The sequence below is a fragment of the Lepidochelys kempii genome, chromosome 6, assembly GCF_965140285.1.
Source record: "Lepidochelys kempii isolate rLepKem1 chromosome 6, rLepKem1.hap1, whole genome shotgun sequence".
NCBI lineage: Eukaryota > Metazoa > Chordata > Testudines > Cheloniidae > Lepidochelys > Lepidochelys kempii.
Window position 1 is genome coordinate 17,305,348 of NC_136385.1, and position 287,368 is coordinate 17,592,715.

General features: G+C 45.7%; 7 protein-coding genes, 1 long non-coding RNA gene and 3 pseudogenes across 15 annotated transcripts; 6 read left to right on the forward strand and 5 right to left on the reverse strand.

The window, feature by feature from the left end:
* The first annotated feature begins 5,910 nt into the window (after positions 1–5,910).
* CIMAP1A (ciliary microtubule associated protein 1A) lies at positions 5,911–28,135 on the forward strand. The gene is made up of 6 exons (XM_073349410.1): positions 5,911–6,019; positions 14,503–14,703; positions 15,111–15,212; positions 19,515–19,636; positions 21,138–21,275; positions 28,046–28,135. The coding sequence occupies exons 1-6, from the start codon at positions 5,911–5,913 to the stop codon at positions 28,133–28,135; spliced, it is 762 nt and encodes a 253-aa protein (XP_073205511.1).
* Positions 28,136–32,336: 4,201 nt separating this feature from the next.
* On the reverse strand, positions 32,337–40,201 carry BET1L (Bet1 golgi vesicular membrane trafficking protein like). Its single transcript, XM_073346977.2, has 4 exons — positions 40,073–40,201; positions 37,492–37,583; positions 36,672–36,728; positions 32,337–33,998 (listed from the first exon to the last, which is right to left on the reverse strand). Exons 1-4 carry the CDS (start codon positions 40,089–40,091, stop codon positions 33,831–33,833), a joined length of 336 nt encoding a protein of 111 aa, XP_073203078.1. The 5' UTR covers positions 40,092–40,201; the 3' UTR covers positions 32,337–33,830.
* Positions 40,202–42,441: 2,240 nt separating this feature from the next.
* On the forward strand, positions 42,442–64,655 carry RIC8A (RIC8 guanine nucleotide exchange factor A). 2 transcript variants are annotated; one of them, XM_073346979.2, is made up of 12 exons: positions 42,442–42,527; positions 43,255–43,337; positions 45,300–45,501; positions 54,957–55,004; positions 56,125–56,739; positions 57,461–57,555; positions 58,099–58,249; positions 59,318–59,413; positions 59,696–59,840; positions 60,569–60,713; positions 61,732–61,851; positions 63,256–64,655. In XM_073346979.2, the coding sequence occupies exons 3-12, from the start codon at positions 45,418–45,420 to the stop codon at positions 63,374–63,376; spliced, it is 1,620 nt and encodes a 539-aa protein (XP_073203080.1). In that variant the 5' UTR covers positions 42,442–42,527; positions 43,255–43,337; positions 45,300–45,417; the 3' UTR covers positions 63,377–64,655. The 2 variants fall into 2 exon arrangements, with proteins under 2 accessions (XP_073203080.1, XP_073203079.1); XM_073346978.2 differs by lacking the exon at positions 42,442–42,527 and having other exon boundaries at positions 43,019–43,337.
* A 1,508-nt stretch (positions 64,656–66,163) lies between these two features.
* On the reverse strand, positions 66,164–76,788 carry SIRT3 (sirtuin 3). 2 transcript variants are annotated; one of them, XM_073346980.2, is made up of 8 exons: positions 76,394–76,788; positions 75,421–75,601; positions 72,837–73,037; positions 71,671–71,903; positions 71,410–71,510; positions 71,001–71,162; positions 70,099–70,308; positions 66,164–68,284 (listed from the first exon to the last, which is right to left on the reverse strand). In XM_073346980.2, the coding sequence occupies exons 1-8, from the start codon at positions 76,473–76,475 to the stop codon at positions 68,264–68,266; spliced, it is 1,191 nt and encodes a 396-aa protein (XP_073203081.1). In that variant the 5' UTR covers positions 76,476–76,788; the 3' UTR covers positions 66,164–68,263. The 2 variants fall into 2 exon arrangements, with proteins under 2 accessions (XP_073203081.1, XP_073203083.1); XM_073346982.2 differs by having other exon boundaries at positions 72,837–73,034; positions 76,394–76,783.
* Positions 76,789–78,801: 2,013 nt separating this feature from the next.
* Positions 78,802–90,074, forward strand: PSMD13 (proteasome 26S subunit, non-ATPase 13). Its single transcript, XM_073346983.2, has 13 exons — positions 78,802–79,029; positions 80,402–80,480; positions 81,554–81,588; positions 81,671–81,726; positions 82,125–82,168; positions 82,439–82,525; positions 83,653–83,824; positions 84,462–84,541; positions 84,630–84,755; positions 85,527–85,589; positions 87,429–87,509; positions 87,968–88,084; positions 89,393–90,074. Exons 1-13 carry the CDS (start codon positions 78,935–78,937, stop codon positions 89,486–89,488), a joined length of 1,131 nt encoding a protein of 376 aa, XP_073203084.1. The 5' UTR covers positions 78,802–78,934; the 3' UTR covers positions 89,489–90,074.
* Positions 90,075–93,003: 2,929 nt separating this feature from the next.
* Positions 93,004–96,576, reverse strand: LOC140912503 (uncharacterized). Its single transcript, XR_012159296.2, has 2 exons — positions 96,015–96,576; positions 93,004–93,230 (listed from the first exon to the last, which is right to left on the reverse strand). It is a non-coding gene; the product is annotated as an uncharacterized LOC140912503 (long non-coding RNA).
* Positions 96,577–104,260: 7,684 nt separating this feature from the next.
* Positions 104,261–109,721, forward strand: LOC140912506 (NACHT, LRR and PYD domains-containing protein 3-like). Its single transcript, XM_073346991.1, has 3 exons — positions 104,261–104,314; positions 106,226–106,521; positions 108,555–109,721. The coding sequence occupies exons 2-3, from the start codon at positions 106,260–106,262 to the stop codon at positions 109,718–109,720; spliced, it is 1,428 nt and encodes a 475-aa protein (XP_073203092.1). The 5' UTR covers positions 104,261–104,314; positions 106,226–106,259; the 3' UTR covers position 109,721.
* Positions 109,722–109,803: 82 nt separating this feature from the next.
* Positions 109,804–146,288, forward strand: LOC140912505 (NACHT, LRR and PYD domains-containing protein 3). Of its 6 annotated transcripts, none has more exons than XR_012159298.2 (9): positions 109,804–110,522; positions 113,246–113,332; positions 123,102–123,272; positions 125,030–125,200; positions 127,114–127,284; positions 128,410–128,583; positions 134,496–134,666; positions 139,128–139,306; positions 139,684–139,763. XR_012159298.2 is itself a non-coding variant. In XM_073346986.2 (8 exons), exons 1-8 carry the CDS (start codon positions 110,041–110,043, stop codon positions 139,769–139,771), a joined length of 1,515 nt encoding a protein of 504 aa, XP_073203087.1. In that variant the 5' UTR covers positions 109,804–110,040; the 3' UTR covers positions 139,772–146,288. The 6 variants fall into 6 exon arrangements, 4 of the variants coding, with proteins under 4 accessions (XP_073203087.1, XP_073203090.1, XP_073203088.1 ...); XR_012159299.2 differs by lacking the exon at positions 139,684–139,763 and adding an exon at positions 138,241–138,404 and having other exon boundaries at positions 139,128–139,186; XM_073346986.2 differs by lacking the exon at positions 139,128–139,306 and having other exon boundaries at positions 139,684–146,288.
* Positions 146,289–157,264: 10,976 nt separating this feature from the next.
* LOC140913812 (up-regulator of cell proliferation pseudogene) lies at positions 157,265–168,059 on the forward strand (annotated as a pseudogene).
* Positions 168,060–182,761: 14,702 nt separating this feature from the next.
* Positions 182,762–186,226, reverse strand: LOC140913299 (up-regulator of cell proliferation pseudogene; annotated as a pseudogene).
* An 82,939-nt stretch (positions 186,227–269,165) lies between these two features.
* Positions 269,166–273,888, reverse strand: LOC144930677 (up-regulator of cell proliferation pseudogene; annotated as a pseudogene).
* Between the last annotated feature and the right edge of the window lie 13,480 nt (positions 273,889–287,368).

Genomic DNA, 287,368 nt, shown 5'->3' on the forward strand with positions numbered 1-287,368 from the left:
ATATCTAGAGGATAATAAGGGGATAACTAATAGCCAACATAGACCTGCCAAGAACAAATCACACCAAACTAATCTAATTTCCTTCTTTGATGGGGTAACCAGCCTAGTGGATGGTGGGAAGCATTCAAGACAGGTCTTGACTTCAGTAAAGCTTTTGTCGCTGCCCGAGCCCCCTCCTGCACCCCAAACTGAGGGGTGAGGGGGGATTTGATAGCTGCTTTCAACTACCTGAAAGGGGGTTCCAAAGAGGATGGCTCTAGACTGTTCTCAATGGTAGCAGATGACAGAACGAGGAGTAATGGTCTCAAGTTGCAGTGGGGGAGGTTTAGATTGGATATTAGGAAAAACTTTTTCACTAAGAGGGTGGTGAAACACTGGAATGCGTTATCTAGGGAGGTGGTAGAATCTCCTTCCTTAGAGGTTTTTAAGGTCAGGCTTGACAAAGCCCTGGCTGGGATGATTTAACTGGGAATTGGTCCTGCTTCGAGCAGGGGGTTGGACTAGATGACCTTCTGGGGTCCCTTCCAACCCTGATATTCTATGATTCTATGAAACTCCTCACCCCTGGCCCTACCCCCAGCCGAAGCCTCACCCCCCCTGCACCCCAACTCCCTGCCCCAGCCCAGACTCCTCTCCCACACCCCAAACCCCTCATCCCCAGCACCCCCTCCGCTGGAGCCCTAACCCCCCCCAGCCTTGCCCACTACCCCAGCCCCAACCCAGACTCCACTCCCATACCCCAAACCCCTCATCCCTAGCCCCACCCCAGAGCCCTGCCCCCCTCCCGCACCCCAAACCCCTGCCCCAGCCTGGTGAAAGTGAGTGAGGGTGGGGAAAGTGAGTGACGGAGGGAGGGGGGGGATGGAGCAAGTGGGGGCAGGGTCTTGGAGAAGGGGCAGGGCAGGGGTGTTCATTTGTGTGTGATTAGAAAGTTGGCAACCCTACCCCAGCCCCACCAGCTCACTGCAGGGCAGGAGCCCTGAGCTCCCCCTGTCTGGTAGATGGAGAATGGAGGGAGGGGGTGTCTTGGGGGGCTCCACGAGCTGCACTTTAACTGTAAAAGGGCCACATACAGCTCGCGAGCGGTGGTTTGCCCACCACTGCTATAGAAGTTTAATGCTTCATTGTACCATTCCAACTGAAATCATTAGGAAAAAGGAGCGAGGTAATTCACATTTTTCGTCTGTCTATCTCTGGACAGACCTGGCCTGGATTCAATGCTGAGGCCACGGGACCCGTCATGTAATCCTATGGAAGGAGCAAATCTGGCTGCTTTGTATGATTTGTTCTGTTCTTGTAACTTCCAAAGCAAGTTCACTGGGTTTTACATCTTAACGGTAAAATTTTCAAAAGCACTTAAGTGGCCTAGGAGCCTAAGTCCCATTTTCAAAGGTGACACATGCACTTATCCATTGACTTTTCCTTTGAAATCTATTTGAATAAGGCATATAACCTGATTAGGCAATTCTGAAAATCTCACAAGGCACCTATCTTCATCTTTTCCTTTGAAAATCTGCTTTAAGTGTCTCTGTCACTCTCGAAACCAGAGGTTAGGCTCCGATTCATTCAGGTGACTGAAAGATTTTCCCCTAACCTACAAAACCCAATGAACTCATTTTGGAATTTCACAGGATGCAAGCACTAGGTAAGCAGGATTTGACTATTTAACTAATATCACTTGAAGAGATGGATCAGCACTGATGATAGAGAAGTGGGCAGAAAGACTCATCACTGGGGTTTGAACTGGACTACCCTGTGGGCACGAAGTCCTTGTGCCGATCTGAAGGTCCTGTTGCCTCATTATGAGCTACTCAAGAAGTAGCACCATGATGCCAAAGCTACAGGAATGATTCATAAAACACATACACCAGGGGCTAGAATCCTAATGCTGGACAGTGTTCTAGAACCTCTTGAGCCACTGTACAAGTAATTGTGAGTTTCTCTGACAATTTCATGAAAGTTCTTCCCAAGTCCACATGGAGGGAGAAACCTAAGCCTGCCCTGCCAGCATTCCACCTTCTCCTAAAACTCTGCAGTTCTATTACGGAAAGAAAGGTGAGAAGAGCAGCAGAGAGGACAGGGTTTATTTACATATAATTAGGCTTCAAAGGACAAGAAAGGTGAATTTTTTCCTATTTATCTAGTTGGAGATTTCACAGCATCTTCATTTCTGTACAGCTTCCAGTTCTATAGTTAGCTTTATTGAGTCTGATTTAATTCAGAAACTCATGTTCTGTCACTATAGGAGCAGGACTGAATCCAGTTTTTGCCCTTCACTGCAAATTGAGCTTAATGGGATAATTGTAACAAATCATTTTCTCTCTAAACCATAAATGGTTTAATATTTCCAAGCTGGTATATTTAAAACTGTTTTAGTTAAATAATGCACTAATATATTTTCTTTTCAATATAGAATGGTAATAACAAAAAAAGGTGTCGCAGAAGGAACAAAGCACAGAAAGGGGGTAAAAATGCTACACTCACACACCTGTCAGCTGTCTAGTAGTAAACTGCTGTAATTTGCTAGGCAGGTATGCAAGAAAACACAGTTAAGTCCAAACCCACCAAATTCCAAACACAGTCTGCTAACCTCTGACACTTCATTGTGCAGACTCAGAATTATTTTTATTTAGGACACCGTCTGTGCCAGAGAAGTAGCTTTATAACATAGTTGTAAAACATTTGCGGTCCACAAAAAAACACTCTTTGCAAGTCTTCAAAACTCTACCAGACAGGCTAACATTGCAACTGACATGCTGAGCATTTTTTGTGGACTGCTGGTGTGCCAATAGCGAGATGGCTTTAAATGGAATTTGAAATTGCTAGGAAGAAGTGCACTTCCCTCAGGCTCAACCTGCTGAGCGTTCCCTACAGAAGCAATAAGCCAAAACTAGCTTTGTTTCTCCTGCAGGTTGAATTCCACTGTGTATAGCATCAGGGTTATAGGTTATCATGGAATATTTTAGTACAGGGGTAGGCTACCTATGGCATGCGTGCCAAAGGCAGCACGCGAGCTGATTTTCAGTGGCACTCACACTGCCCGGGTCCTGGCCACCGGTTTGGGGGCTCTGCATTTTAATTTAATATTAAATGAAGCTTCTTAAACATTTTAAAAACCGTATTTACTTTACATACAACAATAGTTTAGTTATATATTATAGACTTATAGAAAGAGACCTTCTAAAACGTTAAAATGTATTCCTGGCACGCGAAACCTTAAATTAGAGTGAACAAACGAAGACTCCGCACACCACTTCTGAAAGGTTGCCGACCCCTGAACTTTAGTATATTACATTTTGAAAAGTGAATGGAAAATGGCATCATGGTCTTCTGTGTTTAAGGCCTGATCCTTCAATTACTCTTCTCACAGGAGTCCAACTGAAATCAATGGGAGTTCTATGAGCACAGCACTGGCAGGATGGGGCCATTATATCCAGTGGCTTTCACAGCATATCAGCTCAGTTTACAAACCCAAAGAAAAATTATTTTTCTAACATCCAATGCTGCAAATTGAACCTAGGATCTGTCTCTTCCTGTACATCATCGCCAGTAACAAAAGATTCTGCAGTAGGAACTTAGCTGAGTTGGAGAGGCAGGATAACATTCAGCTCCCTCCTCTGTACCTATACTGGCTCGGAGATGCCAGCTGTAGTTAAAAATCTGCATTTCCCAGAATACCAGGAAATAAAAATCAAAGATGGACACTTAGCAAAGAGTGTCATTTTTACATTGTCACTGTTTTTTCTGTAACCACATTTTAAAGTGTGTAATAATGTGAGGCACATTTAACCCTCTCAGACCTATACAGAAGAGGAAAATTGCAGTTCTTACAGAGAACAGCTGAACCTCCAGGTTTGTTTGGTTAATTCCTTATTTTAAGTCTGCAAGTACATTGTTATGCAAATGTTATTTCTTCGTTTTTCATTCTTGTAGCCAGCTTGCTGAAGAACTCTTATGTTTTGGGTTTCAGGCACCTGTGTCAGGCCAGACCAGGAACTGTTTTAAAATAAATTTCCTGAGTCGTAGCATATTTTAAAAGGAACAGCAGTAGACGGGGTGGTTCAAGACTCAAAGGACAGCAAGTTTTGTTGCAGATACAGAGAAAATAGAGCCACACAGCTGATGCTTAAAGCAGCAAAGCAGCAAGTACAGGTGAAGCTCAGGTGAGCACACAGTGTCCGATGAGAGAGATACCAGCAGGTGCAATAATGACTGCAGAAAAAAGAGGTGGAGTGAGCTGTTTTCTAGCAATTCCTTCTTACCATAACGCCTAGGAGCCCAGGACCTCATTGTGCGAGAAGCTGTACAGAGAACAAAAAGACAAGAGACAACAGATAGATACAGACAGGCAGAGAAGAGTACAAGGAAATTATGCAACAATACTGGTCAGCATGAATAGGCAGTGGTCTCAGCACACTGGTGGGCTAACTGCTGTCAATTTTTTGTAAGCATCAAGGCAAAGGAGAGTAATACAGACTAATTTGAACAGAGATAATAAGGTAGCTTACCTGAGGGCCTGACAGCCCAGTTATTCAAAAAGTGTCCTGCAGATGAGAGCGGGGTAATCTAAAAAGTCCTATTACACCATGAGAGATAGGAAGATATAAAGCTAAAGGAATGGAGGCAGAGGGTTAAGTGTGCATACTAGTGAATGGGAGTGAAATCCTGGCCCCATTGAAGACAATGGCAAAAGTCCCATTGACTTCACTAAGGACAGGAATTCACCCCTAGTATGTGTACAAGTTTAGGGTTAGGCCCATAGCGGAAAATATTTCCTGTTCGTCTAGAACAGAACTGCAGCCTGAGGGATTCTGGGCTCTGCTGAGATACTGGCTAATGAACAACCTGCAGGAGATTGGAGATTTTTATTAAGTTCAAACTCTGACAAGAAAAATCTTAGTGGCAAAGACACTGTGAGGGAGGATCCTACAATTGCTGTGGATACAGGATGTGAAGGTCACTAGCAGTCCCCAAATAAAACCAGGGTCTCCTTTATAACAATTCTCTGATAGGGGAGAAAAACAGACCTCTCTGAAATGTCAGAGGAGTCCTTGTTCTGGATGCAGGGATTTGCCCTGTCTATTGCATTGAAAAGATTCTTAATATCACAGGAGTCAGGTGTCCTGTTCCTATTCCCTAGCAGATTCTCCCTCTGATAAACACGAGGAGTCACACTGATGGAAAACACCTACAATTTCCCTTCCAACAGCTGTTTTAGTGCCTCAGTACCACCATGCTACTGGCAGCAGACACCCAGATACCAAGAGGTTTCCAAGATACTCCTAGTACAATACTGATATGCTAGTAACTTCGTCAACACTTGCCATCAGTACCCACTGCCCTATATCCATTGTCTCAATGGGTTTGCTTATACATTGGAGTTGATATGCTGGATCAGATTGTTGGTCCAGTGCTTTCAGCTGAATATCTTGCCTCCATCAGGGCTAGCACCTGATGCTTCACAAGAATGCACACCCTCCCCGCATATTGGCCTGGGCAGATGGAGGTGGCCCTGATAGAATGCTCCACATCTTGATGTCTCTCTGCTCCTCATCATACCGTAAACAGGGTAACGAGTATAAAAGAAAACGCAGATTAGCAAAACAAGTAGACGACTGAGTTTGAATGTGTTAGTATCAATGGCCTAAAGAAGCAGATATCAAACTAGGTATGTACCATATGAGCAGGGGTCCTTTATTCCTGATACAATGCAATCTATAACATCATGTCTCACAGTTCCGTTAACATGGAGACTGGATTCAGAGGATGAGGCTTCAGGTGTAGTACACGTACAGGGCCAGACTGAGAATTTTTCACTGAAATGCAAAAAAGAAATAGAACTTGCTTCTTTAAGAGAATCCGCTATTAACCTTTCTACTCTCCCTTTAGGCTTTGTAACCAGCTCCCACCATGGATGACAGCGCTTGGGTGGGGACCTGGAGGCCTCATCGTCCAAGGGGCCCAATAATGGCCCACTTTACCAGCCCAGGACCAAAGTACGCAATACAGGGAACAACAGGTAAAAGGACAGAAAGATACAGAGTTTCAAGAAACACAGTTGATATCACGAGTTAAACACACTAAATCCAGATCAGTTCAAACGATTCATTTAGTACAAACTCTCACATATTCTATTAAAATATAATTCCACTGTCTCTGATGTGACAGTTAATAAAATCCTCCTATGTGAAAGGGGACTGTTGCCCCCTTACTAACATTCAGTGGGGGTGTTTTGGTTGGCTAGCTCCCAGTACTAAAAGAAAGGGGAAGGGTCAATGAGAAATCAAGACCCTGAGACTGACAGTCCCCAGGAGCAATGGGGAGAGGCCAATGCTCCAGGTCAGTCTGATTGACAGGGTGGGCAGGCTAATCAAGGAGTCAGGAGGCCAGGGTGGGGCCGGTTCTGTATGTGAGCTGGATTTTTGCCTGGGTCAGACAGAGTGGGGCTGAATTAAGGAGGAAGGAGGGGCGCAAGCTGAGCTGGGGAGCAGAGCTGGGACAGATCCAGAGGGACCAGAAAAGCAGCCCAAAGAGAGCAGACCCTGTGCTGGGAGCAGAGCTGCAGCCCCAAAGCCAGAGGCACAGCCCAGAGAGAGCAGACTTGCCCTGGGAGGAGAGCTGCAGCAACCAGAGCCAGAGGGGCCAGAAAAGCAGCCCAGGAAGCAGGTCAGTGCTGGGAGCAGAGTCACAGAAGCAGCCAGCAGAGCAGACCAGACCTGTGCTGGGAGGAGAGCTGTAGCAACCAGAGCCAGAGGGGCCAGAAAAGCAGCCCAGGAAGCAGGTCAGTGCTGGGAGCAGAGTCACAGAAGCAGCCAGCAGAGCAGACCAGACCTGTGCTGGGAGGAGAGCTGTAGCAACCAGAGCCAGAGGGGCCAGAAAAGCAGCCCAGGAAGCAGGTCAGTGCTGGGAGCAGAGTCACAGAAGCAGCCAGCAGAGCAGACCAGACCTGTGCTGGGAGGAGAACTGCAGCAACCAGAGGCAGAGGGGCCAGAGAAGCAGCCCAGGGAGCTGGAGGCAGAGTAGCAGCAGCGCTGAGGCAGAGTGGTGGAGCTGGGGCTGGAGCAGTCCGGAGCTGGGTGCGGTGAGCAGATGGGAAGAGCGAGGGGGACCCTGTGCAGTGGGCCCAGCACAGGGAGATGCCTCGGTCAAGAGGCTCTGCAGGCCAAACTTGGAGGGGGATCGTAACCGCGATGGGGCGGGGGCAACGCTGGGAAGAAGGGTCCTACCACCTAGAGCCTGAGCGCATGTAGCCGCCGCCAGAGCAAGTGTCCAACCCACAGCATCCCTGCAGCCCAGCCAGGGCCTGAAGAGGAGGCCTGGGACTTACAAGGAACAGACTGTGAACTGCCCGGACATTCCAGAGACACTGTTTGTGATGTTCCCTGCCACAGAGCGGGGTGATGGGTTTCCTTTAGCCTTCCCATTTTTCCTTGTTCCTTTTTAAACTAATTGCTGATTAAATAAATTGTATTTGCTTTAAATTGTATGTAATGATCAGTGGGTCAGGCAAGTGCCCAGTGCAGAGAGAGCACCCCGGAGTGGGGACACCCTAGCCCCTGTCCTAGGTGACCACAGCAAGGTTGGGGGTTGAGCCCCCCAGGAATCCTGGGCCCAGCCTTGTTGGGGTTACGAGGACTCTGCCAGACAGGAGAGTGAAAGGGGAGTCCTCAAGGGCAGGGAGGCCTCTGGGTAAAGGAAGTGGGAGCAAGGACTCAGATTCTTTCGCTAGCCCATTTCATCGGGGTAGTGCAGAAGCCAGGAAAGTTCCCCACAATAGCGGGACCATTCCCCCACTTACATATGGGATGTCTGTATTAATTTCCATTATAACCTAGGAAATAGGACAGGGTGACTCTGCTTAGTACAGACTTATGCTGAACCGTTTCAGATGGTGTTTTCTTTACCATCAATCGTTATTTTCAATCTCTCTGTGGCGAGTAGATTTTGTCGGTAGGCTGGTAAATTTTCACGACAACCTCACAAAGCTGAACTAGAAACACATTTTCTTGGAGCAGAAATTACAAAAAGGGGAAGTTGGGAAATACATAAAGAATATCCCTGCTGTGATTAACCTCACTGCCAACCACCTATGGCTGTAGCTCCACCGAAAGTTAGAGCAAGGTGTTAGATGTCTGACTGTGATGCAAATGACAGTCAGACATTTGTAAGAGGCAGCTTGACTCTTACATCACCTCTCACTTCTGCTGCTGCATACCTTTTATCTTCCTCATAATAAAGTGTCAATATTTAGCTTAGGAATTGTATAACTATCTAAACTATTTGTGTTATACACATTTTTAAGGCGTTGAACAATAAGAATCTAAATTCAGAAGGAATTTTCAATATAGATTTTTAGAAATAATGTCACTAAGGCCTGGTCTACACTAGGAGGGGATCGATCTAAGCTACGCAACTTCAGCTACATGAATAACGTAGCTGAAGTCAACGTACTTAGATCAACGTACTGTGGTGTCTTCACCGTGGTGAGTCGACTGCTGCTGCTCCCCCGTCGACTCTGTGGCGCAGAAGTACAGGAGTCAACGGGAAAGGGCTCGGGGTGGGTGGGTGTTGATTTATTGCATCTAGACTAGACACGATAAATCAATCCCTGCTGGATCAGTCACTGCCCGCCGATCTGGCGGGTAGTGAAGACATACCCTAAGAGGTTGTTGTCACTCTCACTGGGAAGCTGCCATTTGAATAACGGTATTGTACTTCCCAGCAGCAGGACACCTGGTAGGTAGCATCCCCATTAGAATGCATTGGAAAACAAGGTTTAAAATTAGTGGTAAGTAATCCGTATTCTTTATATTTAAGTTTGGGTGTTTTTTATTATTTTGGTTATTTTAACAGCTGGTTGTTAAATAACCAAAGTATTTTGTAGTTCCAGAATTTGCTTTACAACAACTTTGGCATACTCTAATCACCAGTGTTTTCACATGGAAAAGTCAATGTTTTCAGTTGTACTAGGCATGACATTGTCAGGACTGAGTTTTCTTCTTTAATCCCAAATTATTTAAAACTAGTATTTCAAACAAATTTTGTTTAGGAGTTACTCTTCTGTGTAATTGGAAGTAATTTTTATAAACTCTTATATTACACGGGAGTTTCCAGGAAAATTCTCTTGGTTTTAGGGTATGTCTATGCTGGGAAACATACCAAAATAGCTATTCCAGAGTAATTATCCAGGGATAGTTATTTCAGTATAAGCTCCAGAATAAGAGCGTCCACATGACGGCTTATACTGAAAGAACTATTGGAATAATTATTACCTGAATAGCTATTTTGGTAAGTTTTCTGAGGTAAACAAGCCTTAGTCTCTATCATAAGAACAGGATAGTACAGCTCACTTTTGCAATCCTTGGGTGAAATCCTGGCCCCACTGAAATCAACGAGTTTTGCCATTTGTTAGTGATTTACCCCTTTTGTCCAGTGACAGAACTGCTCAGAAGGTGACAGTTTAGGCGTAGTTATAAGAGAGAAACCTCTGACGTACCCATAAACTGAGATGAATGAGCAATAATAATGACCATATGTCCATCCTACAAACCAAAAGTAAAGCCAATGTCAAAGGGTATGTCTACGCTATGAAATTAGCTCGAATTTATATAAGTTGGTTTTTTAGAAATCGTTTTTATATAATCAATTGTGTGTGTCCCCCACACAAAATGCTCTAAGTGCATTAACTCGGCGGAGTGCTTCCACAGTACCGAGGCTAGAATCGACTTCCGGAGTGTTGCACTGAGTACAGCTATCCCACAGTTCCTGCAGTCTCCGCTGCCCATTGGAATTCTGGGTTGAGATCCCAATGCCAAATGGGGCAAAAACATTGTCGCGGGTGGTTCTGGGTTCATGTCGTCAGGCCCTCCCTCCCTCTGTAAAAGCAATGGCAGACAATCGTTTCGTGCCTTTTTTCCTGGGTTACCTGTGCAGATGCCATACCACGGCAAGCATGGAGCCCGCTCAGCTCACTGTCACTGTATGTCTCCTGGGTGCTGGCAGACGTGGTACTGCATTGCTACACAGCAGTAGTTCATTGCTTTGTGGCAGCAGACGGTGCAATAGGCCTGATAACCATCATCATCGTGTCCGAGGTGCTCTTGGCCACCTCGGTAAGGTCAGTCAGGAGTGCCTCGGCAGACATGGGCGCAAGGACTGAGAGAGGAGTGACTTGACTAGGTCATTCTCTTTAGTCCTGCTGGCAGTCTTATTGCACCATCTTCTGACAAGCAGGCAGGAGATGAGGATGGCTAGAAGTCCTACTGCACTGTCTGCTGCCAGCCAAAGATGTAAAAGATAGATGGAGTGGATCAAAACAAGAAATAGACCAGATTTGTTTTGTATTCATTTGCTCCCCCTTCCCTCCCTCCGTGAAATCAATGGCTGACAATTGTTTCAGTGAGGTCTGTCAGGGGCACCTTGAAAAGTTTAATGGAGATTCAGTCTTGTCTGGAATACCAGAAGGAGGGATAGCTCAGTGGGTTGAGTATTGGCCTGCTAAACCCAGGGTTTTGAGCTCAATCCTTGAGGGCGCCATTTTGTGTGACAGTTGCTTTTGTTTCTCCTTGATGTAAAGCCACCCCCTTTGTTGATTTTAATTCCCTGTAAGCCAACCCTGTAAGCCATGTCATCAGTCGCCCCTCCCTACGTCAGAGCAACAGTAGACAATCGTTCCGCGCCTTTTTTCCGTGCAGACTCCATACCACTGCAAGCATGGAGCCTGCTCAGATCACTTTGGCAATTAGGAGCACATTAAACACCATGCGCATTATGCAGCAGTATATGCAGCACCAGAACCTGGCAAAGCGAAACCGGGCAAGTAGGCGACGTTAGTGCGGTGACGAGAGTGATGAGGACATGGACACAGACTTCTCTCAAAGCATAGGCCCTGGCAATGTGGGCATGATGGTGCTAATGGGGCAGGTTCACACGTTGGAATGCCAATTCTGGGCCCAGGAAACAAGCACAGACTGGTGGGACTGCATAGTACTGCGGGTCTGGGACGATTCCCAGTGGCTGAGAAACTTTCGTACATGTAAGGGCACTTTCATAGAACTTTGTGACTTGCTTTTCCCTGCCCTGAAGCGCAAGACTACCAAGATGAGAGCAGCTGTCACAGTTGAGAAGTGAGTGGCAATAGCCCTGTGGAAGCTTGCAATGCCAGACAGCTACCGATCAGTCGGGAATGAATTTGGAGTGGGCACATCTACTGTGGGGGCTGCTGTGATGCAAGTAGCCAACACAATCACTGAGCTGCTGCTATCAAGGGTAGTGACCCTGGGAAATGTGCAGGTCATAGTGGACAGCTTTGCTGCAATGGGACTCCCTAACTGTGGTGGGGCCATAGACGGAACCCATATCACTATCTTGGCACCGAAGCACCAAGCCGCCGAGTACATAAACCGCAAGGGGTACTTTTCAATAGTGCTGCAAGCACTGGTGGATCACAAGGGACGTTTCACCAACATCAACGTGGGATGGCTGGGAAAGGTACAGACGCTCACATCTTCAGGAACTCTGGTCTGTTTCAAAAGCTGCAGGAAGGGACTTTCTTCCCAGATCAGAAAATAACCATTGGGGATGTTGAAATGCCTATAGTTATCCTTGGGGAACCAGCCTACCCCTTAATGCCATGGCTCATGAAGCCATACACATGCAGCCTGGACAGTAGTCAGGAGCTGTTCAACTATAGGCTGAGCAAGTGCAGAATGGTGGTAGAATATGCATTTGGATGTTTAAAAGCACGCTGGTGCAGTTTACTGACTCGCTTAGACCTCAGCAAAACCAATATTTCCACTGTTATTACTGCTTGCTGTGTGCTCCACTATATCTGTGAGAGTAAGGGGGAGATGTTTATGGCAGGGTGGGAGGTTGAGGCAAATCGCCTGGCCGCTGGTTACACACAGCCAGACACTAGGGCAGTTAGAAGAGCACAGGAGAGTGCAGTGCGCATCAGAGAAGCTTTGAAAACCAGTTTCAGGAATGGCGAGGCTACGGTGTGAAAGTTCTGTTTGTTTCTCCTTGATGAACCCCCCCCACCCCTTGGTTCACTCTTCTTCCCTGTAAGCTAACCACCCTCCCCTCCTCCTTTCAATCACCACTTGCAGAGGCAATAAAGTCATTGTTGCTTCACATTCATGCATTCTTTATTAATTCATCACATAAATAGGGGGATAACTGCCAAGGTAGCCCGGGAAGGGTGGTGGAGGAGGGAAGCACCGGGAGGGGTGGTGGAGGAGGGAAGGACAAGGCCACACAGCACTTTAAAAGTTTACAACTTTAAAACTTATTGAATGCCAGCCTTCTGTTGCTTGGGCAATCCTCTGGGGTGGAGTGTCTGGTTGGCTGGAGGCCCCCCCACCGCGTTCTTGGCTGTCTGGGTGAGGAGGCTATGGAACTTGGGGAAGAGGGCGGTTGGTTACACAGGGACTGTAGCAGCAGTCTGTGCTGCTGCTGCCGCCTTTCCTGCAGCTCAACCATACGTTGGAGCATATGAGTTTGATCCTCCAGAAGCCTCAGCATTGAATTCTGCCTCCTCTCATCACGCTGCCGCCACCTTTCAGCTTCAGCCCTGTCTTCAGCCCGGCACTTACTCTCTTCAGCCCGCCACCTCTCCTCCTGGTCATTTTGTGCTTTCCTGCACTCTGACATTGTTTGCCTCCACGCATTTGTCTGTGCTCTGTCAGTGTGGGAGGACAGCATGAGCTCAGAGAACATTTCATTGCGAGTGCGTTTTTTTCCCCTTCTAATCTTCGCTAGCCTCTGGGAAGGAGAAGATCCTGTGATCCTTGAAACACATGCAGCTGGTGGAGGAAAAAAAGGGACAGTGGTACTTAAAGACAGATTTTATAGAAAAGGGTACACTCTTTCATGGTAAACCTTGCTGTTAACATCACATACATAGCACATGTGCTTTCGTTCCAAGGTCGCATTTTGCCTCCCCCCACCGAGCGGCTAACCCCTCCCCCCTCCCCGTGGCTAACAGAGGGGAACATTTCTGATCAGCCACAGGCAAACAGCCCAGCAGGAATGGGCACCTCTGAATGTCCCCTTAAGAAAAGCACCCTATTTCAACCAGGTGACCACGAATGATATCACTCTCCTGAGGATAACACAGAGAGATAAAGAACAGATGTTGTTTGAACACCAGCAAACATACACTGCAATGTTTTGTTCTGCAATGATTCCCAACTACGTGCTACTGGCCTGGTGTGGTAAAGTGTCCTACCATGGTGGACGGAATAAGGCTGCCCTCCCCAGAAACCTTTTCCAAAGGCTTTGGGAATACATCCAGGAGAGCTTTATGGAGATGTCCCTGGAGGATTTCCGCTCCATCCCCGGACATGTTAACAGAGTTTTCCAGTAGCTGTACTGGCCACAAATGCCAGGGCAAAATAATCATTAAACACGCTTGCTTTTAAACCATGTATACTATTTAAAAAGGTACACTCACCAGAGGTCCCTTCTCCGCCTGGCGGGTCGGGGAGGCAGCCTTGGGTGGGTTCGGGGGGTACTGGCTTCAGGTCCAGGGTGAGAAACAGTTCCTGGCCGTCGGAAAAACCGGTTTCTCCGCTTGCTTGCTGTGCACTATCTACAACTTCATCATCATCATCTTCCTCGTCCCCAAAACCTGCTTTCGTGTTGCCTCTCTCTCCATTGGCAGAGTCAAAGCACACGGTTGGGGTAGCGGTGGCTGAACCCCCTAAAATGGCATACAGCTCATCATAGATGCAGCATGTTTGGGGCTCTGACCCGGAGCAGCCATTTGCCTCTCTGGTTTTCTGGTAGGCTTGCCTCAGGTCCTTAAGTTTCATGCGGCACTGCTTCAGGTCCCTGTTATGGCCTCTGTCCTTCATGCCCTGGGAGATTTTGACAAATGTTTTGGCATTTCGAAAACTGGAACATAGTTCTGATTGTATGAGGAGAGGAATTCATACTGTGATCAGGTCCCATACCTCCCATTTGGTCCATGCTGGAGCTCTTTTGCAATTCTGGGACGCCATCATGGTCACCTCTGCTGATGAGCTCTGCACTCACCTGCAGCTCGCCACGCTGGCCAAACAGGAAATGAGATTCAAAAGTTCGTGGGCCTTTTCCTGTCTACCTGGCCAGTGCATCTGAGTTGAGAGTGCTGTCCAGAGCAGTCACAATGGAGCACTCTGGGATAGCTCCCGGAGGCCAATACCGTCCAATTGCGTCCACAGTACCCCAAATTCGACCCAGCAAGGCCGATTTCAGCGCTAATCCCCTTGTTGGGGGTGGAGTAAGGAAATTGATTTTAAGAGCCCTTTAAGTCAAAAAAAAAAGGGCTAGGTCGTGTGGATGGGTGCAAGGTTAAATCGATTTAACGCTGTTAAATTCGACCTCAACTCCTAGTGTCGACCAGGACTTAGAAATTAATCTCATGGTCCAAAGGCTCTAAAACGACTTTAGCAACAAGACCCAAAAGGGAATTAAAATAAAACCTGACACATGCATATGAACTGTAGCCCTTCTTCCTAGGTTACCTGAAGCACAACCCCACCAAAAGGAAAGCCCCTGCCTACACTTTTAAGGGGGCAAGGCCCTCGCTCCTTGAAGCCTGTTCTCCGGGTCCTCGTTACTATGTGGAACCCTCAATGACCAGGAAGGGAAAGGAAGTTGCCCCAGCTTATACCATGTGTGGGCGCCCCAAGGTGAAAACTGAGGTCACACCTGGCCCAAGTGAGTAGTATTTCTTTCAACAGTTTATTCAAGGTGAGGATAATGTGCCTATGGGTGTCCTATGTTAGGGGAATATAAACCACACTAGAATGAGGTATGGAGGTTTTCAAATGGAAAGTAACAGCTCCAGCATTTGGGAGTAGGATGTGGGAGGAACAACAACATGGATGGTAGGCTCAGGATTCAAGGAAGGGCAGTGCAGTGTCACAGGGCTGGAAAGAGAGGAACAGCAGTGCAGGGTGTTGGGAGCAGGATGGAAGAGAACTGGCAAAACAGGACGATGGGGCTGGGATGTAGGGGGAAATGGCAGTGCAGCATGATGTGGTTGCACAGACTTGGTCTGTAGGTTCAGCCACCTGTTCGGCATGAAAGGATCATTGTTTTTGCTTTGCTCACCTCTTGTCTAGGCGATTATTCAACAGAGAAGTCAAAAAAGCATGTTTATGAATCTGCTCCTGTGCACTCCATGTCATTCAGGACTGGGAGCTTCAGAGTAGACAGCACTCCAGGTAAAATCCAACAACTAATAAATGAAACCCATCTATGAGTCCTGTAGTTGCCACCTGGCCTAAAAGCCAGAAAGAAAGTGAAATTCCTGAGCCTGACTCCACAGCCAAGTATTATAATGAAGGAAGAAAGCCTTGGTAATAGCATGTGCAGTTTGAACTTGGGGCTCTTAAAAGCCATGAACTAGAGATGGTCCTGAGTTTAACATGGTTGTCCTCTACACTGGTTACGATATAGTTCCAATTTGTAGTGCAAATAGAACCTTAACTGTGTTCTGCAACTGGGCTAAGACTTGCTCACATCCAAAGCTTTTGCACAGTACATGGTTACAATACATGGTTAAGGACAGCCCTGTCTACACTAAAACAGAAATCATGTCTTAAATGAGTCAATGGACATCCATGTTATAAGAAGACTGTATCCCATTTGTATTTGTAGTGGAGATGGGCTCTTAGAGACAATTTAACTGATTTAGTGTCAAAAGAGGTGAAAGTTGAAGAAACCAAATTCTTCCTCTCAATTAACAAGGGGCAATGGGGGACAGAAACCAACAGGAATATTTCCAGGGGAGGAAAACAAAAATACTGAAAACACTCAATGCTAATGTGACAACACAGCCAGGCAGCTTATGTCTCAAAATTGAGAGGAACGCCTTTGGCACAGAGGTATAAAAGCTCACTAGAAGTCAGGAATATACCTAAGGCCTTGATAGAAGTCAGTGTTACACCCAGAGTTTGAGACATACTCTCATCAAGATTAGTAGGCCAAAATATGACCTAACTTTATCTTCCTATGTCTGTTTGAAATACATATGCAATTCCTTTTACCTACAGTTTGAATATCAGCAAATAATTAACAGCATAACTATCAAAATCAATAGGGGTCATCACACGACAAACTCCATAATATGTCTTGAAAAAATGTCCCATTATATGAGTATAGTTTTAGAAAAATGGTTTCAGTGTTCTAGTATGAAAAAATGTCTGGAAAACCCAGGTCACTACAGATGGGTTAGGTTTACTTCATCAGAAAGAAAAGTATCAAACATGCAGAGATGAGACAGAAGAGATACAGGTTGATCAAAAATAACTGCCATGGATCAATCATTTAGACAGATCCAAAACAACATAATGCTGTACCACATCTACATATCACCACTATGCAACTGTTTCTCTACTACTTTTGGTTCTCTCTGACAGCTAACACCTTGTCTACAATCACAACAATGTTTGTGTGCCAACTGCAAAATGGATGTGCCCAAACCTTGTATAATACAGTTTGGTTTTCTTTGCATAGACAGAACCCAAATGTTACTAGGATAGCACCTAGGAGCCCCAGTCATGGAACAGGACCCCCTTGTGCTAAGTGCTCTACAAACACAGAACAAAAAGGTTGTCGCTTCCCCAAAAAGCTGACAATCTAAGTATAAGACAAGAGACAACAGGTGGACACAGACAGAATGAGGAGCACAAGGAAACATTAGTTGGTATGAGACTTATCACCTCAGCACACCAGCTGCCATCTGTTGTCACATTTTTCTGTGTGGACATAACAGTAAAGGAGAGTTTTAAGGATGGATTTGAAGAAGGACAAAGAGGTGGCTTGGAAGATATTTACAGGGATCTCCTCAGGCACGATGGGCAGACAGGTAGAAAACACGCAAGTGCTTGTTTGAAAATGTAACAAGTGATCAATAAAGGCTGCTGTAATTGGCAGAGCAGAGGTGGGCATCGTTAGACATCTCAATAACGTATGAGAGATGATAGGTAGCATGGAGAAAAGCCACAAACAGCCTTAAAAGTGAAGACAAGTAGTTCGTGTTTCATGTGATGGAGAAGGGGGAGCAAGAGGACAGATGAAAAGAGAGAGGTGGCCTGGACAAAGCCAGGAAAATGATCTGTGCAATAGCAAAACATTATGATCATGTTATGTGAACTATGTTACAACCTTGAAAAGATCAAAATAAGTCCTGTTCACAGAGGCAAAAACCAGACCACATCACAGCCCCATTAAGCCACAGCAGGTTTGTCATTTTCTGCCCCAACATAGTTGGGATTGTTGTGTAGATGGGACCAGAGATTTATGGTAGAACAATTTGTAATGATTGCATAACATTTGTAATAACTTCTCTTTAAACTGTAAAATGTTTATTATTTTTCAATGTTATGTGAAATACGTCCTTTTATACCCAGAATAGTTATCGGGGGCAGCTTTAAAAGTGCCACTTTACTCTCAAAAGTCACTCTAATGTCCCAGGGACTCCAGTGTAAATTAGATCAGCCAACGATTAAAAGATGTGATATTTTTGTTTTGTTTTTGTTTTGTTTTAAACTGCCAGCCCCATAAACTCAACCTGGGGTCTAAACTTCAAGCTGTATCCTTGGATGGAGCAGAAGGCTTTTTTCTTCCATTGTTCTTTGAGTGATTGTCCACATTGATTCTACTCTTGGTGCACATGCACCCGTTGTGCATGATCTCACATTATTGTGCCCAGCAGTATTTGTTGGAGCCGCACATGCGCCCGAGTTCCCTTGTGCCCCTAACCCAAGGGCATAAGTCATAAGCAGTGGACCAAGTCTAGCAGTCTCTCATTTCCTTCTTAACATCTGTGGCAGTGAGAATGAACCCCCACTGTGTCCACCCGCTTCTCTGCGGCTTCGTGTTTGTTTTGTTGCTCATTGGCAACACACACAAAAGTTCTGATTTCAGTCAGATTCTGGTTTTTAGGCACCCCTGTACTGACTGTTAAGAGAGCACCAATGTTAGCCATTAAACCTGCAGACAGCATCTCTCTTAGTAATGATCCTTCAGCAACTGGTGCTTCTGTACAGGCAACCTTGAAACCATGTTCCTCAGTGCCCAGACTGGTCCCTAGTGTGTTGGTACTCAAGGCATATATAGTACTGAGTGATTTATCTGTGGCTCAGTACTAGTCTCCTCTCCTTGAGCGGTTGAGGATTCTGACACATCAGTACAGCAGGTAAAGGAGACAGCTCCAGTACCGACCTCACCCCCTATCCAGCTGAGGAGAGCACAACGGAGCCAGGATGCTCCTGACAGTCCCTCCCTTGAAAGAAATGTACTCCTTTACTTCATCCCCATCAGGGCATAACAGGGACTCCTCTCCTATGCACCTTACCCTGCTTAGGAAATGCCACAGGAGCCACAAAGTACTCTAAGGAAGTATGTGTAAGGGACAGCAGGAAATGTCATAGGGAAAATCCTTTCTGGTGCCACCTTCCGCAGTACCTATACTCATATCTGCCCTGGTTCTACTGGACACCTGGAAGGGGTGGGGTAGAATATATGCCTCAGTCTGCCAGACTTCCCTTGTGCTCCATGAAAAAGTATCTACCCAGTAGACACCACATGATCCCACAAGAAGTCCTCTCCCCATTAAACTGATGAAAAGACCCAATTCAGGTATGCAAGGGAGTACTCTGTTCTGCATCTCTACCTACCAAGAGGTTAGCAATTAAAAACCTTCACTTGGGGATGGAGGACTCATCTAAATTAAACTCAAACTAAGGACCTATGAGCCCCCCAGGAAGCTCATCTTCACATAAATATCCCAGAGCTCAGAGCTATCTGCCTGGCATGCAAAGCACACCTACCGCTGCTCCAGGAATCCATGATCCAAGCACTGACCGACAACCCCACAGCAATGTCAACAGACAGGGGGAGCAAGACTGTCTCCACTCTGGAGTTGGTGCATTCCAGATCAAATCACACCAGCGGCACTGCACCTTCCTGGCCCTCAAAACAGCTTGGCAGATTGACTTAGCAGGTAGTTCTCAAACAACCAGGAGTGGTCTGTCAAAGACTCAGTTCTGCAGAACATCTTTCACACTTGGTGATTCCCAGAAATAGACGTGTTTGCTACAGACCAGAACAACAAAACATCAGGCATTTTGCTCCTGAGGCGGTTCAAGCCTAGGCTCCTTGACACTGAGATGAACATATACCTTTCTGCCAATTCCTAAGATACCAAGGGCTCTGAGAAAGTTCAGGCAAGACGCAGTTGATTATGACGACACATCTTGAAGAACTGCAGTTAGTGTAAGGCAAGTAACTGTTCTTTTCTATTTGTTTCATTCAGCATACCAGCCTTACCAGCCATGAGCACCAGCAGTTCAGACTCCAGCTGCCGACCCTTATTCCAGGACAGAAAAGGGCCAGGGAATGTGAAAAAGAAATATCCCTCCTTCTCTCCAGCCTTTGTTGAAAGGCTCTCTCAAATACGATGCTCCCTCTAATCCATGGGGATTCACACTGTACATAACTGTCATGGTTTCTCTCTCCAGGTCCTGGTGCATACACTATCCCTCGGGTGATGGGACCCAACACAGTGGACAAAACTGCTAGCCCTTGTTATTCCATGAAATGGAAGAGTAAGCTTGGTCGCTTTGATGAGGATCTCCATAAGGTAAGCTGCTTTTCCATTTCCTCTCCAGCTGCTCTCATTGACAACCAGTGATCAGTCACTGCCTCCAGGACTGAAGGCCTCTAAGCACTGGTGGGTTCTTTCCTAGTACTTGAAGAGATACAAGTGTTCTGCAGCATGAACAGATACAAATGCTGCAGCTGAAGACTGGCAGCAAACATGGCTGTTCTTAGTAACTGCATCATTGGCAAGTCAGGGCTCAAACTGTATCTGCAGCAAGTACCTGTCTAAGGGCTTGATCCAAAACCCATCAAAATCAATGGGAATCTTTCCAATGACTACCATAGTTTTCAGATTAGGCCTAGTTCTTGTGCTATGCCTAAGCACCATGTTGCCTGAAATGCATCTGGAAAAGGAATTGGGATGAGGACAAGAAATGTGTTAAGCGACAGAAATGCAGATATGAAATTTCACATCAGGACACACATAGAATATCAGGGTTGGGGGACCTCAGGAGGTCATTTAGTCCAACCCCCTGCTCAAAGCTGCAATATCATTTATGTTCCAGAGGAAAAGTCTTTTGCTCCAGTGTTATGGTTACTGAGTATTCTGACATCTTATTGTGCAGCATATTCAGTAGCAACATTTCAAACTCAAATTTCTCTGCCATCTCCAAAGAATTTTTCGTACTGAAATACCTACCGTGATCCATGTTCCCAGACAATAAGTATGTGTAAAAAGTCTTTTTAAAATACCCTGTCGTCGCCGTCATTAAAAGGTCATCAGTTGCCTGCGGTAAACACAGCAGCATCTGAAGGCCCACAGCTTTCTTACAATAGGAAATAACTGTCGGGTCTCAGATGCTGCTGTGTGGTAAGAGTTGGAACCAGATTTTTTTTTAAATGATTAGCATTGCGTGTAACAATGAGGGAGGTGGGAAAGCAAAACGGATACCTTGCTCAAGCGTATTTTCTGGAGATAATGATCCCCTCTAGGTAGAAGGCTGTAGCAACATTCCTAGTGCCACCTACCAAACTAATGGTCAGATTTCATGCCTATGATAACATCATACTAAGTGAAATAAGGCTGTGTAGCTGAATACTATGGAACGTTACATATTTACAAAATGATTATTTTTGTATTAGATGAAAAATGATCATGTGCCGATTTTTGCTAATTATCTAAAACCTTCTGAAAACATTGGGCTTTTAAACAAATCTTTTACTGTAAGCCACATATAAAAGCCAGTGAAGGTGACAGGTACCTAACGCTTGCAGAGACAGAACAATGGCACTTTCATTTTAGTTTGAGCCACTGTCTCCCTGCAGTGTGTTAAAAGGGAAATGGCTCAGGCTAATAAGACTTCAGACATCTAATGTAAACTTCTAAAGGACATGACACTGTTGAGAGGGAACCCTCCTGAAAAAAAAAAAAAAAATTGTTGAAATTAGTTGTTGCAGATAAACCTATGCAGTTCTCATAGGAAACTGGGGATATTGAATGTAGCCATTTTCAACGGAAGATTCCATTGACTCTCTTACAGACCCCAGGTCCAGCTGCATATAAAAAGACAGACACTGATGTGTACAAGAAGAGAGCCCCCAAGTACAGCATGAGCTCGCGGACTAAGCCTGCAGGAACTGTTAGACATCCTGGACCAGGAGACTATCACCCCGGAAAGGTAAGGCAGAAAGATCTAGAGGGTAATTTACTTGAGTCAGAGAACAAAGAGTCGTAGGCTACAGGGCTGGTTTGTATTTAAACTCCTTGCGTTGACAAGACTTGATTTAGAGCTATCACAAAAACTTGCTTTTTCCAGGAGAGTTCAGCATATAAAAATCCAGATTCATATAGCAAGGACAAAATCCTTCAATATATCAGTGCATTAAGATGAGTACTGGCAAGAAGGGACATCAATCTGCATGGAAGAGCTACAATTAATGTTTTACATTACTGCCCTGAAGAGGCCATGTTTGAACAAGTCAAAGTTAAATTAAAAAAAACAAAAACAAAAAAAACCCACATCCCACAATATTAATGCATTATTGAGACAGATTAATTGCAGAGAGTCAAGAAACTGGACAGGTTTCTTTGAGAAATCCTTGTGCATATCAATGCCGGCGGGATCTTTCATTCTTTCTGTCTAGGTATGTATTCATCAGATATCTGAGCCTTTGATGTTTCCTTGGATAACTGCGACCCCATTTTCTCAGATCCTGAGTAGTATGCTGCGTATCCATCCATTGTAATGGAACAGCCCCTACCATTTAATCACAGCTCTGAGATTCCACATATTTCTTATATCTTTCCAATTCTTTGGTCTCCAGGGAGAGATTCCCTTCACCCATACTCTTCACATTCCACGTGTCTACTCTGATCATTCCTTTACAAAGGTTCAAGTCACTCTTCCTTGGTGCAAACATCAGGTTCATCCTGAAGGATTGGGTACAGCACCATCATAGCTGCAACTGGTACTCTTAACGGCCAGAACCTCCTCCCCAGTATAGTTTGTTGTGCTTTCTAACCTGGGGGTCTTGCCATCCAGCACCACACGGAGATTAATGTTTCGCCTTTGTTCTAGCATGGAAGTACAGAAGGTTGTTTCCTGTTGACTCCCCTCTGGTTTTTAGCTGCTGTTGATTAAATACTTGATTGAACTTTTCCACCTTTTGATGGCCCTTCCTCCATCAGAGTCCCATTACCCTCCCCAGGCCCTCATCCAGCCAAAACACTGACATGAAGTGTGCCAAGTTACTTGAATGCCACTCTGCACCCAGCATCAGCCAGTTGGACTACTTTTTGTCTGGTCCCTACCCTTTGACTTGTACAGCTTGGGTGGCCCTATCAGGAGATAAAGCTCCTGCTGGCATAGCTATCAAGCTCATTGGAATATGTAAGCCTTCTCTATGCCAAGGTGCAATGCCAAGGAAGGGTTCTATGAACGCTGAAGTTGGAAGTATAAGTTCTTCCGAAGCTTACTGAAACAATGGGTTTGGTTTACAAAATGAGAAAAAGGCGTTTAGTTGAATTCTGCTGCTTTCATCACCTGGGTCTTTACAAACACCATCTGCACCCATCACCCTAAACATTTAAACACATAGAAGTCACCTGATAGTACGTCAAAGAACCAAATTGTCTATGTAATGATATAGCAATGTTGGAGATCGAGCATCCAATGGATACAGAGACTTTCCCAAGCTCAGACTGTGGGTCAGACCACCAACTGTTAGCCTCAAAAATAAACTGAAAATGGAAAAAGGTAAGATGTTCGGCAGGTCTGCTACATTTGGATCGGTCCAGAATCAACAAAAACTACATGACTTCTGTCCAAAATGGGTTTGAGGCGTTGTCACAGGTAAAAGAACAACCTGAATAAACTTTGGAATAAAATGAAAACTGTCATGCTCAAAGCTGCCAAATTATACATTCTGAAAAGTCAGTGTCACAGTGCACCACACATGACTGAGAAAGGGCTTGAGCAGGGGAACAATAATGCAGAATGGAAAAGAATGGCTTAGAGACTTAAGAATGAAAGCGAGAGTACAAGGAACTAAACTGACCCAAAGGCAGATTAGATGAGACAACAGCAAATACATCAGGGCAAAATGCATGGAACTTGCGAACCACAAAGAGTAATAATACAAAAAGTTTGTTCACAGTAGTTAGACTTCTTAACAAAAACTTTTCCCTGCAATTGAACATAACAAAAGATCATGATGGCAGAATCGTCACTGCAAGTGATATCAAATGCTGAAGGAGAGATTACTCTGCCAATCTTTATGCTTCATTAGAATCACTCAGAATATAGGGCAACAGAAAGGAGAGTACAGAACCAGAGCCATCAATCCCACAAGAGGAAGTAGTGTGTACTATTATGAAAATGAAGCCATGGAAAACACCATGGAAAGGTAAAGTACCAGCAGAACTATTTAAAGTGACTCATGCCTGCAGAATTGATCTCATGGGGAAATTTTCCAACCATGTATGGATGACTAGAAATTGGCCAGACAACTAGATGAAAGGTAGCCTGCCATTACCAAAGAAAGGAGACATAACAGAGAACAACAATTGTATCCTCTGCCTGATATCACAATTGACCAACGTTTTGCCCCACACAATCCAGGATTGAATGAAGCAAATGACAGAAGCAGAGCTACTGCCACCACCAGTTGTTTTCAGAGAGGAACAAGACGCGTGATCAAACTGTGAACAGTCAGTCAGTCACATCACTGAAAAATGCAGGGAGTACGACCACCTGCTGATCATGTGTTTCATGGACTACTCAAAAGTGTTCAATACTGTCCAACTTGATCATCTTTGGAGGATAATGGCAGCTTTGCAAGTTTCTACCCTCAACAACAGACCACAGTGCACACTGCTGCAGGCAATAGCTAGTGGTTTTCCACTGGGCTGTGCGTGAGACAAGGGTGTATTCTGTCCCAAACTTTTTCAAGAGGTATGCAGAATGGAACAAACCCCGGAAAATTTTGATAAAGTGGAAGGAGCTGGGATTTTCATTGGTGGACCCCCTCTTAACTGACCTTAGACATGCCAGTGACAACACCTGTTGCTACAACCACTGGTGGAATGCAATGAATGTTGGAATTTGTAAAAAGTGACTGAGGAATGTGGACTATCCCTGAATACTGTAAAAATGAAGTGCATGTATGTTGACATGATTAACAAAAACAGGATGAAAGCGGACATCATGATTAATAGTCAAATTGTAGAGGTAATAGATGAATTTGGTTATCTGGGATCATACATATCCAACCAAGAAGGCTGTTCAAAAGAAAGTGGAAGAAGATTAGGAATGGATTGCTCAGCCATGACCTCCCTTCACTAAAGTTTAGAAAAAACATGATATCTCAAAATGTATGAAGGTTTGATTGGTGAAAAGCTTAATTTTCTCAAGAGCAACCTATAGATGTGAATTATGGGTAATGAATGTTGGTAAGTAGATGAAAACTGAAGCCTTTAAGATGTGATGCTGGCAAAGATTCCTGCATATCTCCTGGATGGAAAATACGACAAATGCTTAAATTAGCAGCATTATTGGAAAGAAGCAGACCATGTTGTTGGAAATCAACAGGTGTAAATTTATGTCCTTTGGTCACATCAGGCACAGAGATGGAAATAATCTTGATAAAGTTATCCTGGATGGAATGGTGGCAGGTCTTCATAATAGGGGATGACTGGGAAGGAGATGGACACCTACTAAGTGTTCAAAGCTAGTGATGGATTGAGAAGGCTTCTGAAAAGTCTGCTATGATGTCACCAATATTCAGACATGAATAAATAGATTTGATTTACTTCAACAAATGCACAAGTTTATTTACACAAATACATTTGAAGAGCAGCATCAAAATTAGTGCAGCCTCTTTCACCTGTATTGATTTTTTACAATTATAAATCACATTTGCTTATATATAGAAGTACCTGAAGTATCCTAAAGTGGCAGTTTTAGAAATTTACAAACTAGTTTGGGGATCATTTTAATCTGCCACTGCTGTCCCCTCAGTGATGAAATGTAGCAACTCTTTTTACAGCATATAATATTGTAAGAATGCACAGTTTAGAAAAGGAAGTCAGAGATACTGTACCCCATTGAAACTGCAAGGAGGAAGGCAGAATTATCCCAGTTGGAAATGTGGCCAAGATACTGCAAATTGCGAACTGTTTCATAAGGTGCCAGTGGGATTTTTAATAACCACACAGAGAAAAGCCCTAGTTTAAGTTTCACATGAAAGACACACTTGGCAATTACTGTGTCACTCTGCACTGTGTTGTGTCATCATCACCATACACACACACACACAACCCTTTCTTTCAGTAATGCAATTTATATGTACAAGGGGACATAATTAAGAATACTTACAAATATTTCAGTTAGAAGCCAGCTAAAGCTGGAATATAGGATTGAAAGCATTTTGAAATTTGGGTAAGTACCGATACAGACAACTTCACAGCTCATCCCTAACGCTAATTGTGTGGCAGGGTGTTAAATAAAAAATAAAACTGTTTTTAAAGGGACCATTGAAATAAGAAAGATTGAATAGATTTTACACAAATATTCCTAAAATACTCCTCTCTGGTCTAAGAAAAAAGCCCAGGAACTCTCAACCCAAATCATAGAATCATAGAATCATAGAATATCAGGGTTGGAAGGGACCCCAGAAGGTCATCTAGTCCAACCCCCTGCTCAAAGCAGGACCAACCCCAACTAAATCATCCCAGCCAGGGCTTTGTCCACTTTGTCAAGCCTGACCATAAAAACTTCTAAGGAAGGAGATTCCACCACCTCCCTAGGTAACCCATTCCAGTGTTTCACCACCCTCCTAGTGAAAAAGTTTTTTCTAATATCCAACCTAAACCTCCCGCACTGCAACTTGAGACCATTAGTCCTCGTTTTGTCATCTGATACCACTGAGAACAGTCTAGATCCATCCTCTTTGGAACCCCCTTTCAGGTAGTTCAAAGCAGCTATCAAATCCCCCCTCATTCTTCTCTTCCGCAGACTAAACAATCCCAGTTCCCTCAGCCTCTCCTCATAAGTCATGTGTTCCAATCCCCTAATCATTTTTGTTGCCCTCCGCTGGATGCTTTCCAATTTTTCCACATCCTTCTTGTAGTGTGGGGCCCAAAACTGGACACAGTACTCCAGATGAGGCCTCACCAATGTCGAATAGAGGGGAACGATCACGTCCCTCGATTTGCTGGCAATGCCCCTACTTATACATCCCAAAATGCCATTGGCCTTCTTGGCAACAAGGGCACACTGTTGACTCATATCCAGCTTCTCGTCCACTGTAACCCCTAGGTCCTTTTCTGCAGAACTGCTGCCTAGCCATTCGGTCCCTAGTCTGTAGCGGTGCATGGGATTCTTCCGTCCTAAGTGCAGGACTCTGCACTTGTCCTTGTTGAATCTCATCAGATTTCTTTTGGCCCAATCCTCCAATTTGTCTAGGTCCCTTTGTATCCTATCCCTAACCTCCAGTGTATCTACCTCTCCTCCCAGTGTAGTGTCATCTGCAAACTTGCTGAAGGTGCAATCCACACAATCCTCCAGATCATTAATGAAGATATTGAACAAAACTGGCTCCAGGACCAGCCCTTGGGGCACTCCACTTGATACCGGCTGCCAACTAGACATGGAGCCATTGATTATTACCTGTTGAGCGCGACAATCTATCCACCTTATAGTCCATTCATCCAGCCCATACTTCTTTAACTTGCTGGCAAGAATACTGTGGGAGACAGTGTCAAAAACTTTGCTAAAGTCAAGGAATAACACGTCCACCGCTTTCCCCTCATCCACAGAGCCAGTTATTTCGTCATAGAAGGCAATTAGATTAGTGAGGCATGACTTGCCCTTGGTGAATTCATGCTGACTGTTCCTGATCACTTTCCTCTCATCTAAGTGCTTCAGAATTGATTCCTTGAGGACCTGCTCCATGATGTTTCCAGGAACTGAGGTGAGGCTGACTGGCCTGTAGTTCCCAGGATCCTCCTCCTTCCCTTTTTTAAAGATGGGCACTACATTAGCCTTTCTCCAGTCTTCTGGGACCTCCCCCGATTGCCATGAGTTTTCAAAGATAATGGCCAATGGCTCTGCAATCACATCTGCCAACTCCTTTAGCACTCTCAGATGCAGCGCATCCGACCCCATCGACTTGTGCTCATCCAGCTTTTCTAAATAGTCCTGAACCACTTCTTTCTTCACAGAGTGCTGGTGCAGCAGTCTGGGAGCTGACCTTGTTCATGAAGACAGAACTCATGAAGACAGTCTCACAATCTATTATCATTTATGAGAAATCTATTTAATCAAGGAACTGATGCTGGGTGTGGTGCATCCAGAAGCAACAAGGCTACTTATCTAAGGAAAGAAGCTGCATTTTCAGACAGCCAACATCAAAGGTTAAACACCAGACACTCCTCATCTTGTTAGGAAATTTTGCAACATTTCACCCGGAGTTCAGAGAAGCTGATTGCTCTTCCACCATTCTAATCTGGTTGTGTGATCTAGACTGTCTGTGCACCAACCTGCCCCTTCAGTTACAAACTTTTCACTGACAAGAATCTAGTAAAAGGGGCACGTGTGTGATAATAGGTGACCTGGACTGTCCAGATCTTGTACTTGATTGGGGAGGGCATGTAGCGTAGAAAGTAGAAACTAATTAACCTGATGCTAGTTAATGGTGAATATCCTGATTTGTTGTAAAGGAGTACTTGTGGCACCTTAGAGACTAACCAATTTATTTGAGCATAAGCTTTCGTGATGTTTCCACAGTATGCATCCGATGAAGTGAGCTGTAGCTCACGAAAGCTTATGCTCAAATAAATTGGTTAGTCTCTAAGGTGCCACAAATACTCCTTTTCTTTTTGCGAATACAGACTAACATGGCTGTTACTCTGAAACCTGATTTGTTGTATTTCCTTTTCCATCTCCAGGTAACACTGACCAAGCCTTGTGCCCCAGTTGTTACCTTCGGAATCCGACACTCTGAGTATACAATGCCTTTGACAGTGGATGTCTATTGACCTTCACACAAGCCACCTTACAGAAACTAAACTTATTTTTCTATATCATGTTGCTTTATATTTTAAAGCTGCCAGTTTTTATTCAAGTTATCTTACAATTAACAATCATCTATCTTCAAACAAGTAATAAGTTTCTACAAGTTCTAGCACTAAAGGATGACAAATATTCAGAAAATAATCACTTGCAATATTTTAACTTGCCTCTGGCTATGAAGGAATTTTCCATATCCCCCCTTAATGAAGAGGACATGCTGAAGCTAGCAGTATTACCTTGGCGTGTGGATCTTGCTGTATCTACCTGCTGAGAGTCTGAACCCTGGCACTAGTGCATTGCCACATCTGGATCCTGTGTTCCAGAACCCGGAAATTCACAACTGTATACATAAAGAGTCACTCAATTTTGTACTACTGAGCTATTTTGTTGTTTGTTTACTCCTGTGATGACCCTCACTGTGTGTGTCATTTATCCCTTTTATTGTGTTCTATTGCAGTATCAGCATGTAAAGAAAATAAATCAGGGAGTCAGTATTTATCATGTCAAAGTAGCTGAATACCTCAATCTACCTTTAGATTGGGGCTACAGACTAAAGTTTAAAGGGATACTGTGTGGTTAAAACAAGTTCTTACATGTGTTACATCTTTAAATTATTAAAACAAAACTTTAAAAATTTAAATGGGCTTTTCACCACTCATTCCTAGTTTACATTTTCCTCTTCACTAATCTTGGATAATGGAGAGGGGGACGGGGGGGAGAAGGGGAATGATGATTAGTGAATTTCCACTTCTGGTTCTCATGCCTTCGCAAAATATTGCCAGTTTAGAATTGCTGGAAAACGTTAAAATCCTAAATTCAAAAAACCTTTTCATTAAATTTAAGAAAAAAGTTTCATTAGAATTTTTAAAAACCAAAGTAAGCCTAGATTGCCAAACAACATCCCCTTAACCTAGGAGAAGCACTGTTGCTCTCTCAGCTGCTGTATGCCGGATGGCTGTGAATATGCAGCACCTTGCAAGGTCCACCTGCAGGCCAACCATGACTGCAGGCTGCATTCAGGACCTATTCCCTTCATACTCCCCCAGAGGAGCATACTGTCCTAAAGAGGAAGAGGTGGAGCTATGGCCACACTGCAGCTGCACATCACCATTTGGAGCAGGCCTGACACAGCAGGGGAGGGAAGTTGCTCCTGTTGAAGTGGTATAGAAGGATGTAAGCAGTGTCAGGATGAGCTCCACCCTGACATCTGGTGGTGAGGTGTGGCAAGTTGTGGAAAAGAACTTCAGGGGCCGATCTCATTTGCATAGGCACACCCACCACGCCTAGAATGAGACCATAGCTGCCCAAATGGTCACTTTGGCTGCTGTGGGATCCCCAGTGTCTCTGTTATTGGGGCAGGAAGAATAAATTGTTATTACCCTGATTATGGGAACTGTGCTTGGAACTGTACGTGGCCTTTTGTTATGATGGAGGGATTCGCCATCAACTAAGTAGCACTCGCTAGGCAAGGGTCATGGGTTCCAAAACTGTGTGAATGGAGAGAGGCTGGGGACAAGTATTAATACTTGGTGGCATGGGCCCCTTGGTGAGGGCCTTACATGCTGATTGCACTTCCTCCTCTCTCCACTGTGGAATATCAGAGCTAATTTTGATTTCATTAGAAGTCTAGTTATAGGCTGCTGAGCTCACTTTGGGCTGACAGTGCACCAGCACTGGGGCTCCCCTACTATAAGCTGAATTCACCTAAGAACTGAAATCACTGAGTGTTGTGTTAAGTAGTGGGGGAGCCTGAAGATATATTGTGGAGCAGTTTGCGGGGCGGCTGGTGAAGCAGTTCGATGCGGAGCAGTGTGTGGATGGCAGGAGCTGCTTGTGGGCCGTGGAGCTGAGTGAAGGAGTTCGTGGGGCGGCTGGCGGAGCGGGGGGCGGCTGGCGGAGCGGAGCGCAGCTGAGCGGAGGAGTTCGTGGGGTGGCTGGCGGAGCGGAGCGCAGCTGAGTGAAGGAGTTCGTGGGGTGGCTGGTGGAGCGGAGTGCAGCTGCGCGAAGGAGTTTTGTGGGGCGGCTGGCGGAGCGGAGCGCCACTATGGAGCTATGGGGCGGTCAGCTTCAGCTCACGTAAGGTGCCTCTTACCCCCGTCCCATTTCCACCCAGGTTGGGAGGTAAAGCTCCGCCGATAAACTTTCGAACTCTGGGGCTGCCCTGACCAGGGACAGAGACTTTTGGGGCATTGGACTTTTGGGACTTTGGGTGATTTGGGGTTGCTGGACTCAAGAACCAAAGGGAAAAGGGCATGCCCCAATTTGCCTGGGGTGGGGTTGTTTTTGCTCATGGGTTGTGTTATGAATCCTGTTGGTGGTGTTTCCCCAACATAATGCCACATTGTTTCTCTCTGTTATTAAAAGACTTTTGCTACACTCAGACTATGTGCTTGCGAGAGGGGAAGTATTGCCTCTTGGAGGCGCCCAGCGGGGGTGGTATATATTTGTCCCAGGTCACTGGGTGGGGGCTCGAGCCGGTTTGCATTGTGTTATTGGAATGGAACCCCTAGATATTGAACCCGGCCCTTGTTGCTGCCAACTCTGACGGGCAGAAGGGTTACAAGTAGATATTCTCCTTCTGAATTACAGGGGACAATTCTGTCTCTGTGAGGCTTCCTCCCCAAGTTCCATGCAGAAATGGTGCAACTCTGCACCATCCCTTGCTGTGAGCAGTGCTTAAGTGCCACAGCCGAGCTCAAAGAAGGTTAACACAATTATTGCTAAGGACAAATGGTCTCCCCCCCTTAACCAAGCTGGGAACACCAACAGTCCCTCCCCTGCATTTATTGGTCTCTCAAAGTTTTACTTAGCCTTTCAGGGCAAGGTTAGTGTGAAGGTGGTGATGGGGAAGCGAACTGTTGGACTGCAGAGGACACTGTTGACCTTTATTTTAAAAATATTTTTAAAATAAAATTTCAAAACAAGAAGTCATTTTGAATCAAAAATCAAAGTACTTCATTCCAAAAATGAAAACAATTGGGACAAGTGTCAAACAATCCGTTGAAACCCATGGGAAGTTTTGGTTTTGACAAATCAGCATTTTCCAACAAAAATGGTTTAAAAGTTCCTGACCAGCTCTATTATTGACTCCTGAGCAAGATGGGTGACTTGTACTTTAGTGATCATTTTTCCTCTTCATCCCAAAGTCAGTGGGGGACAATTTATCTTCTTCTTTATGGATACATGCAGATCCCATAGGGTGCTATCTTGTCACACCTTCTGGTCTAATGCATCTTAGAGCTTAGATGTAATCTTCACTGTCCACTGTAGTGAGTATGGTATTACTGATGTATTTAATGTTGTGCATCAATGCAGGTTCCAAGGCAATAGGTCCTATAAAAAGTGAACCATGTATATGTTTGGAAACTGGCTAGTATAATACAGCTTTGGACCACGATAAGAATATACACATATAATTACTGGTGCAGCATCTTAAGGCAGTACAACTTTATTCACACCATAAAAAGCAAAATAAAGAGATAATTGCTCTGGCAAGAATTAGAGTGCTTTGGAGTTCTTTGGTCAGGAAAGATTTGCTTGAGGGAAGCAGACAGAACACTCAAGTGAGCCACCCAAATTTTTTAGGCATGTAAAATGAGCTCAGAACAGCCAAGTCTTACCAAAACCAAGATTCAAACAGGACTGAGTCAACTGAGCCAAGAGCCAGAGTGGATCATCGCTGCATCCTTCTCCCTCTATCCCTATTGCACATTCTATCTTTGGAACAGGATAAGGACACAAGTTACAGTACATCAACTAATACATGAGAAGATCAATATTCAAGGTAAGAAGTAGATTAAGAAAACTGGATCTAAATCTGCAGAAGGATCAACGTTCTGTGGCTTGTAAGAGGGAAATTCCTCAATGTCACACAGTGTCATTTGTCAGGGTGAGGCAATATACACAGGGATTAGGGGATATGGGTTTGTTCGGGGAGAAAAATAAACTGTATAGAGGATATATTCTTTGGTCTTAGAGAGGTGGTTATATCAAGAGGAATAAGAGAGAGCCAATCATCAAGCAAGGAATACTTATAGGAAAATCCAGAGGAACCCTTGGAACAAATATACACACACTACAAAACAATTATGGTAGAGTTGTTTTGTACCATAAAAGCCTTTTAAAATAATGTATAGCGTTTTGGGTGTTTTTTTAAAATAACAGTAGTATTTTTAGAATGGTTTATTATAACTGGAGGCAGATATAAATAATTCAGATGGGAGAACATACATGGGTTGGAATGAGAGGGGAAATGACAAGGTCAATGAAAGGGAGAGAAGGGTGATTTGGGATGAGCATTCTGAATCAGGGTACAATACAGAATAAAGATGTAGTGCTGAAAGATCATAAACAACCTTCATCCACACAGCATTCTAACGCACAGAATTATGTAGAATCATCATAGAACAGGGTGCATACTGTATCTCAAAGTGCTGCAAGCTCTGGAGTGATGGCTTCACAAACAATAGACAATACTTGCTCAGGTATGTATTCCAGACAGTTGCACAGTGACATGCAGCGTACCTACCAGGTGATGTACTGTGGGGGGGACAAAGAATTGAGAATTCTAAGGTTACCTCTTATTTTAAATCATCCCTCTGATCAGCCCACTTAAGACGACAGATCTAAACTCCATCTTTACCTATGGAGTGGAAATGTCTTCCCAACAATACCAAAGTGTCGTATTATGGGAATGCCAGTACCAACTATACGAACAACTTCCCCCTCTAGATTATTTACACAATAGTTTCCAAGCCTTTTGTAAAGTAATGTTTTTTTCCCCTCTTCAGTTTTTCAACTCTCTCATGTCTTCTATGGTTGCAACTGAGCACGTATGTACTTGTCACAAGAGCCACGATATTTGTGCTACAGAAAAATTACTGCCACCAGCCATCTCTTTACTGCCTTTCCCCATCCTCGGCTATGAGACAAGCAGGTCAGTAGAACCAAGCTATCATGGTGGTAAAATCCTGCTCTGATACAAAACTCCATCAACCATTCATGATAACAAGTAGTAACTACTCAACTCAGTACCTACCACACGATTTAGTTCTTCAGAGCATTGTACAACAATTCTAGCCTAGTGAGAAGCTGTTGGTATTAATGTATTTCAAAACATAAAATGAGATTAACTGACTTCCCAAGAGCACAAAGTAAGCCACTGACAGAGCTGAATTAGAACTCAACAGCTCCTGCCTCCCAGGCCCACATTTAGACTTCTCAGACTCCCCAGCTCTGCTCATTTATGAATGGAGTACAGGCACATTGCTACTATGGGTTGAGTCAGACACTTTCACATAAACAACACTGCACGTCCCTAAGGTGGGCACGACATGGTTATGAGCCAGGTAATAGATGAAGGCTAAAGGTCATGGACAAAGCAATAAATGAAGGCTAAGTGTCAACAAGGAGATCAAGTTGTGGTATACATACATTTAAAAAGATCAGAACGAACTATATTCATTTTATGAAAAAATCTGATGAATATGTCCAAGACTGATTAGAAAAATGACAGTAACTTGGAGTCCAGAGACGTTATGGTCCTCCAGGAATATCCCAACAATCCTTGACAGGGTAGACTTGAGGATAGCTTTGAGCAAGTCTCTGTCTATCATGGCCACAGTTTTTCTTTCCATAAAAATTCCAGGATGAGGACCCTACTCAAGTCCGTGCTTTTGACACGAGATAATAGAGGATGAAAAACACAACCACCAGTCCAGCAGAAACGTAACAAAGCAGTTTGCGATTATCCCTTCCTGAGCGTGTCATGGTGGAGAAACGTTTCACACTTCCCGTCAGCAGGCCTGTCACGCTCATGAAATCGGAGTCCTGAGGGAGACAGAATGGTGAAATGGAGAAATTATAAAACAAATGGGGCTCTCTCTAGAGAGTGCTACTTTTTAAAGCAGAACCATTTCAGTTTCTAGCTGCCTATGGAACTGACTAACTCCTAAGTCTAGAATCAAAAAAGGAAAAGAAAAATACAAGCAGCAATCAGTCTTTAAGAAATCAGTGTCCGGTACTCCCACACTCAGGCTCCACGGACAGAATATTGCCTTCAGTTCATTCAATGCAGTTAGATATTTGAAGGTCAAATAAAGTTCTATTAAATGCAATGCACACCCCCAAAATATAACGCCAACCTATGTCAATGCAACTTTTGGTATCTTAATTGCACACAAACCAGAAAATGCAGAATTAAAGGTCCTCAGAGCAACCTTAGTTTTGTCCTATTCTACGTATGCATTACGACAGGGTCCTCAATTATGTCATACTACGCACCACACACAGTATAGCTCGTAATACAGAATGCTACTTATCTATCTTTAAGGGCTTGTCTATACATGGAGTTATTCCTGATTCCAGGTGTGGAAACTCTTACTCTGGATTAAGACTTCCCATACATGCAGTTAATTGGGGATAACTCCATGCATAGACAAGCCCAAAGGTTTAGAAAAAGGTGCAGTTTCTTGCCATCAGATTATAATGTTATTTGCAGACTAGAACACCATATTGCTCAGTGCTGTGCCATCAGACCATACTGTAATGCAAATTCTCTCCTCTCAAGCCCCCCTTTTCTTCTCCTGTCTTTTGTTTCGGTCTTCTCACATAATTACCATTGTCAGCAGTTCCTTTTCCTTACTCAAAGCTCTAAAATCTACTGCTGTTCACTCTTCTAATTAAAGCTTCTCCTAACCTCCAACCTTCCCTTTCTCCAAGTGCTTGGAGAGAAGGCGATTTTTTCAGTCACCTCTCAGAGAACCATATTCTTGAAGTCCGGCAGTCTAAAGTGCGACTCTGGATATAGCACAGAATGTACTTTTCCTTGATTAGTTCTCCTTTCTCATGATAGCTATTTCTTTTTTCCTCTTCACCTTTGACTTCAATGCAGACTTTGGACCGTTCTTTCCTGCTACGCTACCTCCATAGACGCGTAGGCATCTCCAGTTCCCTTGTTTACCAAAATTGCTGTTCATCTCTAGTAGTGGTTTCTCTTCTGCATCAAGAACCCTCCTATACAGAACTTACCAGGGCTCAGTTATTGGCCATATGCTTTCTTACATCTACTTTCTCCCTCTCCATTATGATCTTATCACTCCCATTTTTATCCTCTGCTATAGTTTTTCAGCCACACTCAGGTGAACATGTTATCCAATAACTTTAATGCTGCATCCTTCCCTCGAGTCTTCCTTAATTATACGTAATTTGTGGCTTCCACTCAACTCTCCTCCAAGACATTTATTTGAAATGCTTCTCAGATAAAAACACAAATTAATCTCCTGAACATACCTTGTTGATTTAGAGTCAGATGAAGGCCTTTTGCCCATAATCTTGCTGCTAACCTTTACCATCAACCTCCATTCTCCTCTCCTTCCCAATTCTGACTTTGTATGTGACTGTATGGATCCCATCCCTCTTGAAGACTTCATATACATCTTCATCCCATCTTGCTTTCAATCCTGCAGTTACCTTCTCTATGGCCTCCATGTTGCAGCTTCTCCAGACTCCAACATGTACAGAAAAGCAACTGCTTGATCTTGCTCATCAAGTAACAGCATGACCACCTTAGTCCCATCCTCAAACATCTGCACTGGATTCCCTTCCTTTCAGAATTCTTCCAAAACCCTCAGTGGGTAAGCTCTATGTTACAGATCTTCTCTCTCTGTTGCTACTATACAATTTGTATATATCAATTTAAGACTGCAGTGGGGGGTGAAATTAAGGGGAAATAAATTGAAATTAAAAATATGGAGGTTAAAAAGTAAGGTCTTTTTCCCTAGAATGCTAAATTAGGGCATCTGCTAGCCCACACAATGTATAGCAATTTCAGCCTTTCCTGAAGTTCCTGGATCTTCCATCAGCAGCCAGTGTTTAGAATACATAACCAGATTTTATTTTTGTTTTATAAATTATATTTGTTTTTCATAATACCTGTAGAAGTTAAGGTGGTAAGTGGAAGGAATAAGATACTTGATAACATGAGCAGATACCCATTTGCACAGAGTCCCAGCCTCAGCACTTCCAAAAAGAGTAGTGAATACAAAGCCCTGATTAATTCTATGGGTTTCAGAGATTATGGGAAGTAATCCTGACATATTTATAAACACTTCCAAAGTTACAAACAAAAATGACCAAGAAAGGCCTATATCTGAATATTATCTTGAGGCAGAGGTTTTAATCCCAATAAGTAGATAATCTCCATCTGTATTTCTAAAATACATTGTCCTGTTCCAATGGTTCCTGTTACTAGTTGCTAGCTGTGTTAGTCTGATCAGACACAATGATATTAGCAGCTGGTAGGCTTCTGTTGGACTATGTACCAAAAAGCCCATACAAAATAGCTTCACATTTATCACCCAGCATTTGAGACGCTGCCAATTTCAATTGCTAGAATTTAATTTGGTGCCGTTTATGGGGGTTCTATGAAGCAAACAATTAAGACAACTCTTGAGATTCAGCACAGAGGTTTTCACCCCTTATGGACTTCTATCAGTTTCTTACCGTGCCATCCAGATAGCGGTTTTGATCCTCAGCATCTTTGTCGATATCCAGTGCCAGCTACTCAAGACAGAAGAAAGTGTCAGCATCTCCAAGTGAAACAATCAACTCCTAACATACTAGAAGCTGGTGAAATTCCAAGCACACATACAAGAGTGGCTCATCACTCCTACCACCTCCCACACATACACACAATGTGTTTGTTGAGTTCAATGTACACACCAATAGTTGCAGTAGAAATTCCTGAGATCTCCAGAATCAGAAATTCAGCTCTACAACCAACTACAGACAAACTTTTTTATATGAAGTCACCATGCAAATACTGGGAAAGTGAAAATGGAAAACAGACTCCAGTATTCTGCTAACACTGTGGTCTCTGCATTAAGAAGTGTACATAAATCAAGGTTTTTCAAGCCAATGGAACTGATTTAGTCCCAGAATTATTATATGAATATAATGAATATGAATATTTTTAATATAGCTTTATTGAGACCTTCCAAAGAAGGCATCCTTAACAATATATCTTTGTATATCTTGCCCCCACCCCCCAATCACTTACCAAACCTAATTCCTTCTCTGGATGCCACTAAAACCAGAAAATTTTGTACCCTGGAACATAGTTAAATCCCAAATAAGGGATGAGGATTTCAATAAAATGCCCCAGGACATTCCAATAGCAAAAATTAGCTACCTGACCAGTCATAGACAGTGATATACTTAAAAGCTTCATAAATAAGACAGCGCCATGTAACTTACTATGTGCTCTCAACATTCACGACGTAAGACAGTAAAGAAAATGTATGATGTGAAGTTAGCAACTAACCGATTTCAGCCTGGTGACCTTGGTGGCTAGATTGTCCGCCATGCGCTTGTTCTCCACATCTAGCATATCATCCACAGCACTTGGACTCTGACCTGAAAAAATCCTATCGGTTATGATACAACAAATGGCAGTGTATTTACTGGTTAAAATGGAGGAATGGCGTCAGGATTTCAGATTTCTATTTTCAGTTCTACCACAGACTTGCTGTGACACCTTGGGCAAGTCACTTAACTTTTCTATGCCTCCATTTGCACAGTCGTAAAATGGGGATAATAACGCTTACCTACTTTGTGTAGGTATTGTAAAGATCAATGCCCATGAAGAACTTTGAAATCCTATGATGAAAAGGTGCTACAGAATTGCAAAGCATTACTACTAAAACTTTATGGAGCTTTTAAGAGTCATTTACAAGGAACTACGGAAAACACAACACCAAAGCTTTTGAGAAAATGCCTTCTTTTTAAGGCTGCTTTTCAGACAAATGCTAAACGGAAGGTTATGCAACTATGAGCAATATTATTTCAGGAAACTATTTCAGCCCTGAACTACTGTGCCAGGTATCACTGGTCTGAAGTGAATAGCAAATTCACCAGACATTTGACAGACAAACAAAGACACTTTCTACATCTGAGTCCCTGCTCTTAAAAAATGCCTAATTCTGCTCTTAGCTGCAGAGATGCATATTTTGGAAAAGCTTGGGCTTAAGAGTTTGCATGTGATATGCAATAACAAATAATAGTGGTTTGTTCTTCTGCAACAACTTCCATCTGAGGATGTCTAAGAACTTTGATGATTTGCGCCTCGCAACCTGTATATAAGAAACTGTACACTAGCTTACCTAACAAGACACCTGTACAAGTAGCTTCTGAGCCACTGCAGATTTTGGTGCCAACTAAACCATGCCTCAAAAGGAGTATTACTTAAATGGAGGACCCACTGCTGAACTCTTGGGGCAGCAGAGGAGCCTGCAGTTCATAATGAGCATGCACACATGAGTCCAAAACATCCCCCACCAATCCTCAGTCCATCACACAGCTACACTTCAAACTATGGGGATGCAGGCAGTATCTTTTTAGCATTAAATACTCTGAACCCCTACTGCCCAAATGGAGGCAAGCAAAGTGACTAACAGGCACCTGCAGTCACATGAGACAGAGGGAGCATTGTGTGTCCTCACATGAGGGCAATGACTAGGGAGAAGAGGAATCTAGAACGGGGTTCTCAACTTTGTTGTTTCTGAGCTCCTCCCTGCCCCCCAACATGCTATAAAAACTCCATGGCCCAGCTGTGCCACAACAACTGGTTTTCTCCATATGAAAGTCAGGGCCGGCATTAAGGGGTAGCAAGCAGGACAACTGCCTGGGGCTCGATGCCACAGGGATCCCAGCAAAGCTAAGTTGCTCAAGCTTCAGCTTCATCCCCGGAGTGTTGGGGCTCAGGTTCCTGGGCTGCAGTCCTGCATGACAGGGCTTTGGCTTTCTGCCCTGGGCCCTAACAAGTCTAATGCTGGCCATGCTAGGGGGACCTCCTGAAACCTGCTCACGGCCCCCATTGATCTAGAAGAGTCCATTGGAGAAACCGCCATGGCAGTGGTTGCAGGAGGGAGGGAGGCGGAGGAGTAACCCACCTTCCAGAAGGTGGACTTTAAATTTAAAAAGAACAAGAGTACTTGTAAAAAGAAAAGGAGTACCTGTGGCACCTTAGAGACTAACCAATTCATTTGAGCATAAGCTTTCGTGAGCTACAGCTCACTTTATCGGATGCATAGAATGGAACATAGAGTAAGATTGTGTGTGTGTGTGTGTATCTATACACAGATAAGTTGGAAGTCACCATACAAACTGTGAGAGGCTAATTAGTTAAGATGAGCTATTATCAGCAGGAGAAAAAAACGTGTGTAGTGATAATCAAGATAGCTCACTTAGTTGACAAGAAGGTGTGAGGATACTTCACTTAAGGAAATAGATTCAATATGTGTAAGGACCCAGCCACTCCCAGTCTCTATTCAAACCCAAGTTAATGGTATCGAGTTTGCATATTAATTCAAGCTCAAAACTTTAAATTTGTTTTACGAAATTACTATTTAGAAAACCCCACAATCACAAGGTGCTTAAACAACAAACCAAAGTGACGGCCTGATCCTAAATTCAAAACTACCAGCAAACCAAGCCAACCCCATCCACACCTATTTTGCACTGACGTGCCCCTCACTGCCCCACAGACCCACACCTAACCAACTACCCACCCCATATCTTACCAGCACGGGCCCCATTGTCCTCCCATCCCAATCTCTTACTGACAGGCACCTCCCCACGCCCACCCTCCACCCCATACCTTACTGCCTCCGTGCCATGGGCCTCATTGTCCCCTCAGCCGCCCCCAAACCACAGCAACTCCCTGCTCCCATCTCTTCGTGCCAGGCCCCCACCCCACTGCCAGGCCCCCGCCCCGCCGCTCCCTCTCCCCAGGCGGGCGCCCGGGCCCGGACAAATGGCGGCGGCGGCGGCCCGCAGTTGGGCCCGGGGCTGCCGGTCGCCCCGGGGCAGGAGGCGGCAGCGCGCGGAGCCCGCCCCGGGCTCACCTCGGCCCCAGTCCGCCATGGCCGCGTCCGGCCTCGGCGCCTCCGTATCCGGCTTCGGCCGCGGGCGGGCGGCTCCGGTTGGCGGGGGCGGGGAGCCGCAGTGACTCCGCCTCCCGGGGCGGGGCCTCCCCTGCCACCGAGCCCCGGCGGCTGCTGCGGGGGAGACACCGGCCCCGGAGCGTCCCGCCCAGCAGCCCGTCCCCTCGCCCCCCCCCCCGGACAACTGGGCCCGTCCCCTCGCCCATTGCCCCCCTGCCCGGACAGTCCCGTTCGCAGCCGGCCCTGGACACTCGGTTCCGATCCAGCCTCCCCCCCGCTGCTGCCCCTCGGCTGGCCGGGCAGGGTGGCCGGGCTTGCCCATGCTGGGCAGGGTAGGGGGCCGTGTCCCACCGGCTGGGGACCCACGGGCAAGAAGGTGGATTAGCCTAGGGTGACCAGATGTCCCGATATTATAGGGAAAGTCCTGATATTTGGGGCTTTTTCTTATATAGGCGCCGATTACCTCCCCCCACCCCGTGTCCTGATTTTTCACATTTGCTATCTGGTCACCCTAGATGCGCCCCTTCTGTCTGATGGCTGAATACTAGTTGTGTTAGACCCATTGCAGTGGGGCCCCACGCCGGACTGGGTGCGGGTCTACAGCAGTAATACACCTGTGTGAGGTGTGGGTCTTTGTAGGGCTATAACCCACCCCAGCCTCTCACCCCTTTGGGTCAGTCATAGAATCATAGAATCATAGAATATCAGGGTTGGAAGGGACCCCAGAAGGTCATCTAGTCCAACCCCCTGCTCAAAGCAGGACCAATTCCCAGTTAAATCATCCCAGCCAGGGCTTTGTCAAGCCTGACCTTAAAAACCTCTAAGGAAGGAGATTCTACCACCTCCCTAGGTAACGCATTCCAGTGTTTCACCACCCTCTTAGTGAAAAAGTTTTTCCTAATATCCAACCTAAACCTCCCCCACTGCAACTTGAGACCATTACTCCTCGTTCTGTCATCTGCTACCATTGAGAACAGTCTAGAGCCATCCTCTTTGGAACCCCCTTTCAGGTAGTTGAAAGCAGCTATCAAATCCCCCCTCATTCTTCTCTTCTGCAGGCTAAACAATCCCAGCTCCCTCAGCCTCTCCTCATAACTCATGTGTTCCAGTCCCCTAATCATTTTTGTTGCCCTTCGCTGGACTCTCTCCAATTTATCCACATCCTTCTTGAAGTGTGGGGCCCAAAACTGGACACAGTACTCCAGATGAGGCCTCACCAATGTCGAATAGAGGGGAACGATCACGTCCCTCGATCTGCTCGCTATGCCCCTACTTATACATCCCAAAATGCCATTGGCCTTCTTGGCAACAAGGGCACACTGCTGACTCATATCCAGCTTCTCGTCCACTGTCACCCCTAGGTCCTTTTCTGCAGAACTGCTGCCTAGCCATTCGGTCCCTAGTCTGTAGCTGTGCATTGGGTTCTTCCGTCCTAAGTGCAGGACCCTGCACTTATCCTTATTGAACCTCATCAGATTCCTTTTGACCCAATCTTCCAATTGGTCTAGGTCCTTCTGTATCCTATCCCTCCCCTCCAGCGTATCTACCACTCCTCCCAGTTTAGTATCATCCGCAAATTTGCTGAGAGTGCAATCCACACCATCCTCCAGATCATTTATGAAGTTATTGAATAAAACCGGCCCCAGGACCGACCCTTGGGGCACTCCACTTGATACCGGCTGCCAACTAGACATGGAGCCATTGATCACTACCCGTTGAGCCCGACAATTTAGCCAGCTTTCTACCCACCTTATAGTGCATTCATCCAGCCCATACTTCCTTAACTTGCTGACAAGAATACGATGGGAGACCGTGTCAAAAGCTTAGGGTTGCCAGTTTTGGTGCCAGGTGTTCCTGGAGGTTTCATCACATGACATGATAGGCTTTGATTTCAGATTAATCTTTACCTCCTGGAGACTCCAGGACAATCCTGGAGGGATTCCGACATCCCGATTGGCTGCTCCCCTTTGTTTAGGGTTTGGAGATTAGACAGTGCCACTCCTGGTGGTAGGCCTCAGTCCTGCAAACCATCCCCCCCGGGGCTCCGTTTCTAAACCTGAGTGCTCCTACCGCAGTGCTGTTTTGTTTCGGCTTCTTGTAACATGGGAAACGTAGGAATATTTACATGTACAAAAATAAGCTTTGAGCAGCGTGGAAAAGATTTCTATAGTTTATTTTAATTAACAAAGCCTAATATCCTGGCCTAAACTTCCTCTGTCTCCTTCTCACACTGACAAAATGTTATTATTTATTTAATCCCCGAGCCTGCAATGTGATCCATGTGAGCAGATGCGTGCGCCTGCCCAGAGCCCCCGAGAGGTGCAGGATTCCAGCGACGGGGAACAGCGGGTAGGACCCAGGCTTTAGAGAGCTCCATCCGCGGGACCACGCAGGGAGGGAGCCACTCTGCCTGGCAGTAAGTCTTTCCACCATGGGGACACCGAGAACGAAGGGAGATGGGATGGAACAGAAAAACAGCGCCTGGGCAGTGATATTTAGCACATGCCTTGTTAGTTTCATAATGTTTGCTGTTTTATATTCCATAGCTTTAAATATTGCATCATAAATATTTTTAAAAAAAAACAACGAATAGGCGAAAAACAGAGAAAGAACAGGTTTGCTCAGCCCTGCTTATTTACTTTAGGGTTTTTTTTTTTTCCCATCTGACCCTCCGTCTCAAACACAATGGAAGAGAGGATTTTTCATTGTTTGTCATTAATCCTCCCAGAAAAAGGTGTTCAGCACCTACAGTATTCCCAGATTGCATCCATGGTTTAACATTCTTCTGGCGGATCCCGGGAAGTTAACTCTGCCCCTCCCCCGATCCCAGACTTCCAGTAATGCAGCTTTTCTTTTGTCTGTTTCTTCTTCCCTACCCGAGGTGTTGCCACCCACCCCTTCCGAATCGGTTATCGGATGCTGCGTTACCAGCACGGGTCGCAACTTCCGTATGAGTCACACACACACACCCCCCCTCGCTCTCCCGCTCCCCTTGGACAGCGGGGAGGGGGAAGAGAGAAAGACCTTCTCTTCCCCGCTACCCTGCCCTAGGAACAGCAGCCCAGCCGGGCGGATGACCCCACATTCCACCCTGCCGCCGGTGTCCGAGCTTGAAAAAAAACAAGTTTTTCTTTAAAACAAAGCAGGTGCCCTCACTAAACGCTGCATTGGAGGGGGGACAGCTGCTGTGTTCAGGAAATAAGGCAGGAAACCTGAGCAAGTAAAGGTAATGTGCTTTATATGTATATTATTTAACATAGAGTAGCTCCTAATGTTTGTTTATACTCTTTTTCATTGATCTGGAAGGTGGAGTTGTTGTAACTGATTTAGCAACATTTTATCTTTTAAAATAAAGCTAACCCAATAATTATTATAATGAAAAGGAGTACTTGTGGCACCTTAGAGACTAACCAATTTATTGTTAATTGTTGCAGACATTTTGCTTCTATGCCCTCTGTCTCTACTAAGGAGTCCCAGTTCCTACTTTTAGTAAAATAGTTACCATTGGTCTCATTCTGTCCCTCCAAAGTGATCAGGATTTCTTAAAAGATTGATTTATTATGAAAGATTAAAAGATATGTACATGTGTAGTTCGGCTAAACAAAGACTAAGATTCTGCAAAGACCTTACACACATGCTGAACTTTACTACCAGGAGTAGTTTCACTGATTTCAGGGGACTGCTCACAGAACTAAAGTTAAGCACATGTGTAAATGTTTGCAGAACCAGAACCAGGGGGAGGAGCACAAAGACCAGCTTCTATACATATTTGGTGGGTGTGGGCATCAAAGAGAGAATGGTACTGGGTGTGGAATTAAGACTAATGGGATGAGTTCCTCATGAGTTAAACAGAAAAATGCAAGATGAAAAACAGGATGAAAATTCCAAATAGTGAGGTCTAAATGGAAAGTGGTGGAAGCTCCATCACGCTAGCCTGGACAAAAAGCTGGAGAATACACTGTAGGGAACAATTCTGTACTGGCCCAAAGGGGGTGGATTAGATGAGCTGCCTTTTCCAGTTTTAATGTCTCCAACTGTATGGAATTTCTTTTAATTTTTTTTGGGGGGGCGGTTGGTGCATCTTGAGAGCTGTGTTCCTCTCTGTCTTCCTAAATGGCCCTATTAGTAGCTCTCAAACTTCAGGGTGCGCATCGTGGTGGGCGGTCAGCAGGCACCCTTCCACTTTATTGTGGTAATGCCATAGAAGTGGTGCACACCCTTGCAATGAGCTCTGGATGGAGCCCCACTGAAGTCGGGGGTGGGGGGACAGAGGTTTGCAGGAGACTCATCGCAGGATCATGACCTTACTGTGTAATTTTACACTACCAATATTTAGTGCCGAATTGACATCTAGCTATAGAAAAGATAAACGTCCATAAACGTATGGAATCATACTCAGTAATTTATATATTCATTATTTATTAACTAACTATCTCTCTCAGCACTATACATCAACACAGTGCTTTACAAACAACCTTAAACACAGGCCTAGCCCCAAAGAATCTATGAGTATTATTTGCATATAAATACACATCTAATTATTTAATATACTTGTAAAACACATTGGTTTCCTGGATGATACAAGCCTACTGTCGCTTTGGCCTATAGAGGCCTTTTATCCATCATCAGGACAGGCGTTTTTATAGTGCGTTCAGTATATCCTCCCATCTTCCCCAATTACAGAGCTACACAGGCACCTCAGTATTTTAGATTCCTCAGTATTCTAGATTCTTTGTTGAACCAACAAAGCAAAATCCCAGTGCTTTTAATTGAGGAACTTCTTCATGCCACCTTAAAGGACAGCGCCACCTTAACCCAGCCTGGATGGTGTTTGTCTGTCTATTGTGCATCTCTTTTACTCCACAGGGTCATTTCTGGGATTTTGCTATGTGGTAACAGAAATCAGGACAGTGGGTGGAGGAGGAGGGCTGCAGGGAGCTGCAGTTGTCTGTTCTGTGTTAATCTTCCGGCTGGGAAAGGGAGGGAGGTTTCCTAAGTGCGTTGGTGGGAGGGCATTTATTAAACATTGGAAAGCAGAGAGAGGAGGAAGAGGATTAAAGGGCGAGAGAAAGAGAGGGAGTCAGCGCCTGGTTTTATGGGGGTCATCCATCTGCTCTGCCCTTTGGATGCAACAGAGTGAGCCATTTCACTTGCTTTTCTCTCTCTGTTCCTCCCTGCTCCCTCCCAGTTGTCTGTGTATCAAGGTCCCTGTGCATCTGTAATTATCCGGGTAATTATCCGGCAACGCTACAAGGCCGCCCACCCCACCCCATAGCGTTCCAATCCATATCCAAGCTGCTGGGGCAATGGATCTCAAGAATGTGGTGGAGACTGTGGAAAGCGGGGAACAAGACGCTATCCTCAAGGTGCTGCAGATCTACAATCAGGAGGTGAGTATTGTGTTTGTGCTTGGCCTGTGCCAGTCCTCAGCTTTCCCTGTTTACGTGTCTGGGAGCAGGTTGGCTGGAGAAGCCGTGCTGTGGGATTTCTGTGCCACCCAGCTGTCCCCGTTTGTCTCCTCTACCTACATCTGTCTGTGCGTCACTTCAATAAAACTGCCATTAACCTGCTTAGCGGGTAAATCTTTTGTTTGTAGCATCAGTGGTTCCTGCATGTATGTTTTGACAGTGACTGTTCCCGAGCATCTAGTAAACCTCTCCCCTTCCTGCTTCCCTTATGTACTGGAAGTAAAGCACTCAGGCTGGATTTTTAGCATCAAGGGTGTAAGGGAAACATGGCAGGGAAATGAATGCCCATGTGGGGGCTAAATAGTGAGGTAGAAAGGAGGAGCCCTTTATGGCAAAGGAAGGTTTGGAGGTAACATATGAGGCCTAAGGAGGAAGCTATGGATGGAGTAGAATTATTATGGTTCACAATTAAAGATAATTAAGGAAGCACATTAACAGTAGGGATTTGCCACATATGCTTCATCTGAAAGTTGATAAGAGAAATCAAAAATAGCACGTGAAAACAACAAACTGGTAGGAATGAGTGATTGCCGCTACCAGCTTGGAAATGTTTAAAAACATTACACGAAGGGGTTGCCCCTTCAGAATAGGCACACATGACGTTTTCAACTCAGGAACCAATATGCAAGTGCAGGTGAAATTCACTTCAAAGGAGTCACCTTAGGAATGAATGTGGCCCGTCAGATCCTACATGACTCATGCTGCATCACACTGAAGTAGGTGGAAAGCGAGCAGAGAAAGCTGCAAATATTGTTGCACAAGTGTCATTTTCCAGGGAAAAATTGTGCATGCTACATCTGTTCCAACCGGGCAATTTTAATCCAGTCAAAGTCTCAACTAAGAAACAGTAGGACCCCATAAAAGTGACATACAGCAGAAATAACACAAACCGTGGCAGATGAAATATAAGAGGAATTAAGATGCTAAGAGGAAATTTGAAGAGCAAATAGCTAAACATAGCAGAACAAACACCAAGATGTTTTTTGAGAGTATATCGGACACAGGAAGCCTGGGAGAGAGTTAACAAGTCAGCTAGACTGTCGGGGAGTAAAGGGAGCAATAAAGGAGGATAAGACATTGCAGAGAACCTAAGGCAATGTCTTTGTGTCAGTCTTCACCACAGAAGATGATGGGAGATTCCTGCCCCAGATATATTCTTTTCAACAGAGGGCGTGAAAGGAAGTTAACATTAGGGTGCCTGAAGAATTCATGTCAGGCTGTTTAATACTTTTATAAAGGATCTGGAAGACGTTGTGAACAGTGGAGGAGGCCAAATTTGCAGTTGACAGAAAATTGTGTAAATCTCTCAAGACTGCAAAAGAACGTCAGGAATTCCTGAGGGACCCTACAACAGACTGGATCCCCAAAGCCAATTGAAGTAAATGGCAAGACTATCACTGACTTCAGTGGGTGCTGGATCAGATGCCAATAGGCAATTGAGCAACACGGGGCAATAAAAATTCACTGTGGATTGGTGCAAAGTGAGGTACATTGGAAGGAACCATTTGAACTATTCATACATGTTGATAGGGTCTAAATTTAAGTATAATCACACTGGAAAAAATCCTAGGTCCCATTTGCAGGCAGCACAATAGAACCATCTGGGCAATACACAGTGTTGGTCAAAAAAGATGTTAGGGAGTATTAACAATGTGGTGGAGATTAATAACAAAAATATGATAATACTGTTATGTAAATTGATGAGACATCCTTGCCTTAAGCAGTGGATCAAATTCTCTGTTGGTGTAAATTGGGATAGTTCCATTAATTGCAATGGAGCTGTGCAGAGAATTCAGGGCCCATTATAATCTGTGCTGGTTACTGCATCGCCAAAGGATATAACAGAAATGGCAAAGGTCCAGAGAAGGACAACAAAAGTGATTAGGAGCATGGAAGTGGTTCCATATGAAGAGAGGATAGGACTATTTAATTTGGAAAGGGGATGGGAGAGTGGTCCTGTATATAAAATAATGAGTGATATAGGAAAGATCAGTCAGGAGCACATCCTTACCTTTTCTTGTCATAAAGGCACAAGGGGTGAAGTTCTCTGGCCTGTTTTATGCAGGTTAGACTGGATGATCATAATAGTCCCTTCTGACCTTACAATCTATGACTTTTTGATCCAGTGAAATTAAAAGGTAATACCTTTAAAACCGATGAAAGGAAATGCTTTTTACACACACACACTGCATAATTAACCTGTGGAACTCACTGCCACAAGGTATAATTCAGACAAGTAGCTGAAGAGGGTACAAGGATTGGACATTTACATACCTAACAAGGATATCTGCAGTTACATTAGATAGGATAAAACATTTATAAAGGTCTTTAAACCCTCTTCTGTTGGGGCATAAATCATAACTTCCCCCGTGGAAATGTTAGTTTATAATTGTCCATTTTACCCCTTCCTCTGAAACATCTGGCATTGGCCACTGTTGGAAGCAGGAGCTTCCAGAGTGCTGGTCTGATCCAGTATGGCAAAGGTGGTGGGGAACGAGGAAAGGCTACTCGCATCCTCCACCCCTTGCCCATTTGCACAGGGTGCAGCCACAGTTGGGTGCTGTAGTATTTTCCTTTAGCTACTTCAGCAACCTCTGCCTGATTTTAATAGGATAATATGTTTTGAGACCTTGGAGTTACATAGATTGATACCTGGCTCAAACCTTTGAAAGATGCATCATGTCGAGGTATGAAAATTGTTTAGTGCTTTAAAAGATTGGATTTGAAATGCCATGCTTTGGATGTTGGAGAGGGATTCCACTAATCCGTCTGCCATGGTGAGCAATGGGCCAAACCCTCTGATCCTTCCTCAACTGTTATACCTTCCTTACTCGCTTAACACTCCTTTTGATTTCAGCAGAACTTCACTGGAAAATAACTGAGTAAAATCTGAATAAGACCCTTAGATTTGGCCCTGTATTATTGAGACTACATGAAATGTGCCAAAGACTAGATGAAAACATTTTCTAGACAATACACCCTGAAAGTCTGCAGTAAATCATAAAGTTGACATGATCTACTAGTTGATAGTTGTTACGTAATTTAAAATGATCTGTATTACAAAGTGACTCAACGGTAGCAAGTACAGGCTGCAATAAGCTATAGAGAGGGTGTGATTACATATGCTAATCAACTGTGTTTAAAGAACACGTGGTAAATAACTGACAAGCTCAGATACTATGATAACGAGGACCTCATAATACCTAGACAGATAGACTAGAGAGAATGAATGGATGAAACAGTGCACTGGTGAGCACTACATATCAAGAAGAAAAAATGCATGATTTGGGGCGTAACGGAGTACTGATATGCATGGACATACAGTATACCTGGATCACGAATATCGACTTCTCTGCTACTGCACTGTAGTCTTTTAAAATAAGTCAGCTGGTCAGACAGGCAGGTGTGTGTTATACACAGTACTAGGCTAAAATGACTTACCCACAGTTTGAAAATCAAGTCTATACACATATGTAGACAACAAGCAAAAAGAATAAATCAGAATTTTATGGACATTATTATTATTCCTTATTATCATGCAGCACCATACCTTTATGTTGTCCTTTACGGACAATTAGAAGAAGGCCCAATTCTCAGCCCTTGCTTCATCCCCTCTGTACCTCCTGGAGTGCAAAGGGAATACAGAGTTGTGCTAACAGGGTAGCTGAGGATTCCCTTTGCATAGGGGAATCCTTGGGTGGCATAAAGTCAGCGTTGGCAGCTCTACAACATCACGTGTTCCTGGTACCACCTTCCGGATGCAGTGGGTGTGCCGGGGGGAGGAGGCATGGCAATTTTGGACTGACTGAAATGGCTTTAGAGCAGCTCTGGAGCTGTTCTAATTTGCCCTGGAGACCAAAACAGTCCCCTTCTGCCTCCAGGAGTAGAGGTAGAGGTGGAAAGTCACTCTGAGGTGTGTCATCACCCCATTTCATAACACCTAAGGATCTGGCCCAGTGCCCCAGCTTCAAAGAGATGAAATGTAAATACATGGCTTCCTTGCACACTTTATAAAAGAGTGAGCTGAGAAGAAAGGAATGTCTTGACTTAGTTTTGAGTAGCGTAGAGGACTTGACTGGAGCCATAGAGGTGGGGAAACATCAAAGCAACATTGCCAGTAATTCTAGTTTGGTGTGTAAATGAAGTTAATCTGATTGTGAAGGATTGTAGGGACAATAAATTTCACAGAGCCAGATGTGGAAGAGTGTGTAAAACTGGGGTTAATTGATAAGGTTGAAGCAATGGAGGAGCAAGACACAACTTGAATGTGACGGAAAGGATCCTGATGGAGAATAAAATGGACAAATTCTCTGTGCCTGCCACGCAAAAGTAAAAATAAATAAAAAAGGTCCAGTTTGACTGTTCAGAAAAAAACCAGACTCCTCAGAGGTAAGAAGGAGGAGGCACTTTTGAGAGATAACGTATCAGGGTTAGGAGAGGAATGGAAAGGCGGTAGAATGGAATCAGCTGCTTCAGTGCTGCCTGACGTACCTGGTGACCATGCGCCTCCAGGGATGCTGCGGAGGCGGCAGCAGGTGTGCCATCGCTGAAATTCTGATGTTCCAGTGCCCATTCAGCACTTAAAATAATGCTGCTGCATTCAGCTGTCATACAGAAGTGGCACCAGAGTTCAACCGTGAAGGGGTTAATTGTGCATTAAAATTGCCCTGAAAACAGAAACCAGAGGGATGAAAAGCAGAGGCAAGCTCAATCACAGATGTTTTCGGAGTGAAGGATGAGAGGCAGATGAAGGAGACTGGGGGGCCTCAGGGATGGCTCTTTGTGTTCCAGAAGAATGGGGAGTTCCCTAAATCATAGCATTGAGAACCAAGAGCAAGACACAGACCTATACGCTTTATTGATCGTATCTGAATTGCCTGGGATCCGAGGGAAGAAGATGGCATGCTGAAGGAATGGCTCAGTGATCTAAGGAATCCCATTTTGAAGTCCTTAGACATCACCCAGCCTCCTCCCACTTTTGTGCAGTGTGCTGATCGTTTGCCTGGCATTCTTCTTTTACCCTGCTGTGATGCTGCATCTTTTGTTAAGACTTTGGGATGAAGGATACATATAAAATTATATTGAAAATCAAGATCATGTCCAGAATAGCTAATCAGAAATTAGAAGATCTGAAAGCTGAGCAAACCAAAGCGTGCGGACAGGATCAATATGAGGATAACAAAGGAAATGAGACAGGCCAATTTATGCTTCTATATTTTAAACCTTTTGAAAATAAAGGGGCTGGAGAGAGGCTAGTGTAACAGCTATATTAAGGAATCCAGAGCAGATCGAGGAAACTATAGGACATGGCTGTGGAGAAGATAATAGAAATGGTTACCAAGGAGAGGGAGTAGGACCAATACCTAGAATATTTAAGATGCAAGAGGGTGTGTACATTCCTAAGTGACTGGTGTCCACCTTAGGTGCCTTAAGACCAAAAGCCTTCACCTAGCTGCCAAGAAGTCTTCTGTATTAGTTGTGAGATATATCTCTTGCCTTCCCAGTTTGGGGAGATGATCCTTCACATCTTTTTAAAAATTGTAGAAATAGGATCTTTCTTGGGAGAGGTCTCTTCAAAGAAAGATGTGCAAAATCGAAGCCTGCTCAGCTCCTGACATGTTTTGCAGCCAGTCCACGTGCATCAATGGGGCCTATAGAGCTGGATAAAGAGAGCAGAGTAAGATTATGTCTACATTACAGTCTTCAGCTGGCATAGCTACATTGGTCAGGCACATGAAGAGGTTTGATCCCTGACTGACATAGCAGAAGCCCCACATGTAGACGCAGCTATGCCAACAAAACTGCACTTTTACTGGTGTTTTTCTCGTGGGGAGTGTTTTTACTGTATTGGTACAAAGTGGAGCTTTGCCAGTATAAGTTGCGTCCACACTAGCAGCACTTTGCCAGTGTAGTGTGCTGGCATTCCTGTGCTGGTAAGGCACTTCTAGTGCAGCCACCGTCTAAATGCCCATGTCACTTGCAATTGTTAAAAATACCCTTTTAGACAGATCTCAGACATTTCTGATCCAGTGTGAAGCAGCCTCGTGAAGCGGGAAGGTGCTGTACAGTCTGGGTGTGGTCTTTGTTTAGGGTTGCAAATAACAAGGTAACTTATCAAAGTCCTGGGCTAGTTGTTTGCTTGGGTATTGAAAGCATGGAGCCGTCCTTGTCAGCTGATGCCCTGTGGGATGGAGGGAACTGGGCTACAGAGTAGCAGAAGCTTTGCTGTTAGACTAAGAAACTGAAGCATGTGGTCAATCCTGAGACTCTCTTGGACGCTGGCAAATTCCTAAACTTGCTTATTAAAACCTGAACCAACTGAGAGGCCGAGGAGGAGGAGAACTAGCACTAGTGCTAAGCACTTCCTGATTATGACTGTAGATATTAGCACTGAAACCCCATGATCCACCCCGGATCACTATGGTCCTCGGATAGCCTAGGATGGAAGAAGCAAGAAGAAACTCAGGCAAGTGGTGGAAAATGTGTTCTGAAACAGCCAGCTTCCAGTACCAACTTCTGCCACTGCTATGAGGGAGATAGAGAGCCTGCCTCTCCCTGGCTATGGAGGTAGCAAAGCAATGCCCTGCAGAATTTTTTCTAGACTGCAAACTCAGATGGTCATCACTCAACCCCAGAACACAGCCGCTCTCACTGCAAGGAATTATCCTCTTAGTTCACCAAGACAATCACTCACATCGAGGATGGCCTCATAGACCACAGAATAAAGAGCCAGAAGCAGCTTATTCTCACAAGAAATAACATTTCTCTACTTTAATCAAGGCACTAGACACTCAACACACCCACTCACACAAGCAAATAAAAAACAAACAATCAGGGAATCAAGCTGTGTTTCACCCAGGCCTGGAAAGAAGAAAAGGAGAGAAAGAGTTTATTGTTGTTTCTATATTTAAGTGCTTGGGAGGTGCTCATAAACAACCATACAGCAGTGGGAGACACACAGGTATCACAATAGTCTTTAGAAAAGAATGGATTTATGGGCAAAGCTGGACACAAGCCTCTCCTACATGACAGCTCTCATCCCTACTCATCTGTTCTTTCCATAACTCTTCATGTTGTTTTATAGAGTCATACATTTTAAGGCCAGAAGGGATCATTGTGATCATCTGCCTGATCGCCTGTGTAACACAAACCACAGAATTTCACACAGTGATTCCTACATCAAATTTAGCAATGTGTGGAAATATTTGAACCCAATACAAGTCAGAAACCCATGGCCTTCAACCTAAGAATCCCATGCTGTAGGTTAGCAAGCTAAATGGGGAGCTGCGGGTTCCACAGAGGATCAAGCCCAGTACCTTGTAAAGCAGACATGATACAGGAACCACCTGCATATACAAATTGCTAAGGGATCTTAAAACTCCAGAGAACAAAAGAAAAATCCATTTTTGAAGTATCATCTTATTTCCATCGCAGTGACCGAAAAGAAGGAACATGCAGTGAAGGGATGAAACTTGTTGATGAACTGTAGGAGATCGGGGGCTGATCGGTACAAAGATGCCTGTTAATAAATCTCTGAATGGCTTGGACAGACAAGGAGCGAGATCAGGGCACAGGGCAATGGAGAGAAATGTGATATAATGAGGCTTAGATTTAAGAAGAAGGAAGTCACACAAAACCTGTCAAGGTTCCTTCCCCACTCTGAACTCTGGGGTACAGATGTGGGGACCTGCATGAAAACCTCCTAAGCTTACTTTTACCAGCTTAGGTTAAAACTTCCCCAAGGTACAAACTATTTTACCCTTTGCCCTTGGACTTCCACTGCCACCACCAAACTTTGTCTGGGTTCCTGAAAAAACGGAGTTTGGACACATCTTTCCCCCCAAAATCCTCCCAAACCTTGCACCCCACTTCCTGGGGAAGGTTTGGTAAAAATCCTCACCAATTTGCATAGGTGACCACACACCCAGACCCTTGGATCTTAGAACAATGAAAAAGCATTCAGTTTCCTTAGAAGAAGACTTTTAATAGAAGTAAAAAAGAATCACCTCTGTAAAATCAGGATGGTGAATACCTTACAGGGTAATTAGATTCAAAACATAGAGAATCCCTCTAGGCAAAACCTTAAGTTACAAAAGAGACACACAGACAGAAATATTCATTCTATTCACCCCAGCTATTTTTTCAGCCATTTAAAGAAATCATAATCTAACACATACCTAGCTAGATTACTTACTAAGTTCTAAGACTTTATTCCTGTTCTGTCTCCGGCAAAAGCATCACACAGACCCTTTGTTTTTCTCCCTCCTCCCAGCTTTTGAAAGTATCTTGTCTCCTCATTGGTCATTTTGGTCAGGTGCCAGCGAGGTTACCTTTAGCTTCTTAACCCTTTACATGTGAGAGGATTTTTCCTCTGGCCAGGAGGGATTTTAAAGGGGTTTACCCTTCCCTTTATATTTATGACAAAACCGTTGAAGGAATGGTGGGAACATGGAGTGGGAGGAGGCTTAATGGGATGGATGGCAGGAAGCAGAAGGAGGACAGATGACGAGGAGCAGAAGAGTGTCTGGAGAACAGTCTGGGTGTGTAAGTGGTCATTTAAAATGTAATGCAAACTCCAGGAAGTAGGAGTCTGATCCAAAGTGCATTGAAGTCAGTGGGAGTCTTTCCATTTACTTCAGCAGCTTTTGGGTCAGACCCTAATTGCAACCACGTATAAAGGATGTAATGGTATATCCAGTTCATGTGACTCCTGCTCCTCCTCTGTTGTTTTTTAATTTGGGTGGAAACATGCCTTGTGGAGTGCCTGCAGGTTGGCTCCTTGAACCTATATAACACTGGGTAACTGTTTTGCAACAGAGTGCTAGCAGAATTGTCTCCTGGGCATATAAGAACAAGGGATCCACCATACTGGATCAGACCATTGACCCATCTAGGTTAGTATCTTGCCTCTTTCAGTGGCTCTTATGTGATACTTCAGAGGAAGGTGAAACTCTCCATAATGAGTCTAGTCAACTGTGCTATACCGTGGGGGAAATAGATTTCTGAACTTTGCAAGCAATCCTGATTTCTCTGTTAACTTTTTGCCTGGTTTCTTAGTGACTTCAGCTACTTATGTTCTACTTGTTTATGTAAATATCTTAAACCCCTTTAGTATGGCAATGTTTATCGGAGGATATTAATTTCCTGCAGCAGTGAGTTCCATGGATTGGCTCTACTCTGCAAGAAGAACTATTTCCTTTTTCATTGCTGCCTTTCAGTTCAATGACTGGCTCGTAGCTCTCTCATTTTGTGGCTTGCTGGGTAGAAGCAGCCCAATGGCTGTCCCTGAACCATTTATTGTATACTATAGAGCAAATTTATTTTCTCTGTTTGTTTTTTGCCTCTTGAGGCTGATAGTTTCTGGTTTGTTTTCACAGAAGTCTCAGTGTTTCACCTTTGAAGATGAAGAGCGGGAGGAGAGGAAGGTATGTCTTTTGTTTCTTACTGTGGCCATGCAGAGGTACTTGAATGCAGAGTAGTGAATGCCAAAAGGCTTGGTGAGAGATGGCAATCCCAGAGAGAAGCTAGTGCTCTCTCACTGGGACTGGGTCACCGATGGAGGAGCATTGGGTTAGAACAGTGGTCTCCTGAGTCGGTTTGTCAGCATATCCATTCCTGATCCAGGGGCAGCTTCTACATGGCATGATGCCATGTCTGGTGTCGCTCTTCTTGCTCCCCAAGGCCAGGCACGTTATTCCTCAATGCGAGCTGTAGTAAGGTCTTCTCTTGCATCATTACTTATGCAACATATGCAGAACATTTACTAGTGTCATATGAAGTGTTGTTATACGTTGAAACAAAACTGTGCAGGGTTGTGAGATGCATTACCTTTACTCTTATTGCTGTTTTGTTTTCTTATTCACTGATCTGCAAGATATCAGCAGTTCACAATGGGACAGAGCCTCAGCCGGTGTAAATCAGTATTCATGGAACTATCCCAATTTACCCCATCAGGGAGTCTGGGCCAATGAGTCTCCTATTTATTAGTGAGAATTAGTGACATTCTACTATATCTAAACCTTCTGAGATCATTTCCCTTCTTCCCACCCTGTTCTCAACCCAGCTAGATCCTCCATCCTTCCCTTAACCTTATCTTATCCTCCTCTCAGTTCCTTCAGCCTGCTCCCCCATCCCCAGTATCACCTTCTCTCTGACCTTGGGACTCCCATTACATCTCTCCCCCCCACTCCCCCATTCTGTACTCTGTATTTGATTTAGTTGGGGATTGGTCCTGCTTTGAGCAGGGGGTTGGACTAGATGACCTCCTGAGGTCCCTTCCAACCCTGAGATTCTATGATTCTATGATACTCCTTTCCATGCATTATTGCTAGATGTGGGTGAGAACCCACACTCTGGAGACAAACGCCCTTGAGCTTTGGAAAGTTCACGTCTTGATCTGAACTTTATGGTAGGCCCATCTCTAGATACTGCTTATCTGTCTCAGCGTGGTGCATTACTCAGTGCCCATGCGTGAGAACAGCTGTTGAAATGTCCGAGCTAAGGCACTGTTTGCCGTGTCTTCATTTTTCCCTTCTAACTCCCCAGAAAATGGCCCAGCTGCTGATCAAGTTCCTGGAGAGAGAGCTCCAGCCCTCCTGCCAAGTCACATGTTTGGAAAGCATCCGCATCCTGTCCCGGGACAAAAGCTGCCTTGACCCCTTTGCCACCAGGGAAGGCCTGCAGACCTTGGCCAGACACGCTGGCATTGATTACTCAGAGGAGCTCATTCGGGAAGTCCCAGACCTAGATGTGATCCTGGAGGCCCTCAAATGCCTCTGCAACATCGTCTTCAGCAGTCCCCGGGCACAAGAGCTGACGGCTGAGGCCCGGCTCGTGGTGGGTCTTACAGAGCGCATCAAACTCTACAATGAGAAGAATCTCCCCCATGAGGTCAAGTTTTTTGACCTGCGTCTTCTGTTCCTGCTGACAGCACTGAGGGTGGACATCCGGCAGCAGCTGGCCCAGGAGCTTAGGGGCATCAGCCTGATGACAGACACCCTGGAGCTGACGCTAGGTGTGAAATGGCTGGACCCCCATGAGGTAGCCACTGAGGGGAGCCCTCCCCTACCCCTGCCACGGCAGGAGACAGAGCGTGCCATGGAGATCCTTAAGGTGCTCTTCAACATCACATTTGACTCCAGCAAGAGGGAGGTGGATGAGGTAAGTTTCCCAGAAGTCACTGCCCATGCCTTGATCCGATAGTGGTTTTCCACCTCTGCTGAGCAATTCCTCCCTGTTGCGTGTGATGTTGATGCAGTCTGTGGACTCCAGTCTGTGGACTCACGGTTACATACGCACATGTAGGAACAGAAGCAACCCATGGGGACTTCACTTCTAGAACAGTTTGATGACAACTCTGCTGTCTCTGCCCTATACACTGTTAACACTTAACAAATTGTAGCATTTTGTAAACTTTCTTAGGACTTTAAAAATAATTTTTGTGCCAGACGAGGGCAAAACGCTCATGTAACTTGCCATTGAAATGGCCAAAGCATAGCCCTTTTCCACCTTCTATATTAGTGATGGAGGTTGCAGATGGCTAACTTTTGGGAATGTCTGTGGCCTCTGCTGGTCCCTGGATTAACCATGTGGTGTGTTGGAGGACTCGGAAGGGATATGGAGCAAGAAAAAGGACGAGCAAGTGCGTGGGCGGGGCAGGAAGCAGAAAGAGAGTTCTGGGGACATTGCCATGATTTGTATGTTACTCCTCTTACTCCACTTTACCAAGATTTGGTTGTTCTTGGTATCCATGTACAGAAGTGTTCTGTTCCCAGAACAGCAGTAGAGAGGCAGAAGGGCAAACAGACTCTGGGATTTCAGGAACTGCAGAGATGTGCTTCCCTTTCATAATCAGGTTTTTTGTTTTCTGTTTTGGGGCCAGGAAGATGCTGCTCTGTACCGACGCCTGGGCGCTCTCCTGCGTCACTGCCTGATGATTTCAGCTGATGGAGAGGACCGGACAGAAGAATTTCATAGGTGAAGATCATTGTCCTACCATAAGACTTGAACCCATATTATCTTCTTACCCAGATCAGAAGGTGCTACTATATAAGCCATCCTGACACTAAGGATCAGATTCTGATACCCTGATTCATGCTGAATGGTACCTTTCTCTACAAGTAGTCCTGCTGAAGGGAATGGGACTACTTGCCAGAGCAAGAATCGCTCACCAACTTGAAAAAGGTCTTCACAATCTGGCCTTAAATATCTAACCATATCCTGAGTCATACTGAGCAGTTGCCATATGTTGTGCAATTGACATTGACAGTTGTCATTTGAGAGAGAGCTGAGACCTCCCAAAATCAGGTCATGTTTGACCTTTGTGTGCACACCCTTTGATTAGTTTGGTTGTAGAAGAGTCCACTTGCAGGTCCCAGCAAACGAAGGTTTTTGATCTTACCCTCCGGCTCCTCATATTGCTAGAATTTAGAAATTAACTTGCTCCTTGGAGAGTAAAAGAATTTACATTAACACAGAGCCTTGGATGTCTCTTTGTTCCTCCTCTCCCTGTATGTTCAGCCACACAGTTAACCTCTTGGGCAACCTGCCTCTCATGTGTCTGGATGTCCTGTTGACCCCGAAGGTGCGGCCAGGCTCACTTGAGTACATGGGCGTCAACATGGACGCAGTCAGTGTCCTGCTGGATTTCTTAGAGCGACGACTTGACAGGGTAGGTAGAGGAGATGCTGTGCAGTTTTTCATTGTGCCATCTTTCCATGCAGATTTGGCCCTCCATCCCTGCCCAGCAGTGCTACTTTCTCCATTAAAAAAAACCCAGATCGCCTCACGAGGAGACCACAGGAATGTCAGCAAATGATGGCTGGTTTAGAATTCACCAGAGTAGTTGGTAGCTATACCTTTAATAGAAGTGAATATTTTCCAGACAGATTCGAACAATTATGGTTGGTGTTTGAGTAGGTTCACTGGTTGACTGGACAGTAGGGTGATTGACTTTTTGTTTAAAAAGTAATAGATTTATTGGCTGTTTGCATGGCAAGATTGGTTGGATGGGAGTTGGTTAACTGACTGACTGAATCGGAAACCCTGGAACTGGTTAGTTACCGGGTGTGTTGGTCAGCTGTTTGGATATGACAGTGTAAATTGCTGTACAGTAGGCAGTTGATTGATTGGTTAGCTGTTTCTTTCCCGTGACTAACTCAGGAGGTCTGAGGACTGATTGTCACCAATCCCACTTTGAGGTGAAGGGCCAGTGGAGTTTTTGTGGGCTTCATTAAGGCAGATCATGGGGATTAACACCCACCCCCATCCCCACCCCTCAAATTCCTGGATTTACTACTCCAGCAACTTAATCTGAGTTTTTCCTGAATCCAAAAATAAAATTGTTTTTAAGTTCTCAGTTCATTTTTGACAGAAAGGTGTTATATGAAGCAAACCTGTTAAAAATATCACCAACTCAGCAGAACATTGGGTGTGGTCTTCAGGCTCTAGAAATACTCTGAGAGCTTTTCTGTGCGTGGCTGCGTGACTTCCCAGCGCGCTCTGCTGTCACTCCTGTGTTCCAGTGTGTTTCTGGCAGCCCTGTGCCATACAGCGAATGCAGAGAGGCTGCCAGCTCTGAGCACTGACACAGTGGGAAAGCTGCTGTGGTACAGAACTGGAATCTTCCGTCCTCATCTCTGGCCTGCGCTCTCGGGATCTGTCTCTGCTAGGAACTGGACAATGAGAACTACGTGAGCTTGTGATGACCTGTTGTTGTTTCTTCTGGGCTCTTTCACAGGGTCACAAACTGAAGGAGACCCTAACCCCTGTGCTGAACCTGCTGACAGAGAGTGCCCGTGTTCACCGCCAGACGAGGAAGTTCCTCAAAGCTAAGGTACCATGTTGGTGTAGGGAGAATCCAACGCTCATTCCTGATTCCTCTGAGGTGGGAGAAGAATAACACAAACTTTATGGATTCCACCAGCCTCCAGATACCCCTCTCCTTCCGTATACAGATTCTGCTATCCAAGACTCTGAGCCCCACAATACCTGCCACGTTTGCCGCGCTCCCAGTAGTTTATTCATTTAATTGATCTGTAAATTGCATTGTGGCACAAAGGTTTTCTAGAAATCCCAGTGCCGTTCCAGCCTCGTCTCTCTTGCTGTGGCTTTGCAGGTGCTGCCTCCGCTGCGGGACGTGAAGAATCGCCCCGAGGTGGGGAACTTGCTGCGGAACAAGCTTGTGCGCCTGATGACGCACATTGATACCGACGTGAAGCACTGCGCGGCCGAGTTCCTCTTTGTGCTCTGCAAGGAGAGCGGTGAGTAACGAAAACATCACAGGATGGATGAGATCCTCTGGGATCTTAGTGCCAGGGAGGCAGGCCATGGAATCCAATTTCTGGTCAAAGCCAATTAGAGCTTACACCACATCAGACCTTCCGAGGCTAGAGGACACACCTTGCCACCCCTCAGACACGCTGTCCAGGCATTCGGTGCTTGGGGCAGATAGTACAGGAGTGCACTGTGGGAAGGCAGAGTTGCCTTCCCACCTCACAGACACACCATATAGATGAGCAGCGCCAGTGGTCAGTGAAACACTCTGCAAGGAGACAGCTCCTTCCTACCTCACAGACACACTGGGCAACATTCTGACCTGCTGTCAGCGGATGCAGCTCCACTGATCCATTGTCCAGCCCCCCCAGTGTGGGGAGTCAGATGATAAATCTGATATTGTTTGCTTTACCCTCCGCTCTGCTGTCACAAAGTCCAGGGGAAGAACTGGTTCTTGGGGATTTTGTCTGAGGGAGGAGGACCCGGAGCTGAACGTGCTGCTTGAGCACTCAGGAGCGGTGTATTGACTATCAGTGCCACGGTCTGCATTTCCCACCTGCCTCTTCCATATGAGGATTTATCCAGTGGATGTCCATGCTGGCTGGTGCCTCTTGTTTAAAAGTGGTCACTTTCTCTCACTCAGCCCAGCCTGTCCCCAGGAGGGCCGGTGGGCAGCAAGGGGATGTGCTGACTCTTGTGTCTCTCTCCCTGTCAGTGTCGCGATTTGTGAAGTACACAGGGTATGGCAATGCAGCTGGGCTCCTGGCAGCACGAGGCCTCATGGCAGGAGGGCGGGCAGAGGGAGAGTATTCTGAGGATGAAGACACGGACACAGAGGAATACAAGGAAGCTAAGCCCAAGTAAGGACCCCTTTCCCTCCACCACTTCCCACCACTGTCCCTCTGTCCTTACATACTCACAAATCCCTTTCTCCATGCCCGGCCTGTGCTCACGAGCTCCCTTCCCCATCCTGTCCCTGCGCCCTCACTTACCCCATTACCCACTTTTCTCACCTTATTCCTATTCTTCCCCATCCTCTCCCTGCATCCCCCTGCCCAGGGCTTCGCCCACTTTCTCCTCCTCACTACTCATTTCATTTAATGGCATTTCATCCAAAAATTACCTACTTCCTACTCCAGTGCCCCACCCATCCCCACCAGGGGAATGGCTCCCCTTGTGTGACAGCTGCTAGTGTGCTTGTATCCACTCACTGGCAGTAGGGCACATCATCTACAGTGGAACAGATTCCCTTATTGTGCCTCTCCGGAGAGGCGTGGAGATGGGGCAGCGTGTGTGATGAGGGTTGGGTCCTATCCACCTCCAGCTGCTGGGTTCCTGTCTGCAGCCAAAGTGAACGTGTTCCTCTCTCTCCTCGGCAGTGCTTAGCCGTGACCCTGTGATAGGGTGGACAAAGGGGACTCTCCAGTCCTACCGAGCTCTGATTGAACGTAGGATTGGTCATGTCAAATCAGGCCGTTAGTCCACCAATTCTGGAATCACATGGACCACCTGTATATGGAAGAGGAGGGAGGTGAAGTCTCTATAGATGGAGGCCACTGGAAGGAAGTGACGAGGAGAGGGTGAATTCCCACTCCGGTGGCCAGGGAAGGAGGGGAGGGCTTGGCAGGACTCTCCTACCTAAGGAGAGTAGGGGGTGATGCAGTGGAGCATGGGCAAGTGCCAGAAGCACCTTGCTGGCCCCTGTGATGCCACCAGCGCTAGTATCCCAAGGAGAGGAGAGAGCATGTGCTCTGTGGCCAGCTCTGCTCTCATGCTATTGTAGACTCATAGATGCAGCCTGCTTTTCAATGAACCTGTTTCTCTCTTCTATCTCCCTCTTTTTCTCTTTCTACCTCCCGTTCCCATCATTGCATTCAGCATTAACCCAGTGACAGGGCGTGTGGAGGAGAAGCTCCCCAACCCCATGGAAGGGATGACTGAGGAGCAGAAGGAGTATGAAGCCATGAAGCTGGTTAACATGTTTGACAAGCTGTCCAGGTATCAGAAGAGAGAACGAAGCGTGCGCAGTTGTGGTTTGGGGATGCAGTGGGAATGCACTAGGAGAAAGAGTCCTGGCTAATATAGGTCAGACACTGAGACTGGGGGGACCCAGGTTTGTCACAGAATCATGACTATGGCAGGTCAGTGCTGTAGGAGAGTCTTAATGGGCACACAACTACGTATATGCCTTGAGGAGGAGGGGAATCCCAGCTCAGTGCAGTGAGTGTTTGGTAGCAGTCCAGGGCCCTGGAAGATCATAGGGGATGGACTCGGGGTGATTGCTGGGAAGATTTAACATAGGAATAAATTAACAGAGCTGGATTCTGTTACCCCAGCAAAAGGAGTTCAGGGGCCTTAGCCAAGCCTCGTTGAGACAGCAGCAGACTACCACATAGATGTGTTCTCCACCTCCCAGTGCATCGGGAGTTGTCACCTCACCAGAGTTCAGCCTGGGAGTTCTCTAGCAGATGGTGGCATTGCCCCTGGGTGGCTGCTGGTAGGAAGTAGCATTTCAGACACAGATGGCAGCCAATGGCACCAATTCTCCTTCCCCACAGGAGAGCCTTCTCCAGTAGGCGCTCATCCATCATTCAGGGGCACTGCAGACAGGGGTCTGGGATCTACCTAGAGAGTTCAGAAGGCACCGAGATGGGAAGGAAAAGGGCAGCAGGGCAGCTCATTTACTGCTCTTAGCCCATGTGTGTCAGAGAGAGAGAAACTCATCCTGGTGCCAGTCCTAAAGTTACACTACGGTGGTTCAGCTAGCACTGCCTGCCTCTGACCAGTGCTACTCCGGACTGTGCCAGGAACGCCCAGGAGATTCTAGTATCCAACCAATGTAGCAGGAGCTTAGCATGGCAGCTCCTGGGACCTCCAACGCTAATTCCAACATGACTGGGGTTCTGGGCCCCTAGCCCACCCTGCCGCAGGGGCTGTACTCTTTGGGTTGCTTGAGAAGAGGCATCAATCCGTTCCTTGGACTGGATTTGGGGGCTGTGGGATTCTCTCTGCTGCCTTTTGGAGCTTTGCAAGTGGAAGTGCAGAGCCCAATATTCAGAGGTGGGGAGTTCAGTGTGAGTTGTGAATGCCCAGAACTTCTGAAAATCAGCCCCTTGTTCTTTTCACGGGTTTATTCCTTCCTTAGGTGCATAGGAATGTTGTTGCTGGAACCAAGCCTGTTGCTTTAACTGGGGGGCCTCTATTGTGCTGGTATTCCGCAAAGCATTCTCCCTGGCTGCCATCTGGAGGTGTCCACAGGTCCCTCAGGGGTTGGACACAAGTGCTCAGCGATCTGAGCGTTCCCCAGTCTCCCAGTTCTGTAGCTCCTCCAGTGACATTATGTGCTTTCTCCTGGGAACTCGCTTTGCCAAACTAACTCTGCTCTTTCCCTCTGTATTGCAGACAGCAAGTCATCCAGCCGATGGGGATGACTCCAGGGGGCAATCTCACCTCTCTGGAGAACGCTGTGCATGAGCTGGCGGAGGAGAGGTCATCGTCTGACTCTGACTTGGGGTTGGACTGATTCACACCTCTCCACCCCCCCCCAAGGACTGTGGGCTCTCCACTCTCCCTCCAGAACTGGTGCTGCATCCAGAGGATAGTACTGGGTGAGGACTCTCCCAGTGGGATCTGAATCAGGGCTGGAGTCCACTGACCAGACGGATAACAACCACCTCCTCTCTGGTCCCATAACCACCTCTCCTTTCCCAAAGAGCTTGCCACAGCTTGGTTTCATCTTGGTCTCTTTCCCTCAGTGTCCCTGAGGACCTCACACTCCATTGTGAGGACCTCACAAACCCAGGATTGTCCAGTAGGATTTTTATAAAGAAAGATTGGGAAGGGGGACAAGGGAATATCTTCTTACACCACCGGGGTCCAGTAGCACGTGGAGCATTGTGTGTGCTGACTGCTGTGTGGGCACATGACTGTGTGCGCATCTGGGTGTTTTTATGGGGTGTGGGTGTGTTCATGGGATGTGAGGCACTTGTGCAGCATGCATGCATTTGTAAGGGCACACAAAGGTGTGCCTATGACAGAGAACATATGTGGGAATTTGGGAACATGAGATGTGCGTGAAAGTGTATGTACAAGTGGAGTACATGCCTTGGACATATGTGTAGTGATTAGAAGAGTGTGGGCGTTACATGTCTGCATACTGATGGTACGTGCTTGTATGGGTGAGCCTGGTTATATGGGGAGTATGCAATTGTATATGTACAGATGGGCACATGTCAACGTGTAATATTTAGGTACACATATAGACGTTTGTGGGCATGTAAGGAGTGTATACATGAATGGCTGTGGAGTGTACAGGTGGGGATGTGAGTGTAATGTTTAAGCACATGTGCCGGTTGGGACTCATGTTAGGATACGTGTGCTCATTCTGTGTGGGGAACACATGTGGAGGTATGGGAGTGTAGCTCTTTCAGCACTCACACTGACTGCAGGGTTGACATTTGCAGGTGACTGTTTGCCAGCAATGCTCTGATTTGTAGTCTCTAGTACTGTGCAGTGATCCTGTTTCCACCACATTCAGTTTTCTGGACTAACTGCTCCCATTCTGCTTTCTGAATGAAAGGCAGGGACCCCTTGCGTAGTTTCTTGCTGAATCATCTGCTTCAGCTCCTACAAATCCCCAGCTCTTTGCACTCCCAGGCTGGTATCAAATCCCGTCCTGCGTAGACTTTTCTGTTTAAAGAAGAGAAACTATCTTCCAATTTGTCTCCTGTACCAAGAGTTTCAGAACATATTACCACAAATAGAAAGAACTACACTAGAATAAAGGAAACCTTCTGACAGATGATTTTGTGTCAACGATTCGTCTGAGTGGTGTCACAACTCTAAGCAATTAGAAAACAGCCAGTGTTTCTGGGGGTCTGTCATATAGCCATGATCATTCCGAACATTAGTTTTATTCCCAAATAATAGGCTATATTAAGAGACAGTTAAGGCTGAAACTATCTCTAGACCTTAACCAAAAAAAAACAAACACATCACTGAATGTTTTAATTTGAAACATCTAAGGACCTGAGATTCAGGAAATTTTAAGTTAAGATTCCACTAACACCCTTAACTCTGCCCTCTGTACCTCGCCTCGTGTACTGTAGCTATAGGAGCATGATAAGTATTCCAATTACTTTTTAAATGGTTGTAATTATTAAAAATAAGTAATACAGTCCAAGCATATTAGTCCTCTTTTCTGCTCTGTGTAGAATATCTACGGGCATATCCAGAATTGCAGAATGAGGTTTTCAGCTAGTGTTTGTAGAGTGGATCTGGGCTAAATAGTTACCTGCTTGTATGTAGATAGTGGGGTTTCTGACCCGTATTGAACGAAAGAGTAGGTTAAGCATAGCGGTGTTTCTCTTCTGTACAGACAGGATGGACAGGAAGGGTTGGGCCTTGTGGCTTATCACTGAACAGTTGTGGTCCAGGAAATCAAGGTGTGGTGGGAGCCCTGGTGGCCAGAAGTGCAGCTGTTGGGGGCGGTTGGGGGGGATTGGAGAATTGGGGATTGTTCCTAAAAATGTCTCCCACTGTGAAATTTTAATTCTAAATATACTTTGCAATTGGTTTACATTTTAAAGGCTGTCTCTGCAAGAGAAAAAGGCTAGAGATTTACTTCTTTAAAAATGCAAGTTTAGTTCTTCACTTAGTGAAGAACTTTGTGGACGTTTTTAAACTCCAAGGAGTTTAAAAAGGGGGGGAAAAATTGAATAACTCAAAATTTAACCCACTCAACTTCACAAATAGACAGCAAGCTCCCTGAGGAGAACAGGAGAAATCAAGTGTGGAGATTCTGGGTCAAGCCATTCTATTTTATTTTTCTAAGATAGAAGTGGGCAAAAAATAGTAGTAAACTTTCAGTGCAAACCTCTGATCTTTTTCAAAGTGTTAGATCTGGCAGAAACCTCGCCCGCTCAAGAAATTAAAGAAAAACATGGTGTATTTTACTCACCCCTCGCCCATTTCCTTGTGTTCAAGTTCCTCAGAAATAGGCCATGTTTAAAACTCAAGCTTGCAATGGCTTAGGCACTGATCCAGCAAAAGCTCCACACATGTGCTTAACATTAAACATATGAACGATCCCACTGATTTTAATAGGGCTGCCTATATGTGTAAATCTTGTGCATAAGGGTTTGCAGAATTGAGGCTCAAGTCAGGACAAGCACCTTTGACGTATATAACGAAATATGGTTGAGAAGCAACATATGCTGTTTTGTAGTAAACTGTTAACTGTGTAGAAATGGGCAGAACTCCAGCTGGGCTACATGTCTGGTGCGCTGCAAAGTGAAAGAAACACTTCTGCTTTTATTTAGGCTATATATTCAAATGACATTTATTTCAATGGCTGATCCCACAGCCGTGTAAGAACATTCAAATATATTTGAATCACACATTCAGATAAACAACTCTGTTCATCTGAATGTGAGCTCAATCACAGACCTCATTTAAAAGAAGTCCAAGGGCAAAAAACTGTTACTGCAATGGTAGGAATGACAGGGACAGATCCTCAGCTAGTGTAAATCAGCATACATCCATCGAAGTCAATGGAGTGCTGTTGAGTTACACCAGCTGAGGATTTGGCTTGAAGTTTCTAAATGCATAGAAGATAGATAATCCAAAGCTAGGTTTCATACCGCAACTGTAAGTTAGCCACATTGCACATACATATTAAGGCAAAACAGTTAACACAATATACAGGCATACAAATGTACAAAGACTCAGAGTTACAGTAGCTGTGGAAGCCTTAACATTCAAATTCCTTGACTTTTGTGCATTTCAAAATATTAACCAGAACCACACTGATGCAAGGTGTTTTGCATCTCCTCTTTATTGTGCTTCTTTAGACATAGTATTGGTCAAAGGTCACATCCAGAAAAATCATTGTAATAGACTAGCTAATTATTGCTGCATTTGCCTCTAGGCCAGAAGGGTAGTGAGTTCAAATCCTGCACTGGGCCTTGGGCTCAGCTGCAATGATAGCTCTCTAGTGTGAGAGGGGAAGGGGCCTCTCACTGTTAGTAGTGCTCTCTGATGAGACATTAAACATGGATCCCTTCTGTCCATCTGAGATGTGCAAATTAAATATCCCATGGCACTTTTTGAAAAGAGGAGGAAATAACCCTGGTGTCCGGGCCAACATTCCCTCCCTAGAAGGCTCAGTGAATAAACAGTAGACCCTTTACTGCTCCACATGACTGGAGCATTCGGTGAGCTGTAAATCTGTGCAAGGAACTGAGCCAGCATTTAAAGGGTGAATAGCTGCTAAGTGAATAATTAAGAGAAATGAAGGATAACAAAGGGCATATGAACCAAATTGGGGTAAGAGCAATCAAAGCATTGACCCTGGGAAATGTGTGAAACAGACATTGAAATACCATGTGTAGACATCCACAAAGGCATTAACACTTATTAGTGTTAATAATTATTATTGCTGTGCAGATATCAACCCACGTTCCATTCAAACAGCAGCTTAAACTGGCCCATAGGGTTGTTTGCTCAACAGGAGTGGGGTTTCCAGGCATCATCTCTAGACACATTGACACCTTTCCCCTCCTGATTAGCAGTGATTTCACCCATATAATAAACGCTACAAATTGGCAACAAATAAATAATTGAAAAAAGCCTGCTTGCATCCAAAACCTGCTCTTTTGAAGAGCTGGTTCAGGGAGCCGGACAATTTCTATGAACCTGTCTGATGAAGCTGGGTACTTGTCCCAGCAGCATTAGAATTAGACAGATCAACTAGCATTTTCAAAAGTGGACTAGTGACTTTTGGGTGCCCAACTTGAAATACTATAAATGAGCCTGATTTTCAGGACATTCTGAGCGCTCACCCTCTGACAGTCAGGCCGTTCCAGGGTATTTCAGGTAGGGCACCGAAAAATTTGGGACACCCAGACTCACAAGACACGTATGAAAATTTGATCCTGAATTTCTGGGGAGAGTCCAGAATGCCTGGTGGGAGGGAAATGAGACTCTGGCCCAGTCTAATAGTGAACATCACAAAGTTGGATGATAGTTTATAAGGATCTACGTGACACAAAAGGAGAGGCAAAGTCTCTCCAAATGCATGATCTGGGAGAATGGAAGACAGGAAAAGGTAGAGGTCACAGCATTCAGTGGGCACATGTGCCAGGCTGAGGTATCAGATTGGGAAAGTCTCCTGCAATAGCCAGCCCACAGCCTGTCATTCGGTCTTCACTTGCTAAGAGTCTTGTGTGATGGTCTTTCCTGTATTGCAGCAGGGCACCCTGATACAGCCAAAAGGATCCTCAGTAGCCACTGCAAAGCTGGAGAGCATTTTCCCCAGCTCTCTTCTGTAACCTCTCCACAGCTCACTGGGGATGACACCTATCCCTTTTCAAGGTGAACATCATTTTCCAGTAGCAGGAGGGCAGCTGTCCTAGTTGTCTTTTGCATCCAGCTAAAAATAGAAAGAACGTTCATGTCTCGTCAACATGATTCACGTGTTCCAGCGTTCATCAGCTCAGCTGGTGACACTCAGGCCAAAAGCCCAGGGTGAAGAGAAAGAGCGTGCATGCCACAATTAACTGGATTTGCTTCACTGAGTTACAGCAGCTGTGGCTGTGTGCTCTCATGTTACCCTCAAATGGCTTACCATGAAAAAAATCCTGACAAATGACTAATCATCCTTTCTGTAGACAACCCATAATCTGATAATGATTGTCAGCAACGTTAAAATCGGGTCTGGGATCTCCATACTACATCATGCCCCCTCACTGCACTTTGTTTAAAAATACAGGGCCAAATTCTCTGCTGGTGCAAATGGGCAAAACTATACTGACACCAATGAAGCTGCACCCATTTATACCAGCAGAGTTTGATCCATGGAGTTAAATGCTCCACTAGATTAAAATAAACGACTCCTCCTAATGGTCCCTAATTAATGTTAGTGTAAAATAAAATAATAGCTTGCTCTTTTATAATCTCTCTTCTGAAGGTCTCAAAGGATCACCTGTGTCAAAGGGACTTCTCAGAGGAGTAAGGGTTTGCAGCATTAAGCGCTTAAAACATTTCATTACTACCAGACTAGACGAATGCTTTTACTTCTGTTAGTAATAGGGATGACTGGGAGAGCCATTGCGAATGAACTGATTCTGTAAAGCAGCAAATAAGAGAACAAACCCACGAAAAAGCAAAGAGAATACGTTTTGGCATTTATAGGTTAATTTTATTTATGGTAAGACTTCAGAAGGAATCAATACAATTACAGAGCCAGATCCTCTGCTGGCACAAAGCAACTTAGCTCTACTGAATCTCCATTGAAATCAAGAGAGCGATGTCAATTCACACCAGCTGAGGATCTGACCCACAGTGAATATTCTGTAAAATGAATGAAGTTTAATACTGTGAGACTTCACGACAGCCTCTGCTCTGAAAACTGAGAGGAGGAAAAAAGCCACCACTTTTGTGTGTTTATAATGTGTGCAAATTAGTTTGGCACACGTCAGGGGTATTTCTCTTGGCATGGAGAGTCATACTGGTAACTTTCCAGTCCTTCAGAATCACTATGGAACTTTTGCAGTCTGCGCCCCAGAGTGCATGTTATCCTGGACTGTTGAAGTCAATGGGAGTCTTCAGATTGATTTCACTAGGCTTTGGATCAGGCTTTTGATGATTTGACTTTTAAATGCATCTAACCCTAACCCTTTCTGGTTTTTGTATGCTTCCTAGCTGCACAGCTGTTGTCTCTGGTAAACTGATTTCTGGCTTAGGCAAGTCTCCATCACCCTATTCACTCCTTTAGGGGTTGAAAAGTCTATTTGGATATGCATCAGTAAATAAATAGAACAGGCTTCCCTTAAAACAGCTTGTACTTTTTAAATATCAACATAATTCTAGATCAGGATGACCCAGATATTCAGTTAAATAACATTAAACCATTCCATCATTAGGGAACTATACTTCACAGTCTTGGTCTTGTCTCTGCTTGGTTGAGACAAGTCTGATGTTGGCTGAAAATGTATTTAACAACCCCAGCTACTTCCTTATCTTCCGATATAAACCCTCTGCGTTCGTTGCTAAATGCCCTAGTGGTTTATTTTATCCTTTGGAATGTGTTCTCCCTTCCTCCCTCCCGGGTACAGAGTGTAGACATGAAGATGGCTTCTATGTAACTTTCTGGTCACCACAATTCCTAGTACCTGTTGGCACTGGAATATTTTTTTGACACAAAGCATGACGAGGTTGAGGGAGGCCTCCATGAGCCATTCATACCTTTTCTGTTTCCCTCCGGATTAGCTCCTGCATCTCCTCCTTCCAGCCCATCAGCTCCACAAACATCTTCACCCCACTGATCACATCTCCCAGCAGGGCCACATCATTGTACTGCGGCTGGTATGCAAATGGTCCCACCAGGTCTCGATTGATCAGCACACGAGGAATAGAGCTGCGGACTGCATCTGCCAGACTGGCAAAGGGCTGCACCTAAAAAATCCCCCCCCAAGGAGCAAAGAAACAGAGAGCTTCATCCCAGGAGTGGAGGCAGCAGGGGAGTCCATACCCCACACAAAATGAATTCACTGCACTCCACAAACTGAACCTTAGGAACTCAAAATGCAGGGTCTCAGAAGGCTCTACCACACCAGGGGGCCCAAAACCTCGCAGCCTGACTCTTCCATACTACACAGACCCTCCATTTAATACCAAAGTTTACACTGCATCTCATAACCTGGACAAGCTGACTGAGAGGAATATCCCAGACAAAAGCTATTATCTACTGTACCCCCTGCTGGCACATCATTGAATTGGCAGAGGGCATCCCTCCACCAGAGTCCACCCCAGTTATTACTGATACCTCCTCAAGTATCCACAAAGTATCAGTTATTACTGATACCTCCTCAAGTATCCCCCTCATCTCTTCCACCCACAGAGGTCCATCCCCACATCCTTACCCTGAGCTCCATGGACCTTGTCTAGCTGCCTTCTGTTTCCATATACCCACACACAGAGTCTGAGCACTCTGCTTCTCACCCTGTGTCCTCAGATTCCTCTCTTCATTTTCCTGATGCCTGAATCGCCCCCCCCATTCCCCCCAACGCCCTGTTCAATTTTGCACTATTTCCCCAAGTCCCAAAGTGCTGAATCCCTGTAGCCCTCTCATGATCTATGTCACAGACCTCGAGGGAGGTTCCAATGATAAAGAGCACGTCTGCCATGGGGAAATCTGTCACATGCAGGAAGAACCGGCGTGGGAGCTCCTCTCCAAAGAACACAATGTCAGGTTTGATGAGTCCAGTGCAGACTGGGCAGTGGGGGATTTTGTCTGCCATCACATCTCCCTGAAAGAAGAAAACCCATCAGCAGCCACATGGTTTACCAGGCAACACGGCAACTCCACCATCACATCTTCCATCCATCCCACAAGCACACATGGGTTTGCCATCATATCACATTGTAACAAAACAAAATTTGTTCTGGAACAGGAACCTTGTCTCTTGGCCATGAGGACAAGGTAACTGGCCTGCAAACCCCCTTTGAATTTGCTTCTGTTGTCTCTGTGTTGATGCCCCCATAATTGCTACTCACCCTGAAGTCCTCACCCGGGTAGGATCTCCGACAGACAGTACATGTCGCAGTGGCGAAGGTGCCATGAGCTTCCACCAACTTATCAAGAGGGATCCCAGCAACTTGAACACAAGATGGAGAGAAGATCAACTCAGTACAAGGAAATTGAACCTACTGGCCCCAAATTCATCTCATGTTTCAACAGCCCCATTCTCGTATTCCACCCCCCCCCTTGTCTTTTCCCTGCAGTCCATCAAGGAGAGCCAGGAAGAGAACACTCACCTCTTTCCAGCCCATCGATGTTCTGGGTGTACAGACGCAGAAGGAGCCCCTTGTCATGCAGGAGTCGCAAGAAGTAATGGGAGTAGTTGGGCCTGTAATTGCCAGGGTACAACTCCTTGGCCAACGTGAAAAAGGGCTTAGGATTGTGGAAGAAGTAGGCAATTTCAAAGATGGCTTCTGGATAGGGAATGTTGTACTGCTGAAGGTTACTGTACAGGCCACTCCCAGGAGACCTGCAGAGGGGACAAAGGGGCCTATCAGTCAGAATGCCACAGAAAACAAACCCAGCACAGGTTTCAGAGTAGCAGCCGTGTTAGTCTGTATTCGCAAAAAGAAAAGGAGTACTTGTGGCACCTTAGAGACTAACCAATTTATTTGAGCATAAGCTTTCGTGAGCTACAGCTCACTTCATCGGATGCAAGCACAGATGTTTCTAAAGAAACCGACCGCTAGAGCGTGACATATGACACCTCTCAGAGAGAGAATGACCAGATTCTTGAGCCCTATCTAGTTGCTTTCTGCAGCTGAGGCAGGGCAAAGGAGCCTTAAGTGGGCAGCTGAGGATTTCCCTTGCATGTAAGAGGAGCCCCTCAGGTGATGTCAAACTGGCATCGCTGGCTCTACACCACCCAACTCCAGACCCCCTGAGGCATGTTCAGGATCTGCTGAGGATGGGAAGGGCCACAGCAAGTGCACTGTGCTGCAGTGATCCTGGGCTGCTGGAGTGGCCCCTGTTTCAACTCTAGCTTACGCCATGGCCATACTGGCTCCTGGACAGCCCCAGCCCTGGGGAAGTGCAGAGGCGAAACCAAGCAATAAGCACAGCTCAGCTGGGCCTGAGGATCTGGATCAAGGTGTCATATGGAGTCGGAGCTGCTGAAGGGAGCACTAATCTTAACTGTGGCATTGTCCAAGCAGGCCAGGGAAGGAGAAGCAGCAGACATGGTGATTTTTGAATGAAGTCTGGAATGCTGCTGGCATGCCACAAACTAGCACTAATGAGAGGGTGGTGGTGATGCCTGGAGCTGGGATCAGTACCCCCAGTACTAGTGAGAGGGAGAGGAATGGTGAGTGGCAGACCCCTGCTGTTACCTAGGTTTGGAATATCATCAATTCCAGCTCTGGCATGGCTCCAATAGGCATCTGTGAGAGGGGTGAGGTGTTACCTAAAATCTGGGATGCCGCTGGGGGTACTGATCCCAGCTCCAGCCATCACTACCATCCGGTGACACTCCTTCTTCTGAATTAATTCTGCCACGTCCTGCAGAGTGAGCTTCCGGTTCCCACTGCCGTCTCCTCCTCTGCCGATCCCAAAAAAGCCTGTGGCAGCAGTGGATAAGGAGATCGGTCTGGCCCCCTGGATCCTGCTAGGAGCAGAAAGGAAATGCAGCAGGTAACAAAAGGACTCAAGCTGCTCAGATGGAGAAAAACATCCCAAGTGTTTCCTAGGAAGCCAGGAGCTGATCTTTCAATTGCAGGTTCATGTGCTATTGTTCGGTAATTGAGACGAGAAAACATAGTACCAGTTAGTATGAAGCCCCCAGCAGCACAATATATTCCTTTGCACTTACAGCCCCTTTCATACGAGGATATCAAGGCACTTAACAGACATTTATTATCTATTGTTTTATTGTGCTAGCACCCAGTCCTGGACCAGGACCCCATTGTGCTAGATGCTGTACAAATGCAGAACAAAATGTCAGTCTCTACCCCAAAGATGTTTTCAACCTAAATAAGACATTAAGCCTCACAGCACAATCATGGGTGTATTTGGGTGGATTATAGACAAGGCTCTGGCGTTAAAGGATCTTTGAATCTCCAAATTAGTATACGATTCCCCTTGGCTAATGCACACGGGAGCCCCTTTTGCATCCTGATTGGCAACCAGAAAGCACTTAGGATTGTGTTTTCATGCTGCTCTGACAGGGCTGCCCACTTTAAGGACTGAAGAAACCTCGGCCCTCCCTGAATCCCATCCAGGATCCCCTGCTTAGTAGAGTCCATGTGCAGATGGCAGAAACCTAACTGAATCACTGCTCAGCCTTAAGTGCGGAAGAGGAAATGAGAATCTACAATCCATCACATGAGAAGACTATTACCCCAAACAACCTAAGTGATGTTTGCTCATCCAGGGTGTGACGCTGCAGTCCATATGATTTTATTAAAATATGTTAATGATCTACTGAGTGTGGTCATCCTATTTGTATGAATGTATCATTCTTGTATCTGAAACTAGAAATATGAAATATAACTCTGAGGTCCTATTATAATTATGCAAAGTATGGACCATTAATGGTGGTTTGGAATCTTGATGGCTCCCATTAACCAGGACAATTGACTGTGGATGGCTCTGTTTACTTGCAAGCCTTCCTGTGAGTCAGGCCAGGAAGAATGAAGGCTTGGGGTCTCACAGGACATGTGACTGTGTCACCTGGTACTGGAATCCATCTTAAACTTGGTGCTTTTCCATTTAGAAGAAGGGGTGGGGACTCAGAGAGAGAAAAGATTCCCGCCTTGTGCCAAAGCTATAAAAGGGGGTGGAACAGAAGAAAGGGAGCTGTAGTCATAAAAAATCCCCTAGCTACCACCTGAGCGGGAACAAGGACTGTACCAAGGGAAAGGATCGGGCCCAGACTAGGAAGGAGTCCAGTCTGTGAAAAAGAGCTTATTGGAACATCTCTGAGGGTGAGATTTCATCTGTAACTAGTTTCTTAAATGTATTAGGCTTAGCCTTGCATGTTTTGCTTTATTTTGCTTGATAACTTACTTTGTTCTGTCTGTTATTACTTGGAACCACTTAAATCTTACTTTTTACACTTAATACAATCACTTTTGCTTATTATTGAACCCAGAGTTAGTGACTAATACCTGGGGGAGCAAACAGCTGTGCATATCTCTCTATCAGTGTTATAGAGGGCGGACAATTATGAGTTTACCCTGTATATGCTTTATACAGAGTAAAACGGATTTATTTGGGGTTTGGATCCCATTGGGAGCTGGGTGTCTGGGTGCTAGAGACAGGAGCGCTTCTTAAGCTGTTTTCAGTTAAGTCAGCAGCTTTTGGGGGACGTGGTTCAGGTCTGGGTCTGGGTTTGCAGCAGGCTGGCATGTCCGGCTCACCAAGACAGGGTTCTGGAGTCCCACGCTGGCAGGGAAAACGGGCTCAGAGATAGTCTCAGCACATCAGGTGGCAGTCCCAAGAGGATCTCTGTGACCCAACCCGTCACTCAGGGCACTGACTCTGATCAGGGCAAAATCCAGACATGAGACCAGAGCCCAGAAGTTCTTGGTGACTCCTAGTGGTGGCAATTATTAGGTCACAGAATCACTGAATGTGGCCTCCATGGGTTGGACACTGTCTTCACAAGAGCATGGGCTTTTCAGCACAAGACTACATGTCCCATCTCTAGCAGTGGCCGATATTTCTCTTCAAAGCCTCTTTGCTGTTTGATCCACTCACAAAGAGTTCCCAGGGCAGCAGATACTACACCAGTGTGGTTCGCAGAGACAGAGAGCCTGTGCATTTAGATGGTAAACACTGTTCTCATCTTCAAGCTCTCAGCATTCTCTACAGTATCTGGTGAATTTAATTATAACAGCCTCATCTCCTCCTTCCTGGGAGTGGGTATTTCTGAGACAGTGAGAGAGTTTGATGAGTCCATGAGATAACAGAGCCTTGGTTTGTGGAGAATTATCAGGATTGTGCTCGAGAGTAACAGGGAACAGCATGAAATGAGAAAACAGTCGTACCTTGCTCCACAGGCAATTGCCATCTCTCCATGGCATTCCAGAGGCTCCCTCTGCAGGGAAGTTCCACTTGTGGGGATGAAGCCAGATCCCAAGGAAGCTAAGGGAAGATTTCTGCCCCCCATGGAGCCAACGGGCCTCCTGGGATGATTTCTCTGACTGCATATCCAGAGATTCCTCCAGGCTGAAACAAAAGATAACAACCTAGACCAGCTGACAATGGTCCCTTAGAAAGGCAGAGCCAGGGGTGACCGATTTAAAGAAATCTATCCAGAGTTATAGCAAGAACAGTCAGCTCTGTGCATTTACCAAGAATTATGGCATTACAAGTGACATCCCTCTTACATGCAGTGTAGCTGTCGCCATGTTGGTTTCAGGACATTAAAGAGACATGGTGGGTGAGGTGATACCAACTTCTGTTGGTGAGAGAGACCTGAAGAGGAGCTCAATGTGGCTCAAAAGCTTGTCTCTTTCACCAACAGAAGTTGGTCCAGTAAAAGATATTACCTCCCTCACCTTGTCTCTCTACCACTCCTACATCTCATCTAAAAGAGGGCACCTCCAACACCACTCCTAACACCACACTTGGTACAAGCAAAGCTGGTAGCTTGGCATGCCATGCAAAGTCAGCACCTGGCTCTATCACTGAGAACCCCCTGAAAAGCCTGAGTCTCAGGTGAAAAGCCTGAGACCAGCCAGGTACGGCTACAGATTTAACATCCACTCTGCCATACACCGTATGTCACTGACACTGATCTCCCCCAAACTGCCAGCAAGCTCCCCGCCCCACACACTCCAAGCTCATTTACTGCACTTGGCTCTCCCCAATCCCCTCTGAACTCTGCTGCCCAATCCACTCCGCTCTCCCCCAGGCACCTCTGAACTTTGCCAGCCAACTCACCCTGCCCTTCCCCTCCCTCTCCTCGGAAGGCTTCCCAAATCCGCCTGCCCCCCGCCCCCGGAATATGCTGCTTACCTGTGAATCCCTGAGGACTCGCCGCAGGAAACACATTTCTACGAGCCGCGACTCTGAACCGTAACCCCGTCCCCAGGCTCATGCCCCTGCCCGGGCCCTGCCGCAGAAAGTGGAGGCTTGGGCGATGTGGACGCGAACGAGGGAGGCTGCTGTGGCTGCTTCCCTGCTTTTCCCTTTCCAGCCCCCGGCGACTGGATAAGCGACTGTCTAGTTGCCGGGCGCAGGGCCCCCCGGTCACTGTCTCCTGTGTCGCCCCGGGACTCGCTGCACTGGTGACCTGGAGGCTGGAGAAGGGGGATCTAGGGCACAGGGCAAAGCACCTGGGTGCTCAAGGTGGTCCGGAGCCAGGCAAAACAGCTGAAAGGCTTTACCACAATGTCCGTAATAGAAGAGCACACCGCAGCTCACAGGAGCATAACCAGAGCTTGTATTTTCATAGTTGCTGTCACTTAGCTGTCCCTTGTACAAACTGTGTATAGAGGGATCATCCACTGAAATGGAGTAGAGCACAGCAAGCTTCATCTCTAGCTACACTATACAACAGTGTTTTTAGGTCAAGGAATGACTATGATTTTATTGCGAGTCTTGGGGTATTTCAGCAGTCCCAGCTGCTGGAGACAAGTGATGAGGGGAAAATTCGGCTTTAAAATCAATCAAACAAACAAACACATTTCTAGCCCTCATGGTAGTGGAGAAAGGCTTGAAAATCTGACCTGAGAGCACCCTAAAGGCCCCAAAAGCAGAAGGCAACTAAAAAGAAACCAAAATGGTGTGTTTTCAATCTCATGATTTTGGGGGCCCAGCTTATGGTTTTCGAACATGTACAGTTGGCAATATCGAATATAGGTCCAGCAAGAGGTGATATCCTGAAGGGGAAAGTGTCCAGGACATTGTAATTCACACCAAATCTTTCAAAATGTGCCATGGATCTTTCACGATAATGCGTGCGCTGAACCTTGATGTTATCTAATCTAAAAGGAGACAGCTCCAGCAATTGGGCACTGTTCCTACCATTCAGATATCAGTGTTACCATTCCTAATTTAGGCCTGAAATTAGCCAGCCTATTGATCCATTTATCAGTGCCCCAATAGCTCCCCTTGCATTGGTTCCCATCTATTTTATCATCCACTGAAATTAGTCAGAGATCCCCACCTGCAATTCTACTGCTGAGCCATCATTTTCCCACTGTAAACCTGTGTATTTGATTATTCCTATGTGAAATCGCTGCACCTCATTTTACTGATTTTATGCCATTTTTAAAATTTATTTAGCTCTTACTCTATTTTAATTCGGTCATACAACAGTATTTGCTGCCCTTTCAAGCATCTTTGTATTTGTCCACGGCTGTCATTAGTGTATTCTCCCCTTCGTCCATTGAGTTGTTAATAAATGCACTAGGATTTCCTCCTTTTTAGCAAAGGAAGGGACAGAGGACAAATCAACTAACTGTCTCTGTGTGGTCATCTCCCCAAAAGCTGGGGGAAATTGGAATTTCAAGTAAAACAGTGTAATTTGTTTATTTTAGTATGACTTTCAATTATCTTCATGGTAATGGTTGGCCTTCACAGCAGGGTACCCATTGGGCAGGGATAGAAGATGAGAATGTGGTCCTTTAGTGATGTGCTTAAAGTGGTCTGAAAACAGTGGGGCTCTAGCATTATCTGGAAGCAGCAGCTTTGGTAAGGCTGCACGTACAGGGCCGCCCTCAGCAGCTCAGCTTTATTTTTTTTAGGGGGGCAGGTCTGTGACCCCTTGTCTGTTTGCACTGGTGGGTGCACCGTCCTTCAGGGGCTTCTGAGAAACATTGCTACCCTAAACAGAACCAATGGGGGCTCCAAACCGATACAGTGCCGAGAGCCCCAAACCCGTGCAGTGAGATGGTCCCGGCTGGTCTGGAGATCTCCGAAAGGTCGGGGCGCTGGGACACACATGGCATCCCCATGCCATGGCGCCCCGATGCACCGCACTGGGCGGACGAGCCACGAGTTAGCGTTGGCCAAGAGCAGTTGACGCAAGGCCCTGAAATGGCGGCACGTGGAGGAGCTGCTGACCGTGATGGTGCTGGGAGGGGAGATGGGCTGGGGGGATGGAAACACCCACCCCGTTGGCTTGGGCTGCCTGTGTCCCCCCGAGCCCGCGGCATGTTCCCTGGGTCTGGGGGGCGGGGTGGGGTCAGAGCCGCTCCAAGCAGCTCCATCACGGCTCGGCGCTGCAGGGCCTAGGCCTAGGCCGCGCCCGTTGCCATGGCTACCGGCCAGCACCCCTACGCTCGCGCCAAGCCATCAGGCCCAGGCCGCGCAGCGGCTCCTCCCCGTGGGGGGCGGGGTTTCGGGGCTGCACTACGCGGGGCCATACGGTACCCACCATGCCGCGCGCGCGCGCACGCACGCACGCGACGGGCGTTCGTTACCGGAAGTGAGTGTGCATTTCCGGCGGTAGTGGCGGGGTGGCCTGGACGCCTGCTCCTTGGGGTCCTTTCGTCTCGTTCCCCCCCCCCGCCCCGGTCTCACCCCCGCCCCGCCCGCCCGCCCGCCGCCATCATGAAGGACGTGCCGGGCTTCCTGCAGCAGAGCCAGAGCTCCGGGCCGGGCCAGGCCGCCGTGTGGCACCGCCTGGAGGAGCTCTACACCAAGAAGTGAGCGGGCCGGGGCGCCGCGGGCCAAGGGAAGCCGGCCGGGGGGCCCCGGCACTGGGGGAGGGCGGCTCCCTGGTGTAGGGTGGTCGCCTGGGGTGGGATGGGGCCTGGCGGCCGCTGGGTGCAGGGATCACGCTCTGCCCCGGTGCTGGGAGGCTGGAGCGCTGCTCCCATGAGCTGGTGTTGCGGGGGGGGGGTCTGACCCCCCCCGGGGGAGCAAATCCTGCACCTCTGTGCAGACCCACCCCACGCCCCTGTGCACGTACTTGGGGGGTTGAGTGCAGCCTCAGACGTGCACCTTTGCTCCGACATCTCCCCTGGAAATGGGTTACGCTGTGGGGGTTCCCAGACTGAGGATTGGGACCCCAAAGTGGGTCGTGACCCCAATTTAATGGGGTCGCTAGGGCTGGTAGTTAGACTTGCTGAGGACTCGGGCTCCAGTCCCCCCTCCTGGGATCGTGTAATAACTTTTGTTGTCAGAAGGGGGTCACGGTGCAATGAAGTTTGAGAACCGCTGGGTTACATGAAATGGTGGTACTCAAGAAATACAGTCCCCCTCGTAGTAATGCCATCCAGTACTCTTTAGTTAATGTTCTATTGAAGAGACAACTTTAACTTAAGAGCCACACTTATCTGATACCTTTTAACCTATAGTAGCTACAAAAAACACCTAAGATAATTATAGCCAATTTGAGATGCTTTTTCAGTTTTATTTTGTTTGACCGCACTTTATGCATAGTCAGTTTCATTGTTTCTCTGTTAGTGATTTGTTTCTCTGTTGGCCTTGTTCACAGCAACAACAGAGAAATATAAGAAAATATGATTGCTGAAATTACAAAAATTGTCACAGATTGAGAAATGCATGTAGAACATGAAACCATGCTTGAACTTTTTAAAAATAATTGACAGGTTTTTGAAATAGGCAAGAGATTGGTGTTTCCCTGTGACTTCTTGCTGCCTGTTTCTTCATGTGTAAGATGAGGAAAGTAATATTTTCCCTTGTAGGATGTTTTGAGGGTTGATCCATACTACTTATGTGCTATGAGAGCTTTTGAAGAAAGCTGCACTCAATTTTTACTATCCCTCTGAACTATACATGAGGAAAAGGTTGAACACACATTTTTTAACTGAAGTCTAGTCTAGAATAGTTATTAGCACCAGGCTGCTGGTCCTGGCCAGTTGCGGTCTTTAACTTTTTCAGAACTAGTGCTGAATTGAGTCATAAATGATCCTTTATATTGGTCCTTATGGATTAATTGAAATTAGTTTTATAATGTTTGTCTCTGTATTTCAGTAGGTGGCCGTCTGATAATTTTGCTTATTGTACTAATGTTTGCTGATGCTAGGGGCCTCTTTGTTTTTGTATTTTCAGACTCTGGCACCAGCTGACTCTGCAGGTGTTGGACTTTGTGCAGGACCCCTGCTTTGCTAAAGGAGATGGACTCATCAAGGTGAATAGGTTGATTCTTAAGCAAGTGTCAGTGCAAAGATGACATTGTGAACATTCTTGGGCTGATATAAAATAGGTGTGCAAAGGCCTGCCTAAATATTGTGCAATCAGAAAATATGCTTTAAAACTTCCTAACCACACCCCATCTATTTGGAAGGGTCTGAATATGTATTAAAAATGTCAACAAATAGATACAGTTTATTAGTATTAGAAGTTTATGGATTGGATCTTATATGCAGGCTTTGGGCATAATTTGACCATGTTTTACAAACATTCTAAAGCTTGAAATGGGTTAGATTAAAATAATGGCGCTGTAATGTGAGGAATGGAATGAGATGAGTTTCAGGTCTTCACAGGTCTTAGTTTGGTTCACCTGTGTTTTTTTAAAAAGGCTTTTCTTCAGTCTTGGCAACAAAGGGATTAACAGTGTGTGTGCGCAGAGTGGTTTTCCTGAGAGTTCACAAACTCAGGTATCAGTGCAGATTTCATTCCTCTCTTCCAATTTAGGCATGGCATCTTTAAGAATGCAACACACAAATATCTGAACTTACATGAACCTAGGTACTCCTGTGATTCATTTCTGCTCATTTCCCTCTTCTTTGCATTTTTATAACAAATTATGATTCACTAAAAAGACATTGACATCTGTGAGGAAAGCCCAGAGAGTTTGGACATGCTCTGCATGTTTCAAGTGGGGTGTGTAGAGAAGCCTGAAATAGCTAGGCTTTTATTGACTATATGGCTACTTAGTGGATAGCGACCCCTCACAACAAAGAGGTGTAAACAGACCTAGGTAACCCCCTCTTGGTAGAGACTAGTCTTGTCTCATGAATCTATTAACTGGTGAATCACTCTCCACAGTTGGGAGGAGATCCTGGAGGCTGGTATTCATAAGATGAGCAATTTTTGGCTTCTGTAATCTATTGTCAGTACATTTTAAATTTCTCCACCTATGGGTACAAAACTACTTTGAGGGAGGAGTTTATATGCAATAATGGGCAAGTTGCCTATTTCACTAGAATGAAATATTCTGTCACTAACTGGCTGTCACAATTTTTTTTTAACCGCCTACAGCTTTATGAGAACTTCATCAGTGAGTTTGAACACAGGTGAGATTGACTACTTGTACATATGTTTGTAGCGTGTGCACTCTTAATTTTAACTGTTCTGATGCTGTGTTGCTCATTTCAGGGTGAATCCTTTGTCCTTGGTAGAGATCATTCTTCATGTAGTTAGACAGATGACAGGTGAGTAACTTTTCTAGTATTAATGGTGACTTTTTAGGACTATTAGGCCTACAATTTAACTGGCTGATGGCAACAGCCAAAGCTTCAATGTGAAAATGAGGCAACCGGTTTGCACAATATTGAAAGTAAAAAGCATAAACTCATAGAATTTTACAACTAATGTTGAAATTACTGCTGCAGAAGGGACCTTGCTGGAGAGAGGGCTGATGCATATGGAGCCAGATCCTCAGCTGGTGTGAATCAGCATAGTTCGTTTACTTCAGTGGAAGTATGATGGCTTTTACTGGCTGAGAATCTGGCTCTGAGTTCTGTGCAGCCAGTCAAGGATTTTCTTGTGGTAGGTTAAAATATTCTGCTGTTTGGATCCTTAATATGGTTTCCTCCTTCCTCCATGTTAGATCCTAATGTGGCCCTTACTTTCCTGGAAAAGACTCGAGAAAAGGTATTTGTGAAATCCAAGTTTTTTCCTATTTGGCACAGTTAAGTAAAATAGCTGCTGCATTTTGCATGTATATGTAGGTCTGTGCTGGTAGATATGTTTATGTCTGTGTATATATTGGAGAAGGCATATTCTTCAGTTCATACAATTCACTGTGAACAAGCCAACATGGATTTGGGAACACAGCAAGAAACACAACCTAAGTAAGTCCGTAGTTGCCGTGTGGCTGGAACAGTTATGTTTTTCTGATGTGTAACTGTGTTGTGGTTGCAGGTGAAAAGCAGTGATGAGGCTGTGATTTTATGTAAAACAGCCATCGGGGCTCTGAAGTTAAACATTGGCGACCTACAGGTCACAAAGGTGAGATTATGTTGGCGTTTAGGTTCTGTCCATTTGAGTGTACTCAGTTCCTCTGGATGCCCATTATTTCAGCACTTGCTTAGCCTTTAGAGGCAGCCCCTCTCTTTCTGTGTCTGTTGTTGAATTTTGTGAATTTAAGTTTCTGAAACCTCTCTTAGGCAGCATGGGCAGGTGTCTTGGAAATCCAGCTCTATTTGGAAGACTGGAAAGTGTTTGTGTAGTTCTGATAACACTAGAAGTAATAGCCAGTGTTATTCCTTTAGCTGAGATGCTAGTGGCATATACTTCTAGTGTATGACTATCACCACTAATGACCCATATGGAGCCAGATCCTCAGCTGGTGCGAATCAGCAACTGCCTCTGCGAAGGGCTAGAAAAACCCTTGAATTAACCCTTCTGTGTCTCCGAGTGCAACTTAGGGCTGGTTCTACGAATTTAGCATCATGAATGTGGTTTGGCAAATAGCTAAGAAGTACGGTATATCTCTATTTAGCTTCTTGGTTGAACTTTTTTGGGGGGCTTACTGACCTTATTATAAGTGGGGATTGGAGTATTTGGGTAAGAGGGAACCCACTTGAACAGATGTTTTTTTCCAAGGGAAGTTGTGGAATCCCTATCATTGGAGGTGTTTAAGAACAGGTTGCACAAACGCTGTCAGGGATGATGTAAGTTTACTTGATCCTGTCAGCGTGGAGGGCTGGACTTGATGACTTCTCGAGGACCCTTCCAGCCCTACATTTCTATGATTATTAGGCAAAGTTACGATACATTATTTTCACCAACGTGAGCTGAATGGGGATCCCTCAGTTGTTTATGCTTTAGTATCAATAGAAATATGAAGTTTCAAGAGTTAGGAAGTGCACTCACTGACCAGTGTTTGTAAATATGAGTGAGACTTTTTGGGAGAAAGGGAGTTGTTTGCTTTGTTCCAAATGCTGTTACTAATGTTCTCAGCTGCACTCTCATCTTATTCACTCTGGATGGGATTTCTGTACCAAATATGTGAATATAATTTGTGATAAGCTGTAAATTTCAAGACTAACTAAAATAGTGAGTGGTGGAGGTGAAAGGTACAGGTGTGTATAAAATGTCTGTGTGTCAAGAGTTGGACTTTCTCCTTTCTTTAGGAGACCATAGAGGATGTTGAGGAGATGCTGAACAATCTCCCTGGGGTGACATCTGTTCACAGCCGTTTCTACGACCTTTCCAGCAAATACTACCAGACAATTGGGAATCATGCCTCTTACTATAAGGATGCACTGCGGTTCCTGGGCTGTATTGATGTCAAGGATCTGCCAGGTAAGTCTGCCTCCTTGTGCCAGATATAGGGAACTGTAGTTTCCATGTTCATTCAGTCCTGGCCTATTCCACCAGTGTAGTCCAGCTGTAGACATGCAGGGAAGTCCAGCTTTCCTCAACATTGCTGTATTATATAACTCCATCATTAACCTACTAGAGTCCACCCAGAGAGATGAATTCTGCTTGCTCATTCATCTCAGGGCTACTGTGTACCCAAGATGTATGGGGGGTGGGGAGACTGTCAGTAAGGTAGGGGAGAGTAAATGACCGTTTCCCAACTCTTCTGATCTCCTTTGCGTCACTGGTATGGTACGTGATGGTATTCCTCTGAATTTCCAACCGGGGGGGCCTCTGCTGCAAGCAGATCACTGAGGTGGTCAGTGACCTCAAGTAGTTCAGACCCTCAGGCTGCACTGGAGTGGATTTCTGTCACACACTAATTCCTGCAGCCTCCAGTATTGGCATGGAACTGCATTTCACATGGATTAAGATTAGATTTGATCATGTTTGCAGTCTTGAGTAAATGTGGAGTTGATGATGACTAAAAAATCTGAAAGAGATCATATACACATACTGAAAGAGGGAAGGAGCAATAGGGTTGAAGCTGTCGCTTTACACACACTATTCTTCCTTGCAGTGTCAGAGCAGCAGGAGAGAGCCTTTACCTTGGGGCTGGCAGGACTCCTAGGAGAAGGAGTTTATAACTTTGGGGAGCTGGTAAGTAGACTCTGGGTTGTCTCAGCTGTTGAATGGTGGAAATTGGTTGTAGTCTGTCAATAATGCTGTCCTGCCTTATTTATCACAGCTCATGCACCCTGTACTGGAGTCCTTGAGAACCACTGACAGACAGTGGCTGATTGACACACTTTATGCCTTCAATAGTGGTAATGTAGAGAAATTCCAGGCTCAGAAGACAGCCTGGGGCCAGCAGGTGAGTGAGTGATGTGGGAAACAACACAACTTCATAGTGCCCTGATAAATGCATAGACATCTGCTAGAATAATAAAATAATGTGGGAGTACAAAGGGACAGATAAGGATAATATACAATCCAAAACTCTAGTTTTCCTGACTTCCATCCATGTAAAATCTCCATAACGTTTCTAACAGCACCTTCCCACCATAACTAGATTGATTAGAATAAATATATGAAGGTAGATATAAAGGATGGAAGAAAGAGAAGTGTCTTTTGTAACCAAGGAAACGAGCAGATTTCATGGGGTCTCCTGAGGCTCTTGCTATGCCAATCTAACTTACCTGGGACACTTAAATATCATTATGAAGGTACTATGGAAAACACTAAAGAGTGCCTCTCACATTCCCGGAACACCTGCAAAATAATGATTGTCAAATACTAATATTTCAGTGATTATGGAGGAAGCTGTCAATATGGCAATAGCTCCCAGAGATCTTTATTGTCCATCTAGACAGCCCTTAGTTAAGGACCATGATTTTGCATATCATGCAGAGGATAGCATTTAACAGTACACCATCTCCTTGTTACCACTATATGGAATGGTCAGCCAGTACTGGGTTTGAATCCGGGGCTTTTTAGCACAGAAGCAAGACAGAGGAGAGAGTGTTTACCTTCTGTGTGATTCGTTCCTAGTACATAGGATGTAACTTAAGAAGAAGAAGAAGAAACAAGAAGAAAAATTAACTTTATTCATAGACAGCTGCTTAATGTTTTTGTTATCTCACAGCCAGACCTGGCTGCAAATGAAGCACTTCTCCTGAAGAAGATCCAGCTGCTGTGCCTCATGGAGGTAAGCTGCAAGCTGAGACCCTGATAGGGCACCCCCCTTGTCAGTTGGATAGGTCTGGAAGGCAGCCCCATGATTAACTTCCCTGTAGTGTCCAAGTAGATTGTTTGTGAGTTGAGAGCTGTGTACATGTGCTTTCAGTCTACTGCTCTCTTATATAGTTGCTCTTGAGATGTAAATCACTAATGGCAGCATTACATGATTTTGCCTATTGGTGGTGCTCAAAGACAAGTGCTGTTGAAAGAAAGTGCCAGTGAATACTAGTAAGAGACAGCAAGAGCCAAAAAGATTGTTTTCAAAGACAGCATCTGAAGGGATGGTTCTTAAAGCATGTCCCAACATAACTTTAGAGCTGCTTAAAGAACAGCCCAAATTCTCGCCTGAAATGGATAAGGGTTGAAAACCCGCCTCATGCAAGGAAATCCTTTAACATCTAAGACACAGAAATTCTTGTCCTGGCATTCCGTCCATGTACAAGGCCTGGTTTCATTGTCACCAATGGGTATGCGGAGTCTTATGACACTAACAATCTCTGACTCACTCTCAAAAGCTGCAGTTTTGACAGGCTGACTTATACTTCAGACGGAGCTTAGTTAATTGTTTTACACATGAAGTGCTTCATTATGAGAGAGTCTAGTGCAGTGTTTCTCAAACCGTGGGTTGCGACGTGCAAGGCACTGGGTCGCCTTGCTCTGCTCAGCACCGCCGACCGGGCCGTTAAACGTCCCGTCGACGGTGCTGCCCAGCTAAGGCAAGCTAGTCCCTACCTGTTCCAACACCACACTGTGCACTGGAAGCAGCCAGCAGCTGGTCTGGCTTCTAGGCATGGGGCTCCTTCCCCGGTCATCGGCTCCGCACTCCCAGCCAATGGGAACTGGTGGTGGGGGAGATGTGCCTGCAGGCGAGAGTCCCACGGAGCCAGACGTGCTGCTGGCCACTTCCAGGGCGCAGCGCAGTCTGCGGAGCCAGGACAGGCGGGAAGCCTGCCTCTGCACCCCGGCTGCACCGCTGACTGGGAGCCACTGGTGGTAAATCTGCGCCCCAATCCCTTGCCTCAGCCTTGAGCTCCTGGAACCCCTTCCTGCACCCCCAACCCCCTGCCCCAGCCCTGAGGCCTTCCCACACCTCAAACCCCTCATCCCCAGCTCCATTGGGTCGCGGGCATCAACAATTTTCTTCAATTGGGTCCCCAGAAAGAGTTTGAAAACCACTGATCTAGCGGTCCTTAAGCACTTGCAGTTGTGCCAATAATGTGACGTGGATGGAGAATTTCCATCTTCAGGATTAGAATCTTTCTTTGAGCAATTGTTTCCTAGGGAGCCTACTGTTTGGAGAGGTAGATGCAGGAAACTGACTGCTACTTACTTTACCGTCTTTAATAAAGCAGTCTTTTTCTAAAAATAGAGGGAGAGCTAGCTGCTGTTGGCCCTTTGTTATCAGAGCCTCTGATTTTCACAGGTAGAGATGAGGTTTGAGTCTGCAGGTACATCTACACTGGAATAAAAGACCTGCGGTATGACTGCGGCCAGCCCAGGTCAGCTAGCTTGGGCTTTGAGGTTAAAAACAGCTGTGTAGATGTTTAGGCTTGGGGTGGAGTCTGGGCTCTAGGACCCTCCCCCTTGCAGGGTCCCAGAGCTCGGACCCCAGCCTGAACATCTGCAGAGCAATTTTACGCCTCTGCAGCCTGAGCCCCCGAAGCTAAAGTCAGCTGACCTGGGCCCGCCATGGGTGTTTAATTGCTGTGTTGGCATACCCTGTGGCTTCTGGAGGACAGTACTAGGGAGACGCCATACATCTTCGGAGAAGAAGTCTGAAGAGTGCTGAATTTCTGCTTGCCTTTAGATGACTTTCACCCGACCAGCCAATCACAGACAGCTCACTTTTGAAGAGATTGCTAAAAGTGCCAAAGTCACCGTGAATGAGGTGAGTTGTGTTAATGCTAATGATGACAATAAGTAACTTGCATGTGAAATTCCTAACAGTATCCGCTGAATAGGTTCATTTCTATATGTTGTAAATAGTGAGGAAAAGAAATTCACCGCATTAATGTTCACAAATTAACTGCGAAGAATCCTCTGGCTGTAGAGGAAGAATGAATTGCCATCTCCTGCCCTCTGTCTCAGATACAGGTGGCTCTTGCGTTCCTTAGTAGAACAAGCTTGCACAGTTTTAATTCCTGTGGTTCCAGATGTTTGTATAGAATGCTGCCCCGCTTGGTCAGAGTGATCTGTCGTGGAGATAGTTGCCTTGCGCCACTCTTCAGTTTAGTTTTGTCGTGTGGCGAACAGTAGTCTAATGACTGTTTATAAGATAACTCAATTTAAAAGAATTGGGAGTCTGGGAAAAGTGACTGGTTCTTAATCCCTTTTTCTTCTCTTCAGGTAGAACTGCTGGTGATGAAGGCTCTCTCAGTAGGGTTAGTAAAGGGCAGTATTGATGAAGTGGATAAGAAAGTGCACATGACTTGGGTCCAACCGCGTGTGCTGGATTTACAGCAGGTAATGTCAGCTGAAATACTTAACCAATGTTAACTCACCTTCCTTTCAATCGGTGATTGGCCTGAATACTGACATGAGAGCTGTTAATAAGATTGTAGTTCTCAGACCTTGACTCTGCCCATTTCTTGCAGTGGTTTGGAGAAGAGTTAGCAAAGGTTCCCCCTCCAGAGGAAAACACTATTTGAAAAGTTCTCTTGTAGTGCTTAACCTTCACAAAATAACAAGACCTTGATTTCAACCCAGATATCCATAACTAAGCTTTGCAGTTGTACTCGCAAGCCTTCCTTGGGAACATGATGGATGGAATAAGTGTCTTTGAGATTCTGAGAATAGGGCCATGCAAACAATAAGCACATCACACATGCGCACTTGTGTATATAAATTGACAGAAACTTGGGTTAACGTAACAAGTTTTGCTTCATTAAATTTAAGGTTTCAGATTAATAACTATGCCATTGTTGCACATTCTCTATACCTGAGACCTTGCATCTAACAGGGAATGACTTTGGAAAAAAGGTTAAGAGCTAAATAGTTTCCCAGGGTTGGTACCTCATCATTTGGGGCCTATGACCTATTAGTAAATGCTATAGATAACAACACTGCCTGAAGAGGGGGATGGGCTAGAAGACCTTATGTCTGTACCATCCCTCACTTCCATGATTAATTAGTTTTTCCCATAACAAACATGTAACAAGAAGGTGTTAAGAACTCTTTGAATAGCTTCTCCCAGATATTAAAAACCTTTAAACCATGAAAAACACTTGGTTGGGGAGAGGGAAATAATGTTGGACTTTGCTTTGAGTGAAACTGAAATGCACACTGCTGTCCTAATGACACACTATCACAGCTGATGGACTGCTTAATTTTACAAAACTTAAAATTATTCTCCCTTAAAATTTCCTCCCTTCATTTTCTAAAAGCTTTCTCAGAAACCCACATACTTAGAATCTTGGGGTCCTGTCACACCATATCTTGAAGTCAAGTTTGGGATCTTAATGTCCCATGTTTAGGGCCCTACCAAATTCACAGTCCATTTTGTTGAATTGGTAATTTTGTTGAATTACCCATGTTGAATTGGTTTCACTCTTGATAGTGCTTTTCCTGGGGCCCTGCCTGTAATCAGTCCCCTTGGCTTTCATGTTCCATCTTTAAATGCAATGGATGTGGTGAGAAATCTTCTGCTCCAAATTAGTTGAATTCAGTGTGCAGCATGCCTGGTCTCACTCTAGTGCCCATTCCTGGGCAGGTGCAATTGCTTTTCCCCTTCTATGTCCAGGCTCCTAAAGCTGTTGTGGATTTGCTTTCCAGATCAAGGGGATGAAGGACCGTCTGGAGTTCTGGTGCACAGATGTGAGGAGCATGGAAATGCTGGTGGAGCACCAAGCCCACGATATCCTAACATAGAAGACTTTGCACTGCCTGAGCGAATAACTCTTGCTGCTGCTGAAGCTGGTGGTGCTCAGACCACTGACTCTGTACAGAATTATATTAAAGGGGGGACTAGGGGAGGTTGGGAAGAACTACTTTTTGATGCTTGTACAGAGGAGTAAGTGGCCTTTACTGTGTAACCCTTTGGTGCTTAAGTCAGGAATTCCCTGTGCGCCAACGGTCTGCTGGCACTGACCATAGGAGCTCCTGTCCTACTGTCACCAAGGGGGATAAGGGCTCCGTAATGGTGGTTGAATCAGTCTTAGTGTCAAACTATTGCACTGGAGGGTGCTGGTGGTAGCTACATGGTAGAGTCATTAGCCCAGTAGATGGGTGCTTCTGTCCTAAACTGTGCTAGAGAGAGAGATGCCATATTCCCACTATCAGGCATTGCTGATGTGGTGATTGGACTTTGGGGAGCAAGACTTTCTCACCAGTAGCCCCTCCTCCCAGCAGCCCAAAGGCAGCATTACCAAGACACCCCACCCCCACAGTTGGCAGTAAAGGGAGCTGCTCACCCCATCAGTGGGTTTGCCAGGAATAAAATCATTAATTTAGTGCATTTGGTTTTATATCCTTTTTGGGTTTATTCTCGTCTTTCATGAACACTTTATTGTGAAGTGTGGTGCAGCAGTATTGCTGGAATAAACTTCTCTGCCTTCCCTCTTCTACAGTTCTGTTCACGTGCTCTTGTGCTAACTCTTGGGTTGTGTCCTGTTTAAGGGGGAACTTTACAATCTAACTGAATAACGTAAGATCGTACACAGCATGCCAGGTGTAGTCTTCATTACAGATCAATACATCTGAACAATGAATTGAAACATTGGTGACTGCCAAGAGCAGCATCCAAGGTCCTGTCTTGTTAGGAGCTGTGTTTCTGACACGTTTCTCAACATCTCTGACTCTGTCACCCGTACTCCCGTGGAGTAGCAACTTTCTGTGAGGAAAGGTGACAGAACCAGGCTGCAGGTAATGAACGTTTTTCTAATACAGCTTTAAGCTTCATTGCTTTGGTTTAGTCTGCCTGTGTATTCTGGCACTGTCCATGGCTATTAGACCAGTGTTTAGTGAGTCACTTTTCCATAGTATTCCTAGTAGTATGGCAGGCTTGGGTCTTTCATGAGGGTGGTGGATTTTTCATACAGCCAGGAGAGAGAGCTGGTAAAGGGGCCCATGACCGGTCTATTTGAAAAAACACCTTTCTTGGGAGGAGTTGGAGAAGACCAAGAGTCAGCTACTTCAGCTGGGGGAATGAACAGCGCAATTGTGGGGGTGGGGTACAGGTTCCACATCAAGGAGATGGTTGCCTGCTGCCCTTGGCTATGATAGCACAAGCGCCAAAGGAAATGTGGCATGTGAGCATAAACACTAGTCAGGCTGATACCCAAGCAGGTCTTTAATCTCCGCTAGGTGGCTGGTGCTCTTTTGGGTGCGGCACTGACATCAGTGGTTGGTGCTGCAGACAGCAGCTGAGCCCCTTTTCCACCCATCAGTTGAACAGATGGTGTCAAATGAAAAATAAATGGTAGTCACAAACTTCCAGAAAGCTTTATAAAGTAGGCTTTAAACAGTAAGATCTTATATTCTTGCACCATGTGCTTGGGACAGTATCCTAGGACTGGCTTATTCTGAAAGCTGGCATGCTATTCACCAGTGCTTGCGCCTGTATTTCATCAAAGTATAGACATCAGATTTCTTCACCACGCAAAGGCTCCAGCCAGCACAGTGGGATTTCCTACGGTTGTAGCTCTGCATATGGTCTTCAAGTCTTTCCTCACACTCGTGACAAGCGTACCACAATATAGGGTGCATGTCAGTGCAACAATGGTGAACAGAGGTAGAGAAGATCTGAAGGTGTGAGACTTGATTAGATGTCAGCCTACACCAGTTTCTCCTGTGGAGTTTGTAGTCTGGTCATAAAATGACTTAATCCTTTTTACTCTGACCTCTGTGTTTAGTTCAATGACCTTGCCTGGCAGGGAATTCCTGCATAAATAGCATTTCCTTTGTTATAGGTTCTAAATTATTTAATTTCAGCATGTGGCCCTTTGTTTTCACATCTACCATCATGTTCCCTAGCCACCCCATTCTGTCAAACTCTATTTGGAGAGTCTGTGACTCCTCCCTTGTTTTAGCAACTGAAATAATTCTGTGATGTTTGCAAATATCACAGTCCATTTCCTCCTCGCAACCTTGTGCCATCTGAGAATTTCCCCTATTTATGCTCCAAGTCATTAATGTACCTAAGACTTCTCCCAAACCTCATTCCGAAGACACCCTCACTATGTACTGCCACTTCTCATGATTTAGTCTATGATGTACAGGTAAGGAGCAAATAACCATGCTTAGGAATATATTTTCTATCATATTTCAGGGTTGGGCTAAGTAGAGGGCTTTTAAAAATAAGGTAGAACCGCACTAGTTGATGCTGACAAAGAGCCACTGCAAAGTAGAGAGTAATGGAGCAACCATCATAAAGCAAAGTTAATGTATCACTTGGCAGTTTAGATTTAATTGCAATACTTCATTGCTTCAAGAGAGAATTAGGAACCTATTGAGCTCAGGAGACCTCATTACAGCCCTTTCAATAGTGTGGAGAGAAGGCTAGGTTTGGTGTGAGATAGGGATGCGGGGGAAACCACAGAAGTGGGTTAGGGAGTTTCCCCTATCCTAGTGAGCCATGGGCTTTTATTGTATTAACCTTTTCAAATAACTGGTAGGCTCCCTAGACATGATATTCACTGAAGAAACTAATCCCTGTTTGAATGTGATTAGGTTGTAATGATAGAAGCGTTACTGTCCCCTTTTTGAATTACCCTTGCAATCGGCTTCCCTGGAACAGCCTTGGCTGTGTTTGCTTGGCACTAATTCTCCCAGTTCCCCATTAGCTATTTTGGGGGCGTGGGGGAGAAACGACATGTGGCTTATATCCACAAAAGTATTTAGACTCCTAACTTCCACTGATATCAGTGCAAGTTAGGATCCTACATAACGTTGTGGATCTGGGCCAATGGGCCTGATTTTTCAGGTATGCAGAGCATCTACAACAGCTAAAGTCTGCGAACTATGGATGTGCAGCACCCCTGAGAAGCAGCCCCTGCTTAACAGCTTTCCAGTCCCCCTGAACCGTGAGTGGCCATGTAGCATATTCTTGCCAGTATCTGCTCTGTTGCAGTTCCATGACTGGGCCTGCACCTTGAGTGCATTTGAGTGTAGTAAGTTGCTTCCTAACCTTGTTCATCATGGACTTGACTTAAGACTACACTGTAAAGTTGGTGAGTGGGGATGCATGAAATGTCCGGCTTAAGAGGAAAATCAAAAGCTCCCTAGTCAGAGTTTGCTGTAAGAGGAGAAAATTTGTATTGCAATAGCACCTATAGGCCTCCATCAGGACTGGGTCCTGTTGTGCTGGGTGTAGTACAGATTAGGGTCTACCCTAACCAGCAGATACAATCCAATTCTTCTACCCAAACAAAGACCTGCTCAGCCCATTATGTTTTTTCATGGTGTTTTAATTATAAAATCCTCAAAGGTCAGATTGCCATGAAGGGGTTTGTTCAATAGTCTCCTCTTCCCATTCTCCTAAACTAGGCTGCATGCAGCTTCCCCCTGTCTCTCACTCGCTAGGCTTGTGCTTGTAGTCCTCCATGTGTGCCAGAATCCAGCCCGATGGGATCAGGACGGTTGCAAACATCACAATCAGCGCAATGGCTTGATCCTGCCAATGGGAGAGAAACCAGAGGTCATATAGGGTCTTCTGCAGCCGCCCATGTGTCATGGATCATTATAGAGATGGGACATAATCTTATTGGGATTTAGGGGTTCAAACTGTAATGAGCCTGTGTAGCTGGTTCCAGTGGGTCTACATTCTGTGTGCACCCCAAACTCCTACTGACTTCAGTCAGAAGTTTGGGTGTGCAGGCAATGTGGGAACAGGTTCGCAGCCTCGGCCTACTAGAGAGATGGGGAGGGGAGGAGGAGCTATGGGTAAATGCACTCATTCCCACTAGCTCTAGACTAAATGTGGTTTGATACGTCAATTTATTTCTGTCACTGCATGTTTGTGTATTTCTGCATCTCGGTTTGGGCATGAAAATCAAAGTAACCCAGCTCCCTAGTTCAGATCCTGTCATTAGCTGGGACCTGGTTTGGAACAACATGGCTCGTAAGCACCTGCTTTGAAAAACAGGGCTCCTCCCAGCTCCCCCTGCTGGCATAGAGCCAAGCTTCCCTGTTCTAGTTTGGTTAGTTCCCATAGTTCAAGAAATCCCAGGCCATAAAATTCATCCTACGCAGGCAGGGCTCGGTCTAATGTCTCCGCAAGGTTCCAGGTGTAGGACGTATTCAAAACAACCCAGCAATAACTGCTCACTCTCAGCCTTCCAAGGTCACTGATCAGTGCCATGAGCCCGCCAGCTCCTCAAATTCAGCAAGAAGGTCGCGGGCTGCACATAATGCATTCCCGAAGGGCACAGTGACAATCAGTCTGACTTTCAAATCACTTTGAGGTGCCCAGAACAGTAGCAATGGCCTGGACAAAGTTTCACCTAGCAACAAGTTATTTGCGCTGGCTGCAAACAGTCTTAAGTTAACTGTACATACAGCTGTCATACATTAACCCCTTGTGCTCTGTTCCTGAAAGCAAAGCATATTAATAAACTAAAATTTTGGATCAAAGTCTGAGGCTCTTATTCGATTTTTATTTAGACCTTACTCTGGCAAAGCTTCTCGGAGGCTCCTGAGTAAGGAATGGGGAACTGAGTAGCAAGTCAGCGCCTCAGGATTGGACTCTCTTGAGTTTAGTATAGGCCCATACCCCCCTGCTCACACATAATCTCTTGGAAAAGGAGAAGAAAGCAGGAAAACAACAGGGGATTCTGCACAGCTACACGTTGACGGTAGCAGATTCAATTTCAACTGGGGAAATTCCCATTTTAAAGGCTTGACTAAAATGGGGGTTGGTTTGGAGGCAAGGAGAGGCAATCTGACAGAGAGAGGGAGGGGTTAGACAGTATCTATACAAATAAAAACAAAACAAGAGTAGAGTGAAGCAAACTGCGACACAACCTCTTATGAGACACCCAGATGCCCTTTCACTAGATCTCAGTAGGCGGTTGCAGTATGCCCCCCCTTGCCCCGCCCCCAACAAGGGGAATATTTTTTATAGCCAGAATGAGACAGTGTCTTTCCATAAGACTTTTTTTTTTTTAAACTTTCTTTTTATTATTGGCCCCTCGAGAAAGAGGCGCCCACGTTCACCTCTGAACATGGCACTCCTGGCAGGCTCCACAAACCAAGGAGCTGGGTTATTTTAATGGAAGGAACAGAGTTTAGTTTCTGCCACTGTCTGTTTAAAGTGACGCCATAAGTCTGCCTGCAGGTGACTGATATCCCCTGTTTCCTGGTACGTGTAACCAATCTGACCAACAATGGATTCTGACTTAACCACTGTCACAGCCTCCAAAGAGGGTTCTTTTTTTAACCCGGTAGATGCCAGACAGATTCAAGTTGAGTAAAAAGTAGAGAGAGATTTTTGTGTCCGTTCACACAGTTTGTCCCTGATCCCTCAGTGAGCTCCATGTAGGCAGATCCCTGCATCTGTGCAATGTTCCATTGATTTTAGTATCACACATGGAGATCTCTACAGGATCAGAGGCCTTTGTTTGGGGCCTTCACCTTACCAACTATGCAAAGCAGTTCACAAAGCAGGGAATTGCCTCTGCAGGGAAAGAACATTTCCTATCAAAATCAGGAGCAGCACTAGCTTCTGTGATGGCCCTGAGTGGAGCAGAGATGGGCCCAAGCCACACAGTGCAGGTCTGGACCCCACTCTCCCTGCGATTAGAAGTGGGATTGTGGCTTGGCCTGTTATAGACTCAGGCCTGCTGGGCATTCGCACCCAAAGCTGAACGTCTCTGCCCTGCCCACTGGTGTAAGCACAAGATGAAAAGAGGCCTTTTCTGTCATTTGACCGATGAGAGAAGAAAGTAGAGTATAAAGAAAAATAACCCCTGGGAATCAAAGAGAGTCAACCTCAGTTACAGCCATGCAGCCCCATTGACTTCAGAGCGGTCACTGAGAGCAGAATTTGATCCATCATGTGACTTGATTGGCCATTTGTAAGAAAAGGATTGGTTTTATTCCTGAGTGAAACTCATCATTTCCCTCTTTCTTTATACTTTTACTTTCACTTCCAAATGAAATTCAACAAATGGAAAAACATGAGTCGCAGCTTCTCCTATCCCCACCCCAAGGAACACTCACTTAAGTTTCTCCTTTTCTTAAAAAAAGTGTCAGTATTTAACTTTCTCCCTGCATTATTTATATTTTCCTTTCCAGCAGAGCCCCTTTTTGCTATCACACACAGGAGATACTTGCCATTTTAGGAGATCCCAATGCTATCAGCTATATTTGTAATCAGTTTTGAGTGCCCAGAACACAATAAACTGCTACATTTACTATAACAGATTATCACTATTCCCTTAAACAAAAGGTTACTCACAGCTGGAGTGACAATCTCCTCTGGTGGTCCAGAAACAATATTTGCTCTGGGAACAATCTGCTTCCTCACTGTTGCATTAAGCAACCTGAATGCACGTTGAAAACCCAACATGGCCCTTCTACTGTGTTCTCTTCCAATCCAGACTCCGTACCCTTTGTAGGGAGAGTAGGTAGTCCCAGCCTGTGGGCTGTGAGGCTGCAGCTGTCTGTGTCACAAGTTCCTTGTGTGAAGGCAGTTTAAGATTTGCAAGTTTTTGCTCTGGTGCCAGATGTCAAAATGATAAACAAGTTCAGTTGCTTCATGCCTGCAGAATTAATTTGGCTCTGATTGGCTGGGGAGTTGCTTGGTCACACCCTCCTATAAGAAGAGGCAGCCACTTATGGTTTCCTAATTTTAGTACAGGGGGACTTCTGGATGACAGTGTCTGAACTTGCTTGATTTGTGAGTTTGCTTGTGTGAGATTAGTGCTATTTCACAGCTGAAAGGGGGACAATAAAGGCTGCATGATGGAAACATTCAAGTGCATCGGAGCGGACTTTTGAAAAACAGCTCTCTGAGGGAGAGATCTGCTTAAGGAATTTGATCTAGAGCAATAGAATAAAGCCCTTTTAAATTAGCATCAGAAAACAGAATTAGTGTTTCTGAAGAAAGAGTGTAGTCTAGTGATTAAAGTGGGGAGACGAGGAGTCAGGAAACCTGAGTTCTCTTCCTGGCTTTGCCATTGGTGTGTTGTGTGACTCTGGGTAACCGAGTCTCAGTTTCCCCCTTTGTAAAATGGGGATAATCCTACCTGCCTTACGGGGTGGTGTGATGTTTGACCAATGTTTGTAAGGTGCTTGGAGCTCCTCAGAGGAACGGCACCAGAGTTAGCATGGTTCAGATGGGAAAAAGCAATAGAAAACTGGCCTGATCTACGGATGAAATATATTGCTTGTGTGCCAAACCCAAAGATGGTCCACAACACAGTGGAGCTCTCTGAAACAAACCCCTCTGTTAGGAGCACATCGTAGTGGGTTGTGTCTGAAACCTGACTTCCGTAAATGAGTCAACAGGAGGGAGTTAACCGAGCACACACTGCAGGTACTGTTTTTAGGAGGGGCGAGTGGATCCAGGGAAATGAGTGCTTCGCTGTCGACCACAGAGAACGCTGAACCTGAACCCATCCTCCTCCAGCCTGCACTGCTGGGCTAGGCCCCAGAGTGCAGGGGCTTTGGAGCCTTCAGCAAGGCCGTTGCTGAGTCTCTTCTCGTGTGGCGCTGTGGGAAGACGGTTGTAGTATAACCTGGTGACACAATAATCTCCCCGATGGTCCTGCAACCCTGGACGTGCTGTAGTGAATGTGCACTGTTGGGGGTCAGTCAGCAGCTTTTAACGTGGCTGGTGGGGAGGGCTCGGATTTCTGCCCAGCCCCAGTTTTTATGGCCAGGAGCACATAGCGACCCAGGCTTTAGGTGATGGATTCCCCCACCATTTTCCTTCCCGCCCTGCTGCAGATCAGAACCGTTTGCTTTAACGACCTGAGCTGCTGCCAGGGGAGCTGCAGGACCGCCCTTCCTCTCGCATTCCCTGCAGCTGAACTTTGCTTCCCCTCGGCCTTGCCAGCACTCTTGATGTTTGTACGATGAACAGGCACTTTCAGAACTGGAGCTGGGTAAACAAGGACTAGTCAGAAATCCAAAGTCCAAGGCTGATCCTTTACTCACAGGAAAGCCTGTGTCCAGGATGCTGCTGTCACTCCCTCTGGCTTACCCTGAATTTCTTCTCCTTTTCCATGTTTCATGGTTAAAAAGTGGGTTTTGTGCTGGACTTGAGAAATCCTGTGCTCACGGAAAGGGCACAGCCTAGAGGCAGTGGCAATCTAAGCTCCTCCCCTCACTGCTCCAGAACTGTGCTGAGCTGCTTGGTGGGCTGAGAGAGTTGTTCAGTTTCCAGACCGGTTGTATCCTCGCCTGCGAGCGCCAGCCGTGCTGGGTATTATGTAGCCACATGAACAGCGCTCCATTAGGAAAAACTGAGCCCATGAACTCATTCCTATTGGCCCAAACCCAACCACTGGCTGGTTACCGCTACTGGTCATTAGTGTGACCTAGAGGTTTTCCTCTCTTTCAGACCCCTCTTTCCCTGAATTGCCTCTGAGCAGGGACAGGATCCCCGGAGCCATAATGGTGGTCACCACTAGCCATTCCATGTATCGGGTTCCTACCCTTATATGTGTTGGGTTTGCATTTCACAGTAGTGAAACAGTCAGGCTTGAAACTAAGTGATGTTCTCTGCTGAGATTCAGTGATGGCTCCCTGCGTGTATGGGGCATTGCTCATTGTCCGTGCTATCCCCTTCCCCGCTGGCACCCTCCCCATCAAACTCCTGTCTAATGGGAGCTCAGACTGGAATGGAACTCTGGTTACTGATCTGGAAAAGCACTGCTTCGTTAATCACATTGAGCCAGGCTGTGCTAGTGATGTCAGGGTCGATCCCACGCTGGCCCCCCAACCTACCTGCAGAAGTCACTGCAAGGGGAGGTAAGTTCCCCAGGCTCTAGCCTAGCCCCTGCACAATTTTAGGATTAGGAAAGGAAGCTATAAACTCAAAGATCATCTCTGAGAAAGGAGAACAGTGCCCCTGTAACTTTCAAAGGCCAGAAGTGCATATGATTATTAGACAATCCAGTCTTCTCCTCCCCACTCCAAACAGCCAGGTGTTAAAACATGTCAGGGTAAAAAACAGCCCTGTCTGTTAGGTGCTGACAATCCACAGAGCTCTCCCCTCTGGGCTCAAGAATGCAGCGTGTTTTCTATTACCTTCCCTTACCCTCTGCTCTGCACAGCTCCTCCATTAATAGCTGCTAGGAGTCCAGTTATGATTTCATGATATCTCTGTCTCTGCAGTTTGTGGGACATGTTTGTACATTGTCTTTGGAGGGAGAAGGAGAGCTGCTGCTTTCATAGAGTGGTCACTGGAAGGCTCAGCTTGACACCCTATAAATAGTACGCACAGATAGATTAGAATAGAGAGCTGGTTAAAATGATTTTGCATTGAAGAATGCAGTTTCATTGAAATGTTTGGTAAAAACAGTTCAATTTCAACTATATTTTCAGTATTTCAGTGAAAAATACTCAAACTGAAACGAAACAAAATCTGTAATTTAGTTTTTCATGTAAATTTTCATTTCAGTTTATTTTTTGAAAAACAAAACAACAAACATTTCAATTTGAAATGAGATGAAAATTTTCATTTAATTTTTTTGTTGAAAAATCAAGATTGTCTGGAAGATTTTATTAACAAAATTGTTTTGTTTCAAAATTTTCTCTGCAATAAAATAGGATTTTTTTTAAACCAACGCTAACAGATGAGTGTATTGTCCTTGAGCTAGCAATGCTGTTGGAATGAGAGCTCTTTGGTTCCCTCTACAGGTGAAAACAATGAGGAGTGCTTGTGGCACCTTAGAGACTAACACATTTATTTGGGCATAAGCTTTTGTAGGCTAAAACCCACTTCATCAGACGCATGGAGTGAAAAATACAGAATGCAGTATAAATATTGCAGCACATGAAAAGATGGGAGTAGCCTTACCAAGTGGGGGGTCAGTGCTAACAAGGCCAATTCAATTAAGGTGGAAGTGGCCTATTCTCAACAGTTGACAAGAAGGTGTGAGTATCAGCAGAGGGGAAAATTACTTTTTGTAGTGACCATCCACTCCCAGTCTTTATTCAGGCCTAATTTGATGGTGTCCAGTTTGCAAATTAATTCCAGTTCTGCAGTTTCTCGTTGGATTCCTCGTTGTTTTTGTTGATACAGACTAACATGGCTACCACTGAAACCTGCCTACTGGTGAAGGTGAAGTGAATTGAGACTTTGTTCCTACGTGTTGGTGGATACAATTGCATATCTTAGAAGAGTTCCAGAGATTGCCCAAAGCTGTACCATCCAGAGTTTCCCTCTGTTCCACACTCATAAACAGCATTACAGAATGCTAGTTAATTGGAGATGAGTGAAAGGGGGTGCAAGTGTGAGACTTCATGGATGTTATTCAAGGGGGAAAGTGAGCCACTCTAATCTAGAAGTTAGTGGTCTCAGACTAGGTAACCGGGCCCAAAGCAGACAACCAGGTTCTAATTAAAATCTAATTGTTTGGATTCTGGTCATGTGTCTTTGGTGGCTCATTTGGTATTTGCTTTAGGCTGGTGGAGTGGTGGTAGAGAACCAGAAAAGAGCTGGTAACTGAGCTCCGTGTAAGAGCAAACTGGAAGAAACCAACATCAGTGGGCTGGAGTAAATCCACAGCAAAGGGGATCTGCTGCATCCATTTGAGTTAGATGGGGATAGATTTAAGGATGAGGCATTGCTGGTGCTTTGCTGTGAACTAGAATTGAGGCTAGTTGGGCACAACCCAGATGATCAATTAGTTTGGTGATTGATTTGTTTGGTTACCCAGAATAAGTGTTCCCCATTTACCAAGACTCCATGTGTGGATGTGAAGGGAAGAAAAACAGCATTGATGGTGACTAGGGTAATTATATTTGAACTTCCAAGAGCGGTACATGTGAGTATGGTTGTAGATGGGGCTCAAATGTTTTATTTATCTAAAAAGAACTTTTAAATCTGACCCTTGCTACTGAGATTAGGATTCCAATACTGGATTGTCCATTCACAGGGAGCTGATCTGAATTCTCACTATATACTCCTACCTGCAATTAACCTCTCTATACCCACCCATGTTGATAATTCATCTCCACTCTGGCCTCCCAGCACCTTTGGCTAATCTATTCCTAGCCACCCTCCTTCTCTGGACATGCACTTCTCCTACATATCTTTCAATACAATACATCAAAAAACCCTTTCATACAATAGTAGTAGGAGGGGCTAATAATCCAATTTTACCATTTATGTTATGAGGCGCTGTATATTTGATTCGTTCAGATATTCTATAATGTGTATTTTTGGCCTGATCCTGAAGCACATTGAGTCCTCTCTACTCCCACTGACTTCATTTGGAGTTGAGGATACTCAGCATCTCTCAGCATTGGGCCCTTGTAAATGGGAATGTATGGATCTGTCTGTGGGTTTTGTTAGCAGCAGCTCAGACACTGGAGGTGGAGTTCCCAGAAGAGCAGACAAAAGCCAGAGCCCTTCCTGCCAATAGATAAAAGCCTAAATTTTCCCTTCAAGTTCTTCCTGTCTGTCTAGTCCACCTAGACTGAGCTCATCTCTGTGGCAGGTGAGTTAGTACAGTGGGGGCCTGAGCCAAAGTCCATAGAAATCAGTTGGTGTCTTTCCATTGACTTCACTGGGTTTTAGATTCATTCTACTTTGGGGGGAAAAATGGGTTCTCTAACAGTGGCAAAGATGGGTGGGGAAATTGACAATCATCCAATGATTCCTCTGTGGATGGTGGTTACAGCGGCTGCGTTCAGTCCTGACCCCTGGCGATGAAAGGGGTATGGCGTACGGTGGCTCAGTTACGGACTGTTACAGTGGGATGGGTGATCAGCAGCATACATGGTTGGGTCATGTTCCAGTGGCCAGCAGACTGATGCCCATGCCACAGAAACCACTGTTATAACTGGCATTAACTGCCCCGCTTTTTAACATTCTCCACACAAAGAGCAGGGATGGGATGGGATGGAGGTGCATAATGAGCTGTTCTTTAACTCCTTTAATGTCCAGGTCATTGCTGGGGAAAACACATGGTGTCGTGGAGAAATTGTATGGTCCATTCTGGTGTGGGACTAATTCTGTAGATGAACAATAGGTCTTCGGTCACCCATCTTGTTAATCTGGCACTTTTCACCACCACTAAATTCACTTACATACATGGCTTGTGGTCCTCATCCCCAGTAATTAGAACTCAGGTGATAATATGCTCATGTCTCAAGCCATAGTCCTTATCTGTGAGGGGCAGGGACTTCCATTTACTATATGTCTGCATTGTGCTCAGCACGATGGGGCCAAAAGCTGCCTGGTTTCTAGGCACTACCACACCATAAACATAAAATAATAAAAGCAGGCGTGACGTTGCACTCCACATTCTTTGTGGAAATATGCTTATGAATATGACATAACTGGAATATGCTTTATGCAAAATGCTTCACGGAACATATAAGTGGAAAGGTTACAATTTATTGAATGTGTGTATCCTATTTGTATGCATGTATCGTTTCTGTATCTGAAATTAGGAATATTGACCTGTGTATCTGTATTTCATATTTGCTTCTTTGGGTCTCTCCCAACGCTGCAGGAGATGCTCATGCAGCATTTTAAGTGTAAATGTGCCCTGAGTGACTCAGTTAAACTGATCAGGAAAATCTTCCTAACTGTGGGAACAGTAGAACAATTGAACAGCCTGCCTAGGGAGGATCTTCACTGGGAGTTTTCAAAAGGAGACTGGATAGCCACCTGTCTTGGATGGTCTAGACAAAACAAATCCTGCAGCTTGGCAGGGGGTTTGTCAAGGTTCCTTCCCCACTCTGAACTCTAGGGTACAGATGTGGGGACCTGCATGAAAACCTCCTAAGCTTACTTTTACTAGCTTAGGTTAAAACTTCCCCAAGGTACAAACTATTTTACCCTTTGACTTCCACTGCCACCACCAAACTTTATCTGGATTCCTGAAAAAACATAGTTTGGAAACGTCTTTCCCCCCAAAATCCTCCCAACCCTTGCACCCCACTTCCTGGGGACGGTTTGGTAAAAATCCTCACCAATTTGCATAGGTGACCACAGACCCAAACCCTTGGATCTTAGAACAATGAAAAAGCATTCAGTTTTCTTACAAGAAGACTTTTAATAGAAGTAAAGGAATCACCTCTGTAAAATCAGGATAGTAGATACCTTACCTTACAGGGTAATTAGATTCAAAACATAGAGAATCCCTCTAGGCAAAACCTTTAAGTTACAAAAAAGACACACAGACAGGAATATTCATTCTATTCAGCACAGCTCTTCTCTCAGCCATTTAAAGAAATCATAATCTAACACATAGCTAGCTAGATTACTTACTAAGTTCTAAGACTCCATTCCTGTTCTGTCCCCGGCAAAAGCATCACACAGACAGACACAGACCCTTTGTTTTTCTCCCTCCTCCCAGCTTTTGAAAGTATCTTGTCTCCTCATTGGTCATTTTGGTCAGGTGCCAGCAAGGTTACCTTTAGCTTCTTAACCCTTTACATGTGAGAGGATTTTTCCGCTGGCCAGGAGGGATTTTAAAGGGGTTTACCCTTCCCTTTATATTTATGACAGGGTTAGACTAGTCGACCCTGCAGGCCCCTCTAACTCAATGATTCTATGACCTAACCCCCAGTGCAGACCGTGCTAAGTTGATAGGAGAATTCACCTGTTGACCTAGCTGCTGCCTCTTGGGGTTCATTATAGATTGTGGTGGTGAACCATAAATCCAGTGGTCCTTATTGAGTCCATGATCTTTTTGGTGTCTAGCACAGTTATGAATTTAAGCTCCCAGGCTCATCTTTGAAGGTATTGTGCAGGTTTCCTTTGAGGATGAGGACTGAGAGGTCAGCTACAGAGTGATCGCTTGGGCTCATTTCAACAGTTTGTAACCCACTAGGGTGACCAGATAGAAAGTGTGAAAAATCAGGACGGGGGCGGGGGGGAATAGGCGCCAATATAAGAAAAAGCCTTGAATATCAGGACTGTCCCTATAAAATCAGGACATCTGGTCACTCTATAACCCACTAATCCTCCTTTGTCCTAGGACTGCAGAAATGTTAACTGCCCATTACACCTTGAGTAAGCTCTTGCAACGTGTTAACTCCTTATGTGTTCCACCTTGTATTTAGCTGCGATATCTTTCTCAGAGCTGAAGAGCAGCTCCGTGTAAGCTCAAAAGCTTGTCTTTTACCAATAAAAGATATTACCTCACCCACCTTGTCTCTCTGATATCCTAGGACAAACACAGCCATGTCACTGCAAACACCTATTTCTTTTCACACTTCAGTTTTCCCCATTATTTTAGCTGCAGTTCTTTATCATTTCTAGGGCAGTGCTACTTATCAGTCACTAGTGTAGAGATTGTGAGCCACACATCAAATCCTATTTGTTCCCCTTCTTAAATAAGGTGGATCTTAGGGGCTGGCAGGGTTTTGGTCAGGTCCTTCTCCAATTAAAGTACCATGGGGTTGTGCTATAGAGTAAGTCCTCCAGACGTGTAGAGGTGCCCCGCTTCCTGCATACATGCAGTCTCTGTGATGCTTCCTGCAGGCTTGATTCTCAGCTGATGCATTTCCTTCCATGCAGTAAACAAAAAGAAACCCTCCGAGGACACGGCTGTGGCTGGCTTTGCAGGGGTGGGCAAACTTTTTGGCCCAAGGGCCACATCTGGGTGGGGAAATTGCATGCAGGGTCATGAATGTAGGGCTGGGGCAGGGGGTTGGGGTGTGGGAGGGGGTGCGGTGTGCAGGGAGCGGGGTGGGGCAGGGGGTTGGGGTGTGGGAGGGGGTGCGGTGTGCAGGGAGGGGGGTGGGGCAGGGGGTTGGGGTGTGGGAGGGGGTGCGGTGTGCAGGGAGGGGGTGGGGCAGGGGGTTGGGGTGTGGGAGGGGGTGCGGTGTGCAGGGAGGGGGGTGGGGCAGGGGGTTGGGGTGTGGGAGGGGGTGCGGTGTGCAGGGAGGGGGGTGGGGCAGGGGGTTGGGGTGTGGGAGGGGGTGCGGTGTGCAGGGAGGGGGGTGGGGCAGGGGGTTGGGGTGTGGGAGGGGGTGCGGTGTGCAGGGAGGGGGCTCAGGGCAGGGGGTTGGGGTGCAGGATGCAGGAGGGGGCAGTGGCGCACACCGGGGCTAGGGCAGGCCCCACGCCGCTCCCAGAAGCGGCCGGCACCATGTCCCTGAGGCCCCTGGGGGAGGGGGGTGGGCAGAGGGCTCCATACACTGCCCTCCCCTGCGGGTACCTCCCCCAAAGCTCCCATTGGCTGCGGTTCCCTGTTCCTGGCCAATGGGAGCTGCAGGGGGCAGTGCCTGCAGGTGAGGGTAGCGCATGGAGCCCTCTGCCCACCCCCCTCCCCCAGGGGCCGCAGGGAGGTGGTGACAGCCGCTTCCAGCAGCGGTGTGGGGCCCAAGGTGCCATGGGGGTGGCAGTCTAAGGGAGGGATAGCTCAGTAGTTTGAGCATTGGCCTGTTAAACTCAGGGTTGTGAGTTCAATCCTTGAGGGGGCCATTTAGGGATCTGGGCAAAAAAATTGGGGATTGGTCCTGCTTTGAGCAGGGGGTTGGACTAGATGACCTCCTGAGGTCCCGTCCAACCCTGATATTCTATGATCTATCTCGTGGGCCAGATCCGGCCTGCGGGCCGTAGTTTGCACCCCAGCGCTACAGAGTAGTAGAAAGTTTGTTGCCTCATTTCTGTACGTAGCTCCTGTTCGTAATCCAGGGTTTACCTTGACATCACTCTGCTCATCAGTAAGATATGACCTGGTACCATGAGTTGTCGGCACAGCGTATTGGACCAGAGAGAGATAACGTAGCAATGGTAGCAAACGGCATGTGCAACTGCAAGTAATGTCCCCACCCACCCTGAGAATCGGGGGAAATGCTGAATGTACCTGGAAAAGGTTCAAACAGCATTTCAAACTGAGGAGGGGTTGAGGGAGGTGGGGCCACAGTCCGGACACCGGGACCCCTTCTGAGTGTGGGCCTGGTGCCATGGAGCCACTGGTGTCGGGGTAAACCCCATACTGCTTAACTCCACACCTCCCTTTCTTTGTCATTTTAAAGCTTTCTCATACCCCAAAATACAAGCCAGTAATCAACAACTGAAAATAAAATTCATCTCCTTCAGAACTATTTAGATTAATCTTAACCCTTGAGTCAAACTTTCTGCCCTAGGTCAACTGTGTTAATGCTTGGGTTTGGTGACAGACATTATTTTGTTGCTACTTAATTTTTTAATTTCAGCATTTTCCTTTGTCCCTCCCTAACTCTGGCCAATGCGCCCTGCTCCCAGCTGGGACCCCCATCCTACTGCTCTTGCCAGAACCCTATTGATTTGGGGAGAAATTTGAAAACTGGGAAAGCCTGATTTTAGTGGAAATCAGGATTTTCAGAATACTCCTTCCCCAAAATCAATAGAGTTCTGACCAGCATGGGTGGGCGAGGGGTCCAGCTATAGTGGGGCTGACTTCCTGGCTGGGTGTACAGGTTAGCCTATGTGAACAACAAAGTGTGTGATCTTCAAGTAATTTAATTATCATCCTCTATCTATGGTTTCAGATTATTTCTAGAGTCCTCAACCCAAGCAAAGGAAATGGATGAACTCCTTCTAAATGCTCTGGAGAATCTCTCAGAGGAAGACCTTAAAAAATTAAAATTAAAATTATGCTATACTGACTATGAAGGCAAAGGGACTATCTCCAAAAATCAGCTGGACAAGGCTGCTCATGTCACAGATCTTGTGCAACTCTTGATAGAATTCTATAGTGAAGATGCAGTGGATGCAACTTTATATTTTTTTGACAAAATGTGTGTGAGAGATTCTGCTGCTCGACTCAGAAAGGCTATAGAGAAAGGTAAGCAAACCTAAAGTTATTGCAGCTTTTGAATCTTTTCCTTTTGGCTGATTGTGTATGCACAAACCAAGGAAGTAGAAACCTATGTGGGAGAGATGTGAGCCCAATTCTGCTCAGTTGCACTGATGTAAACAGACTAAATCCACTTTCTTTATTATGACTTTTAATCCCTATGGAGCTGGGCAAGACCTAAACAGGTGCCCTAAAGGTGAAAGGCTCATTAGTTGATTGGCAATGCCCTAGAGCATCCAGTCTTCTAGATAAGCTAATGTTATACCTTTGAGAATAAAAGCTTGTTTTCTAGAAATATACATTTAAGTCAAATTTGGATTCTTTTGGAGCGTACACAGTCAACGTCTTCCATTCTCTGGACACACAAGCAAAATTTCCTATGCACAGCTCTCTATCTCCTGAAAACAGAGTCTATAATCAACAGTCACAGCCTATTTGTAATAGGACTGCTTCCATTAAGCAAAATGCAAGCACTAAAAATACATCACCACGAATTTTAAAACATTAACATTTACTTTTAAATACAATGTTTTTCAATATATGATCTTTCCAGCAATTGTTCCAAGCCCCTTGCTCTTTTTTAAAAACTACATATTTATTGTTATGGCAAGTGCCACTGTTCCTGGAAGAAGGGATTGCCCTGCATGCTGTGTGACCACCTCTGTTCCAGGGCTGGTGCTTTATTTACACACACATGTTACACTTACAGTTTACCCAGACTCCATATCACTGATTTCTTCTCCTTATGGGAAGCCACCTTGCAAGACCCTGAACATCTGCTACTGCTCCGTAGAAGGGCAATGCTGGTGTCAGAAAAAAGAGCAAAAATTTTCATATGTATTCCACTCACCCCACCTCACATCATCATCAGGCTTTTACACCCTCAGTCTTTGAATCTGCAGCCCAGATCTCTTCCATGTTTCATAGAATCATAGAATAACAGGGTTAGAAGGGATCTCAGGAGGTCATCTAGTCCAACGCCCTGCTCAAAGCAGGACCAATCCCCAATCAAATCATCCCTAGGAGTTTGCCCTAGGAGTAACTGGCAGTGGAAAAACATGCTGTTATCCTCTGTGTGAACAAGCCCAAACAGGGAGAAAATACACACGCTGTCACTGGGTTACATGAGTATTTGTGAGACAGTATTGGAGTGATGGGCACCTGTGTTCCTGGTTTCTTTTCCTGGCTCTGTGAGCACAGTGTTGTCTAATAGTTACAGACAGTATCACCAAGTGTAATACCCTGGTGGTCATCTGTGGGGATTGAACACCAGACCTCTGGATATAAATGTATGAACCTTCACCACTTCAGCTAAAGGGTCAGTCTTTTTTGGATGAAGGTAGTAGCACTCATATATCTCTACATGTGGTCTCACCACTAGGAGGGTGATACAGAGCTACTCTGTTACACAAACACATACCTTGGTTAAATTCTTCTGGAAGTCACTGTGACAAAGTGGATGAGACTTGGGTCTATTGGATACCTGGTTTCTGTGCCTAGTCCTTCCTGAAGTGGCCTTGTGCAAGCTCTTGGGTGTCTTATCTGTAAAGTCTGGGAATGATTATTACCTCCCCTAAGTAGCTGTCTGAGGCCATAGACCTACTAACAACAGTTGGGGAAGGGCTAGGACTAGAACTCAGAGTGGCTTGACTTGCACCTCCATGGGCCTTATGCTTGCTTGTGTGAGACTTTTCCTTCCCTATCCCCTTACGTTTTCACTTGTGATTGACGGGTTTCACCTTACAGGTGGCTGCATTTCAATGGTAGTTGAAAGGATTAATTCCTGTATATTTTCCCCAATTCAGCAAAACACTTGTATATGCACATATATAACTTTAAGCTAGGGCTGCAGAATCTGGAACATAGGTAAGTGATTTGAGATCCTCTAGGATAAAAGGTACTATATACATTTTATGTACTCTTATTATTATGGTTTAAATAGAAAAATATTAATGTGTTAAAATTAAGCTCTCAGCTTCTAGTTCATTGTTTGTTTGTAATGCTTCTTGTCACTGATTTAGATTACAGGGTGAAGTATAAAGAACATATTAAAAAACAGTACCAGTTAATAAAAGAAAGGAACTCTCGTCGTGGTGAGAATGTGAATCTAAGCAAAATATATACAAAATTGACTATTATAAGCAAGCTTCGTTGCAAAAAGGAGAGAGAACATGAAATAATGGCCTCCGGATGGAAACATGCAAAAATCATGACTGAACGAGCTCGCTCTTCTGTTACCATGAACTCTTTATTTGATTCTGATGAAAATGGACAAACACCACAAATTGTTGTTCTGCAGGGAGCTGCAGGTATTGGAAAAACAATGACTGCAAAAAAGATCATGTTAGACTGGGCTTCTGGAGATGTGTATGAGAACAGATTTGCTTACATTTTCTACATAAATTGTAGAGAAATAAACTATGGAAGTAAGTCAGGAACAGTGATTGACTTAATTACTAAAAATTGTCCTGACAGAAATGTACCAATTAAAGAGATTTTGTTCAATCAAGAAAAACTTCTCTTCATAATTGATGGTTTTGATGAGCTGAGGTTTTCCTTTGATCAAAAGGAAGATAGTCTGGGCACAGATCCCAGGAAGGAGATGCCAGTGGAAGATACGTTGAGCAGTTTATTTAGGAAAAAGTTGCTTCCTAAATCCTACTTAATTATCACTACGAGACCCACTGCTCTGGAGAAACTCCAACAATGTATGGCGTGTTCACGCTATGCAGAGATACTGGGATTTTCTGAAGACGACAGGAAGGAATATTTCCACAAGTTCTTTGGGAATAATATTGATGCAACAAAAGCCTTTGATTTTGTGAAACAAAACGAGATGCTTTTCACCATGTGCTTTGTCCCCATTGTGTGTTGGATCACCTGCACGGTTATGAAACAACAGCTGGAGGCAGGTATAGATTTTGCACAAAATTCGAAAACACTCACCGCTGTGTGTATGCTTTTCTTATACAGTTTATTAGAGCCACACGGCCACAGTCGAAACCAAAACATGCAAGATAATCTGAAGAAACTTTGTTCCTTGGCTGCAGATGGAATTTGGAAACAGAAAATACTGTTTGGGGAGGAAGAAATAAAGGAGTACGGTTTAGATAAATTCTACTCAAGTTGCAGTGGGGGAGGTTTAGATTGGATATTAGGAAAAACTTTTTCACTAAGAGGGTGGTGAAACACTGGAATGCGTTACCTAGGGAGGTGGTAGAATCTCCTTCCTTAGAGGTTTTTAAGGTCAGGCTTGACAAAGCCCTGGCTGGGATGATTTAACTGGGAATTGGTCCTGCTTTGAGCAGGGGGTTGGACTAGATGACCTTCTGGGGTCCCTTCCAACCCTGATATTCTATGATTCTATGATTCTAATCTCTCCCCCTCTTTCTGAATGAGAGTGTTTTTAAAAGGGACATTGATTGTGTCTGTGTCTACAGCTTCATTCACTTAAGCTTTCAAGAGTTTTTTGCTGATTTGTTTTATGTACTGGAGGAAGATGAACAAATGAAATATACAGTGACTCCCAACAGAGATGCAAAACTGTTGTTAGAAAACTATGGAAAATCTGGAAATTATTTAATGTTAACAGTGCGATTTCTGTTTGGGCTCTTAAATGAAGAGATAATGAAGGACATCGAGAAAAAAATTGGCTTGAAGATTTCACCTAAAATAAAGCCAGATTTACTGAAATGGGTAAAACCAAAAAAATTGTCATTTTCCTCATTGCACGATGAGCTGACTTATAAGCTTGAAGAGTTTCACTGTTTGTACGAGATCCAAGAAGAAAGTTTTGTGAAAAGTGCTTTGGATCATTTCACCGAAATAGATATATATAATTACCCTTTAACCCAAATGGATCAAATGGTTATTTCATTCTTTGTAAAGAGTTGTCCTACACTGAAGTCACTTTGGCTGTCTGTATGTAAATTTGGAGTTGAAGACAAGAATGAAGAATTAACCCCACCACCAGCTAAGCGGTTATGTCTGTAAGTATTAGCTGACTGCCACCAATTGTTTGTAAAATTTCTTTAATAGTGAAACCTGTTTCTTTCTTGTTTTAATAATTCTCAAATGGCTTACGTGACCCACAAACAAAACACCAATTCTAATTTCAGAAAGTTAGTGACATGATTGTGGAGGCTTCCCTGGGTGTTAGTATCAACAAAAGCGCACTGATCCTATAAGCAGACCCCAATACTCGTGGAACATCCTTTAAACCCACTGGAGGGTGGAAGGGGGAAGAAGGGGTAACTACTGTGTGTAAGAGTCCATTTCTATGGACCAGTCTGCAGCATTGGGGCCAAAGTTACCTTACTCTTTTGCCTGACACTTTTTTTGTCTTTGCCCTCTTAGTAACTATTTCATTTTCCATATACATACCACATACCTGATAAGATAGCTAGCAATGGGCAGGTTGTACTAGTCTAAAGAAATATGACCGTTAATGCTGAGATTTATTTATTGAACCTGATTCTTATTTACATTAAGGCCACTTTACATCACTGTGGTAAAGGATATACTACCCTTACACTCAAAGTGAGGGGAATAAGTGGACTTAGTTTAAATGGGAATGGGGCATATTCTCTATGCTTTAATATTGACAGTAGTGTTACTTTTGCTAGCTGAAAGGCATAACTAGTCCTCCGCTTTTGTTTCAGGTACACTGTGTGCCTGATATATAATTCAGTACAATAAAAGTAGAACAGGTTTAGAATACTTTTCTGAAATGTGGCATGCTGGCTGACACCACAAACTTTTGTGGCCAGAAAAGATTTTTTTAAAAGCTATAAAGATGCCTGAAAATGTCTAAGAATTAGTTTCTTCCATCTATAAATCTAATAACTGATACAAAGCTATGACATTAAATGTACATATAGCATTTTATATTTTCCAAAAACTTCATCAAGATGCATGAGTATATTTTCTTACAACACAAACGAAAACCCAGATCTGACTAAGTCAGGGCACGGGGGTGGTGGCAACAGAAGTATTACTCCCCGCCAAAACATACCAATTTCCCAAGGCTACAGAGATCTAAAAAACAATTAAAATCTTTAGAGTGTGGGTATACATGAATTGTTTCTTTAAATCTATAATAGGACGCCAGCCGCAGGGCACTGGGAGAAGTTCCAGCCGAACATCTACAGTGAAGCAGAAAAAGACAGTAGCGGTGGGAATAATGTTCTGTTTTGTTCTTTTTTCAATGTGAAAAGAGAGTCATTCTTTCTTTCTGTGATTCTCTAGCTCTGTCATATGACATGGTGTCATTGACTATCCAATCAAAGCCTACCTTTTATGGACTATGTAAAGGTGTTTCTCATTAGTGAGGTGTATTTTCATGCCTTGTATCAATTTTCAGCTCCCAGCTGTTTCAGTGCTAAAGCTAGCTTAAAAACACTCTCCATGCATTTTTAAATATTGGGATGTAAAAGATCGGCAGTCTTTGCCTGAGAACCCTATCTTTTAACAGGAGTTGATCCAAGTGGAAGTTTTTAAGTATTGACTCAGTGTTGCAAGTATCTGACTAATAATAATACTGTTCTCTTCCATCACCATATATATACATACATATATATATATATTTTTAAAAGTGTCCTCACCCTTTCAATATTGCACCAACCAGACTGCCTTATTCCCCACCTCCTTTTTGTCCAATGACATGGTCATATGAATCCAAAGTCCCTCCTACTCTTTCCTCCCTTTCTGGACCCCCTAGGTATCACTTACTGGCTGGTGTGCATTTTTGGCACCATTCAGACATTGTGAAAGAGGTTATCTTTTTCTTCTATTTAATTAAACCTTACAAGAATCATTACGAATATATTTTATGCATTTTCCTCTTCAGAGGGAAATAGTCTAATGCATTTAGCACACATTCTAAACAAAATTTAATTATACAAAGCTGCTAGTGTACTTCTAAATACGTTAAATAAATGCAAAAAGGCAGAACGCTGGACTTAAATAAAGGCAATAAGACGAAGTATTAGGGTGAGAAAATAACTTGTATATTTCACTTACATATGTCTGGAAGGGGGTTATTGTTCCACATACTTTGAGAAATATTTTTTTTCAAAATTTGTCTCACTGTACTACTTATATACATGTGCTGTCATAAAATGTCCTTGACCCATGCTGCTGCTCTCTGGAGTCAGGACCTAAATAGCTGCCCTTTCTGATAACTGAAATGATGCTAAACTCAGTACAGTGTAATTGGAGTTATGCTTTCTGAAGTTAAATCACTATAAGACTTTAAGTAAAATGCCTCTGATTTTTTTTTATTGCATCTTTAAAAGTGATAAGCAATTAGGGCTTGAGTTTCAGAAGTGCTAAGCGCCAGCATCTCCAGTTGATGTCAATAGAAGTTATGGCTGCTCAGCGTCAGTGAAAACCAGACCCTTATTCAGGAACCCAAAAGCAAATAATCTTTGCAGAGACCACAACTTGCATGAATGCCTAATACAGCATGTGAATGTCCAAATAACCACTGTACTGCAGGTACAGAAAATGAACTGGTTCCACTTAGAATAGGTTGTACAATTTGACTGTGATATTGAAAGTGCATCTTTCTGAGCTCAATATATTTTTCTTTAGGGGAACTTACAATGAACTGCAAATGTAGCAAAATCCATATACTTCATATAGAAGCCCCATTCAAAGTGCCATGTTCAGGAAAGAAATTTAAAAATCTATTTTCCATTTTTTTTTCTAGGCAAGAACAGGCTGAACCAAATAATTCACCTGTCTACCTGCTATGTCAAGCACTGAAGGATCCAAACCGCAAATTAAAGATATTGAAGTAAGAAACTTTCATAGAATATCAGGGCTGGAAGGGACCTCAGGAAGTCATCTAGTCCAAACCCCTGCTCAAAGCAGGACCAATCCCCAACTAAATCATCCCAGCCAGGGCTTGGTCAAGCCTGACCTTAAAAACTTCTGAGGAAGGAGATTCCACCACCTCCTTAGGTAATGCATTCCAGTGTTTCACCACCCTCCTAGTGAAAAAGTTTTTCCTAATATCCAACCTAAACCTCCCCCCACTTTCTCCTTTCCCTGTTTTAAAATCTTCTTTTTACTTATATTTTCCCAGGAATTAAGTAACTGTGTAGATGCTAATTAGTCAGTGAGTTGGGGCTACCAGGGAAGGCCACTTATTAGAACAGCCAGAACATGTGTTCTCTCTGTGCTCCATTCTTCTGCAGGTTAGAGAAGTGCAATCTCACAGTTGCTTGTTATAGGGATCTGTCCTCTGCTCTCAGCATTAATCAGACCCTGAGAGAGCTGGACTTGAGCTATAATGACCAGGGAAACCGAGGAGTGCAGGACCTATGTAAGGGACTAAAACATCCAAACTGCAAACACTCAGGTAAGTAGCCACAAGTATATACATAGCCCACCATGTATATGTGGCTAGCTGATTTTAGGTGTATGAGGAGACTGAAAAACAAGTGTGTCTCTAGGACATAACATGTCAGTAATTCACATTGTGTGTGTAGCCAGGAAGGTTTATAACAGAGAGAATTTAGATAAGAATGAGTTTAAACAAGAGCACTCTGTCTGAACCCCTCTGAACTCAGGGGAAAACAGTTTAAACTTTTTAATAAAGAAAATCAAACACAATGCATTTTCCAAGAAAAATTGGAACATCATATTACTCTTTTTGATAATAGCCTAGTTTAAGTACTTGTTATTTTAAAAGTTATTTTACATTAATTTTCATTTAAAACAAAAGTACAGAGCCCCATGGTATCCGAGAATCCTAAATATCCCAATAGACCTAATTTCTGTCTGACAGGCATCATCCCATGGAGATAGCCTAGTGCATGATAAAACCTTTGAACAAAAACTGGTACGTTTACAAATGGTCTGTGATAAGCTGAAGGGCTGCCATTCTGGAACTGAAGCCAAAGAAATGTGAGTTGTTCCAAAAAGAGAGACTCAATCTGTGATGGGGGTTGGGAATTTCCACTGACAGAAAACTCAAGCTTTGCAGAGCTCGCAGACACTCACAGATGTGCAGAGGTCTGTGGGGCTTTGGTTCAGTTACAGAAGGGTCCTCTTTGGGTTTTCCAAAGGATTTCAATGGTGAGGTGAGAGAAGGAAATGGTTTGACTGCTCAGCAGTGTGAGATTTAGCATTTTTAGAATTGAAATGCTTGTGACTGCTCCTATCTTGGCCTACCCATGTTGCAAAACCCCTTTCATGCTGCAAACAGATGCCAGTGCTTATGATTTGGGGGCAGCGTTGACACAAGAACACAACAGATTTGAAAAGGTGGTGGCTTATTACAGCAAAAATCTAAATTCCCAGGAGAGAAATTATTGCTCCATGCAAAAGGATTTCCTGGCAATGGTTACATCTATAGAATATTTTCATCACTATTTGCATGGGAGGAAGATTATGGTTGGGACAGACCATGCAATCATGAAATGAATGGGCTTTTCAGTTTCAGGAATCCTGAAGGGCAACTTGCCAGGTGGTTGGAAAAACTGCAGTGCTGTGATTTCAAAGTTACGTAAAAGCCTGGGCACAAACGTGGTAAAGCTGACGCCTGTTGATGCCTTGTCCAGTTGGCTGTCTTGAGAGGCTTATTGCAAACACTGCCCTAAGCAGGAGAGCAAGGAATTGGTAACTCACATGCATGAGCGTGCTCAGGAAGAGGTGGCTGTCTCCTGTCTTCCTATAATTTACAGAAGAGCAAATGTACCTTGTTTATCTCCTGGAACCAGTGATACGGGGTTGCAGGAATGAAGTAACTGTGTAGATGCTAATTAGTCAGTGAGTTGGGGCTACCAGGGAAGGCCACTTATTAGAACAGCCAGAACATGTGTTCTCTCTGTGCTCCATTCTTCTGCAGGTTAGAGAATCTCCTGTTTATCTCCTGGAACCAGTGATACGGAGTTGCAGGAATGAATTTTAGAGCAACAGAAAGCTTCCCAAAGAGAGGATCCTGATATCAGAATGATATCCTGATATCAGAATGGTGCATGATAGAAAAATCCATTGCTAATCTCAGGCTACTTTCCAAGGTGCATCCCCTCACTGTTATACCAATAAAATAAAAACCAGCAGGATCTTATTAAAGGGGAAAAGGCAAAATGCCACATTTATTGTGAATATAGAAAGAATCACAGTAAGCAGTTAGTTATAGCTATAACATTCCATTCAATTTCACATTGATTCACACATTCATTCATACACACGCGCACACACACACACAGGTTCTGCAAGGTTGTTATCATAGTTACCAGCCTTGGCTCATGCCAAGCCACTGGCCAGGTGGCCTGGACATGAGGAGGGAGCAGGGCCTTGTCAGATGCTCATCTGATGCTCCTGGAAGTTAGTTTGCAGAATCAGACCCCAAAGTTTTCACTTTCTAGAGTCCATTTTTATAGGAATTTCTTCCTATGCCAGTCTATGGGAATTGCTTCATCCTGCTGTTGCTGAATCAATCAGCAGATGGCACATTCCTGACGGCTCCGTGCTGCCAGATGTTACCTTGTTCTTTGGTTCTCCCATTCTTGAGGCTGTTGGGTGGATTCCAGTCTGCCCTCCGGGGGTCCTCTGGTTATTTCCACTTGACGCCTTCTTCAGCCGATGGACACTGGATTCTTAGGCTGGCACCTCCCTGATCATTCAGTTATTATCCACACCAAGCATCCATCCACATCTATCCTCTATCTCTATTTTAATCACAATTGTTAACAAAGTGAGATGAATACAACAAAAGGGCGGGGAGTCTCTGGGTGCTGTTTCTGTTGTTACAGAGTATTGCTTTGAGGCTCTCTCTGTGTGAGTAGTTGTTGTTACAAAGAATTGCTTTGAGAACAGACTCTGTTTTAGGATGTACTAACACAAGTAGCAGCTTGCAAGTTTCACACAGAGAGGGAGAGAAACAGTACCAAAAACCAAGAGACATTTTAATTAGTAATACCCTGGAATTTAAACTATGGGGAATCAAACTCATTTGTGATTTTAATACAGAACTTCTTTAATATGATCCAACATCACCACAGCACAGTTGAAAGCTAAGTGGTAAAACTTGGAGATTAAAGATGCAATACTGTATGGGAGATGGGAAAAAGACAGGTGAGGGTACAGGTACCAGATCCATTGAAAATTGAGGTTCTGTCATGGTTTTAAAACTCCTGGGCATTTTGGGGATGTAAAAACCTTAGCCAAGCTAAGAGAGAATTTCTGTTGGGTAAAATGTAGAAAGGATGCAGAAAATAGGGGCAGGAAATGTGATGCTTATATTGCAAAGAAAGGCCCCAGGAGAGCCCCAAAGCAGCAGTATCTGGTGCAGGAGCCAATGTAGTGTGTTGCTGTTGATGGGCTTGGGCCTTCGTGCCTAGGACAGACTGGTAATCAATATTTGCTTGTAGTGATTTTGTGAATTAATACATGTGCTGAAGCTTCTCCAATAAGAAATCAAGAGGCTGTGACACTAACTGGGGTCCTAGTGAATGAATTCTTCACCGAAATTGGGGTCCCGGGTGAATTGCACAAAGATCAAGAGAGAAACTTTGAATCCAAAGTAGTTCAGCAAATGTATGGGATTCAAAGGATTCACAAAACTCCTCCCGCCCCATCCCACCTACACTCTAATGGGATGGTAGAAAAGCTCAGAAGGACTCTGGGGTTCAGCTGGGTACCCTTGTAAAACATATCCCATTCCTTTTGATGGCTTATGGCACAGCAGTCAATGAGAATATTGAATGTACCTCAGGACTCCTTGTGGTTGGGCATGAGCTGCAGACCCCAGCAAACCTCTTGTAGGGAGTTCCTGAAGAGGAAGAAAGGGACTTTCACTGTGTAGAAACCCTACAGCCCAAGACTGAGAAGTTCACACCCTTTGCTAGAGAGAATTTGAGGATAGCCTCTGTAAAAAGAAAAGACTATGTTGGAAAGTCATATCGGGACACCTTTTAAAAGCAGGGACTGTGTCTGGCGAACAGAGGACCTACATTCGGAATAAATGTAGAAAGCAATTGAGCTCTGCTAGGAAATAGGTGGCTGAAACAATGGGGATATCACCCAAAATGTAGGCAGAGGGCAAGTTGTCATAAATATAAAGGGAAGGGTAACAACCTTTATGTGTGCAGTAATATAAAATCCCTCCTGGCCAGAGGTTTACCTGAAAGGGGTTAAGAAGCTCAAATAACCTATTTGGCACCTGACGAGAAGGACCAGTGGGGAAAGAAGATACTTTCAAATCTGTGGGGAAAGGCTGTGTTTGTCCTCTTTGTTTGTGTGCTCTCTTGAGCCAGAGAGGGACCAGGGCAGAAAAATTTATCTCTTATAGACAATCAGAAATAAGCATCTAGGATTACAAAAATAGTAAGTAAACCAAGGAAAGGCATTAGATTATCTTTTGTTTTGGCTTGTGAATTTTTGTATGCTAGAGGGAGGTATGTTCCTGTTTTTTGTAACTTTGAAGTTAAACCTAGAGGGGAATTCTCTGTGTTTTAAATCTTTTTATTTCCCTGTAAAATTACCTTCCATCCTGATTTTACAGAGGTGATTCTTTTACTTTTTTAAAATAAAATTCTTCTTTTAAGAAGCTGATTGATTTTCAGTGTCCTAAAGACCCAGGGGTTTGGTCTGTGCTCATCTGCACCAATTGGTGAGGATAGTATTCTCAAGCCTCCCCAGGAAAGGGGGTGTAGGAGCTTGGGGGGATATTTTGGGGGGGAAATAGGACTCCAAGTGGTCCTTTCCCTGAATCTTTGTCTAAATCACTTGGTGGTGGCAGCGATACTGTCCAAGGACAAGGGAAGGATTTGTGCCTTGGGGAAGTTTTTAACCTAAGCTGGTAGAAATAAGCTTGGGGGTCTTTCATGTGGGTCCCCACATCTGTCAACCCCAAAGTTCAGAGTGGGGAGGGAAGCTTGACACAAGTCTTGAGTAAAAGCTGAGCCATGTGGCTGAAGGAACCAAATAGTTTCCCTAAAGACTGCTAAAGTGAACATGGGGCTGGGCTATTGATTGGTGGAGCTGTGTGCCGCTGTCTGGGGGAGAAGCAGCAGAAAGTTAGACATACCCAGAGAGATACCTATAGTGTGAGCCTGAGAAAAGCAAAGACAGAACTTTAGGGCTCAGTGCTAGAGCAAGGGTTCTCACACTCCATTACACCACGACCCCCCCTTACCCCCCCCGACAACAAAAGTTACTTCATGACCCCAGGAAAGGGGACCAAAGCCGAGCCTGCAAAGCTGAAGCCTGAGCCCTGCTGGCCTAGGCTGCGGGGGAACAGAAAATCTTGAGGGTTTCAGCCCTGGGTGGGGGAGCCTGCAAAGCCAAAGCCTGATCCCCACCACCCAGGGCTGAAGCTCTTGGGCTGAAGCTTCAGCCCCGGAACCGAGCAAGTCTAATGCCAGCCCCGGCGACCCCATTAAAACAGGGTCATGACCCACTTTGGGGTCCCGACCCACAGTTTGAGAACCCCTGTGCTAGATTAAAGAGGCAAACAACACACTGATGAAACCCTGTTTATTTACAAAGAAATACCTGACTCCTTCATCAATTTCCTCTCCTAACAGAAATGACCCACAGGACTCCAAAAGCCAGCTAACTGCTTGGGTTAAAAGGGGGTAACAATACTATAAGGGAAGCTGGTTGCAACCCCTATGTTGAGGTATCCTAACCTCTTCCAGTAGAAAAGATTCTTGTGCCTTTTTTCTTTTTTTGTAAAGCTCTAACTGCTCGATTGTTTACAGCAGGCCTGAAAGAGTTGCCCAGAGCGTGGTGTGGGAGGCAGAGGTGAAAGTGGGCCAGTAAGGGCCAGTACGGCGGACCGGTCAGAACCGGCTGCCACTACCGGCCCGTAAATGGCCGACGTTAAAGTGCTGCAGCAGCGATGCTGAACCCTACCGGCAGGGCTGCCGACGGTGGGGAGCAAAAGGAGCGGTGGGCCTGGGGCTCCTGGCTGCTGCTACTGCTGCGGCAGTGGCCGGGATCCCCGGGTCCTTTAAATTGCCTCCAGAGCCCTTGGGCCCTTCAAATCACTGCTGCAGCCCCTGGGCTCTTGGCTGCTGTGGCAGCAGGAGCCATGAAGGGCTGGCTGGTGGAGTCTGGTCCCCAGCCCCGCCCTTTGTACCCAAGGCCCCACCCCTTCTGGGGGCCCAGAGCTGCTCCCCCACCTTGCCCAGCACCCTGGCGTTCTGGTAAATCTGGGCACTTACTTTCACCCCTGGTTGGATTAGAAGTGGACGAGAACCAGATTGCATGTTGGCTCTAGCAACTCATCAACTCTCCCACTGTGGTCATTGCATGAAGCAGGATCTCCCACAGTTCCTTGGAAATGTGCAGGTGCGGGAGGGAGAAAGGGCTGAGCTTTCCCATCATGCTCCAACCACCCCTTGGATCCAGCACATGTTGCCTGTGGCCCATACAACCCCTTCTTTCCCACCCCGAGATAACAGCCACCTTCTGCTGCAAGCTAACATGGCTAGTACAGTGGCTCAGATGGTAGAAGTCTGTGGTGAAGGTTCAGGTCCTGCTGATGCAGTGATTGTTACAGAGGTACAGCATACAACTGGTTTTTCCCTTTGCCCTTTTAAAGAATAACTTTGGCAGTTACATACCAAAACTGTGTTATAAAAAAAACATTATTGAAGTTGCAAAATTAAGTAGTTGAAAGTTAGGAAACACCAGAATGAAGGTTGCCTTTGCATCCTTAATTTGGCCCCCTTGCATTTGTGCATTATGAAAAATTAGGTCTGTCAAACAATTAAAAAAATGGATTGTGATTAATCGTTTCAATTGCACTGTTAAACAACAATAGAATACCATTTATTTAAATATTTTTGGATGTTTTCTACATTTTTATATATTGATTTCAATTACAAGGCAGAATAAAAAGTGTATGGTGCTCACTTTACATTATTATTTTTGATTACAAATATTTGCACTGTAAAAAAGGAAACAAAAGTATTTTTCAATTCACCACATACAAGTACTGTAGTGCAATCTCTACCGTGAAAGTGCAATTTACAAATATAGAATAATTTTTTCAGGCAACTGCACTCAAAAATAAAACCACGTAAAATTTTAGAACTTACAAGTCCACTCAGTCCTATTTCTTGTTCAGCCAATCACTAAGACAAACATTTGCATTTATGGGAGATAATTCTGCCTGCTTCTTATTTACAATGTCACCTGAAAGTGAGAACAGGGGTTCACATGGCACTATTGTAGACAGCATTGCAAGATATTTACTTGCCAGATCTGCTCAACATTCATATGCCCCTTCATGCTTTGACCACCATTCCAGAGGACCTCTGGTCCTGTTCACTTATTACCATTTAATTTATTGGTTTGTTCCAAAACCACCTCTAGTGATACCTCAGTCTAGGACAATTCCTCAGATATGTCACTTAAAAAGAATGGCTACAGGTGTGGGAATCTCCCTCACATCCTCTGCAGCGAAGACCAATGTAAAGGATTCTCCACAACAGCCTGTAGTTTACCTGTACTTTATCAACTTCTGTCGTCTCCTCTTTACTAGGAAATAGAATATCCCCTTTAATAAATCCTCCCTTAAGAGGTGTCTCTGTCCAAACCATGTGCTCCACTGCACCTGTCGGCTTTCCCTCCAACCCTCAGTTTAAAATCTCGTCTATGATCTTTTAAATTTTATATGCCAAAAATCTGGTTCTGTTTTGGTTTAGGTGGAGCCCATCCTTCCTGTGCAGGCTCCTCCTTTCCTAAAAGGTTGCACAGTTCGTAAATAAACCAAAATCTCTTCTCTGAACATCATTGTCTCATCCACGCATTGAGACCTTGTGGTTCTGTCTGTCTTATCTGTCTCTGCATGTGGAACTGGAAGCATTTAAAAGAATCCTCCCAAAGAGGTCCTGGACTTTAGTCTCTTTCTTACTTAGCAGCCTAAATTTGTCCTCCGGGACCTCTCTACTACCTTTCCCTATGTCCTCCGTGTGACGGGTCAGATCACAGAGATCCCCTTGGGAACTGCCAACTGATGTGTTGAGATGACTCCTGAGCCTGTTTCCCCTGCCAGCTTGGGACTTCAGTGTCCTGCCTGGTTTGAGCCAGACACGCTAGCCTGCTGCAAACCCAGACCCAGGTCTGAACCATGTCCCCTAAAACTGCAGGCTTAACTGAAAACAGCTTAAGATGGGTTCCTGTCTCCATCACTCAGATACCCAAACCCCAAATAAATCTGTTTTACCCTGTATAAAACTTATACAGGGTAAATTCATAAATTGTTTGCCCTCTATAACACTGATAGAGAGATATGCACAGCTGTTCCCCCCCCCCCCAGATATTAATACATACTCTGGGTTAATTAATAAGTAAAAAGTGATTTTATTAAATACAAAAAGTAGGATTTAAGTGGTTCCAAGTAATAACAGACAGAACAAAGTGAATTACCAAGCAAAATAAAACAAAACACGCAAGTCTAAGCCTCATACAGTAAGAAAACTGAATACTGATAAAACCTCACCCTCAGATGTTTCAATAAGCTTCTATCACAGACTGGACACCTTCCTAGTCTGGGCACAATCCTTTCTACAGCCCTTGTTTCAGCTCAGGAGGTAGCTAGGGGATTTCTCATGATTGCAGCCACCTTTGTTCTGTTCTGTTCCCTTATATATCTTTTGCATAAGGCGGGAATCCTTTGTGCCTCTCTGGGTTCCCACCCCTCCTTCTAAATGGAAAAGCGCCAGGTTAAAGATGGATTCCAGTTCAGGTGACATGATCACATGTCACTGTAAGATTTCAAGCCCTCATTCTTGCCAGCCTGATTCACAGGAAGGCCTGCAAGCAAACGGAGCCATCCACAGTCAATTGTCCTGGTTGATGGGAGCCATCAAGATTCCAAACCCCCCTTAATGGCCCACACTTTGTATTACTATAGTAGGACCTCAGAGTTATATTTCATATTTCTAGTTTCAGATACAAGAGTGATACATTTATACAAATTGGAGGACCACACTCAGTAGATTATAAGCTTTGTAATGATACTTTACAAAAGACCTTTTGCACAAAGCATATTCCAGTTACATTACATTCACACTCATTAGCATATTTTCATAAAATCATATAGAGTGCAACGTCACAATCTGTACGTTATCTGTCTCTGCATGTGGAACTGGAAGCATTTAAAAGAACTGCCACCGGCTCCTCCTCAGTACTGTACATAAGTCTATTGAGATGTCTTGAAGTCTGCGATCTTCACACCTGGCAGGCAATTGACCATGCGGTTCTCCTGATGATCACAAACCCCAAACTATCTATTTTTCTAATAACTGAATCCCCCATTACTGGTACCTGTCTATACTTAATAATTGGGGTTCCTTAGTGCAAGAGGATACCGTGACGTCATGTGGAAGGAGAGTCCCAACTGCTGGTTTGTTTCACAGAGAGGAGAGGACTCTGATGTTCTCTTCCCCAAGACTTTCATCCTCCTCAGCAACACAACTTTAACCTTACAGAATAAAGAAAAAAAAATCTTTTTAGATGCTTTTTGACCTTAGTGAGTGAAACACAATGAATTGAGCAGAAATAAGTGATTTTCTTCTGTTTATCTCTGGCTGTTGCAGGTTGGAGAGGTGTGGTCTCACAACTGGTTGTTGTGGGTCTCTCTGCCACATGCTCCGTACCAACCAGACCCTCTCAGAACTGGAGCTGAAGTGGAATCAACTGGGAGATTCAGGAGTGAAACTGCTGTGTGAAGGGCTAAAATGTCAAAATAGCGGATTGCAAAAAATAGTGTAAGTACCAGCTGGTTTTCTGCAGTCTGAGGCTGCTATACCAAATTACCTGGGAAGGTTGTGCTATGCTTGTCATGGAAGGGTTTTAAAAGCAGGTTACACAAACACTTGCCAGGGATGGTCTAGGTTGACTTAACCCTGCCTCAGCACAGGGGGATGGAATCCCCTGAGGTCCCTTCCAGCCCTACCTTTCTGTGACTCTCAGTGTCGTATTGGTATTGCGCTTAACTTTTTTTTTTTATTTGTGTGACAAGAGTACTCGGAGGGCTCAGTGGAGCCTCACTGTGCTGGGCACTGTATGAACACCAAGGAAGACAGTCTCTTCACTGAAAACTAGACACTTTTGGGACACAGATCATCTCTCTTGGAGCCTTCTCCTCATGTGATACCACCACAGTTGCAGTCGGTGGAGGAACTTCAGCTAAGCTGGTTTAAAAGGAAGGGATCTAGTGTCTTTTGTGAAGTGCCCTTTATTCTTGAACACGCTGTCCTGAACCCTTAGGTCTGATAACTCAGCTTTGGTGATTTTCAGAGCATGCTGTAAGACTCAATTTTCTTGGGCTTTCCCTCATTGGTATTAGTAGTACCATAGCGCCTAGGAGTCCTGGTTTTGGATTGAGACTCCATTGTGCTAGGTGCTGTACAAACAGAACACTCAGGGGTAGGGGGCTTTAGGAAAATTGGTTAGGACAGTGGCTCTCAACCTTTCCAGACCACTGAACCCCTTTCAGGAGTCTGATGTGTCTTGTTTTTAAGTTTCACCTCACTTAAAAACTACTTGCTTACAAAAATCAGACATAACAATGCAAAAATGTCACAACACGCTATTACTGCAAAATTGCTGATTTTCTCATTTTTATCATATAATTATCACATATAATTATAAAATCAACTGGAATATAAATATTGTATTTGCATTTCAGTGTATAGTATATCGAGCAGTATAAACAGGTCATTGTTTGTATGAAACTGAGGGTATGTCTTCACTACCCGCTGGCTCGGCGGGTAGTGATCAATCTATGGGGATCGATTTATAGCATCTCGTCTAGACGTGATAAATCAATGCCTGTACTCCACCTCAGCAGGAGGAGTAAGTGGAGTCGACGGGGGAGCCCCCGCGGTCGACTCGCTGCTGTGAGGACGGCCAGGTAACTCGAACTAAGATACTCCGACTTCAGCTACGCGAATAGCGTAGCGGAAGTTGCATATCTTAGTTCGAACCTCCCCCCCACCCCAAGTGTAGCCAAGGCCTGACTTTGCTAGTGCTTTTTATGTAGCCTGTTGTAAAAACTAGGCAAATATCTCGACGAGTTGATATACTCTGGAAGACCTCTGTGTACGCTCAGGGGTACACGTACCCCTAGTTGAGAACCACTGGGTTCGGAAGTAGTTGTTTTCTGATGGATGGATTACATGGATAATTTATGCAGAGAAGTGAGTGAATTAGAGGATGGATAAGTCTATATACTATGTTGACATATACCAAGCCTATGTACTCGGGTGGCCAGCCTGTGCCTCTGCTGACTGTACCACCACAGCTGCATTAATTTGAGTGTCCTAGCTCTGCTTGAGTTACTATGGGTACAACTGCACAAGCAGGGAATCACACCTCCAGTCCCATAGTGCAGACATAGCCTATGATTCTCCCAGTACCACAGCACCGGCATGTTATTGCCTGAGAAAAGTTCCTCTCTAGAAGTCCAGTGAGATGTTGACAGGAAAGACCGAGTTAGTTATTTTCCATCTCTCTCTCGCAGATTGTGGGGTTGCGAACTTACAGCTGATTGCTGTGGGGAGCTCTCCTCTGTTCTCACTACCAGAAAGACCCTGACTGAGGTTAACCTGAATTTAAATGAACTGGGCGATTCTGGTGTGAGGCGGCTGTGTACGGGGCTGAAACATCCAGACTGCAAACTGCAGAAACTGTGGTAAGAATTTTCATGCGTCCTTTAAGAATCTGACAGGATGTGTAGCTGGTGTGTGTTGCCAGATCCCTTCAGGTACCTGAAATGAAGGACACCCTTCAGGCACGGGTATGTGTAACTATGAGCCATCTGCCAATAACCTTCTGTCCACCCTTGCGCATGGGTCATGGCACTGTCCGGTTTCCCACTCTCTTCCCTGTTGGAGGAGCCAGTGAGCTTCAGATTCTCTCTGTCAGTGCGCACTCACCTTCCTGAACCCTCGTGAGGAGGGAGGTTGCTGGGGCCTCACTGAGCAGGGTGGGAGGAGATGCAGGAGCTCCTTTCCCCTTCTGAAATGATCAGTTGCTGATGGCTCCACTTCTCCCACTCCGCAGTGCCCTGCAGGGAGTCGGCCTTGTCCCATTCAGAGTGGGAAGGGTGGGGAGGGAGAATGAGTAAACCATGCATGAAGGCACGAGGTGGGGGAGGCATATCTGACTGAAGGGTGTTTGCTTTAGATCAGTGATGCGCCTGAAATATCCAGTTAGCCCATGGAAGAGTCTCCTCACCGATATGTTAGTAGCTCTATTACTTGGGACATTAAAAAATTGTCCAGACAAAACAAGTGTCTTGTAGGCAAAAATCCCTCATTGGCAGGGGGTAACCAGGTTAGCTAATGGAGGCTGTTGATTTACGAGCCAGGGGCGACACATGGGAGGGGTGAAGTGGGTCATGTGACTGCCCGCGCATTGGCATGGCCCACACTGGCCCCTCCCCTAGGCTCCGAATCTAATGTGCTGAGGAGAAGAGGAAGGGGTGATGACAGATCACTCTTCCTCCCACACAAAACTTTGATGTGAAACAGCCACAACTAGAGGCAGCCTCTGACATTTGCTGGGATGGACCTGCTATACCCAACTTCTTTGAAGTACGTGGGAGATATCTGTATTAATTTTGTCTGTGTGAGAGTTTGGTTATTGTATTGCTTGCTAAATGGTAACCAAGACAATGACTGTAGATGGCCCCAATTGCTGGTACTCACATGGAGGATGGAGGTGTTAATTCCTTTGAAGTTCACCTCCACCAGTGTGGAATCAGGGGATTTGGCTGGGTGAGTGAGGTCCCATCTTGTGAACTCCATGGGGTCCAGCAGGAAGACTTGCATGAAGAGCTTGAAAGTGTATAAACGCTGAGCCTCTGAGACAGAGGATGCAGAAGGTCTGCAGAGTAGCAGGCTGTAAGGCCCCCAGGAGAACAAGATGTGGGGAGGGGTAATCAAGGCTATGTCAGGCCTACATCAATCATGAGGGAGATGCTAAGCCTAGGTAAGAGGTGTATAGGGTTTTATAGTTTTAACTCTTTTCCTCCCAGTTTATGTTCCTATGGATGGATAAATAATACTTTGTTTCAGACAAGCTGTTCAGAGGCACTACATTTTCCTAATGATCTGGACTCCCGAAGAAAGTCTATAGCAGCAGCTAAAACCCAGTTAGATGTGTTGAGGAAACACAGCTGGTGAACAGGAGTTGGTGGTTGACTTTTTCTGACCATGAAATGACATCTCTCAGAGGAAATGACTGTGGGGCGGAGAGAGAGGGGTGAATGGGAAGAACCACGGGGTGGGCATCAATCCATCCTAAATTTTGGCTGTCTGTGGAAAGGGCTAGGGTCCGTGCTGCTTAGACAGGAAGTCAAACTCCAAAGTTTTTTGTTAACTGGCCAATGGCAGAATTTTGAGGTCTAGACAGCTGGACCATTCTTAATGCTGACTGGACAACAGTGAAGGGTGAGTGATGTGGCTTAAGTGGGAAGCCACAATCAAGCTGGCTTCTTATTAGTCTCAGTGCTCATTGGCTAGGGAGATGGGCTAGAAGGCAATTTTACTTCTTAAAACAAAAGCTGTGATCATGTCCTCTCTGTGCTACTCTCTCCTGCAGGTTAGATAAGTGCGGTCTCACAGCCAACTGTTGTGGGGTGCTCTCCTCTGTTCTCAGCACCAGCCAGACCTTGATAGAACTGAGCCTGAACTTGAATAAACTGGGCGATGCAGGGGTGAAGCAATTGTGTAAGGGACTGAGACATCCAGACTGTAAACTACAGACACTGGGGTAAGCGTTTACAGGCTTTACTTTATGTGAAGAGTTTGCAGGTCATGTGTGATGCCATCTCCTTTCAGGTACACAGAGATTCTGAAAGCTGAGAATGTCTCTAGCACTTGACATATCACTGGCCCACAACATGGGTGCAGCCTGTAAGATGTTGTTCTGTTTGGAAATGATGAATTTTAAAAAGATGGTCCTGAATTGAAGTATTGGATCTGACACTTCTCAATCTTGGGTTTAAATATTATTATCTTATGCACTGAAGGAATCCTCTAGCCTGGGTATGAGACTGATGGACTGGGGATAACACTGCTTATAAAAGCCATCGAGGGCAGTGAAACTCTTAGAATTGTGTCACCCAAACTCTTTACCCCCTGAACTCCATCACAGTCCTCGTTACCTACCTCTGTGTTATAGCCAGTAGTTCTCTGTCTCTCTCAGCTTGTGGGGGGAGGGGATAGGGTGACCAGATAGCAACTGTGAAAAATCGGGACGGGGGTGAGGGGCAATAGGAGCCCATATAAAAAAAAAGCCCCAAATATCGGGACTGTCCCTATAAAATCGGGACATCTGGTCACCCTAGGAGGGGAGAACCTGCTAATTTGGAGGGTTTCATTGGCAATCCTTCTTTCTGTACTGAACTGCTTGTTCCTTGCCCCCCCCCGCACCCTACACACACATCAGCAGTTCATACCTGTCCCTTAGGGTTAATGGTGCAGTTGGAATCCTGCATTCCAGGTGCAGATGAGGCACGCTACCTAAAAATGTTAAAGATCTGGTCCCCACCCTATCAGAAAGCATTGTGGACCAATGGACACCTCTCAATGGCCACTGAGTAGATGGGCTGAAGTCCCAGCAATTATCAGGGTCAAGTGGCTGGACTTGACTCTCCCCCTACCCTCAGCCCCAAGTCTCACAACACTATTTTCTGTGCTCAGACCTATGCTTCTGTTTTATGTAGCAATTTAATACAGTGTTTGCATCTTTACAGCATCCTACAAGAGCAATATCATTTAATCTACACTTCCAGAATGAATAAACTCTTTCTAGACTCCCATTGACATCAGTAGATAAAAACTGAGCAGGGAAGAAATGAGAAGTAATTTTCCTCTTTGTTTTTGGTTCCTGCAGTTTGTTTAGGTGTGATCTCACAGCTGATTGTTGTGGGGATCTCTCTTCTGCTCTTGGTATGAATCAGGTCCTGACAGAGCTGGACCTGAAGTGGAATCGCCAACTGGGAGATTCAGGAGTGAAGGTGCTTTGTGAAAGACTGAAACATCCAGGCTGCAGACTTAAGAAAATAAGGTAACAGCGGTGTCTGTTAGTTAGTCTGTGCCTGCTAAAATAATACCATCATAATTTTAGCTCATGCAATTAGCATTACAGTACCACATTGCATGCACTGCCAATACTGGACTAGCACCACTACCCTTCCTGCGGAAGGGAGAGAGACTCACTGCCGTACGGTTTGGCCATATTTTACTTGATTAAAAAATGGCTAGAGAACCAGTGGTGAGTGTCTCATACCAACTCTGGCTGCAGCATCAAGATTTTTTTTTAAAAAAACTCCTAATCTTGGTTGTGTGGGATGCCATGAAAAGTTTTTATCTCTGCCATAGCATCCGCAAAATCTCAGACAGGTTAGTTCCCGGTGGTAGATAGTCTGATAAATCCAGCCTGTCTCATTTTAGTAGCAGACCTGAGTCCTTCCTGTTGTGAGGAAACTACTTTGCACACAAGATTGATCAAATTAAGGACTGGCCCTCTGCTTCAGTGGTGGCAGAACAAGGTCTTGAGGGAACAAAGACCCTGAGTTTCAGCCAGTGATGCTCCCTCAGGTATTGGAGGTATTGAGTGAGCGATGTTTCAGCCTGTACTTTGGATCTATGGCCTTCCAGGCTGGTGAAGGCCTCTGAGGAAGTACTTGGGTCCCTCACTTATGGAGATTGTCAATACCTCTCTGCCTGTTGCTTTGAAGGAGGCATTACTCAATACAGACAATCTTGCTAATTATTGACCAGTATCATAGAATCATTGAAGATTAGGGTTGGAAGAGACCTCAGGAGGCCATCCAGTCCAACCCCCTGCTCAAAGCAGGACAAACACCAACTAAATCATCCCAGCCAGGGCTTTGTCAAGCTGGGCCTTAAAAACTTCTAAGGATGGAGATTCCACCACCTCCCTTGGTAACCCATTTCAGTGCTTCACCACCCTCTTAGTGAAATAGTGTTTCCTAATATCCAACCTAGACCTGCCGCACAGTAACTTGAGACCATTGCTCCTCGTTCTGTCATCTGCGACCACTGAGAACAGCCTAGCTCCATCCTCTTTGGAACCCCCCTTCAGGTAGTTGAAGGCTGCTATCAAATCCCCCCTTACTTTTCTCTTCTGCAGACTAAATAAGCCCCTCCTCTTAAATCATGTGCCCCAGCCCCCTAATAATTTCCATTGCCCTACACTGGACTCTTTCCAATTGGTCCACATCTGTTCTGTAGTGGGGGGCCCAAAACTGGATGCAATACTCCAGATGTGGCCTCACAAGTAGAGGGGACTAATCACTTCCCTCCATCTGCTGGCAATGCTCCTGTGCAGCCCAATATATCGTAAGCCTTATTGGCAACAAGGGCACACTGCTGACTCTTATCCACCTTCTCATCCAATGTAATCCTCAGGTCCTTTTCTGAAGAACTGCTGCCTAGCCATTCGGTCCCTAGTTTGTAGCATAGCATGGGATTCTTCCTTCCTAAGTGCAGGACTCTGCACTTCTCCTTGTTGAACCTCATCAGATTTCTTTTGGCCCAATCCTCTAATTTGTCTAGGTCCCTCTGTATCCTATCCCTACCCTCCAGCGTATCTACCTCTCCTCCCAGTTTAGTGTCATCTGCAAACTTGCTGAGGGTGCAGTCCACACCATCCTCCAGATCATTAATGAAGATATTGAACAAAACTGGCCCCAGGACCAATCCTTGGGGCACTCCACTTGATACTGGCTGCCAACTAGATATCGAGCCGTTGATCACTACCCGTTGAGCCCGACAATCTAGCCAGCTTTCTATCTACCTTATAGTCCATTCATCCAGCCCATACTTTTTTGACTCGCTGGCAAGAATACTGTGGGAGACTGTAACAAAAGCTTTGCTAAAGTCAAGGAATAGTATGTCCACTGCTTTCCCCTCATCCACAGAGCCAGTTATCTCATCATAGAAGGCAATTAGTTTAGTCAGGCATGACTTGCCCTTGGTGAATCCATGCTCACGGTTCCTGATCACTTTCCTGTCCCCTAAGTGCTTCAAAATTGATTTCTTGAAGACCTGCTCCATGATTTTTCCAGGGACTGAGGTGGTGCTGACTGGCCTGTAGTTCCCAGGAACCTCCTTCTTCCCTTTTTTAAAGATGGACACTACATTAGCCTTTTTCCAGTCGTCCAGGACCTCCCCCGATCACCATGAGTTTTCAAAGATAATGGCCAATGGCTCTGCAATCACATCCGCCAACTCCTTTATCACCCTCAGATGCAGTGCATCCAGCCCCATGGACTTGTGCTCGTCCAGCTTTTCTAAATAGTCCTGAACCACTTCTTTCTCCACAGAGGGCTAGTCACCTCCTCCCCATACTGTGCTGCCCAGTGTAGTAGTCTGGGAGCTGACCTTGTTCGTGAAGACAGAGGCAAAAAAAGCATTGAGTACATTTTCCACATCCTCTATCACTAGGTTGCCTCCCACATTCAGCAAGGGGCCCACACTTTGCTTGACCTACTTCTTGTTGCTAACATACCTGAAGAAACCCTTCTTGTTACTCTTAACGTCCCTTGCTAGCTGCAACTCCAGGTGTGATTTGGCCTTCCTGATTTCACTCCTGCATGCCTGAGCAGTATTTTTATACTCCTCCCTGGTCATTTGTCCAGTCTTCCACTTCTTGTAATCTTCTTTTTTGTGTTTAAGATCAGCAAGGATTTCACTGTTAAGCCAAGCTAGTCGCCTGCCATATTTACTATTCTTTCTCTTCACTGGTTTCATTCTTTTCTCTCAGATCTCAACAAGTAGTTGTGGTCTATTGCTCCTCTTCTGTTACCCGCACAAATTTTCTGCCCTTCACACACTGTAGGGGCACCCACTTTTACCTGTTTTTAGGGTTCAGGCATAACCCTGTTAATTTGAATACCCACCCGTACCCAATTCCTAGGCCTCAGGGTGTAACTTCCTGCGGGTTTGCAGGACCTTTTACCAGTGAAGGAGCCTTACACAGTAATATCCTTACTCTATTTATTAACAATTACCAAGCAAGCCGAATACACACGCTAAGCACACAATGCTATGCTCACCAATCCTGATCAGGCAGGTGAACTTTCCCTGTTGGCCAGGCAAGGTCAGTCTCATCTGGGTTCTGGTTGCTGCACGTCACGGTTGTGCAGAGGATTCTTAGCAGCTCTGGTCTTAGGCTGTATTTTGGGGGTGAGTTCTTCTTCCAGGTCTTTCCTTCTTCTTATTCTTCTTTTCCTTCTTTTCCCCTCTGCTGGTCTCCTTCTTGGACCCCAGTTTATATAGTGAAACTTGAGTCCTGCTTAGCGATACCTTAACAAATTACTTTACTAAAATTTTACTAACCAATTCTGATATATTGTAACATAATTCTCTAACCAGTTATATCCCACCACCTTCATTGATTTACATCTAGAAAAATTAATTATACAGCAGACAGAAACAATTAAAGAACCAGACACAGACCATATAGACAAACAATAGGGAAGTGGGGACCATAATGACAAAACAATAAAAAAATGGGGATTTCACAGCCCCCACTATTGATAAGTGCTTTCTTGTCAGACAGAATGCATCAAATCAAGTTTTTCTTTAACCATCTTAAGATCTGTTTCTTTATCTGGTGATAGTGGGTGCCATTAGGACTGGGTCTCTTTTTCTTAACAGCCTGATATTACACTATTTTAATGTAATTTGGATAGAATGAGAGGATGTGACTTTCTGCTACTCAGCTAATAGCTGCGGCTCTTTCAATCTGGCTGCAGACAAAGGCCGTAGGCTTTTAGGACTTACAGTATGGCTACAGGCCTTATAATATGCTGCAGGAAAAGGGCCTGATCCTTACAGTTTCCTGAAGAGCTCTTAGGTGTGGGGTGCCATGTGGGGCCATTCTGTCACCCATCTTGTTCAGTGTGTCAGTGGGGCAGTGAGGAGAGTCTAGTGAAGAGGCATGGGGTTTGGTGTTTTCAATATTCTGATGACATCCAGCTACAAGTCTTTCTTCCATCTAACTCAGATGATACAGTTCAGTGCTTCAGCCAGAGTCTAGACTAGATTGTGGCATGAATGGGAGCAAGCTGGCAGAAGCTTAACCCAGACAAGACTGAGGTGATGATGGTAGGTTGGGGGAAGAAGATGGAGGACGCATTTGAGATAATATCAATTCCTTTGATTTGGAGGAGAACGTCTGCTGTTAGTTTCTAGGGTTTGTAACTTAGGGATAGTTCTAGACCCCAGCTGCTGTTTGATGATCATGTTACAGCAGTGACTCAGTAAGCTTTCTATCATCTGTGTCTGGCTAGCAGGTTACAACCCTTCCTTTTGGATGTAGGCCTTGCCATTGCTATCCATACTTCTATTCTTTCAAAATCAGACTATTACAATATGCTCTGTAGGGTTACACCTTAACCCATTGAGAGTCTAAAGCTGGTGTAGAACAGGGTATCTCGATTGGGAGCACATGACACCAGGGCTCCGGGATGTCCACTGGCTGCTCTTTGGTCTCCAGGTGGAATTTCAGAGTATGGATTATGACCTGTAAAGCCCTACAAGGCCTAGGACTGGTCTGCCTGAGGGATCACCTCTGTCCCCAGGCCAGACTGCCACAGCCATGCTCAGCAGAGGCACCTCAGCTGGATCCCCCTTTATAAAAGGATGTGGGGGGGGGGTGGCTGGCAGGCCATTCTCCGGTGGGCTCTGGGACTTGCTGCCCCTGCTTGGTTGGAAATAGCTTGAATTGGGTGACTTTCTGGGTATGCTTCAAAAAACATCTGTAGGGTTTTTGCAGAGGGCTGAAGATACGCTTCCCAGAATGATAAAGGGGTGGAAAGGAGTTTTTATAAGTGGACGAGTTCCTGTTGAAATGATTACTTGACTGCTGCTGTTGCTGGTTTGTTAAGGCATATCAAGCCTTGGACAGGTGCCTTTTTCAGTTATTAATTAAATTGAAATAAAGGAAATTAGCAACACATGATCAGGAATCAAAATATGCACTTTGAGAGAGATGCTGAAAAGGACCGATGCACTTTACTAGCACTTCCCTGCTTTTTTCATTTGGACGTAATAACGTTTTCTCCAAGTGTGGAAAGATAACAAAGATATTGTGGATCCCAAAAGAAAACAAAGAATATTGCAGTAGAACAACCAAAGCACGTGCATCATTGCTGCACTCAGTTGGGCTTCTTTATACTTAGATTTGCTTTGATACAATTCATTTCAGTAGGCATTGTGTCAAGTCTCACTAACACCAATCTAGAGTCTTTACATAGAGGTAACTGGATGTAACATACCCAGAGGAAACAAGATGTAAGCTAAAGTAGTGTTGAAATTTGTTTCTCTCATTAAAACAAGGAGTGCTGATTTTCAACAATTATTCACTGCCACAAAACTTCGGTAGTGTAGTGTTAAGTGTCACTGCTCGTGTTTTGTACCTTTCCAAAATGTCAAATGCACCTTTGAAAACCAGGAGATAAAGAGTGAGGTGCATAGTCATCAGGTAGCTTGTTTCTGGGTGTGAGGGATGTTGACTCCTGCAACATAAGGCTCACAGTTTTAGCAATGAGGAACATTTCTGGAGAAAGAGAGCTGATACAGAAGCTGTGACTCCATCTGCTTAGCCAGAAGGGAACAAGAGTTCTGTGCAGCAATGAGAGAGGTTTAAGCCAGTTTTCCAGCCACATCCTTCTGCAGGTTGATTCCCCAGCCCTTTTGTCATGACCTACAGTCAACACCTCATTCACAGAATTTCACTTGTGGAATACATGGAAAATGACTTAACAGGTGCATGTGGCAAGGAATCCACTGAGAGGACTTTTATTGCTTACTGTCACATGGCTTCCTGCTGGAGCCCTGTGACTTATCTCTACATCCAGGAATAAGAATCTGTCTAGACACCTATTGATGTCAGTGGGAGAAAGAAATAAGGAGTAACTTCTCTCTCAATATTTTTGCCTCTTGTAGATTTTCTTGGTGCAATCTTACAGCTGATTGTTGTAGCGATCTCTCCACTGTTCTCAGTACAAATCAGATCCTGACAGAGCTGGACCTCGGGGAGAACAACCTGGGATATTCAGGTTTGAAGCTGCTGTGTGAAAAACTGAAAGACCAAAATTGCAAGCTCAGGAAAATAAGGTAAGTAACAATCGGCTTCCTTTTAGTGTCTTTTAAAATAATACAATCCTGATTCTCACTTTTGCTACTAGGATTGCAGTATTACAATGGATGCAGTACCAACCCTCGATCAGCACCACTAACCTGCATGGGGAAGAGAAGAGAGAGACGGGGCTGTGTTGATCGGCCATCTTTAGACAGACCAAAAGTGTGATCATATACTAGATGTTATATATACTAGATGTCATATACTGGAACATGAGGTTCTAACATCAAAATCTGCTCCATTTATATTTTCCTCAGAAAGGTAGATGCAGAACGCAAGTCTGGGATCCTGTCATCATTTAAAATAACCCTCTTCCTTCATTCCTCTCATTTACCACCATGAGGATAATTAATTCTGGGACAAAGTTGGAAGGGAAAAAGAAAGACTCAAAGAAAGAGAGAAAGCGGGGACAAATAGGTCAGGATTGTCTGTCAGGTAGCCCAGTTTCTTCATTCTTTAGTGCAAGCCTGCCCCTCTCTCTAGGCAGCAGCCCTCACAGGTGTTAGCAGCACTGGCAAGTGTAGTTAAGACAGACATCAGGAACATGAAGAGCTTGGTTCAGCATACATGCCAGGCAGTTATAAATTGTTGTAATGTTCCTTTGTTCACAAAATTTCAGACAACTAGCTTAGTTCCCTGTAAATCCAGCATGACACTCAGCTACGTGTTCTAAATCTACAAATACAAGAGGACGTTATGAAAAAAATGATGAAAGATGGACTCAGATAAAGGGAGATAAATTCTGTGGAGACTTTGGGCTAGTACAATTATTGATACATTAAAAAACACCCCACGAGGCAAAAATGGAATATTAAAGCTGAAAAGTTAAGCTCTTAAAGTTTAGGAAATGCCAGAATTGAAGTTGCTTTTACAATGTTAATTCAGCCTCCTGGTGTGTAGGCATCGTGATAAAACCTTTAATTATGTGATCACAAATTCTTTTTATTTTCTACAGGCTCCTTGCCTCATTAACTGCACAGGATAGATAGTGTTACTGAATGGACAGTCATTCAATGTTCCTTGTTAGCGTTTTAATAGACATGTTCAAAGTACATAATCTTTTTTTAAGATATGGTTTTCTTTTGAGACTTCTTTGAGGAAAAGAGAACAACTTGTAATGTGTGTTCCTCTTGTACATATGTCAGAGTTAAAGCTGTATAATAGTTTATGAAGCCTTGTGTGTAGTGGAAGGAGGATAGCAATAGGTAAGAATTAATACATTTTTATACTGATGTTGTTAGAGAAACAAAAGTGTTTTATTTTGTTTTTATTTCCTAGCTTTTCAGCACTGGAGAAAAACGTTGTTAAAGCAGAACAGAGCAACCTCAACTAACAGCACACACAGATTTTTTTTTTTAAATCTGTGAATTTCCCTAGTTTTTAAGAAGACATGCGCAGGGCCCACGATCTGGTGATGTGGCAAGAGTGGGGTTATTCAGTTGAGCAATGCACTTCCTTCACTTGCAGGGACTGCCCCCACGGTCTCAAGGCTCTAAAAGAAACGGCAGGTAAAGAAAGCTAAGGACTCCAGGCAGAAGAATTACTAGCCTATAGTTTCTTCTGTATAAAAGCACATCACGGGAATACAGTACGGTGACGGCCCATTGAAACCTTCATGCAGGATAGAGGGCTGGATTTTCCCCTCTGTCTTTGAAGTTAAAGCTTTATAAAGATGTTCATAGCAAATGACTAGTACTATTAAATTCCACTGAAAAAAGCCAAGAGTAAGCAAATAACTCATCAAAATAAAAAACTTATGGATTTTGAAGGACAACTCTGTTCAGAACACACCACACCAGAGCAGAGACAGCAGCAGCCTGCAAAGGAGTCATGGGGTGACAGCCTGAACCTAGGTCTTTAGGTTTTGGACAAACTTAGCAGGCGAACCAAAACCTAAAGACCTAGGTTCAGGCTGTCACCGCATGCCTCCTTTGCAGGCTGCTGCTGTCTCTGCTCTGGTGTGGTGTTGTGTGGTGTGTTCTGAATGGAGTTGTCCCTCAGAGTCCATAAGTTTTTTATTTTGACGAGTTATTTGCTTACTCTTGGCTTTTTTCAGTGGAATTTAATAGTACTAGTCATTTGCTATGAACATCTTTATAAAGCTTTAACTTCACAGACAGAGGGGAAAATCCAGCCATCTATTCTGCATGAAGGTTTCAATGGGCCGTCACCGTACTGTATCCCCGTGATGTGCTTTTATACAGAAGAAACTATAGGCTAGTAATTCTCCTGCCTGGAGTCCTTAGCTTTCTTTACCTGCCATTTCTTTTAGAGCCTTGAGACCGTGGGGGCAGTCCCTGCAAGTGAAGGAAGTGCATTGCTCAACTGAATAACCCCACTCTTGCCACATCACCAGATCGTGGGCCCTGCGCATATCTTCTGAGCTGCTGTTCTAGTTTGTGGATTGTTTCTTGTCCTCTTGTGCAGTGTGATTTGTTTACGCTCCTAGTTTTTAAGGTGACCGTATAAATTGGAGATGAAAAATGGAATCCAAATAATATACTGCTTGGTAAAGAATGTTGGCAATACAGCAAACATGGCAGCAGCAGTCTGTGTTCAACAATGGAAAATCTTGACATCTGATTAAGTGTGGCCAATGTGACTCCTGTAATAGCCATCCAAACATGCCATAAAAGGCACCATGTCATCCATGGAAGGGAGCTCTAAAGCCTTGCCAATGGGTATATATTGACTTTTCAGGAAAAAAAAAAACAAGCAAATGATCCTTATTCTTGCTAGCCAGAGGTAGTGCACATGACAACAACCTCTTCTGGAAAAACACCTGAAAGTGGTTTGCAATATGTTTGCCACCTACTTGTGGAGTTTATTTCAGATAATGGTTCACAATTTATTTCTGAGGACATTTCTATGGCAAAATTCTGTGAAATGTGCTAGGTCAGCTACCTGTCACCCAGCTTCAAATGGATTGGCAGAGTGTTTTGTGCAGTCACTGAAATAAGGATTACCCAAAAATGGTAGGAAATTTGCAAAGCCCAAGTGGCAAGGATATCCTGTTCTCATATAGGTCAACCCCCCAGTCTACCACTCAGAAAACTCCCAGTGGAATTGTTTTTAAGATGTCAGTTATGTACTAGACCAGACTCATTGAGAGCACTCCATGAAAGACCGCAAACAGGGAAAAACCCACAGCATTAACCTCCCAGGTTTGTCTGCCTAGGGCAGACAATGTTGGTACAAAATTATAGGGCCGGGATGAGGTGGGGGAAAAGGTGTGGAAAAGCAAATACTGGGAGCAGTGAGAGGTAAAAGGAGAGATAATGTAGAGGCACATTGACCAACGATTATCAGACAGAAGCCCAGCACAGTTACAGCCTCTGAAGTTAGAAAAAAATATTACAGGTGTTGTTAGCCAGAGGAGGAGAGAGGAGTTGGTACCAGACAATGTTAGGAGAGGGGGACAGCAAAAGGTGCTCCTGCTGGGGGTGAGCCAAACTTGCTCTTCCTGATTAGCACCAACAGCTGAAGGGAAATCACAGACCTCCCATAAAGGTAAACTTGTGATTTTTTTTTATTGTGTTTGTTATTTAGGAAATGATGTGGGGTAGTGAAAACTGTGGTAACATTGCAAGCTATCGCTAAGGTTGTAAAGGGTTTACTTGTCCAGCTTGCAGCCTAGAGGGGCTCTGTACGGAAGCATGTGATCTGGGCCTTGAGCAGCTGATCTGTAAAGAGCCAGCCTAGAGCATGGTGGGGTGAGTTGTGCCTCTCTGCCTTAGGGAGCAGCCTGGCTTTTCTCTCTCTCTCTCTCTCTGTTGGTTCTTCTGCGTTAGGGTTCTGGATTTTAAGAAATGTTATGTTGCCCAATGCTCCAGAAAGAGAATTTTGTTTTTATTTAACTTCTGTTTGCATGCCATGAACAGAACACTCTTGTAGGGGAAGTTTAGTTGAACTTTGCTGGGGACCCTCTGTGGAGGGTCTTATGACCTCAGGAAAATAAAGTTTCCCTTACCCATATAGAAGGAACTTCACTGGCATGGCCCATCTTTGTTAGTCTTACTCTATGCTCAATAAAGACTGAGGGGTGTGTGTGTGATGAAGTCCTGGGAGGGCTACAATTACTTTGGGGAAACACTTTCTTGAGTTTGGCCTATTTCTCAGCTGAATAAGTCCGTTTCTGAGTCTTTGTTCTCAGAACTTTGTTGATGGGGGCAGAGTTGTGTTATATGGATAGGCTTATCTGTGCATCTCCACACTTAAAAACGCTTTGCTTTCTTTTAAATTTAATCATAACTGAATTTCCTGGGTTTTTAGTTATTTTGTTAGCAAAGTTCTCAGAAGTAACTAAAAGGTAAAAACGTATCTTTTCTTTCAACCTTAACTCCAGATTAAGGAAATTGTTAAGTTTTAAACACTTTTAAAAATTCTTAACATGCATTGGAAGCCGAATATGCTGTAAAACTCTTTAAACTCCACAGGGCTTTGGGAATGGGAGAGCAAGGAGCACGTGAGGCAGGAAAAGGGGGAACCCTTGGGAGTTCAGTGCTGTAGCTGACTCCTCAGCCGGCCTTTGAGAGCCAACCTTCCGCCGCACGCCCCCATTAACCTCTTCCTGCTCCATTCTAATATTTTCAGGACCTTCTTCAGACTGTAGAAGGTCAGTGGGAACCATGATGCTGATGTAGAAATGTATAAGAGAGGTGACTTGAAATAGTCAGGTGAAGGGTTGCAGAAGTTGCTGGGGCTAGGAGAATATAGAGCCATCTGATGTGCTGCACGTGCAGGCTCAGGAACCAGATGAAGGGGTATTACATACTTTTTAAGGAGGAAGGTGCAGAGATTTTTGCAGAATTTGTGCAATGACTAAATGCCCTCACTTGCATAGTTGCTGAATACGCATTGCCTTTCTTAGTGAATGAAAGTATGCGTGGTATGTTGCCCTTCAAAGAGACTGTGGACTCAGGGAGCATTTGAATTGGGAGCTGGATCGCTCCTTTTGTATCTGATAAAATCAATACTTTTTTCATCCCATAGGTTACGGTGTAGCAATATGAGTGAAGAAATGAGGAGAGAGCTGAGCGCTGTGGAAACAATGAACCCTCATCTGGTCATACAGCTATAATGTTGTGCCCCCCAAGAAGGGCAACAGCTAACTTACCTTCAGGGTGTTAATGATTGTTTCTACTGGGTGGAGCAATTGATAATATGGCAAGTATGCTGCAGTCATGTTTGTTTAAAAAAAAAAAGGCAGAATTTTGTTTGCCTGATCATGCTAGGAGAAAAACAGCAGGCAGTTCCTTGCTAGGAAACCCCCAAGTCTGCTATGTAGGGACCTGTGCCCAAGAAGCCCTATCTCTTTGATTCCTCTCAGGTCATGTTCACAACTTCTGCTGGCTTGCTCACTCCAACACACACAACCTGCGGGCAGTATCCTAGTCCCTGTATTTGTATGGTTTTTTTCCCCATACATTTCTTTTTTTGCCTTATTTTTAAAATAGAAATTCCGGTCTTGGCAGACTGTGCAGCTGCATCTACACTAAGATGTTACATGATACTTCTGTAACGTGATGCTCAAAGCAGTGCCTCTCTGTCACTGGTAGCAATGGTGGGAGTGGGCACAGCCATGATTACCACCGTGTGGTAAATCTTCACATTAGTTAAGCATTGATTTGGACAAAGTGTGGTCGACTATGCCTTCCTGCACTATTACTGCCCCAAGGTACTGAGAGATATACTGGCTGCTCCAATCCCCCGAAGAGTACGTAGCATGCCACTGGATCAGTGTATGAGCGGCTCAGTCTGCTGTGGAGGACGACGATGACTTCCCTGATAACTTTTAGCCCAGTGGTTAGGATACCCACCTGGGATGGGGGAGGCCTCCAGTGAGGGGGAGAAGGTATTTAAACAAGGATCTTCCACATTTCAGGGGAGCGTTCTAGCCATTGGACTATGGGACAATCTCAGAAGGGGTTTCCTCAGTCTTTCATGTTGAAGTTGTTCCATGTTAAGTAAATAATTAAATATTAAGCGAGCCCAGAGAAAGAGTTAGAATATTTCTATGCCTACTGGTTAGGGGTACTCACCTGAGAAAGGGATGATCCCTTTTCAAATGCCTTCTGCCTGTCAGGTAGAAGGGGGACTTGAACTGGAGATCCCCCACATGCGGGTGAGTATCCTATCCTCTAGGTTAATGGCTTTGGGGAGAGGCATGCCTCCTCCTGGTTTTGTTTCAGCCTCCGCATGTGACAGTGGCCAAACACCTAGCTTCTCCCAGTTCACAGATCACAAGCAGAGAAGTCCAGACTACAGGGAGACACCTAAGTGCCTATTTCCGAGAGAGAGGCAAGTCTTAGCTCACACCCCTTTTTTCAGCATCTCCCATTGGCTAGTGGAAGTGGCTTCCCCCCTGGCAACGCTGGTTTTGTCGAATGCAATCTAAGGCACCTTTCTCCCCCCATTCATTGTATAGGGAGTCTAGGTGCCTAACTCAGGCTTTGTGGATCACAGTGTTGTTCCTGTGAGTTTTCTAGGCACCATGGTGCTCAGTGTCTGTGTCCATTCATGGATCCCACCCCTGGTTACTAAAAATAAATGAATAACAAAAACCAGTCCAAATGATCAAAGTAGCCAGTTGGAGTAGGGCTGGGCTCACAGGGAGCCTGATGCTGAGAAAAGTTGATCATGTGCAATTCCAGTTAAAGTCAAGATTAATCCCAGGTTGGGGGCCTAATTTACTGGCATTTCTCACTTACTAGCATTAAATGATTTAGGGCTAGATTTTAAAAAAATATCAGCTCCCTGCAGCAGTTCCTGTTATTCTTAACAGGAGCTAGAAACTAAACACCTTGAAAATCTGGCCGGGTAGGTGTTTAAAAGGGAGCTGTTGGGTGCTGAGCTAGCCCGAAATCTTTAGTGAGATTGAATGTAGACAGCCCCAGTGTAGCAAATTTTTTTGGTTCTATGTTTTCTGTTAGTTTACTCTGAATCAATAGAAACAGATTTATTCACAAAGCTTTATCATTTGCAAAGCAATGCATTACTTAGTTGAAGGCTATTCTGTTCATCCCCTGTTGCACTAAACCAATGTTAAAACAAAGAGGTCCTCAAGATTTAAAATGAATTTTGACACTGGTTTTTTATATATCACCTGATTCAACTTTCACTGGGAAAGTTGATGAGAGTTGGATCAGGCCCTCTATGAAGAAATATGGTCCTGCTGCTATTATTGTCCCTACCTAACAAAGTGAACTATGCACGCTGGACAGAAATGCAGAGACCTTCATTTATTTTAATAGGGTAGCTAGCTACTGTTGCTTTGCAATCTTAAGGGAAGAGATGATAGTGATCATCTCTATAGCTTACACTGTCCTGAGTTTAATTTTGGAACATCTTCCTCTGTCATTGTTTTTCTTTCCTGTGCTATTTTGTTTATGGATTTTGTATTATTAATAAAGTCATTTTAAAAAAGTTTAACTACACTTGTAACAAGATGAATACATTATGACTGATTGTCACCATATCTGGTGCCGTATCTTTCATAGTGGCTGGCTCTCCTCATGCTCACAATGACCCTCACCTGTCTTTCTGTGGCACTGTCAGGGAGAAGTAGCATAGTCCCATCTGTGCCCTCATGTTCAAGCTGTACCATATTAGCTTGCCAGAGTTCAGAGCTCAGTTCCTCTCTCCAAGGCACCTTTCCAATGACTGCATCAGTAAACCACATCCAAAACCTATTGTCTTACATAAAAACAAGTTTGATTGGCAATTTCAATAAAGTTTTTACTCAGTGATTTTTCTCTAAGTGTAAAGATAAGCAGTGCTAGCCAAATATAACACAAAGCATTGCTGACATGGCACTGGACTCAGTAACAAAATACCGAACATTACCTGGGGCAGCAGCAGCCCCTCTTGTTCTCTGAACCTTGTCATGGATTAGGACTGGTTTCATTGTTTACGGGAAGTGACCCTATGCCCTGATTGTACCAGGACAGTCAGTGGTCCTAGGCCAGTTTACACCAGCTGAGGATGATGCCCAGTCTTTTGAGTTAGTAGCCCGAGTGGTGCACCTGCAACACGCTCAAACTCATCTGTGCAGTGCTCTTATAATCATTGGGCCTACACAGGTATCTTAATTTACCACACAATTCCTAACAGGCCCCAAAACTTCAGGGGTAGGGAGAGTACAGGCCACCATACGACATGCTGTGACTGACTGTTGAAGTGCTCTGTCACAGCCTCCCTCAGCTGCATAGCTCCACGTTGAACTCTTGTAATAGCCCTTTTGTCTGTGTCAAAGTCAGATTCAGGACTCACATAATTTGTCAGACCACTCTGTTTATTAGCAAAGCGCTTTGCCAATGCACCCAGATATATGTGAGCCCCCTGCAAAAGCTCAATCTAACTTATTTATACAGAAGCGAAAGCCAATTTAACATAGGAGACAAAAGGAAGCAGAAACTGACAAATATACATACATATCTTATTTGCATACTAACGTTTACCAATCTTCTAGCTCAGTAGGAGCTCTAAGTTAATTAGTCTGAGGACCCACTGTCTCACACTCCTTAATGCTTCTCTTCCTGACAACTATATTTCAACAAACTCTTCAAGCAGCATTTCTTTAGTGAATTATAATTTCAATATAATTCATTCTACTTTCACATCTGGCTGTTCAAACTCAGCAGATGGCTCTTCCATGTCCACCCTGGTGGCAACCTTTGACTCACAGATATTATGCAGCACACAACAGGCAGCTATAACCATTGGAATATTTTTCTCACTGAGATCCAATCTTGTGAGCAAACACCACCAGCGTCCCTTTAATCTACCAAAAGCACATTCAATTGTCATTGTGCATCTGCTGAGCCAGTAGTTGAATCTTTTCTCGGTGCTGTCAAGGTGGCTGGTGCATGGCTTCAAGAGCCAGGGGAACAAGGGGTAGGCTGGGTCCCCCAGCATCACTATTGGCATTTCACATAGCCAGTGGTAATCCACCGGTTGAGAAAGCATGTCCCTGCTTGCAGCTTTCTGAATAGTCCCGTGTTCTTAAAGTGTCATGCACTTTCTCTATCCAGCCAAAATGGATGTTGGTGAAGCATCCCCAGTGATCCACCAACGCTTGCATAACCTAGAAAAGTTGCCCTTTTCGTTGATGTACTCTGTGACAAGGCGGGCTGGTGCCAAACAGGTATATGCATGTCATCTGTCACCTCATGGCAGTTTGGGAACCCCACTGCTGCAGATCCATCCACATGTTCTGCATGTTACCAAGAATCACCATCCTGCAAAGCAGGAGACTATTAATGGTCCTGCCCACTTGCATGACAATAGCCCGCACTGTGCATTTTCCAGCTCCAAAATGGTTTTGCACTGACCAGGAGAAATCTAGCATGGGAAGCTCCACAGTGCAATCACTACTCGCTTCTCATCCGTCAGAACAGTTCTCATTCTGGTGTCCTTGCACTGGAGGGCTGGGTGAGCTTGACATACAGATCCAGCAATGTGGCCTTTCACATCGGAAAGTTCTGCAGCCACTGCTCTTTGTCCCAAGTCTGCATTACGATGCAATCCCACCAGTCAGTACTCATTTCTTGGGCCCAGAACCGGCACTCCACAATCTCCAGCTGTTCTATGAATGCTTTCAGCAAGCTTGAATTGGTTTTTGCTACGTCCCACAGCACTCTGTCCTCCACTAATTTGTCATGTCCCCCATTGCTGTGGTGGTTCTTTTGGTTCTGCAACTACCGGAGCATTGTTCATCCTGTTTGGAGTGCTCATGACAATAGTGCAGAGCTGTGTGCGTGCCCTGCTTCTGTCAGAGGTGGCAGACAGTGAAAAGTGCCTCATGGGTTTGTGGGATTTTTTAAAAAGGCATGAAAATTATGAGATTATGGATGGAATTGAAGTTGCATGATGGGAACTTGACCCCTTGCTCCCAGTCACCCCTGCGTGATTCCTTTCTGCCTCACCATGGGTTGCCAAAATATCCCCAAAAGTGTGCTGCATGATGGTGAGTTGCACACTGGGATACCTACCCATGGTGTATCAACACAAACACTCCTGGTGAGTGCACGCAGCACCAGCACACAGAGCCAAGTATGCATGGCTGCAGCCTTATGTCAACATAACTTACGTTGACCAAAGTTTGCAGTGTGCACATGGTGTAGGTCTTGAAACACCAGGGAAGTTCTAGAAGACTGGAAGAAAGGTAATGTTGTGCCAATATTTAAACAGGGTAAATGGGATTATGTGGGTAATTATAAACCTATCAGTTGGACATCGATTCTGGGCAGGATAGTGGAGTAGCTGATACAGGACTTGATTTAACTAGATGATTTAGTTGGGTTTGGTTCTAATTTGAGCAGGGGATTGGACTAGATGACCTCCTGTTGCCTCTTCCAACCCTAATCTTCTATGATTCTAAAGGAGGACTATAATTAATGCAAATCAGCATGGTCTTATGGAAAATAGATCCTGACAAGGTAACTTTTATATCTTTTTTGATGAATTACAAGTTTGGTTGAAAAAGGTAATGTTGATGTAATATGCTTAGGCTTCTGTGAGGCATTTGACCACATGGTACGGCACAACATTTTGTTTAAAAATCTAGAATGACAGCACATTAACATGGCACATTTTAAGTGGATTAAGAGATAGCTGACTGATAGGTCTCAAAATGTAATTGTAAATGGGAAAGTCATCTTAGAAAAGGTGGGTTTCTAAGAGGTCCCACTGAGATGGGTTCTTTGCCTTTGTTGTTTAACATTTGTATTAATGACCTGGAAGAAAAAACAAAATTATCAGAAATAAAGTTTGCAAATGACTGTGATGTTATCTGATTAAAATATGACCATGTAGATCATTGTTGCAACCACTGTTATATATTTGTGACAAATCTTGTACAAAATGTGTCATGTAAGATATCTATGAAAAGCTTATAATTTGCTGGTTATGATTATGCTATCTGTATGCATATATCACTTTTGCTTTTGAAGTTATGAGTATTGGCTCTATACCTGGATTTCAAATGTTTGCTCCTGGGGTAATGCCCACAAGGTAGTTAGCCAGCACATCTTGGAGGGACTATTCAAATTAAGTGGCTCATCAAGAAACACTTAACTGACAGGTTTCAGAGTAACAGCCGTGTTAGTCTGTATTCGCAAAAAGAAAAGGAGTACTTGTGGCACCTTAGAGACTAACCAATTTATTTGATCATGAGCTTTCGTGACAATGAACCATGGGAGATTCCCATCAACACTGAATGGACTGTCCTGAAAACATTCCATCTGAAGTATAGGTAATGGCCTCCTGAATGACTAGGCGAAATTCATAGACATGTGATTCCAACCAGCATCTTGTTACTGTACTTTCTCACAGTAAGAACAATGGGATTCCCTCCACATGCAGAAGGGATAAAAGGCCCTGGAAACTCCTCCATTTTGCCTCTTTCCTGCCCAAACCGCTGGACTATGGACTATACTAATGGGAGCATTCTAACCAAGGGACTGAGGACCTTCCAATGATTTGGAAGCAACCAGAGACTTGACTTAAGCCAGCAGTTTATTCTGTCACTGCTACAAGCCTGAACCAAGAACTTTTCATTTATTGTATGTATTTGATTCCTTTAACCAATTTTAACTCTCACCTTTTTTTTTATGAATAAACCTTTAGATTTTAGATACTAAAAGATTGGCATCAGGGTGATTTTTGGGTAAGATCTAAGTTATATATTGACCTGGGTGTGTGGCTGGTCCTTTGGGATCAGAAGAACCTTTTATTTGATGAGGCTGGTTGCAAAGAACCACTCACCTCTAAATCCAGTGTTTTTGGTGGTGATATAAAAACTGCAATGCCTAAGGAAACTGCTTTTATGACTTCTTGTTAGCCAGTGTGGTGAGACAGAAGTTTACTTTTGTTGCTGGTTTGGTATATCTTATGGAAGAATAACCACCAGTTTTGCATTGTTTGCCCTATTTCTCAGCAGTTTGTCCTGAATTTGGCATCCTCAGTTGTGACCCACTGAGGCACAGTTACAATGACACAATAATTAAGGAAGTGGTAAATAATGAAAAGGGCAGGTCACTGATACAGAGCGATCTGGATTGCTTGGTAATCTGGGTGCAAGCAAACAATATATGTTTTCATATGATTCGATGTGAATGTATACAGCTAGGAACTAAGAAGACAGGCCGTACTTACACGATGAAGGATTCTACCTGGGAAGCAGTGACTCTGAAAGAGATTTGGGGGTCACAGTGGATTATCCAGCTGAACCTGAGCTTCCCAGTGTGATGATGTGAAAAAAAAAGACTAATGCAATCCTTGTATGCATAAACAGGGGAATCTGGAATAGGCATAGAAGGGTTATTTTACCTGTTATTTGGCACTGGTGAGACTGGGGCTGTCATGCCATGGCCAGTTCTGGTGTCTGCAATTCAAGGAGTCTGATGAATTGGAGAGGATTCAGAGAAGAGCCACAAGAATGATTAAACCAGGCCTCATAATGATAAACTCATGGAGTGGAACCTATATAGATTAACAGAGAGAGGGTTAAGGGGTGACTTGATATCAGTCTATAAGTAGCTACACAAGGAACAAATATTTGATAATGAACTCTTCAACCTAGCAGAGAAAGGTATAACACAATCGAGTGGCTGGAAGTTGAAGCTAGACAAATTCAGACTGGAAATAAAGCTTACATTTTTAACAGTGAGGGCAGTTAACCTTGGAACGACTTACAAAGAGTCATGGTGAATTCTCCATCCCTGACCATTTTAAAATCAAGATGGGATTTTTTTTAAATGATCTGCTCTAGGAATTATTTTGGGGAAGTTCTCTGGCCTGTGTTATACAGGAAGTCAGACTGGATGATCATAGTGGTCCCTTGGGTTGCGCTTCCTCTCTGTGTTTTGAAAGAGAGATTTGTGTAGCCTAACAGGCAGACAGATCTGGGCTTTAGAATAAAGTTCTAAATTGCTAACTAAACAACCAGATACACCAGTACCTGGTGAATTTGATTGGTTTTTTAACCTTAGTGCCTTAGTTCTGTGCGTTCTTAGTTCTTAGTTCTGGCCCTTTTACCCAGCATAAAGGGTCCAGAGCAGGAATGAAAATATCACCCAGTGCTTTTTTTTTTCCCTGGGGAAAAAAGAAATAAAATAAACTCAAGCCAAAAACCAAATAAAACGGTCTATCCTGATTTCACTATGTACTTGTACAGTTGCACAAAGTCAAAAGTGTATGAAGCTTGCAGAACGTCCCAGTAAAATAGCAACGTGTAACCTGTGTGACATTCAGTAGTCCTATAAATATGAAAGCACCCCTGAATTTAGAAGACATTTCATTCTACACATACGACAAAAACATTTTTTTTCTTTTGGTTATAACTGTTATTATTTAACACCTCTTTTTTTCTAAATTAACCTGGGTATTGGGCCTCAGTGAGGAATAGAAAAGCCTCCTAAGGAATTCTCACCTGCAATCTTCAGCTGCTTTTAAAATTATTTGAGTGAAACCAAAACAATAATAAAACCCCCACAAACAAACCCAACACTTAATATATTTTTGCAGAAGTAAAGGTTGCATTTTTGCATATTCATCTATTTCAGATATGGCCCAGGATTTCATAGTAAAATTCCCTACAAATAGCTGAGGACTACATCTTATACATTGCACTTCTCAGATTATTGCAAGGAAATTAGCAGTGATCCTTCCACATTTTCAGTTTGTTTGTATTCACACAAATGGGGAAGAAAATAAATGTGTTTGTGTCTAGTGAGAAAGTCAATTATTGATGAAGTAACGATAATTTATTTTCTTTAATTTTACTATCAGATGGTTTAAATCAGGAGCAAGATTCAGCGACACAGAGAGCTCCAAAGTCAAAGCAGAAAGATGTCTTAAAGCTGGAGCAAGAAGGGTACATTGAGCCAGTCCTGGAGCTGGAGGAGACAGACGGACTTAACGGTATTTCCTCTCATAATTTTTGCACTGTACCTAAATTCAGTGGGTGAAATTCTGGTGCCTTTGAAGTCAATAGAACATAGGACTTGAAGGAATCTCCTCGGTCATCGAATTCAGTTCCTGCTGTCATAGGCAACCCCATGACATTATTTCATTCATAAACTTTTCAAGCTCCATCTTCAAACTAGTTAGGTTGTTTCCCCCTATTCTCCTATTGGGTGGCTGTTGAAGAACCTCTCTCCTCCAACAGGAATTTGTCACTGACTTCAGTGGAGCCAGAATTTCACCCAACATGCTTCACTTAAGTTTACAAAAATTATCCATTAGGACCTTCAAAAACCAAATACATATGAGATTGGCCTAAATATCACAAGAGTAAAACTATAATTATACTATACTTCATGGTTTGTAAATTTCTTGTCTGGTTTATGAGCCTTTAGGGGAAAGCTGCCTCCTGATTTAGTCTGTGGAGTGCCTTAGGGTCAAATTCAACACTAAACAAATATGCAAACTGCAGACTTCCCCCCTATCTGCTTGAAGATGACTCTCCTTATCTTCTCCTAACCCCTGCAAGGGTGGAGCTGCCATTTTGTGCCTCTTCATCTCTCTCCCTTACCACTATCCTATCCCCTTCCCCTCCCTGTCCCACTAAGTCCCCTCCTCCACTGCACATTCTTCCCATTGCCCCCCAGAGGCTTCTGTCCCCAGTGCCATCTTGCATTCACCTGCCCCCACATTTTCCCTCCCTGTCCCCTGCCCTTACAGTATCTTACCCCTCACATTTTCCCTCTTTCACCCCCTATTTCCCTGAGATCTCCTCAGTTCTCCCCCCACCACCTCTCTGAATAGCCTCTTCTCCTCATGAGGATGTCTCCTGCTTCCCACGTTCCACCCAGTTCCTCAGAGTTACTTGTCCAGCCATTAACCACAGAGTCCAGAAAGTGGCCATTGTCTCTGAGGGCACCCTGGCTTCAGTGTAATGGAAAACTGTGGGAGATGGCAGCCATCTCTATTTGGGGCAGCCTTACTTCCACATGCAAAACCTGTAGTGAATGATAGTCGTCTCATCCCAGGGTAGTTTGGCATCAATTTCATTTAAAGTAATGGGAGACAGCGATTATTTTTAATATGGGAAATTTCAGGATTTTTAAGCCAGGAATAAGGAGATCCTATTGGACTTTACAAAGACACCATGTAACTCTAAATTCACAATAAGAGTTGGTAACATGGCATACTGGCTAAGTTCACTTACATCGCACTTATCATGGTTCTTACAAGGGCAACCACTGCGCCCCATCATGCACACCTCTCTTTAAGAGGGAATCTGGTTGTGATCTCTCTTCTGGGTTTTTACTGCCCACTCGGGAAAAGAAAGTCTGCCATTTGCATGGGCCTTACTGGGTCGGTGGCCAACTTGAAAATCGTAGGGCTGCAGTGAAAGTTACCACCTCATGACCTGGGCATTGATGTCCTTCATAATGTTAAGCAATCGAAGTTGCATGTGGTCAGTGACCAACTGGAAGGGGTTCCCCCGTAGATGATACCTGAGTGCATTGATCGCCTACTTCACTTCCAACGCCTCCTTTTCTATCGTTGAATACTTCTGCTCTCAGGGAAACAACTTCCTGCTCAAATAAAGGACTGGATGCTCCTCTCCCTTAGCTTCTTGGGACAACACTGCTCCCAATCCCACTTCTGACACGCCAGTCTGTAATATGAAGGCTCTGTCAAAGTTTGGGTGGAATAGGATGGGCTCCCTAGTTAGTCGATCCTTCAGTTCCAGGAAGGCTCTCTCACACTCTGCTGTCTACTGTATCTTGTGAAGCTGGAAGCTCTTTTTAGGTCGGGTAAGGGTGACACGAGTGTTGCAAGGTTTGGCACAAAGTAGCGATAGTATCCTGCTAGGCCCAAGACTTGGCTTACCTGCCTTTTTGTCATAGGGGCCGGGCAGTCCCCTAAGGCTTGTACTTTATCCAACTGGGGGTGTAGGGTACCTCGGCCCACAGTGTACCCCAACTATGTTACCTCTCGCTGCCCAAGATGGCACTTGACTAGGTTGGTGGTGAGTCCAGCTTCCCCTATAGCTTGCAAGATGGTTGTGAGATGTTGGAGATGTTCTTCCCACATGAGGCTGTCCACAACTATATTGTCTATGTAGGCTGCTGCATATAGGTGGTGGGATTGCAGCAGCCTGTCCGTAAGTCACTGAAATGTGGCTGCGGCCCCACAGAAACCAAAAGGCATGGTGACTAACTGGTACAGTCCAAACGGGGTGTGACCAGCAGTGCGAGGGGAACCCCTCACTGGAAATGCCAATGTCAGGGCAGGCTGCAAAGGGGAGAGCAGATACTCCCAAGACTGGTGGGTAACACTGAAGTTAAACTCCCCAGCCAGTCACAAACTGTGCTTCTGATCCCCCCACACTGGTTATCAAGAAGCAAAAAATAAATCACACCGCCCCCTTTATTGCATTCCAGTCTCTGGCTCCCAATCAACACCTAGGTCCAGTACAGTGAGAAGTTATCTAAAAACTCTGCTCAAATATACAAAATGTTCTTCTGACCCCAAAGGGTCAGCCATGTCACCAGGCCAGTATAGGTTTGGATACTACCCAAAATACCACTCTGCCAGCCAGGTTTATTATAAAGAAAAAAGAAAGAACAAGAAGATAGATGTTAAATGGTAAAGCAGTTACATATATACAAAGATTTGAAAGTCCATATATCAGGCTCCTATCAGTACTTGTGAGTTTGCTGGCTTGAATGTCCCTCTGGAACGCAACCCCAGCTAGGATGGGTCATTCAGTCCTTTGTTCAGAGCTTCATTTTGTAGCAAAGTTCATCCAGAGATAAGAAGCAGGACTGAAGACAAAATGGAGAAGATGCAGCTGCCTTTTATAGTCTTTTGCCATGCAGCCTGTGCTTCCTTTGTTCCAAACACAAGCTGCCCTACACATGGCTTGAAAGCCTTAGAGTTCTGTCCATAGGCATGCCCCTGCCAGAAAATGACCACATGGTGACAGGGATGCTGGAAGATGGGGAGGCCAAGGGGCCATGACCCTCCGCCTTTTTGCCATGAGCCCAGCCCCCTGCTCCTCTTACTCTGGGAGAAAGAGACTTATTTTAGTCTTTTTTCTTCACCCTTCTTGGCCAATACCAGATACCTTTGTAGGACCCTCTCGTAAAGTTTAGCCTTTTCATAGTCTGATAAACTGGATCTTTGAAGAACGTCTTTCATCTCTGAATCCAATTGGTGAGGAGGTGTGGTTCTGATATTTTCTTCATCACTAGAGGCATGTTTCATCACTAGAGGCGTGTTTGTTCTAGCTGATGGCTAGGAACGAGGTACAATTTTTCAACCATTTTATTTAAAAGGCCTGACAGCAAAGCTCAACAAAGGTTTGATAAAACCCCTGACCTGTTTTACAATCATCTTTTATGCTTTTGAGGAACAGGTTTTTTTAATAGCTCAGTGTTTTACTAATCCCCCATTTTCTTTTTAGCATGCTTGCTTGTTAGGGTTTCTGGGGGACTTTTCCTTTTACAGAGTTGAGTGCTATTTCTGAGCTGGCCACTACCAGGTTGTCAGAGGCTGAGCACAGAATAACCTTCCTTTGATGCGGTCTGGCTTTGATGAGGAGTTTCAAAAGAGCTAGGTTTCTGTGTACATGGCTAGACATGCTCATCAGGGGGATGCTCTTTTTTTAAAATGGCTGAGGATTGTTAAAAAAATTACTACTTTTATGTTTTTTTCAAGGTGTATACATAGGGCCAGTCTGGGGGAGAAATGCTTGTTCTTAACCTGTAGGCTTTGGGTGCTAAAACATTTAAATCCACCAGCAGAAACCTGTGGACTTTTTGATAGCATCCTCAAAAGCCTCCCAAAAGAATTGTGTTTTCCCAGGGTACATTTGCCATGCCTGGATGGTAACTTGCAGTTTATCTCCATGGTTTTAAAGAGAACCATATGCTTTGTATTTAAAATAATCATTTGTCTTTTTTCCCCTGGCAAAACACATTTTGCACAATGTACAAAATACTCAGCTTCCTGTGGTGTATGTATTTTGTAAAGGCTTTCTCAATTTCACTGCTTTCAGAAGAAGACTTCTTCAGGTCATCTCTAATAAATATGCCTCGTGAAAAGGAAAAAATACTTTTTTTTTCTTCAAAAATGGTCAACAGTGCCAAATGTGTATGTGTCAACATATGAAACTGGAGGACAAAAGAGGGTGTGGAAACCTGTAAAAATATATATATTGATGAATCCTATCGAGCTGTATACTACTAATGTCTAGAGTGAAAATATATAAAAAATCCACAACGTGTGATTGATGACACCATTAGAATCTGCAGGTCCTCATTAGAGCTGCATGCCCCAGTCCCCCTCAGCTGAGTTTCTGGGTTGTCTCCGTAGTTTCTCTCCTCCCCAAGCTCATTTGACTCAAGAGGGGGGATGGAACTGCATGGACTTGAGGACTGGGGAAAGGCACCATAATGTGCCTAAATAAGCCAACTACCATCAGTTCGCAATTTCAGTAGCTGATTTACTGCACACTGGAAAGGCCATGACCACATTATAGAGGAAGAATAAGGTATGTAAAATAGGTTTCAGAGTAGCAGCCGTGTTAGTCTGTATTCGCAAAAAGAAAAGGAGGACTCGTGGCACCTTAGAGACTCACCAATTTATTTGAGCATATAAATAAATTGGTTAGTCTCTGAGGTGCCACAAGTATTTAAAATACTTAGTTTTAAAACAATGTTTAATTTTTAATGTTGAACTCATCAATTTCATTGAAGGTCAGGTAGGATGGGTATCTGAGGTGGACACACATTGAGTATATATCCCAAACAATTCAGAAAAGCCAATTTTGGGAAAAAGCAATCCAAAATATTTCTGTGTCCAGTGTATCCATAAGCATTTTTTTAAACAAATAATGTATTGAGGTTGAGCTGCTAAAAAAGCACGTTCTCTACCTGTTGATTTGAACCCATCACTTTCCTCTTTGAATCCCTCTGCTCACTCCTAATCTGATATTCAATCAGATTTAAATTATTGGTCACCTTTTCAAGGAAACTCTGTCTCCTACCTAGATGAGCTTTACCCTTGTAAAGAATTCCATTTCATTGTGGCAGACAAGAGTAAATGTTGACCACAGTCTTTGTCCTGTAGCGTTAGTTGATTTTTTAGATACACTAGGCCAAGGCCATTGAGCACCTTGAAGATAAAGACCAAGATTTTGAACTTGAATGTTACTGCATTTCAACCCTTGGAGGGTTCACTTGGTGCATGGGGAATGGGATTTTTTAAATCATGAAGCATTTGTGTTTCATCAAAGAAGAAAACCTTCTACAAAGGAACAGCTGTTGTGAAATCAGGTTTTCTCCAAACATTACTCCTGGAGGAATTCTGTACTACTGTAGGCATGCATAATTAATGAGCCATGCATATCTTTAATTTTTTGTGTAGAAAAAAAAGCTTCTGCCAAAATGTTGCTGCATTCCACCTTTTTCCCACCAGAGGGCACTGTGTCACAAGAACAGCAGGAGATACCGCAGAAAATGATAATTACCTGGGGGGGTGGGGGGGTGGGAGAAAACCTTTTGTAGTGATAATTAAGGTGGGCCATTTCCAGCAGTTATCAAGAAAGGTTTTCTCCCCCCCCCCCCCCCCCGCTCTCCTGCTGGTAATAGGTCATCTTAAGTGAGTGTGTATGATAACACCCATTTTTTCATGTTCTGTGTGTATATAAATCTCCTCACTGTATTTTCCACTGAATGCATCCAATGAAGTGAGCTTTAGCTCACGAAAGCTCATGCTCAAATAAATTGGTTAGTCTCTAAGGTGGCACAAGGACTCCTTTTCGTTTTGCGAATACAGACTAACACGGCTGTTACTCTGAAACCTGTCAATATTCCTAGAGATTATTCTCAGATTTCTGCCAAGCATAGGGTTGTCTGCAGTGTAGTTGTAGCTGGGTAGATCCCAGGATATTAGAAAGCCAATGTGGGTGAGGTAATATCTTTTCTTAGACCAACTTGTGTTGGTGAGAGTGACAAGCTTTTGAGTCATAAAGAGGTCTTCTTCAGGTCTGGGAACATTACTCCCAATGTCAGAGCAAAATGCAAGATGGAACAGATTGTTTAGCATAAGTAGTTAGCACATATTGTAAGGGACCATTCAAAGTAGAATGGGCCATTAGCACCTCTGCAATCATAGGAAAAAAAGAAGGGGTTAGTGGATTACAGATTGTTTTAATAAACCATAAATCTAGTGTGTCTGTTCAATCCATGATGTCCATGATCCACGATTTGGTGTCCAGCAGAGTAATGAATTTAAGCTCTCTGGTTCTTCTTTTGAAAATGCTGTGCAAGTTTCTTTTGAGGATTGGGACTGATATGTCAGATATAGAGTGATTACTTTATGAAAAGTGTTCACCCACAGGTGATAGGGTGTTTTTGTCTTTTATCATTTTCCTGTGTATATTCATTTGAGTTTATAGTGGTTATCTGTTTCATCCATATAATCATTATTTGGGCATTTAGTGCACTGGATGAAGTATGCTACATGTGATAGGCATGTATAAGATCCTGGGATCTTGAAAGGTGTTTTGTGTGGAGTGTTGATCATTATAGTAATGGAGATATGTCTGCAAGTTTTGCATCTATAGTTCTGGCAGAGTCTGGTGCTGCTTTGAGTGGGTGTGTCCTGGTCTGTGGGGAGCTTCCTCTTGATGACGAGTGTTACCTGGGGTTTTCAGAACCCACAGCAGGGGCAACTTAACTATTTCATTCCATGCAGTGTCAGGAATCAATCAATAGGAACACAGAAGTTCGGTCTGATCAAGGATTAAATGCAAGTAAGTATGGTCTTATCTAACATTCAGTTTATTAGATTTAAGCATACAGAGACATAAGCAATAGGTTTAGAACATCCCAGATATTTTCCCTAACATCTGGAACGGTATTGAGTAATTAACAGCTGGTTTGCAGTGACCAGTTGCTCACCCACCGGGGAGAAAGGGTGTCAGAAAAAAGTGTCTCAAGATGGCTTCAGAGGACTGCTCCACAATATACTTTATTAGCTAATCTTTTATAACTAACTTCTACAAAACACACAGGTCATAATGACCCCAACTCTTTTCTAACTTTCAGTAAACTTTTCATATCAGAGGTGCCTAGATTCAAAGTTTTCCAACCACCAAGGTTTTCAGTCTCAGTTGTTTACTTGTCTGTCCCCTCCTCCCATTCTGATTAGCAAAAACTATCAGCTAGATATGACCTCGCTTCTAAAAGCCTGTCTCCAAATTAACCCTTAACTATGTGGTGTTCTATTTCATTAATTCATATTGGCAGAATGCACATAATATGGTTGCAATTAGTTTGATCACATAATGGGGTATACACATCCCTCAAACCAGCGCAACAATGAGTTTGAAGAGATTGTTCGAAGACCAGAAGAGATGATTCTTGAAATATTTCTTTCATGATGGGGTACCCATTGAGTATGGGTTGTAGTTGTTTACACCCATTGGTGGTAACACTAGCTTTACTGCATGGGTTCCAGTGTGGGGTGGTAGGTGACAAATAGGGGTATGCAGGCAGAAGGGGGTTTATTTCTGTATTGAAGCAGGTTCTCCTGGGGTATTTGGGTGGCCTGTTGCATGATGCAATCTACTTCTCTGATGGAGTGTCCTTGTTTGGTGAAGGTGGTTTTAAGTGAATATAAGAACGGCCATACTGGGTCAGACCAAAGTCCATCTAGCTCAGTATTCTGTCTTCTGAGAGAGGCCAATGCCAGGTGCTTCAGAGGGAATGAATAAAAAAGGTAATCATCAAGTGATCCATCCCCTGTCACCCATTCCCAACTTCTGGCAAAGAGAGGCTAGGGACACCATCCCTCCCCATCCTGGCTAATAGCCATTGATGGACCTATCTTCCATCAATTTACCTAGGTCTTTTTTGACCACTGTTATAGTCTTGGCCTTCACAATATCGACAACAAGCGTGTTAAGCCAGGGATAGTCAATAGGTGGACCATGGGCCAAATCCGGACTGTGAGATGCTTTTGAATGGACCCCAAAATGTTTTTATTTGTTTATTATCATTATGGGTTTTTAAGCATTTTTTTTGGAGTCTGGACCTTGACTATACCTTGACCAAGAAATTTGGACCTTGACAAAAAATAGGCTATCCCTTCATTAAGGTATACATCACTTACTTTCTCCTCAGAGCACATTCTGTGGTATCTGAGTGCCTGGCTGTCAAGAACATATTTCATGGTATGGTTGGGGTGGTTACTAGATCTATGAAGGTAGGTGTGGTGATCCATGGGTTTCTTGTATATGGTTGTCTGTAGGGTTCCATTGTTGAAGCTGATTGTGGTGTCCAGAAGTTGATGCTAGTGTGGGAAAGCTCCAGAGAGAGTTTAACGGATGGGTGGTGGTTGTTGAAGTTGTGGTGGAAGTCTGAGGGAGTTTAAGCTGTCTTCCCATAGGATGAAAATTTCTCAGGTATATCACTGGTTTCATGATGCACTTCTCCAGAAATTCTTCTTCAGGATGACCCATGAAGAAGTTAACATATTGGGGAGCCATCCTAGTATCCCTGACTGTTTTCATGCTTTGCACAAAATGTTTATTGTTGAAGGTAAAACTATGACAGGTGAGGATGAAATGGATGAGTTTGGCTCTGTGTTTGGGATGGATAATTGATGGTTGTCCACTGTCTTTTAAATATTTGGGGCAGGCAGCTATCCTGTCATTGTGGGGGATATTGGTGTATAGGAAAGTGACATCCATGGTGGCAAGGATGGTATTCTGAGGAAGGTTGTTAATTCTGTGGAGTAGAGTAGGGCTCAAATGTAGTTGAGCCATCCAGCTACTGTGAGAGTGGACTGTCTGGAAGGACTCTTGCCTAGGCTCACAGCACATGCACGTTTCAATATCTTTGGCTCATGAGTGTTTGCATGCAGTGTTCTAGAAAGCCAAACGTTTCCTTTAATAGATGTTTTCAGTATTGCTTCCTCAAACGGGCAGTGAGTGCCACACACTGGCTGAAATAAATGCTGAGTGACTGAGATCAAGGAGGGGATGTTGAGCTCTGTGGTGCACAATCCCCTCCATTATAAGACTGCTGATTTTGCAAAATGCTGTGTTTTTGATGAGCTGTGTCTAGGGAACTCCTTGCTCAAATGACCCCAAAATTTGGGCCACTAACCCTATCCTGTTCCCCCATGAGACAACAAATTTCAAGACGGTCCAAGTAAGCATGCAGATCTTACAGCACTTAGAAGAATTAACATTTAAGTAGAAAGGGCTTCTCAACCTAAACTAAAGCAGAGCTGGTGCTTCATTATAGAATCATAGGACTGGAAGGGACCTCGAGAGGTCATCAAGTCCAGTCCCCTGCACTCATGGCAGGACCAAGCACCCTCTAGAACACCCCTGACAGGTGTTTGACTAACCTGCTCTTAAAAATCTCCAATGATGGAGATTCCACAACCTCCCTAGGCAATTTATTCCAGTGCTTAACCACCCTGGCAGTTCGGACATTAGGAAAAACTTCCTATCTAAACTTCCCTTGCTGCAATTTAAGCCAATTGCTTCTTGTCCAATCATCAGAGGATAGGAAAATAATTTTTCTTCCTCCTCCTTATAACAACCTTTTAGGTACTTGAAAACTGTTATTATGTCCCTTCTCAGTCTTCTCTTTTCCAGACTAAATAAACCCATTTTTTTCAATCTTCCTTCATAGGTCATGTTTTCTAGATCTTTAATCATTTTTGTTGCTCTTCTCTGGACTTTTTCCAATTTGTCCACATCTTTACTGAAATGTGGCACCCAGAACTGAACACAATACTCCAGCTGAGGCATAATCAACGTGGACTGGAGCAGAAGAATTACTTTGAATGTCTTGCTTACAACACTCCTGCTAATACATCCCAGAGTGATGTTTGCTTTTTTTGCAACAGTCTTACACTGTTAACTCATATTTAGCTTGTGGTCCACTCTGACCTCTAGATCCCTTTTTGCAGTAATCCTTCCCAGGCAGTCATTTTCCATTTTGTACATGTACAACTGATTGTTCCTTCCTAAGTGGAATATTTTGCATTTGTTCTTATTGAATTTCGTCCTAGTTACCTCAGACCATTTCTCCAGTTTGTCTAGATCATTTTGAATTAGAATCCTATCCTCCAAAGCACTTGCAACTCCTCCCACCTTGGTATCGTCTGCAAATTTTATAAGTGTACTCTCTATGCCATTATCTAAATCATTGATGAATATATTGAACAGAACTAGACCCAGAACTGATTCTTGCAGAACCCCACTCGTTATGCCCTTCCAGCATGACTGTGAGTCATTGATAACTACTCTGGGAATGGTTATCCAACCAGTTATGCACCAACCTTATAATAGCTCCATCTAGGTTGTATTTCCCTAGTTTTTTAATGAGAAGGTCATTTGAGACTATATCAGATGCCTTACTAAAGTCTCGATATACCACATCTACCGCTTCCCCCCATCCACAAGGCCATCACCCTGTCAAAGAAAACTATCGGGTCGGTTTGATATGATTTGTTCTTGACAAATCCATGCTGACTATTACATATCGCCTTATTATCTTCTAGATGTTTGCAAATTGATTCCTTCATTATTTGCTCCATTATCTTTCCGGGTACAGAAGTTAAGCTGACTGGTCTGTAATTCCCTGGGTTGTCCTTATTTCCCTTTTTATAGATAGGCACTATATGTGCCCTTTTCCAGGCTTCTGGAATATCACCCGTCTTCCATGGCTTTTCAAAGATAATAGCTAATGGCTCAGATATCTCCTCAGTCAGCTCCTTGTGTATTCTAGGATGCACTTCATTGGGCTCTAGTGACTTGAAGACATCTCACTTGTCTAAGTAATTTTCAACTTGCTCTTTCCATATTTTGAACCTACCCCATTTTCACTGGTGTTCACTATGTTAGGCGTCCAATCACCACCAACCTTCTTGGTGAAAACCGAAACAAAGAAGTCATTAAGCACATCTGCCATTTCCACATTTTCTGTTATTGCTTTTTTGTCTTCATTTGAGTAATGGGCCTACTCTGTCCTTTGTCTTCCTCTTGCTTTTAATGTATTTGTAGAATGTTTTCTTGTTACCCTTTATGTCTCTAGCTTGTTTGATTTCCTTTTGTGCCTTGGCCTTTCTAATTTTGCCCCTACATACTTGTGTTGTTTGTTTGAATTCATCCTTTGTAATTTGACCTAGTTTCCACTTTTTGTAGGACACTTTTTTTATTTTTAGATCATGGAAGATCTCCTGATTAAGCCAGGGTGGTCTCTTGCCATTCTTCCTATCTTTCCTGTGCAGTGGAATAGTTTGCTCTTGTGACCTTAATAATGCCTCTATAACACATAATAAACGGGTTAATTGTTTATCAGGTCCAAATACCCTAACACTGCACTGGAGACATTACCGTACCAGGACTTGCCTGGAGGTGTCTTAGCATTAGCTCCCCATGTTGCAGTGTGGGTAAATTTGCTTTGTAAGTAATGACAGTACTCACAGCTCCCCAAAAGGACAGAGAAAGTAGCGTGAGTGAAGGGACTGATTTGGTCGCTGGGAGGTAAGCAAAGCCACAGTGCTGTTAGCTACACCTGTAAAAGACATGTCACAGCAAAGAGATGGAGGAAGATATGAAGAAAATCAAAAATAAGTCTTCCCAGAAGGCGTAATCTGCACTGACTGCTGAAACGGAAATAAAGGGTCAGATCCTCCAGATGAGCCATTGATGCCCAGCATAGCTCAGGGTGAGGGGTGTAGGCTACCATCACAGCCACCTGATCCTCAGACTGCCAGGCACCAGTCTGATCCTGAGCAGCAGCTTAGAGCAGCCAAGGGGTCATTCCAGCTTCTGGGATCACCACAGAGACAGGGTCCTGAGTCTATGTCCCCTCCTCCAGTAGCTGTGAGCTGGGATGTCATAGAGCTGGTTATACTGGAAGATTTTCTAGGAAATTCTCGGTTGGCCACTTAAGCCATTTTAAAGTGGACTCTGCACTGCGCTGAGGATAAGGATTGGGATCAAACAATGCAAACCAACCTAGTGGAGTTCAAAGTGGGCCAGAACTATGTTTTATTTGCATAGAAGTAATCCCATTGGCTTCATTTTTGTTATACCAATATAAGTAAGAGAAGAATTGACCTCAGGATGTATAAGTCATCTGTTACTTACTGGGTACTGCTTTTCTTTAAATGACAAACATCAGGCTGTCTATGGAATGAGTAAACTGTATATAAAGTCACCATTTTCTACTCTGAAATTTTGGTTTGTTTTAACTTCCTTCTGCAGAAAGAAGTAAAGCATTTCAAGATGTTCTGTCCCGATTAAACCTGGAGAAGCACAGAAGCATCAAGATCAGGCTGAGGGATGTCCTGGAGATCTGCCCAGAAAGCATCAAGAACAGGATTCCAGAGGCATTAGGTGATTTACCTTGGCATTTCCTGAGGAAGGTCATGGCTCTGAATGGGACGGCCAGAAATACAAGCATTGGGCACAAGGCTCCTGCAGAAGAAATGGGTGATTATGAGGAGAAACTGCATATTGATGGCACTTTCTGTTTTAGTGACACTGAGATGAAAGTTTCTCTGCAATCTCTTGATGTTCTCTGTGCTGTTCTGCTTTGCTCAGTTTCCTACAGCAGGAGATCCTGTTAAAAATGTCCATGTGCCAGTTTCCCTTTCCTCTGCTGCTACCCACCCTTGACACCCCCAAGTGCACCCTACTACTGTGGGCCATGAGGGACATTGTGAGGAAGTGGAGGCTGCACTCCGTGGCAGAGAGCAGAGGGTTCAGAGAGGAGAGCTTGGTGCTCACGTCAATGCCAACCATTTCTTTTGTGCGGATGGGGAGCTGCAGCTTCTCCAAGTCCCAACTCCTCAATGAGGTTCTCAGCCCCTCCCAGCAGCACCACGATTTCTTTATCCATCGGGACATGGAGTCTGGGAACTTCCTTCGGAAAATCGCAGATGGGCTGATTGAGATATCCTGGTATTTCCCTGGGGGGACGGAAAATTCTGATCTTTTCCCAGAACCCCTTGCAGTTACAAATCTGTGTGGAGACATTGAGTCCCACTGGCTACAGTTTAGCTTTTTAGCAGAGGTCTCCTCCGCAGTGTTCATAGTTACCGAGAGCATCGATGAGAGAGAATACGCACTGTTATCATCTCTGAAAGAATCCAGCTCTAAATATTACTTCATCCTCAACTGCAAGAATAAGAAACCCAAAGAAAGTCTGGGATTTCTTAATAAGCTGGCCTCAGTGTTGAAGCTGAGCAAATCACAGCTACTGGTGAAAGATCGTACCATGAATAACGCAGGATTTGTGAAAAAGGTGCAGTCCACCATAGAAACCATAGTGAATTCATCTCTGAAGACAGTGAGTTTGGAAGCCATGGCTGTGACGGCACATGACCTAGGAATCCAGGTGGATGAGGACTGTCAGGCATGTCAGTGTGCGAGCAAATATACTGAAGAAATCACTGCAGAAATAAGAAATGGGGCAAAATACAAAAGGGAAATGCTGAGCCTGCGAGGAGACCAATGGAAAAACTTGGCTAAATTGGAAAAAGAGATGTGCCGAATGAAAAGGCAAGGGGATATGGCCACTGAAGACTATAAACTGCGCTGAAACAGAAATGGTTAGAGATACGCAGACAGCGGAATCACTGTGACCGTACTAATGGTTTGACTAAGTTTTGACCTGACATTTGGGCAGTGCCGCACCTGCCCTGCTGGCATGTTCCCTCTTTTTTTTCCATCCAGTGAGCAATACATTTTGTTATGTGCACCAGTTATGTGAGGATGCTCACCACCAGTAGAAACAAAAAGCCTAATATATAGTTACCATAGGGACAATTGCTCCAGCCAGGACAGGTTAGACAGTTTAGAACTCACGACTCAAAGAATTAAATTTAAAGTGTAAGAGAAATAAAAATTATGAAATGTATAGACCAGTCAAAACACTAAAATAACACACTTGAAAATAAAATAAAATTACAGAGACTATATGCGCATTACAGGAAGTACCAAGAAGTAACAGCAACAATAATACAAGTATGTGTTGGGAGGTGAGTGTGAAATAGAGAGAGAGAGAGAGAGAGAGTGAGTGAGTGTGTGTGTGTGTGTGTGAGAGAGAGACTGTGAGCTTGCTGCTGGGGAAATCTCAGAATCAGTGCATTGTCTCTTTAAGAAAGGCAGGCCCTTACCATAGAGTAGACTTCAGCAGCTCCCAGTCCTCCTGAATCAGGCTGTCATGTCCCCTCGCCCCTGCTCTGTGGAGGTGGGGTACAGAGGCAGGGGGACACCCTGACATCAGCACCCCCTACCCCCGCTCTGCACAGCTAGGGTGAGGGTCCCGGGAGCAGCAGCAGGATGGAGCAAAGTGGGGGAAGGGCACCACTGAACACATGCTGTGAGCTGTGCTCTGCTGTAACACCTCATTATCAGAGCATATTGTTAAATTGCAGTTTAACTCTAAATTAGTAAACTAAGCACCTATCACTTCCTGTTTAGTTCTCTTCTATAATGCAATTCTCATCACATTTCTGTCTCTTTCCTGAAATTAAAATGAAGGACTGGTTCTCCATCAAAAAAACGAAAACAAAAAAACCCCAGAAAATTGAAATATGTAACTGAAACAATTTCAAACTCTGAATTGTGCATTCACACTTTAATGTCTTTCTGCAGTGAAAAGAAACACTTCTGGAAGTTCTCTCAAATTTAAACCTGGATCAGCACAGAGACAGCAAGCTAAAGCTAAGGAATGTCCTGGAAATCAGTCTAGAAAGTACAGAGAACACCACTCCTAAGTCATTAACAGATTTACCTGGGGACTTCCTAAGGAAGGTGATGGCTCTGAATGTGATGGCCAGAAACACAAGCCTTGTTCAAAATCCTGATGAAGAAAATGAGGATGATGAGAAAGATCTGGATATGACAGAGGATTTTCTTTCCCAAAATGAAATGGACACTATTGATTCTCTAAACCCCCTCGATGTTCTCTGTGCTGTTCTGCTTTGCTCAGACAGTTTCCTACAGCAGGAGATCCTGTTAAAAATGTCCATGTGCCCGTTTCCCCTTCCTCTGCTGCTACCCGCCCTCAACACCCCCAAGGGCACCCTACTACTGTGGGCCATGAGGGACATTGTGAGGAAGTGGAGGCCGCGCTCCCTGGCAGAGAGCAGAGGGTTCAGAGAGGAGAGCTTGGTGCTCACGTCAATGCCAACCATTTCCTTTGTGCGGATGGGGAGCTGCAGCTTCTCTAAGTCCCAACTCCTCAATGAGGTTCTCAGCCCCTCCCAGCAGCACCACGATTTCTTTATCCATCGGGACATGGAGTCTGGGAACTTCCCTCGGGAAATTGCAGATGGGCTGATTGAGATATCCTGGTATTTCCCTGGGGGGACGGAAAATTCTGATCTTTTCCCAGAACCCATTGCAGTTACAAATCTGCGTGGAGACATTGAGTCCCACTGGCTACAGTTTAGCTTTTTAGCAGAGGTCTCCTCCGCAGTGTTCATAGTTACCGAGAGCATCGGTGAGAGAGAATACGCGCTGTTATCATCTCTGAAAGAATCCAGCTGTAAATATTACTTCATCCTCAACTGCAAGAATAAGAAACCCAAAGAAAGTCTGGGATTTCTTAATAAGCTGGCCTCAGTGTTGAAACTGAGCAAATCACAGCTACTGGTGAAAGATAGTACCATGAATAATGCAGGATTTGTGAAAAAGGTGCAGTCCACCATAGGAATCATAGTGAATTCATCTCTGAAGACAGTGAGTTTGGAAGCCATGGCTGTGACGGCACATGACCTCATCCAGGTGGATGAGAACTGTCAGGCATGTCGGTGTGCGAGGAAATATACTGAGGAAATCACTGCAGAAATAAGAGATGGGGCAAAATACAAAAGGGAAATGCTGAGCCTGCGAGGAGACCAATGGAAAAACTTGGCTAAATTGGAAAAAGAGATGTGCCGAATGAAAAGGCAAGGGGACGTGGCCACTGAAGACTATAAATCTGAGCTGAAACAGAAATGGTTAGAGATACGCAGACAGTGGAATCAGTGTGACCGTACTAATGGTTTGACTAAGTTTATCAATGGAATAGAACACTTGCCTACAGTGGAGAAACATTACTTTCTGAAATGGATGAAATTTAGCCTGGATAATATTGCTAGGAGGAATCTTTCTAAAATGCAGGCAGAATATAAAGAGAAATGTGAAACTCCAGGAGTGGACAGAAAACAGCTGGAGGAATTAGATAAATTAATATCTGATAGTTCCTTGGGGGTAGAGCATTTCATGCGTGAGCTTGGGCAGTTCTATGAAGCTGAATGCTCAAAGGTTAAAGAAGGGAAAATGGAAGAAAGCCAAAGACAATTCTCCCATCTCCCATGCACAACAGCTGACCTGACGCTGGAAGGGTTTCCTGTGGAGCTGATCGATGGAGATGCCGCCAACATCCCCATGAACTGGGTAGTAGATGTTCTAACTCATCTCCATATCAGACTAGGGGATGGCTCCAAAATGGTGGTTATAACAGTGCTGGGAGTGCAGAGCACTGGGAAATCCACCCTTCTCAACACCAAGTTTGGCCTGCATTTTGCAGTGAGTAGCGGTCGATGTATGCGAGGAGCCTTCATGACGCTCATTAAAGTTACAGAAGCTGTTCAGGAGCTGCTTGGCTGTGATTTCATCCTGGTGATAGACACTGAAGGTCTGAAGGCCCCTGAACTAACAGCACTGGAAGACAGTTATCAACATGACAATGAGCTGGCCACCCTGGTGATTGGACTGAGTGACATACCATCGTTAACATGGCCATGGAGAATGCCAAAGAAATGAAGGATGTTCTGCAAATTGTGGCCCATGCATTTCTCAGAATGGAGGAAATAGGACAACAGCCAAACTGCCAGTTTGTGCATCAGAATGTCAGTGATGTGTCTGCTCATGATCAAAACATGAGGGACAGGAAACACCTCCTGGAGCAGCTGAATGAAATGACCAAAGCTGCAGCAAGCATGGAAAAGCAAAGCAGGGAAATGGCATTTTCTGATATTATGGAGTATGACCCAGAAAAACACAATTGGTACATGCCTGGCTTGTGGCATGGAGTCCCTTCCATGGTTCCTGTAAACACTGGCTACAGTGAGAGTGTGTGTGAGCTAAAGAAATACCTGTTTGAATTCATAGAGAACCATTCACGGAAAAGAGCTGGAAAGGATATTCCTGATTTTATTGTATGGTTGAAGAGCCTGTGGAAGTCAGTGAAACATGAGAACTTCATCTTTAGCTTTAGAAATAGCCTTGTAGCTGAAGCCTATAACCAGCTGTCTATGAAGCATTCTGAATGGGAATGGGGTTTCCGCAAGGAGATGTATCTCTGGATATCTGAAAAAGAAACTTTTATCCAGAATCAGCTGCCAGAGACACTAGAGGGTGATCTCTTTCACAGCTTAAAAATGGAAGCAAAAGGGGAACTACAGCAGGGAGAACAGAAGCTCTTGAATAACTTAGAACAGTATTTTAAAGGTGAAGCTCCAAATTTGAACCTGATAGAAAAGTACAGAGAAGATGTCAAAAGGAGCACAAATAGCCTCAAAAGAGAACTTGAAAATTATTCAACCAGTAACTGTAAGGAAGCAATTCGAATACGAAGAGGACAGCACAAGATAGACAATATCCAGTCTGAGTACAAGCAGAAAATTGAAGGGGAAGTTGACAGACTCTTGGCTGAATGCCAAAACAGAGAAGATAAACTAGACCATGAGAAACTGAAAAAAGAATTTGAAACGATGTGGCGAGAAACCTTGTCAGAGTTAAAGCTCAGTACTTTACAGAAACGTCAAGTTGTTCAAGAAATGGATCTCCAGCTGAGAAAGGATCTGAAGCACAGAGGGGGTGCTGTCAGACAGATACTACAACATGCAAAAAGCCTGCTGGATTATAGAATGAAGTCTTTCACAATGAAGAAGGAATACTTAAACCTAAAATGGACCAGAGCAGTTGTAGAATACTTCTCACAGGCATGTTACTGTAAAACTGAAGAGCATGCTCTATCTTGAATGAATGAATGCAAGAAATACATGGAAGAAAAAGTTAAATCCAAAACAGACTATGATGAAACCTATTGTGGAGAACTGCTGCATATGCTTAATGAGAGGTTAAAAGAGGAGGATATTGAGAAACTTCACACTTCTCCTTTGTTTGAAGTTGACCTGAAGCTTCACGTTTTGGGGGAAGCGGCTTGGGCATTTCAGAAGATGCATGAAGATTTTATCAAAGAAAACGATCCTCAGCAACGTCTAGAGAAGCTGAAACCTCATTATTTCTCCATATTTACTGATCTCTATTTGGAAAAGAATGAAAGCCAAACAAGGGCGAGGAATTTCTGTGATCAGTGTCTCAAACCTGCCCTGGTGGGTTATGTCAACAAAAGGCTCGGACTAGAAATAGTTGACAATTTTCTCAGCAGTGAACAGGCCCTGGAATACGCCAGCCAAAGCTTCTTTCAGTTCTTTTTGCTAAAGAAGCTGCTGGAAGAGATGAACTTTGACAACTATGTGAAATACATAAGTAACTATGAAGAGTTTGTCAAATCCTGGATACAGAGATGTCTGATAGACCACTATGGAGGGAAGGCAAGTTTGAGAGATTTGGAGAAAGGGATTCTATCCAGAATAATAAATAAAATCAAGGGAGTTCTGAAAAACTCCATAAACAAAAACAATAAGACAGTTTCTGCCTTTTTAGACAGCTTTTGCAAAGAGCTGCAGCAGGACCTGGTCATTTCCAGCAATAGCTTAGTTGGAGTACAGTTTAAAAACACAGCAAAAATTGGGCAGCTTTCTGGTAACATTGAAATCTTCCTTCTGGAGCTGGAACAACAAATCTTAACCCAGTTTAATCATTTGGAACTTGAAACCAAACTCTCCAGCCTGTCAGTGAAACCCCAGGATGAGATCTTCAAGCAAGTGTTTGGCTGTGGGAAGCAGTGTCCATTCTGTGAAGCCCCCTGTGAAGCAGGAGGCACTGACCATAAAGAGCATTTTGTATCAATCCATCGACCCAAAGTGTTAGGGAACTTCAGGGACTGTGATTCACAAAGCTTGAGCATTCCATATGCTCCTCTGATGTGGTTTCCAATCGTGAATTCTGAACTGCAGCCACAGATGGGAAATTTCATCCCTACAAAGATTACCACCATTACTACCCAGACTGGCACATTCAGCCTGATCCCAGGATTGATGCTTCTGATTACTGGAAATTTGTTTTCAAATCATTCAATGACCAGTTAGCTAGAACGTATGGTGCTAAAGCAGCAGATCTTCCAGGAGACTGGAAAAATATAACTAAAGAGCAGGAGCTGAAGAGCCTAAAGGAAGCGTTTTACATGAAATAATAGACTTGCCAAGAGTCTCTTTAAGTAGGATACACTTCAACAAAACAAAACCCTTAATTTTAAAAAACGGAATATGAACAAATCTGACAGCCTGTACAGTTTTTTAAATTGAAAACTAAAAAAATCAATTGCAGGTCACATCTTCCAGTTAGTGCAAGGCTGCTGCACAGGAACAGCCATACCAAAGCAAACTGATAGTCCGTGTATCCCCGTGTCCTTGCTGAACCAGAATAACAGCCCATCTAGCCTGGTATCCCCACCTCTCTGCAGTACTGGATCAGACCAATAACCCATATAGCCTAGTATCCCACATCCTTGCTGTATTGGATCAGACCTAAAGGCCATCTAGCTCTGTATCTCATCTCCCTGCTGTACTGGATCAAACCAGTGATCCATCCTGTCTCTGACAGTGGCCATTACAAGATGTCTCAGTGGGAGGTTCAAGAAACCATCTAATGGAAATTGTATAGAAACATGTTTAGAGGAGAAGCTTCTTCCTAACATAACTATGTAAACAGGGACCGAATGAGTTCTCCCATGACAGCTAGCTGGGAGCGGGAGAGACTTTAGGAGCAAATTGTATTTACATGAACTCACCTACTCTGCCTAGATATCCATCAGATATAGAGGTGTTGCTCAAAGTGATCAATATTGACTTGTGTTGGGTTACAAATCACTTTAGTACTGAATGAAGGGGTAGTGAAATGTTGTTGTCAGTGTTGTTGCATTTATTGTATGAGTAAAGGGGAGCAGAACTGTGCTTAACCTGTCTCAGATGAGGGGTCACCCTCAGCTGAAAGGACTCATTAAGCCAGGGGCTCGAATGCCTGACTCCTGTGAAAGTAAGAGGGGTGAGGAGAAGTATCTCTGCCAGGAGGAGTGAACTCTCCCTAAGGGTCCCTGGTCTGGTTTAAGCTGTTCCTCCCCACTGTTCAGAAGATAGGGCCTTTTGTTATTTTAAGTGCTCTGAAGAGCTGACAATTACTTGTGGCAGGACAGCATTTCTGCCCAGCCTAATAGCTGAAAATCACTAAGGACTTGGCTACACTTGTGAGTTAGAGTGCATTAAAAGCAGCCCCAGGCACCCTAACTCATGACCCTTCCACACTTGCAAGGCACGTAGAGCGCCTGGACTTTGTAGCGGGAGTGCCCCTGGTAATCCACCTCCACCAGAAGCATAATGCTTGGTGTGTCTCGGCTGAAACGCCCCAGCATCAGTGTGAACGAGGTGTTGAATTACTGCGCTCTGATCGGCTTCCGGAAACGTCCCATAATCCCCTTAAGTCAAGTGGCCACTCTAGTCATTGTTTGGAATCAGCTGTAGGAATGCGGATATGTCCTTTCAAAGCTCCGTTTCTGACAGCTGGCAGGCTTATCTGCTCCGGGACAAAGCAAACCATTACTGTGAAATGCTGCTTGAGAGGCAGGGGGAGGGGAGTCTGCTGCTGTCTGAACTTACAAGACAGCATGCTGACATGCCCTCAGCCCCCCCAAAACCCACTCTCTCTCCCCCCACATACACACAACACACTCCCTGTCACACTCCACCCAACCCCACCCCATTTGAAAAGCATGCTGCAGACACTTGCATGCTGGGATAGCTACCACAATGCACTGCTCTCTGTGGCCATTGCAAGAGCTGCCGTTGTGCTGGCAGTGTGAACACACAGCAGCGCTTTCCCTGCAGCGCTCTCTGAGGGGCACTGCAGCTCCTGGCGCTGTACATCTGACAGTGTAGACATAGCCTAAGTTACACCAGTGAAACTTTCTTTATTCAACACAAGGGCAGATTCAGGACCTGAGTATTACATAGTAGGAAGTAATTACTTTAGAATAGGCTGTAAACACAGATAAATGATTGGCATGTATGTTGAGTGTTTAAACTGAGTCTCTCCCCCCCAAATAAGAATCCGTTGAAGACAATTAAACTGCTCTATTTAGAGCATGACTGTCATTTACTCTCCCTATTGTGCATTAAGAAATTAGTATTCTTGTTTTAATGTAATCACGCATGAGAAGCAACAGAAAACCATTTACAGTTAAACAAAATAAACTTCGGAAGTGACTTTTTTGTGGTGGCTTATTTATTTTGAAATGTTGTCTTGAAACTTTTTGTTTTATTTAGCCCTGAGAGGAAGGATAGTGGGTGAGGTCAGCAAACATTTCAGGAGATGTGATGCTTCCAAAGTACAAACCCAAGATCCCAAGTGATACAGGAACCGTTAACATTTAAATTAGCCCTTCTGAGAGGCCTGATGCTGATAAGAATGACTGACCTCATGAAAAATGGGCTTTGTTTTCTCACTTAAACAGTGAGAAAATTTCATAGAGCCCTGAGCTCTCACTGGGGGGAGGGGGGGAGACCCAGTGGGGCACAAGTTAGTAACCGCTGTGGTGGGATAGGCAGGGCCAGCACTGGAGTCAATGGAGCAACCCCCAGGTGAAGCAGTTAAACCCCAACCCAAAGACTGGATTTTCCACAGTTACAAGGGCAATTAGATAACTATTTACACACACACAAAAACAGACTGAAATACGTAGGGTTAGAAATCCCCAGTAACAACATTGATGGTCCAAACTCTATGCAGTGACCCCAACCCATGACACTCCCTCTCTGTGTCCCTTCTTGACAGTGGGGCTGTGAGTGTAGCTGGATTGGGCAGTGGCTCCGTCTATTGTCCCACGGGGGAATCTCTTCTCTTCATTGCCACATGCCACGCAGTTGCCGTACTCTATCTGTCAGCCCAGCTGCTCAGTGGATTTGCCCATGTCACCCGGTTTCAATTGTTCCTTTCCACATAGAATCATAGGACTGGAAGGGACTGTCATAAATATAAAGGGAAGGGTAAACCCCTTTGAAATTCCTCCTAGCCAGGGGAAAGCTCCTCTCACCTGTAAAGGGTTAAGAAGCTAAAGGTAACCTCGCTGGCACCTGACCAAAATGACCAATGAGGAGACAAGATACTTTCAAAAGCTGGGAGGAGGGAGAGAAACAAGGGGTCTGTGTGTCTGTCTATAGTCTGTCTTTGTCGGGGATAGACCAGGAATGGAGTCTTAGAACTTTTAGTAAGTAATCTAGCTAGGTATGTGTTAGATTATGATTTCTTTAAATGGTTGAGAAAAAAATTGTGCTGAATAGAATAACTATTTCTGTCTGTGTATCTTTTTTGTAACTTAAGGTTTTGCCTAGAGGGGTTCTCTATGTTTTTGAATCTAATTACCCTGTAAGATCTCTACCATCCTGATTTTACAGGGGGGATTTCTTTATTTCTATTTACTTCTATTTTTATTAAAAGTCTTCTTGTAAGAAAACTGAATGCTTTTTCATTGTTCTCAGATCCAAGGGTTTGGGTCTGTGGTCACCTATGCAAATTGGTGAGGCTTTTTATCCAACATTTCCTAGGAAAGGGGGGGGGGTGCAAGTGTTGGGAGGATTGTTCATTGTTCTTAAGATCCAAGGGTCTGGGTCTGCAGTCACCTAGGCAAATTGGTGAGGCTTTTGACCAAACCTTGTCCAGGAAGTGGGGTGCAAGGTTTTGGGAAGTATTTTGGGGGGAAGGACGCGTCCAAACAGCTCTTCCCCAGTAACCAGTATTAGTTTGGTGGTGGTTGCGGCCAGTCCAAGGACAACGGGTGGAATATTTTGTACCTTGGGGAAGTTTTGACCTAAGCTGGTAAAGATAAGCTTCGGAGGTTTTTCATGCAGGTCCCCACATCTGTACCCTAGAGTTCAGAGTGGGGGAGGAACCTTGACAGGGACCTTGAGAGATCATCAAATCCAGGGGTTCTCAACCTTTTTCCTGCTGAGGCCCCTATAAAAACAACAGGACCCGGCAGCGGGGAAGCGTGGGTTCCAGGCCAGGGGGACACACTTGGGCATAGGCATAGTTTTACTTCTATTTTTTTTTTGGTGGGGGGGGGTAAGGAAGGCCTGGCATGGCTTATCCCAGCTCCACACAGCAGGGTCCAGGGAGGATGTGCCATCTCCACCCCCTGACTCACTCAGGAGGGCACCCAGCTTGTCTGGGCTCTGGGGGGATGCAACCAAAAATATAACTGAAAGGGGGGACTCAGTTCAAAAAGTTTGAAAACCGCTCAGGTGCGGGCAGGAGGTTAGTTAGGGGCTGTGTGAAATGAGGGGAGTAGTTCAGGGTACAGGGAGGGGATAGCTAAGGGCTGTGTATGGGCAGGGGGTAGCTCAGGGTGCGGGCAGGGGGTAGCTATGGGCTGTATGCAGGCAGGGGGGCTTCCAGTGCAATGCCCAGCTTCAGGGGCAAGGCACTGGGACTCCCGGCTTCAGCCTCCCTGCTGCTCCTGGCTTGTGGGGGAGGGGAGGTTTGCCGGCTCGAGCACCGCGTTGCTCCTGGCTTGGAGGGGATGTGGGGACCCTGCCAGCTTCAGCCCCACCTAGCTTCTGGCTGCGCCACTCCCGGCTTGGGGGGGATGGGGAGGGCACCGCAGGCTTCAGCCCCGCGCTGCTCCTAACTAGGGCAGGGGGCCCACTGGCTTCAGACCCGCACTGCTCCTGGCTTAGGAGGAAGGGGGGGCCCCCAGGCTTCAGCACTGGGGCTCCAGGTTTCAGCCGTGGGGCTTCACGGCCCCCCGGAAAGGGGTCACTGACCCCCGGCTGAGAACCACTGACCTAATCCAGTCCTCTGCACTCATGGCATGACTAAGCATTATCTAGATCATCCCTGACAAGTGTTTGTCTAACCTACTCTTAAAAATCTCCACTGATGGAGATTCCAGAACCCCTCAGGCAATTTATTTCAGTGCTTAACCACCCTGACAGGAAGTTAGCCATTGATAGCTACTCTCTGGGAATGGTTTTCCACCAGTTTTGCACGCATCTTATAGTAGCTCCATCTAAGTTGTCTTTCCCTAGTTTGTTTAGGAGAAGGTCAGGTGAGACTGGGACTGATTTAACTGGGAATTGGTCCTGCTTCGAGCAGGGGGTTGGACTAGATGACCATCAGGGGTCCCTTCCAACCCTGATATTCTATGATTCTATGACTGCATCAAAAGCCTTACTACCGTCAACATATACCACATCTACTGCTTCTCCCCATCCACAAGGCTCGTTACCCTGTCAAAGAAAGCTATCAGGTTGGTTTGACACGATTTGTTCTTGACAAATCCATGCTGACTATTACTTATCACCTTATTATCTTCCAGATGTTTGCAAATTTAGAGCTTAATTATTTGCTCCATTATCTTTCCAGGTACAGAAGTTAAGCTGACTGGTCTGTATTTCCCCAGGTTATCCTTATTTCCCTTTTTTTAGATGCCCTTTTCCAGTCTTCTTGGAATCTCTCCCGTTTTCCATGACTTTTCAAAGATAATCACTAATGCCTCAGATATGTCCTCAGTCAGCTTCTTGAGTATTCTAGGATGCATTTCATCAGGCCCTGGTGACCTGAAGACATCTAATTGGTCTAAATAATTGTTTACTTGTTCTTTTCCTATTTTATCCTCGGATCCCACCTCATTTTCACTGGCATTCAGTATGCTAGATGTCCATTTACCACTAACCCTCTTCTTGAACACTGAAACAAAGAAGTCATTAAGCACCTCTGCCATTTCCACATTTTCTGTTATTGTTTTTTCCCTCTTCATTGAGTAATGGGCCTACCCTGTCCTTGATCTTCCTCTTGCTTCTAATGTATTTGTAGAAAGTTTTCTTGTCACCCTTTATGTCTCTAGCTATGATCTGTTTTGTTCCTTGGCCTTTCTAATTTTGTCCTTAGAAACTTGTGTTATTTATGTGCATCCTTTGTTGTAATTTGACCTAGTTTCCACTTTACGTACAACAATGTTTTGATTTTTAGATCATTGAAGATCTCCTGGTTAAGCCAGCATGGTCTCTGGCTATACTTCCTATCTTTCCTATGCAGTGGAATAGTTTGCTTTTAGGCCCTGTAGTGGGGCAACTGCCCCACTCCAGTAAAACAGGGGTTAAAAGCATCCCTGGAGAGGGCTGTGGCTGGGCTAGGCTGATTTGGGAAGCAGCCACAGCTGTGGCCAGCTCAATCAGGGTCCAGCTGGCCCTTATAAGAGGGCTTGGGGCCAGAAGTGAGAGGAGTGTCACTCTAGTTCTGGAGGTAGAAGGGCTAGCTGCCTGGGAGCAATGTACCTGAAGTGGAGCAGTGCGGGGGAAAGGCAAAGGGAGCTGGGGAGCAGCAGCCTGGTAAATCCCCAGGCTGAGGCCTTGTTGAAGGCCTCAGAAAGGTACGGGGGAGGCAGAGGGGCAGCCTGGGGATAGGCAAAGGCAGCAGGTCCTACCCCCTTGCCAATGATGAGTGGCCATTTGCAGTTTGCCCCAGTGAGCAGGGGCTAGATGATGACTGGCAGTAGCCACTGAAGCAAGGTGGGTTTTGAGGGTTGGGGGTTCCCCTGGGAGGGGAGACCCAGAGTGTGGGGGTACAGCCAGGGGGCAGCACCCCAAGGTAAAAGGGCACCAAGGTCCGGAGGGATATGCGGGCCCTAAGACAGGCAAGACACCAGCCTGCAGAGGGCGCTCCCAGTGCTGAAGAGCTAACTTCCAAGATGACCAGCAGGAGGCGCTATGCTGGTGAGCCTTCGCCTTGCTACAGGCACATAATTTAATAATAATTAAAATAATTTTAGCCAGGTGAGATGGGGACATGAAGCTGGGTGTTGTCAGCATCCTGAAGATCCCACTGCCCAAGTTTCCTCACTACTCCAATGGATCAGATACACTTAAAACAAGAGAGGTGGCTGATGGACCCTGCACAGCCCCAGGTGGCAGCATCCTCAAGGAGGAAAAGCAATTGGCCAACAACTACCTCTGAGAGCTCTCAGCAAAGCTAGGAACAGAGTCACCCAAAAGCAGCCCTGACCACCCCTGCTTTGGTCCACAGTGTGTCTAAATTTGCTAACAACATACACAGGTGAGTTCACAGCATGTCATGATCAACAGTAGCGAGGTCAGTGGCCGATCTAATCACATCAACATGAACCTTAATTCTCAGTTACTCTGAGGCTGTTTATATCTGACTGGCTGGCCCTGCCCTCTTTTGTCTAACATGGTTGGAAGTTTGCCAAGGGTTTCTTGGCTCCCATCGCCCAGCAGAGAGAGACGTGACAGCTGCAGTGTCTGTGTTTAATTTGTAACTCTCCGACGATGGATATTTGTATAAAAGATCTCGTGGGACCAAAATTTTAACTCTAACACAACACTTGCTTCCAAGCTTTCTCCCTTGTGGGTGACTGGAGAGGAAGATTTTGTAACAGTTATAAGGGTTTATACCTTACTGCTTGTGATAATATTGGTTGTGAAGAAGCCCAACAAGCTCCAATAAAAATGTATAGTATAGGTGTTAGCTAGAGAGCAAATCTAAGTCCTACTCATGTACCCCACTCCCCAGATGGTTCTGTTTGTGAGTTATATCCCTTCCCCTGACCCTGTGTTTGTCTGGTCTATTTAGAATTGCTCCTCAGACCAGCACTGTCTACCACCCTCTATTTGTATAGTTCCCAGTACAACGGGGCCCCGATCTTGGTTGGCCAATAGGTACGACTGTAACACACATGATTAATAACAAAGGGGAAGAAGTTTAAATCTGAGTGATAAAAGAACAGGTCATTTATTGAAAACTGCCAGAGTAAGGAGGACTCTGTGCCTCACCATATGATGGCACGTGACTAGAAATATGGGCAACAAACACTCCCCACATCTCTTAGGTGTGTCAGCATCTTATAGCTACAGAGTGACTGATAGGGTTGCCAGCGCTCCAGGATTGCCCTGGAGTCTCCAGGAATTCAAGATTAATCTTGAATTAAAGATTCTGTAACATGAGGAGGCTACCTCCAGGAATACATCCAACTACAATTGGCAACCCTAGTGACTGACTAGGCTAATAAATGACTCCCCTCCCCAGAGTGGGACTTTAACCTGATTGCTAATAACTGATCCAGGGCTATGCCTGAGAGGAAAGGGAGTGATGTGACTGGCCTAAATCTGGATTGAACCTGGTCTGACAAACTCAGTTCAGTTTCGCCAGACACAATCTGATGTGGCATGTGGCCACCAGCAGCCTTTTGGCACTGTGCAGGAGGGAAGGGATTGGAGCTGCTTCCAGCCGCAGGGGAGGAGTAGAGAGGAAATGATGACCTGGCCCTTGTCTTTGCAGAGCTCATCTCATCGTCTTCTCCCCACCCCCACCGTGGCTGGAAGCAGCTTGTCCCTTCCTGCCCACACAGTATCATAAAGCAGCTAAGACCTCCATGCTGCTGCTGGCCACCAACATAACCTAGATGCCGTCTGTCCCCCCCGGCTACAGCGTGGGAAGGAAGGGGTTAAGCTTTAAGAATGCACTGTGCACCAGGGCCCAGGTAACCTGATTGCAGAGGCTTCAGAGAACCCGGCCAGAGAGGTAGCTCAGCAGGGGAGGGTGCCTAGGGGACAGAGCAGCCGCACGCTCCCTGGGGGCTGGACCGCAGGGCAAAGAGGGCACTAAGCCCCTGACCGGGGGCTGCTGTGAAGCCTGCAGGGTCAGGTTGGGAACAGGCTGGAAATTGTTTCCCACCCCAGTCCAGAGCTTAGCGGCTTCCCCATGCATGCATTGCACAGGGCTTTGGCACATGGAGGGCTTGGCTCCTCCTGGCCAGTGTCTCGGGCCGGAGGATCTTGGGCTTTCCCAGGGTGCTGGCCCAACCAGAGGCAGTGGGGGAAGGAAGGAGTCTGCCGGGCATACTGTTAATAAGTGCAGTGCTCCGAACAGGAGCTGGTTCTCTGCACAGCGCTGGGAGTGGGATATGTCCTGCTGTGTCTGTGTGTGTGTGTGTGCGGGGGGGGGTGATATGGAGGAGCAGCAGGACTTGTGGGGGTGAAGGGGCAAAGCAGGGAGAGGACAGTGAGAGGAGGAGCATGTAAAAGGCCGATGGGTGGGCAGCAGAACTGACCTATAATCAGCCACTGCCTGGCACCTGCCCGCACTCTCCAGCCACTGCAGCTCACAGCACACAGCTAGGGCTGGCCAGAAACGGGACGGGGAGCAGGGACCTGCTGGTCGAGAGCCAGCTTGCAGCAGGGGCTGTGCTGACAGACCAGCAGGGGGAGCAGCTGCCCCTGCACGGTGCATCTTATCCCTGCCACCAGCTTTGCATCCCTACCCCCATCATTGGTCACTGGACCACCCCCACCTCCCCCCCGCACTGGTGGGAGGATGGCTTGCGAGCAGGGACCCATTAGTACTGAAGCATGTGGGGGAGACTGAAAATATGGGATAGTTTGCCCATTTTTAAGAAAAAGTCAGGACAGCTTAAATACGTGTAACCCTTCTGCCCGTCAGAGTTGGCAGCAACAAGGGCCGGGTTCAATATCTAGGGGATCCATTCCAATAACACAATGCAAACCGGCTCGAGCCCCCACCCAGTGACCTGGGACCAATATATACCACCCCCGCTGGGCGCCTCCAAGAGGCAATACTTCCCCTCTCGCAAGCACATAGTCTGAGTGTAGCAAAAGTCTTTTAATAACAGAGAGAAACAATGTGGCATTATGTTGGGGAAAAACCACCAACAGGATTCATAACACAACCCATGAGCAAAAAAACCCACCCCAGGCAAATTGGGGCATGCCCTTTTCCCTTTGGTTTTTGAGTCCAGCAACCCCAAATCACCCAAAGTCCCAAAAGTCCAATGCCCCAAAAGTCTCTGTCCCTGGTCAGGGCAGCCCCAGAGTTCGAAAGTTTATCTGCGGAGCTTTACCTCCCAACCTGGGTGGAAATGGGACAGGGGTAAGAGGCACCTTACGTGATCTGAAGCTGACCGCCCCACAGCTCCATAGCGGCGCTCCGCTCCGCCAGCCGCCCCACAAACTCCTTCGCTCAGCTGCACTCCGCTCCGCCAGCCACCCCACGAACTCCTTCGCTCAGCTGTGCTCCGCTCCGCTCCACCAGCCGCCCCACGAACTCCTTCACTCAGCTCCACAGCCCACAAGCAGCTCCTGCCATCCACACACTGCACCGCCTCGAACTGCTTCACCAGCCGTCCCGCAAACTGCTCCACAATATATCTTCAGGCTCCCCCACTACTTAACACAACACTCAGTGATTTCAGCTCTTAGGTGAATTCAGCTTATAATAGGGGAGCCCCAGTGCTGGTGCACTGTCAGCCCAAAGTGAGCTCAGCAACCTATAACTAGACTTCTAATGAAATCAAAATTAGCTCTGATATTCCACAGTGGAGAGAGGAGGAAGTGCAATCAGCATGTAAGGCCCTCACCAAGGGGCCCATGCCACCAAGTATTAATACTTGTCCCCAGCCTCTCTCCATTCACACAGTTTTGGAACCCATGACCCTTGCCTAGCGAGTGCTACTTAGTTGATGGTGAATCCCTCCATCATAACAAAAGGCCATGTACAGTTCCAAGCACAGTTCCCATAATCAGGGTAATAACAATTTATTCTTCCTGCCCCAATAACAGAGACACTGGGGATCCCACAGCAGCCAAAGTGACCATTTGGGCAGCTATGGTCTCATTCTAGGCGTGGTGGGTGTGCCTATGCAAATGAGATCGGCCCCTGAAGTTCTTTTCCACAACTTGCCACACCTCACCACCAGATGTCAGGGTGGAGCTCATCCTGACACTGCTTACATACGGGATTGTCCCTTTAAAAACTGGACATCTGGTCACCCTATTTATAATTACATTTCACCAAATCAGTAACAAATATAAACTCCTGGATCACTGGACTAGCCTTACCATGGAGTTACAGACAGTCTCCTTAAGCTCTCCAGCCCATCTCACCACACAGGCAAACTGCACTTAGTGATAACGGTCACATAAACCAAAAATCACACCACATCAGGTTCCTCCCAGTTCCAAGAAACCAGTCACTTCCCCCTCATCAATTGGTACTCTGGATCTTACACCAAGGACAACACTGGTAGCCAATGCTATAGTTAACTAACTATAGGTTTATTAGCTGACAAAAAGAAAGGAGTGTTATTGAGAGGTTAAAGCAGGTAAAATACATTAACAGGTGAGTCAAAGTTTGTGAATCCCAAAGGATAACAGGGGTGTAGTAATTTGCCAGTTCAGGGCCACCCAGAATAGCTCTGGGGATCTCCGTCTTCTTGTTTAGTTATTCCACCCTGGTAGAATTAAAACAGTCCAGAGATAAAGGATCTTCCTTTGAATGAGTACTTACAGCTTCTTCTCCACACAACAATCAGAGACATGTTCTTACTCACACAATGGCCAATTGCTTTGAATTTAGCACTCTTCATTTGCATTCAATGAGATATTATGTCTAAGCTTGTAATTAAATAAAACTGCCTGCCTTTACATTATAATAAGAATAGATACATGAAAGAATACAAGTAACATTCCATTCGTTTCATGAAGTTCTAACATCTGAATACACTCTTAGATTAACACACACTTTGATCTAGGTCTATTTAATTACCAGGCATGCGTAATGTAAATGTAATGTAGTAGTAAACAACAAGATATAGTTAGGCGAAAACAATACAATTAACATCTCCTTTGATCTCTATTAACACACAAGTGAACTGGCCTGAATATATAGTAATACATTTAACTCCTTTGATAGTCACACACAAGTGAATGGGCCTATGGCTCTGGCCTGGCTTTGTCAGCATCACACCTGCCACCAGGAGTTATGTGAGCCCTTCACACCAGGGTCCCGCATTCTCCCCCCATGCCATGGGCTGTGTGCATGCCCCTATTCTCCCATCGATACATCCCCATTCCCTCTTCCATCCCTCCTCCATGTTGTTTTTTTCTGGGAGATGAGTCATTCAGGTGGCCAACATCTTAAACTCCACTAGGATGCCAGGAGCTTCATTTCTCCCTCATATTCAGTTTACTGATTTCCCCTCAAATCAAAAGGGTTCTGGCCACTGGTGCCCAGGGCACCACCTGAAATTTTGGAATTGATCAGATGAGGCATTTAAAAGTTATCCCATTACAGACAGAGAGACAGACAGAGAAATGGCACCAAGCGGAGTGTAAGGGCATCGCATGCCTGGCCAAAAAGTGACATTTCTAGGCTTTTTTTTAATTCCTTGGAGAGGGCAGCATCCACCACTTCCCTTCCTCGCCCATTCCCCCAGCATAAATGGAGAAAATTTCTCTCATCAATAGCCAGCAAATCTCAGTACAGATGCACAGTGGCAGCCTCTTTCCCATGGTGGGAACTTAGCGGGGCTAGACAGAAATGTGGAGGGCTGTGCTATATATCTTGTGGGCACACGTACATATTTATTTGTCTAACAATGCGCACTTAAATGTCTCTTTTATCCATGTTATCCTCAAAAGGAGAATAAAAATATACACAGATCAGTTTTAAACTTTATCTCTGGCAGCTACCTGGGACAACATTTATTCACAGAAAATCAATAGGAAAAAAAATTGTACTCAGGATGTTCCTCTCTCAAAACCTCGTCTCACTCTCCTGTAAACCATTTCTCATTTAATTTTCTTTGAAAATTCTTGATCATTTATACACAAAATAAATCAACATCAGTCAAACATGGCATTTTAGAATTTCATTTTATAAAGCTCCTGGTTGGCCTGAACTGGGGCTTATACAGTATCTGGCTAACAAGCAAATGAGATCAGGCAAAAATCGTAGGACAGTAAATAGTCAAATCATCGGCATTTATACATCAGTGAAAGTCAGGGCAGTGAAGCTCAGCCTTGGCTGCCACAGCTCACTTAAAGCAATTTTAAAATCATGTTTGGATACAACAGGAATTACTGAAATGTTCATTCACATCTTTATAGACACTTTCATCCAGAAGGATCCATGTGGATGTTACAGACAGAGCTGGGCCAAACCATGCCACGCGAGCAGGGGGGAGGAAACCCAGGCAAGTATTAGCCAAAATGGCAGTATGTGACCTTCTAGCTGGGACCACAGATTTCTTAGCACCACTAACTGCCTTCCCTGGCTTCTCCCCACAGCACCCCCATGCAGAAGGGTAGCAGGCAATCACAGGGCGAATAGCCAATGCACCATGGCTTCTTAGCCTTACTGACCCTGGATGAGAGATGTGTGCGGGGCAGTGAGCAGAGCAGAGGGAAAGACCATTCCCAGGGATGGGGTGGGTTTCCCATGGAGCCTTGGTGTCTGTTGGGTTTGTGGGGATTCCCTTTGAAACCTCAATGTCTTTTGGGGTTGCTGGCTGCATCCCTCCTTTCCCCATTACATTATGCTGCAAACCTCCCTCATTGGTGTTTCTGAAGTACTTTCCCCCTCCCATGTGTTACCCCAGAGAAGGCGAGCATCAGGGCCAGGCTGTTTGGTGTCAGATTAGCCATAAAAGCACAGGATATTGTTCCTTTAAGTAGCAGAAGTGGATGGTTGGTATTCGGGGGCTCTTGGAGGGAACACTCATGTGGGAAAGGTTTGCAGGTCACTGGATGGTACCACTGTATCAGCAAAATGCAGTGGTGAGGACAAATTGGGATTTTGGCGATTTGCTCCTTAAGACAGAGGTGCAGAATCTCCACATTTGGGTCTTTTCCTCCTTCTTTAATTTTGCCATACATCGATATGTGATGTGAAATGTGATGTGATGTGAAACGTGAAATAGCATTGTTTCTTTATCTGTTTGGAAGCTGCAACCTGTGTCTGATATTAAAAGAGAATCAACATTACATTTAAGGGAATTAACTTCTGTAATTCTCCATTCACAAAAGAGTTTCTCAGCCTGTTTTTGATTTCAATGTAAAGGCTTCCTTTAGGCTCTCCAGTGCTTGTTCTTTGGTTTTTTCACCCCAGTCCTCAGGGAGATCGGCAGGGAGAGCATCAAACTCCTCAGCAAACTGGTGATTGAATTCCTTGAAAACAAACTTCCAGTAATCGGAAGCTGTGATGCTGGGATCTGGCTGGATATGCCAGTCTGGAAAAAATTTGCGATAATCTTTATAAGGATGAAACTCCCCTTTTGTCTCCGAACATCTGAATGTTTTATTTGAAGCCACAGAAGAGGAGCATATATCAGAGACAAGTATTCTTGTTTTATTCCACCAATATGCCCCTAATCCTTCAGGTCGGTGCACTGAAGCAAAATGCTCGTCATGTGCAGGAGCTCCTGCTTCACAGGGGACTTTACAGAACGGACACTGCTTCCCACAGCCAAACACTCGCTTGAAGATTTCATCCTGGGGCTTCACTGCAAGTTTTGAGAGTTTTGCAGAATTTCCAGATTTTCAAAAGTGGATAAAACTTGTTTTTCCAGGTCAGGAATAAACTGTTCTATAAAAGCTGAAAATTGGTCTGCACTTGCTGTGTTTTTAGACAGTATCACTTCTAAGCTATCCCTGGGAATGACTAGATCCTGCTGCAGCTTTTCACACAAGTTGTCTAAAAAGGCAGAGACTGTCTTAGTCTTCTCACCTTTGGAGTATTTCAGAACATGGCTGAGTTTATTAATTATTGGGGAGAAAATCCTTTTCTCCAAATCTCCCAATCTTGCCTTCTCTTTGTAGAGCATTAACAAGTTCCTCTGTATCCGGGTTTTGATAAAATCTACATAATGCCTTGTGTATTGCACATAATTGTTAAAGTCATTTTCTTCCAACAGCTGCTTCAGAACAAAGAATTGGAAAAATCTCCGGGTGCTGTACTCAACAGACCGTTCACTGCTGAGAATGTCATCCACGATTTCTGTCATTCATCGATGAATCTGTCATTCTCTGTCACTCACAGAGCTTTGAACGTGGAGAGATACTGAGGTTTCAGTTTCCCCAGATGCTACAGAGGATCATTTTCTTCAATGAATTATTCATGCATCGTCTGAAATGCACGAGCTGCATCCCCCAAAATGTGAAGCTTCAGGTCAACTGCAAAACAGGCGGTGGTGTGAAGGTTTTGAACATCAGCCTGCTGAAGCCACTTGTTAATCATCCGCAACAACTCTCTGCAATAAATTTCATCATAATCTGCTTTGCCATTTACTTTTCCATCAGTGTAACTACTGCACTCTTCTATTAAGGATTTAGCTAAAGCCTCTGTTTTATGCCAGCATTCCTGTGTCAAGAATTCTTTCACACCTGATATTGATAGTGTGTAACCTCTGAACACTTTTAAGTCTAAGTATTCCTTTTTCATTTTGAAATTTTGTGTTTTATAAGCACACAAGCTTTTGGCATCCTGTATCATCTTCCAGACTGCACTGCCCCTATCCGCTAGGTCTCTTCTCAGCTGGAACTCCACATCTTCAAATATGTTGCGTCTCTGTAAAGGAATAAGTGATAATTCTGACACTGTTTCTCTCCACATGTTCTCCAATTCCTTCTCCAGTTCATCATTATTTAATTTGCAGTTGCTTTTCCTGCAATGGTTCAGAAGCCCATCCACTTTCTCTTCAATTTTTCTCTTGTACTCTGACAGGACAGAGTCTGTTTTGTGTTGGCCTTTTTTAATATGAATCGCTTCTTGCCACTTGCTGAATGAATAACTCTCCAGTTCATTCCTGAGACTATTGGCACTTCTTCTAAAATCTTCTTTGTACTTTTCTATCAGGTGCAGATTTGCTGCTCCACTTTCAAAATACTGTTGTAAATGATTCACAATCTTCTCTGCTTCTTGCCTCAGTTTTTCCTGTGCCTCACTCTTCAGTCTGATTGAAAGATTAGGGTCTAGTTTATCTGGTGGCTGATTTTGGATGAAAGTTTCCTTTTCAGATACCCAGAAAGGTATCTCCTTCCGGAAACCCCATTCCCACTCTGCATACTTCACAGACAGCTGGTTATAGGCTTCATCAACAAGGCTGTTTCTAAAGCTGAAAATGAAGTTCTCATGTTTTACAGCATTCCACAGGCTCCTCACCCATTCAAGAAATTGGGGAATGTCATTGGGAGTTCTCTCTTGTGAACAATCTTTCAGAAATTCAAACAAATATTTCTTTAATTCATAAACCTTTTGACTGTATCCCAAATTCACTGGAGCCATGGGGGGGAGTCCGTGCCACAAAGCAGGAATGTACCAATTGTGTTTTTCCAGATCATAATCCATAATATCAGAAAAATTCATCTCCTTGCATTTCTTTTCCATGTTTGCTGCAGCTTTGGTCATTTCATTCAGCTGTTCCAGGAGGTGTTTCCTGTCCCTCATGTTTTGTTCATGTGCAGACACGTCACTGACATTCTGATGCACAAACTGGCAGTTGGTTTTTTTCCCGATTTTCTCCATTCTGAGAAATGCATGGACCACAATTTGCAGAACATCTTTCATTTCAGTGGCATTCTCCATGGCCATGTTAACGATGGTGATGTCACTCAGTCCAATCACCAGGGTGGCCAGCTCATTGTCATGTTGATAACTATCCTCCAGCTTGGCCAGTTCGGGGGCTTTCAAGCCTTCTGTGTCTATCACCAGGATGAAATCACAGCCCAGTTCCTGCTGAAAGTTCCCTGCCACTTTAATGAGTAACATGAAGGCTCCCCGTGTGCATCAGCCACTGCTCACTGCAAACTGCAGGCCGAACATGGTGTTGAGGAGGGTGGATTTCCCAGTGCTCTGTACTCCCAGCACCGTCAGAACCAGCATTCTGTACCTTCCCCCCAGCTTGGCATCAAGCTGACTCAGAACATCTGTTACCCACTGCAGTGGGATGTTGGAAATGTCTCCATTAATGATCTCCATGGGAAACCCTTTCAGCATGAGGTCAGCTGCTATGCTTGGGAGATGGGTGAATTGCCTTTGGCTTTCTGCCATTTTACCTTCTTTAACCATTGAGCATTCAGCTTCATAAAACTGCCCCAACTCACGCATGAAATGCTCCACTCCTAAGGAACTGGCAGAGATTAATTTGTCTAACTCTGCAAACATTTTGGGGTCATCTTTTGAGTTTTTGCATTTCTCTTTATATTGATCCCATAGTTTAGAAAGATTCTCCCTAGCAATGGGATCCAGGCCAAACTTCATCCATTTCAGGAAGTAATGTTTCTCCCTGTGATGTAGGTGTTCTATTCCAGTAATAAATGTAATCAAACCATCAGTAAGGTCATGTTTATTCTGCTGAGCACATAAATCCATTAATTTCTTTTTCAGCTGAGATTTATAGTTCTCCAGTGGGGTGTCTCCTTGCTTTCTCATTCGGCACAGCTCTGTATCCACTTCAGCCAAGTTTCTCCATGTCTCCCCTTGGAGTCTCAGCTTTTCCCTCTTGTACTTTGCCACATCTTTGATTTGTGCAGTGATTTCCTTTGCATATGTGTTTGGGGTCTGACATTCCTTGTTATCCTCATCTACCTGGATGCCTAATTGACGTGCTGTCTCAGCCATGGCTTCTATACTCACTCTCTTGGGAGAAGATTTCATTATGGCTGCTATTGCAGACTGCAGAACTTTTACAAATTGTGCCTTATTTGTGGTACCTCCTTTCCACAGCACATGTGACTTGTTCAGTTTCAGCATCGAGGCTAACTTTTTCAGGAATTCCAGCGTTTGCTTGGCTTTCCCAGCCTGATTATTGAAGATGAAGTAGTATTTAGTGGCTGAGCCCTGCAGAGATGATAACAGCGTGTATTCTCTCTCACTGATGCTCTCCGTTAATATGAACACTGCTGAGGAGACCTCTGTTAAAAAGCTGAACTGCAGCCAGTGCAACTCAATGTCTCTCCGCAGGTTTGCAACCACAACAGGCTCTGGGAAAAGATCCAGATTCTCCCTCCCAGCAGGGAAATACCAGGAAATCTCGAGCAGCCCACCTGCGATTTCCCGAGGGATGTTCCCAGACTCCATGTCTCGATGGATGAAGAAATCCTGGTGCTGCTGGGAGGGGCTGAGAACCTCATTGAGGAGGTGGGACTTGGAGAAGCTGCAGCTCCCCATCCGCACAAAAGAAATGGTTGGCATTGACGTGAGCACCAAGCTCTCCTCTCTGAACCCTCTACTCTCTGACAGGGAGTGCGGCCTCCACTTCCTCACCATGTCCCTCATGGCCCACAGCAGTAGGGTGCACTTGGGGGTGTCGAGGGCAGGTAGCAGCAGAGGGAGAGCAAACTGGCACATGGACATTTTGGACAGGATCTCCTGCTGTAGGAAACTGTCTGAGGAAAGCAGAATGGCACAGAGAACATCAAGGGTGTGCAGGGAATCACTGGTGTCTGTGTCACTGAGAAAAGTAAAATCTTCAGGAATATCCAGCTCCTCTTTGTCCATAGTTAGTGTTTGATCAGTGGGTGCCCTGTGCTCAAGGCTTGTGCTTCTTGCCATCCCATTCAGAGCCATGAGCTTCCTGAGGAAATGCCAAGGTAAATCTCCTGTTGTCTGAGGAGGGCAGTTCTTTAGACTTTCTGGTGTGATTTCCAGGACATCTCTCAGCTTTAGTTTCCTGCTTCTGTATTTCTCCATTTCTAACTTTGACTCGATGTAATGAAGGGCTTTTGGTCTCTCTGCAGAAAGGTAATACAACATAAACACTTTGATAAACTGAAAATGTTTTCAGGTAGAACTCTTACTTTGGTATTAGGGCCATAATGTGAAGGAATTGCAATTATTAAACAAAAATCGTGGAGGTCTGCATGCTCCTTGTGAGTGACAACCACATAGCGGGGTCATGTAGCTGGAGTACTGAAGCACCGTTTATCTGGTGCAACCTTCACAGATTTGACCCAACTGTCACACTCTCAGTCATCCTAACTGAAATGCCACACTTATGGAGAGCTATGGAAATTCTTTCAGACAGGTCATGTATTCAACTAGAAATGTGGTTTTGGTTGGCCTAAAATTATTGCAATTTTGATATGAGAGGTTTCAGCCATTCATAAAATGGCCAGAGAAGAAGGAGGAGGTGGTGCTGCTGTTCCCTCCCCCAGTCCTCCCATAACATGTAGCCCAGTGGATGTGGGAAAGCCAAGTTTGAAATCCTGCTCTGAAACAGGTCCCAAATTAACTTTTCTGAGTCACCAAAAATTTCAAAATATTTTAGATTTGGTTTGACGCAAACTAAATATTGTTTTTTAATGGTTTTTTTTTTGGAACCACCACCAAACCAAACAAACAATTATTCATCCAGCTCTGCTCAGCTGCAATGCAGGCAATCCTTCAGACAATGCATAAATTCTTCCTTCTTTCCACCTCCCTTGTTTACTACTTCACCTGATGGTGTTCTTGTCACCACTTTTCTTCTCAGTACATCACACTAGGGCAGGAAGTGAGGATGAATATGCAGTCAGCTTACTGGCCCACACTAGCAGCATATTCTACCCAGGAGACAGATCCGCAAATGTTACAAAGGCTGAATGATGACTAGAAATTGAAGCAACCAGCATGGAACTTAGAGGGAGGGTCACAAGTTGCAGGAGGGAAGAGTATGGAGAAAGCACCAGCAGGTCAGTCTGTGTGCACGTGGCTCGAATGCTAAGCTCCAAGTGCTGCAGCTCTGTAAATAGTTGCTTGAATGAAGGGCTGGCTTAGTTGAATAAGACTGGATCCTCACAGAGGAAAAGATTTATGGATGATATTGAAGCAAATTGAGAACAAACAGACAAAGGCGTATAATTTAAATAACACCAATATCTTGAACACTAGAGGTGTAGAAGCATTAGATGACAAAGTCTGTGAGTACGCTGTTCGAACATTATGCCAAGATGACCAGGCTCATATATGGTGATGAGGATAGAGCCATTGCAAAAACATGCAAGATGGAGTATTTAGGAAGAAAGGCGAAGATCATTTAAATATGTGCCTATAGAATTCAGTACCATGGCTTCAGAGAGATCTTTCTCATACCTGAGCGAGAAGATGCAATAGAGAAGCTTGAACCAAGCAATTCCCCTGGGCTGGACCCCATCTGTGACCATGAGCTAAAGCACTTTGGGAAGAAGGCTAGAGCCAGGTTGTTGGACATCAGAAATTACTCAAGCATAAAAAAGGAAGGTACCTAAATTGATGGAAATCACCAGTTACTGTTTCTCTGAAATCCGGCAAGGATCCCTCTTTTCCAGGCAGCTATTGGCTTATATCTTTAACCAGTCTCCTTTGCAATATAATGGAAAGAACAGTACAGTCAAGGCTTCTATGGTGGCTTCTAAAAGAAGGAAAGGTAGAACCTACCCAAATGGCTTATGGGCCTTTGCACTCAATGACAGACTTGCTGGTGGCCTTCTGGCAGCCTCTTAGCAATGGCTTCCAGAAAAAGCCACCGCAGTCATCAACAGGAGTCTGTTTTTAAACTCAGTGCAACATTTAATGGAGTCTGGCGTAATAGGCAGTGAAATGGGAGTTTGGTAAAATGCACCTCTGGATAAGAGGTTTCCTTCCATACAGGAAAAAAACCCACTAAGATTAAGTTATACTCCTTCAAAGACAACGAGGCCAGGATTTCTTCAGGGCTCAGTATTAAGTCCTGGTGTTTTTTTGCTGCTCTCCTCTGGTCTGTCAGACTACCTGAAATGATTTGAATACACCTATGCAGACGATGTTGCACTTCATACCATGGGTCTTGAAAAAGATATATGGAGAATGGATTGAATGAGGACTTAGAAATCGTAACTAGATGGGCAACGCAACATAAATTCAAGCACAATCCAGCAAAAACAAAGTCCACCTACTTTACCATAATTATAGGAGGTTCAACTACAGACCAATCTTCACACTGGCTGGAGAAGGTATTGCTGTTGAGAAAAATCTGCTATACCTTAGAGTGACATTGACACTGTACTCATGTTTGGACCACAGGTCAAAAAGTTGGCAGCCAAAGCAAAGAAGAGATTGGCTCTTCTATAATGTATTGCAGGTACCAACTGGGGTTCACATGTTTGAACACTGAAAACAACATGCTGCTCAATATCTCATCCAATACTTGCATAACTCTTACCTGTCTGGTCACATAGTGCTCTCAGTAACTTTGCCAAGATCAATGTTGTGCAGTCATCTGCAATTCACACACTAACTGGAGGTGTAAGATCCACTCCAACAGCAATTTGTAAAAAGAGTTTTTGATGTTCAACCACTTGAGAATCATAGAGAAGAATAGCTATTTTGGTATGGAAATTATCTCATTCCCTATCTGAATGTCATCACTGTTCAGGTCTGTTCAGAAACTGGAAAACCAACTTAAGGCTGAAAAGATCCTCTTGTTTCCAGAAGTGCACAAAGGCTACTGGAGAAACAGAAACACTTGATGATGCTATGAGGGTAGAGTGTGTGAAGCAACATGTACACCCACTAATCCCTCCACATGAATCTATTTACTTTAATAAATATCTCTCCCTTTGGGAACCTTGCTCAAAGGAACATACGGAGTAGGCCACCCTAAAGAAAATTGTAGAAAAGCCACAGGTCAGAATATGAACAAGAGGCTGCCCGGCAGCTCTCTAACACCACTTTCTACAAGCCATTACCCTCTGATCCCACTGAGAGTTACCAAAAGGAACTACACCATTTGCTCAAGAAACTCCCTGAAAAAGCACAATAACAAATCCGCACAGACACACCCCTGGAACCCCGACCAGGGGTATTGTATTTGCTACCCAAGATCCATAAAACTGGAAATCCTGGATGCCCCATCATCTGAGGCATTGGCACCCTGACAGCAGGATTGTCTGGCTATGTAGACTCCCTCCTCAGGCCCTACGCTACCAGCACTCCCAGCTATCTTCGAGACACCACTGACTTCCTGAGGAAACTACAATCCATCGGTGATCTTCCTGAAAACACCATCCTGGCCACTATGGATGTAGAAGCCCTCAACCCCAACATTCCACACAAAGATGGACTACAAGCCATCAGGAACATTATCCCCAATAATGTCACGGCCAACCTGGTGGCTGAACTTTGTAACTTTGTCCTCACCCATAACTATTTCACATTTGGGGACAATGTATACCTTCAGATCAGCGGCACTGCTATGGGTACCCGCATGGCCCCTCAGTATGCAAACATTTTTATGGCTGACTTAGAACAATGTTTCCTCAGCTCTCATCCCCTATTGCCCCTACTCTACTTGCGCTATATTGATGACATCTTCATCATCAGGACCCATGGAAAAGTAGCCCTTGAGGAAGTCCACCATGATTTCAACAATTTCCATCCCACCATCAACCTCAGCCTGGACCAGTCCACACAAGAGATCCACTTCCTGGACACTCCGGTGCTAATAGAATCACAGAATCATAGAATCATAGAATATCAGGGTTGGAAGGGACCCCAGAAGGTCATCTAGTCCAACCCCCTGCTCAAAGCAGGACCAATTCCCAGTTAAATCATCCCAGCCAGGGCTTTGTCAAGCCTGACCTTAAAAACCTCTAAGGAAGGAGATTCTACCACCTCCCTAGGTAACGCATTCCAGTGTTTCACCACCCTCTTAGTGAAAAAGTTTTTCCTAATATCCAATCTAAACCTCCCCCACTGCAACTTGAGACCATTACTCCTCGTTCTGTCATCTGCTACCATTGTGAACAGTCTAGAGCCATCCTCTTTGGAACCCCCTTTCAGGTAGTTGAAAGCAGCTATCAAATCCCCCCTCATTCTTCTCTTCTGCAGGCTAAACAATCCCAGCTCCCTCAGCCTCTCCTCATAACTCATGTGTTCCAGTCCCCTAATCATTTTTGTTGCCCTTTGCTGGACTCTCTCCAATTTATCCACATCCTTCTTGAAGTGTGGGGCCCAAAACTGGACACAGTACTCCAGATGAGGCCTCACCAATGTCGAATAGAGGGGAACGATCACGTCCCTCTATCTGCTCGCTATGCCCCTACTTATACATCCCAAAATGCCATTGGCCTTCTTGGCAACAAGGGCACACTGCTGACTCATATCCAGCTTCTCGTCCACTGTCACCCCTAGGTCCTTTTCCGCAGAACTGCTGCCTAGCCATTCGGTCCCTAGTCTGTAGCTGTGCATTGGGTTCTTCTGTCCTAAGTGCAGGACCCTGCACTTATCCTTATTGAACCTCATCAGATTCCTTTTCGCCCAATCTTCCAATTGGTCTAGGTCCTTCTGTATCCTATCCCTCCCCTCCAGCGTATCTACCACTCCTCCCAGTTTAGTATCATCCGCAAATTTGCTGAGAGTGCAATCCACACCATCCTCCAGATCATTTATGAAGATATTGAATAAAACCGGCCCCAGGACCGACCCTTGGGGCACTCCACTTGATACCGGCTGCCAACTAGATATGGAGCCATTGATCACTACCCGTTGAGCCCGACAATTTTGCCAGCTTTCTACCCACCTTATAGTGCAATAATAAGTGATGGTCACATAAACACCACCCTATACCGGAAACCTACTGACCGCTATTCCTACCTACATGCCTCCAGCTTTCACCCAGACCACACCACACGATCCATTGTCTACAGCCAAGCTCTACAATACAACTGTATTTGCTTCAAACCCTCAGACAGGGACAAACACCTACAAGATCTCTACCAAGGATTCTTACAACTACAATACCCACCTGCTGAAGTGAAGAAACAAATTGACAGAGACAGAAGAGTACCCAGACTTCACCTACTACAGGACAGGCCCAATGAGGAAAATAACAGAATGCCACTAGCCATCATCTTCAGCCCCCAACTAAAACCTCTCCAACGTATCATCAAGGATCTACAACCTATCCTGAGGGACGACCCATCACTCTCACAAATCTTGGGAGACAGGCCAGTCCTTGCCTACAGACAGTCTCCCAATCTGAGGCAAATACTCACCAGCAACCACACACCACACCACAGAACCACTAACCCAGGAACCTATCCTTGCAACACAGCCCATTGCCAACTGTGTCCACATATCTATCCAGGGGACACCATCATAGGGCCTAATCACATCAGCCACACTATCAGAGGCTCGTTTATCTGCACATCTACCAATGTGATATATGCCATCATGTGCCAGCAATGCCCCTCTGCCGTGTACATTGGCCAAACTGGACAGTCTCTACGTAAAAGATAAATGGACACAAATCAGATGTCAAGAATTATAACATTCAAAAACTGGTTGGAGAACACTTCAATCTCTCTGGTCACTCGATTCCAGACCTAAAAGTGGCAAGTCTTCAACAGAACTAAGATGGAATATAAGCTGGCCCACCAGGGTTCCCCACCCTCCGCTGCTGGTAAAAGTTCCCGCCACTTGGTAGCTGGGTGGGACACAAGGGTGGGGAAATACTCCCAGCACTGGCAGCTACTCCCTTGGTCATGGTGGGTCTTTTTGCAGCACTGGGAGAGCTCTTTTCCAGCGCTGGTGCTGCGACTACACAGCCACGTTAAAGCATTACCACGCTTGGTCGTGAAGACATCCCCTAAGTCCAGACAAGGGTGAGGGCACAGTGCCCCTCTTGCTTTGCCTTCATTCAGATGGGAGGCAGTAATTTAGGGCAGGCATCTAACAGCAGAAAATTAACAGAACCCCACGATGGCTCAGCTGTGCTGGCTGACATGTTCCGTGTGAGAGAGCAGAGAACCACATCTCCATCCATTCTCCTCCCACCTTCAGCCATGGACACACAGTCCTTTCCTCCAGCTCTTGACACAGCTCCAGGGATTTATGCCTCTTCTTCCTGCCCCCTTGTCAAATTGAGAGAGAGGAAACTTGTCCCTAAAGCGGTTTCCAGAGCTCAGGTGCCAGTTCTGCTCTCCGAGAGTTTCTCCTGCGGCTTGCGGGCAGGGATGTCCTGCTCTGAGGGGCCAGTGCTGATGGGACACCTCCCCAGCTGCAAAGGGAGGTTACTGGGGGACAAGGAGAGGCCCTTCTGGCCTATGCTATGGAAGGACTGGGGGAGCAGGAATATCTGGGAGGACCATGGGAGAGAAGGAATGGTGGGGGCAGCTATAACCTCTGTAAATGCCCCCACCATTAATGTCATGCATCCTTAGTCAGTCGTTCTCTCCCTGATGATTGGCCCATGGTACAAGAGATCCTTCGTTCAATCACTGGGGATCCCCATCACTGACGATCTTTGTGAAAGGCAAAGGAGGTCTTTGCAGCTGAGCTAGGATCTGTGCTCTTTCTCCCTCCCCACCTACGACTGCAGTTTCTTCTTCTCTCCACCTCCTACAAGGAGGTCAAATATATCCCGTCCATTGATAGCCACCTTTGAAGTTCAGGTGTGGACAAAACACCCTTTCAGTTAGGCTAAATATGGGAGCAATTAAATACCCCATGGTTTAGTGGGAGCAAAAACAACAGAACCCACCACCCAAGGCATGGACCAGCATGGCCTGAGTAGTAGGTGAGACAAGCAGGCTGAGGAGAACCCTAGGACTGATTTCAAAAATGCAGGGGCTGGGGAATGGATTTATGTTGCAGATAACTATCGAAAGGAATAAGGAAGCCAGCAGAAACCCAGAGAAGCCTTGGTAATGTGGCTGTGGAGGAAGCCAAGAAAAAGCCCTTTGTTAGGGCACAGGACTGGCTACAAGCAAGTTTGCATTTCTACTGTGTTCAGGGAAACAGAGCTGTGTGCACCTTCTTCTTAAGTAAACAAGATTGTACCAAGAAATATGGGACATTTATAATCAATTTCTCCTCTTAATGGAAACAACCTGGAGAGGCCCCGAATACTGCTAACCACTTGGGCCTAGAGGCAACACTATAAAGAAATACAGTAAACGCAAAAAATGCCTTTAGCTTGAACTGCAACACAAAACCTTAACTCTGACTTCATACTTCCCCCACACGAAAAGAATAGATCATGTATCTTCACATTTCTAGAAACCTTATGTTAATGTTGCTGATGTCACAGTTAAAGTTTGTCTTACAGTTGGAGGTAGTGGGCAGTAGCCTGTGGAATCGCCAGGTCCATCAATAAGAGTGATTAACACAATCTGTGGGTTTTAAGGCTTGATAGAGAAGCCTCCGAGTCTAAGGCCAGCCATGCTCTCTGGTTTATTTGGGCAGATCCTCTGAAGCCTGCTTGTGACACCCGTCACCCACCGGGCCACAGACCCCCCAGTTGAGAACCACTGTGGTAGAATAGATCCCTGTCAGCCGAAAGAGCTGAGGCTTTGTCTTGAGTTTTCTACACTCAGTTACTGTGCTTGAGTCAGCCTCTCTCACATGAGAAGAGCCACACTGTGAATAAACAAAGGTCCTGCTGTGTCCAAACTGGCACTGCACTCACTCAGGTGGGGCACTAAGACTTTTAGGAGCTCATCCCAAGGCTCTTTGCACAGCAGTGAGCTGAGCCACTCTATGGATTCTTTCCCAGTGGATGGTGGGAGAACTTGTCTGTCCTTTCTTGGGACACAGGGGGAAGAGTGGGAAGGCATTGGAGAATTAGAAGCACTCAAGTGCAGCTAGCTTGCATCCATACTACAGAAAGATCATGTTAGCTGGTGAGTTGTGCTAACTTAGTCTTTAGCCTGTGCCCCGAGGGGCCAGCTCACTTGAGTTATAAGCAGCACATCTTAAGGGTTTTTCTGTGTGGACAGGAGTCAAGTTAGGGCAATGCATAAGGTGTAGCTCGAGTTAACTCGGCATCTCCTTTTGAATCTGAGCAATATTATCTGCAGAATACAATGAAAATACTTCACTCTCACAAGCCCCATTCACACCTGGCAGTGCCAATCTCTTCTAACCATGTTCACTGCCACTATAGAACAAAGGGCGATAAGAGGACATTGTCTTGGGGAAGGTCTGTCTCCTCTGGCTCTCTGGTTTGTTGAAAGTCTAATTCCAACTCGGGATTTATGCCACCTTTCTCCCACAGCTTTGGGGCTCGCAGAGTCTGTGATTCCTGATTTAATACCTCCATCAAGATAAACAGAAGAGAAATAAGTTGTTTAATGACTAATTCTCTTCAATCACATCCTGTTTTGTATGTGTTTGTTTTATTCAATACACTGCACCTGCTGCCAGGGCCGGCCCACAACATTTTGGCACCTCAGGCATTAGGGGGACCAGATGTCCCAACTTTATAGGGCCAGTGCCGACTTTTGGGTCTTTTTCTTATATGGGTTCCTATTACCCCCCACCCCCTGTCCTGATTTTTCACATTTGCTGTCTGGTCACCCTATCAGGAGCGGAGCTCAAATGACACCCCCATGCCCCCTTGCTTGGGCCAAAACTTTGAAAGGTCTCAATTCTGCCTTCTTTCCGTTCTACTCCGCCCATGGTACTGCTCTGCTACCTACCCCAATAAAGGAGAACTAACAACTTTAAATGCCTTGTTCAAAAATTGTCAGTACACTTTACTATGCAGACAAGAAAAGTTACATTTGCTGTTCAGGCATTTGAAAGTTAACACTGGCATTTTGATGTTTGAATAATCAAAGTGGTGCTTCCGTGCCTTCTTGGTTGCAGAGACTTGAACTGCTTCTGCTTCCTGAAGGTCCACAGTCTGGGCCAACTCATACTCTATTGAGATGGTTGCAAGGCCGACTAGCCTCTCCTGGGTCATTGTGGAGCGTAGATGTGTTTTTACTAATTTCAGCTTGGAGAAGCTGTGTTCTCCACTGGCAGCTGTTACAGGAAGTGTTAGAAGTATGCACAGAGCAACAAAAGAATTTGGAAAGAGGGTGGTCATCTTATTTGTGCATGTATATTCCAGAACAGCCTTTGGAGTTGATCCTGTTGAATGTATCTGAAAAGGGCTTTCAGTTCATCACCTATATCACTTGCATCAATATCGCACATGTCATCATGTGTCAACACGGTCTCTAGTGCCCTGCATTGCTGGTTTAGGTCTTCTTCAGGTACAGTGAGGAGTTTGGGAACATCCTACAACATCCCAAATATGCTGCTGTGATCCTTGAGCGGCATGAAACTTTCTGCAACTGATTGTATCACACAGTCTAGCACCCGGTTAAAGAATTCAGCTTTGAATTGTTGTTTGGGGCCTCTTATGAGGTTATCGCGTGCCTCATATACAAAATGTCGTCTTCTTCGGTGACTCTTGTATTCTTGAATGGGTGGGGAAATCGCTTCAGTGTGAAGCTCCTCTACCCATTTCTGCGCACTCTTCAGAATGTTTTGAAACCCCTCATCTGGCCGGAAGGAGTGTAGGTGGCTGCAGCAGCAGAGGAGCCAGCCAACAGAGCTGGAGACAGGGGACTTTGAGGGGGAGTTCTGCTGGAGGAGAAGGACTGAGGTGAGAAGGCAAAGACAGACACAGAGGCAGCAGTGGTGGTGACCCAAGCGGTGGAGGACACAATGAAAACCTCATGTTTTCTTCCACACTATGGATAGAGACATCTTTAATGTTTTTAATGAAGTAAATACTCATGGGAACTGTGTGCTCATGGGAGACTTTAACTTCCCAGATATAGACTGGAGGACAAGTGCTAGTAATAAGAATAGGGCTCAGATTTTAATAGATGCGATAGCTGATGAATTTCCTTCATCAAGTAGTTGCTGAACCAACAAGTGGGGATGTCATTTTAGATTTGGTTTTGGTAAGTTGTGAGAACCTCCTAAAAGAAATGGTTGTAGGGGACACCCTTGGTTCCAGTGATCATGAGCTAATTCACCTTAACCTGAAGGGAAGGATAACAAAAAATAGATCTGTGAGTAGGGTTTTTGATTTCAAAAGGGCTAACTTTAAAAAAATTAAGGACATTAGTTAGGGAAGTGGATTGGACTGAAGAACTTATGGATCTAAAGGCAGAGGAGGCCTGGGATTCCTGCAAGTCAAAGTTGCAGAAGGTGTCAGAAGCCTGCATCCCAAGAAAGGGGAAAAAAATTCATAGGCAGGACTTGTAGACCAAGCTGGATGAGCAAGCATCTCAGAGAGGTGATTAAGACAAAGCAGAAAGTATACAGGGAGTGGAAGATGGGAGGGATCAGCAAGGAAAGCTACCTTTATTGAGGTTAGAACATGTCGGGATAAAGTGAGAAAGGCTAAAAGCCATGTAGAGTTGGACCTTGCAAAGGGAATTAAAACAAATAGTAAAAGGTTCTATAGCCATATAAATGAGAAGAAAACAAAGAAAGAAGAAGTGGGACAGTTAAACACTGAGGACTGAGTGGAAGTTAAGGATAATCATAGAATCCTAGAATATCTAGGCATGGCCCAATATCTAAACAAGTACTTTGCCTTTGTCTTTAATGAGGCTCATGTGGATCTTAGGGTAATGGTAGCATGACAAATGGGAATGAGGCTATGGAGGTAGAGATTACCATATCGGAGATAGAAGCCAAACTTGTACAGCTGAATGGGACTAAATGGGGGGCCCAGATAATCTTCATCCAAGAATATTAAAGGAATTGGCACATGAAATTGCAAGCCCATTAGCAAGAATTTTTAATGAATTTGTAAACGCAGGGGTTATACCACATGACTGGAGAATTGCTAACATAGTTCCTATTTTTAAGAAAAGAAAACAAGTGATCCGGGTAACTACAGGCCTGTTAGTTTGACATCTGTAGTATAGAAAAAATTTTGAAGGAGAAAGTAGTTAAGGACATTGAGGTCAATGGTAAATGGGACAAAATACAACATGGTTTTACAAAAGGTAGGTCGTGCCAGACCAACCTGATCTCCTTCCTTGAGACAGTAACAGATTTTTTAGACAAAGGAAACACAGTGGATCTAATTTAGCTAGATTCCAGTAAGGTGTTTGTTACGGTGCCACATGGGGAATTATTAGTTCAAGAATACAAATTGTTACAGAGGGTCCTACTGAAAGGTGAACTGTCAGGCTGGAGGGAGGTTACCAGTGGAGTTCCTCAGGGATCTATTGGGAGCAATCTTATTTAATCTTTTTATTACTGACCTCGGCACAAAAAGTGAGTGTACACTAATAATGTTTGTGTATGACACAAAGCTGGGAGTATTGCCAATTCAGAGAAGGACCAGGATATCATACAGGAAGACCTGAATGACCTTGTAAACTGGAGTAATAGTTATAGGATGAAAATTAATAGTGAGAAGTGTAAGGTCATGCATTTAGGGATTAATAACATGAATTCTAGTTATAAGCTAGAGATGCATCAATTGGAAGTAACAGAGGAGGAGAAGGACCTTGGAGGATTGGTTTACCGCAGGATGACTATGGCCACCAATGTGATATGGCCGTGAAGAAAGCTAATGCGGTTTTGGCATGCATCAGGTGAGGTATTTCCAGTAGAGATAAGGAGGTGTTAGTACCGTTCTGTAAGGCACTGGTGAGACCTCATCTGGAAGACTGTGTGCAGTTCTGGTCTCCCACGTTTAAGAAGGATACAGGAACAGGTACAGAGAAGAGCTACTAGGATGATCCGAGAAATGGAAAACCTGTCTTATGAAAGGAGACTCAAGGAGCTTAGCTTCTTTAGCCTAACCAAAAGAAGGCTGAGGGAACATGTGATTGCTCTCTATAAATACATCAGAGGGATAAATACCATGGAGGGAGAGGAATTCTTTAAGCTCAGTACCAATGTGGAAACAAGAACAAATGGATACTGTGGAAGAAGACAAGTTCTTACTTTTAGTTTGCATGCAACAAGTTAGATACAGTTTTATTTTTAGGCAATTGCAAGAAGGAAGACAGCCGTTTGGACAGGGTGTCTGTTTTTATGCAAATTTTTAAAGTATAAACAATGTAAAGCAAGTATTTATACCTTTTTATTACATAAAGCTCTGCTTTGTCTATACATTTTTTATATTTTATTTGTTTGTAACATGTTTTTGCTACAATTACATTTTATTGTTATTTTAAGGTAAGGTTTTTGCTTTGCAATTTTTGTACGCTTACGCCTGTTTTGACTTTAGAAGTTTTGAGTTCTTAGGGGTTAGAGTTTTGCTTTTTTTTTTTTAACAGAACTAAGATGGCTGCACTTAAATGCCCTTTTTTACTTTCACACTCCCCTCTTCAGTGCTTTAGCACAACCATCATTTTTAAACTTTTATTTTTATTAGAGCTTGTATTTTTGATATTAGATTAAAAGGATCAGCCCCATAACTTTTGGTTGGATGTAGCGATAATGCATAATTAGTATGAACATGAAAAGTATTTTTGTTATTCTGTTTTTTATAACAACAATAACATATTTTTTAATTAAACAAAAACAATACAAACATTAATGTGTTTAGTGTAATAATATGCTGGAGTTATTTTGTAGCCTTAGTTACATAGCACAATATATTATAATTAGTCCATAAGATAAATGCTTTATAGATGGTATGAAAGGCATGTTTTTTAATTTGATATATATTTTGAAGCACATAGATTTGGCCTTGTAATTTAGAGATTTTTTGAACCTTTGGTAGGAGTGAGTGTAGGTTTTGGAATCGGTCGGGTATTAAGGTGGTTTAATTAAAGGGTATTTGAAGCCTAAGATTTAATTATAGGATTTTATTTGCAGGCCAATAGATAAGGATTTTTTGCAGCAATGGTGAAATTAAAATGTATGTTTTGCAAATGGTGACCTTAACGTTTACACAGCTGTAACTAGCTTGGAAGAGCAGGTGTTTTGTTAGGGTCAGTGTTTGTTTTCTACTTTTTTAACAAATGCTGTTAGAAACAGTGACACATTTTATTTTGGCTCTAGCTTTTGTATGCACGGAGGCTGTGGGGGCTTTAAAGGCCAAAAATGTTTATTGGCTTTTTATTTTTGTGTAAACATTGGGTGTTATTTTAGGAGCACTGACTATAAATTGGCTAGACATACCAGGGGAATTAATTTTTTAAATATTACCGTGAATTGTTTCATGTTCTATGCATTTTTTTTACGGACCTGCAGGATTTGGTATGTGGGAGCCCACACCCCTTTCACTGGCCCGTAGGCTTGGAAGGAGCACTGCGAGTGCCTGCAACTTTACCCTGAAAACGTTTAAGTTTGTTTTTACGGCCACAGATCAGATGGCACTTTGGAAGCACTAGTAAGGGCAGTGGGCCAGGCCTGGTGCTTAAGGTCACTGTGAATGGCCGTTAGCTGGTTATTTAGGAAATTTTGAAGATGCCAGATTTTACTGCAATTTTTTTTGCCTTAGTGATATTTAATACCATTTTTATTAACAGCTTTTGGGTTATTAACCTAAGGGCGGAGATAACATGTAATTTACCCATTTCAGCTTGCACTTGGGTTAACTGTGCTTTAGTAATAAGACTAGTGGCCTTTTTTAGCTGCCCTGATTTTTTATTATGTTGGTGGCTTTTATAAATGTTTTCAATTGCTGCTGCACTATTGGCCCCACTTGACAGGTGTTTGACCAAATCTTTTTTTAGAGGAGACACGGGCGCTTTGCTCTGCTAACCGAATGGCAGCTTTTTTGGAGCAGTTGGGATAGATATACATGACCTGAAAGCTAAATAGGGCGAGGGTAAATTTTATCATTTTTAATATAGCATTAATTACTATTCCTTTAACACATTTCTTTTAGTAAAGTACCATACCACATTTGTTGTTTATATAGTTTAAAATACTTTTAAGAAGCATTGACATGAATAGCATAGGAGGGGTATATTGCAATATGGTACAGATTAGGTTATTAATTACTGGGACTATTTTAGTACAGGTAAATTTTTGGTGGCAGAACACACCCTTTTTTAAATATGAATTTGATTATTTACTAATTGGGCAACCAAAACCAGTAAGGACCTTTTTTATGACATATTATAGACCCCTAAGATGGCTTTTATATTAACCCCGCTATAAAATCCACTAATTTTAATGTTAGATTCTTGAGGCTTATTTGTTGTGATATTGTATACTTTTCTTTTTATGGACTAGTTTGTTTTTTATTTAATTGTTTTCTTAGATAGGATATTTTGAACCTTAAACCTAATTTTTTAAACAATATTTAAAGACATTATTAAAATGTAAGGCCTTGGCCATTGGGTTTTATTAGAATATCTGGTGTTGTTTGTATTTGGATGTGTTACGGGGGTAGAAGTATCATGGAGGGAATGGCGGGGGCAGCGGCAACAAGGCACCTTTGGTATTTGTTATTTGAAAGCGAAGTAGGGAGGGCAATACATGCTGAAGGTACTTATTGAAAAACACAGGGCGCAGCCTTGGAATAAACCCCCAAAGCCAATTAATACCACACTTTTAAGCATGGATTTTACAAGGGGTTTTTTTTGCCAGTGTATAACGCTACGCCTTGTTTACCAGGGCCAGTTTTTAATGTTCTTTGTAGTTAGGAATTTTTGGACTTTGGCGGTTTTAGCAGAGTGAGCGGCTTTGGTTGGTTGGTTGGTTTGGAGCAATTGTGGTTTAGTACTGTGGAAAAAAATATATATATATTTTTAGTTTGAATGCAACAAGCCAAAAAGCGTTTATTTTTAAGCAATTGCAAGGGAAGAAATACAATGGACGGAGAATACCTTTGCCTTAGTAGTTTTTTAAAGTATAAACAATATAAAGCAGTATTTATACCCTTTGATTATATAAGATGGTGTCTTTGTTTATACTTTTTTTGAGATTTTATTTGTTTTTCAAATTTTTTGTTAACAATTACATTTTATTTTTATTTTAAGGCAAGGTTAAACAGCTTTGCTTGCAGTTTTTTATACGCTTTACCAGGTCTGCCTTTACAAATTTTGCGTTATTATGGTTCTGCGTTAGCCTGACTGTTGCTTTGTTTGTCAATCAACTGAGAGGCCGACATTTAATGTTTTTTAATTTTGTTTTTACACTCCCCCCCCACTTTTGTGCATTTTTTAGCACAACTACCATTTTAAATTTTTTATTTTTATTAGATTTTGTATTTTTGATTTTAGATTAAATGGTTAGCCTTATCAACTGTGACTGGATATAAGAACAAAGCACAGTGTTTGAACATGAAAGGCATTTTTGTTATTACATTTTTTACAACAACATTTTTTTAAACTACAGAAAAACAATATAAACATTACTGTTTTTATTGTAACAATCTGCTGGGGTTGATTTATAGCCTTAGTTACATAACACATTACATTATGATAGACACTTTATAAACTGTGGAATGCATGGTTTTTAATTGAATATATAATTTGAAGTATAATATAATATACTTTGAAGTACATAAATATATATGTACATCAATGAAGTCCATAAATACAATATAACTTGAAGTACATAAATTTGACCTTGTAATTTAGAGATTTTTTGAACCTTTGGTAGGAGTGAGTGTAGGTTTTGGAATTGGTTTGGTATTAAGGTAGTTTAATTCAAAGGTATTTGAAAGCTAAGATGTAATTGTAGGACTTTATTTGCAGGCCAATAATGGAATTGTTGGCAGCAGTGATGAGATTAAAATGTATATTTTACAAAGTGGTGGCCTCAACATTTACACGGCTGTTACTAACTGGGAAATTAGGTGTTTTGTTCGGATCCTTTTCTGTTTTCTACCTTTTTAACAACCATTGTTATAAACAGTGACGACTTTTTTTGGCTTTCGCTTTTGTACGCACTGAAGCTGTGGGAGCTTTAAAGGCCAAAGTGTTTATTAATTTTTTATTTTTACTTAAACATTAGGTGTTATTTTAGGAGCACTGACTATAAATTGGCTAGGCATACCAGGGGAATGAATTTTTTTAATGTTCCCGTGAATTGTTTCATGTTCTATGCATTTTTTTTTACAGACCTGCAGGATTTGGTATGTGGGAGCCCACACCCCTTTCACCGGCCCGTAGGCTTGGAAGGAGCACTGCGAGTGCCTGCAACTTTACCCTGAAAACGTTTAAGTTTGTTTTTACGGCCACAGATCAGATGGCACTTTGGAAGCACTAGTAAGGGCAGTGGACCAAGCCTGATGCTTAAGGTTACTTTGAATGGCTGTTAGCTGGTTATCTGGGAAATTCTGCATGTTTGAACATGCCAGATTTTACTGCAGTTTTTTCTTTGCCTTAGTGATATTTAATACCATTTTTGTTAACCGCTTTTGGGTCCTTGAACTAAGGGTGGAGATAACATGTAATTTACCAACTTTAGCCTGTACCTGGGTTAACTGTCCTTTAGTAATAAGACCAGTGGCCGTTTTTAGCTGTTTTAATGTTTTATTATGCTGTTGGCCTTGAAATGTTTTAAATTGCTGCTGCACTCCTGGCACCATTTTACAGGTGTTTTACCAGATTTCCTTTTTCTAGAGGAGACCCATGGCCTTTGTTGTGCCAACAGAACAGCAGCCCCCTTGGAGCAGTTTGGATATATAAAATTGACGTGAAACGAGATAGGGCCAAACAAATTTTACAATTTTTAATGTAACATTAATTACTGTTAATTAGTATTTTAAAACTTTTTTTTAATAAATACGATACCACATTTGTTTAAAATTTTTCATGTACCTTTAAGAAGCATTGACATGAATAGCATAGGAAGGGGTATATTGCAATATGGTACAGATTAGGTTATTAATTACTGGGACTATTTTAGTACAGGTAAATTTTTGGTGGCAGAACACACCTTTTTTAAATATGAATTTGATTATTTACTAATTGGGTCACCAAAAACAGGAAGGAGCCATTTTTTTATATATATACTACAGACCCCTGGAATGGCCATTCTATTAACCCCATTATAAAACCCACTAATTTACATTTTAAATTTTTTAGGCTTATTTGTAGTCATGTGATATACCTTTACTTTTACTGACTGGTTTGTTTTATTTAATTGTTTGCTTATATGGGATATTTTGAACATTACAAATATTTTTTCAACAATATTTCAATAAATTACTAAAGTGGGAAGGCCTTGGCTATTATTAGACTATATGGTATTGTCTGTACTTGGATGTGTTACGGGGGGATAGTATAGTGGAGAAAATGGCGGGGGCAGTGGCAACAAGGCGTTTCTGGTATTTGTTATTTAACAGCCAATCAGAAAGGACAATACATGCTGAAGATACTGATTTAAAAACACAGGGCGCAGCCTGTGGAATAAAGCCCCACATTTAATTAATACCACTTTGTTAAGCATGGGTTTTACAAGGCTTTTTTGGCCAGTGTATAATTTTTTGTTTTTTTACCAGGGTTAGTTTTTAATATTTTTTGTAGTTAGGAATTTTTGGACTTTGGCAGTTTTAGCAGAGAGAGAGCGGGTTTTTTTTGTTTGAAGCAGTTGTGGTTTAGTACCATGTAGGGGAGAAGTGACCAGCACGTTACCCTGCAGTGGTCTGGGTTTTTTTGGCAAATGCTGGCTGTGTGGTAATTTCATTACTGGACAAGTGAGCGGTTACTAGCACTTCAGTTTGTTTGTTTGTTTGTTAGTTTTGCTGTCCAGAAGGAGGAAAAGCAATACCAGAAGGAGGGACAGGCTGATTAGTAGTTGAAATAGAGTTATTTTGAGGCCGAGGGACTTTTTTGCAGAAAGAAGCATGGGTTCAGGCAGTGAGCTCTTGGCACTTTACAGCAGTGTTGGTAGTTAGCAGGACTTGCTAAGGGCCTTTTTAGTGTGGGGCCAGAGCAGTTTTGTGTTGATGGACCTGTACGTAGACCCAGTTACCTGTTTTTTAACCAATGGCAGGTTGGTTGAGGTTTCTTGGAGCAGGACTTGTCTTACCTGTGAATACAGAGACCTAACACATTTTATTAATGCCTGGCAGTGTTCTGCAGATTTTACGGCTGCTTGGACCCATTTTAAGCCCCCGTTTTTTTCTTGGGGCAGTTAGGTTTTAATAAAACCCCTTATGTATTTTTAGCTCATTTGACTAAAATGTTTATGGCCAAATGATTTTAATTAAATCATTTTTTTGCCTGGATTTATTTGCAGACCTTTTTTTGGAAAAGGGCCCTTTTTTTTTCTTTCGACTGGCTGCAAAGAAACCAAGAATTTCTTTTTTTCCCCAGCATTTTGTAAAATTTAACTACTTAATTTTTTTAGCAATTATAGAGTTAACTTTAGTTTTTTTAAAATTACTTATTTTTTAAAATGACACTTAAAATAGTAAAATCTAAGTTAATTAATTGTTTTAGGGATTTAAATTTTTGATGCTTGTAATTAGCTATGCTTTTAAAGTTTTTAACTTTTAAAAAAAAATTGTGTGTTGCTTGCTTGGGCCCGATTTTGCTTTTTTTGCGGAACCATTCCTTTTTATGGGTACAAGCCTTGTTTTATTACCACTTTAGCAAGGAGGGTGGGCTTTTTAACTAGCCCCCACCCCTTTGGGTTATTTTTTTGGAAACATTTTTATTTCCAAGGGCTACCCAGGTGGTGGCGTGTGAGGCTGGCCACCTGGGCAGAATGCATGGCCAATTGGCGTTCTCACTGTTTCATGTTTTTTACGGCAGACACACGGCCATTGCAGCATATGCTGAGCACACATAGTTACATTTTCACATGTTCCTGAAGGGCTGGTACTTGCTTAGCCAGGGCTTCAGGTGTGTGCGTTCCACTTTTTTTGCCTGGAAGTTTTGTTTTAATGCTTGCAACTTGTTTTGGGCGGAGGTTTGAGTTGCTGCTTGGATAGTGATTTATGCTTTTAGTTGCTTCATTTTTTTGAGCTGTTGGGTACACATATTTTTTTAATTTTTTTTTATTGCTTAGTTTTGCTATGACTTGGGGTAGACCCACCTGCACCCTTTGTTTGCAGCCCGGGGTGGAGAGAGGAATGCTAAACCATTTTTTGGTTTTTAGGCATACTACAATGGAGAGTGGGGCTTATTTTTAATTATGCAATTTTTAACCTATAATACCAACAGTGCCAAACAAAGCAAACGTAAAATAACAAGGATAAAACAGATAGATGGTGTGCACTGTTCAGGGCTTTTTCCCTTTGCAATTTTTTCTTAAACTGTCTCCGATTTTTTGTTACCAATTTGCCTGTGCCTTAGTTAATTGGGCTAAGACCACAGGATCGCAGGGGCGGAGATGAAGAGCACACACCATGTGACTGAATTTTAAATCTTTATTAATAAACTAACACAGTGGTGAGTGTAGAAACTGCTTTTACATTACTTAAAGGAAGAAAAAATGTTAATACTTAAACCTTGACCCACTTTTATACATGTACACACGCTGCCTGGGCTAGCCAGCCCTGGGGGTAGGAGAGAGAGATAGAGAGAGAGAGGTGGATGGTAGGTTGTTTTGTGTATAGATTGTTTAGAGGTACGCTGCAAAATTTTGTAACTTACTTTTTCTTTGGGGAGGGATTTTTATGCCCTGGGTTTTTTGGGGTGTTCCTTTTAGGGATCTTTGCTTGGTATTTTAGTTTAGGCCGGCTGTTTGTGGCCTTTTTAGCGTTTTCAAACCATTCTGGCTTTAGGGTTGCAAAGGCAGACTGTTGGGTTTTACCGGGCAGCCAATCTTTGCAAATGTAATTTTAGTTTTGCAACTTATTTGCTTTTTGTTTTATGTGTGTTTATATTTTTTTTACAGCCAGCTGGGTGTGAAAGCAGTTTTTTTCTACTTGGCTTGGTCTCTGTTTTTTGATTTTTGAATGCAGGGCAGCTTTTTTTATTTTTAGGCTAAACTGACTTTTAAATTAACCCTCCCCCCCCTTTATTTTTTTTTTTCATTTAGCTTTAACTAATTGGGGATATGAAAGAGCTGAGAGGGTTAACAATATAGTTTGGGTAGGGAGGCATTTGGTTGCATTACATTTAGTTTTTAAATTTTGTACTTGAGTTTTTAATTTGGGGAGGGAGTTTTTTGGCTTTTGCACTTGATACTTATGGAGGTTTTTGTAGCTTTTTTTTTTTTGACGTGTATGATTTTATTTAAATTGAAGGTACCTTTTAGTGGGAATCGTTTAGAGGGATTATTATGTAAAAATTTTAATTACACAAGGGAGTATTTTGTTCACTTAGCGGCTTATCAAATAGTTTCCCCAGTTTATTTTGTTTGCTGTGTTAGCTGCTTAAAAGCTAAAAAGATTTTTAAATACTTTAGGGAAAGGGTTTGCGGGGTAGCAGCTTATAAGTAGGAAAGGCTTTTACTTTTTTGCACTGTTTGCTGGGTCATGAGGTTTGGCTGACCCCTCCCCCCTTATGTTTAGAACTTTTTTACTTAGAGAGTGAGGGCCCTGGTGTGCCTGAAGTTAGCTTAAGTCCCAGACCTCGATAACGGCACTTACTTTTTACACATTTATTATTTACTTTTATTTTATTTACTTTTATCTTTAGATGCATTTTTTAAATCTATAACCTTAATGTTTTATGTTTGGACGTAATACACCCTTATTGAGGCAACAAAAATTTTTAGCTTTGATTGGGCTTGACCTCAACCTCATATTGGGGGTGCGGAAAAAAGTTTTTCAGCACCACTTTGCATTTGGCCTTGTTGCATAATAAATAAGTTTGCATGGCGTGAGCCCAAAGGGACAGACAGTCCCATGGTTAGGATTTTTTTTTTTTGATACCCCAGTATCGATTTTTATAGGTACTTTTTTACCTTTTGTTTGGTGCTTTGGGCTTTGAAGGGGAAAGGTTTGTAGTAGTTGCTGCTGTTTTAGCCGCGCATCGTTATCCGAGTCACGGCACCAAATTGTGGAAGAAAACAAGTTCTTACTTTTAGTTTGGATGCAACAAGTTAGAGACCGTTTTATTTTTAGCCAATTGCAAGAAGGAAGACGTCCGTTTGGACAGAGTGTCCTTACGCAAATTTTTAAAGTATAAAAAATGTAAAGCAAGTATTTATAGCTTTTTATTATTTATGTAATAATAAAGCTTTGTTTTGTTTATACTTTTTTATATTTTATTTGTAGCAAAAAATGTTAAACAATTACATTTTATTGTTCTTGTAAGGCAAGGTTAAAACCAGCTTTGCTTTGCAATTTTTATACGCTTACCAGTTTTGCCTTTACAAGTTTTGCATTAGAGTTAGCCTGACTTTTGCTTTCTTTTCAACAGAACTAAGATGGCTGCACTTAAATCCCTTTTTGTTACTTCCACAGGAAGTTTAGACTTGAAATTAGATGAAGGTTTCTAACCATCAGAGGAGTGAAGTTCTGGAACAGCCTTCCAAGGGAAGCAGTGGGGGCAAAAGACCTAGCTGGTTTCAAGATTAAGCTTGATAAATTTGTGGAGGAGATAGTATGATGGGTTAACATGATTTTGGCAATTAATTGATCTTTGACTATTTGTGGTAGATGGGGCCTAGTGGCCTGGGACAGGATGTTGGATGGAATGGGATCTGAGTTACCCAGAAAAGAATTCTCTGTAGTATCTGGCTGGTGAATCTTGCCCACATGCTCAGGGTTCAGCTGATTGCCATATTTGGGGTCAGGAAGGAATTTTCCCCCAGGGCAGACTGGCAGAAGCTCTGGGGTTCTTTTGCCTTCCTCTGCAGCATAGGGCACGGGTCACTTGCTGGAGGATTCTCTGCACCTTGAAGTCTTTAAACCATGATTTGAGGACTTCAATAGCTCAGACGCAGGTGAGAGGTTTCTTGTGGGAGTGGGTGGGTGAGATTCTGTGGCCTGCACACAACACTCGCCATTAAAGGCGTGTGTTCCGTGTGGCTGATGTCAGGTGTGCAGTCCAGAATAACAGGGTAATATCTTGCTGCCGTAAGATCTCCCACAATCATCCATTTGACTTTTGTTGCCAGTAACTGAATGATCTCATTTTGAATGGTTTTCCAAGGTAGTAGTGTGTATACATTTCTTGGGTGATGACACTTCTTAGAAGCTCCTGGAGTACAGTACCAAACTCAGCCATCAGCTCCACAATTTTAAGGAAGTTTCCATTGTTTGGCACATACAGCTGATCTGAAATGCCACGCAGTGCTAGGTTTTGGGTAGCAAGCATTCTCACAATGGCAAGGAGCCTTTTCCGAACATTTTGCCAGGAAAGAGACTCTGATGCATTCTTCTCTTGATGCTGATCATCTATGGAGGCCTTTAACCTTAGTCTCATCTCAAGCTCTTTCCACCTATGGAATGCTCTCTGGTGATTTGCTGCCTTCTCATGGCATGCCAGATTTCTAGCCAGATTTTTCCAGTCCTTTGTTTCTGTAGAGCCCAAAGAGGCTGGAACATTAGAATGCAGTATTCTCAATTTTTGAATACATAAGCCGTGGCCTCTCCACTTTCTCACCATTGGGGATTTCACGCCAGTAATGTGTTGGATGGGAACTACTCTTTTCATTGTCTTTGGGGAACATGAAGTTTTTCACTTGCTGTGGCCCATGCAGTACAAGGAAGTCCCTCAGGCTACTGCTCAAGTGGGTCCACAGTCCTGGATCATCTAGACTCAAGGAATTCAACTCAGCAGCAGCAGTTTCTTGCGCCTCCACCACACTCTTCTCTGATCTACACTTTTCTTCAGGAACGTGCATGGTTACATCCATTGGAGATGCAGATATGGATGCTGTAGTAGCTGCCAGGTCACCTGCACACTGACTAACTGGAAGATCAGGCATCTCCTCACCACTCACATCCTCACTGGGCTGGAAGGCTCACCGTGAACATTTGTTTCAGAGTAACAGCCGTGTTAGTCTGTATTCGCAAAAAGAAAAGGAGTAGTCCTTTTCGTGAACATTTGTGTCTACGTATCTCAGGAGAGCTCCTTCCTGCTTAGATGAAGAAAGCAAAAGAAGCATTTCTCTTTTTCTGAATGCTGCCTCAGAGGGACGTTTTCTTCTTTCACTCATGACTGCTGTTCTGTACCAGCTATAGTGGCTCTCAACACTCAGTTGAAGGGGACAAATAAGCAGGCTGGTAGCAGGGCCTGAGTGAAGGAAGATATCAGCGTCTTAAGGGCCTAACTGGCTCCTACTACCTTAGCTGACTTCCTGTACTCCTCAGGTGGGTTCAGGGAAGCAGCAGGAAACAGGAAGCTCCCTGAGAAGCTGGGGTTAATCAGTCCAGGCTCCTGGGGATGCTAGAGAGGTACATAAGAGGCTCCTCCTCCTCTGTCTCCCTGCAGCTCCTGCTGCTTGCTGTCATTCTCTCGCACCTTTTCTCCTGCCTGCCTGTTATGTCTCTTGTGCCCTCCTTCCTCCAGCACAGCACTCCACCCTCTCTGTGCATCTCGAGCAGAGAGAATCCACATGCGCCAGCAGCAGACACACTTTTCTACACTCTGGGTCCTAGTGGCGCCCCCCACAGTCTGGCACCTGAGGCGGCCACCTCAGTTCACCTCCTAGTAAGTCCACCTCCTGTGGGCACAGAGCACCTAACTCCCACTGAGGTCAGCCTGGGAGGCTGGATGTGCACATTACAGGCAGTAGACTGTCAGGGCAGCATAATCTACTGAAAAACCGTGTATTGCTCATTGCAACCCAAGCTCTCACTGTGTGGCTTTTTGTCCTGCCTCTGTTGTGTAGAGCATGAGCAGAGGTTTATGAGATGGCGGCTACTGCTGTGGCCAGCCATCTCAGTACCTTTCCCATTGTCTCTTCTGGCTGTGGATGCTGGACTGCAGCAGCTCTGCGGAGGTCCCAGCCTCGCTCTTTAATGTCCACTCTCCACTTGCTTGGATGGCACTTCATGGACCATTGAGTAGCCTCCTGAAAACATCCCAGTTGTGGACACAGGCACCAGCAACCGATTCCCCAAGCCAAACTCCCCTTTGCAATCCAGAGAAACAGCCTGGAGCACAGGGTTTGGCCCATGCTGACTGTAGACACCACAGCTGCTGCACGGTGACTCCTGTGACCCCTCTAGCCCATCAGCACTCGGCTCTCCTGCATTCTGCTGAGCGGCTGAGATCTGGGGGAACAGAAACCCTTTGTTAGAGATGGGAAATCTCTCCACAGGGTCACTCTGTTAATGGCTGCCAGACGCCTTCCCTGTGAAACCCTAAATGTGCAGCCCCTCTGATTCCCACAGGGGAGATCTCTGCTCATTCACTGGTCACCCGTGGCTGCAGTCTCTGATGGGGAATGTAGAGGGGTCTCTGCGGATGGTCCCTTCTACAGCACCCATAATGGGAGGAGGTTTGGCCTTGTGATGTGAGGCATGGATCTGAGACTTAGGGCTCCTGGATTCTGTGACTCTGGAAGGGGGGCGAGGTCTAGTGGGTAGAGCTAGATTGGTTGACAATGAGTGAGCAGAGCTTGTGCTGAAGGACCCTGGTTCCATCCCCTCCAATTCCTGTGGTGTCTACATGTGGCCAGTGTTGAGCTGCCAAAATCTTAACAACCGGTTCCCTATAAAAAGTTCTGATTTAAGGGATGTGCCCCAGTATGTATTTTTTGTACCAGCAGGGTTACCAAATGTCTGTATTTTCCCGGGACTAATTTTTAAAATTTAAAAATTCCTCCTAGACGGCGATTTAAGAACCAAAAAGCCTGACCTGTCTGGGAAAATACGGATTTATATTAACCCTGCGTAAAGTTCTTTTTTAAAAAGATGGGCCTGTACTAGAAATGAGCTCCGTTTCACACGTGCGGGTCTCCGCCACTCCCTGGGGGTGTGCTAGGGTGACCAGATGTCCTGATTTTATAGGGACAGTCCCGATTTTGGGGTCTTTTACTTATATAGGCTCCTATTACCCCCCGGCTCCTATTACCCCCCACCCCGTGTCCTGATTTTTCACACTTGCTGTCTGGTCACCCTAGGGTGTGCACATGTGTGGGTCCCAGCTGCTCCCTGCCCCCCTCATTGAAGCAGGTGTGCAGGGTTACTGCCCTGGGAATAGCAGGGCACCAGTGGATGTGGGGTGGGATTAGCAGGGGGTGGCTGGAGACAGGGGCTGGCTGCGGGCAGGGGGTGCGGCAGGGGGTGGCTGCGGGTAGGGGGTGCGGCAGGGGGTGGCTGCGGGTAGGGCCTGGCTGCGGGCACGGTGGTGGGTGCTCATGGGGAGAGCAGCAGGACGCAGCCCAGGCCCAGCAGAGCAGCCAGGGACCCAGCAGGCAGTAGTGGGAGCCCCAGGGCCAGGGGAGCAGCAGCAGCCCCAGGGCTTGTGTCCAGGGCCAGGCGGCAGCCCACGTGGCTCCCACAGCGCAGCGCCCCCGGCGGCCGGAGGAGGAATTGGATCACTTCCCGGCCGGAGCCCATCAAAGCCTCAGCGCCCCCTGCAGGGAAGCGGGTTAACAACTGGTTCTAAAATGGCTTCAAAATGTAACAACCGGTTCGTGCAAACCGGCTCCAGCTCACCACTGCATGTGGCCATGACTTTACTTACCTGTCAGTGTAGGTTGTTCAGACTATTCCTGGACACATGGTACATCTGCTGCTGGCCATCCCTGAGATGTAGGTCCTTCATCCACACAAGGACATGGCATATCAAGGTCAATCCAGCAGCTCCCATCTGGTCTTCACCTCTGCAATGGACGGCTAGTCCAACCCTGACCAGAGAAAGACAGGGTGGTGTTCTTCAGGGGAATCTGCTGGAGCTCCCGTATCCCCCACTCCACCTCACTCCCCCGCACGCGAAGGAATTTCCAAAGATACCACTAATCGTGGATAAACAAAGCAGCCAAGATGAGGTCAGTGTGGCTTGACTTACTGAGCAGACTGGTTCTAAGGGAAGAACAGATTTCTCTCCTGCTCTAGGGAGATTCCCATCAGAAAAGTATCTGATGGCGGGGGAGGGGGGGAAATGCAATCCCCCAGCCCCTTGAATGGCAGGAAATCAGGACTCGGGGAGTTAAGGGGTGTCTCTGTCCTGCTGCAGGGAGCAGGCCTGGAGAGCAGAAAGGGCACTAGTGGCTTTGTAGGAAAGAAAGTGACTTTTACCAGTGAAGGTGGCTGAAGCTTCTTGCAGACATTAGAGTCGAAGATCCTCACACCTCCTTTGGGGATCCTTTCCCCTCAGAATAAAATAAGGAGAATGACGTGTGAAGCCCAGGTCTGGGATCCAGGGAAAAGGCAGGATCTCAGCCAGATTACACACCAGGAACCTGATCTTTCTCCCAAGAACCACAATTATCCGGATGAAGTTTTCTCCCCCATTTGCTTCCAGGTTATTTACTCACAGGATTCATTCATTTGCTTTCCTGTGTTTCCACTCTCTGCATCTGTTCATTGGTTTAAGTAACATTCTTTCAGTTTTTGCTTCTGTTTCCTCTTATTACAGGGTAGCATCTGCTTAGCACCTTCAAAAAATAAATTAAAAACAAAATCCTGATTCTACATTGAAGAGGTAAGTTTCTGAGAATTTGGCTGCAGAACTTTAGTGTCTGCATATGTCATTCACTGGTATTTATTGTGGTGCAGGTCTGATGCAATCTGCCCACCCAAGAATACCCACATGAAGCATGGGGTGCCCTTAGAATACCAGTTAAAAGAGAGGAAGAGAGTGGATTAATAGCGGGGGGGGGTGAGGGGGGAATCCAAAAAAATCCAGTGCATCAGCACTTCTCTGCATCACTGCAGCACCAGTCCCGGGAGCAATACAGGTTAAAAATCTCCATGGTTCTTTCCCCCTAGAACCACATCCGAGCAGAAAAAGGCCTTCATCCAATTATTTCCTTACACTCTGAATGGGTGAAATTCAGCCCTGTGCAGACAGCCAGGGCAAGGTCTGTGCATCACAGTGGGTTTAAGTGGCCACTTCACTGCCCAGGTGCTGTGAGTCTTCGGTGGCATAGTTTTCATCCTGGATTGGAACAGCCAGTGGGAATCCTGTGAGGTACAGAGCAGAGAGAGGTTGGGGCCACAACGTTCACCTCAGAGGCTGAGCTTCTGCAGACTTTTGGGATGTTCCCATCTGAGGAGGATGATTTTGGGCAGCCCTAGTTCAGAGCTTTCAGTCACCTCAACCGGTGATTCTCTGGCACAATTGTTCTAATGTATCTGAACTTTTCAGGCCTTGCCCCCACCTCTGACACCCCTTGTACCTCACCATTGCCCTCTAACAGCCCCTGTCCCTTCTCTTGATCCCTGCCATGCCCAAATACAGAGAGTAGCTCATGCTCCTTCTCTCTTAGACCTTCTTCTTACACGATCCTTCCCTACCTTTTGATAAACTGATCACTGTGCCCTTCCCCAGCTCCTGGAGGAATTGTGGCTCCTCAGGACAACCTGGGAATGGGTGGCTCCTACCTCCGGGTGGGGTGTGTGGTTTTCCATCTAAGCATCACTGAGAGCCAGTACTTCTCGATTTCACAGGATGAGGTCATGGCTCCCCAAGCCGGGCCAGCTGCAGGCTGCATTGCTGTTGGCGACATGGACAGATCCCAGAGCCTGGAAGACAGAGCGGGGAGAAAACCCTTGCTCATTTCTCTTTCAGAGCCCCCTTCGAAGATGGGCCAAGAGGAAAGGAGAGGACGAAGGGCAGAAAGTGAAGCCGCTCCTGTGGCGAGAGCACTCCTGTAGAGCCCAGTCAGTTCCCAGCTCTCCCCCACATTGCTCGGTGTGACCTTGGAGAGGTCACTTCCTCACCTTCATTCCCTGTCTGTAAAATGGGGGTACAAGTCGTCCCCCCACACACACACACAGGGAGGAGAGACCCATTTTCGGTGAGGGACTCAGACACTCTGGGCACAGATTGTGCCAGAGTGAGGGAAGGGACCCAGAGTTTGCTCCCTAGACCCAGGGGAGGAAGATGTTATCAGAAGGTCAGCAAAGGGGATGGGCCAGGAACTGCTGCCATGGACAGAGCTTAGGGATTTGGTCAGTGCCAGGGACTTTGTACCTCCCTTCAGCAAATGGCTTCCCTCTTGTCATCAGCAGTCCATGCAGTATCTGAACTCCTTCCAAGTGTCCTGAAGGGGCTCCCTTCATTCTTCTTGCAGGTGATGGATTCGTTGACCCAGGTCGATAGCTGGGAATTTCGGAGAGGTCATTTGTAGCATGACATGAAATCAGTGGGAAATCTACATTTAGCAAAATAAAGGTTTCATTGGCCTTTGCAAATTTGGAACTGATCTGTCCTATCAATCAACGGTACATGTTCAGAAGAGGATGAAGCACGCCATCGTGGTCAGGTGATCTATGAGAGTCAGTTCCATCATGTGGCCATTTGATTAGGTAAAATTCCTGGCAATGGCTGCCCATGGCCAGGGCAGGGTCTCCAGAGGCCTGAAATGCCAAGGAGTTTGGTGCGTGGTGCCTTGGTGAAAGCGCAGAAGTCACATCAGTCAAGCTAAGTCTGAATTTCAGCCCACATCTGGCACCAGCAAATGAAGCAGGCCCTGGTGGTCATAGTAGATGCGTCTACTTCCAGGATGAGCACTGAGCCTCCAAATAGGTGCAGTAGTGAAGGCATTTGTGAGCTGTTTGTGGGCTTTTTGGAACTTGGGTGACCAAACAAACGTGTCCATTATGTGGAGGAGAGCTCTCGTGGGGGTTATTGGCTCTGAGAACCCTGGGCCGAAGCAGCAGTAAAGCGGGTGAAGTCAAGGAAGCGCTGGTCTTCTTGAGGACTTCAAACTTTGTCCCATCTATGAAAGGCTTCCACCTTATTTGGATCAATCGTAACATTTTCCGGGGAGAGGATGTACCCCAAAAACTCTGCGGAGAGTTGGCCGGAGGTACGCTTTTCCAATTCTGTGCTGAGACCATGCTGCCGAAACCTCTCCAGGTTCAGGTGTGGTGCGCATGCTGCTCTTGGTTCTCCAAAAAAAAAGAAGTCTGTCACCTGAATAGATGACACTGTGCAGATCCACCATGGCCCCAAATACATCACTGATGAAGTGTTGCAAGGGCAGGGGACCGTTAGTTAGCTCAAATGGCATGTCTGACAGTTAAAATGTCCATAGTGTGCTTTGAAATCTGCCTTCCATTTGTCCCCTGCCCAAATGAGTGTTAGATTGGAAATCCTCACAGATGAAGTTTGATGAACAACTTTGCAGATTTCCTGCGAGCCAACAATTGTGGGATTCCCAACAGGGGGTTATGGTTCCAAATGATCCTTTTTTTCAGGGGCTGATTGTCTAAAGAGAGACATAGTAGAGTCCCACATTTCTTCTTCCCCAAAAGGTCCTGGGCACCCGTGGGAAACGCTAATTTGCTCATAAACTCTTAGGACCGGTTTTCAAGCCTGTACACAGGGAGAGCCACTAATTCTGGTTCCACCAATGTGTAAATACTGGTGAAGGCAACTTTCAACCAAGGTTGCAGGTCAAGAGGGCAGTCATAGTCCAGGTGCAGAGGCAACGAGTCCCCATTTCTTTCAAAGGTATCCATGTAATCCGGGTATTGATCAGGAATGCCGGGTGTCCGAGTCAAGAAGGTGGAGTAGGTCCAGAGGCAGAGGCTGGTTCAAGGAACCCCGACATTATTTTCAGTCATTTCCATTGTGCAGCTCCAGCAGGGACATCATCGGGCCAGGCTCATGTAGTGAGGCCCTGGTTCACACCTGGTGTGGTGTGTCCCTGTTGCATACAGGCCACTGACTTGCAGAGATCCTGCTTTTCTCCAAAAAGTTGCACCACCTAATGTCACGTACTGCATCTGATAATGATGCCCAGGGGTGGGAGCACAGGTCGCAGCAAGGTGCAGGATTGGGCCGAGGCTAAGAGTGGTACTAGAATCAAGGTCCAGGGACACAGCAGGGTCAAAACCGAGATCAGAGTCCATCGACAAAGCAGAAGTAGAACCAGGGCCAGAATCTAAATCCATGCCAAAGGTCATAGCCGGGTAGTCAGAGAGCAAAGATCAGCCAAGTCAATGTCAAGCCAGAGTCCAGATACAGGCCGAGGGTCAAAGCCGGGTAGTCAACGTCCGAGTGGTTGGGGAAGATCAGGAGGAGAAGGCAATGCTGGAGCGGGTCAGTGGAGGGCCTGGAGCGGGGCTAAAGAAGGGCAAGGAGATATGGAATCAAGGTGGGCAGGCAACATCTGGAGCCAAGAAGGGTCACACCAAAGTCATAATCAGAGACCGGAGCCAAGGGTCAAACCAGAGTCAACAATGAAGAACCGGAGGGCAGGGCAGGACAGGGTGGTGCATGCAGGCGGGAACCAGGATGACTTACAGGTTCTCCTAGGCACTGCCCAGCTGGATCCCTAGAGACCCCTCATCGGGGGACTCCCTTCCTAGGAATAAAAGAAGGAGAGCAAGATGACAAAGATGTCTCTGACCCTGGGGTCCAAGCCAAGGGGAGCTCCCACCCAAGCATTGTGCCAGGACCCCATCACCCTCCTGGTTCATTTCACACTCAGAGATCCGCCCCCCCCCCAGCAGGAGGGGAGAATAAAGGGCAGAAAGTGAAGTTGCCTCTTGGGGAAAGGGACTAGCCTGGGATCCACTCCAGTTCCCAGATCTACCCCCAGGAGTGTGTGACCAGGTTCGCAGCCCTTCTTCTGTGTCTCAATCCCCACCTGCCAGATGGGGAGGATCCTTCCTTGCCCCAAGGTGTTAGGGGGGAGTTTCATTCCTGTCTGGGAAGGGTTCAGATACCATGTGTGTGGCTTGGGAGCCAGGTGGGGGATGGTCAGACATTCACTGCGACGGGGTAACATGGGCTATGTGGAGGTCTGAGCAGTGACGACAGGGGAGGGCTCCACATCGGGCCACCCCTCCCAGACTGCAATGGTTCCTGAGGATAAACCCTGGCTCTTGATGCTCCCATTTCTGGGCCAGTCCCATGGCCCTGAAAGCCTGATGCTTCTGAAACTGGCCTCTGGGCATGGGGGCAGGGACTGTATGTGGCCTGGCCCCAGCTCCAGGGCTCAGAGTGGGGCAGGGTGGTGAGAGCGAGCTGCTCGGCCTGGGTTTCTCTCAGTGCTGTGGGGTTTATGGCCCCTCCCCCTAGCCCTTCTCCCTCAGGCACAGCAAGAAAAAGCATTACCTGCGGCAGGGAGTGGGAGCTTCTGGGCATGGGAAGGGGGGGCCCTTCAAGGCTGTCCCACGGAGCACAGCCCCTGCAGCGCTTTGGGCACCTGGCGCAAGCACCGGATGTAGAACAGGTGCGCCATGATCGCCGCTGTCACGTCCTCCTGCTGCAAGGGAACAAGGATCGGTCAGAGCCTCCGACACCCATGGCAATGAAGGGCATGAACGGCACTGGGAGCCAGCAAAATTTCCTCCCCACCCCTCCCCACATTCAAGGGACAGATACCCGCACCCAACCCTCTGAGACGAAATCTTGTCTCCTCTCGAGTGACCTCCAACCCCACTCCCACCACTGTGGAATGAACTCCTGTCCCCTTCCTCTCAGTCCCCCTGTGAGAGCTATTCTACCTCCCAACCCAGCCAGGGATTAAGCTCCACTCCCCAGAATCCCCTTATCCACCCTCTCCCGCTCCAGCTGAGGGGCTGGAAGGCTCTGGGCAGCAGTGCTGTGGGGTGAGAGGAGGTGGAAACCTTTCTCAAGGGACCCCCATCCCCCGTTATTAAGATGATGCCATGGACAGTAGCTCTGGGGAATGGGGCACTTCAGCAGCCTCTGCTGACTGACTCCTCCAGTTCTCCCAGAGCAGGTGGTGGCTGGGATAACATGATACTAGGGCCCTAGGAACCAGCCTGAGGCCTGGAGGGGTATGAAACTCTCACAGGGGGAGTTGGCAGCCCCGAGCATGAGCAATAGCAGCGTGTCATGTTGATGTGACACCTGTTAGGAAATAGCCGAGCTGGGTCTGCTCTGTTTTGAGCTGCTCAGGGGAGAAGCTGACACCTACCAATGGCACCTGCCCGGGTTCATCCTCTCCTTGCTCCCAGGTCAGTGCAAGGGGATGGCATGGGATGGGAGTGACTGTCAATGGCCTGGAGGTGAAAGGCCCTGGGTGTCCCTCCCCAATTGATCCTTCTTTGGTTACCTCATTCCCGATCAGCTGGCCGGCTTCCCCCAGGATAGAATATGTCAGCACAAGCCCAGCCTGGCTGACACGGAGCTGGGGGTCATGTATGGCCAGAAGCGCTGCCTGGAGGAAAGATCTTTTCTGGCCTTCCGTGAAGATCTCTCCAAAGACCTAAAACCAACAGCACCAGAGCCCTTGTCAATTGTCCAGAACCAGGCTCCAAATCCCTCTAGTATCTCACAAGGTGGACAAGAGTCCTGGGGCAGCCAACTTTTGGGGTCCCATGGACCAAGGAACCCCCTTCAGGAAGAGGTTGCAGGTACTGAGGAATAGCTCTTTCTGGAGCAGGAGTCACCACAGGTGCCATGACATGCTGGGAACGTGTCTGCGCGCTCTGGAACCCAGCTCACAAAGACAACAAAGGACCCGCTACTGCTCCCAGCAGCGCTATTTCCTGCAGCTCACCCGCTAGAGGTTAGGGGCCTTTTCCATCTGCTTCCGTTCCTGCTCCCCATCCCACCGACAATCCCACGAGCGTCACATATGCTGCAGTGACTCAGCCCAGGAAAGAAGCTCAGTGTCCCTCACACAACGCCCAGGGCAGGGGCAGGTTCTGCTTCCTGACTCGCCCTGGTGCTCGGCAAACCCCACACCCTGCCTGTGCTTCCAGAGGTGCAGGGAATCCAACAAGGATCTGGTCCAGCAATTGCTGGTGTGAGCTTCCCAACTCACTGACCCAGGGGCTCACCTCTCAGGCACCAGGGTGTCAGCCAGGGAGGCAGTGAGCAGAGCCAGATTCCTGGAGATACAATCCTTCATTAACTCAACCCACCAGAGGATCCCTTTTATGCCATGTAACCATGGATCCATGCAACACACACAAGCCTGGACCGTTAGCAAGGGTCCAGCCCAGGCTCCTCGGCCTCTTGCAGCCAAACACTGTCTGCTGGAAATAAGTATCATAGAATATCAGGTTTGGATGGGACCGCAGGAGTTCATCTAGACCAACCCCCTGCTCAAAGCAGGACCAATCCCCAACTAAATCATCCAACAGATTTTTGTCCCAGGTCCCTAAATGGCCCCCTCAAGGATTGAACTCATAACCCTAGGTTTAGCAGGCCAATGCTCAAACCACTGAGCTATCCCTCCCCCTACAGGACACACTCACTGCAGGGGGAGACAGCTCCACACCTGAGCTACTGCAATGCCCTGGCGGAGAGTCCTTACCTCCCCCACCCTGGCCATGTTCCTGTACGCCAGGCGCTCGGTGTCTTGGAGCCCGTCCCGACACCACAGATCGCTCTCCTCTCTGATGTTCAGCCCTGGGGGAGAAAGACACACCCATTGGGGAGGTTTGGCATCTGGCTTTAGTACCTGTTTCCTTCTCTTCCCTTTGCTGGGTGAACACTGGCTGGGGTTCTCATGGCATCCACGGCCCAATGGACTCGCAGGGTCCCCACCAGGTGGTTTAGTACCTGAAGGGGGATTTGTCTCATTCATCACAGTAATCAGGTGACCCTTACGGTCATTGTGCTCTGGGTATGGGTGCCTGTTAATGGTGGCTGCTAATGCTGAAAACGCCCCACAGCCACTGACTTCAGGATCTGGCCCTAGCTACCCAACTGGTGACATTCTACAAGCTTTGTGTCCATCCCCTGTGGTCCCTGCCCCTGCCTTCATGATGGGCTCTTTCCCTCCACGTGTCTCAATAGGTCCGTTCCTGTCCCCCCACCAGCTGGTAGCCCCCTGGGGAGGGGGGGGCTGATTTCTCTGGACTGGAGGGCAGAGCCAGGCTATGAGGTAAAGCAGCCAACTTCCCTAGCATCTTCGTCCCCTTCCTCTCTCCCTGAATTAGGGAGATGAGTGTGAGTCATCATCTAAGCTGGGGTCAGTCTCAGAGGAGGGAGCTTCTTTCTGTAGGGTCCCTTGGCCAGTAAGTGGGGGGCCCAAAACAGGGGCCTTCTTTCCATTGGGGTCCCTCTGCCCTGCTGCAGTTGGTCTAAGAGCAGAGGCCTTAGTTCTATTGGTGTCCCAATGGCCAGCTGGAGCTAGTCTCCAAGGGACTCATTTCTATGGGGTCCCATTGCCCAGCTGGGTTTCTTACCCCTCCTCTGCAGCAGGAGCCTCTGCAGCCAAGAGATCCCATCCCTGGCTTGCCGGCTGATGTCATCGGCTGGGTCAGAGATGTAGAGACCCAGCCGCAGCACAAAGTTGCCCGCCTTGGGGAAATCGGAGGAGGTCTGGTGGAGGAGGAGAAGGGGGGAATCCATCAACATTCTGCCTTCAGCTCCCCAGCTCTCCTGGGCTAGAGCTCTGCTCCCATCCATCTGCAGGAGGCACTGGGGGAGAGGAACTAGAGCCCTCTTTCTCTCTGCCCCCAAGGGAGCTTGAAGCAAAGGGACCCACGGCCTGGGCTCTCTATGAGCACCAGCTGCCAGGCTTCTCCAGAGTAACAAGGGCACTGAGGCCAGGCACGACCCTGCCAGCCAGTGGCCTATGGAATGTCGCAGTCCCTTACGGAGCCAGGGGGGACCACTTAACCAGGGGATGAGGAACTTGACTCAAGCCCTGGCTCTGCAGCATGCTGGGGTCAAAGGTCACTTACATCAAATCCAGAGAGGGAGGTGGCAAATCGGAGCAGGGCAGCGCTGCTCCGTATGGCCCTAGCTCTCTCCTGGGTGTTTCTGGAGTCGAGCCAGAAATGGAGGTGCTGCGGGAGAAGAAGGCAGGGGAGGGTCAGCCGGCAGGCTTACATGCTCTACAAACGAGCCTCTCCCACTCCACATGGGGCGGAGAACTTGTGCTCAGGGTGGAATATCTGACTCCTCATGTGGGGGTTCATGACACTGCCCACATCTTGCTGGGCACAAGCTGTCACTGTCTCTCCAGCCTGGGACAAAGCTCAGCCTTGGGGCTGGTCTATTTGCTCTGAACCCCTGATCCATCAACAGCCCATCAGGATCGAGGCACATGCCCTGGGCCCCCAGACCCCAGCTCCAGAGGCCTTGGTAGGATGGATGGAGGGGCCGTGGGGACAATCGCTCCGGGAACTGCCGTGTCCCTAGGACAGAAGAGCTGATTCCCTGAGTCTTCTCCTGTTTCTCAGGCTCTCCCTAGAAAGGAGCCAGTAACTTTTCTCAGAGGCCTGTGTCCCAGATCGCACAGGGGTTTCAGTCTGTCAGTCCCCAGCCAGGCCTGGTGCTCACTGTTAGTGCTCAATGGAACCGTGCAGAGCTCTGGCTGACAGTCCCAGCTCCTTCCCTCTTCCCCCGTCCCTTCCCCGCCACCGCTACCCCAGATGGCGGAAGGGTCCCAACATTCAACTGCACTGATGGCTCTGGGAAAGCGTGGCCATCTGGGTCCAAGCTGGGAGGACACAATGGAAACATGGTTCTTCTAGTCTCTCCTTTGCAGCCCTCCCACGGGGTTCATGGTAAATTCCCCCCCAGACCCTCCCATTCTGCTCACCTCCAAGAGGTGCTGCAGCTTGTCCGTGGTGGGGGTCTCTGCCAGCAGGCCCCCGAGCATGGTGTCCAGGCTCTCTAAGTAGGTGTTGTGCAGAGCCTGTGTCATAAATATAAAGGCAAGGGTAAACCCCTTTAAAATCCCTCCTGGCCAGAGGAAAAATCCTCTCACCTGTAAAGGGTTAAGAAGCTAAAGGTAACCTCGCTGGCACCTGACCAAAATGACCAATGAGGAGACAAGATACTTTCAAAAGCTGGGAGGAGGGAGAAAAACAAAGGGTCTGTGTCTGTCTGTGTGATGCTTTTGCCGGAGACAGAACAGGAATGGAGTCTTAGAACTTAGTAAGTAATCTAGCTAGGTATGTGTTCAATTATGATTTCTTGAAATGGCTGAGAAAAGAGCTGTGCTGAATAGAATGACTATTCCTGTCTGTGTGTCTTTTTTGTAACTTAAGGTTTGACCTCGAGGGATTCTCTATGTTTTGAATCTAATTACCCTGTAAGGTATTTACCATCCTGATTTTACAGAGGTAATTCTTTTCTTTTTACTTCTATTAAAAGTCTTCTTGTAAGGAAACTGAATGCTTTTTCATTCTTCTCAGATCCAAGGGCTTGGGTCTGTGGTCACCTATGCACATTGGTGAGGATTTTTACCAAACCTTCCCCAGGAAGTGGGGTGCAAGGGTTGGGAGGATTTTGGGGGGAAAGGCGTGTCCAAACTACGTTTTCCCAGTAAACCCAGATAAAGTGTAGTGGTGGGGGTAGTGGAAATCCAAGGGTAAAATAGTTTGTACCTTGGGGGAGTTTTAACCTAAGCTGGTAAAAGTAAGCTTAGGAGGTTTTCATGCAGGTCCCCACAACTGTACCCTAGAGTTCAGAGTGGGGAAGGAACCTTGACAGCCTGCAAGAAGAGGGAGCACCCGTCAGTCATGGGACATGGGGCTACCCCTCTCAGGGGACCAGGAGGGTTCTCTGGGGAGCCCTGGCCAGACCCAAAAGGTACATCCTGGCCTCTGCCATTCACATCACTGCAGGGACACTTAGCAAGAGTTCATGGCTGGATGCCTGCTGGCTCTTCAATCCTTGCCCTTAGCAGTTCTCTGCGCAGGGCCTGGTACCCAGCAGAATATGGAAAAGCCAAACCGCAATGGGTGGGAGGTAGGATCCCTGGGAAAGTCCAGGCAGCAGAGCACAGAATGAGGAGAAGAGGGAAGGCTGGGATCAGCCACAGAGGGGTAACACAATCCTCACTGGCGGGAAGGGGCCCTCCCTTGCAGTTTGTGTCATCCCCCCCCAACCCACACGCCCTGCCCGGGCTTGCCCCCTGCTCTGCTCACCCCTCCCCTATTCTCAGCAGCTCCATCAAAGCGAGGGGCAGGGATCAGAGGCCGCTCCTGCTCCTGGGACAGAGAAGTAGGATCATGACCTACCTGGAAGTGGGTGGTGTTCTGCCCCGTGCCCATGGTGAAAATGGTGTAGAGTAGAGCCCGCAGGAGGCGTGACTCCAGCTCCAGGGCAAGTGGTGGCTTCAGTGTGCTGGCGGGAGAGAGGAGCCCGTGTTATGCTTGGCAGCACCGGAGTGGCGCTGGCAGTGTCATGCACATGACCCTCCTCCCCTGCAATGATCCCTCCCTATGGCCACTGTCACGTTATGGGAGTGAAATCACCCCCAGCCAGGAAATAGGGGATGTTCCCACCTCCTCTGCTGGGGGATGCAAACAGCCACGGCTGGGGTTAATCTAGGCCCAAGAGGATCTGCACCAGGGTTAGGGAGGGTCCTGGTACCTGAGGCTGCAAACCGCGGCCATGGAGCTGGAGATGATGGAGCTCGGCTCAGACACCATGGGCAGATCTTCAATCAGCTCCTGAGAGACCCCAAGGAGATAAAATTGCATGTGAGATTCAGGCCCTGTAGACCCACAGGCACTTCCCAGGAAGGAGGCCAAAGTGCTCTGCAGAAACAGTCAGTGGCACCCCCACCCCCGACCAGCTGGCCTCCCCATTCCTCCCATCCATCAAACTTACTCTTTCCTTCCCCCTCTGCCACCCAGTTCTTCCCTCCCCTCAGCCTCAGCTGCTCCTCCGGCCTTACAATTTCCCCACTGCCAGTTCCTCATCAGTGTCAGAATTTCCTCTTTCCCTGCTCCCCAGCCCTCAGCCCCAGGAAGCCCTGTCCTCTGCTTCCCCCTCCAGCCCCACTAACTCTTCCTCCCATGTTGGGCTCCCTCACCCCAGGAGCCGGGCACGGGGTCCCACTCACCGCAATGCTCTCCACAAGGGCCGCTTTGGAGAAGTGCGGCTCCAGAGTGTCCCACCCCTGCTGCTGTGCCGAGAAGCACAGACGTGGGACAGCGTGGAGGAAGCGGAGCTGTTTGGCCCTGTCCTCCACCCACTACGAGTGGGGTTGGGGGAGATAGAGAGAGAGAGAGATGGTCAGGTAGGGACCTCCCCACCCCACCTACAAAAGCTCCAGGTCTCAGGACCTCCCTGGAGTTGGACAGGGAAAGCCGCCCCTCTTCCCAAAACCAGTGTCACCCTGCACAGACTGGGGTTGTAACTGGGGCAGTGTCTGCGGGGAGCGGACACCTTGGCCTGCATGAGATGAACACCCCCACTTTGGGGTGCCAGGTAACAGGGGAGAAGTGCCCCCCATTGCGGGTGATGGATTCTCTGGGACAAGACCCCGCATGTGGGTGGGGATGGAACAAGGGGCAGGACAGACTTGGGGGCAGTGCAGCTGGAAGATTTTTGTACCTCAACTCTGCCCTGGAGGTGCTGCTGGATGACCCTGATGGTGTCTTGTTCAGGGGACACATCCTTCTCCTCCTCCTCCTCATCCTCCAGCTGGGCACTGAGGGTCTCTGCACCAGGGAGAGAAGGAGAAAAGCATCATTTATGCTATTGCTGTGAGAATGCAGGGTAGAGAAATGGCTCAATGTCCCCCATCCTCAACAAGGAACCCCATGGCATCGAGGTCCCCACCCTGCCCTTCCCAGAGATGACCTCAGTCCCATCAGCCTCAGGGCCCCGTGGCCATCAGCCCCCGCCCAACATTATCAGGGGAGGCTGGAGCTCCCCCAACTCTGCCCAGCATCTCCTGCCATGGAGTGTGGCTGGGCCACTCCCACTGGTGTCAGTGGGGCTCCCGTGGCTCAGTCCTGGCGCCTTGGTGAGCCAATGGGCACAGGGTGTGTCATAAATATCAAGGGAAGGGTAACCACCTTTGTGTATACAGTGCTATAAAATCCCTCCTGGCCAGAGGCAAAACCCTTTCACCTCTAAAGGGTTAAGAAGCTAAGATAACCTCGCTGGCACCTAACCCAAAATGACCAATGAGGGAACAAAATACTTTCAAATCTGGAGGGGGGCGGGGGGCTAATAAAGGGTTCTGTCTGTCTGTGTAATGCTGTTGCTGGGGACAAATCAGAAATGCAAGCCTTCCAACTCCTGTTAAATTAGTAAGTCATCTAATTACCAAATGTGTTAGATTTTCTTTTGTTTAATGGCTGGTAAAATAAGCTGTGTTGGAGGGAATGTATATTCCTGTTTTTGTGTCTTTTTGCAACTTAAGGTTTTGCCTAGAAGGATTCTCTATGTTTTAAATCCGATTACCCTGTAAGGTATTTACCATCCTGATTTTACAGAGGTAATTCTTTTACCTTTAATTAAAATTCTTTTAAAAACCTAATTAATTTTTCTGTAGGAGTTTTCTGTAGGCTGAGAACAGCTATCAAAGAAGAAAGGTATCAGGTTACAGCACAGCAACATTTTACAAGTCAGGGTTTTTGGTTTTTTTGCTTTATTTCTAACTCTTGGGTGTAAAGTGAGTTAAAAACAGAGAGGTTAGGAGGACAGAATGCTATGTTCAACAGAAGCTGCAATTAGCCAGATTTGAGGCTGAGGAAAAACAAAAGGAACATAAAAGATGGGTCGAACTCAGACAGAGAAAATGAAGGCAAAAGAAAAAGAAATGGAAAAAAGAACGGAAGCTTGCAGAGGAGGAGAAGGAAAAAGAGAGGAAGCATACACTGGAGATGGAGAAGGCAAAGGCTCGGCAGAATATACCAAATAACCCTAACAATCCTTCCCCAACTATCCATTACACTATGTCCACAGTATAATGAATCCAGTGATATTGCTGATTATTTTCTCACCTTTGAGAGACTGTGCACACTCTATCAAATCCCTGAAGCTCACAAGATGACCAGATCGGCTGCAAAATTGCCTGGAAGAGCTCTGGACATATTCAATAAGATGCCGATTGAGGAGGCTTTGAACTATAATAAATCCAAGGGTTTGGTTTTAAAACAATTTCAAGTTACACCTGAAACTTACAGAGTAAAAGTGAAATCCCTTAAGAGAGGACCTGGACTAAGTAATGTGGCTTATGTAAACCAGAGAACAGATCTGTTTGAGAAATGGCTCAATGGACAGGATGTAACTAGCTTTGGAGGAAGATGGGATTTGATAATACAGGAGCAATTCCTGAATATGTCCAAGGATGATAGAAAGCAGTGCTTATGGGATAAAAATAATGGACTCAGGAGGAAGTCTTGCTTTTTATGCTGATCAATACAAGCAGTCCCAGACTGCCAGAGAGGCGGGGCAAACTGGAACAAAATGGGTGGAGGGAGGAGAGAGGAACAACCCTGGTCACAGTTGGAGCGGATACCAGAAGGGACACCCTCAGACCACACCCTACTACCAGGGGCAGCCCAAGGCCCCAACTATACTCCAAGGAACACTCCAGACACCTTGTCGTCCCACCACATCGTTCTCCAGCAACCCACCTCGCCCCAGTGACCAGTCAGCTGGGCAAAGTTTTAAATGTAACAAGCCGGGACATGTAAAGGCCAACTGCCCCAAGAACCCCTGGAAATTACAGTTCATTGCACCAAAATCACACCAGAGGTCCTCAGGCCCAGATGCCTCCCAGACACCCTCAGAGCGGAGGGAAACTGTGAGTGTGGGCAGGAAGAAGGTCACAAAATGGAGGGACACCAGAGTGTTGGCTATCCATGCTTCCTTAGTGGACCCCAATTTAATCGACCCAGAGGTCCAAGTAATGATTCAACCCTTCAAGTCCAACTGTTTTGACTTGCCTACAGACAAGTTGTCTGTTCGGTACAAGGGCTGGTCAGGAATGTGGACTTTTGCAGTCTATGATAATTATCCCATCCCCATGCTGTTGAGGGAAGACTTGGCCAATCATGTGGAGGTAGCCAAGAAGGTGGGAATAGTCACCCGCAGCCAGGCTAAGCAAGCTGTCACACCTAGCTCTGTTCCGGAGACTTCTACCAGGACCCACTCAAAGATGTTGGAACCGGACCCCATACAAACGTCTGCAACAGCAGTAGTGAATCCAGTCACAGAGACCCAGACAGAGCCAGTCCCAGAACTGGAACTGGCAAAAAAAACAGCACCAGAACCAATGCCAGCACTGAATCCAGTACTTGCAACCCCAACAGCAGAGGGCCCCACCCAACTGCACTGGCAGCAGCAGATAACCCTACCCAAGAGGCTCAGCCAGAGCCTAAACCCCAACATAGTGCACCAGCCAAGAGTGGTTCACAGTCAACTAAAACAGCCCCATCACCTGCATCGCTTCCAGAGGGTCCAAGCCCAGGTCCACAATCCAATCAGGAACTGACGTCTCCAGCACCAAGGGAACAGTTCCAGACCAAACAGAAAGCAGATCAAAGCCTCCAGAGAGCTTGGACGGCGGCACGCAACAACTCACCGCCTCTCAACTCTTTGAATCAATCCAGGCTTGTTGTAAAAAAAGGACTTTGATACAAGCAAACTCTTTCTGGTGGATACGAGGAAAACTGGCATCCTCAGAGACAGTTGGTAGTTCCACTAAGTACCAGGTAATGCTATTAAGCTTAGCCCGCGATCATCCTAGTGGCCATGCTGGGGTGAACAGAACCAAAAACCATTTGGGAAAGTCGTTCCACTGGGAGGGAATGGGCAAGAATGTTTCTTCCTATGTCCGGTCTTGTGAGGTGTGCCACAGAGTGGGAAAACCCCAAGACCAGGTCAAAGCCCCTCTCCAGCCACTCCCCATCATTGAGGTTCCATTTCAGCAAGTAGCTGTAAATATTCTGGCTCCTTTTCCAAAAAAGACAGCCAGAAGAAAGCAGTACATACTGACTTTCATGGATTTTGCCACACGATGGCCAGAAGCAGTAGCTGTAAGCAACACCAGGGCTAAAAGTGTGTGCCAGGCACTAGCAGACAGTTTTGCCAGTGTAATTACGTTGGCCCTCCGACATCCTTACAGATGCAGGAACTAATTTCCTGGCAGGAACAATGGAATGCCTTTGGGAAGCTCATGGGGTGAACCACTTGGTTGCCACTCCTTACCACCATCAAACAAATGGCCTGGTGGAGAAGTTTAATGAAACTTTGGGGGCCATAATATGTCAATTTGTAAATAAGCACTCCAATAATTGGGACCTAGTGTTGCAGCAGTTGCTCTTTGCCTACAAAGCTGTACCACATCCCAGTTTAGGGTTTTCACCATTGGAACTTGTATATGGCCACGAGGTTAAGGGGCCATTACAGTTGGTAAAGCAGCAATGGGAAGGGTTTACACCTTCTCCAGGAACTAACATTCTGAACTTTGTAACTAACCTGCAAAACACCTGCCGAACCCCTTTAGCCCTTGCTAAAGAAAACCTACAGGATGCTCAAAAAGAGCCAAAAGCCTGGTATGATAAACATGCCAGAAAGCGTTCCTTCAGCGTAGGGGACCAGGTCATGGTCTTGAAGGCACTCTAGGCCCACATAATAAAAGCATTGTGGGAAGGGCCATTAATGGTCCAAGAGCTCCTGGGAGCTGTTAATTTTCTCATAGCATTCCCCACCTCCAACCGAAAGCTTAAGGTGTACCATATTAATTCTCTAAAGCCCTTTTATTCCAGAGAATTAAAGATTTGTCAGTTTACAGCCCAGGGAGGAGATAACGCTGAGTGGCCTAAAGGTGTCTACTACAAAGGAAAAAGTGACGGTGGTGTGGAAAAGGTAAACCTCTCCATGACCCTTGGGCATATGCAGCGACAGCAAATCAAGGAGCTGTGCACTAGCTACACGCCGACGTTCTCAGCCACCCAGGACTGACTGAACGGGCATACAACTCCATTGACACAGGTAATGCTCACCCAATTAGAGCCCAACCTTACCGGGTGTCTTCTCAAGCTAAAACTGCTATAGAACGGGAGATCCAGGATATGTTACAGATGGGTGTAATCCGCCCCTCTGGCAGTGCATGGGCATCTCCAGTGGTTCTAGTTCCCAACCCAAATGGGGAAATACGTTTTTGCATGGACTACCATAAGCTAAATGCTGTAACGCTCCCAAACAACTATCCAATGCCACGAACAAATAAACTAGTGAAGAAACTGGGACGGGCCCGGTTCATCCCTATCTTGGACTTAACCCAGGGGTACTGGCAGGTACCGCTAAATAAATCCGCCAAGAAAAGGTCAGCCTTCATCACACATGTCGGGCTGTATGAATTTAATGTGCTCTCTTTCAGGCTGCAGAATGCACCCGCCACCTTCCAAAAACTTGTAGATGGTCTCCTAGCGGAATTGGAAAAATGTGCACTCGCAGACCTTGATGATGTGGCCATATTTTTGGAATCCTGGGCAAAACACCTGGAACACCTACAAAAAGTCTTCAAGCGCATAAGGGAGGCAAAACTAACTGTTAAGACTAAAAAGTGTCAAATAGGCCTAAACAGAGTAGCTTACCTTGAACATCAGGTGGGTCAAGAAACTATCACCCCCCTACAGGCCAAAGTGAATGCTATCCAAAAGTGGCCTGTCCCAAAGTAAAAAAAAAAAAAAAAAACTGGTCCAATCCTTTTTAGGCTTGGCCAGATATTACAGGCCATTTGTAGCGCAATACAGCCAAATCGCCAATTTCAATTTACACCTAAAACTTACAAAGTAAAATTTCAAACCCTTAAAAAAAGGCCTGAACTAATGTGGCTTATGTAAACCAAATAACAAATCTGTTTCATAAATGGCTCAACAAACGGGCTGTTACTAACTTTGAAGGAAATGTATATTCCTGTTTTTGTGTCTTTTTGTAACTTAAGGTTTTGCCTCAAGAAATTCTCTGTTTTAAATCTAATTACCCTGTAAGGTATTTACCATCCTAACTTTACATAGGTGATTCTTTTCTTTAATTAAAATTCTTCTTTTAAACACCTAATTAATTTTTCATTGTTCTTAAAATCCAAGACTTTGGGTCTGTGTTCACCTGTACCAATTGGTAAAAATTATTATGAAGCCTTCCCCAGGAAAGGGGGTGTAGGGCTGGAGGAAATATTTTGGGGGAAAACGTCTCCAAGTGGTCTCCTTCCCTTTTCTTTGTTTAAAATGCTTCGTGGTGGCAGCAGACTGTTCAAGGACAAGGCAAAGTTTATACCTTGGGAAAGTATTTTTAACCTAAGCTGGTAAAAATAAGCTTAGGGGTCTTTCAGGCAGGTCCCTACCTCTGTACCGTAAAGTTCAGAGTAGGGAAGAAACCTTGACAGGGTGTTACTAGTCCCCCGCTGCCCCTGTCCTCCCCCCTGTCCCGTGGGTCTCCCCTCACCTGCACAGAGGGAGCCTTCAGCCTCAGGGCTCTCAGACCCCACGGAGGGGCTGCTGGCCCCTCGGGAGAAGGAGGAGCTGCTGGTCCCCGTGCCAGAGTCGCCCAGCTCCTGCTCTGGGCTGGCTGGGAGCTCCTCAGTGGCCAGGCTGGTGGATGGCTCCGGTTGAGCACTGGGGTGTGGCTCCTGGCTCCTCTGCTTCCTGTAAAGGAAGCTGCAGAGCCACCTTCCCAGGCTCCCACCCTCTCCTGGGTCCCTCCTACAGAGCATCACCCTGGGCCACCTCCATTTGGGACCAGAAGGGGCCTCAGGGCATGCTAAGGGAGCTGGTGTCTTCCTCCTCTTCCAGAAGGCCAGGGAGCTCCTCCTCCTCGCCTGGCCACTGGCCTCTTCCCCGCCCGCGGGGACAGAGGGGCCGCTCTCCTCCTGGGAAAGCCGGACGCTGCTCCCTACCGGCTCCGGAGCCACCAGCCCGGCCTTCCTCCTCAGAATTTGCCTCAGCCGCTGCATCCTGGGAATGAGTGGGGAGCAGCCATGAGTCTGGGTTCAAGGCAGCCTCTCATTAATGGGCCTGCCTGTTCCTCCATCCACCTCCCCTCCGCTGAGACAATTTCTCCTCACCACACACCCCACCCCAGGGCATGGGGGCTGCCGTCCACACCCACTGGCAGCAGCTCACAGCACAGGCTGCTCCCAACGTTCCCCCTCATCCCTGGGGCCCTGTGACACCAGGGGAGTCTCGTCCTTTCAGAGCAGTGGGGCTCTCTGTTAGTTTGGACAAGCAGCTCCCTCCACCCCAGAAGGCCCCGCTCCCTCCCAGGCCAGGGAAAGAGCAGCACCCGGACAGTCCCCAGCAAAAGTTCACAAGGTGCCAATGCTGGGAGGGAGGAGTCGCCCTCACTTCCCACTGATTTCACTGATTGCGGTTGTGGGTGTTCAGCACCTGGCAGGTTCTGCCCTCCCCAAAGACTCTCGATGTGGGGAAAAATCTCCTGCAAGGGAAGGGCTGGGAGCCCTCTTGCTGGCCCATTCCCACCACACTGGGGATGGCTCTGGAGAACTCCACTCACTTGCTCTAGATGGGAAAGCGCTGGGTGGCAGATACTCACCGAGGCCTAGTCTCTTGCCCTCCTCCTTGATCTCCTGCACCAAGGTGGGCTGGAAAGGGTGCTGCCCAATGCCCTGCCAGCAGAGCAGGGAGTAGAAGCCTGCAGATCGAAAGTGGCTGTGAAAACAAGATGACGTTTTATTGTCAGGGGATGGATAAACTCAGCCTAGCAACCGGGGGTTTACAACACTGACCTATGGCCAGCAGCACACCTCCCATCTCCAGGTCTCCTCGTACCTCAAGCACATTCCTGAAGCGTGATGACCCAAGGGCTGTAGGGGAGTGTTCCCAGCCCCAGTGAGGGAAACAGAGGCCTGGGCAGGAGAAGCCACTGCCCCAGGGTCGTTGAGGGAGTCAGGGATAGAGCCGGGGATGGAGCCTTTGTCCAGGCTCCCGCACTAACCACTAGAGGAACACTCCCTTCCAGAGCTGGGAACTGCCAGCGGGACTCGATTCCCAGTCTCCCTGGCTCTGAGTGTGACTTGTTGTTGTGACTGAGGCAGGGGGGTGGGAATCTGGACTCCCGCCTTTCACTGGTGATTTTCTTCTATTCCCAGCCTCCCTGGCCCTGAGTGTGACCTATGGAGGTGGTGGAATCTTCATCCTTAGAGATTTGTAAGGCCCAGCTGGACAAAAAAAATCATCTATTTTAAATTAAGGGCAAAATTTATGAAAATCTCTTCAATAATCTAAATAGAAGAGGAAAAAATAACATGAAATAGAACATGTTCACTGCCAAGTTTTTGAGAGAGTCACACCACTGACATGATAGCTAAAGCCCTGGAAGCAAACTTAGCTGAAATGCTAACCCAGCTTTGGACAGCAATAGCTTCCTTGGAAGGTGCAGAAACTATTGTCTTCTTTTCAGTTTATTCAAAGAGTTCAGTTCAATGACTCGTTCGTTGAAATTCAAGAAAGCCATTGAGAGTTCACAAAACAGGCAAGCTTCTTTTCCTCCCTCAATCTATGGATAAAAACTAGGTGTGAGGGGATGGATATACTAGTTCATAAATCTAGAAACATGTGAAAACCAGAATGTATCATTTTAGTTCACTAACCACACTTCAAATTTCCTTTGTTTAAGAAATCAGTTTTAAATGCAAAACATTTTCAAACAACTTTTTTCTTATGCTTCTCTTTCTAGCTCCAGCATGACCGTGGTTTGTGACCAAAGAGAGGTCACTTCTTTTCTCTTTCCCTCTCTATCATGGAGATGGAGAAAATTCTCTAAGTCCTAGCAGGCAAGAGATTTGAGCACGTCAGGCGTGTGAGAGCCCTTGTGCTCTAAAGGACAATGGGTGATTGTTGTTTGGGGCAAGAACCCCAACGGATTTGATACTTGTCCCCCATCCAAAGCCAATAACACATCTCTGTATTTTCAATCATGAGTTAGACATTCTCAGCACTCCTCTATCTCCCGCAGCCCTCAGGTGTTCCTTGGATTATGGAGGCTTGGTTGCAAAGAGGACTGGAATTTTTTTACTGGCTTCCTGGGTGTCCCTAGCCAATGAGGTTCTCAGTCTGGCCTCCGAGGCCCACACCCCCCAGACACTGAAGAACAGGATGGATTGATTTCACTTCACGTTTTTTGTCTTTGTATTTTTGAATTATTTTCCTAATGAAAGATTGATTCTCATGACATTCATAGAGCTGGCAGACGACAGAACAAGGAGCAATGATCTCAAGTTGCAGTGTGGAAGGCTTGGATATTAGGAAAAACTTTTTCACTGGGAGGGTGGGGATGCCTTTGAATCTGCTAGGATAGGGTCCCCCATCTTCTACTTAGAGCCTATATTTTTTCTTACCTTCTACACAGATGACGATTTCTTTCCACACAATCAATACAGTAATAAAAATAATCCCGAGAATCTCCTCCACACCAACCGTCTCTTGGTCCCCACTGAGAGACCGCGAGATGGAGGCTTGCTGCAGCAAGGCTACAGGGGTCTCCGAGGTTCCCCCTGCCCCGCACCCCTGTCCTGCCGGGCTGTTGTCAAGGGAGCTCTGTGGGGTCACACCCGCCTCATCATCTTTGCCCAATAGGCTGAGTTCCTGCCAAAGGCCTTTGTGAAGTCACTGCCACACTCACCTTTCCCTTGCAGGCCTGATGTCTGCCCCTGGCCAGCCCGGCTGGATGTTTCAGCTGCACCCTGGATCTCCCCACTTGCTCATTATTGATTCTGGGGAGCAAGCAGGCCACCCAGTAAAACAGCAGAGTCTATGCCTCACCCCACACTGAGTTTTTCATAGAGGCATCGGTTGTGAAACTATTTGATCTCCTAATCCGGCCTCTATTTCACTGGCTATGACATTTCACACGCTTACCACCATATTAAGCGCAATTGCTTGTAATTCACAAAAAGGTGCCATGGCACCTTCCAGAATGATAACCAGTTGTGATGGGAGGATACCAGGAAACAGAGAATCCACCTCTTCCCCAGGCCCTACGCTACCAGCACTCCCAGCTATCTTCGAGACACCACCGACATCCTGGGGAAACTACAATCCATCGGTGATCTTCCAGAAAAGGCCATCCTGGCCACTATGGATGTAGAAGCCCTCTACACCAACATTCCACACAAAGATGGACTACAAGCCATCAGGAACAGTATCACCGATAATGTCATGGCAAACCTGGTGGCTGAACTTTGTGACTTTGTCCTCACCTATAACTATTTCACATTTGGGACAATATATACCTTCAAATCAGCGGCACTGCCATGGGTATCCGCATGGCCCAACAGTATGGCAACATTTTTATGGCTGACTTAGAACAAGGCTTCCTCAGCTCTCATCCCCTAATGCCCCTACTCTACTTGCGCTACACGAATGACATCTTCATCATCTGGACCCATGGAAAAGAAGCCCTTTAGGAATTCCACCATGATTTCAACAATTTCCATCCCACCATCAACCTCAGCCTGGACCAGTCCGCACAATAGATCTACTTCCTGGACACTACGGTGCTAAGAAGGGATGGTCACATAAACACCACCCTATACCGGAAACCTACTGACCGCCATGCTTACCTACATGCCTCCAGCTTTCATCCAGACCACACCACACAGTCCATTGTCTGCAGCCAAGCTCTACGATACAACTGCATTTGCTCCAACCCCTCACACAGAGACAAACACCTACAAGATCTCTATCAAGCATTCTTACAACTACAATACCAACCTGCTGAAGTGAAGAAACAGATTGACAGAGCCAGAAGAGTACCCAGAAGTTACATACTACAGGACAGGCCCAACAAAGAAAATAACAGAACGCCACTAGCCATCACCTTCAGCCCCCAACTAAAACCTCTCCAACGCATCATCAAGGATCTACAACCTATCTTTCAGAATGACCCATCGCTCTCACAGATCTTGGGAGACAGGCCAGTCCTTGCTTACAGACAGGCCCCCAACCTGAAGCAAATACTCACCAGCAACTACACACCACACCACAGAACCACTAACCCAGGAACCTATCCTTGCAACAAAGCCCGTTGCCAACTGTGTCCACATATCTATTCAGGGGACACGATCATAGGGCCTTATCACATCAGCCACACTATCAGAGGCTCGTTCACCTGCACATCTACCGACGTGATATATGCCATCATGTGCCAGCAATGCCCCTCTGCCATGTACATTGGCCAAACTGGACAGTCTCTATGTAAAAGAATAAATGGACACAAATCAAGAATGTCAAGAATTATAACATTCAAAAACTGGTTGAAGAACACTTCAATCTCTTTGGTCACTCGATTACAGACCTAAAAGTGGCAAGTCTTCAACAAAAAAACTTCAAAAACAGACTCCAGTGAGAGACTGCTGAATTGGAATTAATTTGCAAACTGGATACAATTAATTTAGGCTTGAATATAGCCTGGGAGTGGATGGGGCGTTACACAAAGTAAAACTATTTCCTCATGTTTATCCCCCCGCCACCACCCGCTGTTCCTCAGAGGGTCTTGTCAACTGCTGGAAATGGCCCACCTTGATTATCACTACAAAAGGTTTTTGCTCCCCCGCTCTCCTGCTGGTAATAGCTCACCTTACCTGATCACTCTCCTTACAGTGCATATGGTAACACCCATTGTTTCATGTTCTCTGTGCATATAAATCTCCCCAATGTAGTTTCCACTGAATACATCCAATGAAGTGAGCTGTAGCTCATGAAAGCTTATGCTCAAATAAATGTGTTGGTCTCTAAGGTGCCACAAGTCCTTTTCTGTTTGTTCCAGTGGTTAGTCTCCCTCACTGTCAAAAATGTGTGCCTTACTTCTCATTTGAATTTCTCTGGCTTCAACTGACAGCTGTTGGTTCTTGTTGTGCCTTTCTGGGCGAGATCGAATTAGCCCTGCCCCGTGAAATCCGATCTCCCTGTCCTGCTGGGATCCCTCCAGCCAGGAGAACCCAGTCGGGGCCTCCTAGCTGTTTGTCTGCTGGGCTGGGGATATCAGATGCACCAGAGGCATGCAGAAGTGAATGCACTGCATCAGCCCGGCATTGGGCTCAGGGGTTTGGCCTTGGCAACTTCTGCTCCAGCCATGTCTCTGGGTGTCTGGGCTCAAGGCTTCTGACCCCCGTGACTGCAGCCAAGCCTGGGGTGCTGAGTTCAGGACTTTCATGCCCCTCCCCACTGCTCTCGGCACTCTGGGTGTCTGCCCGGCATCTGCAGCTGGGGCTCAGGGCTTCCCTTGCAGTTCCTTCTGGGGCTCAGGGGTTCATTTTTAAGGATGCCCCCAAATTGGTCTTTGCGTTTATTTGCCAGGGGACTAGTAGGTAGGAGCCCCCAGCTGAGGTGCTCTCAGCAGCAGGGACCCATCCGCACATCTTAGAACCTCCTCTAACTTCAGAAAGATTCTTGGCATCTGCCCTCAGAGCCCAGGTCTGAGGGTAGCACGGAAGTGAGCGTGGCAATGCTGTAACCCCCCTACAACAACCTCTGAACTCCCCCACTATCCCATTTTGGTTGGGACTCCCAGCAAATGAAATATCATTGAGATGGACATGTTCCAACGAGACAATTCAATTAAGAGTAGGATACCAGAGGAGGAAAAATCACTTTTGTCGTGGCAATGAGGGTGGCCCATTTCAAACAGTTGACCAGAAGGTTTCAGTAAGAATAGGGGGAAATTAGTATGGGGGAAGTTAGGACTTTTGGCTGCAGAATTTTATTTCATTTTTTTATGAGATTGTGTCTTTTAGGTTTTCTGGCACACAAGCAGAGAAGTTAGAGAAAAACATAAATGATTCTTGGGGGAAGTTTGCAATGTCTCGCTAATTTGTTTCTTAAGACCAGAACAAAAACACATAAGAACCCCAAAGTCAGAAGGAGAGAATGTCAGCTTCTGCCTATAACAGAGAGGCACAATTCACTGGGTACCTGCTGACTGACTGCTGCTACACCCCCACTGAGCTGCTTAGCATGCAAGTAGGTCCAGGAACCGTGCCCAAAATTTAAAGTCGCAGTATTCAATTTTAACACAACCACAAATACACCAGAGCATCCAAATTTTCTGTTTTACAAGGTCTCTCCTTGTTTTGGAACACTGGTTTCTAAACTTGCCATCGGGACTTTGAATCCAATTTCAGCTACTAATTAGCAAGTGTGTGGAACAATCACTAATGTGCATTCGGTGTTATGTTGTAGGTTTCTTTAGGAAATCTGACATGCTCTCAGCCCCCCCAAAACCCACTCTCTCTCCCCCCACATACACACAACACACTCCCTGTCACACTCCACCCAACACCACCCCATTTGAAAAGCATGCTGCAGACACTTGCATGCTGGGATAGCTACCACAATGCACTGCTCTCTGTGGCCATTGCAAGAGCTGCCGTTGTGCTGGCAGTGTGAACACACAGCAGCGCTTTCCCTGCAGCGCTCTCTGAGGGGCACTGCAGCTCCTGGCGCTGTACATCTGACAGTGTAGACATAGCCTAAGTTACACCAGTGAAACTTTCTTTATTCAAGACAAGGGCAGATTCAGGACCTGAGTATTACATAGTAGGAAGTAATTACTTTAGAATAGGCTGTAAACACAGATAAATGATTGGCATGTATGTTGAGTGTTTAAACTGAGTCTCTCCCCCCCAAATAAGAATCCGTTGAAGACAATTAAACTGCTATATTTAGAGCATGACTGTCATTTACTCTCCCTATTGTGCATTAAGAAATTAGTATTCTTGTTTTAATGTAATCACGCATAAGAAGCAACAGAAAACCATTTACAGTTAAACAAAATAAACTTGGGAACAGACTTTTTTATGGTGGCTTATTTATTTTGAAATGTTGCCTTGAAACTTTTTGTTTTATTTAGCCCTGAGAGGAAGGATAGTGGGTGAGGTCAGCAAACATTTCAGGAGATGCGATGCTTCCAAAGTACAAACCCAAGATCCCAAGTCTTAAAAGTCTTCTTGTAAGAAAACTGAATGCTTTTTCATTGTTCTCAGATCCAAGGGTCTGGGTCTGTAGTCACCTAGGCAAATTGGTGAGGCTTTTGACCAAACCTTGTCCAGGAAGTGGGGTGCAAGGTTTTGGGAAGTATTTTGGGGGGAAGGACGCGTCCAAACAGCTCTTCCCCAGTAACCAGTATTAGTTTGGTGGTGGTTGCGGCCAGTCCAAGGACAACGGGTGGAATATTTTGTACCTTGGGGAAGTTTTGACCTAAGCTGGTAAAGATAAGCTTCGGAGGTTTTTCATGCAGGTCCCCACATCTGTACCCTAGAGTTCAGAGTGGGGGAGGAACCTTGACAGGGACCTTGAGAGATCATCAAATCCAGGGGTTCTCAACCTTTTTCCTGCTGAGGCCCCTATAAAAACATCCTATAAAAACAACAGGGCCCGGCAGGGGGGAAGCGTGGGTTCCAGGCCAGGGGGACACACTTGGGCATAGGCATAGTTTTACTTCTATTTTTTTTTGGTGGGGGGGGGTAAGGAAGGCCTGGCATGGCTTATCCCAGCTCCACACAGCAGGGTCCAGGGAGAATGTGCCATCTCCCCCCCCGACTCACTCAGGAGGGCACCCAGCTTGTCTGGGCTCTGGGGGGATGCAACCAAAAATATAACTGAAAGGGCAGACTCAGTTCAAAAAGTTTGAAAACCGCTCAGGTGCGGGCAGGAGGTTAGTTAGGGGCTGTGTGAAATGAAGGGAGTAGCTCAGGGTACAGGGAGGGGATAGCTAAGGGCTGTGTATGGGCAGGGGGTAGCTATGGGCTGTATGCAGGCAGGGGGGCTTCCAGTGCAATGCCCAGCTTCAGGGGCAAGGCACTGGGACTCCCGGCTTCAGCCTCCCTGCTGCTCCTGGCTTGTGGGGAAGGGGAGGTTTGCTGGCTCGAGCACAGCGTTGCTCCTGGCTTGGAGGGGATGTGGGGACCCTGCCAGCTTCAGCCCCACCTAGCTTCTGGCTGTGCCACTCCCGGCTTGGGGGGGATGGGGAGGGCACCGCGGGCTTCAGCCCCGCGCTGCTCCTAACTAGGGCAGGGGGCCCACTGGCTTCAGACCCGCACTGCTCCTGGCTTAGGAGGAAGGGGGGGCCCCCAGGCTTCAGCACTGGGGCTCCAGGTTTCAGCCGTGGGGCTCCACGGCCCCCCGGAAAGGGGTCACTGACCCCTGGCTGAGAACCACTGACCAAATCCAGTCCTCTGCACTCATGGCATGACTAAGCATTATCTAGATCATCCCTGACAAGTGTTTGTCTAACCTACTCTTAAAAATCTCCACTGATGGAGATTCCAGAACCCCTCAGGCAATTTATTTCAGTGCTTAACCACCCTGACAGGAAGTTAGCCATTGATAGCTACTCTCTGGGAATGGTTTTCCACCAGTTTTGCACGCATCTTATAGTAGCTCCATCTAAGTTGTCTTTCCCTAGTTTGTTTAGGAGAAGGTCAGGTGAGACTGGGACTGATTTAACTGGGAATTGGTCCTGCTTCGAGCAGGGGGTTGGACTAGATGACCATCAGGGGTCCCTTCCAACCCTGATATTCTATGATTCTATGACTGCATCAAAAGCCTTACTACCGTCAACATATACCACATCTACTGCTTCTCCCCATCCACAAGGCTCGTTACCCTGTCAAAGAAAGCTATCAGGTTGGTTTGACACCATTTGTTCTTGACAAATCCATGCTGACTATTACTTATCACCTTATTATCTTCCAGATGTTTGCAAATTTAGAGCTTAATTATTTGCTCCATTATCTTTCCAGGTACAGAAGTTAAGCTGACTGGTCTGTATTTCCCCAGGTTGTCCTTATTTCCCTTTTTTAGATGCCCTTTTCCAGTCTTCTGGAATCTCTCCCGTTTTCCATGACTTTTCAAAGATAATCACTAATGGCTCAGATATCTCCTCAGTCAGCTTCTTGAGTATTCTAGGATGCATTTCATCAGGCCCTGGTGACCTGAAGACATCTCATTGGTCTAAATAATTGTTTACTTGTTCTTTTCCTATTTTGTCCTCAGATCCCACCTCATTTTCACTGGCATTCAGCATGCTAGATGTCCAATTACCACCAACCCTCCTCTTGAACACTGAAACAAAGAAGTCATTAAGCACCTCTGCCATTTCCACATTTTCTGTTATTGTTTTTTCCCTCTTCATTGAGTAATGGGCCTACCCTGTCCTTGATCTTCCTCTTGCTTCTAATGTATTTGTAGAATGTTTTCTTGTCACCCTTTATGTCTCTAGCTATGATCTGTTTTGTTCCTTGGCCTTTCTAATTTTGTCCTTAGAAACTTGTGCTATTTATGTTCATCCTTTGTTGTAATTTGACCTAGTTTCCACTTTACGTACAACAATGTTTTGATTTTTAGATCATTGAAGATCTCCTGGTTAAGCCAGCATGGTCTCTGGCTATACTTCCTATCTTTCCTATGCAGTGGAATAGTTTGCTTTTAGGCCCTGTAGTGGGGCAACTGCCCCACTCCAGTAAAACAGGGGTTAAAAGCATCCCTGGAGAGGGCTGTGGCTGGGCTAGGCTGATTCGGGAAGCAGCCACAGCTGTGGCCAGCTCAATCAGGGTCCAGCTGGCCCTTATAAGAGGGCTTGGGGCCAGAAGTGAGAGGAGTGTCACTCTAGTCCTGGAAGGAGAAGGGCTAGCTGCCTGGGAGCAATGTACCTGAAGTGGAGCAGTGCGGGGGAAAGGCAAAGGGAGCTGGGGAGCAGCAGCCTGGTAAATCCCCAGGCTGAGGCCTTGTTGAAGGCCTCAGAAAGGTACGGGGGAGGCAGAGGGGCAGCCTGGGGATAGGCAAAGGCAGCAGGTCCTACCCCCTTGCCAATGATGAGTGGCCATTACAGACTTCAGTTTGCCCCAGTGAGCAGGGGCTAGATGATGACTGGCAGTAGCCACTGAGGCAAGGTGGGTTTAGAGGGTTGGGGGTTCCCCTGGGAGGGGAGACCCAGAGTGTGGGGGTACAGCTAGGGGGCAGCACCCCAAGGTAAAAGGGCACCAAGGTCCGGAGGGATATGCGGGCCCTAAGACAGGCAAGACACCAGCCTGCAGAGGGCGCTCCCAGTGCTGAAGAGGTAACTTCCAAGATGACCAGTAGGAGGGGTTATGCCGGTGAGCCTTCGCCTTGCTACAGGCACATAATAATGTCTCTGAAAAATTGCCAACTCTTGAACTGTTTTTCCCTTTACGCTTGCTACCCTGGGATCTTACCTACCAACTCTCTGAATTTTCCTAAGTCAGCCTTCTTGAAAGGCAGCACCTTGCACAGACACATTGAATGTTGCCTGACATTATCAAGCTCTTTCTGAAATTCCTCACAATCCACCCAAACAAAAGAATTCAGTGGCCTGGGCAAGTTTTCCTATCTCATGCTTTTAGTCCATGATTCCAGGTCAATAATAAACATACAGAACACGACCAATCCTAGTATTGCCACTCAGGGCCTCCCACTCTCCAGGTGATGATTAATTCCCACCTCTCCCCATCCAATTCTTATACCTCACAGATGAGCTCTGTCTCTCCGCTGCTCCCAGCACTGGGCTCTTCTCTCCTGCTGCTGCTGCACTGAGGCTCTCCGGCCTCCCTCCTTTGGGTGGCTCAGGGCTCCCTCCCCACAGCTTGGCCTGGGGGCGATGGGGCAGCAGGTCTCCTGGGGCAGGGACGCTGCAGGGGCTAGGGTGACCAGATGTTGCGATATTCAGGGCTTTTTCTTGTCTAGGTGCCTATTACCCCCCCCACACACACACTGTCCCGATTTTTCATACTTGCTATCTGGGCACCCTAGCAGGGGCTGAGGCTGCAGCGCAAGCAGCCCCATCCTGCGAGTTCCCCACCCCAGGGCAGAGGGGCCCAGCTGGGCTGATTTGGGGGCGGGGCAGGGGGAAGCAGCTGCAGTTCCTGTAACCTGACCTTTCCCACACCCTCCCCCCATAAATCTCCCCATGGGTCTTCTACTAACCCCCCCAAATCCTCTCTGCTCCTCTGTCTCCTGACACCCTGCCTCGCCCTGCACCTCCTGCCTTTCGGTCCCCCCCCCCAAAGCCTTTTCCCCCTCCTGCCCCTTGTGCCCCCTGAATTGCCACCTGCCACCTCCTGCTTCCATCTCCTTCGCTTGCCCTTTGAACGGTGCCCCCCCCCGTTCTGCTCCCTGCCCTGAAGCAAACAACCCCCCACCCTTTGGCTTGATAACGCCCCTCCCCTGCTCCAACCTCTGTGCCCCCAGTCCCAAACGGCATGGGGCTGGGAGGAGGAGAAAGTCCTTGCTGGCTAATAAAGCCAGTTTGTGCCCTGCAGCCCTGCTTTGGGAGGGAGGGGGTCAGCCTGAACTTCTCCCCCTCCCCAACCTCCCCCCAACACTGACCCCTGTAAACTGCCCTGAACTTCCCCCTCCTCAACAATCCCCTCAACTTTGCCCCCCAAATCTACCCCATGCCTGGACTCTGCCCCTCCCCCATCCTGGCCCCCTCCTCAGTCCCCCTAATGAGCCCTGTCTGAACCCCCAACCCCCTCTGCTCCCCTGAACCCACCTCCTGACCCCTGCAGCCCCTCCTGCACCTCAGCCCCCCTGAACTACCCCCTCCCTTCCCTAGTGACCCCCAGCTCCACAGGGTGACTCTGCTGTGTCGGTTTAACTGTCACCCCAGGATATGCCAAGCTCCCCTCCCCTCGTACAGCCACCTGGGCCCTCATTAGCTTCGGGGGTGGGAGCTAATTTGCACAGAGGATAATGGAGCAGCCAATCAGGGGCTGGCCTGGGTGCCGGGGGGGCTATAAAGGACTCCTCAGGGCTAGCGGACCCCTGGGCATGGCTGCGCTGGGAGCCTGGGCTGCAGGGTCAGGGAGGGGTCTGGGCCCAGCCCCAGAGCCGGCATGGGAAGCGGGAGGCTCTGGGGCTGCGCAGGGTGGGGCAAGAGCTGGGTACAAGAGGCCCTAGTCACTGCAGCTCCCCCTCTGTGGGGCTCTGGGGGAGAGGTCTGGAGCCATTTGTCAAATGCTTGGGATCCACCCTGTAAGGAAGGACAAACTGGGCTTCATTCATACCCCAGTCTCAGTCATAATGCTGGGATAACAGCAGGGGCTCCTTTCACAAAACACCTCATTATTTTTAGCTCTTTGTTTCATGGGTTGCAAGCCTCCCACATTCTGATCCAGTGAAAGAGAGCTGTCCTCTCCTGCTGCCATCGACCCCCATCCCTCTGTCTGCTACCGACACGGCCTGGCCTGGGAATGTGAAGGAACCTCTCCGAACTAAGAGGAGACACGCACAGAAACATACAGTCCTCTGTATTGGAGAGCGAGAGGCTGGAGAGACACAGACACACCCTCAGTTCACTGATCTCTCATGTTAATAACAGTTTGAAGAACATCCATCCAGTCTAGGAGAAAGGTTTGCACTCTCAGAGCAGCTCAGCACAGGGGACGGGGGTGCTGGGGCAGTAAAAAGGCTCCAGGGAGCCCTGAACCACAGTGTCACTAACCCATTCTAGTGCACTAAAAACAGAGTGTAGTCGTAGGGGCATAAGTGGCTAGGTGTAAACACCCATCTACGATGCTAGCCACATCCTCCGGCAGCTAGTCTCTCCTGCCAGTCACGCTGCTGCAGCAACGTTATTTTTAGTGCCCAGCCTGGATCAGAGCTAGTGTGTGTATCTCTACCTGAGCTGGGAATCAGACCCCAGCTTGAAGTGTAGATGTACCCGAAGTAAAACTGTAAGTAGCTTAGGCTCTGGTCAATAATGACTTATTTAATGAAGGTGGGATATTGGTACCCTTCCCAGGATAGAGTCCCCCATCCTGTAAGTATGGCTTACATTCTTCATCAGCAAGGAGATGTGGAGAATTTTAATGGAACTGTGAAAGATGCACACAGGGAAAGGATATTTTGCAAGTATGATGGGTTTGCTCATAAGGGCACAACTCCTCCCATCAGCCCTCTCCCTACTGCACTTCCCTTTACTCTGCCCAGGAACTTAAGTATTTGGTCAGTTCCTGAAGGGCTTATTCATTGATTCCAAGGCCAGAAGGGACAATCGTGATCATCTAGTCTAGTCTGACCTCCTGTATAACACAGGCCAGAGGACTGCCCCATAATAATTCATAGAGCAGATTTTTTTTTTAAAATGGCCAAACTTGAATTAAAAATGATCAGTGATAGAGAATCCACCACGATCCTTGGTATACTGTTCCAATGGCTATTTACCCTCACTGTTAAAAATGTACAACTTATTCCCAGTCTGAATTTGTGTAGCTTCCACTTCCATGCATTGGAGTGTGTTATACCATCTCCGATAGAGTAAATATTTGTTCTCCATTTAGATACTTATAGACTGTAATCAAGTCACCCCTTCACCTTCTCTTTGTTAAGCTAAATCACTCTAAGGCATGTTTTCTAATCATTCACATGGCGCTTCTCTGAACCTTTTTCAACTTACCAACATCCTTTTCGAATTGTGGGCACCAGAACTGGACACAGGATTCCAGCAGTGGTCGCATCAGTGCCAAATACAGAGCTAAAATAACCTCTCTGCTCCTACTCGAGATTGGCCTGGTCATGTTTCCCTGGATCACATTAGCTCTTTTGGTCACAGCTTAGTTAGGACTGCTGTGAGACTGACCCTTTTTAAGTCTGTTGCGTGGCTGACCATCCCATTTTAATGTGTTGGAAATGAACAAGCTCCCTAAAGTTTGTGTGGGAAGGAGAGGAAGGTCCCTGAAGGACATCCAAAGACATGGGGAGGGGGAGAACTGAGACAATCAACAGAGCAGCCTCATACAAAAAGCTATTTTTGAAAATGTTAGTGGCTTCCCCCCATTTTCTGACTCGCTGTAATCACAAGGAACAAATGCATTCGCAAATGAATATTTGCAACAATCTGTTACCTGCATCCTAATACTGCAAACATAGCGCTTTAAACAAACAGCATTTAAAAATAAATTAGAAAGAGGAGCATTTGTATACTTTTATCTGTCCTCCATTGAACGGAGAATTTATATTTTTCTTCTGAACAGACGCTGTCGCTCCAATTTTCATGAGAATGCACCCTCTCCAAAGATACCCCAGCTAGCTTGGTGGGCATTGCTGCTGGCAATTTGAAATTCTAAACTTGTTGTGGTCTATCCATGACCTGCTTGAGCCTGAATCCAAGTTTCCAGAGGCTGAGTTTAAGCCTTTTTCTCAGCTGCTCCTCTTCTGATTAGTGAAAGGCAAGAGCTTGACTCAAAAATTGGAGGGGATGTCACCCTTGACTGCAGATTCAAGATTACTGTAGCTTTGAGCTCCAGAAAATGAGGCTCTTTCTGTACCTGAACCCCTGTGAGGAAAACTCAGGAAGCCTAATAACAGCAAAGGTAAGGTTTCTTTCCCCCTCTCTTTCAGAGCTCCCATTCATCCTTTCCTTCTCCCACTCACCGTCCTGTCTCCTCCCTTTCTTGTGGTGACTCCTGAGTCCTGTAGTTTGTGGACCCAAGACTTAAGGAACCTCCTAGGAGCAAACTTACAGACTCAGACTGCTGTAGTTGTCTGCACCTAGCTAGACACAACCGTTTGTCTGGCTCCTATTCAGACATGAAAAGAGAGCCAGAGTGCACTGTTACTACAATGGATCAGACAGACCAGAGGACCTGAAAGAAGAGTTCAAAGGTTGAACTCAGCTCTTTCTCCAGCAGCTCAGTCTAGGGGCAACTTCTGACTGTCAGCAACATGAGACCTTCAGACAGCGGGATGTACAGGTGTATAATGGAAGATGAGGATGTGAGTACTGGAAAGATTCTTCTGCAAGTGGCAGGTAAATGAACATGTCACAACGTCCAGAGGGGACGGCTTAACTCTGAGTTCATACTAACCTACCCATAGCCAAACAGATGTATTTACACGTTTCCCTATCTAATTGTGCAACAGCTCCTTTTCAGTGACTACACTACTTAGAAGTTTTCCTCAGCCTTTAATATGGTAATTGGTGACAGTGTTGAGCATCTGAACATGAAGTGTTCTAGGAGAGAGAGAAGTGTCCATATGTATGTAACCCTTCTGCCAGGCCAAGTTGATAGCAGCAAGGGCCGGGTTCAATACACAGGGGTTCCCTCTCATTAAAGCAAATGCAAAACTGGCTCGAGCCCCCACCCAGTGACCTGGGAAAATCTTACACACCCCCTGGGCGCCTCAAGGAGGCAATACTTCCCCTCTCGCAAGCACAGAGTCTTGGTGTAGTAGAGAATCTTTAATAACATGAGGCAAACAACATCAGCATTAAATTGGGGAAACACCACAACTAGTGTTCATTAACCAAACCATGAACACTGACCCACCCCAGAAAATTTGGGCCACATCCTTTCCCTCAGGCTCTTGAGTCCCAGAACCCAAACGTCTCTTGAGTCCAGCAATCCACTAATCGCCCAAAGTCCAAAAAAAGTCCAGCCCCGGAGTTCAAAAGTTCACCTGCAGAGTGTTACTCCCCAATCTGGCTAAAATGTGCCTGGGTGTGGGGGAAAGAGGTAAGGGGCACCTTACGTGTCCTGAAGCTGACTGCCCCACAGGGCTCTGCTCCGCTCCACCACGACCGGCTCCGCTCTGCACAGCTCACCGTCTCACGACCGGCTCCGCTCAGCTCGCCGTCTCACGAACACACCGCTGTCTCACGACCGGCTCCAGACAGCTCGCCGTCTCACGAACACACCGCTGTCTCACGACCGGCTCCGCTCAGCTCGCCGTCTCACGAACACACCGCTGTCTCACGACCGGCTCCGCTCAGCTCGCCGTCTCACAAACACACTGCTGTCTCACGACCGGCTCCGCTCAGCTCGCCGTCTCACGAACACACTGCTGTCTCACGACCGGCTCCACTGCACACTAGAACTTCCGGCTCCCCCCTACTTGACACAGTGCTCAGTGATTTCAGCTCTCAGTGATTTCAGCTCATAGTAGTGGGAGCCTTAGTGCTGGTGCACTATAAGGCTGAAGTGAATTCAGCACAATACCTGTAACAAAACTCTTAATAGACCCAAAATTAGCTCTGACATTCCACAGTGGAGAGAGACAGAGGTGCAATTGGTGCTTCAGGCCCTCACAAAAGGGGCCTACACCACCAGGCACTAATACCTGTCTCAAGTCTCTCTCAATTCACAGAGTTTTGGAACCCATGTCCCTTGCCTAGTGAGTGCTACTCAGTTGATGGTGAGTCCTCCATCATAACAAAAAGGCCAAGTACAGTTCCAAGCACAGTTCCCATAATCAGGGTACTAACAATTTATTCTTCCCGCCCCAATAACAGAGACACTGGGGATCCCACAGCAGCCAAAGTGACGATTTGGGCAGTTATGGCCTCATTCTAGGCAGGGTGGGTGTGCCTATGCAAATGAGATCAGCCCCTGAAGTTCTTTTCCACAACTTGCCACACCTCACCACCAGATGTCAGGGTGGAGCCCACCCTGTCTCTGCTTACATCCTCCCCCCAGCCGAGAATTTGGCGTCCCGACAAATCATACTCCCTTTATACCAACTCATTGATTTCCTCCAAAAGGCCTCAGAAAGCCCACTTTGGCTTCCACAATCCTGTGTGCTAAATGTATTGGCTCCTCACTAGTCACCCCAGGTGCATCATAAGTTAACCGTTTTACTGGTCTTATCACCCTGTCTCGTCTATTGAGAATCTCTGTTGCTGAGGTAAGGGGAACGTCCTCTTGATTGATGGATGGAGAGGCTTCCTTTGAGGGTCTCTTGGCTACTGGCGTAGGCCCCTGCACTCCTAGTTCTAACGTGGGAGGGTCCAAGGTGCCCAGGACATCCTCTACCTGAGTGTCTCCACTGGCCAATAACCTGTGTGTGTCATCACACGGGGGTCTCATCAGCGGCACAGGGGTGTCAGAAAGGGGCCTAAATAATTCCGCCATAGGGTTTAGGGTGGAAAAGGGAGAACTCTCATTCGGTTCAGCTGGTCGAGACTGAAATCTTGTCTCCATCCCAGGATACACCAGGGTTGTGTCTTCCTCCTCAGACTCACTCTCAGATGTGCAGAATAGGGGTAAGTTAGCTGCAGGAGGCTCACTGTCTGTGTTGGATGGCAGCTTTGGTCTAGCACTTCTGTTCTGCCCGGCTGCCCTGTCATGGCCCATCTCATAAGGGGTGCTTACCAATTCCCCCACAGGGAGCAAAAGGTTTCTATGCACCGTCTTTATTTGCCCTGGACTGTCTTCAGGTTTGATCTTGTAGACCGGCAGATCTCCCAGCTTTTCCATCACCAGGTAAGGTATTGCCTTCCATCTGTCAGCTATCTTGTGTTTGCCAGCGATACCCAAATTTCGCAGCAGGACTCTGTCCCCCGGCTGGAGCTCCTGCGAACGCACTCTAGCATCATATCGATGTTTGTTGCGGTCTGCGTTCTTCCGAGCCGCAGCGGTAGCCAAGCGATAAGCATCCTGCAGCCTCTCTCTTAGTCGGGATACGTATTGCTGATGAGTTTCATAGCTATCTCCATCCTCTGATACACCAAAGCACAAGTCTATGGGTAATCTTGGTTCTCGCCCAAACATCAAAAGATATGGGGTGACTCCCGTAGCATCGTTCTTTGTGGCATTGTAGGCATGCACCAGAAATGCGACATGCTGGCTCCAGGTTGCCTTCTGCTCTGGTCGCAAAGTTCCCAACATATCTAATAGGGTTCGGTTGAACCTCTCTGGCTGGGGATCACCTTGGGGGTGATAAGGCGTTGTCCTAGACTTTTTAATTCCTGCTATCTTCAGCACCTCCTTCAGAAGGTGACTCTCAAAATCCCGCCCCTGATCAGAGTGTATCCGAGCCGGGAATCCATAGACTGAGAAATATTTGTCCCACAATACTCGAGCGACGGTGGTGGCCCTCTGATCACGTGTGGGATATGCCTGTGCATACCGTGTAAAATGGTCAGTCACTACTAGAATGTTCCCAACATTCCTCTTGTCTACCTCTACAGACAAGAAATCAATGCATACCAACTCCAAAGGTTTGTTGCTGGTGATGTTCTTCAGATATGCAGCCCTCGTGGGCAGAGTTTTCCTTTGAACACATCGAGCACAAGTCTCACATTTCCTGCGAACATCTTCAGCCATTCGGGGCCAATAGAACCTACTACGAATAAGTTCCAGAGTCCTCTCCATCCCTAAATGCCCAAAGTCATCATGCAGGGCCCTCATGGCCAGGGCTCTGTACCTTTTTGGCAGTACTAGTTGTGCTCGTTGCTTTTGTAAAGAGTCGGTGGTCATTCGGTGTAGCACTCCCTGAATCAGTTTTAATTTGGTCCATTCTCTCAATAGTAGTTTACCCTCCGGGTTAGGTGGGACAACTGCAGCTGGGCTTCGCCCCTCCCTTTTGGCAAGTAGTGTATCACGAATGTCAATATCTTGCCGCTGGGCTTCTTGCCAGTCAGCCGCATTGAGCATGGGCAAAGGAGATTGGTCCAATGCAATATAGTTCACTGAGGCAGAAGGCATGCATTCAGGGGGCAGGCCCAAAGCTTCTGCAATACATCCCTGAAGGCTCTCACAGGCCTCTGGCTCTCGACGACTCACACTGCAAATAGCTCTCACTCCATCTGTAGGTATCACAGCAACTTCTGGAGCCTGCGGACGCCTGGACAATGCATCTGCATCTACATTGCTTCTCCCTGATCGGTACTGAATGCTAAACTCATAGCTAGCCAAGGCGGCCACCCATCTCTGCCCTGTAGCATCCAGCTTAGCACTTGTTAACACATAGGTCAGTGGATTGTTGTCTGTCCACACCTGGAACTGAGCACCATACAAGTAGTCTCGAAATTTCTCAGTGATGGCCCATTTCAAGGCCAAGAATTCCAGCTTGTGGGTGGGATAACGAGTTTCACTATCAGACAATCCTCGGCTGGCAAAGGCTACAGGTTTATGTTTGCCTTCCACTTCCTGGTACAGGACTGCTCCCAGACCCTCCAAACTGGCATCAGTATGCAGGATAAATGGTTTGCTTGGGTCAGCAAAAACTAGGACTGGAGCATGAGTTAGGCAAGTAATGATTTCTCGAAAAGCCCTTTCACATCTCTCATCCCACCGTGGCCCAAATGGTGCAAAGGGGCCATAGTTTCTCTGCACAGGAGGCTTTGGGAACCTCCCCTTATTCCTGGTCTTAGATTTGTTCTTGCTGGACTGATGTCCCCTGGTAAGATCATTCAGAGGCTTTACAATCGTAGCATAGTTTTTCACAAACCTGCGGTAGTAGCCACTAAATCCAAGAAAGGTCTTGAGTTCTCTATAGTTACTTGGACGTGGCCATGTAGTGAGTGCTTCTATTTTATCAGGATCAGTACTCACACCCTCTTGGGATACGATGTGACCCACATACTTCACTGAGGTTCTGCAGAACTGGCATTTGTCAATTGAAAGCTTCAGACCATAATCCTCCAACCTATCAAGCACTTTAAGAAGTCTTTCTTCATGCTCCTCTAAGGTTCTTCCAAACACAATCAGGTCATCCAAATAAACTAACACTTGCAGTAAATTCATGTCTCCCACAACTCTCTCCATGAGACGTTGAAAGGTGGCAGGTGCTCCAGAAATCCCTTGGGGCATGCGTTCGAACTGATAAAACCCTAATGGGCAGATGAAGGCGGTCTTCTCCTTATCTTCTTCTCCCAGAGGGATCTGGTAGTACCCACTTCGAAGATCCAACACAGAGAACCACTGGCTTCCCAGCAGACAGTCTAAGGCATCTTGCACTCGAGGCATAGTGTACTGGTCGACCACAGTACGGCTGTTTAGGGTGCGGTAGTCAATACACATCCGGATTTTCCCATTCTTTTTACGGACTACCACAATGGGCGAGGCGTATGGGCTGCGGGACTCTGTAATGATGCCATTCGCAGCCAGCTCCTGAAGATGATGTCGCACATCTTCCATCTCAGAGAGAGCAATCTTCCTAGATCTCTCCCTAAAAGGTCGAGAGTCATGTAGTCTGATATTGTGTTCTACTCCTTTTGCACATCCCACATCCCACTCATGCAGTGAGAACACCTTGGATCTTTCACAAAGTTTCTTCCTCAGGCGATCTTTCCACTCCTCGGACACTGGTGAATCTCCAAAGTCAAACTTTGCTGGGTCTATCATCGGAACTTGCGTTTCACACTGGGGGGTTACAATTGACTCGGGTTCAAAGAGGTCTGCTATCTTTTGTCCTCGCCTCACAAAAATATCACGACTTGTCCCATTAGCAATCAGTATAGTCACCTCTTCCTGGGCTTCAGCAGGTAGGGTTATGACTCCACTAAGAACCAGCACTCCTTCAGGGAGCCCTCCCTCAGTTGGCTGCTCCACCACTGCTAATGTTCTCTTATTGCCTTTCAGGCAGGTACTCATGACAATCACCTCCTTTTCTGTCATTGCAGACACCACTAAGGGGACCGGGCCTGCGTACCTCAGTGCTCCCACCGGCAAATCAGGCATCACTCTTTTTGCGTCCTCAATTTTTCTGTAGGCTGCAGCACAATGTGTGTGTATCACCAAGGTATTCAGGTATTGGTCCCCTGCTCGCTGTCTGCAGTAATCTGCAAGTACCTTAAAGAGGCTGGAGTTGGTCCCTATCAGCACGGACACATCAGAGACACCTTTAGGGTCAGGGCATATTAAAGCTGCAGTGTCCACCTCCTGTCTTACCCCAGCGATCTCTTCTGGGAATTCCAGGTGTACAATGACATACCCCTGATACGGGTATTCATCCATGCTGAGACCACACAGGCCAAGCCCTGTCAAGGGCTGTATAGGCAGATGCATAAGCATCTGCTGGTAGAAAGACTGGAATATGATAGTCACTTGGGATCCCGTGTCAAGCACTGCTCTACATTCTGTCCCTTCAACCTTTACAGTGACCTCAGCTCGAGGTCCTATCAATCCTGGTGGGATTCGGGTGGCATGGTTCTTCGCAGGGGAGCCTCCGAACCCTGCAGGCCTAGGCGGCTCCCTTCCCAGGCCCTGGGGCCGTTTCCCGACTTTCCCCAGGTGGTCCTCAGCTTTTGGTATACTAGCGGGGGATTCTCTGCATTCTGACACCTGGCAGCAATGTGCCCATCCTGGCCACACCGGTAGCAGAAGAAGGATTGCCCTTTCCCGTGTTGCCGGGGTGGGGCAGAGGTTCTAAATGTAGTCTTCTGGACCGTGGTAACAGGGGGTTCCTTGTACGCTGAAGTCTTTGCTGAATCGATGGTATTCTCTAGTTCAGCCACTTTCTGTGTCAGGACCTGCACTCGTTGGGTAAGTTCCTCTTGAGGATTCACCATCAGCGCCTTGGGCGCTCGTATGGATGTTGTGGCAGTTGCCTGGGGTGGCTGAACCTCCCAAACCTCACCAGCTGCCTGCCTCTCTTCCTCCTCTCGGACCTCTTTTATCAGTCGAGAGTAACCCGGTGGATTGTCTTGGCGCTCCCTTAATCGAAGGTGGAGAAGGATTGGGTTCTGATATTGAATTCCCCTCACAATCTGAGCCAATCTAGTCCGGTCCATTTGCTCAACCGCTACTGCTCCCCTCATGATGGCTCTCTGTAATAATTTCTCCAACCTCTGTATGTAGGCAGAAACTTTCTCTCCCTTTTGTTGCCTGGCATTGAGGAACTTGCAATAAACATCCTCTGAGCCCTCGGTTCTCCCGAAGGCATGATCAAGGGCCTCTAGGCAGTCCTTTACCTTGACCCCAGGGTTACTGAGCTTCAGGGTGCGAATCACATCTAGGGCTGGCCCCCTGAGGCACTCTACTAGTTGCCTTCTCTTTTCAGCATCAGGTACTGCCCACTCCTGCAGCATTTCAGTGGTGTGTTCCAGCCAGGGTTCAAATGCTTCCTCCCCGGGTATTGGGGTGGGACCCCCAGAAAACAGCCTCAGTTTACGATAGGGGCTTGACTCAGGGTGGGGTGGCACGACCTTCTCTAATGCTTGCCCCAAAGCCTTCACCCACTCATCAGGTGATGGAGCAGCCTCCCGGGTTGGGACTCCTGGGTCAAGGCCCAACAGACCCGGCATATCAGCCAAGGTCTTCCCCTCTCTCCCCAAAAAGGCTGACATTTTCTTTAAAAACTCCACTTCAGATGCAGGAGCCGGTGAGGGCTGGCTCCCAGTAGTTATTACCTTCCACTCACCATCTTCCACTGCTATCGTGCCTGGAACCTGTAGAGGGTCCACAGCCGACGGCAGCTCACACAGTACAGCAAAATCTCCATCCTCCCTCACAAATATGCGCCCACGCATTTTACACTTACTCAGGTACTCAGTGGATGCCCTTAAGGTAGGCTCTATTGAGCCTTCATCGAATGCCTCCGGCACCCCGGTCACCAGGACACAGTTCCTAGGGTTAATATTCATCCCCTTGCACCAATCCTCTAGCAAATGTAGGGCCATTATACAAACTGTAATTTCTTTCCCAAATATAACAGATCAAAACAACAACAACCAGATTCTGGGTTCTCCCAATTTAATGACTCACCTAAGATGTGCTTGCGAGGGGTACTGACCCAGTCTCGATCCCGGACGAGCCCCCACAAATGTAACCCTTCTGCCAGGCCAAGTTGATAGCAGCAAGGGCCGGGTTCAATACACAGGGGTTCCCTCTCATTAAAGCAAATGCAAAACTGGCTCGAGCCCCCACCCAGTGACCTGGGAAAATCTTACACACCCCCTGGGCGCCTCAAGGAGGCAATACTTCCCCTCTCGCAAGCACAGAGTCTTGGTGTAGTAGAGAATCTTTAATAACATGAGGCAAACAACATCAGCATTAAATTGGGGAAACACCACAACTAGTGTTCATTAACCAAACCATGAACACTGACCCACCCCAGAAAATTTGGGCCACATCCTTTCCCTCAGGCTCTTGAGTCCCAGAACCCAAACGTCTCTTGAGTCCAGCAATCCACTAATCGCCCAAAGTCCAAAAAAAGTCCAGCCCCGGAGTTCAAAAGTTCACCTGCAGAGTGTTACTCCCCAATCTGGCTAAAATGTGCCTGGGTGTGGGGGAAAGAGGTAAGGGGCACCTTACGTGTCCTGAAGCTGACTGCCCCACAGGGCTCTGCTCCGCTCCACCACGACCGGCTCCGCTCTGCACAGCTCACCGTCTCACGACCGGCTCCGCTCAGCTCGCCGTCTCACGAACACACCGCTGTCTCACGACCGGCTCCAGACAGCTCGCCGTCTCACGAACACACCGCTGTCTCACGACCGGCTCCGCTCAGCTCGCCGTCTCACGAACACACCGCTGTCTCACGACCGGCTCCGCTCAGCTCGCCGTCTCACAAACACACTGCTGTCTCACGACCGGCTCCGCTCAGCTCGCCGTCTCACGAACACACTGCTGTCTCACGACCGGCTCCACTGCACACTAGAACTTCCGGCTCCCCCCTACTTGACACAGTGCTCAGTGATTTCAGCTCTCAGTGATTTCAGCTCATAGTAGTGGGAGCCTTAGTGCTGGTGCACTATAAGGCTGAAGTGAATTCAGCACAATACCTGTAACAAAACTCTTAATAGACCCAAAATTAGCTCTGACATTCCACAGTGGAGAGAGACAGAGGTGCAATTGGTGCTTCAGGCCCTCACAAAAGGGGCCTACACCACCAGGCACTAATACCTGTCTCAAGTCTCTCTCAATTCACAGAGTTTTGGAACCCATGTCCCTTGCCTAGTGAGTGCTACTCAGTTGATGGTGAGTCCTCCATCATAACAAAAAGGCCAAGTACAGTTCCAAGCACAGTTCCCATAATCAGGGTACTAACAATTTATTCTTCCCGCCCCAATAACAGAGACACTGGGGATCCCACAGCAGCCAAAGTGACGATTTGGGCAGTTATGGCCTCATTCTAGGCAGGGTGGGTGTGCCTATGCAAATGAGATCAGCCCCTGAAGTTCTTTTCCACAACTTGCCACACCTCACCACCAGATGTCAGGGTGGAGCCCACCCTGTCTCTGCTTACATGTACTTATAAGGAACATACATTATCTATGTTTAGCTGTTTATGTATCACTTCTTGCCTCTCTCCAAAATGCTGATATTCGACACAGGTACAGATCAAACTCACAGTTCAAGTTGTAACAAGGTGTCTGTTTTATACTAATGAAGGTAATACATTCAACTGGTATGCCGAGAAGCACTTGTGAAGAACAAATCCGTCAAATGTGATAGGAGGTGTAAATGACCATGGGCTCTGATGGTGTGATTGGCAGTTGCACAGAAACACTTACATAAAGTGATCCTAGCAACTTACAAATGAAGTGATGGTAAGAATTAAGTACTGGAACAGAGGTGTAACACCTGATTGGTGCTGAATGCAGCAAATGGGTGAAATGACTTTCTATTACTGCCTCCTAATTCTTCCCCATCTGCATTCACAGAGGTGACACTATTTGTTGGTTTAACTGTCACCCCAGGGACACTCTGAGCTCCTCTCCCCTTTGGGGCCTCTTGGGCCCTCGTTAACCTTAGTGGAAGGGGGTGGAGGCTCATTTGCCTAGAGAAGGCTGGAGTAGCCAATCAGGGGCCAGACTGGGGGCTGGGAGAGGCTATGAAGGGCTCCCCAGGGCTCAGGGCACGCAGACCCCTGGGCAGGGCGGTGCCTGTGCTGGGTGCCCTGGCTACAGGGTTGGGGAGGGGTTCGTGCCCAGTCACAGAGCAGGCAGGGCCCCAGGCAGTGGCAGGGGGAGACTGCCCCAGGTAGATGCTGGGGACTCAGGGGCAGCATGAGGTTGCGGTGCCTAGAGCCAGCCACAAGGGGAGGACAGGAGATGGGGGCTCCTGGGATAGGGAGCTAGGAGCAGAGCTGGGCCCTATCTGGAAACAGGAGCTCCCCTCAGTCCCTGCTGCTCCCCGTATGGATACATGTACACTGGAGCTGGGAGCAAGCTTTCCAGCTTATGGAGACAGACGTGCTAGCTCTGCTGGAGCTATCATGCTAAAAATAGCAGCATCACAGAGGGTAGACTGGTAGCGGCTTAAGCTGGTCACCAGAGTATAGACCCACCCCGAACCCCTGGACACTGTCTACCCGAGCTGGGAAGCATGTGGTGCTCAGAGGGAGGGTGTGACGGGTTGGATCACGGAAACCCCCTTTGGGACTGCCCTTTGATGTGCCGAGTCTACCTCTGAGCCCGTTTTCCCTGACAACTTGGGACTTCAGTGCCCTGCCTGGTTTAAGCCAGACACGCTAGCCTGCTATAAACACAGACCTAGTTCTGAACTACGTCCCCCAAAAACTGCAGGAGTAACTGAAAACTGCTTAAGAAGTGCTCCTGTCTCCAGAACTTAGATGCCCAGCTCTCAGTGGGGTCCAAACCACAAATAAATCCATTTTACCCTGTATAGCTTCCAAGCTTTCTCCCTTGTGCATGACTGGAGAGGAAGATTTTGTAACAGTTATAAGGGTTTATACCTTACTGCTTGTGATAATATTGGTTGTGAAGAAGCCCAACAACCTCCAATAAAAATGTATAGCATAGGTGTTAGCTAGAGAGCAAATCTAAGTCCTACTCATGTACCCCACTCCCCAGATGGTTCTGTTTGTGAGTTATATCCCTTCCCCCGACCCTGTGTTTGTCTGGTCTATTTAGAATTGCTCCTCAGACCAGCTCTGTCCACCACCCTCTATTTGTATAGTTCCCAGTACAACGGGGCCCCGATCTTGGTTGGCCAATAGGTACGACTGTAACACACATGATTAATAACAAAGGGGAAGAAGTTTAAATCTGAGTGATAAAAGAACAGGTCATTTATTGAAAACTGCCAGAGTAAGGAGGACTCTCTGCCTCCCCGCATGATGGCATGTGACTAGAAATATGGGCAACAAACACTCCCCACATCTCTTAAGTGTGTCAGCACCTTATAGCTACAGAGTGACTGATAGGATTGCCCTGGAGTCTCCAGGAATTCAAGATTAATCTTGAATTAAAAATGATGTAACAGGAGGAGGCTACCTCCAGGAATACATCCAACCACAATTGGCAACCCTAGTGACTGACTAGGCTAATAAATGACTCCCCTCCCCAGAGTGAGACTTTAACCTGATTGCTAATAACTGATTCAGGGCTGTGCCTGAGGGGAAAGGGAGTGATGTGATTGGCCTAAATCTGGATTGAACCTGGTCTGATAAACTCAGTTCAGTTTCACCAGACACAATCGGATCACCACTGTTAATTCTGTAGACTCAGTCACAGCTCAGTAGTGACATGGCCCTGCCATACCAGCATCCTGGCTGGGAGCAAGTCCCTGGGAGCAGGGGGAGAGCAGAAAGATATCGGTGTCCCGAAGCAGCTGCTCTTGCCCTGCCAGTCACGCTCTCTGATGAAGGACAGTCTGAACCTGAGCTCAAACCCTTTCAGTTTCTTCTTGGTTCATGACTGGATACAAATAGAGCCTGTGACGGTGCCAAGGGTCAAAGGAGAGGGGGATGATATGCGCTCTTTAGGGATGTGACTTCTTCTCTTCTGCCAATTTCCTGTAAACCCAGAGGGACACCGGCCAGCGACTCTCCCCAAAACACTTATTGAAATGTCTGACTTATTATAAGCATCCACTGCATAACACAGACACTTCGTTGGGGGATGGGATCTCTTTAGATTCTCACACAGACTGTGAGGTAGATACTAGGCTGGCCAACCTAGGGAATTAGCTCTCGCCACTCAGGAGCACCCTCTGCAGGTGGTGTCTTGCCCACAATTACCTGCCCTTTTCCAAGCTCCACCACATTAGGCCCTACATCCCTCCCAGACAATGGCGTACTTTCCTGGGATACTGCCCTCTGGAGGTGCCCCACTCTCTGGGTGCTGCCCCTCCAGGGAACTGGCTACCCCTAATCCCACCACTCGCCTCAGTGACCCACTGCTGTTCTTCACCCTAGCCCCTTCCCTCAGGGCCACACTGCAGTCTGAACTGGCCACTCATCATCAGCAAGGGGGTAGACCTGCTGCCTCTTTCTCCCCTGGCTGCCCCTCCACAGCCCTAATACCTCCTCAAGGCCCTGTATCAGGCCCTCAGCCTGGGACTTGGTCAGGCCAAAACTCCCCCAGCTCCCCCAAAACTTCCCCAGCACTGCTCTGTCCAAGGTACCTTTCCCTATATAGGCAGCCAGCCCCATCACCTCATTCAGTTTTCTCATTTTTTTCGACAGTCACCCTGTGCAGCCTCATACATCCTGCCATATCAGTACCCCGACACAGGCCTGTGGATAAGGCAGATGTTACAAACTTTATGTTCTGGGTTTAGTGTATGTGTCGAAGGGGGTCACACTGCCTGTCGGGTGAACTTATTTCACACCCCAGAGGATCCTCGCATCCCTCCATTCCCACTGTTGCCGGCACCCAGTGCCGAGAGGCTGAACAACAGCTTGAGTGGTTCGTTACCCGGTGTGCTACACCCAATAATCACAACGGGGTGGAGAAGCAGAAAAGTTTATTTGCAGCTGCAAAAAGGTACAGGGAGAATAAAATCTCAAATCCTGCACCACAGAGCAGGAAGTTACACAGGCTTTTATACATCCTTTTTCCCAGCATACTTATCCAATAGCAAGCTGCTCCAAGTATCCATATAGCCAGCCAATCCAGTTCCCAGCTAGTTCCCTGATTCTCTGTATCATTTGTTAAACTATACATAAAGCTGCTTTATTCAGCATTGTTCTTCCATATCTCCCCTGTTTGGCCTTGCTTAGTTTCAGGCAGTCTGACTCTGCAACATACTGTTGCAGATTCTCAGCATAACTGCTGTGTGTGCCTCCAGGCGGGGGGGGGGGGGGGAGGCAAGGACACTTGGGCCTAGCACGCAGAGCTGCTGCGAGTGCCTCCAGGCAGGAGGGGGGGGGCAAGGACACCGGGGCCTAGTGCGAGGGGGCTTCATCGACACTCGTGGTCTTCCATCCCCTCGAGTTACCTAGTGGCCATGCCCCAGTGTTCCCAACAACTCCCCCCTTTGAGAACACTCAACAGCCTTGGCTCTGAGTTTTCTCACTTGGGCTACTTATTTCTTTACAATATGACTTTGCATAAGCACTTTGTGATAGCCCTGAAGAGAATGACTTATTAACTTTTGCAAAAGGGCCCTGACACATGATACTGCACAGCATAATACCAGTAATACAAGCAATGCAGGAAAGAGAAATTTCAATAGCAGGCTAAATAAACCACCAAGCCAAGATGACAAACCCCAGCCTGAAAACAAGGTTTGCAACCAATTGTTCTCTGGGGCAGTATAGGCAACCTGTGCTCCGGCTCGGGCATGGGCCTCAGCCTGTACCACCTTTTAGGGATCAGATTGGTTTCGGGTAAAACATAACACTCCCTCAGTGAGTACTGCAACTGAATACTCCTGGTCCTGATAGGTGGCTTGCTGTAAAGAGGTCTTGTTCCAGAACGGTGAGTCCGTTCTTTCCTGCTCTTTGGTGGTGGCTAATTCTGCTAGGGTCAAGGGCAGCATGTCAAGGGGCATTCCCGTTTTGGGGGATAGTGGAGTTGGAGCACACACCCAGCAATCAGTCTGGTTTGTTAAAGTAGCAACGTGGTGCGCAAGCAAAACAAAGGAGTTATGCTCCCGATATGCACAGTTTGGAAATACCAATACAGAGAATAACAATGTTACCCAATTAATTATTACCAGAGTCTTCCCAACCCAGGGTCTCCAGTACCTGGGTGGGCCCATTTTAGCATTAAGGTGCCCGCTATTTGTGTCTTTTAAACAGTAGCTTTAGCCCGAGATTTCACTGGATGAGGAGTCAGCAGGTTGGACGGTCCACTGTTCTGCTGACGAGGGGGCAGGTACTGCCTTCAGACGAGAGTGATGGATCCAGTTTTTGTGTCCCTCGATCTTTGCCGCTGTATGGGAGATCAGCAGGACGGTATAGGGTCCTTTCCACTTTTCCTGGAGAGGCTCGTCTTTCCAGGTGCGAACAAGCACAGAGTCACCGGGCTGTAAGGAGTGAACAGGAGAGTCCAAGGGGAGAGGCTGGGAATCCTTGGTATACCTGTGAAGAGACAAGAGAACAGCAGACAGGGAACACATATACTGTGACAAAAAAACATTACCCAACTCCCATTCCCCTGACAGAACCGGGGTGCCATTCATAGGCCATGCCCTTCCAAACATAATTTCAAAGGGACTGAGCCCTAATCTACCCTTTGGGAGAACGCGGATACGGAGTAGGATGAGGGGCAAAGCATCAGGCCATCGCAGTGAGGCTTCTTGGCACTTTTGAGAGATGCCGTTTAAGGGTCTGATTGGTCCGCTCCACTACCCCACTGGCTTGCGGTCTCCAGGGCGTATGGAGTTTCCAGGGGATCTGTAAGGCATGTGAGATGCTTTGAATGATTTTTGACGTGAAGTGTGTTCCATTGTCAGATTCCATCCACAGGGGGAGTCCAAAGCGAGGAATGATCTCCTTAACAAACTTGAGGGCCACTGTCCTGGCAGTGCAGTTACGGCATGGGAAGGCTTCTGGCCATCCACTGAACCAATCCACTATAACAAGGAGATATTTGAACCCTTGAATCCGGGGAAACTCAGTAAAGTCTATTTGCCACACTTGTCTGGGGCCCGGAGTGGGTTCTAGGGCAGCTGGTGGCACAGGATGTCCCGGTCGGGGGTTATTCTTTTGGCAGACTAAGCAGTCCGCTTGTACCTGGGCAGCCAGGGGTCGGAGTCCGGAAGCGATAAAGTATTTTCCCATTAGCTGGATAAGTGCTTCCCTGCCAGCATGAGTGGTTTGATGTAGTTTTTGCAGCACTGGCCGGATTAGGCCCTTTGGTAAGAGGACCTTCCCTTCTGGGGAATGGAGCCATCCCTCCTTTTCCCGAAGACTGAGTTTGTCAGTTAGCTGTCTCTCCTCCCCAGAGTACTGAGGGGTTGGAAGCTCCCCTACTGATGGGATAAGGGCATGCATATGGGCGTTCTCAGCCTGAGGGGATGGCAGGGTGGCAGCATGCTTAGCCTCTCTATCTGCCCGGGCGTTACCTCTGGCCACATCTTGATCCTCCCTTTGATGGGCTTTACAGTGTACCACCGCCACTTCCGAGGGGAGTTGTACGGCTTCTAGGAGCCGGAGGATTTGGGGCCCGTACTTGACTGGGGAGCCTTGGGCTGTCAGCATTTCCCTTTGTTTCATAGGCCAGCATGAGCATGCAGCACACCAAAAGCATACGTTGAATCAGTAAAAATGTTGACCCGCTTTCCTTTTGACAGTTCAAGTGCACAGGTCAGGGCTATTAGTTCAGCAAGCTGGGCAGAGGTCCCAGCAGGCAAACCTTCAGCTTCCACAGTGTCATGGAGGGTCACAACAGCATAACCCGCCCTCCTTTGCCCATCTATTACAGTACTGCTACCATCAGTGTACCACTCATAATCTGCATTTGGGAGGGGTACATCCTTTAAATCCGGACGGCTGGAGTACTGGACATCTATGATCTCTAAACAGTCATGTTTCTGTTCCTCTGTTTCTGGCAAGAGAGTGGCTGGGTTAAGGGAGGGGCAAGGCTGTAAGGTGACTTCAGAGTTCTCTAACAGCTTAGCTTGGTACCGAGCAATCCGAGCCTGGGTGAGCCAAAGCCCTCCCTTTGCATCCAATAAGGCTCGGACCATATGGGGAGTATAGATTTGCATAACCCCTCCCAATGTTAGCTTCTCGGCTTCCTCAAGCAATAGGGCAGTTGCTGCGACCGCCCGTAAACATGCCGGCCAACCCTTTGCAACCTGATCCAATTGCTTAGAAAAATAAGTCACAGGACGCTTCCATGCTCCTAACAGCTGTGTGAGCACTCCTAGGACCACCCCCCTTCGTTCATGTACATACAACTGAAACGGCTTAGAGAGATCCGGCAGGCCCAGAGCCGGGGCTTCCATCAATTTTCTTTTCAGGATTTTAAATGCCCTGTCAGCCTCTGGGGTCCAATAGAAGGGGTCATGATCTGCTCCTTTTACACAGTCGTACAGGGGTTTAGCCCACAGTCCAAACTCTGGGATCCATATCCTGCAAAAGCCTGCCATACCCAGAAATGCCCTGAGCCGCTTACGGTTACTTGGGGTAGGAACTTGACAGATAGATTCCTTTCTTTTTTTTCGCTTGAACGCTGACGCTCCCCTTGCCTTAGCTGTAACCTGATCCCTCTCCACCTCAGACAACAAGGTTCTCAGGAGGATATTACAGTCGTCTCAATCGGCTTGTGACTACTGAGGCACCCCTCAAAGACTGAAATAAACCTGTTTGGGTTCGTTGAGAATTCCCCAGCCTGTGTTTTAAAAGCTGCTAAGTCTATTGGATTGAATGGCACATGGATGTAAACTTGCATAGTTGTAGCCTGACGTCCGTCTGCCCCTGGGCAAGCCACAACAGTCTCAGTAAGCAAAGGATAGAGTCCCACCGAGGGGGCAATCTCTGTAACCCGAGGCATCCTACCCTTATAAGGTGGGAGTGTGGGGGCCGAAGGGGACACCGGCTCTGCCATTACAGTGGGGGTGGGGGTCTGGGGACTAACATTAGCTGCTACCGAACCAGTCGGAGTCAGATTACAGTGCTGTAAAATATCTGGTCAAGTACATAAAGTCAGAAACAAATGCGCATACATATGTTCATTCCATTTCCTTGTTCTCTGACAGAACAGGAGTAACTGAAGGATCGTGTTGTAATTAATTGACCCTCCTGGTGGCCACCACTCCTGGTCCTCTAGTTGATATTGAGGCCAGTCAACTGTACAGAATCGTTTTAATTGGCTCTTAGTCATCGGATCCGCACCAAATACCTTCCAGTTTGCTAGAATGCACTCTAGGGGCGTACACCATGCCCTAACCTCTGAGCTCTGTCCCTGTCCCATACCTACAGGGTAACTCTGGGCGTCCCCAGGTTCCAACAGAGCATATAATCCGGATTTTAAAAGGTTCCTACCTTATCCAAGGAACCGGTTCTTCACCGTGGCCTGCAGCTGCTCCTCCCCCATGTCTAAGGGACCGGTTCTTCACCGCCGTCCACAACAGCTTCTCCACTATATGAGTGCGTTGCACCGTTGTGCCCTCTGGGGTCGATCAAATCGCGTCTCCTCCGAGGCCCCCGATGAACTCACCGGTGCGCCCTGGGCGTCGGTTCTCGCCGCAATCCTCGACCTCCAGGAGGGGTCCGGGCAAGGCTAAATTGCAGCCTCGTCGCCCACCCAGGGACGCCAAAAGCTGTTGCCGGCACCCAGTGCCGAGAGGCTGAACAACAGCTTGAGTGGTTCGTTACCCGGTGTGCTACACCCAATAATCACAACGGGGTGGAGAAGCAGAAAAGTTTATTTGCAGCTGCAAAAAGGTACAGGGAGAATAAAATCTCAAATCCTGCACCACAGAGCAGGAAGTTACACAGGCTTTTATACATCCTTTTTCCCAGCATACTTATCCAATAGCAAGCTGCTCCAAGTATCCATATAGCCAGCCAATCCAGTTCCCAGCTAGTTCCCTGATTCTCTGTATCATTTGTTAAACTATACATAAAGCTGCTTTATTCAGCATTGTTCTTCCATATCTCCCCTGTTTGGCCTTGCTTAGTTTCAGGCAGTCTGACTCTGCAACATACTGTTGCAGATTCTCAGCATAACTGCTGTGTGTGCCTCCAGGCGGGGGAGGGGGGGCCAAGGACACTTGGGCCTAGCACGCAGAGCTGCTGCGAGTGCCTCCAGGCAGGGGGGGGGCAAGGACACCGGGGCCTAGTGCGAGGGGGCTTCATCGACACTCGTGGTCTTCCATCCCCTCGAGTTACCTAGTGGCCATGCCCCAGTGTTCCCAACACCACCCACAAGCTTCCTGCATGCCACGCTCCCATGCCCCTCAATTTCAGGGGCTCTGTGTGCCCCCCAAAGTCCCTCCTCCTCCCATACAAACCCCCTCCCCCGTTTTCCCCTCCAATGACAGCAGCTCTGTGTGACTCCCATTCTCCCCATACCAGGGGCTTTGTGTACCCCATTCCTCACTCCCCCCATTCCTCCCCCAATAGCAGGAGTTCTGAATGTGCTCCCATTCCCCTACCCCCCCCCACATTCTCCTTCACTCCTTCCATACCAGGGTTCCCTAGTCTTCCCCCCACCAGGAGCTCTGTGTGCCCTCCATTACTCCCTCCCTCTAAACCAGGGCCTCCCTTCACTCTCAGTCCAGGAGCTCTGTCTGCCCCCCATTCCCAACTTCCCTCCATGCTAGGGGTTCTATGTGCCCCCTTCCCCCTATACCAGGTTCTCCTAATTTCATGCTGTCTGGAGTGGCTCACAACTGTGAGTTCCAATCTCAGGGCAGACTGTCAGAAAATAGGGCAGAGAGACCAACATGGTGGTGTGTTTTATAATTAGGGTGACCATATTTCCCTATGCTGGATATGAACACCTCGTAAAATTACTCGTGAGTTCACTGGCAATCAATCAGAACTATGCAGTACAAACCTTCAAATTAACATCAAGTTGACTGAGCCTCCATTAAAAAGAAATACTGCCTAGTTGGATTCTTTTTATTTACCTTCTTATCTTGAAGGCTTTAGGGTTCCCATTTAGGGGTGTGTGACACCCCCCCACACACCTTCCCACACATGCAGGGTGAGGCGTCACACACACACACGCCCATACACCTCTCTCACATGGGTGTATGTGTGTGTGACTGATGGACTCGACCCTTTCCCTGCCTGGTGCTCTTTGCCCTCCACACCTGGCTGGGCCCCCGGGTCAGACCTGCCTCTCCTGGTACCTGGTGCCACATCTTACCAAGGCAACACATGGATGGGGGCACGCAGGGTCACATGCCTCCCCCCATTTCTGCCAGGGCTTATACCAAAATGTGGCATGTGGCCACCAGCAGCCTTTTGGCACTGTGCAGGAGGGAAGGGACAGGAGCGGCTTCCAGCCGCAGGGGAGGAGTAGAGGGGAAGTGATGACCTGGCCCCTGTCTTTGCAGAGCTCATCTCATCTTGTTCCCCCCACCGTGGCTGGAAGCAGCTTGTCCCTTCCTGCCCACACAGTATCATAAATCAGCTAAGACCTCCATGCTTCTGCTGGCCACCAACATAACCTAGATGCCTTCTGTCCCCCCCGGCTACAGCGTGGGAAGGAAGGGGTTAAGCCTTAAGAATGCACTGTGCACCAGGGCCCAGGTAACCTGATTGCAGAGGCTTCAGAGAACCCCGCCAGAGAGGTCGCTCAGCAGGGGAGGGTGCCTAGGGGACAGAGCAGCCCCACGCTCCCTGGGGGCTGGACCCAGCGCAGGGGGTGGGGTGGGCAAAGAGGGTACTAAGCCCCTGTCTGGGGGCTGCGGTGAAGCCTGCAGGGTCAGGTTGGGAACAGGCTGGAAATTGTTTCCCACCCCAGTCCAGAGCTTAGCGGCTTCCCCATGCATGCATTGCCCAGGGCTTTGGCACATGCAGGGCTCGGCTCCTCCTGGCCAGCGTCCCGGGCCGGAGGGTCTTGGGCTTTCCCGGGGTGCTGGCCCAGCCAGAGGCAGTGGGGGAAGGAAGGAGTCTGCCAGCCAGACTATTGATAAGTGTAGTATTCCAAACAGGAGCTGGTTCTCCGCACAGCGCTGGGAATCGGATGTGTCCTGCTGGGGGGGGATGGGGTGATAGAGAGGAGCAGCAGGACTTGTGGAGGTGAAGGGGCAAAGCAGGGAGAGGACAGTGAGAGGAGGAGCATGTAAAGGGCCGATGGGTGGGCAGCAGAAGTGACCTATAATCAGCCACTGCCTGGTACTTGCCCTCACTCTCCAGCCACTGCAGCTCACAGCACACAGCTAGGGCTGGCCAGAAACAGGACCGGGAGCAGGGCCCTGCTGGTCGAGAGCCAGCTTGCAGCAGGGGCTGCGCTGACAGACCAGCAGGGGGAGCAGCTGGCCCTGCGCACTGCATCTTATCCCTGCCACCAGCTTTTCATCCCCACCCCCATCATTGGTCACTGGACCCCCCCCACCCCCCCGGCACTGGTGGGAGGATGGCTCGCGAGCAAGGATCCGGCCAGCAGCAGGACTCATTAGTACTGATGCATGCGGGGAGACTGAAAATATGGGATAGTTTGCCCGTTTTTAAGAAAAAGTCAGGACAGCTTAAATACGGGATTGTCCCTTTAAAAACTGGACATCTGGTCACCCTATTTATAATTATATTTCACCAAACCAGCAACAAATATAAATTCCTGGATCACTGGACTAGTCTTACCATGGAGTTACAGACAGTCTCCTTAAGCTCTCCAGCCCATCTCACCACGCAAACAAACTGCACTTAGTGATAATGGTCACATAAACCAAAAATCACACCACATCAGGTTCTTCCCAGTTCCAAGAAACCAGTCACTTCCCCCTCATCAATTGGTACTCTGGATCTTACACCAAGGACAACACTGGTATCCAATGCTATAGTGAACTAATTATAGGTTTATTAGCTGAGAAAAATAAATGTGTTATTGAGAGGTTAAAGCAGGTAAATTACATTAACAGGTGAGTCAAAGTTTGTGAACCCCAAAGGATAACAGGGATGTAGTAATCTGCCAGTTCAGGGCCACCCAGAATAGCTCTGGGGATCTCCGTCTTCTTGTTTAGTTATTCCACCCTGTTAGAATCCAAACAGTCCAGAGATAAAGGATCTTCCTTTGAATCAGTACTTATAGCTTCTTCTCCACACAACAGTCAGAGACATGGTCTAACTCACACAATGGCCTATTGATTTGAATTTAGCACTCTTCATTTGCATTACAAGCTTAGACATAATATAACTGCCTGCCTTTACATTATAATAAGAATAGATACATGAAAAGAATACAAGTAACATTCCATTCGTTTCATGAAGTTCTAACATCTGAATACACTCTTAGATTAACACACACTTTGATCTAGGTCTATTTAATTACCAGGCATGCGTAATGTAAATGTAATGTAATAGTAAACAACAAGATCTAGTTAGGCAAAAACAATGCAATTAACATCTCCTTTGATCTCTATTAACACACTTGTGAATTGGCCTGAATATATACTAATACATTTCACTCCTTTGATAGTCACACACAAGTGAATGGGCCTATGGCTCTGGCCTGGCTTTGTCAGCATCACACCTGCCACCAGGAGTTATGTGAGCCCTTCACACCAGGGTCCCGCATTCTCCCCCCCCCCATGCCATGGGCTGTGTGCATGCCCCTATTCTCCCATCGATACATCCCCATTCCCTCTTCCATCCCTCCTCCATGTTGTTTTTTTCTGGGAGATGAGTCATTCAGGTGGCCAACATCTTAAACTCCACTGGGATGCCAGGAACTTCATTTGTCCCTCATATTCAGTTGACTGATTTCCCCTCAAATCAAAAGGGTTCTGGCCATTGGTGCCCAGGGCACCACCTGAAATTTTGGAATTGATCAGATGAGGCATTTAAAAGTTATCCCATTACAGACAGAGAGACAGACAGAGAAATGGCACCAAGCGGAGTGTAAGGGCATCGCATGCCTGGCCAAAAAGTGACATTTCTAGGCCTTTTTTTTATCCCTTGGAGAGGGCAGCATCCACCACTTCCCTTCCTTGCCCATCCCCCCAGCGTAAATGGAGAAAATTTCTCTCATCAATAGCCAGCAAAGCTCAGTACGGATGCACAGGGGCAGCCTCTTCCCCATGGTGGATACTGAGGTGGGCTAGACAGAAATGTGGAGGGCTGCGCTATATATCTTGTGGGCACACGTATATATTTATTTGTCTAACAATGCGCACTTAAATGTCTCTTTTATCCATGTTATCCTCAAAAGGAGAATAAAAATAAGAATCAGTTTTAAACTTTATCTATGGCAGCTACCTGGGGCAACATTTACTCACAGAAAATCAATAGGAAAAGATAATTGTACTTAGGATGCTCCTCTCTCAAAACCTCGTCTCACACTCCTGTAAACCATTTCTCATTTAATTTTCTTTGAAAATTCTTGATCATTTATACACAAAATACATCAACGTCAGTCAAACATGGCATTTTAGAATTTCATTTTATGAAGCTCCTGGTTGGCCTGAACTGGGACTTATACAGTATCTGGCTAACAAGCAAATGAGATCAGGCAAAAATCGTAGGACAGTAAATAGTCAAATCATCGGCATTTATACGTCAGTGAAAGTCAGGGCAGTGAAGCTCAGCCTTGGCTGTCACAGCTCACTTAAAGCAATTTTAAAATCACGTTTGGATACAACAGGAATTACTGAAATGTTCATTCACATCTTTATAGACACTTTCATCCAGAAGGATCCATTTGGGTGTTACAGACAGAGCTGGGCCAAACCATGCCATGCGAGCAGGGAGGAGGAAACCCAGGCAAGCATTAGCCAAAAAGGCAGTATGTGACATTCCAGCTGGGACCACAGATTTCTTAGCACCACTAACTGCCTTCCCTGGCTTCTCCCCACAGCACCCCCATGCAGAAGGGTAGCAGGCAATCACAGGGCAAATAGCCAATGCACCATGGCTTCTTAGCCTTACTACCCTGGATGAGAGATGTGTGCGGGGCAGTGAGCAGAGCAGAGGGAAAGACCATTCCCAGGGATGGGGTGGGTTTCCCATGGAGCCTCAGTGTCTGTTGGGTTTGTGGGGATTCCCTTTGAAACCTCAGGGTCTTTTGGGGTTGCCGGCTGCATCCCTCCCTTCCCCATTACATTATGCTGCAAACCTCCCTCATTGGTGTTTCTGAAGTACTTTTTCCCGCCCATGTGTTACCCCAGAGAAGGCGAGCATCAGGGCCAGGCTGTTTGGTGTCAGATTAGCCATAAAAGCACAGGATATTGATCCTCTAAGTAGCAGAAGTGGATGGCTGGTATTCGGGGGCTCTTGGAGGGAACACTCATGTGGGAAAGGTTTGCAGGTCACTGGATGGTACCACTGTATCAGCAAAATGCAGTGGTGAGGACAAATTGGGATTTTGGCAATTTGCTCCTGAAGACAGAGGTGCAGAATCTCCACATCTGGGTCTTTCCCTCCTTCTTTAATTTTGCCATACATCGATATGTGATGTGAAATGTGATGTGAAATGTGATGTGATGTGAAACGTGAAATAGCATTGTTTCTTTATCTGTTTGGAAGCTGCAACCTGTGTCTGATATTAAAAAAGAATCACCATTACATTTAAGGGAATTAACTTCTGTAATTCTCCATTCACAAAAGAGTTTCTCAGCCTGTTTTTGATTTCAATGTAAAGGCTTCCTTTAGGCTCTCCAGTGCCTGTTCTTTGGTTATTTCACCCCAGTCCTCAGGGAGATCGGCAGGGAGAGCATCAAACTCCTTAGCAAACTGGTGATTGAATTCCTTGAAAACAAACTTCCAGAAATCGGAAGCTGTGATGCTGGGATCTGGCTGGATAAAACAGTCTGGAAAAAATTTGCCATAATCTTTGTAAGGATGAAACTCCCCTTTTGTCTCCAAACATCTGAATGTTTTATTTGAATCCACAGAAGAGGAGCATATATCAGAGACAAGTACTCTTGTTTTATTCCACCGATATGCCCCTAATCCTTCAGGTAGGTGCACTGAAGCAAAATGCTCGTTATGCGCAGGAGCTCCTGCTTCACAGGGGACTTTAAAGAACGGACACTGCTTCCCACAGCCAAACACTCGCTTGAAGATTTCATCCTGAGGCTTCATTGCAAGTTTTGAGAGTTTTGACTGAATTTCCAGATTTTCAAAAGTGGATAAAATTTGTTTTTCCAGATCAGGAATAAACTGTTCTATAAAAGCTGAAAATTGGTCTGCACTTGCTGTGTTTTTAAACATTGTCACTTCTAAGCTATCCCTGGGAATGACTAGATCCTGCTGCAGCTTTTCACACAAATTGTCTAAAAAGGCAGAGACTGTCTTAGTCCTCTCACCTTTGGAGTATTTCAGAACATGGCTGAATTTATTAATTATTGGGGAGAAAATCCTTTTCTCCAAATCTCCCAATCTCGCCTTCTCTTTGTAGAGCATTAACAAGTGTCTCTGTATCCAGGTTTTGATAAAATCTACATAATTCCTTGTGTATTGCACATAAGTGTTAAAGTCATTTTCTTCCAACAGCTGCTTCAGAACAAAGAATTGGAAAAATCTCCGGGTGCTGTACTCAACAGACCGTTCACTGCTGAGAATGTCATCCACGATTTCTGTCCCAAGTCTCTTGTTCACATAGTCCACCAGGGCAGGTCTCAGACACTGATCACAGAAATTCCAGGCCCTGTCCTGACACTCATCTTCTCTAAGTACAGAGCTTTGAACGTGGAGAGATACTGAGGTTTCAGTTTCCCCAGACGCTGCAGAGGATCATTTTCTTTAATGAATTCTTCATGCATCGTCTGAAATGCACGAGCTTCATCCCCCAAAATGTGAAGCTTCAGGTCAACTGCAAAGCAGGCGGTGGTGTGAAGGTTTTGAACATCAGCCTGCTGAAGCCACTCGTTAATCATCCGCAACAACTCTCTGCAATAAGTTTCATCATAATCTGCTTTGCCATTTACTTTTCCATCAGTGTAACTATTGCACTCTTCTATTAAAGATTTAGCTAAAGCCTCTGTTTTATGCCAGCATTCCTGTGTCAAGAATTCTTTCACACCTGATATTTATAGTTTGTAACCTCTGAACACTTTTAAGTCTAAGTATTCCTTTTTCATTTTGAAATTTTTTGTTTAATAAGCACACAAGCTTTTGGCATCCTGTAACATCTTCCAGACTGCACTGCCCCTGTCCGCTAGGTCTCTTCTCAGCTGGAACTCCACATCTTCAAATATGTTGCATCGCTATAAAGGAATAAGTGATAATTCTGACAATGTTTCTGTCCACATGTTCTCAAATTTCTTCTCCAGTTCATCATTATTTAATTTGCAGTTGCTTTTCCTGCAATGGTTCAGAAGCCCATCCACTTTCTCTTCAATTTTTCTCTTGTACTTTGACAGCATAGCATCTGTTTTGTGTTGGCCTTTTTTAATATGAATCGCTTCTTGCCACTTGCTGAATGAATAACTCTCCAGTTCATTCCTGAGACTATTGGCACTTCTTCTAAAATCTTCTTTGTACTTTTCTATCAGGTGCAGATTTGCTGTTCCACTTTCAAAATACTGTTGTAAATGATTCAAAATCTTCTCTGCTTCTTGCCTCAGTTTTTCCTGTGCCTCACTCTTTAGTCTGATTGAAACATTAGTGTCTAGTTTATCTGGTGGCTGATTTTGGATAAAAGTTTCCTTTTCAGATACCCAGAAATGTATCTCCTTCCGAAAACCCCATTCCCACTCTGCATACTTCACAGACAGCTGGTTATAGGCTTCAGCAACAAGGCTGTTTCTAAAGCTGAAAATGAAGTTCTCATGTTTTACAGCATTCCACAGGCTCCTCACCCATGCAAGAAATAGGGGAATGTCATTAGGAGTTCTCTCTTGTGAACAATCTTTCAGAAATTCAAACAAATATTTCTTTAATTCATAAACCTTTTGACTGTATCCCAAATTCACTGGAGCCACGGGGGGGACTCCGTGCCACAGAGCAGGAATGTACCAATTGTGTTTTTCCAGATCATAATCCATAATATCAGAAAAGTTCATCTCTTTGCATTTCTTTTCCATGTTGGCTGCAGCTTTGGTCATTTCATTCAACTGTTCCAGGAGGTGTTTCCTGTCCCTCATGTTTTGTTCATGTGCAGACACATCACTGACGTTCTGATGCACAAACTGGGAGTTGGTTTTTTTCCCGATTTTCTCCATTCTGAGAAATGCATGGACCACAATTTGCAGAACCTCTTTCATTCCAGTGGCATTCTCCATGGCCATGTTAAGAATCGTTATGTCACTCAGTCCAATCACCAGGGTGGCCAGCTCATTGTCATGTTGATAACTATCCTCCAGCTTGGCCAGTTCGGGGGCTTTCAAGCCTTCTGTGTCTATCACCAGGATGAAATCACAGCCCAGTTCCTGCTGAAAGTTCTCTGCCACTTTAATGAGTAACGTGAAGGCTCCTCGTGTACATCGGCCACTGCTCACTGCAAACTGCAGGCCGAACATGGTGTTGAGGAGGGTGGATTTCCCAGTGCTCTGTACTCCCAGCACCGTCAGAACCAGGATTTTGGACCTTCCCCCCAGCTTGGCGTGAAGCTGACTCAGAACATCTGTTACCCACTGCAGTGAGATGTTGGAAACGTCTCCATCAATGATCTCCATGGGAAACCCTTCCAGCATGAGGTCAGCTGCTATGCTTGGGAGATGGGTGAATTGCCTTTGGCTTTCTGCCATTTTACCTTCTTTAACCATTGAGCATTGCGCTTCATAAAACTGCCCCAACTCACACATGAAATGCTGCAGTCCTAAGGAACTGGCAGAGATTAATTTGTCTAACTCTGCAAACATTTTGGGGTCATCTTTTGAGTTTTTGCATTTCTCTTTATATTGATCCCATAGTTTAGAAAGATTCTCCCTAGTGATGTGATCCAGGCCAAACTTCATCCATTTCAGGAAGTAATGTTTCTCCATGGGAGGTAGTAGTCTTATTCCAGTAATAAATGTAATCAAACCATCAGTAAGGTCATGTTTATTCTGCTGAGCATGTAAATCCATTAATTTCTTTTTCAGCTGAGATTTATATTTCTCAAGTGGGGTGTCTCCTTGCTTTCTCATTCTGCACAGCTCTTTTTCCACTTCAGCCAAGTTTCTCCATGTCTCCCCTTGGAGTCTCAGCTTTTCCCTCTTGTACTTTGCCACATCTTTGATTTGTGCAGTGATTTCCTTTGCATATGTGTTTGGGGTCTGACATTCCTTGTTATCCTCATCTACCTGGATGCCTAATTGACGTGCTGTCTCAGCCATGGCTTCTATACTCACTCTCTTGGGAGAAGATTTCATTATGGCTGCTATTGCAGACTGCAGAACTTTTACAAATTGTGCCTTATTTGTGGTACCTCCTTTCCACAACAAATGTGACTTGTTCAGTTTCAGCATCGAGGCTAACTTTTTCAGGAATTCCAGCGTTTCCTTGGCTTTCCCAGCCTGATTATTGAAGTGAAGCAGTATTTAGTGGCTGATCCCTGCAGAGATGATAACAGCGCATATTCTCTCTCACTGATGCTCTCAGTAACTATGAACACTGCTGAGGAGATCTCTGTTAAAAAGCTAAACTGCACCCAATGCAACTCAATATCTCCAAGCAGATTTGTAACCGCGACAGGTTCTGGGAAAAGATCTGAATTCCCCATCCCACCAGGCAAATACCAGGAAATCTCAACCAGCCCATCTGCGATTGCCCGTGGGACGTTCCCAGACTCCATGTCCCAGTGGACAAAGAAATTGTGGTGCTGCTGGGAGGGGCTGAGAACCTCATTGAGGAGGTGGGACTTGGAGAAGCTGCAGCTCCCCATCCGCACAAAGGAAATGGTTGGCATTGACGTGAGCACCAGGCTCTCCTCTCTGAACCCTCTGCTCTCTGCCAGGGAGTGCGGCCTCCACTTCCTCACAATGTCCCTCATGGCCCACAGCAGTAGGGTGCACTTGGGGGTGTCGAGGGCAGGTAGCAGCAGAGGGAGGGCAAACTGGCACATGGACATTTTGGACAGGATCTCCTGCTGTAGGAAACTGTCTGAGGAAAGCAGAATGGCACAGAGAACATCAAGGGGGTGCAGGGAATCACTGGTGTCTGTGTCACTGAGAAAAGAAAAATCTTCAGGAATATCCAGCTCCTCTTTGTCCATAGTTAGTGTTTGATCAGTGGGTGCCCTGTGCTCAAGGCTTGTGCTTCTTGCCATCCCATTCAGAGCCATGAGCTTCCTGAGGAAATGCCAAGGTAAATCTCCTGTTGTCTGAGGAGGGCAGTTCTTTAGACTTTCTGGTGTGATTTCCAGGACATCTCTCAGCTTTAGTTTCCTACTTCTGTATTTCTCCATTTCTAACTTTGACTCGATGTAATGAAGGGCTTTTGGTCTCTCTGCAGAAAGGTAATACAACATAAACACTTTGTTAAACTGAAAATGTTTTCAGGTAGTACTCTTACTTTGGTATTAGGGCCATAATGTGAAGGAATTGCAATTATTAAACAAAAATCATGGAGGTCTGCATGCTCCTTATAAGTGACAACCACTTAGAGGGATCGTGTAGCTGGAGTACTGAAGCACCATTTATCTGGTGCAACCTTCACAGATTTGACCCAACTGTCACACTCTCAGTCATCCTAACTGAAATGCCACACTTATGGAGAGCTACGGAAATTCTTTCAGACAGGTCATGTATTCAACTAGAAATGTGGTTTTGGTTGGCCTAAAATTATTGCAATTTTGATATGAGAGGTTTCAGCCATTCATAAAATGGCCAGAGAAGAAGGAGGAGGTGGTGCTGCTGTTCCCTCCCCCAGTCCTCCCATAACATATAGCCCAGTGGATGTGGGAAAGCCAAGTTTGAAATCCTGCTCTGAAACAGGCCCCAAATTAACTTTTTTGAGTCACCAAAAATTTCAAAATATTTTAGATTTGGTTTGACGCAAACTAAATATTGTTTTTTTATTTTTTTTTGGAACCACCACCAAACCAAAAAAACAATTATTCATCCAGCTCTGCTCAGTTGCAGTCCTTCAGGCAATGCATAAACTCTTCCTTCTTTCCACCTCCCTTGTTTACTACTTCACCTGATGGTGTTCTTGTCACCACTTTTCTTCTCAGTACATCACACTGGGGCAGGAAGTGAGGATGAATATGTAGTCAGCTTACTGGCCCACACTAGCAGCATATTCTACCCAGGAGACAGATCCGCAAATGTTACAAAGGCTGAAAGATGACTAGAAATTGTAGCAACCAGCATGGAACTTAGAGGGAGGGTCACAAGTTGCAGGAGGGAAGAGTATGGAGAAAGCACCAGCAGGTCAGTCTGTGTGCACATGGCTCGAATGCTAAGCTCCAAGTGCTGCAGCTCTGTAAATAGTTGCTTGAACAAAGGGCTGGCTTAGTTTAATAAGACTGGATCATCACAGAGGAAAAGATTGATGGACGATATTGAAGCAAATTGAGAACAGACAGACAAAGGCGTATAATTTAAATAACACCAATATCTTGAACACTAGAGGTGTAGAAGCATTAGATGACAAAGTCTGTGAGTACGCTGTTCGAACATTATGCCAAGATGACCAGGCTCATATATGGTGATGAGGATAGAGCCATTGCAAAAACATGCAAGATGGAGTATTTAGGAAGAAAGGCGAAGATCATTTAAATATGTGCCTATAGAATTCAGTACCATGGCTTCAGAGAGATCTTTCTCATACCTGAGCGAGAAGATGCAATAGAGAAGCTTGAACCAAGCAATTCCCCTGGGCTGGACCCCATCTGTGACCATGAGCTAAAGCACTTTGGGAAGAAGGCTAGAGCCAGGTTGTTGGACATCAGAAATTACTCAAGCATAAAAAAGGAAGGTACCTAAATTGATGGAAATCACCAGTTACTGTTTCTCTGAAATCCGGCAAGGATCCCTCTTTTCCAGGCAGCTATTGGCTTATATCTTTAACCAGTCTCCTTTGCAATGTAATGGAAAGAACAGTACAGTCAAGGCTTCTATGGTGGCTTCTAAAAAAGGAAAGGTAGAACCTACCCAAATGGCTTATGGGCCTTTGCACTCAATGACAGACTTGCTGGTGGCCTTCTGGCAGCCTCTTAGCAATGGCTTCCAGAAAAAGCCACCGCAGTCATCAACAGGAGTCTGTTTTAAACTCAGTGCAACATTTAATGGAGTCTGGCGTAATAGGCAGTGAGATGGGAGTTTGGTAAAATGCACCTCTGGATAAGAGGTTTCCTACCATACAGGAAAAAAACCCACTAAGATTAAGTTATACTCCTTCAAAGACAAGGAGGCCAGGATTTCTTCAGGGCTCAGTATTAAGTCCTGGTGTTTTTTTGCTGCTCTCCTCTGGTCTGTCAGACTACCTGAAATGATTTGAATACACCTATGCAGACGATGTTGCACTTCATACCATGGGTCTTGAAAAAGATATATGGAGAATGGATTGAATGAGGACTTAGAAATCGTAACTAGATGGGCAACGCAACATAAATTCAAGCTCAATCCAGCAAAAACAAAGTCCACCTACTTTACCATAATTATAGGAGGTTCAACTACAGTCCAATCTTCACACTGGCTGGAGAAGGTATTGCTGTTGAGAAAAATCTGCTATACCTTAGAGTGACATTGACACTGTACTCATGTTTGGACCACAGGTCAAAAAGTTGGCAGCCAAAGCAAAGAAGAGATTGGCTCTTCTATAATGTATTGCAGGTACCAACTGGGGTTCACATGTTTGAACACTGAAAACAACATGCTGCTCAATATCTCATCCAATACTTGCATAACTCTTACCTGTCTGGTCACATAGTGCTCTCAGTAACTTTGCCAAGATCAATGTTGTGTAGTCATCTGCAATTCACACACTAACTGGAGGTGTAAGATCCACTCCAACAGCAATTTGTAAAAAGAGTTTTTGATGTTCAACCACTTGAGAATCATAGAGAAGAATAGCTATTTTGGTATGGAAATTATCTCATTCCCTATCTGAATGTCATCACTGTTCAGGTCTGTTCAGAAACTGGAAAACCAACTTAAGGCTGAAAAGATCCTCTTGTTTCCAGAAGTGCACAAAGGCTACTGGAGAAACAGAAACACTTGATGATGCTATGAGGGTAGAGTGTGTGAAGCAACATGTACACCCACTAATCCCTCCACATGAATCTATTTACTTTAATAAATATCTCTCCCTTTGGGAACCTTGCTCAAAGGAACATACGGAGTTGGCCACCCTAAAGAAAATTGTAGAAAAGCCCATTGAACAGTATCAGTCACAAGGCAAACAGATTCATGGGTACACTGATGGTTCATCAAATAAATCCTTTAAGAATGGTGGCTGTGGATGAAGAATGTCTTCATCCAGGACCCTAGTGGAGAACATACTCATGGTACCACAAGAAATAAACAGAGCAGAAATACAGGCCAGTGTTGTGATCTTTGTTGACAGGTGTCGATCCTCAGTTCCTTTAGAAGAAACCAGAAGGCTCTCATCAATGCAATGCATAAAGAGGTTTGGAGGATCAGAGAGAGAGGCAATAAATTAACTTTGGAATGGATTCTATCACATGTTGACATATACGGGAGTGAGATAGCTGATAACTGTCCAAAACTGGAAGATCAGAAATTCATGAAAAAACTCGTACAGATACAGACAGACATCATCTTCCTTTCCAAATGCAGACAGATGGACATCATACCAAAAGGACTGAAGGTAAAAAATCCATTACAATCTATATACCACACAGACTATGCTGACAGCTTGTGCCACACACTCTCAAAGAAACTGTGGAAGCACCTGATCAACATCCTGTACAGCAAACAGGGAAAGATTAAGAATGAGCTCTCAAAACTGGATACTCTCATAAAAAAACAACCCTCCACACAAACTTCCTCGTGGCTGGAATTTACAAAAACTCGACAAGCCATTTACAACACACACTTTGCTTGTCTACAAAAGAAAAAAGACACTAAACTACTACATGCCACAAGGGGCCACAGCAATGGTTCCCTTAACCCACCCGGCAATATTGTTAATCTATCCAATTATACTCTTAGCCCAGCAGAAGAATCTGTCCTATCTCGGGGCCTCTCCTTCTGCCCCTTCACCCCCACGAACATGATACAGTTCTGCGGTGACCTAGAATCCTATTTTCAACGTCTCCGACTCAAGGAATATTTCCAACACACCTCTGAACAACATACTAATCCACAGAGACCTTCCTACCAACACTACAAAAAGAAGGATTCTAGGTGGACTCCTCCTGAAGGTCGAAACAACAGACTGGACTTCTACATAGAGTGCTTCCGCCGACGTGCATGGGCTGAAATTGTTGAAAAGCAGCATCACTTGCCCCATAACCTCAGCCGTGCAGAACACAATGCCATCCACAGCCTCAGAAATAACTCTGACATCATAATCAAAAAGGCTGACAAAGGAGGTGCTGTTGTCATCAGGAATAGGTCAGAATATGAACAAGAGGCTGCCCGGCAGCTCTCTAACACCACTTTCTACAAGCCATTACCCTCTGATCCCACTGAGAGTTACCAAAAGAAACTACACCATTTGCTCAAGAAACTCCCTGAAAAAGCACAATAACAAATCCGCACAGACACAGCCCTGGAACCCTGACCAGGGGTATTCTATTTGCTACCCAAGATCCATAAAACTGGAAATCCTGGATGCCCCATCATCTGAGGCATTGGCACCCTGACAGCAGGATTGTCTGGCTATGGAGACTCCCTCCTCAGGCCCTACGCTACCAGCACTCCCAGCTATCTTCGAGACACCACTGACTTCCTGAGGAAACTACAATCCATCGGTGATCTTCCTGAAAACACCATCCTGGCCACTATGGATGTAGAAGCCCTCAACACCAACATTCCACACGAAGCTGGACTGCAAGCCATCAGGAACATTATCCCCAATAATGTCACGGCCAACCTGGTGGCTGAACTTTGTGACTTTGTCCTCACCCATAACTATTTCACATTTGGGGACAATGTATACCTTCAGATCAGCGGCACTGCTATTGGTATCCACATGGCCCCTCAGTATGCAAACATTTTTATGGCTGACTTAGAACAATGTTTCCTCAGCTCTCGTCCCCTATTGCCCCTACTCTACTTGCGCTATATTGATGACATCTTCATCATCTGGACCCATGGAAAAGTAGCCCTTGAGGAAGTCCACCATGATTTCAACAATTTCCATCCCACCATCAACCTCAGCCTGGACCAGTCCACACAAGAGATCCACTTCCTGGACACTCCGGTGCTAATAAGCGATGGTCACATAAACACCACCCTATACCAGAAACCTACTGACCGCTACCTACATGCCTCCAGCTTTCACCCAGACCACACCACACGATCCATTGTCTACAGCCAAGCTCTACAATACAACTGTATTTGCTCCAAACCCTCAGACAGGGACAAACACCTACAAGATCTCTACCAAGCATTCTTACAACTACAATACCCACCTGCTGAAGTGAAGAAACAAATTGACAGAGACAGAAGAGTACCCAGATTTCACCTACTACAGGACAGGCCCAATGAGGAAAATAACAGAACGGCACTAGCCATCATCTTCAGCCCCCAACTAAAACCTCTCCAACGTATCATCAAGGATCTACAACCTATCCTGAGGGACGACCCATCACTCTCACAAATCTTGGGAGACAGGCCAGTCCTTGCCTACAGACAGTCTCCCAATCTGAGGCAAATACTCACCAGCAACCACACACCACACCACAGAACCACTAACCCAGGAACCTATCCTTGCAACAAAGCCCGTTGCCAACTGTGTCCACATATCTATCCAGGGGACACCATCATAGGGCCTAATCACATCAGCCACACTATCAGAGGCTCCTTTATCTGCACGTCTACCAATGTGATATATGCCATCATGTGCCAGCAATGCCCCTCTGCCGTGTACATTGGCCAAACTGGACAGTCTCTACGTAAAAGATAAATGGACACAAATCAGATGTCAAGAATTATAACATTCAAAAACTGGTTGGAGAACACTTCAATCTCTCTGGTCACTCGATTCCAGACCTAAAAGTGGCAAGTCTTCAACAGAACTAAGATGGAATATAAGCTGGCCCACCAGGGTTCCCCACCCTCCGCTGCTGGTAAAAGTTCCCGCCACTTGGTAGCTGGGTGGGACACAAGGGTGGGGAAATGCTCCCAGCACTGGCAGCTACTCCCCTGGTCATGGTGGGTTTTTTTGCAGCACTGGGAGAGCTCTTTTCCAGCGCTGGTGCTGCGACTACACAGCCACGTTAAAGCATTGCCACGCTTGGTCGTGAAGACATCCCCTAAGTCCAGACAAGGGTGAGGGCACAGTGCCCCTCTTGCTTTGCCTTCATTCAGATGGGAGGCAGTAATTTAGGGCAGGCATCTAACAGCAGAAAATTAACAGAACCCCACGATGGCTCAGCTGTGCTGGCTGACATGTTCCGTGTGAGAGAGCAGAGAACCACATCTCCATCCATTCTCCTCCCACCTTCAGCCATGGACACACAGTCCTTTCCTCCAGCTCTTGACACAGCTCCAGGGATTTATGCCTCTTCTTCCTGCCCCCTTGTCAAATTGAGAGAGAGGAAACTTGTCCCTGAAGCGGTTTCCAGAGCTCAGGTGCCAGTTCTGCTCTCCGAGAGCTTCTCCTGCGGCTTGCGGGCAGGGATGTCCTGCTCTGAGGGGCCAGTGCTGATGGGACACCTCCCCAGCTGCAAAGGGAGGTTACTGGGGGACAAGGAGAGGCCCTTCTGGCCTATGCTATGGAAGGACTGGGGGAGCAGGAATATCTGGGAGGACCATGGGAGAGAAGGAATGGTGGGGGCAGCTATAACCTCTGTAAATGCCCCCACCATTAATGTCACGCATCCTTAGTCAGGAGTTCTCTCCCTGATGATTGGCCCATGGTACAAGAGATCCTTCGTTCAATCACTGGGGATCCCCATCACTGATGATCTTTGTGAAAGGCAAAGGAGGCCTTTGCAGCTGAGCTAGGATCTGTGCTCTTTCTCCCTCCCCACCTACGACTGCAGTTTCTTCTTCTCTCCACCTCCTACAAGGAGGTCAAATATGTCCCGTCCATTGATAGCCACCTTTGAAGTTCAGGTGTGGACAAAGCACCCTTTCAGTTAGGCTAAATATGGGAGCAATTAAATACCCCATGGTTTAGTGGGAGCAAAAACAACAGAACCCACCACCCAAGGCATGGACCAGCATGGCCTGAGTAGTAGGTGAGACAAGCAGGCTGAGGAGAACCCTAGGACTGATTGCAAAAATGCAGGGGCTGGGGAATGGATTTATGTTGCAGATAACTATCGAAAGGAATAAGGAAGCCAGCAGAAACCCAGAGAAGCCTTGGTAATGTGGCTGTGGAGGAAGCCAAGAAAAAGCCCTTTGTTAGGGCACAGGACTGGCTACAAGCAAGTTTGCATTTCTACTGTGTTCAGGGAAACAGAGCTGTGTGCACCTTCTTCTTAAGTAAACAAGATTGTACCAAGAAATATGGGACATTTATAATCAATTTCTCCTCTTAATGGAAACAACCTGGAGAGGCCCCGAATACTGCTAACCACTTGGGCCTAGAGGCAACACTATAAAGAAATACAGTACACACAAAAAATGCCTTTAGCTTGAACTGCAACACAAAACCTTAACTCTGACTTCATACTTCCCCCGCACGAAAAGAATAGATCATGTATCTTCACATTTCTAGAAAGCTTATGTTAATGTTGCTGATGTCACAGTTAAAGTTTGTCTTACAGTTGGAGGTAGTGGGCAGTAGCCTGTGGAATCGCCAGGTCCATCAATAAGAGTGATTAACACAATCTGTGGGTTTTAAGGCTTGATAGAGAAGCCTCCGAGTCAAAGGCCAGCCATGCTCTCTGGTTTATTTGGGCAGATCCTCTGAAGCCTGCTTGTGACACCCGTCACCCACAGGGCCACAGACCCCCCAGTTGAGAACCACTGTGGTAGAATAGATCCCTGTCAGCCGAAAGAGCTGAGGCTTTGTCTTGAGTTTTCTACACTCAGTTACTGCGCTTGAGTCAGCCTCTCTCACATGAGAAGAGCCACACTGTGAATAAACAAAGGTCCTGCTGGGTCCAAACTGGCACTGCACTCACTCAGGTGGGGCACTAAGACTTTTAGGAGCTCATCCCAAGGCTCTTTGCACAGCAGTGAGCTGAGCCACTCTATGGATTCTTTCCCAGTGGATGGTGGGAGAACTTGTCTGTCCTTTCTTGGGACACAGGGGGAAGAGTGGGAAGGCATTGGAGAATTAGAAGCACTCAAGTGCAGCTAGCTTGCATCCATACTACAGAAAGATCACGTTAGCTGGTGAGTTGTGCTAACTTAGTCTTTAGCCTGTGCCCCGAGGGGCCAGCTCACTTGAGTTATAAGCAGCACATCTTAAGGGTTTTTCTGTGTGGACAGGAGTCGAGTTAGGGCAATGCATAAGGTGTAGCTCGAGTTAACTCGGCATCTCCTTTTGAATCTGAGCAATATTATCTGCAGAATACAATGAAAATACTTCACTCTCACAAGCCCCATTCACACCTGGCAGTGCCAATCTCTTCTAACCATGTTCACTGCCACTATAGAACAAAGGGCGATAAGAGGACATTGTCTTGGGGAAGGTCTGTCTCCTCCGGCTCTCTGCTTTGTTGAAAGTCTAATTCCAACTCGGGATTTATGCCACCTTTCTCCCACAGCTTTGGGGCTCGCAGAGTCTGTGATTCCTGATTTAATACCTCCATCAAGATAAACAGAAGAGAAATAAGTTGTTTAATGACTAATTCTCTTCAATCACATCCTGTTTTGTATGTGTTTGTTTTATTCAATACACTGCACCTGCTGCCAGGGCCGGCCCACAACATTTTGGCACCTCAGGCATTAGGGGGACCAGATGTCCCAACTTTATAGGGCCAGTGCCGATTTTTGGGTCTTTTTCTTATATGGGTTCCTATTACCCCCCACCCCCTGTCCTGATTTTTCACATTTGCTGTCTGGTCACCCTATCAGGCGCGGAGCTCAAATGACACCCCCGTGCCCCCTTGCTTGGGCCAAAACTTTGAAAGGTCTCAATTCTGCCTTCTTTCCGTTCTACTCCGCCCATGGTACGGGTGGTCATCTTATTTGTGCATGTATATTCCAGAACAGCCTTTGGAGTTGATCCTGTTGAATGTATCTGAAAAGGGCTTTCAGTTCATCACCTATATCACTTGCATCAATATCGCACATGTCATCATGTGTCAACACGGTCTCTAGTGCCCTGCATTGCTGGTTTAGGTCTTCTTCAGGTACAGTGAGGAGTTTGGGAACATCCTACAACATCCCAAATATGCTGCTGTGATCCTTGAGCGGCATGAAACTTTCTGCAACTGATTGTATCACACAGTCTAGCACCCGGTTAAAGAATTCAGCTTTGAATTGTTGTTTGGGGCCTCTTATGAGATTATCCCGTGCCTCATATACGAAATGTCGTCTTCTTCGGTGACTCTTGTATTCTTGAATGGGTGGGGAAATAGCTTCAGTGTGAAGCTCCTCTACCCATTTCTGCGCACTCTTCAGAATGTTTTGAAACCCCTCATCTGGCCGGAAGGAGTGTAGGTGGCTGCAGCGGCAGAGGAGCGAGCCAACAGAGCTGGAGACGGGAGTTTGAGGGGGAGTTCTGCTGGAGGAGAAGGACTGAGGTGAGAAGGCAAAGACAGACACAGAGGCAGCAGTGGTGGTGACCCAAGCGGTGGAGGACACAATGAAAACCTCATGTTTTCTTCCACACTATGGATAGAGACATCTTTAATGTTTTTAATGAAGTAAATACTCATGGGAACTGTGTGCTCATGGGAGACTTTAACTTCCCAGATATAGACTGGAGGACAAGTGCTAGTAATAATAATAATAGGGCTCAGATTTTAATAGATGCGATAGCTGATTAATTTCCTTCATCAAGTAGTTGCTGAACCAACAAGTGGGGATGTCATTTTAGATTTGGTTTTGGTAAGTTGTGAGAACCTCCTAGAAGAAATGGTTGTAGGGGACACCCTTGGTTCCAGTGATCATGAGCTAATTCACCTTAACCTGAAGGGAAGGATAACAAAAAATAGATCTGTGAGTAGGGTTTTTGATTTCAAAAGGGCTAACTTTAAAAAAAATTAAGGACATTAGTTAGGGAAGTGGATTGGACTGAAGAACTTATGGATCTAAAGGCAGAGGAGGCCTGGGATTCCTGCAAGTCAAAGTTGCAGAAGGTGTCAGAAGCCTGCATCCCAAGAAAGGTGGAAAAATTCATAGGCAGGACTTGTAGACCAAGCTGGATGAGCAAGCATCTCAGAGAGGTGATTAAGACAAAGCAGAAAGTATACAGGGAGTGGAAGATGGGAGGGATCAGCAAGGAAAGCTACCTTATTGAGGTTAGAACATGTCGGGATAAAGTGAGAAAGGCTAAAAGCCATGTAGAGTTGGACCTTGCAAAGGGAATTAAAACAAATAGTAAAAGGTTCTATAGCCATATAAATAAGAAGAAAACAAAGAAAGAAGAAGTGGAACAGTTAAACACTGAAGACTGAGTGGAAGTTAAGGAGAATCATAGAATCCTAAAATATCTAGGCATGGCCCAATATCTAAACAAGTACTTTGCCTTTGTCTTTAATGAGGCTAATGTGGATCTTAGGGTAATGGTAGCATGACAAATGGGAATGAGGCTATGGAGGTAGAGATTACCATATCGGAGATAGAAGCCAAACTTGTACAGCTGAATGGGACTAAATGAGGGGCCCAGATAATCTTCATCCAAGAATATTAAAGGAATTGGCACATGAAATTGCAAGCCCATTAGCAAGAATTTTTAATGAATTTGTAAACGCAGGGCTTGTACCACATGACTGGAGAATTGCTAACATAGTTCCTATTTTTAAGAAAGGAAAACAAGTGATCCGGGTAACTACAGGCCTGTTAGTTTGACATCTGTAGTATAGAAAAAATTTTGAAGGAGAAAGTAGTTAAGGACATTGAGGTCAATGGTAAATGGGACAAATTACAACATGGTTTTACAAAAGGTAGGTCGTGCCAGACCAACCTGATCTCCTTCCTTGAGACAGTAACAGATTTTTTAGACAAAGGAAACACAGTGGATCTAATTTAGCTAGATTCCAGTAAGGCGTTTGTTACGGTGCCACATGGGGAATTATTAGTTCAAGAATACAAATTATTACAGAGGGTCCTACTGAAAGGTGAACTGTCAGGCTGGAGGGAGGTTACCAGTGGAGTTCCTCAGGGATCGGTTTTGGGAGCAATCTCATTTAATCTTTTTATTACTGACCTCGGCACAAAAAGTGAGTGTACACTAATAATGTTTGTGTATGACACAAAGCTGGGAGGTATTGCCAATTCAGAGAAGGACCGGGATATCATACAGGAAGACCTGAATGACCTTGTAAACTGGAGTAATAGTAATAGGATGAAAATTAATAGTGAGAAGTGTAAGGTCATGCATTTAGGGATTAATAACAAGAATTCTAGTTATAAGCTGGAGATGCATCAATTGGAAGTAACAGAGGAGGAGAAGGACCTTGGAGGATTGGTTTACCGCAGGATGACTATGGCCACCAATGTGATATGGCCGTGAAGAAAGCTAATGCGGTTTTGGCATGCATCAGGTGAGGTATTTCCAGTAGAGATAAGGAGGTGTTAGTACCGTTCTTCAAGGCACTGGTGAGACCTCATTTGGAAGACTGTGTGCAGTTCTGGTCTCCCATGTTTAAGAAGGATACAGGAACAGGTACAGAGAAGAGCTACTAGGATGATCCGAGAAATGGAAAACCTGTCTTATGAAAGGAGACTCAAGGAGCTTAGCTTCTTTAGCCTAACCAAAAGAAGGCTGAGGGAACATGTGATTGCTCTCTATAAATACATCAGAGGGATAAATACCATGGAGGGAGAGGAATTCTTTAAGCTCAGTACCAATGTGGAAACAAGAACAAATGGATACTGTGGAAGAAGACAAGTTCTTACTTTTAGTTTGCATGCAACAAGTTAGATACAGTTTTATTTTTAGGCAATTGCAAGAAGGAAGACAGCCGTTTGGACAGGGTGTCTGTTTTTATGCAAATTTTTAAAGTATAAATAATGTAAAGCAAGTATTTATACCTTTTTATTACATAAAGTTCTGCTTTGTCTATACATTTTTTATATTTTATTTTTTTGTAACATGTTTTTGCTACAATTACATTTTATTGTTATTTTAAGGTAAGGTTTTTGCTTTGCAATTTTTGTACGCTTACACCTGTTTTGACTTTAGAAGTTTTGAGTTCTTAGGGGTTAGAGTTAGCCTAACTTTTGCTTTTTTTTTTTTTTAACAGAACTAAGATGGCTGCACTTCAATGCCCTTTTTTACTTTCACACTCCCCTCTTCAGTGCTTTTAGCACAACCATCATTTTTAAACTTTTATTTTTATTAGAGCTTGTATTTTTGATATTAGATTAAAAGGATCAGCCCCATAACTTTTGGTTGGATGTAGCGATAATGCATAATTAGTATGAACATGAAAAGTATTTTTGTTATTCTGTTTTTTATAACAACAATACCATATTTTTTAATTAAACAAAAACAATACAAACATTAATGTGTTTAGTGTAATAATATGCTGGAGTTATTTTGTAGCCTTAGTTACATAGCACAATAGATTATAATTAGTCCATAAGATAAATGCTTTATAGATGGTATGAAAGGCATGTTTTTTAATTTGATATATATTTTGAAGCACATAGATTTGGCCTTGTAATTTAGAGATTTTTTGAACCTTTGGTAGGAGTGAGTGTAGGTTTTGGAATCGGTCGGGTATTAAGGTGGTTTAATTAAAGGGTATTTGAAGCCTAAGATTTAATTGTAGGATTTTATTTGCAGGCCAATAGATAAGGATTTTTTGCAGCAATGGTGAAATTAAAATGTATGTTTTGCAAATGGTGACCTTAACGTTTACACAGCTGTAACTAGCTTGGAAGAACAGGTGTTTTGTTAGGGTCGGTGTTTGTTTTCTACTTTTTTAACAAATGCTGTTAGAAACAGTGACACATTTTATTTTGGCTTTAGCTTTTGTATGCACGGAGGCTGTGGGGGCTTTAAAGGCCAAAAATGTTTATTGGCTTTTTATTTTTATGTAAACATTGGGTGTTATTTTAGGAGCACTGACTATAAATTGGCTAGGCATACCAGGGGAATTAATTTTTTTAATGTTACCGTGAATTGTTTCATGTTCTATGCATTTTTTTTACGGACCTGCAGGATTTGGTATGTGGGAGCCCACACCCCTTTCACCGGCCCGTAGGCTTGGAAGGAGCACTGCGAGTGCCTGCAACTTTACCCTGAAAACGTTTAAGTTTGTTTTTACGGCCACAGATCAGATGGCACTTTGGAAGCACTAGTAAGGGCAGTGGGCCAGGCCTGGTGCTTAAGGTCACTGTGAATGGCCGTTAGCTGGTTATTTAGGAAATTTTGAACATGCCAGATTTTACTGCAATTTTTTTTGCCTTAGTGATATTTAATACCATTTTTATTAACAGCCTTTGGGTTATTAACCTAAGGGCGGAGATAACATGTAATTTACCCATTTCAGCTTGCACTTGGGTTAACTGTGTTTTAGTAATAAGACTAGTGGCCTTTTTTAGCTGCCCTGATTTTTATTACGTTGTTGGCTTTTATAAATGTTTTCAATTGCTGCTGCACTATTGGCCCCACTTGACAGGTGTTTGACCAAATCTTTTTTTAGAGGAGACACGGGCGCTTTGCTCTGCTAACCGAATGGCAGC

Excerpts from the sequence above, each read along its gene's own strand:
- RIC8A (XM_073346979.2), top strand. The coding sequence starts at position 45,418 with ATGGATCTCAAGAATGTGGTGGAGACTGTGGAAAGCGGGGAACAAGAC. Across the intron at positions 57,556-58,098 it reads CGGACAGAAGAATTTCATAG|CCACACAGTTAACCTCTTGG; the intron begins GTGAAGATCATT and ends CTGTATGTTCAG. Across the intron at positions 59,841-60,568 it reads TGTGCTCTGCAAGGAGAGCG|TGTCGCGATTTGTGAAGTAC; the intron begins GTGAGTAACGAA and ends TCTCCCTGTCAG.
- BET1L (XM_073346977.2), bottom strand. Across the intron at positions 36,729-37,491 it reads AGGTCACCAGGCTGAAATCG|CTGGCACTGGATATCGACAA; the intron begins GTTAGTTGCTAA and ends TGTCTTGAGTAG. Across the intron at positions 33,999-36,671 it reads ACCGCTATCTGGATGGCACG|GACTCCGATTTCATGAGCGT; the intron begins GTAAGAAACTGA and ends TGTCTCCCTCAG.
- PSMD13 (XM_073346983.2), top strand. The coding sequence starts at position 78,935 with ATGAAGGACGTGCCGGGCTTCCTGCAGCAGAGCCAGAGCTCCGGGCCG. Across the intron at positions 80,481-81,553 it reads AAGGAGATGGACTCATCAAG|CTTTATGAGAACTTCATCAG; the intron begins GTGAATAGGTTG and ends AACCGCCTACAG. Across the intron at positions 84,542-84,629 it reads TTTATAACTTTGGGGAGCTG|CTCATGCACCCTGTACTGGA; the intron begins GTAAGTAGACTC and ends TATTTATCACAG.
- SIRT3 (XM_073346980.2), bottom strand. The coding sequence starts at position 76,475 with ATGAGCCTGGGGACGGGGTTACGGTTCAGAGTCGCGGCTCGTAGAAAT. Across the intron at positions 71,904-72,836 it reads AGCGGCATCCCAGATTTTAG|GTCTCCTGGGAGTGGCCTGT; the intron begins GTAACACCTCAC and ends TCCCCTCTGCAG. Across the intron at positions 68,285-70,098 it reads TCCGGAGGGAAACAGAAAAG|CTGGATGCAAAAGACAACTA; the intron begins GTATGAATGGCT and ends TTCTATTTTTAG.
- CIMAP1A (XM_073349410.1), top strand. The coding sequence starts at position 5,911 with ATGGATGACAGCGCTTGGGTGGGGACCTGGAGGCCTCATCGTCCAAGG. Across the intron at positions 6,020-14,502 it reads CGCAATACAGGGAACAACAG|GTTACCTGAAGCACAACCCC; the intron begins GTAAAAGGACAG and ends CCTTCTTCCTAG. Across the intron at positions 14,704-15,110 it reads TGAGGTCACACCTGGCCCAA|GCGATTATTCAACAGAGAAG; the intron begins GTGAGTAGTATT and ends CCTCTTGTCTAG.
- LOC140912505 (XM_073346985.2), top strand. The coding sequence starts at position 110,041 with ATGAAATATACAGTGACTCCCAACAGAGATGCAAAACTGTTGTTAGAA. Across the intron at positions 110,523-113,245 it reads CCAGCTAAGCGGTTATGTCT|GCAAGAACAGGCTGAACCAA; the intron begins GTAAGTATTAGC and ends TTTTTTTTCTAG. Across the intron at positions 134,667-134,737 it reads TGCAAGCTCAGGAAAATAAG|GATTGCAGTATTACAATGGA; the intron begins GTAAGTAACAAT and ends TTTTGCTACTAG.
- LOC140912506 (XM_073346991.1), top strand. The coding sequence starts at position 106,260 with ATGGATGAACTCCTTCTAAATGCTCTGGAGAATCTCTCAGAGGAAGAC. Across the intron at positions 106,522-108,554 it reads CAGAAAGGCTATAGAGAAAG|ATTACAGGGTGAAGTATAAA; the intron begins GTAAGCAAACCT and ends TCACTGATTTAG.